The sequence below is a fragment of the Trachurus trachurus genome (genome assembly GCF_905171665.1).
Source record: "Trachurus trachurus genome assembly, chromosome: 8".
Lineage (NCBI taxonomy): Eukaryota > Metazoa > Chordata > Actinopteri > Carangiformes > Carangidae > Trachurus > Trachurus trachurus.
In genome coordinates this window covers 31,328,247-31,616,604 of record NC_139905.1, presented here as the reverse complement: position 1 = coordinate 31,616,604, position 288,358 = coordinate 31,328,247, and the positions used below count along the sequence as shown (strand labels likewise).

The following is a 288,358-nucleotide window of genomic DNA, read 5'->3' as shown; positions in this document are numbered from 1 at the left end:
TTCATTTCCAAACGACTCCAAATGTAAAACTAGAGTGAGAGCCTTTCACTATATTCAACAAGTTTCCGATCAACTGGTAAGATCCAATTTTGCACTGTGCTTTTCAATGCACTAACACCAACCTATATTGCAGGTCCTTTGTCATGGATTCAATGACAATCGTGTCCAGAGAGCACATTGAGTACATGTTCTCTGACACAAGGTTCCTTTGCAGATCTTAGAACAGTCTGTTTTGGTTCCGCTGTGTCCATCTTAAAAGCTTGCCTCGCCCAACGTGGGGCTCGAACCCACGACCCTGAGATTAAGAGTCTCATGCTCTACCGACTGAGCTAGCCGGGCCTTCTTTTACTAAAATATCACATAAAAAATGAAACGACAGCTCATCTAGCACTTGCATGACACTAAATTTACGAGAAATCTTTCAAACAGCTGACGAGTGAGGAATCAGAGACTTTTCCATATTGCTGTAGCTCATGGACAAATGAACAAAAGTCATAAGACTGCATCCTTGGAGACCTTCTCTTCATTCCAGCGTCAAACTCAAACTTTCATGACCCAGAAAGAGCCTCGTCCTCCACCAATACTTTTGCAGTATTACAGCTAGCAAGACTTTTCTTTTTCATTTCCAAACGACTCCAAATGTAAAACTAGAGTGAGAGCCTTTCACTATATTCAACAAGTTTCCGATCAACTGGTAAGATCCAATTTTGCACTGTGCTTTTCAATGCACTAACACCAACCTATATTGCAGGTCCTTTGTCATGGATTCAATGACAATCGTGTCCAGAGAGCACATTGAGTACATGTTCTCTGACACAAGGTTCCTTTGCAGATCTTAGAACAGTCTGTTTTGGTTCCGCTGTGTCCATCTTAAAAGCTTGCCTCGCCCAACGTGGGGCTCGAACCCACGACCCTGAGATTAAGAGTCTCATGCTCTACCGACTGAGCTAGCCGGGCCTTCTTTTACTAAAATATCACATAAAAAATGAAACGACAGCTCATCTAGCACTTGCATGACACTAAATTTACGAGAAATCTTTCAAACAGCTGACGAGTGAGGAATCAGAGACTTTTCCATATTGCTGTAGCTCATGGACAAATGAACAAAAGTCATAAGACTGCATCCTTGGAGACCTTCTCTTCATTCCAGCGTCAAACTCAAACTTTCATGACCCAGAAAGAGCCTCGTCCTCCACCAATACTTTTGCAGTATTACAGCTAGCAAGACTTTTCTTTTTCATTTCCAAACGACTCCAAATGTAAAACTAGAGTGAGAGCCTTTCACTATATTCAACAAGTTTCCGATCAACTGGTAAGATCCAATTTTGCACTGTGCTTTTCAATGCACTAACACCAACCTATATTGCAGGTCCTTTGTCATGGATTCAATGACAATCGTGTCCAGAGAGCACATTGAGTACATGTTCTCTGACACAAGGTTCCTTTGCAGATCTTAGAACAGTCTGTTTTGGTTCCGCTGTGTCCATCTTAAAAGCTTGCCTCGCCCAACGTGGGGCTCGAACCCACGACCCTGAGATTAAGAGTCTCATGCTCTACCGACTGAGCTAGGCGGGCCTTCTTTTACTAAAATATCACATAAAAAATGAAACGACAGCTCATCTAGCACTTGCATGACACTAAATTTACGAGAAATCTTTCAAACAGCTGACGAGTGAGGAATCAGAGACTTTTCCATATTGCTGTAGCTCATGGACAAATGAACAAAAGTCATAAGACTGCATCCTTGGAGACCTTCTCTTCATTCCAGCGTCAAACTCAAACTTTCATGACCCAGAAAGAGCCTCGTCCTCCACCAATACTTTTGCAGTATTACAGCTAGCAAGACTTTTCTTTTTCATTTCCAAACGACTCCAAATGTAAAACTAGAGTGAGAGCCTTTCACTATATTCAACAAGTTTCCGATCAACTGGTAAGATCCAATTTTGCACTGTGCTTTTCAATGCACTAACACCAACCTATATTGCAGGTCCTTTGTCATGGATTCAATGACAATCGTGTCCAGAGAGCACATTGAGTACATGTTCTCTGACACAAGGTTCCTTTGCAGATCTTAGAACAGTCTGTTTTGGTTCCGCTGTGTCCATCTTAAAAGCTTGCCTCGCCCAACGTGGGGCTCGAACCCACGACCCTGAGATTAAGAGTCTCATGCTCTACCGACTGAGCTAGCCGAGCCTTCTTTTACTAAACTATCACATAAAAAACGAAACGACAGCTCATCTAGCACTTACATGACACTGAGCATGCTTTGGTATGTTGAATTCATAAGAAATCTTTCAAACAGCTTAAGAGGGAGGAATCAGAGACTTTTCCATATTGCTGTAGCTTAACCAACTGTAAAACTTGACAATAGCGAAATTGAGAGCCTTTCGCTAAATTCAACAAGCATCCCAGCTATTGATAAGATCCAATTTGCGCTGGCCTTTTCACTGTGCTAACATGCCAGCTTTTCAACAACTCAACTTATATTACTGGTCCTTCATCATGTTTTCAATGGCAATCATGTCCAGAGAGCCCATTGACACAAGGTTCCTTTGCAGATCTTAGAACAGTCTGTTTTGGTTCCGCTGTGTCCATCTTAAAAGCTTGCCTCGCCCAACGTGGGGCTCGAACCCACGACCCTGAGATTAAGAGTCTCATGCTCTACCGACTGAGCTAGCCGGGCCTTCTTTTACTAAACTATCACATAAAAAACGAAACGACAGCTCATCTAGCACTTACATGACACTGAGCATGCTTTGGTATGTTGAATTCATAAGAAATCTTTCAAACAGCTTAAGAGTGAGGAATCAGAGACTTTTCCATATTGCTGTAGCTTAACCAACTGTAAAACTTGACAATAGCGAAATTGAGAGCCTTTCGCTAAATTCAACAAGCATCCCAGCTATTGATAAGATCCAATTTGCTCTGGCCTTTTCACTGTGCTAACATGCCAGCTTTTCAACAACTCAACTTATATTACTGGTCCTTCATCATGTTTTCAATGGCAATCATGTCCAGAGAGCCCATTGACACAAGGTTCCTTTGCAGATCTTAGAACAGTCTGTTTTGGTTCCGCTGTGTCCATCTTAAAAGCTTGCCTCGCCCAACGTGGGGCTCGAACCCACGACCCTGAGATTAAGAGTCTCATGCTCTACCGACTGAGCTAGCCGGGCCTTCTTTTACTAAAATATCACATAAAAAACGAAACGACAGTTCATCTAGCACTTACATGACACTTGGCATGCTTTGGTGTGTTGATTTCATAAGAAATCTTTCAAACAGATGATGAGTGAGGAATCAGAGACTTTTCCATATTGCTGTAGCTTAAAGGGATAGTTCGGGTTTTTTGATATGAATCTATATGGCATCCCCATCATCAGTTACGTGCTGTGACGGTGGCTTTCCCCGGACTGCGTCCCGTGAGCGGAGTTCCGGCCTGGTTTCGGTGCTGACGAATGTAGTCCGGCTAGTTGGCTGGGGTCACGAAAATAAAGCGTTTTTCTTCTCAAAACAATATGCATTCAAAAGAGTGATACATTTGCACCACAAAACCGTTGTCCACGAAAAAGTCTGACCTCGCAATCGCTTGGCGCTATTTTCTCTCCCTCCGTATCACTGCGCGCTGCCGCCTGTAGACGGCCGTGCGCGTTTCTATCAGCTGTTTCACGGAGTTTACTGCTCGGAATAGTTCACATAAACATTTCTGATTATGACACAAGTGATGAAGCCATCCCTTGTTTTAGCACAGAGCTAAAGGGGGAGCTTTATGAACCTGATGTGATGCTGAACTTCGTCAGATGGAGTTAAAACGAGCAGACAGAGAGAGGAGGGACAGGGAAGTGACAAGCTGAAGTTAGACCACAGCTGTAGCTGTGACGGACAGGGTGATGATCAGTAATGCAGCGCAGTCCGTTATGGAAGATCTGAGGCTCCTCTGACCGCTGCAGGTGAGCCGCAGGTGAGCTGCACGTCAGCTGGCTGGAGAGTAGTGCCGTTCTTTTTTTTTCTTTCTTTCTTTTTCAGCAGCACCGTCCGGTGCAGGTGATGCACGCTGTCTGTCTGTGTATGTTTGTAGGTCTGATCTTCCACCATGAACTGCGCTGCAACGATCACCCACCTCTTTACCTAACTCCATCTGACGAAGTTCAGCATCACATCAGGTTCATAAAGCTCTCACTTTAGCTCTGTGCTAAAACAAGGGATGGCTTCATCACTTGTGTCATAATCAGAAATGTTTATGTGAACTATCCGAGCAGTAAACTCCGTGAAACAGCTGATAGAAACGCGCACAGCCGTCTACAGGCGGCAGCGCGCAGTGATACGGAGGGAGAGAAAATAGCGCCAAGCGATTGCGAGGTCAGACTTTTTCGTGGACAACGGTTTTGTGATGCAAATGTATCACTCTTTTGAATGCATATTGTTTTGAGAAGAAAAACGCTTTATTTTCGTGACCCCAGCCAACTAGCCGGACTACATTCGTCAGCACCGAAACCAGGCCGGAACTCCGCTCACGGGACGCAGTCCGGGGAAAGCCACCGTCACAGCACGTAACTGATGATGGGGATGCCATATAGATTCATATCAAAAAACCCGAACTATCCCTTTAACTAAATGTAAAATTTGAGAATACTGAAATTGAGAGCCTTTCGCTAAATTCAACAAGCATCCCAGCTATTGATAAGATCCAATTTGCGCTGGCCTTTTCACTGTGCTAACATGCCAGCTTTTCAACAACTCAACTTATATTACTGGTCCTTCATCATGTTTTCAATGGCAATCATGTCCAGAGAGAGCCCATTGACACAAGGTTCCTTTGCAGATCTTAGAACAGTCTGTTTTGGTTCCGCTGTGTCCATCTTAAAAGCTTGCCTCGCCCAACGTGGGGCTCGAACCCACGACCCTGAGATTAAGAGTCTCATGCTCTACCGACTGAGCTAGCCGGGCCTTCTTTTACTAAACTATCACATAAAAAACGAAACGACAGCTCATCTAGCACTTACATGACACTGAGCATGCTTTGGTATGTTGAATTCATAAGAAATCTTTCAAACAGCTTAAGAGTGAGGAATCAGAGACTTTTCCATATTGCTGTAGCTTAACCAACTGTAAAACTTGACAATAGCGAAATTGAGAGCCTTTCGCTAAATTCAACAAGCATCCCAGCTATTGATAAGATCCAATTTGCGCTGGCCTTTTCACTGTGCTAACATGCCAGCTTTTCAACAACTCAACTTATGGCGCATTTCCACTAGCACGGTTCGGCTCGGTACGGCACGGCTCGGCGCGCTATTGCGTGTTTCCACTAGCACGCAGTACCTGCAACCGGGTACATTTTTGGTATCACCTCAGCCCTGGTTCCAAGCGAGCCGAAGCGTTACTAAAACGTGACGTCAGCCGACTGCCTTCCACTGATTGGCCGATGAGTGTCGTCACTGGAAGCGACGACCGACAACAGAAATGTTCCTGCTGAAGCCTGTTATTACCAGAGAATTTCTAATATTGAGACTGGCTCTGTTATTACGTGACTTTATTAAGTTTTAATATTTTTTCATGCGAGAAAGTAACTGTTTAGATCCCCATGTGCGGTTAGTTTATCCAAACGACGGCTGTTTAGAAGTTTGCCCCGATGTTTTTCGGAGAAGTGAAGCTCCAGGTCCGAGCAGCGACCGCGACATCACAGAGGCAGCAGCCCGGCTCCTGACGTGCTCCGCCGGCCAGCCTACCACCGTCACCCCGAGGAGAACAGACCGCTAATTAACTTCCCCGATGGCTTTTAGAGGTTTACCACCGGCTGGTTAAACTCTTAAATGTTGGTCTCATTGATGAAATCTAACAATTGTGGCTGTAGCAGAAGTTTGTTTGTGGTTAGACAGAAGAGCAGCACTGCCTTGGGGTCTGTACGCACAGAAAACACCACATTTACATCAATTAATAAATGTTTTACAATGAACCAGGCCGATCTCAGAGCTGGCAAGACTCTCCGGTAAGGCATATTGAACGGTTAAATGCCGTAACGGGACGAGAGCAGTCAAAACGGCGGTTTAAAGCTAGCTACAGCGAGGGTAGGTTCACTTCCTGTTTTCAAAGTAAAAGCACCAATTCTATCGTAATGGCTTTCCTTATGATAAAAGGCAACGGGTATTTTATTTTGTGAAAATAACCGGAAGTGCGTTGCTCACTACGGCTAGCTTTAGTAACGCCGACTTCGTTGAAACAAAATTGTAAACAGCTGGTATTTTGTCAGATTTTCAACACGTTGGGGATCTAAACGACTACTTTCTCGCCTGAAAATGTTTCAAATGTTGCTAAAGTTATATATTTACAGAGTTTAGAGCGTTGCTCGGCGACGTGTAAATGACGTCACGGCGGTACTAGTGATACTCAGTTGTAATGGAAACACAACCAAACCGAGCCGAGCCGTGCCGAGCCGTACCGAGCCGAGCCGTGCTAGTGGAAATGCGCCATTATATTACTGGTCCTTCATCATGTTTTCAATGGCAATCATGTCCAGAGAGCCCATTGACACAAGGTTCCTTTGCAGATCTTAGAACAGTCTGTTTTGGTTCCGCTGTGTCCATCTTAAAAGCTTGCCTCGCCCAACGTGGGGCTCGAACCCACGACCCTGAGATTAAGAGTCTCATGCTCTACCGACTGAGCTAGCCGGGCCTTCTTTTACTAAAATATCACATAAAGAACGAAACGACAGTTCATCTAGCACTTACATGACACTTGGCATGCTTTGGTGTGTTGATTTCATAAGAAATCTTTCAAACAGATGATGAGTGAGGAATCAGAGACTTTTCCATATTGCTGTAGCTTAACTAAATGTAAAATTTGAGAATACTGAAATTGAGAACCTTTCGCGAAATTCAACAAGTGTCTCAGTTATTGGTAAGATCCAATTTGCGATGGGCTTTTCACTGTGCTAACATGCCAGCTTTTGAACAACCCAACTTATATTACAGGTACTTTATCATGTTTTCAATGACAATCATGTCCAGAGAGCCCATTGACACAAGGTTCCTTTGCAGATCTTAGAACAGTCTGTTTTGGTTCCGCTGTGTCCATCTTAAAAGCTTGCCTCGCCCAACGTGGGGCTCGAACCCACGACCCTGAGATTAAGAGTCTCATGCTCTACCGACTGAGCTAGCCGGGCCTTCTTTTACTAAAATATCACATAAAAAATGAAACGACAGCTCATCTAGCACTTGCATGACACTGAGCATGCTTTGGTATGTTGAATTCATAAGAAATCTTTCAAACAGCTTAAGAGTGAGGAATCAGAGACTTTTCCATATTGCTGTAGCTTAACCAACTGTAAAACTTGACAATAGCGAAATTGAGAGCCTTTCGCTAAATTCAACAAGCATCCCAGCTATTGATAAGATCCAATTTGCGCTGGCCTTTTCACTGTGCTAACATGCCAGCTTTTCAACAACTCAACTTATATTACTGGTCCTTCATCATGTTTTCAATGGCAATCATGTCCAGAGAGCCCATTGACACAAGGTTCCTTTGCAGATCTTAGAACAGTCTGTTTTGGTTCCGCTGTGTCCATCTTAAAAGCTTGCCTCGCCCAACGTGGGGCTCGAACCCACGACCCTGAGATTAAGAGTCTCATGCTCTACTGACTGAGCTAGCCGGGCCTTCTTTTACTAAAATATCACATAAAAAACGAAACGACAGTTCATCTAGCACTTGCATGACACTTGGCATGCTTTGGTGTGTTGATTTCATAAGAAATCTTTCAAACAGATGATGAGTGAGGAATCAGAGACTTTTCCATATTGCTGTAGCTTAACTAAATGTAAAATTTGAGAATACTGAAATTGAGAACCTTTCGCGAAATTCAACAAGTGTCTCAGTTATTGGTAAGATCCAATTTGCGATGGGCTTTTCACTGTGCTAACATGCCAGCTTTTGAACAACCCAACTTATATTACAGGTACTTTATCATGTTTTCAATGACAATCATGTCCAGAGAGCCCATTGACACAAGGTTCCTTTGCAGATCTTAGAACAGTCTGTTTTGGTTCTGCTGTGCCTCGCCCAACGTGGGGCTCGAACCCATGACCCTGAGATTAAGAGTCTCATGCTCTACCGACTGAGCTAGCCGGGCCTTCTTTTACTAAAATATCAAATAAAAAATGAAACGACAGTTCATCTAGCACTTACATGACACTGAGCATGCTTTGGTATGTTGATTTCATAAGAAATCTTTCAAACACCTGGGGTTTCATTTATAAAACTGTGCCTGGGATCGTTACTAAAAGTGTACGTACGCCCAAAAGCCAAGTTTTGCGTGCACCAGTAAATATTCAGACTTATAAAACCCTGCGGTTACATGCTGCTATTCCGACATGCCGCTATTTCGACATTGACTTCTAATTGTCGGAATAGCGGCATTAACATTATTTTTCAAGCGTCCCACTATTCCGACTTTTTTTTTTTCATTGTCGGAGTAGCGGCACTTTACTATTTTTCAAACATTCCGCTTTTCCGACATTGATTGATTACCTTATAGTCAGACGTGTCCTTCTGTTTTTGTTTTTTTTCATCTGTTTCTCATACACAAATACATAGGCCTATTAGAGAAGAAAAAACAAACCCTCCATGTTTAAAAACACACAGGCAGCTGAGATTTGGGAGGTTTTTTTTTTTATTGTAGCTTATTAAAATGCAAGATCATTTTTCTGACTGATTTATTTTTACACTGCTTACTTACAGTTTTGATAAATGAGGCCCCAGGTCCTAAGCCCTAAGCCCAGACGCTTCTCCGCGGCTCATCCGCGGCGCTGTCCGTGGTGCTGAAGGTGACAGGTTAACTTGACAAACAAACTGCAGCATAGTTCTGTTTGTTTATCATGTGTGTCAGTTTTGTTTGTGACTTGATAGTTTAGTTGTTGAGATTAAGAACATCACTCCCTCATCAAACCGGTGATAGGCATGCTGAAAAGAAAAAAAGAGAGAGAGACGCGCCTGGGTATCGCAGCTGTAAAAAAAAAAAAAAAAAAAAAAAAAGACGACGTGTCGGAATAGCGGTATCAAAAAGTGTCGGGATGTCTAAATAGAGACATGTCGGAATAGCGGGATGTCTGAATAGCGGGCGGACCCCAAACCCTGCGTACGCACACTTGCAAGCAAACTTCCCTTTATAAATCACAGAGTTCCTACAAGTGTGCGCAGCTGAATCCGCTTCACGTTCCGCCCTGTACACGCCCTGTTTTAACCGTAGATGGTCAATGCAAACCACCACATGAATGTGATCTGCATGTCAATGAGCCTGACGTGCTCTTGTTCTGTCGGTGTTGTGAATTAGCTGCAGGTGTGAAAGTGACAACGTGACGTGTTGCTGCAGCTGTTAACGGCGTCAGCGGCTCAGAGCGCACGCGGTGTTGTTTTGGTGCGCTGCCTCTCACATGCTGGACCCGGTTCGGCACATTTACAACAATCACAACAGTTCTAATGTGAAACGAGTTATTAACCATTCATCATGGTCTCCCTCTCCCTCCTTTCTCCTCCAGCGGTGCCGTGGTGCAGAATTACATACGTACGGGGCTCACAGCTGTACTATTTACAGTAATTAGACTGATCGATGAAACTTTGAATAATAAGCGACTAAACGAGGCTGCTCTCTCTCTCTGACAGCTGCCCACTTGTTTATATCTGATAAGCTCCGCCTGGCTCCATCTAGTGGCCGAATTAGAATTTGGATTTGCGATAATGCTCCTTTAAATATAGAGAAGGAATTTTGATTTTGAATTTTAAGTTAGATTCTAAGAAGATGTTTCTGAAACACCAGTCTGATGCAAAATGAGGGCGCTGTTGAATTAAATCACCGTGGCAACATGGATCTAACGCATACGGGTTGAAATTAAATGTGTGACGGCCGATAATAAAAACATAATCGTTCATTTCACTCATCATTTCCTGAGTCTGACTTCAGTTCACCACCACACCGTCTGTGTCGCCAATTCCCCTTTTCCTCCAAACCATGCGTACGCATGGCTCAGAGTTTGCTTAGGGCTGCACACATTCTCCCGTCAAGTTTGTTTTTTATAGATCACAACCTTGGCGTGGAAAGTCACGTACGCCACTTTCAGCCCCGTTTTGTGCGTACGCAACGGTTATAAATGAGACCCCTGACGAGTGAGGAATCAAGAGACTTTTCCATATTGTTATAGCTTAACCTAATGCAAAACTTGACAATACTGAAATTGAGAACCTTTTGCGAAATTCAACAAGTGTCTCAGCTATTGGTAAGATCCAATTTGCGCTGGGCTTTTCACTGTGCTAAAATGCCAGCTTTTCAACAATCCGACCTGCAACTTAGAACAGTCTGTTCTGGTTCCGTTGTGTCCATCTTAAAAGCTTGCCTCGCCCAACGTGGGGCTCGAACCCACGACCCTGAGATTAAGGGTGTATTCACACCTGTTTAGTGCGCACCAAATGTTAAAATGATACATTGTTTCATTTAGTGCAGTTGCGTTCACACCTGCTTTTTGTCACTCGGGACCAAACTTGGAGAGCGTAATCAGCTGCTCCGCGGCTCAGGCCGCACTAGTTTTGGTGCGCATTAGAGTGCGATTTGCTTTCACACCAACCCAAACTGGACCAAATTTAGTGCGCACTAACACTCAGAGGTGTATAAAGTACTTGAAAAAAATAACTAAGTAAAAGTAGAAATACCATAACTGAAAACGTCACCCATGAGAAAATTACTTGAGTAAAAGTCTTAAAGTAGCTCACATTAAATGTACTTAAGTATCAAAAGTATCTTGTGAAAAAATATACTCAAGTATCAAAAGTACAAGTACAAGTACAAAGTATTTAGCATAAAAAGAAGCAAAACAACCACTTGTTTTACTTGTGTGTTGTTTTATTTCACTTTCAGGTGAATAGATGTGGAATGATAAAACCAAAAAACACCTGAGCAAACATGTAGAGAGTGAATCAAGTGTCTTGTGACTGCCTGAGAATAAAGCAAGCGTCTGTCTGTGTACCGTATATGATCATTACTGGCCCGGGCGTTTAATATGCTCAATCAACTTGGAGCCCAGGCGTTTATAAGAACCAGGCAGGTATTTGCAACAGGCACGCATGCAGTGGTGCGCGGTAAAAACGAAACTGATCAATCGGCGCATGAGAGTGATCGATCCTGTTACGCATAGAGGATCTTTGGAGCCGTCTGCGGCCACAGCTCTCCGCAGCAGCAGCAGCAGCAGCAGCGGGTCGTAGTGACAGAGACTGTGTGAATGCTTCACTATCGCAGATTCAAATACTAGCCTAGTAATCGCCCGGGCATTTAACTGAACAGACTTTTACTGAATGAGGTCGGACCCCCGACGGCTTTTAGAGCACAGGCACATATTTGCGCGCAGGCGATTTTTTTGGGTCATATAGGCTAGCCTACAGGTAATTATATTTCTATTTTAATTTGTAACGAGTAACGAGGTGGCGAACGTAAATGTAACGGAGTAAAAGTATGTTTTTTAACTTTGAAATGTAGTGAAGTAAAAGTAAGAGTCCTGATTAAAAAAAGAACTCTAGTAAAGTACAAATCCTCAAAAAAACTACTTAAGTAGTGTAACGAAGTACATCTACTTCGTTACTATACACCTCTGCTAACACTGCAGGTGTGAATACATCCTAAGAGTCTCATGCTCTACCGACTGAGCTAGCCGGACCTTCTTTTACAAAAATATCACATAAAAAACGAAACGACAGTTGATCTAGCATTTACATGACACTGAGCATGCTTTGGTGTGTTGATTTCATAAGAAATCTTTCAAACAGCTGATGAGTGTGGAATCAGAGACTTTTCCATATTGCTGTAGCTCATGGACAAATGAACAAAAGTCATAAGATTGCAGCCATGGAGACCTTCTCTTCATTCCAGCGTCAAACTCAAACTTTCATGACCCTGAAAGAGCCTCATGCTCCACCAATACTTTTGCAGTATTAGAGTTAGCATGACTTTTCTTGTTCATTTCCAAACAACTCCAACTCCAAATGTAAAACACGACAATACAGTGAGAGCCTTTCACTATGTTCAACAAGTGTCCAATCAATTGGTAAGATCCAATTTGCGCTGTGCTTTACATTGTGCTAACACCAACCTATATTGCAGGTCCTTTGTCATGGATTCAATGACAATCATGTCCAGAGAGCCCATTGAGTACATGTTTCTTTTTTTTTGCTTGTGTGCGCCACCTGCTTAATGTGAGGTGGAGATTACGCCACCACCACCACCAGCCGGATCCTCTTACTGGCAGAAAACACTGGCCTTCCAGTATGTTGATTTACATATTATACCCTAGCTGTTTGAAATATTTCTTATGAATTCAACATACCAAAGCATGCTAAGTGTCATGTAAGTGCTAGATGAGCAGTCGTTTCATTTTTTATGTGATATTTTAGTAAAAGAAGGCCCGGCTAGCTCAGTCGGTAGAGCATGAGACTCTTAATCTCAGGGTCGTGGGTTCGAGCCCCACGTTGGGCGAGGCAAGCTTTTAAGATGGACACAGTGGAACTAAAACAGACTGTTCTAAGATCTGCAAAGGAACCTTGTGTCAGAGAACATGTACTCAATGACAAAGGACCTGCAATATAGGTTGGTGTTAGCACAATGAAAAGCATGAAAAAGGCCATGAAAGTTTGAGTTTGACGCTGGAATGAAGAGAAGCAAGCTTTCTCTGTTTTTGGTGTATGTGTGCCAGCGGCCTGGCATAGCGTTTTGAGTCGTTTTCAGTGGATTTCTGTGCAGATATTCCTTGTAACAATGCCATGGTTACAGGAAACTTTTTCAAAACGAACAAAAAAGATATCTTTGAGGGAATCTCTGCCCATCGGCACACCCCCACCAATGAACCAACCCCACTCACAACTGAACAAAGAGGTTAGCAGCTGTATGTCAGTTAAGTGACTTGCAGCAGCATCCATGGGAATATGGGTGTTTAAGAATTGTAACACTTTAATGGCATGGCTATAAATATTGGAAAAACACACATGATGCCCATTGATGGAGATCAACGCTGAGAATAGAACGTGAATGTTATATATCTCAAAGGAATGGTTTTATTTGCATAAATTTGTTTTGTACAACCCAAACCCCAAGTGGTAAAAACTTAATGATTTTGATGACCAGTTGACCTTTCCTCTAGTGCAACTGTTTTGTATTTCAATTTGTTCCTATTTTCTATTTGGCACATGTATTACTTCAAAATGTGCTCTTTGGTTTTAATTGTTTAAAGGTCAATGTGTATTTATTTTTGTTTGTTATTATTCATTAATGTTAATTGTTTATTTTGCATGAGTATCAGATTCTTGTTGCCTGGCCTGAGAATAGGTGGGGTGATGGGCCAGTGGGGCCCAGCGTGGGTCAAAATCCCTGTTGCTGCATATTCTGCATGAAAATGTGCCTGTTTGATAAAATTACAATCAGCCTGTCTCAACTCTTACAGTTCATCAACTCTTGCTAACATTTCCATATTTCGCACATTCTGTGACATAAACTGTAATCTGTCTTGTATGTAACAACATCTATGTCACGTCTGTCCGTCCTGGGTGAGGGATCCCTCCTCTGTTGCTCACCCTGAGGTTTCTCCAATTTTTCCCTGTTAAAAGGGTTTTCCATGGAGTTTTTCCTCAGTGGATGTGAGGGTCTAAGGACAGAGGATGTTTTTATGATGCCATGTAAAGCCCTTTGAGACAAACTGTTTGTAAAAACAGGGCTATACAAATACAATAAAATTGCCTTGCCTTGCCTTTGTGCAGAAGTCAATACTGAAAACTGTGAGGAGCATAAAGTCAGACTTTTATCCCACAGAGGGATTTGTGTGTCTGTCTTACAGTAATGGATGGTTGCCACGCACTGGCACGGCCATATTGTATGAGCTCTGTGACACACTGACAGTGATATCCGAGGACTACTTGTGTTCACAGTGGGAGACCGTTTGAGTCAGCCTGTGTATTTAGGCTACTACTGATCAGTATGACAGAGAGAGAGAGAGAGAGAGAGAGAGAGAGAGAGAGAGGTGTGTGTGTGTGTGTGTGTGTGTGTGTGTGTGTGTGTGTGTGTGTGTGTGTGTGTGTGTGTGTGTGTGTGTGTGTGTGTGTGTGTGTGTGTGTGTGTGTGTGTGTGTGTGTGTGCCAGATGCTACTGATCAAAATGCTGGGTTATGATGTGTGCGTTTTCATGCACGAAATCAATCATCTCAGTGGTGTGAATCTACACTGGCTGCAGCTCTACATGTCTTTTAACTTAACAAAGAGCCTGTTGACACAAGTAAACACTGAAACACACGCTTCATAAAGAAGTGAAAGCACCTGATCCATGCAGGTGAGCGCACTTTGATACTGAACTGAAGTACTTTAGGTGACCTACTGTTAAATAACGACTCCTTTAAGTTAAACATTGCTATGATGATATTGTATGTCTTCTTACCCGATGATGTGCAGATGATATATGCTTGAAAAATCACAGATATATCCCAAACGACATGCATTCTTCGTTCAATTCATGCTCGTTTCCTTCAGCTGTTGCGGGACGGCGCGTTGCGGGGTCGCACTTCCAGACGACACGGCCAAACTTTGAGCATTTTCCCTTTTCCTCTCCTCTCTCCGGTCCTGGTTCGCTTTATCCCCGTCTCGTCCTCGCGGAGCGCCGAGATGGTTTGAAGCCTCGCAGGAGATCCGCCCTCACAGCACTGTCCTCTTTCGCTTCCCGGTGCGGTGCGGTGCCTGCTTTGACAGCATTTCACCCTTCTCCCCTCGTTTGTCTCATCTATCTGTTTATCCACCCGTGAGAAATTTCAGCTGTGAAATCTTTCATCATGCATTCCCCCCACTCTGGTTTTTTTTTCCTTTGGATCGGGTCGGGTGGGTGTTGGGTGGCGCAGGGTTCGCCTGCTGACGGATCAGGCAACTTTAGTGACAAAGCAAAGCGCGTAAAGAGCGCACAGACTGACTGACTGACAGAGACTACATGCTAATGATGCTGTATGATGACAGAGTTAATCTCTGTGAGGCGCACGCACACACACACACAAGTTAATTTATGAATGCTCAATTATAAGTCATAGATCCACCAATGAATAAATAACGCGGTGAAACATGGCATGGAAAAACTTTGATACAGACCACAGGCTGCTTGTGGGAGATAATATAAAACGTTTCAAGCAGACACTGTCAGATTTCAGTGATTTTATTCCAATCTAAAAGACACAGTTCATCATCGTCAGTGATGAAGAGCGAATCACCTGTCACCTGTGATGGATTTAATTGTACAGAAATGAGAGTGAGAGCTGCGGAGCGGCCAGCTCTAGATGCAGCAGCAGCACTGTGATGTGTGCAGGTGGCTTTCATAATGACACTCTGGATCTCCTGCTGTGGACCGGGTGCGACATCTAGCGGTGTGTGTCTGTCCTCATCATCCTTCAGGACCAGATCTGTCTTATTTCTGGAGATAATTTCCCTTCTCACCGGGCGTGCTCCCTGTCTTCATGCTGTATAGATGCCGTGTACAGTTATATAAATATCTATTTTTCTTTTATAAAGAAGCATTTTATGGAGCTAATTTATTCCCTCATTCTGGGGAAGACGTACGTTTTGTTTGTTTGTTTACCAGACGGTCTATACACATATCAGTCAGATTTGCATCATTTTAGTGCAGACAATGTCAGAATATGGTGCAAAACCACCTTCAGATAGCTTTTCCTCTCAGTCCACACCTAAAAGATTATTTGAGAAAGTAGCAACTATTTAGAAGCCTGTACCAAGTAAATGTTTGGCCTTTTCGTTTGAAAAATGACACAAGTGATCTATTGTTTATCAAAAATTATTAACTATAAAGTTTATTCACTCCATTTCCTCTCTATACATAACCCAATATTACAGCTCACACGTCACAAGGGGTGTAACAGTTTGTTTAACTGAGACATCCTCCTCTTCACACCCTAAATCAGAACAGACATACAGATCTTTTTTTTAAAGTGTATGAAGAGAATAGAGCAACAAACACAAGAGAGGCAAAACCAAGTCGTTCACACATACAGGAGAAGGAAACACATTAAAGGAGAGAGAGCCAACATTCTTGTTTTTAATGTTTGTTTGTTTCTTAGTGTTTTTATACGAGCCTGTCAAAGACGAATTTCTGTCACTCGTGACATACAATAAAGTTTATCTATCTATCTATCTATCTATCTATCTATCTATCTATCTATCTATCTATCTATCTATCTATCTATCTATCTATCTATCTATCTATTTGACTCATTTGACAGTGTCTCTGTGTCGCCCTCTTGTGGTTCCAAGTTGGTGAAACAAGCACTTTCTTCGTCCTCGACTTCCTCAACTGCCTCTAGACTTAAATCAAGACTGTGTGGAAATTGATTCTGTGATGTCATATTGAAACATTCTGACATCTGCTCACAAGGTCATAACAGATTCAGAGTCCCAACACTTCACCACTATCTGCAGAGGAACAAGCATTTGGACTTATCTACACCACAGAGCTACTATTTGGAAAAGAAACATGAGAGTGGGAACTGCTTGGCTTGCATGCCTCCCAATGTGGCTTTTGTTTGTTTGTAGTTTATGTCTACTTAGTTTGCATTGTCCTTATGTTTTGTATTCAACCTCTTCCTAGTTAATTTAGTGTCTTTGTGTGTTGTCTTAGGTGGGTCCATTGTTATGCCCCTCCGGGTCAACAAAGTCTGGGGCGTAACACACCAAAGTTATCTGTGTGAGTAAATGATCGTATTGTATGCTAGATATAAGGTCCAGGTTGTAAAAAATGGCAATTCCAGACCATGTCTCCTGAATTTTGGAGGGGATATTAGGGGATTTAGGAACTATTTATTTAGGTTGAGTATGTCATGGTCAGTCTCCGGTTTCCTGTTCATGTCCTGTTTAATGACAGTTCCATGTCTTGTCTTCCTGTGCTGCCCCTCTTGTGATTACCTCATGTGTGTCTCATTTCTCTCGTATTTAACTTAATTTTTTTCTCATTGAACTTTGTTGGATCATCTGCGTCTGTCCCCTGTGTTGGTGCTCTATGTTTTCTTGTTTTCTTACATTACTGCTCAGTTTTCCTTTATATACCTGCCCACGTGTTTTTTTGTTTTTTCCATGAGAAAAATAAACTGTTTTATTTACCATACCTGTCGTCACGGTTGTCTGTATTTGGGTCCAGTTACTCAAAACCCTGACAGAAATCCAACACAGGTGTGACACAAGAGGGAATCACAGGAGGGAGAACACAGGAAGACAAGACAAAATGAAACAGGAAGGAGAGCCCAACTATGGCAAAGTAACTGCTTTTAAACACCAAATTTATAACCAGTATCTGGTTTTTGATTAAAAAATAAATAAAACATCAGGGATCATTAATTCTTTTGAGATTCTCTGGAAAGATCTGTATGTATGGAAGAGTGGAAATCCCAAATCAAATAAATCAAACCAAACATAGAAATAAAAGTAAATAGAATTTATTTGATTTTGTTTTTATGTACACAACGGCTGTGTAATATATTAAATTAAAAATGTCTATATTTGGAAAAAAAAAAAAAAACATGAGCGCGGGGACTGCTGGGCTTGCATGCCTCCCAATGTGGCTTTTGTTTGTTTGTAGTTCATAACACAAGCCATCATCCAACTTACAGTAATTCAAATACTAAACAGTTATGATACACTCCATTTACTTATTTATTTACTGTTTTACCTCAATTGTATGGAACAGCTCCCAGTTTGCCCTCTGGGGTACTGCCATTTCAATGTTGTTCAATGTTGTGTAGAGTTTCTGTGGATGTGCTCTATATGTTCTGTGTTTTTTTGTCTTTCTGCAGCATGAATTTCCCTTTGGGGACAATAAAGTTGAATGTTGAATGATATTTGACATTGTTTGGCCTTTAGCTTTTAGCAAACACAAAAGAACCCGGGCACATGGCAATACAACATGCACCTACTTCAGTAGCACTTGGCACTTTTTACACTTTATTTATATACAGATAGATCTCTGGCCTTTTTAGAATTGTTATGTCCTTGTCCTTCTTTTACAGTAATCCCAGGCTCGAGCCTTTTAAAGTGTTTTTCGTTGTGTCTTGTATGTCCTTGTGTTTTTCCCATTTAACCTGGAACAACTGCACAAAAGTTCCTATTTGTGTATGAACAAACGGCAAAGTTTGGCAAGTTTTTGACTTTGACTTTGACTTGAAGAAATTGTTTTTCCTTGTAACATACAATAACATGTTGCATGCTACAATAAAATATATGCATTTCAGTGTTGTCCAGCAGAGAGCAGCAAAAACCTGCTGCCAGTCTGAAATGAAAAGCCCTGCCATGTGTTTTCATGCTGCGGTTGAAGGGAGCTTTTCTTTTAAGGGGGAGATGTATCATCAGTAACAGAAAGAGAGACAATCTGCTTTCTAATCACTGCTTTGGGGGCATGATTATAGTAGACATGACAGACAACCTTTCACATTCAAATATTTTCCTGTGGGGCTGCCAGCTGGTGGGACACTTTGAACTTTATAGTATAGATTTATGTGTGACTGGATATAGTTGTAAGAGATGGATTGTACTGCAGGAGGCCCGGCAGACACTTCTTAGCTGAATTCCTAATGAGTATTGAACTAATTGTGTTAGCTAGTGTTAGCAAGTTAAAGGAGGATAACCTTATGAGATAAGGGGATTGTATTTTTCTGCAATGTCATGTGATTTTATCCTGAGAGACGCTGACTTGGCCAATCATATACAAAACACACCACATATCTTGAATCAGCTTTATTTTTGAGTAGGTTTTCACAGATGTAGAATTTGCTTTGGCGTTTAGTGCATATTAAAAAAAAAGTCAAAAGAGATTAAAAAAATATAAGGAAAGGTAAAGCAGAGTAAGTATCACAGGTCAGGAATGGAAAAATCTTACAAAACTGAACAACCTGCAAGAGGACTCTGGTTGGGCTCCGGCTTCCTGGAAGAGAGGAAACAATTAAGAAAAGGATGTGTTTTGATTTCTGATCAGTTATTGACTCATCAGCCAACTGCACCTTTGTCTGACTCACACAGTGACACACTGGTATTACGTTAACGCACTCTATTATTCACCTTTATCTTCTTTCACACACAACGGACCTCATGCAAGAACCCATTGTGTGAACAGATTCATAAACAGAGGTTTACTCATGCTTGGAATTTTCTCTTATTAAGCATAACATGCCAGGTCCAGACCTGTCACAAGTCATTCTGGGAAGTGGTATAAATTAATCTAAATAAACTATATCGTATGAACAACTGTTTCAAGTTATACGTTTATAAGAAAAAACAAAAAGTGGTTACTACTTTAACTAAAAGTCATAGTGGCTTTTTTGGGGGAACCTTGGTCTCTTGCCATTTCTATTTCTCCCAACGGAGAAGACCCTAGCCAGGATCTACTGAGAGGTGTAAGTTTCAGCTTTAAAGGGATAGTTCACCCAAAATTGAAAGTCCTCCGTGGCTTCTCTGAGTTACAGGGGGTCTCGGCGTAGCAGTGCATGTCCATATGACGGTTTCAAATGGATACCAACTGTCTTGGTAACAAAAAGACACACCAAAAAACATCCAAATACCTCCATGCTGCTCGTATGTAATGTCCGTCTTGTATTGAAGCCCCGAAATGCGAAATTGCCCCGAAAAAAATTAAATAAGTCTATATTTCAAGCTTGTTTTGTAGCGGAAGCTTCTCGAAGCTCCTCTTCCTGGTTCGTCAAATTTGGACGAACCAGGGTCCGTCCTCTTCCCAGTTCGTCCAAATTTGACGAACCGGGAAGAGGAGCTTCGAGCTTGAAAAATAGACTTATTTAATTTTTTGGGGGACAATTTCGCATTTCGGGGCTTCAATACAAGACGGACATTACATACGAGCAGCATGGAGGTATCTGGATGTTTTTTGGTGTGTCTTTTTGTTACCAAGACAGTTGGTATCCATTTGAAACCGTCATATGGACATGCACTGCTACGCCGAGACCCCCTGTAACTCAGAGAAGCCACGGAGGACTCTGAAACTTCTCCCAGCCCTTAGTCCACATGAGGGTGAGTAGATAATGAGTGAAATTTCAATTTTGGGTGAACTATCCCTTTAACTGACACTGGCAGTGACACACTGTACACACATGTGTATGTGTCACTGAACACACCCTGCCACTCAGCCACATCCCTACCTCTTGCTTTGTCTCCGGACGACGGCCTTGTTTATCTCCCTCAGCAGAGTCTCCCTGTTGTTCTTCATGTTGGCTTTCACCGTCTCCAACACAGACTGGATCTTCTCCTGGCTGAAGGGACGCTGGAAAGTGGAGAACTCGTCCATCTTTGCTTTGAACTCCTCCGCATCTATAAAAACAGTTGGGAAAGTTAGGCACCGATCACACGTGGACCTCGTTTTCCATGACACCTTGTTAAAAGTATAAAGGGGAACTGGGCCGGAAAATGGCAAAACTAGCGCTTAGAAGAAGTGCTTATAAACATAATAGGCAATGTTGGAGCTGATCTTCTGAGCTGATCAGCTCCATGTTTGAGTCCCTCTAGGTTTCAGACCTCTGTCTGTGTCCACTTTCAGTGTTGCCAAATACTGAAACACAAAAATTAGAACACAACCGAATCAACAACCATGATCCACCCAGGAACAGGTTTGCAGCATAAAGGCATCTGTTCCAAAAGTCAGTTGTGACAGACTCCTTAACATGCAGGCTACTGGACCACTATGTGTCCCAACATGTCTGAACTTGATTATGAGCTCATGGATGCATCATTTCTAAACCAGTCAGAATCAAACCATGGGGAAGTTGTGGATTACAGGCACTGAAGAGTCCATGAGTGGCAACACTGTCACAGCACAGACAACGTTGGATTGTTCATGGCAGGTTTGCAAACTGAAATATACTGCATATTGTATTACTATACATTTAAAGGGATAGTAGAATTTTTTTAAAGTGGGGTTGTATGATCTACAAATAGCCCCTAAGTACTTTAATTGCAGTAGAAGACTCTCTGCACTCCTCCCGTTAGCAACGCCAGCCCATAGCCCTACCCAGAGATTTACAACATACAGTGTTGAATGGACCCAAAGAAACAGCCTAAAAAAAACACACACAGTTCCATCCAAAAAATTATATTATAGCAAACACAGTTCCATTGTTTGCTATAATATAATTTTTTCCAGCCCTTCAAAGTGCAGGAAAAACACAGTTTTTATTTGGACCTAACCAACTCACATATCCCTCCGCCCAGGGTTAGCGCCCGCCGATCAGCAGTTGGTTAGGTCCAAATAAAAACTGCGTTTTTCCTGCACTTTGAAGGGCTGGAAAAAATTATATTATAGCGAACAAGGGAACTGTGTATTTTTTTTCCAGGTAAAACTTCTTTTAGGCCACGAGAATAGGCCGTTTGTTTGGGTCTGTTCACAACACTGTATGTTGTAAATCTCTGGGCAGGGCTATGGGCTGGCGTTGCTAACGGGAGGAGTGCAGAGAGTCTGCTACTGCAAATAAAGTACTTAGGGGCTATTTGTAGATCATACAACCCCACTTAAAAAAATGCTACTATCCCTTTAATTATACTACTTCCATTGCATTTTAATGTAAAAACAAGTGTCTACAGCCACATTAGGGACTGTGCACAGTGGTGCTGTGCTCACAGTGACAATGATAGCATGCTGACCTTTAGCAGGTGTTATATTTTACGTGTTGTCATGTAGCTTTACACGTTGTGCTAATTAGCACTGAGGAAAATGTAGAGCTGCAGCTGATAAGAATGTCTTTCTGCTTTCTGTTTAATAATAGACCTTTGCAGTTCTGTCTGTTGAAGAGCGGCATGTAAACGATGGTGGGCGTCGTCTCATTCCCCTGGAACACGTAGCAGTCTCTGGGCCAGTCTCTGTCCTCCAGGACTTTGTCTTCTATCTCTGGGAAAGGCTTGTTCACCTCCGCTGCGTAGTCTCTGGCTAGAGTCAGGGTCTGAAGAGAGAAGCAGAGGCACCGCTCAAACAGTCAGCCAGTCGTCATAGGTCAAATACTTCACTTTGTAATACCTCATTATCAGGGGCTGGTCTTCCATGGTGGCACAGGACCCGCCCCTGCTCATTATACATTCATTATTGAGTGTTTGGAGGTTGTAATTAGACATTGTGAACAGTGTTTGCAGTTGCAAACATACAACAGGAAAGTCAGTGTTGCTTATTTGTCTTATCTTGTTAGAGAGGAACTTTACACAGAAATGTAATTTCACTTTTCATAGTTAGCACCACTCAGCCTGCAAAACCATGACAACTACTGTGGCTCTTTGTGGGTTTTTTCAAATTTGTGGAAATGTCTGAAGTGATTTGGGCAATAATTGTAAAACTCAAAGGCTGATGAGCTGGAGTCTGGCAGACATGAAGGTTTTACTGGGCAGAGAGGGAGTTGTTACCAAAACTCTGCTGAACCATTGGTTTTTTAATCTGACTCTTGTGAGCCTCTCAACTTTTATTGCAGTGCAATATTACATTCTTCAATATGTTGAAAAATGACATTACAATTGTCCAGTTGACGCTGTACATTAAGTCCAGGGCTGAATTTCTCCTTATGGCCGACAGGAAAAATTCTCGGTCATTTGTATTAATTACAAAGAGCTATTTTTTTTTATGAATTAATGTATGGATGGTTTATCTCATGTGCAGTAATCTCCTGATGCTCTTGAACAATCCTGTCTTGATGTCTCACAATGTGGTTTCTCTGGCTGCTTGTTCAAACAGTTCCTCACCATATAGAGACATGACGCATTAGACTCAAGCCTGAGATCAAAAATGAGGAATCTGTGGAGTTCACAGCTCATTTCACAACCTTGTTCATGCAACAAGTCTCACTTGAAAAACACTTTTGTGATTAAATCTGTTGCAATGATCTAACTCTTTTCAGGCTGTCTTAACATTAAAGATTAAATACCTCTCACTTCCAGCTCTCAGTCCTTTATTATTGTAAAGATGGTACATTTTAGCTTACTGCAGAGTGAAGCTTATTGGTCAGTTCTTGTATCCAGTAGCTAATAATGTTAACCTGAGCTGGTGTGAACAGACCCAAAGAAACGGCCTATTCTCGTGGCCTAAAAGAAGTTTTACCTGGAAAAAAAATACACAGTTCCCTTGTTTGCTATAATATAATTTTTTCCAGCCCCTCAAAGTGCAGGAAAAACGCAGTTTTTATTTGGACCTAACCAACTGCTGATCGGCGGGCACTAACCCTGGGCGGAGGGATATGTGAGTTGGTTAGGTCCAAATAAAAACTGTGTTTTTCCTGCACTTTGAAGGGCTGGAAAAAATTATATTAGAGCGAACAATGGAACTGTGTATTTTTTTTTCAGGTAAAACCTCTTTTAGGCCGCGAAAATAGGCCGTTTCTTTGGGTCTGTTCACAACACTGTATGTTGTAAATCTCTGGGCAGGGCTATGGGCTGGCGTTGCTAACGGGAGGAGTGCAGAGAGTCTTCTACTGCAATTAAAGTACTTAGGGACTATTTGTAGATCATACAACCCCACTTTTAAAAAAAATGCTACTATCCCTTTAACCTCAAACATGTTTCCAGCGCTGTACTCTGGTGCAATGATGAGGTCGATGTCTCTCTTCTCTCCCAGAAACGGAGGGTAGGCTACGTTGATCAGCAGGCCGGCATCAACCAGGTGGAATCTCTCATTGGAGCGCAGGCAGGGAGGGACGGGGTAATCTGACAACACAAACAACTCACTACGTTAGAGACATGGAATATCTCCTGAACAAGCTGACCGGTAAAGTTACATTTTTTCTCTTTTATTACAATTGGATGTTCCCATTTTATATGTTAAAATGAGGGGCTATTAAAGGTCCAGTGTGTAATATTTGTCAAGGTTTATTGGCAAAATCTGAACACACTACTAAGTGTATAATCCAGTGTTTTTCAACCTTGGGGTCGGGACCCCATGTGGGGTCGCCTGGAATTCAAATGGGGTTGCCTGAAATGTCCAGTAATTGATTTAAAAAAATTACTAATAAAAATATTTTTTAAACTAATTATTCATTTAAAAAAAGAATAAAAACACCACACACAATCCTAAACAACTGTATTCTATACTTTCACTTTCTCGAATTTAAATCGAGTTCAAATAAAATGCAGCATATGAAAATATCTGAGCTGGCGAATCTTGATTGACGGGGTCGCCAGAAATTTGTGATGTCAGAATGGGGTCATGAGCCAGAAAAGGCTGAGAACCACTGGTATAATCACTATAAAATAAAATTTGGTTGGTTGTCATAGCCTTATAATTATCCTTTTATATATACATAGGCCTATAGCAAGGGTTTTCAGAGCGTCGCCATCTTGTGCCGCCATGTTTGAACGGCAGCCTGAACGGAAAATCCATCCAGTCAGAGAGCAGGTTTCGCAAGATTTGCATGCATAAATAAACCAACGAAGTAGAAGGGGGAAGGAAAGAAGAAGGAGTAGGAAACAGCAGACATATTGTAAAATGGTTTAGATATTGACTTCATCGCCCCATGCTCCTCTGAGGCCACCGTCACCGTCTTTAAAGCTGCTAAATAACTGTTCACCATCTAATCAGTAACTTAATGTGTGCGCTCTTGGGTGTTGTTGTGGTGTTGTGTGAGCAGTGTGTTTTTAAGACCATGCTGATGACTGACAGCTGTGTAAAAAAAAACGCAGACACTGAGGTGTTCATCAGTTTTTGATGATTATCTGTGATTAACACCGAGGTCTTGTTTGCTTAATTAATTTTCTTGAAGGTCCTATATTATTATAGTTATAGTGTTATATAAACACTTTACAATAAGGGTCCCTTAATTAACATTAGTTAGAACATTATTAAGAATTAATATATAAACTAATGTGTTAATTAATGCTGAGTAATGCATACATAATGATAACTATTACATTATTAATATTAATATTAATATTATTATTAACATCTTGGCCAGGCCATGCTCGTAAAAGAGATTTTTGTATCTCAAGCAATTTGCCTGGTAAAATAAAGGTTAAATAAAATAATAAATTATTCAACTTTTAATTTATTAACTAACTTTGAGTAGTAAACGTTAATTAACTGCTTACTAATAGGCTACATTAATTAATGTGTTTGCTAATTCTAAGTAATACATAATAATGATTGTTAATATATCTGTAAACAGTAACAATAATGTACTATTAACTAACGTTAATTAAGGGACCCTTATTGTAAAGTGTTACCAGCAAAATATAGGCTTGTAGTTTTACAGAACTTTTTTATTTTATTTTCATTTTTTACTTAAGTTGATTGGTATTGCTGCTGAAGAGTTGTGTGTGTCTTCTCACCTTGGTATTGGTGGAGGAAGTTTCTGGTCGTTCCCCACTCCCACTTCAGAATCAGAGGAATGATTTTCTTCGTGATCAGAGAGACTGAGGTAAACGGGTAGAGAAGGAGTAGAAAGATGTTGTTTCCCTCTCGTTTGAATAAATCATGTCTGTTATTAATAACATACTGTACACTGACCATATCTTTTGAGGACTCCATCCTGCAGAGTTTGGTCCCAGGTCTGAACCTCAGCCAGCAGCAGCAGACTCAGCTGCTGAAAGAGTTGTTCTCGTTCCTCCACACTCTTTGACTCCAGCAGCAAAGACTCATTATGGTTTACCTTGTCTGGAAGAGATAAGAATCTGATGGGCTCGGTGGATTTTTCTATCAGACATTTTCTGTGACACGATTTCATCACAGGCTAAAAAAGAAAAATTGGATTGGGAAGGAAAGTGAGAGAGTGACGGCATTCCTGTCTGAATTTAATGAGAAACTGCTATAAATCATCATCAGGATCATCATCATCATCATCATCACTATTATCACCTTTCAGTATTCTCTGCAGCTGGCCCAGGTCAGACAGAGCAGCAGGATCTGTAACGGTGCTACTGATCAGCTCCAGCAGTTTATCCAGGGTGTTGTATACACGCAGGTATCCTCTAGCAGCGTTGTCTACCTGTCCGGGCACTGATCAAACACACACACACACACACACACACACACACACACAGAGCAACGCTGTAAGCTGAGCTCTCATGTGTCATTATACAGAAAGGATGCAAGATGATGAGGTAGAAGTCACTGTGTTACCATTAAGCCAGGCAGGGATGAAGTCCATGACAACTTCCTCATGAGCCAACGCACAACCAAGAACACCTGCATAAGATAAGATAAGATAAGATTACACTTTATTGTCAGATCACAAATTTGTCTTGCATCCCATGACGTCCAAGGTTTCACACAAATAATAACAAAATACCAAAAACATACATTTACAAAAAAGCATAAATGTTACCCTCAAAAGTCACATTTAAAGAAAAACACAAACTACCTCCTAACTCGTGATTTCAACACACACACACACACACACACACACACACACACACACACACACACACACACACACACACACACACACACACACACACACACACACACACACAATGCATCAAAGTCAGAACAGGTTGAGTTACTTCACACAAGTTATCTCTGTTTCTCCTTTTCCATTTATAAAATAGTGTATCAAACGAAGAGTTCATTTGCAAAAGCAGATAAATGCCATTTTGAAAAAGCTGAGCTGATGCTTTTGAATTATTCTTTGCATAGTGTTGTTTTCAATAAAGCTTCTTTTTTTTCTTTTTTTTAGCTATGTCTGTTTTGTTACGTAAGTCTCATCTCCTTGGTGAAAGTCACACAACTTTGGTTTGACTGATATCACCTGGTGTAATTAATAATTAAAAATAGTTTTGAACATTTTTTTAAAACAGAATTATCTGCTTTGCAAATGAACTCAATCAAAACTGTGAAGGTTGATCACAGCAAGTTTTTCAGTGTTGAACTTGATTTGTTTATTTTGTCATAATTGGTTAATATTACAGAGAATGACCTGATTAATTTGAAGTTTTCAAGTTTGTTTGGGCTTTAATACATTTAATAAGCCGATTATAAGTACAAACCACCACAACATAGAAAGCAGCTTATTCAAATGTATAAAAGTGAAGTTATGAAGCAATTTTTTTTTACACTTCACTGTTGTTCAGCTGGTTTTTACATCACGCTGCTCTCACCATTCTGATTTTTTTCTTTTGCAGAACCAGTTGAACCTGTAAACACACACCTTGTAACTCTACCATGTCCATCTCTGGCTTCCTCTCCAGCAGCTCTCCGTGCTGGAACTTGCTCCCCAGAAGAGACGTTTCCACAAACAGGTTCATCTCAGTGAATCCAGCCTCGTGAGGACTCACCTCGAACCACTTCCCTACAAGAAAGAGGCGTTATTCTGCACTGCAGCACAAATCAAACATTCAGGTGGTGCCTATGTGCATAATGCATGTGTGTGTGTGTACCCTCTATAGGCCCATTAGCGAGGCAGTGCTTCTCCACAGCGCTGTAGACTGGGTAAGGGTTGGTGGCATTTCTACTGGCCTCATCTGAAAGACGGCGTAGGTCCATCTGATGAGAAACACAATATTTATTTTAAAAACAGCCACAAAAAAGGAGCGTGTGTTTAGTGAACTTTTATTCCCTACAAAAGTGCAGTATCTGCATTTTTTTTATTTATTGGGCTTTTTATTTTAATAATTTACTCTATAATTCCATTTTTTATTTTTTATTTTTTGGCTTTTTCGCCTTTACTTGATAGCACAGTGAGAGATAGACAGGAAAGGGGGAAGCAGAGAGAGGGGGAATGACATGCAGGAAAGGTCTGCCCGACGCGGGATTCGAACCGGGGACGCCTGCGTTGAGGACTGTAGCCTCGACATGGGGCGGCCGCCTTAACCACTGCACCACGCTATTATTCCATTTAATTGGAGTAAAACCAAGGCAAAGTGACGTATCTGCAAAGAGTACTGTACTCCCTACTACCTAGAATTACTCTATAATTCCATTGGAGCAAAACCAAGGCAAAGTATCTGTAGCTAATACCAAGGCAAAAGTGCAGTATCTGCCATAAAACGGTCAAAAATGGTCAGAAAGACAAACTACAAAATACATTTGATTCAGTCCACCTTTATCTAATCAATTATAGACTTGGTAGTTGTTCATAATTTGATGCTTAAACCTGACAATGAAAAACACAAAAAACTGTTTTTCTCAGTTTGGCATTTTTACAGATATGGGAGAGTGGGGTAATGTGAGACACCCCCTGTATCTAGAAAACGGAACACATTTTTGGTCATGTGACCATTATGTTTTCAAGCCCCTTCCATTTCCCCATGGCCATGAAGGAGAGGACCTCATGATGCTGTGGAAAGGATCAGTTTACCCCATTGATTTCTCTGGTTTGTCTCAGTTTACCCCTGAGCTGGGGTAAAGTGAGACACGAGACCACTTTTTTTTTTTTAATCATATTTTCACTGTCCTTCGTTCTGAATACATTCTGATAATTTCCATTGCTAGGAAACATCCTGAATTAATGGGAAATGTGTAAATTTTACTGATAAATCATTTTAGCTCGCTTAGAGGGGAGCAAATGTAAAAAGTGTCTCACTTTACCCCACTCTCCCCTACTGCACTTTGCCTTTAGGGCAGTTTTGTGCACCGTTGTCCTAGTACCTGTTTCATGATCCCAGCAGATGTTAAAACCCCCCAGACGTGAGTGAGAGAGAAGTGTTCCTCCTTGGCCCTCTGGTTCAGCCAGTCCAGAGCCTCCTCCAGCTCCACGCCAGGACCGGACAGGTTGGACACGGCTGCGTCCATGTTGTTGGACCACTGTGGGTCACTGTACAGGGTGGACATGGACCTGTCATAGGAGGACACACAGAAACAAGGGTCAAGAGAACTCATCGTGTGTTTTCTTAGTTCTGTAACTTCTGTAGTAAGATCTTTGTTTAAAGTTAAAGCAGCAACCAAATGTTGATCTGACAATACATCAGTGTTGTCAGTCTGATTTATAACCTGGGGCTAAAACAAGGAGAAGCTCTAATTTTCAACACCACAAAAATTCTCAATGGAGAGCTAATGATGAAAGCTCAACTCAACATCTATGACTGACTCCACTTATATCTGTCTGCAAGATACAAGATACAAGATTACTTTATTTGTCACATACAGAAGTCACAGAGTAACATGCAGTTGCTCCTAAAACTGGCCTTATAAATAGAATAAATAACGTAAATTTAAATAAAATAAAACTAATATGATGTAAATAATGTAATTAAAGGGATAGTTCACCCAAAATTCAAATTTCTCATTATCTACTCACCCTCATGTCAACTAAGAGCTGTGAGAATCCTCAGAGTCCTCCGTTCCTTCTCTGAGTTACGGGGGGGTCCGTGCAGCAGTATTTGTCCATATAATGATTGTCAATGGATACCAACTTTCTTCGTCCAAAAAGACACACCAAAAAACATCCAAATACCTCCACACAGCTCGTCTGTAATGTCCCTCTTGTATTGAAGCCCCGACATGAGAAATTGTTCCGAAAAAAATGTAATAAGTCTATATTTTAAGCTTGTTTGTAGCGGAAGCTCCCAGTGTCTCAGTTCACTGCTCTTCCTGTGTCAGTGCAAATCTCGCGTGAACAATTTCTCATGTCGGGGCTTCAATACAAGAGGGACATTACAGACGAGCAGTATGGAGGCATTTGGATGTTTTTTGGTGTGTCTTTTTGGACGAAGAAAGTTGGTATCGATTCACAACCATTATATGGACAAATACTGCTGCGCGGACCCCCCCGTAACTCAGAGAAGGAACGGAGGACTCTGAAAATTCTCACAGCTCTTAGTCGACATGAGGGTGAGTAGATAATGAGTGAAATTTTAATTTTGGGTGAACTATCCCTTTAAATATAATCTAATTCATTTAGTTTAGTTTAGTTTAGTTTTATTGTCATATACATTCAAAGTACTGTGTACAGTTCAATGCAATGAAAAGCAGTGCCAGACACCTCTTCAACCTTCAACACAACAGTTAATAAAGAAATAGTCATAAAAGAGTTAGAGACAACATTCAATGAACAAGAAAAAAAAATTGCACTTAGCATGAAGAGCTACTGTTAAGCAGACTGTGGATAGAAGCTATCCTTGAGGCCACTGGTGCCTTGATGCTTTTCAGACGCTTGTCTGAAGGGAGGTAAAAACAAGCTCCGTGCTGGGTGGTAGAGACCTTTAGGATATGTAGAGCCTTGTTCTAGCAGCAGGTGGTGTAGATATCTGTTACGTCTGGCAGTGGTCAACCAATGATTTTGAAGTGGTTTTTATTGTCTTTTTGGTGAGCTTATGGTCCTGACCAGACAAGGCCCCCGTCACGTGTACTGTTTTCCATTTTCCAATCACTGTAACTTTCACCTCTGTCTCCTAAAACCACCCGTCATTATTTACTGCAACTTGGAAGTGTGATTGTTCTTACCAGGTGGAGCCGGAGACTCCTCCCAGGTAGAGCACCGTGTCCAGCAGACCGTCCTTCTCCATCTGATAGACAGAGCCCACCAGGCCCACCGCCGCCCTCTGACCCCCACCTGAAGCCAGCAGCGTGATGTGTGGAACTGAATCCTGGTTGGGAAGATGACGGAGAGGTCTGAGTACTGTTTAGTGTAGGCTACTTCACTATTATGGTTATTTATGAAGGTATTAGAAGCCACTGTCCTTTACATACAACAAGTCTTATCATTGTTAAGCACCACCTTTAATGTCAAAGCAGACACTGAAGTTAAATTGAGTGTTGGGGTTTTGTCTTTGTTTTTTGTTTTTTTTACTTCTCTGCAATTTCATGTAGTGTTACACTGCAAAAACTCCAAATCTTTCCAAGAATATTTGTCTTATTTCTTGTCAAAATGTCTCATTTCGAGTCAAAACTTATCTCTTTCCTCTTTAAATAAGACTCATCACCAAAAAATGTACTTGTTTTTAGATCATTTTCACTTGTTTCAAACTAATTTTCACTTGAAATAAGTAGAAAAATCTGCCAGTGAAAGTTTTTTGTGCTTGTAATAAGAAGAAAAACTTGCTCCACTATCAGATTTTTCTACTTATTTCAAATGAAAATAGACTTGAAATAAGTCAAAAGTGTCTAAAAACAAGCTACTTTTTATGTATAACTATGTATGTTTATGTATATATACATATTTTAGGTGTAATGAGATTTGTTTTGACTAGAAATAAGACAAATATTCTTGGTAAGATTTTGAGTTTTTGCAGTGCAGTGCTGTGAACAGACTGGGTTTGGATCTCTACATTTATTTCAATATGACCACTTCCCCACTTCTGGTCACATGAATACAGGTGGGTCCTGTATTCCATGTATCAAGTGGAACAATACGTTTTCTTCATTATCCTCCCACACTGGTCACCTACAGGAACCTACCTGTGGAACCAGGAAGTGTTTTTACTGAACTTATATTGTAGGAACTGTGTTGAAACGCCACTCAGTTTTTTTTTCTCAGAAGCCTAAATAAATAACTTACTCCTTGTTTACTCAACTAAACCGTTCTCCAAAGCAACCTCCACAGGTTTATGTGCTGTATGAACACATGTGTACCTACAAAGAGTTGATCCTGATTATGAACCACTTTTAAAGTGACTCACAACCATCATATTTTTCTCCGTCTCTCTGAGTTCCCCTCAGCTGTTTTTACACATTCTAATATCATATCATTGATATGAGTAGGGTGTATGCTGTATGTTAGGGTTCCAAATACTGACATCTATGTTTACTTAGGGTCTTTGTTTTTTTTTTGTTTTTGGGGTGTTGTAACATGTTCAAATGTTTGTATTGTGATGTAATAATATTGCATAATTTACCACAGTATCTCTTACCCAATTATAAATAAAAAATATTAATAAAAAAGTTACATCCATGCAAAAGTTTTGTAAAGACTTAGACCATAGTTGTATGAACACAACATATTTCTAAAGAAAAAGAAAAAGAACCAAAATAGGACAGATAGAAATAGTTATAGTCTTACTGCAGTGCAGTTGATTCCCAGACTGGTGAGTGACTCCAGAATGACTGTCTTCCTCCGGTCAACATAGTCCTGCTCCCCGGCACACAGCGCGTCGGACTGACGGATCAGTTTCTGAGGAAAAAAGCAACTGATTATATCTCAAAAAATATTTGACCCATCAACAGTTTCTATAACAGAAACAATACATAGCACACACAGTCAATATGTTTGTATGTCTCAACAAAATGTTCTTTTTTTGTCTTTTGTTGCTATTACATTACATTTTCTTTTCTTTTTTTGTCAATATACAGCTCCATAAAGACAAATCAATGCAGTATCAAGGTGTCCGGATCTGGAATGCTGTGGTTTTGGTTCCTAGTTGTCATGTTGATGATGTACATCCCAGTGCATCTCTCACCTCTGAACATGCTTCACTGTCCATGGTGTCCACTGCTCTTCCCAACGCTCCTGGAATCACAAGCCAAAGACAAATCAACACAACTGTAAAGTGTCCAGTCTGCATGTCTGCACAGGGAGAAGACCTTCCACATCCACACAATGCTGTTACAGAGGAGGGTGAAGATTATCAGACACACTCAAACATGTGTGTGGAAACAGGCATTCACACACACACACACACACACACACACACACAGCTGCGCTCAGGAAAAGAATTCAAACAAGAACTCAGACAAGCCTTAACTCACACAGAAATAAAAGTCGAACCTTTCCACACAGGCTGATTTCTACCATATGTTGGCAACAGAGGAACGGTTTCTCAACATGTACCAGATGTCAATTCAAAAGAGGCTGTCAAACAGAGAAGAATGAAGGGAGGACGGAGTGGTGAGTGCGTCAGCGTTACCTAAACCAATCACACACACTCTTACCTTTGTTACCACAATGCTGGCATCTACAGAGGTTCTGCTTTTACTTGACTGTATCTGAATTTAATTCAACTGTCAAGTCATTTGATCCTTTCAAGGTAATCAATCAATGATTGATTCAATCAATAAAAAGAAAGATGTTGTTTTTAATGTGGGCTGCTGTGATGAATGTTGGAGCTGACATGAAAAAGACAGAGTGACGGATGACCTTTATTAAAAGTGTTGATTGTAGCTTTTACTTTTTTTTTCCTTATAAACTTTATCATCCGTATCATCATCTTCTTATTATCATATTCTCCTGAGACCCAGCACTACATTTCTGTCCTAGACATCATATTTTAGCTAATTTCTCTACTATGCATGTCACTTTATTACGTAAGGCATGGCCCTTTACAATGGAAAATGTAAAGGTGAGCATGAGATTGACAATTTACGTAAAACATTTTGAATGTTATATTTTGATTGTTTATTAGAAGCAAACATCTCAGCAATGTTTAAGAATGAATTTCGGGGGCTGAATTGATTAATTTAAATATGAACAAAAGCTGATTTACAAATGTACTCTGTGGTGGACATCAGGACTCTGTACTTGTGTTTGCTTCACTTTTCTTTTAGGAACAGCTGTTTACGTAAAAGAGGCTGAGGAGTAAATTCTTTACAAAATCATTGAGGGAGATTCAGATAAAGATTTATCAGAGGATGTGAGTCCAAGGAAAGACGATGACCCTGCAAGAGAGTCTAAATGTTCAGATGAGGAGCCAGATGAGGGAGATCAAGACACAGAGCTGGTTGAGGTGCACCGTCGGCCTCTATAGGTCAAAACAACATGACAACAATGTAGTCCTGTTGTTCACTACAGTGGACATGTTGTCAAATTTTAATAAAATTAAGTTTTTCATATTTTTTTCTTTGCAATTTGTTTTTCATCAACCAAACACTTAATTTATGTATAAAAAATAGATTTAGAGATAAATAGAAATAAGTTAAAATACAGTTGAAAGGGGTAAAAGAAAGAAAGAAAGAAAGAAAGAAAGAAAGAAAGAAAGAAAGAAAGAAAGAAAGAAAGAAAGAAAGAAAGAAGAGGGTTTGAAAGAAATAGATAGATAGATAGATAGATAGATAGATAGATAGATAGATAGATAGATAGATAGATAGATAGATAGATAGATAGATAGATAGATAGATAGATAGATAGATAGATAGCATGTATTATGATAAATGTACCTATATGGGTGTAGTAACGTAATTATACACTAGAGGTCTCTCTATGTCCAGCAGTTTGTCCTGCATTATTTCAGGATCCTGACTGATACACTGATGTTCATCTTAGCGACGGTTCAAAAACGGTAGATTTACATTTTCTGACAAGTTCAATCTATGAAAAATAAACACATATAACAGACAATTAAGTTGGAAAAATAAGGCACCTGAACCTAAAGAGGACTGAAGGGTTCATATTCTAAAGACACTTTAGATTGGTAATGTTAATGTTAGTTTCTTCCTTTCCTCTTCAGTTTGAAGCAATAGTTATTTCAAGATGACTAGACAATCCATCATAAAAGTAGGTGTGAACAAGGCAATATGAGTCTCATAATAATAATATTTTGGAATTCAAGTGTCCATTTGACTCACTGACTCATGTGTCACAGACGTACAGCTGGACTGTCCCATTTCAGAGGCTCCTTCAAGTTCAACAGAGAAATGCAGTGAAGGCATGTGGTGCCTTCATGGCCAAGTTATCCTAAGACTTCTGGTGTAATCTCTGTCAACATGGGAATCAAACCCACAACTTAAAGAATAGTTTAGTTAGTTGTTGTTTTTTTCACGGTGTCATACATCAAAAAAGGTACAAGACACACCATAAGTAATAAAGAACAATAAACAATTAATAATTTCTTAATAATAACAGAATAAGAGTTATATGTAGACAAAGCGAGTCAGACAGATATACGATACAGATACATTATACACGGTTGCCCATAAAGTGGGAATAATTTTGTTGGTTAAATAGTCACAGTGATGTGTTTGGAAGAGACTGAGCAATAAAGTTTTGAGAAGATATATTTAGAATAAATCACACTGTCACAAAAGGTGAAAAAAGATATTTTATTCCAACTTTATGGGCAACAGTGTATATAAGTTAAACAGCTATAACTGTTCAAATCAGCACAGGTTTTTGTGAAATAAAGAAGGTAAGTATTGTGAAGGTTGCCAGGTCAGGCCCAGCTGGGGACACACAGCGGAAATTCCCCACAGGCCAGACCGTCTAATTTAGGTTTGGCCTTCGCAATCACGAAGGCTGTGTAACACCACACCTTCATAGACCACGTCCTCTGGAGCTCCGGAGCTGGGACACAGCTATTGTGTTGGTTTTTTTAAAGCAGTACTAAAGAACTTTCAGTTTTGGTTGAGTTTGGCGGCGCCTGTGGACCAAAGCGGTAGTGTTTTGCCTGAAGGAAGACTCCATTTCCCATGAACACTAGCGTGAAGCCCTGTAAATATCCTGCATTAAAATTAACAAAAGACATCAAAACTAAGTTTCTGTTTCCAGTGGATCATTTCAAAGTGAAAACACAAACATAATCCATTGCTAAAGTGCTGTTTTGCCTGTTCCCTCCTTGTTGTGACTCGCAAAAGTGAAAGTGAAGGAAGACTCCATTTCCCATGAACACTAGCGTGAGAGCAGGGTTCCTACCATGCTCCTCAAAGCTGCTTAGTGCCAGAGAAAGAGATACAGACCCCCTCAGGCCATGACAGAGGTGTCATTCAACTTGTTGTAAGTCGATGTATCATCACAAAAGTTATGAAAATATTTTATGAAGGTTGAAAAGTTCCTTAGTGTCGCTTTAATATTTATGACACAACAGTTACCATCATGGTAACACTTTATTTGACGCCTATCTCTATAACGCATTATAACCATACAATAAGCTTATATAATAAGCAATAAGTTATAATGCTCTATGTGTTATGCTTATTGTTATGAAAAAATGTTTACAATTATAGTTATACACGTTTATAAGCCAATTATAACACATTATAACTATATTTATAATGCATTATCAATGTGGGCATTGTCAGCCAGTTACTAACATAACATATTATAATACCTGACTTTATAAGTTATGATAAAATGCTTTATAGTGTGTTATGATTATTGTTATAAAGCATTATGATCATTTATGAGTGTTTATAACTATAGTTATACAGTGTTATAACTGCATTATAACTCATTATAATGGTTATGGTTATAATGCGTTATAGAGATAGGCGTCAAATAAACTGTTACCAACATCATTAAATCTCATGTCAAAGATGCCAATCGTACATCACTATTTCGTAGTTAAAGGACAATTCCAGGCGAATTCAACTCGGGGTGTATTTTCCTATTTTAGGTCTAAAAGAAGGAATCTGAAGATTTTCAGTTTAATCGCTCCTGTTTTGCGGTTGTTGTGTCTGTCCCCGCATCGCCACGGCAGCAATGATGAAATCAAGAGTTGATATTCCTGTGTTTATGACACGAACAGTAGCTCCAACTGCACCTGAACACACCGAGCACGGCAACTTGGGTCTCGCGTGAGATTCTGGGAGACTTTGAATTAGATCTAGTTTTACAAACATGTCGGCTTGCTTGAAGTAAATAAACTTCTGGGTGCATGTTTGAGGAGCCATCTGACGCTGTCTGTGGAAAAAAAAATGCGGCTTTGATGGATGTAAACAGCCTAAACAGTGGAACTTGCATCCGCTCCCATTCATTGCTGCCGTGGCGATGCAGGGACAGACACAACTAACGCAAAACAGGAGCAATTAAACTGAAAATCTTCTGATTCCTTCTTTTAGACCTAAAATGTTAGGAAAATACACCCCCGAGTTGAATTTGCCCGTTAAAGTAAGCGATCCGGTGGTTTTGGCTAACTTCCTGTCAGCAGATGGAGTTAGCAGTCCCCGCCCTCGTCCCTATGTCACCACATTCACGCGCATCCCTTGGCTGCACACACAGAGAGGACCGCCCCTTTATGCCGTTCTCTCTCCTCATTGGATAAAGGTTGTAGGATACAAGGAAAGTTTTCTCCTCGGCTTACAGCAGAGCAGAGTGACTGACAGACCCGTGTTTCAGACCAAACACTCTATATAAGTGATTGCTGTCGGAAGATAGAACTATTTAAGACTTATATTAACACAAATATTCCGCTTACTTCTGCTTTAAATTGAGTTGTTTGTTGGCTCTGTTACAGCAAGAACTATTTGGTTTAGAGATGGTTTGTGTGGTGCAACACATTTACATTTGGTCAAGATTTAGTTACAGTAACCTATGAACATTATGTTCATAGGTATTATGTTCATAGGTAGCAAATAGCAAATAACCAAAATAGAATATGTATGTGCAAGTGAAAAATCTTTGCTGTCTCAGTGTCCTAATAATCCATCCCATTTAAAGAAGTCAGTCATTGTTACCTTAATGAACGTAATAGTTCCCACACATTTTAATGGCTGACTCAGTCACAGGTCAGAACAAAGTAACTAAAAACCAGTTTCCTCTCAACTCCAGTGAGGAGTCTTCATGTTCAGGGTCACGGTGGAGGGCAGCTCTTCTTTTGTTGTGTGTGTGTGTGTGTGTGTGTGTGTGTGTGTGTGTGTGTGTGTGTGTGTGTGTGTGTGTGTGTGTGTGTGTGTGTGTGTGTGTGTGTGTGTGTGTGTGTGTGTGTGTGTGTGTGTGTGTGTGTGTGTGTGTGTGTGTGTGTGTGTGTTTGTGTGTGTGTGTGTGTGAAAGAACCTTGCTCAGTGACCTTGTTAACAAAGCTTGGAGGCTACACACCCACCACACACACACACTCACACACACAGAGGCACGCATCCATACCTTGGAGTCATGTTCTGTGTCATCGGAACTCTCCATATTCTCCTAATGTATTCATCCTCTAACACCTCCTCTGTCTCCTCCTTTCAGATGCAGTGGCTTCATGGTGCAGTGCAAACAAACAGAATGTTAATCTCCTGGAATTACATTTCTGTATCAAGCAGTCTTAAATGTTTCCAGAGCTTCATCAAAGCTATAGTTATAAACAAACACATCAATTTTAACCCGTGTAGTGAACTGATGAGATAAATGAATGAGTCTATACTGAATACATCATTCAAGTTGTCAGTCTGAGTCTCCAGAAGGTCTTGGGATTGCTACGATACCTCTTTCATTTCTCTCACTTACTCAGAAATTCTTGGAGCGGATCAACCAAACATTTATATATGTAACTTTGGCTACATCAGTGTCCTAGTAATCCATCCCATTTAAAGAAGTCAATCATTTGTGGAGGAATTCAGAGGCTGCAACAGACCCCGACTGTGAGAGCAATTGGAACACAGATCTGTAACAGTTGCAAATACATTAAAAATACATTTAAAATTCATAAATTATAGCATTTGCTCCTGAACGGGCTTCTGAAAACATGCTTGTTTTATGCTAATATTGTTGTATTTATTCTTTAGTTTGTCAGTTATGCTGATTTACATGGAGGATGAAGTGAGTTCCTAAGTGTAAGGTGTCTTCCAGGATGCTTTCATGCCTGCTGAAGCTCAGCAGGAGAAGACTGATGCAGCAGAACCATTAATACCCAATACAGAAAATGTCTTTTCAGTCCAAATCAGAGTCCAGATCCTGATCCAGCAGAGATCCTTGTAGAATGATTTCAGTAGAGCCATTCACACCGTCCTAATCTGTACTATATTTTGGTTTCGTTGTGTTCCTAATCCATTCTAGCACAACTCCATCAAGAAACCCTGTCCTGGTCTTGCATTGTTGCATCCTCATCCATCTTATCCATCCATAAACAGTCGTACATAATGTTATTTCAGTGTACGTCTTTTTTGGTTCTAGTAGTATTTACATAATCACAATTATGTATCACATCTCTTGCAATATCTACACACTCCTGCTTGTGCAACTGTGTGTACGGGCATAGTGCAATACAATCTGGCACTTTAAACCGATGTGCACTTTAGGGCACCGTGCAATACAACTTGGTACCCATGATGCACTCCTGCACTTTAGCACTTGTCACCTTGGCCCGGCACCTTTGCACTTTTGCACTTTATCTCTCAGAAACTCTTTTGGTCCCCCTACCAATGGAAGTGTTGTCAAAATGTCAATGTTTTATTTCGTTAAAGTCGTGTGTTGTTGTCTGCATTACGTTTTTTATAATACTATGTTGTTGTTGTTCTGACACTGTCCTGTTTTTATGTTTTGGGACTCCGGATGGAAACTAGCACTAGCTGCTACAATCCGGCACATTTACATGTTTTTATATGTCCATTAATGTGCATTGTCCCACCCAAATAAACAAATAAAATAAAAATAAAAAGTAAATCTGGTCCAGAGGCCACATGCTTGAGTAAACACCTGTTTCTATGGCCCAAATCTGGTTCATATGCTGTATTGTAGGATGCTACCACCACATCTGGACCAATTCTGGTGCACACAAAAGTGATGTAGATGAGGATCAAGGTGCTCTAACACAAAGGACACAACAAATTCAAAATGTTTTTCCAGTCGTTTTATTCATTCCATGATCTCTTTGACAAGATATTCCACAAACAACAGATACGATGGCAAGCCGACACAGATGATGGAGGCAGCGGTCCAAGGGAACGTGGTCACGCGCGGACACGGTTGTCATTCATCGAGCGGCGAGTTGACAGCATCACCAACCCACCGACAGCGATGAATGTGAACCGGGAACCTGCACTGGTGGAGGGACCGCTACATGTGGGGATTTCCCTGAGGAATCATTAATAAGGAAGCAGCTATTCCAACATGTGGAACAGATGGCTGAGTGCAGACATCAAGCTTTTTAATAAAATGTAAGGGGGAGCCCAATGCATATAGCACATGTGGTGTGGAACAGCCTAATTAACTGTTGTACCTGCTGCGTATGGAAGCTGGTTTATTTCTTTCACTTGTCCTGGTCTCTTCCGCCGGAGCGGCGCTGGGAGGAGATCACCTCCAGCCTGTGTGGAGAGGAGGAATGGTGACAACAACCACAAAGTGTTTTTATGCACATCCCGGCCTGTACTGACACATGACTACAAGTGGCATCTAAACATTACACTTAGATGGTCTCGACTGCTGTTTAAAGGGATAGTTCACCAAAAATTCAAATTTCACTCATTATCTACTCACCCTCATGTCGACTAAGAGCTGTGAGAATTTTCAGAGTCCTCCGTTCCTTCTCTGAGTTACAGGGGGGTCCGTGTAGCAGTATTTGTCCATATAATGGTTGTCAATGGATACCAATTTTCTTCGTCCAAAAAGACAAACCAAAAAACATCCAAATACCTCCATACTGCTCGTCTGTAATGTCCCTCTTGTATTGAAGCCCCGACATGAGAAATTGTTCCGCCGGTCAGTGCAAATCACGCGAGATTTGCACTGACACAGGAAGAGCAGTGAACCGAGACACTGGGAGCTTCCGCTACAAACAAGCTTAAAATATAGACTTATTTAATTTTTTTCGGAACAATTTCTCATGTCGGGGCTTCAATACCAGAGGGACATTACAGACGAGCAGTATGGAGGTATTTGGATGTTTTTTGGTGTGTCTTTTTGGACAAAGAAAGTTGGTATCCATTGACAACCATTATATGGACAAATACTGCTGTGCGGACCCCCCCCGTCCCCCCCCCCCCCCCCCCCCCCCCCCGTCCCCCCCCATAACTCAGAGAAGACACGGAGGACTCTGAAAATTCTCACAGCTCTTAGTTGACATGAGGGTGAGTAGATAACGAGTGAAATTTTAATTTTGGGTGAACTATCCCTTTAAAAATCAATTGGTGAGTCAAGATTCATTTTTAAATTTATTGTAAAATGTATCTGATGACATGAACCAATCATATTTACAATATATCAATACTAGCTGAGCACTTTATTAGGAGCCGTACTGACACTGGGCAGCCTCAGCCTGTCTATCTGCTCTCAGTCTTGCTTATTCATGGCAGTGATTACACAAACTGTTGCAATACACTTCCTTTGAGATGCTGCACATTCAAGCTGCCAATCTCCTGTTCTCCAACGTCCTAAAGGTGCTCTACTGGATTCAGGTATGGAGACTGGGGAGGTCATATTGAGGAAAGCGATTTGAGACGACTTTAAGCTTTATATCATGGAGCACTAACCAGCTGGAAGAAGAAGCTGTGACCACAAAGACATGAGCGTGGTCAGCAACAATGCTCAGACTGACAATGATTGATTGATACTAAGGGGCCCAAAGGGCGCCATGACACCACCAACACCATCCTGGCCTGTTGACACACTGGCTCCATGGATTCATGCATTTGAGACTCATCGAACCAGCCTGTGTTTTTCATGTCTTCTGCTGTCCAGTGTTGAAGATCGGATTTGTTGTTCATTCTGATATTTTCTTGCCCCCCACAGCTGTCAGGAGTGGTTATCTGAGTAGCCGTAGCATCTCTATCTGGACACTCTTTTGGTTTTGTCTCCTCTCTGAATAAACTCAAGGACCAATGTGCATGAAGAGCATAGGAGATTGGCAGTTTCAGAGATACTCAGACCAGCCTATAAATAAGCAGGTGTATGGCTGTTGCTAATGAAGAGCTAGGCCAGTCAGTATGATTGAAAAAACACATTGTTGCTAACCTGCTACACTGGCGGGAAAAAAGTGAATGGGAAAACCATAGAACAACAATGCGTGACGATAAAAGTTGAAGATCGAAGGTTGTCATGGTGATACAAAGGTACAGAGCTTGGGATCAACTCTCTTACTATGAAAATAGCTTACTACAATTCCATGGTAATAACATATAGTATGGTATGGATGTATTTATTATTATTTATGGATATATTTCACAAGAACAACTCAGCACTTGAGATCTGACTTAGAGTCCGACTGACTGTGTGTGTGTTGCAGCCCCTCCCTCGCTCCAGTTCCCCCATAAACCACTTGTTTCAGGGGTAATTCATCTGAGCGCAGTGCTACACTGCCAACTCATTCCACCAACACAAATACAGTCACTAACTGTTTACGTGCAAAGACACAAACATCACACACTCTGGCACACGTAGTCTATTTGTTACCTGCATAAATATCCAATAGCTCCAATCTTGTTAATGGAAAAGCACAGTTGTCAGTTGTTTTCTCCGTAGCCGCCATTAATCTGTGAACAAAGCACAGGGAGTCATTAATATTTTTCAAATATTGCAATGATACACTTGAAAGCTGAAAGCTCTGTGTATTGATTTACTGAAATTAGATGAGAATATCTGACAAACAGCCTATTATGGAATCTGAATATTTACAATAAGAAAAGGTTTATCTTTATTCTAAACTTAAAATATACCACTAAATTGAATTTGAGGATATACAGTATTACTCTGTCTTTGAATATTAAAGAGTGACCTTTATAAGCTTTTTTTTCTCTCAACAGACTTGATGTGTTAGAGTAAAAAGAAGCACAGAGGAAACTAACACTGACACACACTGACAGTGGTTCAGCTGCATGTTGACACATCAGTGAGCCACTGAGCTAGTTTTCACACTACCACACCTAAATGGAATGCAGCCATTGTTAATGTTATTAGTCAAACCCATATCTGTCACACCACCGTCCTCCAATGTAATATCTCCATGCTGTGAGACGTGGAGGATTATGTGTGTTATACACACATAATATACACATAATATACACACATCCTCCTAATTTTGACTTTTCATCTGTAAACTGATGCATGTGTAGAGAGTATGGACAATAATAGTACAATATGTGTGTGTGTGTGTATGAATGTTTGTTTGTGTGTTTACATGTTAATGCATGTAGGGGTATGTGTTTATATGTACATATTATATATTTAAATATTAGATGGCCAATACCTTTAACTCCATAGAGCTATCATATTGATATTTCATACTATGTATGACTATTTGTTTTTATATAGGATTGTGTGTTTATATTTAATTATCACTATAATTATGATGGGACAATAATAGTATGATGAGAATAATAATAGTATGTGATTATTATATAGGATGGTATGCTATGTACGACTGTGTGTATGATAGTTTATAAAACCATAACTACAATTCTTATAACTATAACTATTGCATGATTCATCTAGATGTTGGACTGTATTACATGTATGATTGTGTGTGTTATGATATATATTTAGACAGCTATAACTGTGTTATGATATATTATTAGATATCTATTATTATTATATCACTCTAACTGGGCTAAGTGTGTTATGTACTGTATGTAATTGTGTGCCTATGTATATTGGCTTCTTTTTTTCTTTTTTTTTTCTTTATTTATCTTTTACTTTTTTGTTAACTGTTAATTTAAAATGTAATTTTTTATTTTGTTTGTCTTGCGGACCCGAAGAAGAATAGTCGTCACCATTGTGACAACCAATGGGGATCCATTTAACAATAAACAATAAACACCATATGAATGCAGAGTGCATGTGTGCATGTGTGTGTGTGTGTGTGTGTGTGTTCCAGACTGATGCGTGTTCAAGCGTAAGGGTACACTCAACTCTCGATGGTTTCACTGAGTCACAAACTCACCGACAGCGTTGAATGTTCCCCTAGACTTGAAAAACTGGAGCTGACAGCGAGCTAACAAACAGCCTGTCCTCCAGTGCTATATGAGGAGTGGACAGCCATGACAGGACAGACCCCAGAGGACGCTAAACAAGAGGAGACAAGAGCACTGCAGGTGCACGCACGCACACACTTTAACCAGTGATGCAGTGGACAGCTAACCCTCCAAGACCAGTTACTGTAGGTTACTACACGTCTGACCGACAGTAACCAGGCTTATTGGAGTATTGTATAAATACTGATGATGATCTTTTGGGTTGTTTGTTGTTAGACATTTTGAACTGAATTGAATTATTTTGCATTTTTCTCTATTTTTGTTAATATTTTTTTTTACAGTTTTTGCAGAAACTCTGGATAAATGGATTGAAAAATTTAAGCTCTTGCAAATAATTGATGGAATGCATGAATTTCAGTACGTCGTTATAAACAAAAATTTTGACTGTATGTCTGTGCAAACCCTGTGGTGCATCATGACTCAGTTTTAGTTTGATTTTAATACGTTATGTTTTCAGTGCTGCTCAGAATTAACATTCAAGACTGTGTTTGAATAAAAAACAAACCCACACGGAATAAGAAATCATCTTATAGCCTATATACTGTGTATTCCCACCCGCACTGCTATAGGTTAATCCGTGGACACTATAATAACAAGGTTTTGAATACAATTGTGTCTGTTAATGGTGCAATGCCTGGTCTCAAGAATCAGCAGAGGAAATATGGGAGCGCTTTCACAAAGTCACTTAGTATATCTTTAAATTTTAAACAATAGAGTGCTGCAGGAGTGAGTCGTAAAACATGAAAATCACCTCCAGTTCCCTCATCTGAGGTCTGTGTTTCTGGGGGGCGGGGGTTGGGGAGGGCTGAAATAAGATGTGCAGTTACACATTCACATTTCACAACACCCCAATTCTGACTTCCTTAAGCTTTTAAGCTTTTAAGCTTGACCAAAAATCAATCTAGTAACTATTAGTCCACCTTCACAGCCTTGATGTGGTTATTCTCTGTCACATGAAAAAACGTCAGAGTTAGATCAAACTAGAAGTCCAGTGATGACATTAAAGTTCTAGCTCTAGACTACAGGTGATTCTCATGCTGAAGAAAACATGTAAGTAGTATGTGATATTACTTCACGTGAGCTACAACGAGATATTGTTAATGGAGGAAGTTACATACAGGAAAAAAAACACACTTTATATAATCTTTAATTACAAATACATCTATTAAAGGGATAGTTCAACATTTTGGCAAATTGCCCATTGCCATAATCCCTATAGTCATAGCAGTAGGTTTGTGACCTTTAATTGTCGGTGCAAGCTATTTTTAGAACGGCAGAGCAGAGCCGTGAGCTGCTCAGAGCTACGCTACGGAGGCTCATGGGATTTCTTGGTTTCCCTCATCAAACTCATCAAATACACAATCCAACAACTCCACAACGCTCTGGTGGACAAGTTGTGACCTGCACATTCACCACACTATGAGATAATAACGGAACGTTACGAGACAGCAAATGCAGAGACTCCTTCCTGAATAAATGCCTCTGACGGGAATGCACATCAGCGATTTTGCATGAATTTACCTAGAAAACAACTCCGTCTTGTAACGTTCTGTTATTATCTCATAGCGTGGTGAATGTGCAGGTCACAACTTGTCCACCAGAGCGTTTTGGAGTTGTTGGGTTGTGTATTTGATGAGTTTGATGAGGGAAACCAAGAAATCCCATTAGCCTCCGTAGCGTAGCTCTGAGCAGCTCACGGCTCTGCTCCACCGTTCTAAAAATAGCTTGCACCAACAGTTAAAGGTAACAAACCTACTGCTATGACTATAGGGATTATGGCAATGGGCCAATTTGCCAAAATGTTGAACTATCCCTTTAACACTGGCATTTTAATTTGATGAAATGTGTCAATTCGAGTTTGCAAATAAAATTAAAAAAAAAACATTTTGTTTGCACAACCCTGTCACAGTAAGATAAGAAAATAATTCCCATCCTTTGTCTCTAAAGCTACATTTTTATTTGTGTTTTCCTATATGTCTTATATTTCCTGTAAGAATTTGATACATTGTCTTACCTGTGTGTATTGTATTGTGCCTGCATAGATAAGCCTGTATGAGTGTGTGTGGTCATACAGTGAAGCCTAAACCCCGCTGCCTGCTCAGAGGCCTAACTGCTGTCGGCCTGATTGTGTGATGATGGAGAAGGGGAGGTGGGGGGGGTGAGAACGGGGAAGGTGGGGAGTCAAGGGTGAGTGGAGAGAATAAAGAGAGGTGGGGGTTGGAGGGTGGGGTGTCTGGGGCGAGAGGAGCGCTGATCGATTCCAGGCTTGGTATTTTCCAGACAGGCTGAATGGTAAAGGTCAAAGGTCGGCTGCTCTTGTTTCCTATGAAAGAGAGGCTGTGTGTGTGGGTGTTTGAGTGCATCTATGCGTGTGTGTGTGTGTGTGTGTGTGTGTCTGTGTGTTTTCATGCTCATGTGCAGAGTGGGAAAACATTGTGTTGTAAATGTTTTTTACTCGCGTAAAGCAAGTGTGTGTGCTGAGGCATGTGGAACTGATTAAACATGAAGTTGCTATGTTAGTTAGGATTAGACTTTTTTATCCTAGGACAAAGATTGAATTTTTTAAGTTATTATAAAAAATGAAAAAAAAAAGAAAATTCTATAAGTGGAAGCTCCATATCCTGAGCCACCACACTATATTTACTGTTGTTGTTTAATATACGCAGCAGCATCTACTGTTTGTCTGTCTATTTCAAGCTTTCCACAGATGTGATGAACATCCAGGTAGAGCTGTTGAAACTGAATCAACAGAGCAGGTGTGCAGGCAGGTGATTGGGTGTCTTGCTCAAGGGCACATGGGAAGTAGCTAAAAATAGTCCTGAGTGCTGCTGCCGGGATAAAATGTGACACATTTGCCCTGCACTGATGTGTGTGTGTGTGTGTGTGTGTGTTTGTGTTGTCTGTGTACTGCTCCACCCAGACTGTGGCTGCTCCCATCGCTGCGTTGCAGTGACACACTGATAACAACGTTCACGCAAGAGATGGATCCTTTTACCTCTCTACTTGCACATGCACATGCACATGCACATGCACATGCGTGTGTTTACCTGTGTCATTCTGTATCTATCTGTTGTTATGTTAAATTGTGTTTTTCTTAACTTATGTCTCTTTCATGCACACGTCTAAGAAACATTTCCACTGCTTTTTGTAGGGGACAATAAAGGTTTTTTGATTCAGATTCTGATTGCACACACACACACAGTAACACATCCAACACATGAATGCATAAATACACACAAAGTCATGCAGTAGCGTGTTGTGTGTGTGTGTGCATGTGTGCATGGTTGCATGTGAATGCATACGGCCCTGAATAGGAAGACAGACTGTGGCTGTGAGGTAAAGAAAAAGAGGGGGAGGGGAGAGGGAGACAGACAGACATGCGGTGGGTGGTGGCGGGGTGTGTGTGTGTGTGTGTGTGTGTGTGTGGGGAGGGGGGGTGAGTGAGTGAGTGAGTGAGAGTTGGTCCTCTTTCCCTCCCTCCCTCCCTCCTTTCCTTCCTCCCTCCCTCCCTCACTTCTCCCAATCGCTTACTCGCTCCCCCTCCCCCTCCTGGGACTTGAACCCATGACCCCACGGTGAATGAGTTCATGGGAGGCACCACTATTATTGGGGAAACTGCTGGTCTGTGTGTGTGTGTGTGTGTGTGTGTGTGTGTGTGTGTGTGTGTGTGTGTGTGTGTGTGTGTGTGCGTCTGAGAGCGAGTGACCTGAGTTGAGTTCACTGACGTCTGCGTGTGTCCGAGTTCAGACGTTTCTCCAGAAGTAGAATTAGTGTTCTGCATCGCTTCTCGACGACGTTATTGCTGCATACAGATGTGTGTGTCTGTGTGTGTGCATGCATATTTTGTCGGTGTGTGTGTGTGTGCTGTTACCTGAGCCACACAAATGTCAGAGTGTTGTTACCTGAGCCACAGCCACGGTGACGTCCCTTCTCCCCCCACCACCACCACCACCGGCTGCTGCTGCTGGACGGATGTGTGACCCCGTCTGTCTCACTACCTGTTCCAGACACACACATACACACACACCATTAGTACTTTCATCTAATTGTCATTCATTCATACATTTGAAGTGGGATAGTCAATACAACACACACACACACACACACACACACAACAGATGAACAACATGTGCACCTTGTGTATCTAAATGTGCATCTTTACACATTTTCCTAAAAAAAACCAAATGCACTTGTAAATAAAATAATAAACATGCCCATCCTTCAGTAGTCACATGAGAAACCATGAATGAAAATGCACATTGTGTTATTATTACACTCACTTTTGTGTTGGCATGCCACCTCGCTGTTCTTTACTACATCCATTTCCGTGCTGAACTCTGCTCCCCCTCTCTGTCTCTGTCTCTCTGTCTCTTTGGGCGTTCCTCCTTGGCATTGCATCCTGCATGCACATCAGTGTCGGCAAACATCCACTGACACACTGTCACATCGCATTCATGTCTGCCGGCAAAGCAAGCCTCTCCCACAGCCAGCCAGGCAGCCGGGGCTGCTCTGGGATCAGAGCCCCGCCGGCCGCGTGCATGCGTGCACAATAATAATCCATCTGGTAAAAATGTAGGAAAAGGAAGGTGCAAACTGACTTACCCAACATCCTCCTTCCTCAGCCGTGGTGTCGCCGTCCTTCTTTCTCTGCATTCCTCCGTCTCTATATCTCCTTTTTTTTTTACCCCTCCCCTCTCTCTTTCTTTCATCCTCCCCTCTCATCTTCTGCTCCTCTCCAAATCCCCACTTTCTTTTCATCACTTCCTCTCTGCTCTTGCTTCCTCCTCCGGCTCCTTCTTTCTCCTTGTCATTTTTCACAAATCTTTTCTCTTCTTTCTTCCTCTCCACTGGCTCTCCGGTGTCTCCTCTCTGCTGCTGTAAACTGCAGACTGTCTGGAGAGAGAGAAAGAGAGGGAGCGAGAGAGAGAGAGAGAGAGAGACAGGGGAGAGAGAGAGAGAGGGAGAGAGAGCGAGGTCGAGAGAGAGCGAGGAGCAATGGGAAGTGCAAACCAGGACACACACAGCCTCTGTCAGTTTGAATGAATATTGTGCACACTCGGCTTGTCTCTCCTCCCCCCTCTCTTTCTCTCTCTCCTTCCTTTTCTCTGTCTACCCGGCTCCCCTCCTCCACTCCTCTCTCACATGCCCTCCTTCGCTATCTCCTCCTCCCTCTCCCTCTCCCTCTCCCTCGCTGCTGCCTTCAAACATGTTCACACTTCAAGGCTGACATTATAGAGCTGCACTTACTGACACCGCTCCAAGACACACACACACACACACACACACACACACACACACACACACACACACACACACACACACACACACACACACACACACACACACACACATGCACGCGCACAACATGGATCACACTTCTCACTCTCCTGGACCCAGACAGTTAACCCTTTGATGCAGCTGCATGTCCTTCCTGTTTATCATATTCTTAATAGATAGATGCTCAGTTTACAAACACTTGGTTGGTGGATCTTTGTTCTATAACTGATTTGCTTTAGCTCAGTTCTAAAGTTCATATGTGAGCATTAAAAAGCACCTGTGCCTTTCTGTGAAATTTTCCAGAACCAACACAATTTAGCTACAAATAATAATAAATAAATAATTTTACATTGCATATGTCGGAATATCTAAAAATCAACTACCTTTGTTTACTAAGAACATTTATCACATCTGAAATACGTGTAGCCTATGTGTCTCAGCTATGACATCAAATGTTAAACTGACGTTGCCACATGTGACGTCTTACATTCTGCACTTTAAAAATCAAATGTATATTTCTTGTGTACGTATATCTCACATGTGAATCTTTCCAAAATCATGTGTGAGCAGCGTGAAACGAGCGTCATGTGTTGTACGTCTCCTGATAGTTTGATGTGTTGTCGTGCATTCAGATACTTCAGACTGCACCACATGTGCTTGTCCAACCTGAATTTACATTTAAAATACCTAAAGATTGAATGTAAATAGCTGCTTCACATGGATGTTGCACAGAAATACATGTGACTTTGTCATGTGAAACATCTGAAATCATGCATTACACTGATATTTTAAAAAGTGATGTCTTACAAGCTTACTTACATTACATCATACATTGCGTGTGTGTTGTGTGCTCAAATGATGTAGTTATATATTATATAGTCTAAAGGACAGTCTGACAGTTTCTTTTTTTATTAAAACAAGTGTGTGTAAAGGTCATTTAACCAACACACTGTAAAAAAGAAAAAAAAGAAAATCCACCTAAATCCAGCTTCATTTATTAGAAATGGATCCTGTTGCTTCTCATCCTTCTGTTTCTTTGAACCTTTTCATTTTGTTTTTCTTCATATAAATCTCTTGTTTGAAGATTTTCTTAAATCCAGGCACGTGATGCTTCTGTGACCACACACACTCACTCTGTGCACCGTCCTCCATGGTTGATATGAATGGTTATGAAAGCATTTTTAAATATTCCTCCAAGCTTATCTGCATTGTGTGCTTTGCATCCGTCAGCAGCACCTGAACGCTGCCTTCTTCTGCTTGTATGTTCATTGACACTGTTCCTTTACCCTCCTCCATCCTCTGCAACTTCTCCCCCACTCTCTCCATCATCCGCCCGCCCCTTCCTTAGTTACATATTGATTAGGTCGCTTCAAGTGTGTGTGTGTGTGTGTGCGTACGTGCGTGTGTGGATGCATACGAGCCTGGTCCTGCTTTGGTCAATGAGGTCAACATGGTGGCCAGACAGACATCCCCACCCCCTTTGTTTTTTTTGTTGCCTTTTTTTTCTCCTCCATCACCTCGCGCTCTGCTCTCCCTCCTTGGGGTTAGTGAGTGTAGTCCAAGTAAAGGAAGCAAGGGGAAACAATAATGTCAGCATCTTTCACGAGCTCACGTAACGGCTTATAGGCTGATAGCAGCTGACAGAAAATGAATGTTGTGGTCCTGTGATGTGTAACGCGGCGCCGCATTATGAGCTTAATGTGTTCATGTGGCAAGAGGAGGCAATTTTGTTGTAATACCCAAATGAACCTTATACAAATTTCCTCGCAGAAAGTAAACACAGCAAAGAGCCGGGTTCTCAACAACGCATTAGCTGGAAAGAAATTGAAACAATAAGAATGGATCGATACCATATAATGAGAGAAAAAAAAGCCATTCATCTTTTATGAATGTGAAAATGTTCCACACCAATCTGTGAGGATAGTCAGGTGATGTCCCTCGCCTCACCACTCTGGCCTTTGTATTTAAAGTGTGTGTGTGTGTGTGTGTGTGAGGGGGGGGGGAGAAAATGGCATGTCTTTCAAACACCACTTGACAGTGACCGTCCTCACTGACCCCTCTGGCCAACAGACTGGCTGTCTGAGTGGAGGAGGGGGCAGGATGGATAGGAGGGCAGGGGTCAATAAAGGCCATAAGGCAAAGACAGAGAGAGACGCTCGCAGACAGAGGAAGATTAAAAGGATGCACCACAAGAGGGAGGCAGAAGGGACAAAGCAGCAAACCACCTTCCTCTTTATCTCCATTCAACTAAAGCAGAATGTCCAATTACACACACTGCAAAAAAAAAAAAAAGATTCTTACATTTATATACATTTTACAGAATCCAACAGGCTTATCAACTCTGTTAGATGTCTGGCTTTAGGCATGCTCATATGCTTTGTTCAGCACTTGCATTGGAAAATACAGCAAATGTAAACATGCTAAGCTTTGCTAAGCGAGAGAACATGATTAATGTGCAGCAACAAGCTCACAGCGCCGCACATTGCTGCACTGTGACAGTTAGACCCTTGGTATTCTGTATAACGTTCATCATTTTTGATTTTCCACATAAAAAGTGAAAAGAAAATCACCAAAACTGTTCCCTTTGCTGCATCAGTGTATAATACAAGAAGATTTTCTTGTTTGTTTGTTTGCCCAAATTACTATCTTTAAAATGTTTTGTAGAAAAATGGTAAATAGAAAATTTAAAAGAGCAGTTTTTCCTGTTTATGCAGCCTATGGTTCGCTGGAGACGGAATATCAGTGCCTAGCTCAACATGCATCTGATTGGCCGGTGAAGCAGTCTGGTCCGCAGGCTGTGTGAACGTGTGTGCATGGTAGAAAAGAAAGGCTTAGAAAAAGCACTCTATGTGTAAGAAGAATCCGTACGAATCCGTGTGAATGGCTGAAATGTGGCCTCCATTGTAGAGCGCTCTGAGTGGTCGATAAGACTAGACAAGTGCTGTGTAAGTGCAATCCATTTACCATTTACACCGCTCGGTGCACTAGAGACCAGAGACTGAGAGGAGACCACAGACAGACTGCAGGAGGACACTGCTGGGAGCTGACTCTACTAACCTGTTGTCTTTCCTCTTCCCTGACATTTGTTCACATCACTATGTAGGAATCACAGACTAACCTGGTTACTTATGTTCCATGAAACATTAGAATATTACACACAGCAGGACAAGTCATAATCAGGACACGGATAACACTGTGTGTGTGCAGGTGTGTCCTCAACTGTGGATTTAACAAAAGAAACAAAGGCAGACAAATCCAGGCATTTTGACAAAGGTGGCTTATCAGCCGTGAATCCAGATGTTTGCTCCTGCAGTGACAGCTGTGCCCCACTGAGCTGCTTTAAAACACTGAAGGCTCTGAGAGTGAGTCAACTGCTGAGCCACAGTCTATAAAAAATAGTGGTGACTCTCACTTTCACTTCTATTACAGCAGCAAAGGAAGAGAGCAAGACGTAGTGGTTGATTTGCACGTGTTTGGGTGACTGAACACCTCTGCAGTGCTGCTGTATACTCTGGCATTTTGTCTCTGCTCGGGTTAATGTGTCTGGTTAAAGGGATAGTTCACCCAAAATTGAAATTTCACTCATGATCTACTCACCCTCATGTGGACTAAGGGCTGGGAGAAATTTCAGAGTCCTCCGTGGCTTCTCTGAGTTACAGGGGGTCTCGGCGTAGCAGTGCATGTCCATATAACGGTTGCAAATGGATACCAACTGTCTTCGTAACAAAAAGACACACCAAAAAACATCCAAATACCTCCATGCTGCTCGTATGTAATGTCCGTCTTGTATTGAAGCCCCGAAATGCGAAATTGTTCCGAAAAAATTAAATAAGTCTATATGTCAAGCTTGTTTTGTAGCGGAAGCTTCTCGAAGCTCCTCTTCCCGGTCCATCCAAATTGGACAAACCGGGAAGAGAAGCTTCCGCTACAAACAAGCTTGAAATATAGACTTAGCCTATTTAATTTTTTTCGGGAAAATTTCGCATTTCGGGGCTTCAGTACAAAACGGACATTACATACGAGCAGCATGGAGGTATTTGGATGTTTTTTGGTGTGTCTTTTTGTTACGAAGACAGTTGGTATCCATTTGCAACCGTTATATGGACATGCACTGCTACGCCGAGACCCCCTGTAACTCAGAGAAGCCACGGAGGACTCTGAAACTTCTCCCAGCCCTTAGTCCACATGAGGGTGAGTAGATAATGAGCAAAATTTCAATTTTGGGTGAACTATCCCTTTAAATCCTTTCCAGACGTGGGGGGTCCTCTCCTCTCGCTACGTGCTTAAAATGTGAAGAATAATTATTGAAAAAAATTGTATAATATGGTGAGGACAGACACAAGTGAAAGCTGTCTATACTGCTTACCCGTGCAGGGTCGCAAAATGTCAAAATGTGAAGGAAGGGTAGACCGTCCATGGGTCACATATAGGGACAAACACCACACACACACTCACATTCACACCTACAGGCAATGTGTTGCCAATTAACCTATAGCATTCACATGCCAGGGGAGCCAGAGGGAACCCACACAAGCTTCACCCAGAAATGAGCCCGGCCCAGGAATCAAACCCAGATCAAACAATGCTAACCGCTGCAATAACACTAAACTGTAGAAACAGTGGAAACTGTTGCAGAAACATTATAAACAAATGCTTTCGATGGAGTAGAAAAAGCTGCGAAAAAAAGTCCTGGGTTTGTTGCTATGCTATGACAAAATTTACAAATTAGCATACTCGTTACAGTCATTCTGCCAAAGTGAGATGGTCAGCTGTCTCAAAAGCCTTGGACAAAGTGAAAGATTTGTAAAACATTTATTTCATGCCTCAATAATGTCACTGACCACTTAGGTAGCAGCTGTTATTGACTCTACTGCATTTTCTCAAGAGTCTGACTGACTTTTGTTATAAAGTAACATTTTTATCCAAAGACTATTTAAGGTGTTTAGTAACAAACTTTTTCAAGGACTTTAAAACACATTCAAGATACCCTTCTTTCTGCAAAGAGAGTAGTTGCAATATCAGGATATGAAGTCTACAGCTAACTTGAGAAGGAAGGATCAGTTTCGTCTGGACATGTGCATTTGTCAGGATCCAAGAAGAGTAAGATTGAGAAATTGAAGCATAGAATTAATTGGGATTGGCGAGAGCGAGCGCTCTGCTCATGAGGCTGTTTTGGATCTGGACATAAAGAATCAACAACATGAGTCATTTCCAGTGAAGGTTGGCAACTCATTCAAGGTTCCATTTCCAAATGAGAAGAATACTTTTCAATATGTTTTACTATCATTGAAGTAACAAGTAGTTTAAAAGGTAGCTGTCTAACAGTCAACCACTCACCCTGAGATTGATTTGGATTTCCTGGTCCTAGTCCAGACAGCATCCATTCCTTCTAGTGGACTTGGTCAGCTGAGGGGAAAACCAAGGACATCTGGACTTTCCCTGTAAATGGTGCTAATTTTAGTAAAAGCATAATCAAAGTATCTCCAAGCCAGTTCTACATTATTAATGAGAGAAAAGAAGAAAAGCTTGCTCACATATATCTTAACATCTCTTTTAAGAACAAGCACCAGTTTCAAAAGTTTCAAATATCTATATATTTTGTTAGAGATAAACCAAGAAGAGATTCTGACAACCTGAAACAAAGATTAAATGATTGAAGGGCAGGTTTTGATAAGGTCTCAGTTTTTGCTGAGGGCATCAATAACAACCTACAACCCCCCCTGAGACACTTTCAAAGCAAGAAATTCAAATTATCTGTGAGAGATAGGCCTAGTTAAAAAAGGATGGTGGCATGGAAGCTGCCACATACACACATACACACACTTTTGTCCCTGTTTGTGATTATTCATATCTACAGTGGAACAACAGAGCCATATGGGAGAAGCTTCCTGGACAACCATCACTCCAACACTCAAGAGATTTGGCCTTTATGGCAGAGAGTCCAGATGGAAGAGTCTCTGCTGTGAAAGTTGCATGAAAGCCTCTTGGAGTTTGAAGATAAAACTGAGAAACAAGATTTTCTGGTTTGATGAAACAAGATTAAACTGTTTGACCTCAATTCTAAATGTCATGTCTGGAAACCAGATGTGATGCTAGAATCGGCGGTTACGTTTCTGCACACAGATCTCTGGAGCTCAGCCAGAATGACCATGAGGTTCTGGGTCACAGTCCTGGTTGTTCCCACTTCCATTAAAGAATAGTTACTATTACTGTTACTGAGTCTTGAGAAGCTTTCAGTGCAGCAGAAATGATTTGTAGTCTTCCCCAGATCTGAGCCTCCACACAATCCTGTCCTGGGAATTCTGGGAACTTGTGAGGGAATATATTTGGCTATTTCTAATCTAATTTGGCCAACTCTTGAAGTAAAACATAAGTGTAACATCATTTCAGATACACTTTAGTTCAGATGATCACAAATTAATTTCTCTGCCAATAAAGCTGTTGAATAAAATCATAGAATCAAATGCATACTGGAGATAGCAATTCGTTTTCGGAGTATATTAAGGATGGAATTATCTTGATAGGAAATGTAACATCTTTTTTGCCACCCTTGGGCACACCTACAACATATTTCCCATAATTTACCCCTGCAAATCTGACCCACCACTGGTTCACTGAAGTGTATTTTTGAAGTGTTGCTGCCTGAGGCACTGACACATGTTACCTGATTATACTGTTGACAACGAGGAACGTTTAAAAATGTGCCTCTGTGATTTCGGATATATTTTCAAGACCTCGGAATGCATCAGGTGGTTGTTTAAAATGGATTTAAAAGGTCACAGTAGCAGAAGACATACTGGGTGTTAGCTATCCTACTTGCTTCATTAATAAACCTTAAAGGGATAGTTCAACGTTTTGGCAAATTGGCCCATTGCCATAATCCCTATAGGAGTAGGTTCGTTACCTTTAATTGTTGGTGCAAGCTATTTTAAGAACAGCGGATCAGAGCCGCGAGTTGCTCAGAGCTACGCTACAGAGGCTAATGGGATTTCTTGGTTTCCCTCATCAAATACACAATACAAAAACTCCAAAGCTGATGTCCGTTCCCGTCAGGGACAGTTTTTGGTTGGTTTTTCGGCCGGCAATCTATGCATTTGCCTCTTAAACAACTCTGTCTCGTAACGTTCCGTTATTATCTCATAGCGTGGTGAATGTGCAGGTCACAACTTGTCCACCAGACCGTTTTGGAGTTGTTGGATTGTGTATTTGATGAGTCTTATGAGGGAAACCAAGAAATCCCATTAGCCTCCGTAGCGTAGCTCTGAGCAGCTCGCCGCTCTGCTCCACCGTTCTAAAAACAGCTTGCACCGACAAATAAAGGTAACGTGGCAATGGGCCAATTTGCCAAAATGTTGAACTATCCCTTTAAACCTCATCATGATCAAAACAACATGGTGTCAGCCACTGCCAGTAACAAATAGGTACACTTACTCACTGAGTCTCTGATGTTTTCTCCTCTAACCATCTTGATGTTCTCTGTTAACCTGAAGAAGGCAGGTGGTGAACTTCAGCTTTAGATGCAGTTCAATACCCACTATTCCACCATTGAAAGAAAGAAAGAAAGAAAGAAAGAAAGAAAGAAGGAAAGAAGGAAAGAAAGAAAGAAAGAAAGAAAGAAAGAAAGAAAGAAAGAAAGAAAGAAAGAAAAGCCTTTATTTATACAGTGGAAATGGGAGCACTACTCCTGGATGGTGTATTAAAAATGAAAGCAATTACAAGAGATAGCTTTACACTCATCAATATAATCCCAGTATAAACAGATTAATATTATGTGTCTCAGTGATTGGTGTAGTGGAAAATTGCACAGGAGTAATGAAAGTTGCACAAATAGGCCTACGTTGTCTGGTGTTGTGTAATTGTATTAAATTAGAGCACAAATAGACTCAGGAAAGCAAGTGTTTGTGTCCAGTGAGTGTGAGTTTGGCTCTGTAGCACCTGTTGGAGGGCAGTGGGTCAAACAGGTGGTGGCCAGAGTGAACAGTCCTTACTAGGAAAAACAGGAAATCCTCTTTTCCTGGAACAGTTCGGAGCTTTACAGTATAAGTGAATCAGATTGTTCAGAAAAGTCCCCAAAGGCACCAGAGTTTACACATCATTCAGAGATGGAAAATATAATAAAGACAACCCACTCTGTGTGTTCAGGAAAACCTAAAAATGTCAACTGACTACATTCACTAGCTCTGCCTGACAAGTTCACCGACACACACACAACAGCAAGAAGCAACATCATCACATATAGTTACGGAGCACACACACACACACACACACACACACACACACACACACACACACACACACAAACACACGGAATTCCTTCACAGATTGACACAGTGAGCTGTTAGGTGCGGTGCAGACTGGTGAAATGCATTGGTCATGTCTCACCCTGGGCTGGTGTTCCTGTAGGAAAAGTGTCGGAGCGACCGCGTGAGTCGCATTAACCAGTCTGTAATTGTGTGTGTGATTTTTTTTTTCAAACTTGTGCAGCATCCTCTCAGTGCAGGGTGTGTAGCTGCCGCGTCTCTGCTCTAACAGTGTGTTTACAGCGGCTGTGTGTTCTGACAGACGCCACAACACGAGAAAGGTTAACATTAAACAGTCATGTCATTGCTCAGACATTATCAAATATTAGACGGAGGCGGGAGGGAAAGGTTGCACTAGGCCTTTAACTCGTCCTCTTTCCTCTTTAAAATGCATTTCTGAGCAGGAGGTGCACTAAGTCTTCCTACATGTACCTATAGATTTGACAACAACAACAACTTCCCTGAAAAGGAAGAAGCTAACAAACCAGGCATTAAAGGGATAGTTCACCCAAAATTCAAATTTCACTCATTATCTACTCACCCTCATGTCGACTAAGAGCTGTGAGAATTTTCAGAGTCCTTCGTGCCTTCTCTGAGTTACGGGGGGGTCCACGCAGCAGTATTTGTCCATATAATGGTTGTGAATGGATACCAACTTTCTTCGTCCAAAAAGACACACCAAAAAACATCCAAATACCTCCATAGTGCTCGTCTGTAATGTCCCTCTTGTATTGAAGCCCCGACATGAGAAATTGTTCCGCCGGTCAGTGCAAATCACGCAAGATTTGCACTGACACAGGAAGAGCAGTGAACTGAGACACTGGGAGCTTCCGCTACAAACAAGCTTAAAATATAGACTTATTAAATTTTTTTCGGAACAATTTCTCATATCGGGGCTTCAATACAAGAGGGACATTACAGACGAGCAGTATGGAGGTATTTGGATGTTTTTTGGTGTGTCTTTTTGGACGAAGAAAGTTGGTATCCATTGACAACCCCCCCCCCCCCAACTCAGAGAAGGCACGGACTCTGAAAATTCTCACAGCTCTTAGTCGACATGAGGGTGAGTAGATAATGAGTGAAATTTGAATTGTGGGTGAACTATCCCTTTAACAGTTGTTGCTTCCCAACACAAAGAAGGCAGTGCACAGTCTGAGCCACATGGCTGTGTATAATTTTCAAACAGCTAAGCTCCAATGACCTAATCATATCCTGGTCATGGTGACTTCATCTCTTCTCCTAGAACTGAAACATGACCTTCACCTTTTCACCTTGGGCTGTGAAGAAAAAATAGAGTCTGGCTTTCTTTTCCTCCATCTTCTCTTTTTACTCCTCGGCTGCTCAGAGGAACTAGTGTGTCTGCAGCAACGACCATGAATTAAAACAACACAGCACTAAGTAGGCAAAGGCAGAAATAATATATGTAAATCCATATAAACAAGGCAGTGCAGTCCACGTTTAAGTGTGATTTTTAATACACATCACAGCCTGGATGTTAACTTTATCTTTTACTGCACTCATTCTGACTTCTTAATCTGAAAGACTGGACTTCTGAGATCAACCTGCCAAGTTCAAACTTCTTAAGTGCAGGAGTCTGGATTTGATGCTGTATTGAGAAACATAGCACACTCACCTGGAGGTAACAATGGTGATCCAGAATTGGGTTGGGTTATATAAAGAAGCTGCACTTTGTCCTCCTCCTCCTCCTCCTCCTCTTCCTGATGAAGCCGGGCTGTTGTCTCTTGATGTAGGGGAGGCTGAGGATGGTTGCAACAAATCTTTTTTTCGCCCCTCCAATCAGAAACATGCCAGAGTGATGGCATTCTCACTGCACGTGCTCAGTGTGGAGCCTCCCTCTCAGCAGGGGGCAGAAGGTACACCCAGCACTGAGGGCTGTGAATCATTGTTTTATTGCCCTCTGTGTTGGAGCCTCGTCAGCATGTGTCAGGGCCTGTGTGGCTGTTCTGTCATGGCTGATGAAACCTGAGATTCAAAGTAGCACAACATGAACACCAGCACCTTTAAAGCTCATTATGTGTCATATGAATCTTTCAATCCATACACAAAAAAAAACATATATATGTAAGAACAACTTGTGGTTTCAGCTACCTGCTCCCTCTGGGCCCACGCTTTGTGCTAAGCTAGGCTAATTCCCTGGAAACATATGTACCATGGATCTATTATATCCATGGTCCATCCTGTTCCATGTTCCCCTGCAAAAAAGGTTCTATGTTCCCTGGGTTCTATGCTCTCCGCTCACCCGAAAAAAGGGTTCTATGTTCCCCGCTGACAAAAAAAAAGGTTCTATCTTACCTGCTTATCCAAAAAAGGCAGGAAACATAGCAGTAGCATCTCTAAACACACACAACGGAACATAAACACTAACCCTAATGCTACTGCTATGTTTCCTGAAGCTTTTTTTAGTCAGCGGGGAACATAGAACCCTTTTTTTGTAAGTGGGGAACATAGAACCCTTTTTTTAGTAAGTGGGCAACATAGAACCCTTTTTTTTAGTCAGCGGGGAACATAGAACCCTTTTTTTTAGTAAGTGGGGAACATAGAACCCTTTTTTTTGTCAGCGGGGAACATAGAACCCTTTTTTTTAGTAAGTGGGGAACATAGAACCCTTTTTTTAGTCAGCGGGGAACATACAGTAGAACCCTTTTTCGGGTGAGCAGGGGAACATAGAACCCAGGGAACATAGGGATTACCCTAATACCCTGCTAGATTTAGCTTCATATTAGCTTTAGCATATTTACTGCACAGGGATAGAGGTAGCCCTACCTATCACTCATCCATTGACAAAGAAAACTAATGAGCATCTGTCCTTGTAATTACCTGACATGACAACGCCCTCTGGTGGCAAAACTGAAAAAACACCAGCAGTCAGCCGGATCAGACATCCCAGTGACAGTGGGTCAGCTCACCATGGAAACCACATGACTTCCTGACATGCGACTTCCTCCAGGTGACATCTGATAGCCCCTGAGTTATAGTGACATCATAGACCTTGACCCCATTATGGATCAATCTTTCTATAGTAATCAGGGGTCAAGGGGTCAGTGAAGGCACCCTTGTAGAGAAACTGTAGAATATAATTCTGAGCCATTTCTACTTAATTATTTACATTCTATGCTACTGCACTGAATTGGTGACTTTAGTTTAAATTTAGCATATTCCAGGTTAGGACTACACTGACCCATGTTGGGTCATTGACTCCACTGCTCCATGACGACATGACTTGTCACATCATCTTTGCAAAGTCGTCAGTTGCATATTCAATCAGCCAGTCTCCTGCTCTTATATGTACATCCTAAAGGTTCTCTACTGGATCCAGGTCTGGAGAGTGTGGAGGTCACTGAAGAAGCTAAACTGTGGGAGGTGCTGGGATGGATGTGGTCAGCAACAGTAGTCAGATAAGCCTTGTTTACATGGTACATGGGGGAAACTGGTATTTCTTCATAAGTGGTTTCGAGAGCCAGAGGGAATTTATTTTCTGTCTAATTCTTGGTACATTGCAGTGATGCATGAATTGAATTATCAAATTATACCATTATCTTACGCTGTGTTGCGCCAAAGGAGGTTTGATTTCACAGCAGAGTGCAGCCCAGTTCATTTACCACTCTGTCGGATTTCCCCTCAGCCTGTATCAGTAACAGAAGTGACGACAATATATCCTCAACAACATCACACGTGTTCTCTTATCATATCTCTGGTTTATACTGCAATATGAACCGAGGAAGAATCTAGAACATGGCAGATGGATGAGATGTTTAAATGCCAGATCACAGATTGGAATGTGTTGAAACCAGGTTAGAGGTTTTCCAGCTTCCTGAAATGAGGATATGATGTTCACAGTTTACAGTTTTCCTTAACACAATAATTCAATTAGTGATCCTATCCAGAACACTGTCCATGTAAACAGTCAACATGGCATAAATATTACTGCTACTGCTGCACACTCAAATACTGCTGCATTCTTATAATGAAACACAAATGTAAAACATCAGATGTTGAAGTCATATCTGTGTAAACTGCTTCTTTCTTGTTCTGTCATTTCTCAAATATTCCATAGAGTAATCCATCAGAGTAGAGATGGTAGAGACGCATTTTTTTAATCCTCTGCTGCAGAAATTAAAGTAACATGTAAAAACAAAAATATAAGAAAACACTAATTAATTGGATGGGAAGGCAGTTTAAAGGGGAGTGGGTGCAGCAAACAAAAAAAAAGCAAAAATAGGAATTGCTTATTAATATCCAATGTTTGTTTGCATTTTAGCAAAAGGCTGATTTATATATGAATTTGTGTGAGTTGTGAGAGATTAACTGTAAGATGCCAGGAGATAACTGACAGATTTATTGACACATTGTCTTCAAAAAAACAACAAAAAAAACAAGCAGGAATAAATAAAACACAACTGAAGATTCTGAAGGGGCTTTTACTTTGATAAACCAAAGATGTGAAAAATGGTTTTGCTAAATCCAGCAAAATATGACAAATGAGAATAAGTGGTACAGTCTTTTATCAGTGTGTGTATAATATCTGCTGCTCCAGTCTGTTACTCTTTCAGTGGTTTCATCTGACTCTCTTCACTGATCCTCTCCTCCGTTCTGTCCGCTACGTTCACTTCCTTCTCCTCCTCCTCCTCCTCCTCCTCCTCCTTCACAGTGGGGGGTAACCAGGACTCTTTGTGCAGCCTCTCGTTCCTCTCCACCTCCTGAACGCTCGGCGGTGAAGTCACCTGCATGTGAGCAGGCAGGTGCTTGAACTCGTCCGGGTTCACGTCGTAGTCCTGCATCTTTGAGTCCAGGACCCACCAGCGGCCGGCGAAGCCCACGTCCAGCACCCGCCGGTGGAACTCCCACCAGGGCTCCGACAGGTTGGAGCACTTGGCCTCGTACAGGCTGGCGTCCGGGTGGTAGGCGGCGCTGTAGACCAGAGAGAGCAGGCCCAGGCTGGCGTGGCGGAGCCGGCCCTCGTTACGGAGCCTCGCCAGGCTCTGCACGTGGCCGTCCGAGGCCCCGTTGCGGATCCACGGGGACAGCAGAGCCAGCTGGTTGGAGCGCTCCAGCAGGGTTCCCTCGAAGGACGTCTGGTCGGGTTTGGTGTAGAAACAGGCCCAGGCCCCGCCCAGCAGGGCCACGTATCCTGAGGCTTTGATTGGTCGCTCCCACGCACCGACCACTATCTCCTTACACGCCTCTTTATAATCAGTGAACAGGCCACGACACCAAACAGCTGCAAAGGAGAAGACACTTAGTCCTGTCTGATGTCCAAAAGACACTAGAGTGGCAACAATTCATCAATTAAAGGGATAGTTCAACATTTTTGACAAATTGGCCCATGCATTGCCATAATCCCTAGTCATAGCAGTAGGTTTGTTACCTTAAATTGTCGGTGCAAGCTGTTTTTAGAACAGCGGAGCAGAGCCGTGAGCTGCTCAGAGCTACGCTACGGAGGCTAATGGGATTTCTTGGTTTCCCTCATCAAATGGTAAATGGTAAATGGTCTTGTATTTATATAGCGCTTTACTATACCTGAACGATACCCAAAGCGCTTTACAGTACATCACATTCACCCGTTCACACACACATTCACACACTGATGGCGGAAGCTGCCATGCAAGGCGCGAACCACGACCCATCAGGAGCAAGGTGGGTAAGGTGTCTTGCCCAAGGACACTACGGCAGCAACCGGGACAGACTCAACAAATCAAAACTCAAACTCATTTCAGAGGGAAATGCAAAGACTGCTTGCCAAAAAATTGCCCGCAATGGAAACACGCATCAGCAGGTTTTGCATGAATTTACCTCAAAAACAACTCTGTCTGGTAACGTTGTGTTATTATCTCATAGCGTGGTGAATGTGCAGGTCACAACTTGTCCACCAGAGCGTTGTGGAGTTGTTGGATTGTGTATTTGATGAGTTTGATGAGGGAAACCAAGAAATCCTATTAGCCTCCGTAGCGTAGCTCTGAGCAGCTCGCGGCTCTGCTCCGCCGTTCTAAAAATAGCTTGCACCGACAATTAAAGGTAACAAACCTACTGCTGTGACTATAGGGATTATGGCAATGGGCCAGTTTGCCAAAATATTGAACTATCCCTTTAATCGCACAATAACTGATTATTAAATTAATTGTCAACTATTTTGATAATCGAATAATTGGTTTGGGTAGTTTTTTAAGATTTCAGCTTCTTAAATGTGAATATTTCTGGTTCCTTTATGACAACAAACTGAATATCTCTTTGGTTTGTGGACAACACAAGACATTTGAGGACGTCATCTTGTGGTTTGAGAAACACTGATTGGTCAATAAAATGTTGGAAAATGTCAAACAACTAATGGATGAATAATTTTCGTTTAAATAATTGACAGATTAATGAATAATAAAAAATAATCGTTCGTTGCAGCCCTAAAGACACAGCCACACCTGACTGGAGACATGTGAGTAGCTTTCATGTCAGCCAAACACCACAGGAGTCAGTCAGTGGTGTCTGGAGTACACTCACCCCTGCATCAATCATACAGCTGGAGGAATGGAACTAAAAGCATACAGATGTGCTGCTGTGTATGGATTTCAGACAATAAAGCTACATGTTAGTACAAAACATGTAGGAGTGTTTGGCTGTACTGTACCGACTGTCACTCTAGTTCCATTTACTGTCACAGTTCACTGATTCATTTCTCTACTCTGATGGAGATGATGATGGAGAAGAGAAAACCAATCAACAGAGATGGAAATAATGCAGGGCAAACCGAGGCTGAATAGAGTAGGCTATACTGCAATATGAGTCACGATTTCAGTTGGAGTGTTAATATCTGCTATTCATTTTCACTGACAAAGATAATAATGATGATGATGTTGATATGATGATGTGATGTTTGTTCGATCTGTACCAATTAACAAACATGTTCATTATGACTGGAGGATACTATGCTTTATTAATAGTCTGTTGTGACACATTTTACCTTTGTAAACACAGCTCTGGAAAAAATTAAGAGACCACTTTCACAAATGTTTCTTAAAAAGCAGCTTTACATGTATGCCACTCACTCATTTTTTACACCACAAACACAACTCTTTCTACTTGATCATGAGACACTGATTAGGTCATCACTTGAACCACATCTGATTGAGGAAGATGATAAAAAACCACAGCTGGGATTAAAAAACTGATATTATCCCACCAAAACTGATTTACAAACTCTTCCTAAATTAAAATATTTTTGTTGTGTCGTTTAGAAACATATTTGCCTTGCATTATTCAAGGTCTGAAAAGATTTATTTTGACTAGTTGACTACAACTTTTTTTTTTTTTTTTTGGAGAAATGTTGCCAGTAACGTTAGTTAATAGAAGAAAACAAAAATACTCAAACCAGAGAAACTAATCAATGGATCACACAGACTCAGGTGACATGCGTTATGGCTGTCAGACTCTGCTGCTTATGGAGCGGTATGAGAACAGTCAATGTTAACTGTCACAGCGGCCACATACACAACACATCTCTCTGGCAGCTCGGGAAACCATCGTGTTTAGCAGACTGCAACGTATTAGACAGTGTAAACCATTTAGCAGTAGTTGCACTGACAGTGACTGTGTGACCCTAAGCAGTGATGTCCCTGCTGTAACCTTACTCTAAGTAGCCGGTGGTGAGCTCGGTTGGTTGGTTCCTCACCTGCTCTGCTCTTCTTCAGTCGGTCCCAGCGGCTGGTGGAGGCCGGAGCTGCCGGAGCTGCTGCTGCTTCTGCCGCCGCGCAGAACCTCCTCGTCGCTGCTCGCAACGAGGCCATTTCCACTGATTTTAACAACCAGGGCGGTCACCTTCATGCAGAGGAATCATTCTGCAGCTACAGAAGACAGCTCACATGGAACCAAAATGGCGCCCACGGGTGAACCTACTTTCTCCTTCCGACTGGAATCTAGTACCTCACAAAGGTTCCGCTTGTTGACACCAACGTCTTCTTGTTGTACCGATCATAGACTGTAAAAATAAGGTACCGATAAGTGTGTAGGCAGTGACATTTTATACATTTTTCTTTTTCAGTGTCAAATAAAAAATATTAGTTCCAAAATTCAAAAAACAAAGATTGACTGATTGATTTGTTCTTTGTTGAAAAGAAAATGCAGATTCCACGCGCATTTGCTTGGTGGGAGGACCGGCCTTTTTTCCCCCTTTTTCTTTTCTTTGTTTTTTTTATTTTAATTTTCGACCGCAGCCCGCGATTTTTTTTAACAACTTTATTGACAACAAGAGTATACATAAGTGTATACAACATTAATACACAACCAAACCATCATAAATACGCCAGGGGTGACAGCAAGACAGAAAAAACATAAACTTAAATTAATATTTTGTAAAGCTTACATCATACGTTTTAACAGCTTTTTTATTCTCACAATCACAGAGGGATATTTATTTATTATGTCATATGCAGACAGTTCTAAGAAGTTTGGCTTCTTACCAGAAAATGTATACTTATGTATATAAAATTTGGATAAAATAATTAACAAATGAATCATCTAAAACTGAGAATTTAGTTTTTTTTTTTTATCATATTCAGTGTCGCAGCCCGCGATTCACGTGACAGCTTTGTTTACGTGGTGACGTGTACCGGAAGTGGTGCCAGCTGGACTGAGGGAGCAACGCTGTTAGCTGACAGGGCAGCGTTAGACTAGTTTTATTGTAAACTGTGCGTTTATTAAAGGTGCGCGGACCGCTTGGTCGTTTTCTGTGTGTTTCCTTGGTTTTCAGACACAGAGGCGGATGGTGAACGGTGCTGCTGGTGGTGTAGCTTAGCCGCAGTTAGCTGTCACAGCCGCTGTGGGAACCACCAGCTCATCTCCTGCGGACAGGTGCGACTTAAACCTCTGTTTTTCTGCTCACGACACCGAGGTAGAATTTAAAAGTTACTTGTCTTTGTTATTTTCCCACAATGTCTTGTACTGTTGTAGTTTGGACTTAAAGGAGCCTCCGGATACGTCACTTACTGCTGACTATACTAACAGATGTTTGGTCTGTAATGAGCAGTCTCCTGATTAACCTTCCTGTTGTCCTCCTGGGTCAAGGAAGGAAGGGAGGAAGGAAGGACAAAGGGAAAGATGGGAGGAAAGAAGGAAGGAAAAATAGAAGGAGGGAGGGAACAGATTGGGTCAATTGAGTCGGAAGGAAGGAAGGAAAGAAAGATGGAGGGAGGGAACAGATTCGTTCAAGGAAGGAAGAAGAAGGAAGGGAAAAGGGAATGAAAGAAAGATGGAGGTATATAGGGAACAGATCAGGTCAATTGGATCAAGAAGAAGAAGAAGTAAGGACGAAGGGAAGGAAGGAAGGAAGGAAGGAAAGAAAGAAGGAAGGGAAAAAGGATTGTGGAAAGAAGGAAAGAAGGAAGGATGGAGGAAGGAAACAGATTGGGTCAATTTGACCCAGAAGGACAACAGGAGCTGACAAGAAGCTGTTTTATGTGAATATATGTTCATATTCTCTCAGGTGTTGCATGAGGTTGCTGTTAGGCCACTGGAACCATGGCCAGCCCAAATGATCTACATTTCCAAGGTAAAGTGATGGGACTTTAACGTATGTTTAGCCTATTTATTGGACTTACCTCACAATGGCCTTGTTCTCATAGGATGATACTGCTGTTAGGTCACTTGTTTTCTCTGTCACATCTGCTGTGATATTAAACTGTAGGACCTTATCACTCCATTAGACTGCTTTTCATCAGTGTTACTTGTCTCTTTATTTCCTCTGTTTAAAGGGATAGTTCACCCAAAATTCAATTCAATTCATTCACTCATTATCTACTCACCCTCATGTCGACTAAGAGCTGTGAGAATTTTCATAGTCCTCCGTTCCTTCTCTGAGTTACGGGGGGGTCCGTGCAGCAGTATTTGTCCATATAATGGTTGTCAATGGATACCAACTTTCTTCGTCCAAAAAGACACACCAAAAAACATCCAAATACCTCCATACTGCTCGTCTGTAATGTCCCTCTTGTATTGAAGCCCCGACATGAGAAATTGTTCAGAAAAAAATTAAATAAGTCTATATTTTAAGCTTGTTTGTAGCGGAAGCTCCCAGTGTCTCAGTTCACTGCTCTTCCTGTGAGATTTGCACTGACCGGTGGAACAATTTCTCATGTCGGGGCTTCAATACAAGAGGGACATTATAGACGAGCAGTATGGAGGTATTTGGATGTTTTTTGGTGTGTCTTTTTGGACAAAGAAAGTTGGTATCCATTCACAACCATTATATGGAATATAATGCGCGGACCCCCCCGTAACTCAGAGAAGGGACAGAGGACTCTGAAAATTCTCACAGCTCTTAGTCGACATGAGGGTGAGTAGATAATGAGTGAAATTTGAATTTTGGGTGAACTATCCCTTTAAATATTTCAGCATTTCTTAGAACCTTCACCTAGAGAGCAATGACAGATGTCCTCACCTGTGGAGTGAGGAGACATAAAGCCAGTGAGCAGCTCCTCAGATCAGTCTGCAGCAGAGCAGCTGTTAACAGTGTCCTCTACTGGCAGTGGGACATTTCTGCAGGACACATGAGCTGCAGTCAGGCCTCACCGCAGAGACACAGAGAGCATTCACCTAACTTTAGAGGTGCTTAGAGGTGCTTGTACTTTACTGGAGTATTTCCATTTATATTTTCCTTTTACTTCTACTCTGCTACATTTCAGAAGAGATATTGTACTTTCTATTTGACAGCTTCAGTTACCAGTTACTTTTAGGATGGAAATGGAAAAACACTTTCAAAATGTGGTTTCAAACGTGTTTAATTTTAGTGATATCTATATATGATTTTTTTTCCCCGACCTACAACCAATCACGATTGCTGTATAGTGTGATGTCACTTGTAAGCGCAGGATCACATCGAGAACTTACACTAATGTGTGAATGTTATTGTGTGTGTGTTGTTTGTTCCCATATGTGGCCCTGTGATAGACTTTTTTCCCCCCACACATTTTAATTTCTGGAAATACCGCTATTTAAATGATAAACAAATTAACATTTGATATAGATAGATAGATAGATAGATAGATAGATAGATAGATAGATAGATAGATAGATAGATAGATAGATAGATAGATAGATAGATAGATAGATAGATAGATAGATAGATAGGTAGGTAGATAGGTAGGTAGATAGGTAGATAGCAGCAGCAGCAGCATTACACAGACACACAGTGATGATACAGTGGCGATAACAACATATAGTATAAGAATATAAAGAACAAATAAATAAAATTTAATGTACAAAAGTATATACAACAAATTGGCAGTGTTGATTTTAGTGCAAAGTAAAAAATGTGTGATGTGTGTAACTGTATGTAGAAAATACTGCTCCCTCCACTGTTAACTACACATACCAAGCTCACAATACAATGGCAGGTCAGAGACTGTGTCACTTTGTTGTATTTAACGCAGGTTTAGATGTTAATGCCACATTATTTGTGCTGGGTTTAATTAGTTTGCCTCATCATTCTTCTAACTGCTCACTCAGTAACCTGATCAGTGTGTTTTATGTACATTTTGTTCCTTGGATCTAAATAGGCTTCACTTATTCTCTAGTCTAATGATCATGCTCTACAGCAGTGGTTCTCAAAGTGGGGTCCGGGGACCCCCAGGGGTCCTTGAGAGAGTTCAAGGGGGTCCCCAACTTTTTCTCTTTTTATTTTTCCAGAAATATTGCATTTTTTCCAGAAATTTCTTGAAATTTTTCCAAAAATGTATGCCATTGGCAGTAATTTGAACATACATTGACTAAAAAAAGTAATGTTTTTCAGTCTCAAAACAAATATTTGTGTATTTCGTGGTTCAAGATTTTGTCCAATGGGGGTCTGTGGTCTAATTTGTGTCAGTTTAGGGGTCCTTGATGTAAAAAAAGGTTTGACACATCTTCATGCATCACACCCATATACACACTCTAACACTGCCTTCAGTTTGGGGCTGAAAGGTTCTTCCAAGGACACTTCATCATGCAGATTAGAGGAGCTGGGGTGGAACCTCTGTCCCTCTGATAAGTGGACGACCTGCCGTCCGTCCCACTGTCCCACTGTCCCACCACCACCACTCACCCTTGTGTCCCCCTCTGTGTGTGTGCAGAGTTTGAGGAAGCGGCGGAGCTGCTGTCGGCAGACCCCAAGGCCACCACGCTCAGCATGTCGGCCTCAGACGGCCCGGCTGCAGCGGCCGGAGAGGACGTGAAGCTGGACCTGTCGGAGGACGAGGAGGGACAGGAGGAGAGCTCAGAGGTGAGGGAGGTGTCTGTGCTGACTGGTTAAAGGGATAGTTCACCCAAAATTCAAATTTCACTCATTATCTACTCACCCTCATGTCGACTAAGAGCTGTGAGAATTTTCAGAGTCCTCCATTCCTTCTCTGAGTTACGGGGGGGTCCGCGCAGTAGTATTTGTCCATATAATGGTTGTCAATGGATACCAACTTTCTTGGTCCAAAAAGACACACCAAAAAACATCCAAATACCTCCATACTGCTCGTCTGTAATGTCCCTCTTGTATTGAAGCCCCGACATGAGAAATTGTTCCGAAAAAAATTAAATAAGTCTATATTTTAAGCTTGTTTGTAGTGGAAGCTCCCAGTGTCTCGGTTCACTGCTCTACCGGCGGAACAATTTCTCATGTCGGGGCTTCAATACAAGAGGGACATTACAGACGAGCAGTATGGAGGTATTTGGATGTTTTTTGGTGTGTCTTTTTGGACGAAGAAAGTTGGTATCCATTGACAACCATTATATGGACAAATACTGCTGCGCGGACCCCCCCGTAACTCAGAGAAGGCACGGAGGACTCTGAAAATTCTCCCAGCTCTTAGTCGACATGAGGGTGAGTAGATAATGAGTGAAATTTTAATTTTGGGTGAACTATCCCTTTAAGTGTTGATGTTCCAGCGTGACAGCAGCTGAGAGACGTGTCTTCTTTCAGTTGTTAGGGGGACAGAAAGCAGCAGGAGGCTTCTGGACCTTTGAGTATTATCAGTCTTTCTTCAATGTGGACACAGGGCAGGTAGGAGCTCCTCTCTGCAAACACAGCTGCTATGCAACTGCAGATGATGTAACTGGACAGTGGATACAAATATCCTTTTAGAAATTATAAAATAAGTTCAAATACATTAGTATTTGTTGTAGTTTTATAACGTTTTGTACTGTTGTTCTGTGTGACTTCCCCATCATGTGATGCAGGTGCTGGACAGAGTTAAAGGATCAGTTCTGCCGTTGCCTGGAAAAAACTTTATCAAGCACTACCTGAGATCTAACCCTGATCTATATGGTAAGCCATATTCATATGTTTAAACATAAACCATACTCTATTTATTACGGAAGAGCGTGTGGGCCAGCAACGGAGATTTTTTTTTAAGATTCTGAGATAAAAACTCAGAATTTCTGAGAAAAAAAGTCAGTTTATTTCTCAGTAATTCTATTCTAATGCTGACATTATGCTACCTTTTTTAACTTCCACCTTTTTTTTTAAATATTATTTTTCCAAAATATTTTTTCCAACAACAAGAAACTCCTTTGAACTTCAGCTGCTGCAGCTATTGACACAGTTTAAACAGTCTGAGTTGCTTCTCTAGAAGGCTCATGTAGTTCTATCAAATCCTGCTTGCCAAATGCAGTTAGACTTTATAACTGATCTTTGTCCAACAGAACTCACGGGACTTGGAGTTACACCTCATCGTTTTTGGAACAGTTCTTGCATCATTGCACTGTTGTTTATTTATTTATTTTCTGATATTTTAGATGGGTATTTTATTATATATTTTTTAAATGATAGATTTGTTTATATCGGGGTTTTTTTTTTATCCTATTGACTTATTTCCCTTGTATTTTGTTCTTCTTATTCTCTATTTACACTAATGTGAACGCTTCTGTAGCACAATAACCTCCCCTGGCATCAATAACGTCACGTCAATAACGTCTCTCTCTCTCTATATATATATATATATATAGGCTATATATCTAATGGGTCATAGTACATTCCGCTGTTGAAGTTATATTTAACTTTGTAATGTCTCCTTCAGCTTTTAACCTGTTGCCATTATGCTAATGTGTGTCACATGGCCTGAGATGAATCTCTTAGGCTCTTCTTCTTTTTAGTAAAAAATAATAAAAATCTTCAGCTCTTGTAGCTCTCACATTTTCACTTCACACATTCTATACGTCAGATTGCAGAGTTTTGACCTCATTCACACAAATTGACAATTTGAGAAACAATACTTCCAGTTTTTTGAACGGTCAAAGCTCAGCTGCTCCGTGGACTTCAACATGTCTGACTGTCTCTACCTCTGATCTGTTTCTGTGTGCTGTGTGTGTTGTGTGCTGTGTGTGTTGTGTGTGTTGTGTGTGAAGGTCCGTTCTGGATCTGTGTGACGCTGGTGTTCTCAGTGGTGATCAGCGGGAACCTGTCCAACTTCCTGAGTCACATGGGAGACCCGGCCTACCACTACAGACCCCAGTTCCACAGAGGTCAGTGAGTCCTAGACCTGGTCCAGCTCCACGCTCCGCCTCAAGCTGTTGTGTCATTTTTATTGAATTTTGTTTAATTTTCCGCATCTCACTTTCTCCTCACAGTAACGATAGCTGCAGTAGTGATCTTCATGTACGCCTGGCTTGTGCCAGTCGGTTTATGGGGTTTCCTGACCTGGCGGCAAGGGGCTGAGAGGCAGATCGGAGGTTACTCCTTCCTGGAGACAGTGTGTGTCTACGGCTATTCTCTCTTCATCTATATCCCCACCTCAGTGAGTACATGCTGCCTCCTGACAGCCTGACCAATGAGCTTTTATGGAAGAAAAAAACAATTAAATTAGGTGAACACTGTCTCTCCCTGTTTTAAAGTATCATCAGAACAGAGGTAGAGATAATTATGGATACACTCATAAATGCCATTTTACATCCACATATTGTCTGTGCCACTTTTCCATGATCCCAGCTGACACAGGGTGAGGGTGTCTGTCACAGGGCCACATATAGAGACAAACAACACACACACATTCACATTCACACACTACAGTGTACAGTAAGTACTCGATGTGATCCTGCGCTAAGGACGAATCTCCTTGTTGTTTACAACTACTTCCGGGTAGAAAACCAGCATTCGAACAATAGTGACGGACGAGAGTTTCGCTATATATATATATATATATATATATATATATATATATATATATATATATATATATATATATATAATTTTTCATGTCACTATACTGTATCGCCGTTTAGACTAATCTGATGTTTGTAAAGTTTATAAAACCAATGATTGGACAAACATTACTATTTACGTGTGCACATTTTAGTAATTAGTCATGGTTATCATAGATTAGCCGGGCTAACGGTTAACCTTAATAACCCAGTGACTCAGTCCATTAAAAAAAAAATCTCCAGTGGATATCTTGTCCACTGATTAATCCAGGTGTGTCTGACCTCACAACAATGGTCAGACACACCTGGATTAATCAGTTGGTCCAATAATGTAAGACAGGAAATAAAGGAGCTGGCTTATTTCAGGAAGTAGTGGAGCTGTGCATAAAGCCCATTGTGGGAGGAATCTGGCCAATCCAGAGAAAAACCCACACAGACACAGAGGAACATGCAAACTCTACACAGAAAGGCTGAGAGTACCACCACATGCAGTACTGTGCAAAGGTTTAAAGCACCATAAGTAAAGTGAAGATGCTTTCATGAATAGTCTTTGTTTATGAATTAACTTCATACAAAGTCCAGTCAACAGGAGAAACCTCAATCTCATCATAATCTGCTGTGACCGGCAGCTTGTTGAAGCATCTTGGGGAAGTGGCCACAGTTGTTCTGTCTCAGTCTCATCTGTCTCTTCATGTAATCCCAGACTGAGGCTCTGTGGTGGTGTGGTGGTGGTGGGGGGGGGGGGGGGGCTTTACCATCTGTTGCAGGACTCAGTCTTATCTAAAAATAGTTATTTTTGACACTGGCTGTAATTTTTGGGTCACTGTAATGCTGTTTGGTCTCTGGGATGGTCCTGTGTAACGGAGTAGAATCTAACCATCTGAAGTGCCGAAAACTTTTGCACAGTGCTGTGTGTGTGTTTTGCAATCTGTCAATCTGTCCATCAATTTCTTACCATTTTCTCTCTTCTTTTCATCCCAGCTACTGAAGTGTTCAGATGCAGTGGGAATGTGATGTAAATGACTGACAGTGATGTGGTGAACTCTGACCTGCAGTGGAGTAGAGATAGATTTGACAGAAATTGAGCTGGAGAAGCAATTTACTGTCAATTTACTAGCAAATTGGACAAAAGTCTCCAGATCCAAGAGTTTTCATCTTTTCTGCTGCGTTGATGTAAGCTGTTCATCAGTGTATCAGAATATAACACAAACTAGCTGATATTTAGTATTACAAGATATTCAATATCCAGATATACACCCATCAGGCACCAACTGCCTAATATTGTGTTGGTCCCTTTTGCTGCCAAATACACAACAAACTGTGCTGCGCTGTGTGTTCTGGTCTGTTGGATGGAGCACACGGGCCATGCAGCCTTCTCTCCCCATGTGTATCACTGAGCCTGTGGCCGCTTCACCACTCTTCCTTCCTTGGACCAGGTCTGATAGATCCTGACCACTTTTCACATGAGAGAGCCAGTCGTCCTTGGAGAACTGGATCAGATCCTTACACTGTCCAGTTTTCCTGCTTCTAACACATCAACTTTGAGGACAACATGTTCACCTGCTGCCTGATATTATATCCCTTCACCTGTCAGTTCTGCCTGATCGGTGTATATATTCAACACAAATATTAAGGAGTCATCTTAGATCCCTTTTTCACCTGTGTCTTGGTTCATTTGGTTTAGATCAGGAGCTTAAAAGATAATTTCCGTTTTTTACAACCCGGGACTTATTTCTAGCATAAAATACGATCATTTACTCACCCAGATAACTTTGGTGTCATTTGGAGTTGTTTTGACGAAATTAGCCCCAGTGGAGCGGCGCGTATATCCGTATAATGCGAGAACACGGGGCACCCAAGCGCAGCCTCTATATAACGCATTATCTGCGGCGAAACTCGTTCATTTTACCAATATTTAGTTATGATACGCTAGTGATATTCCCCTCCGAGCCCGTGGTGGCATGTTAACAACATCCTGCGTCTGTAGGTTGACCTACTAACCTCTGATCTGGATGATGTCATCTCCGACCGCTGCCCAGCGCGGCTAACTTGCTACCACTAATGCTACGGTGTTTCTGCGTGTTTCTGACTTGTCAGAACAAAATGAGCAGCTGGATGAAGTTCAGCTTCCACAGGCTTCCTCTCCTCAACCTGGACTCACTAAAGCTCCGGCTAGTTGAGATAAAAATGGACCCGAATGCCGAAGCAGAATGATTATTATCAGAATGAGCCGCGCGGCGCTCAGAGATGACATCATCCAGATCAGAGGTCAGTAGGTCAACCTACAGACCCCGGATGTTGATAACATGCCACCACGGGCTCGGAGGGGAATAGCACTAGTGTATCATAACTAAATATTGGTGAAATGAACGAGTTTTGTGGCGGATAATGTGTTATTTAGAGGCTGCATTGCGCTGCCCCGTGTTCTCGCATTATACGGATATACGCGCCGCTCCACTGGGGCTAATTTCGTCAAAACGACTCCAAATGACACCAAAGTTATCTGGGTGAGTAAATGATTGTATTTTATGCTAGAAATAAGGTCCAGGTTGTAAAAAACGGAAATTATCCTTTAATGAGAAACTAGGATTTTCATTGCTACATTTTCCCTAATTAAACAGATTCAGAGTGATTGTGATGGTTAAATAATAATAAACGACCTGGTGTCCCAGCTCTCGTCTCTGCGGTAGCGTGACACAAACGTAACGCACCCCGTAACCCGTAATCTCTTGTTAATGACAGATAAGACTACGCAAATATACACATCGTTACATTGTACATCATAAATAATGTTATCCACCGCTCCATGGATTGCTTTCTCATCGGCTTTGTTGAAAACAAAATGCACATGGCCAAGAGGAGGGTTAGCAACACAGAGGAGACTCAGACTTGCATAGTTCCCCTTTAACTCTGTTACATCATAGTTGGAGCACAACTTACTCACAACCTGTGAGGAATCAGAGTGACAGCACTGAGCTCAGGAGAGAATCCGCCACGGCCTCCTCCCTGCGATTGTTGTTGCTCCTCATACTGTCTCCCTGCTGCAGCTTTTAAAGGGATAGTTCAACATTTTGGCAAATTGGCCCATTGCCATAATCCCTATAGTCATAGCAGTAGGTTTGTTACCTTTAAAGCAGAAGTGAGTGATATATTTGTGTTAATATAAGTCTTAAATAGTTATATCTTCCAACAGCAATCACTTACATAGAGTGTTTGGACCGAAACACGGGTCTCTCAGTCCCTCTGCTCTGCTCTGAGCCGAAGAGAAAACATTTATCGTATCCTACAGTTTTTATCCAATGAGGAGAGAGAACGGCATGCAGGGCTGTGTGTGCAGCCAAGGAACGCCGTGAATGTGGTGACGTAGGGACGAGGACTGTTATGGTGCGTTCAAGGAAACTCGTATCTTTCCGACCGTGAAGTGGTACCAGTTCGATCTGGTACGAGTTCACGGGTCGGAAGTTACGAGTGGCCGTTATAGTGACTTTCACAGGTAAAACAGGTCGGAAAAACACAAGTGGGTTGCCTGAAACGCTACAAAGTCGTAAGTTGTGACTTGAAGCTGTAATTTACGATTTCAAAAGCCTGCCTGGAACGCGGCATTAGCCAAAACGACCGGACCACTTACTTCTGCTTTAATTGTCGGTGCAAGCTATTTTTAGAACGGCGGAGCAGAGCCGTGAGCTGCTCAGAGCTACGCTATGGAGGCTAATGGGATTTCTTGGTTTCCCTCATCAAACTCATCAAATACACAATCCAACAACTCCACAACGCTCTGGTGGACAAGTTGTGACCTGCACATTCACCACACTATGAGATAATAACACAACGTTACCAGACAGAGTTGTTTTTGAGGTAAATTCATGCAAAACCGCTGATGTGCGTTGCCTTCAGGGACAGTTTTTCGGCACAGTTTCCGCATTTGTCTCAAAAACAACTCTGTCTCGTAACATTCCGTTATTATCTCATAGCGTGGTGAAGAAATCCCATTAGCCTCCGTAGCGTAGCTCTGAGCAGCTCGTGGCTCTGCTCCGCCACTCTAAAAAAAGCTTGCACCGACAATTAAAGGTAACGAACCTACTCCTCAAATTATAGGGATTAAGGCAATGGGCCAGTTTGCCAAAATGTTGAACTATCCCTTTAACAAACACCTACCGATGGCAAATGTTGAAAACACCACTCAGCAAATGGTGCATGGAAATGCTTATTAAAATCGGCGCGACTGTTTGTGTGGTTCTGTACTCATCATACAGCAGATCAGACGTGTTGGTCTGACACTGTGTGTGTGTGTGTGTGTGTGTGTGTGTGTGTGTGTGTGTGTGTGTGTGTGTGTGTGTGTGTGTGTGTGTGTGTGTGTGTGTGTGTGTGTGTGTGTGTGTGTGTGTGTGTGTGTGTGTGTGTGTGTGTGTGTGTGTGTGTGTGTGTGTGTGTGTGTGTGTGTGTGTGTGTGTGTCTCTCGTCACCCTGTCACCCTCAGGTTCTATGGATCATCCCGTTCGAGTGGCTGCGCTGGACGCTGATCCTGGTCGCCATGACGATCTCCGGCTCGGTCCTGGTCCTCACCTTCTGGCCCGTCGTCCGCGATGACACCAAGCTGACGGCCGTGGCTACGGTGGTGACCATAGTTGTTTTGCACACGTTGCTGGCTATCGGCTGTAAGGTCAGTGAGCCTCGTCACCGCCGCGTGGACCAAGACTCACTCTGCTTTAGTCCAGTCATTTTAAGCCAAAAAAGGGGTCAACGTTAAATATATTGCAACAGAAGCAAACTCAACTGATTTTGTATCCTCAACATGTCCTGAATGAGGGAAAAAAAGCCCAGAAGAATCTCATCAGGGGAAAGTTTCGAAAAATTATTTTTCTCACGTGAATAGGGTAACATTTTTAACCTTTAGATATCTCCATGAAAATTACTGAGTTGATTACTTATATTAAGACAAACAAAAAATGTATTACAAGTTTTTTGAAATTCTTTGTTAACATGAGCAAATTTGCATAAATTTGCATAAATTCCACCATTTTGACAGCACATATATAAAGGTGCTGTGGTGGTACCAACATGAAATTTGGAATGAGTTGACTCCATCGGTCAACCGACAAGAAACCACTTTAAATGTCAAGATGACTGCAATTTTTCAAGAATCCGTCGCTGCAGGAAGCACTGGTTTTACATGGTAGCATAAAGCGCCCTAGCTCATTAAAGCTACAGTTGGTAAGCTGACGAAAGTTAAAGTAAACTCCGTGACTTGGTCCGAAATTTCAAGACAATACACGGGTCCCTTTATGAACCTCTGGAGTCAGCTCCTTCCAATTTTCATGTTGGTACCACCACAGCACCTTTATGTATACATGTGCTGTCAAAACGGTGGAATTTATGCAAATTTGCTCATGTTAACAAAGAATTTCAAAAAACTTGTAATACATTTTTTGTTTGTCTTAATTTAAGTAATCAACTCAGTAATTTTCATGGAGATATTTAAAGGTTAAAAATGTTACCCTATTCACGTGAGAAAAATAATGAATAGGCGTATGAATGGGATATATTTGGGTCTTTTTCTAAACTTTCCCCTGATGGGATTCTTCAGGGCTTTTTTTCCCTCACTCAGGTCATGTTGAGGATACAAAATCAGTTGAGTTTGCTTCTGTTGCAATTTGTTCAACCTTTTCTCATAAAATGACTGGACTACTTGTGCACCGTGAACCTCCAGCACATCGTTTACCTCCTGTCTTTTCTTTTTTTTTTAGATGTACTTCTTCCAGCCGGCCGTACATGAAGTGATCGACGTCCCCACGACCCCCTCGTCTCACGTCATAGCAACCACCAAACCCCACTGACCGAGGGAAGGAGGGAGAGAAAAGGAAGGCTGTTGTGTCTGGAGTCACAGATATAAAACCATGTACAGACTGGTTGAGGCAATGTTGAATATTGCCAGTGTTTGATTTAGTTTCTTGTTTTCTCATGTGCTGGGATGGGTGTGTGGTTGTTTGTCTAATGTATCCCGGGGATGGTTTTACTTTAACTGAGGTAGCATCTGTTCACTCTGCAATACCTGTGCATTTCTACTGTGCTGTGCTGCATGTGGATTCGTCCGGAGCGACTTCCTGAAAGCTGTTAATCCCCTGTTTCATCAGCAAGACGCAAGTTAAAGCAGAAGAAATGATCAATTCCTCATTAATCAATGATTTACAGAAGATCAGAATACAGAGGCCGTAACAGTTGCTTAAAGCTCATGGTGACATCTTCCGACTCCTTCGCTGGACCAAACCCCAAAAAGACAGAACATTTATAATTATATTGATCAGAAAATAGCATCAAATTTAATATAATATAATGTAATTATTCTTTTTCATGGAAAGATCTTTTCCACAGTAGATTGGGATTGTTATAACAGGAAACGACAACTGAATCTATGTGGGAATCGCCTTTGTTTAATTTATTGCCCCCCTCACATTGTATTGTTGAAGCCATTATTATAAGAAACCAAGTAAGGAGCTAGACATGTTGGCTTTCTTATATATATCAGACAGGATGTTGTTGTTTTTGTCTTATATATAAGAAAGACAATAAGTATTGCAATTCTTTGACATAATGAACCTCACTGAGCAAGTAGGAAGCTGGTCAGTGGTGAAGAGAGCTACAGGTGTCACTATGAACAGTGGAAAAACGGCTGCTACAGCAAAAGTATTAATTACATGTAGGTAAAATACAGTATTATACAGTTAATTCAAGTAGTTAAAAAATAGACTGTGTCTCTTCATTAGTTAAAGGGATAGTTACAAACTTTGGCAAATTGGCCCATTGCCATAATCCTTATAGTTTTAGGAGTAGGTTCGTTACCTTAAATGTCGGTGCAAGCTATTTTTAGAACGGCGGAGCAGAGCCGCGAGCTGCTCAGAGCTACACTACGGAGGCTCATGGGATTTCTTGGTTTCCTTCATCAAAGTCATCAAATACACAATCCAACAACTCCAAAACGCTCTGGTGGACAAGTTGTGACCTGCACAATGATATAATAATAATAATAATAACGGAACATTACGAGAGTTGTGTTCGAGGCAAATGCAGAGACGCGGCTCTGCTCCGCCGTTAGTTTGCACCGACAATTAAAGGTACCAAACCTACTTGTAAGACTATAGGGATTATGGCAATGGCCCAATTTGCCACAATGTTGAACTATCCCTTTAACAGACAGAAACAGCAGCTTCAGTATTTAGATTGTGACTATAGAACCCTGAAGTCTGGTCTACCAAGGTGATCAACTCACTTTATGACCAAGTACCTGCAAAAACAAAGACATTCCCATCAGCCTCTTGTGTTTAGTGCTAATTAGCTCATGGTAAACAGTATGTCTGCTGAACACTGTCATTTTCTTTATGTTCTATATTTTATGTTGTGTTAAACTTCACGTGGGCTCAGCTGTCTCCGTTGCAGCCTCACAGAGCTCTGGTTGTAAACTCTGTCTCGTCCATTAATGAATTATTGCCACGACAATTCATTTAACTCGATTAATCATCACAGCACCCAGTGAAAACCTCCTGATGAACAGTTGCACCTCAAACTCAACTGAATGTAATGCGGCAAAATGAAGACTTGATATATTTATTGTTGGGAATTGGAAAAGACTGAAGCCTGTGAATGTTTCCCCTCAGTTCAGTCACAGGTGGAGGAGAAGAACACTCAGCCTCCTCACCTTCAGCATAGCATACTGTAAACTGAGAGAAATGTTTGTGTTTCTGTTCATTCCTCACTGTGATGCTGTGTAGGGTTTTTTTGTTGTTAATAAACAGACTCTGTCCTGCTGACTGCTGAGACTCTGTGTTTCATCCACACTGGTGACAACAGTTATATTATGGCTCCACGCTGTTTTCCTGCGTCATTTCGGGAACAGCAGCCAAAACATTTAGTTTTTTTAGTTTTTGAAACCACAGTTGTATGATTTATGATACATTTAATGACTTTATTTAATAACTTCTCTGCATGTCACTGAAACTGTAATCCTCACGCTCCATTAATCTGGCATAAATCTGATACACATCTGACTGAACAATGCAGGGTAAAACCTTTGAGAGAAGAATTTGTTGCATGTCACTGACTCAACAGATGCCAGCCACATTTGTAGCTACACATGTACACACCCACCATGTTTGACAGGTGATGTGTGTTGTATGTAGGCCTGACACTATTGTTACATAATCGCCTGATGGCAATCATTTGAAATGACTGCAATCATTTTGCATAATGGTTGAAATGGTTTCCATTCATCTGTAGAACAGCTGGATGCAACTAACACAAGACATATCTCCATTACTGTTTCCTTGTCGTTCCTCTAATGGCATAACGCTGTGCCCCCTTCCTATCCCAGGTCAGTATGGAGATGGTGGAGTGGTGCAAGGTGGGGACAGTGATTGATAAGAACTTGACCCATAAGCTGAACACTGATGTCATCTGCAAAAAGGGACTGCAGGGACTTTATTTTCTATGAAAACTAAACTCTTTTGATGTAGAAAAGCCGGTGGTGGTTTGATTTTATAGATATTTTATTGAGTCTGTTTTAACCCTTTGCTTGATCTCCTTTTATTCTGGGCTTTCTGCACAAAATAAGAACCGCATGTTAAAAGATAGTAAATGTCGTCAGAAGGACAGTTTATGAACATTTGGACTCCATATCTTCACTTTTCCAACTCTACAGTGGCTTCAGTGCTTTCGAGTGTTGTCCTTGGCTAGCCTTTGGCTCTTTTCCTGCGTATTACTGCAACCTGGCCATTTGAAACTTCTAGAATTGTGATCTGGGGTGTATTTTTTATTTTATTTTTTCATTTATTTAACTATTTTATCTATCTAGTCCTTTTATTTTCACAGAAAAGGCCTTTCCATTGCACTGGTCAGGTGCATGTGAGATGTATATGTGTACAGGCTGTCTAGACCAATGTTGTACTGAGCGTTGTTGTTGTTGTTGTCGTATCATTGTTGTTATGTTAATATATAAAAAGCTCAATAAACATATTTGAGAAAAAAAAAAAGATAGTAAATGAAGCCAGCAAAACACTTGGTGTCCTGCAGCCCACAATCACAAAAATGTATAATGCCATCTTGTCCAGTCCTGATCATCCTCTACCAGGGCCGTATAGGGGAGAAAGGTGATGATAAATCCAGTGGGGCCCATAAAAAACCCCAGTAGTCTAATCTTTGTATGACTGATTTATTCTGCATAAGACCCTGACTAATACTCATAGTAATGCTGCATTAGCATCAAAACAAACAAAGTAGGCAGGGACCCACTTTAGTAGTCTTGCAGGGGGCCAGAAGACGGAGACACAGGCTCCCTATAGGGCCAGAACAAACAGGTACAAATGCTGCTTCATCACCAGTGCAATCAATTCACACTTTACCTATGTGATGCACTTTTATTTATTGGTTCTTAACCCAAGTTGGTGGTTTTTATGGTTTGGTGTTATCTCCCTGTGTTGTTGTTAGTGTCCTTGTGATTCTGCTACCTCTGCAAAATAGGTTTCCCTCTGTGGGATAATAAAGCTGAACTGAACTGAACTTCTTCTTTTATGGTTTAATGACATGAGTGGAGCGCCACAAACTCTTTATCTCTGTGTGAGTAATTTCTGCATTTCAATGAGCCTCTATTGACATTAGCATCATGGATTTAGTCACACAGCCTGAAGACAAACAGAAATGCAAATAAATGTCTCTTCTTCATAAGGTGTATGTGTAATATTAAATTATGTTAAAGGGATAGTAGCATTTTTTTTAAAGTGGGGGTTATATGATCTACAAATAGCCCCTAAGTACTTTAATTGCCGTAGAAGACTCTCTGCACTCCTCCCGTTAGCAACGCCAGCCCATAGCCCTGCCCAGAGATTTACAACATACAGTGTTGTGAACAGACCCAAAGAAACGGCCTATTTTCACGGCCTAAAAGAGGTTTTACCTGAAAAAAAAAAAAAACACAGTTCCATTGTTCGCTATAATATAATTTTTTCCAGCCCCTCAAAGTGCAGGAAAAACGCAGTTTTATTTGGACCTATAACCAACTCATGTATCCCTCTCCACCCAGGGTTAGCGCCGGCCGATCAGCAGTTGGTTAGGTCCAAATAAAAACTGTGTTTTTCCTGCACTTTGAAGGGCTGGAAAAAATTATATTATAGCGAACAATGGAACTGTGTTTTTTTGTATGTATGTCAACTAAAATGCCATGATGGTGACAGCCCTAGCTGTATGCAGATAGAGACTGAGTGTTGTCTCAGTCCATGGGACTTTGTCTCAGGTTACCAAGAGCTTGTGTCCACAGAGGCCGACATCCTGCACATCATCCCTGACCTGCTGTGCAGCATATTATTCTGCTGATATCCCTGAGACCGGTTTGTCCTTTTCTATTTGTCCTGAAGTAGAAAGGGCCCAACCCTGTTTCTAAAATTACTCAAGCTACTTATATAAATATTAGCATTAGATGTAGCTAATGATAAGTGGACAGAAATGACAACAAGCATGAGTGAGCTGTTAGTAACACTCATCTGTAAGTTGACTTGTGTGTCTCTCACCACCTGCAGCTCAGTATGTGATGTCAGGGATCCAGTCCACTCAGTTGTCTCAATCCATGTAGGGATGATGTACGGGAACTCAATGACTATTAAAAGGATAGTTCACCCAAAATTCAAATTTCACTCATTATCTACTCACCCTCATGTTGACTAAGAGCTGTGAGTGTGTGAGTCCTCCGTTCCTTCTCTGAGTTACGGGGGGGTCCGCGCAGCATATCGGGGCTTCAATACAAGAGGGACCTTACACACGAGCAGTATGGAGGTATTTGGATGTTTTTTGGTGTGTCTTTTTGGATGAAGAAAGTTGGTATCCATTCACAACCATTATATGGACAAATACTGCTGCGCGGACCCCCCCCCCCCCCCCCCCGTAACTCAGAGAAGGGACGGAGGACTCTGAAACTTCTCACAGCTCTTAGTTGGCATGAGGGTGAGTAGATAATGAGTGAAATAAAATTTGAATTTTGGGTGAACGATCCCTTTAACTATTCAGTAACACTTTATAATAAGTACATACTATTAAGCATTAGTTAAAGCAGAAGTAAGTGATATATTTGTGTTAATATAAGTCTTAAATAGTTATATCTTCCGACAGCAATCACTTCTATAGAGTGTTTGGACCGAAACACGGGTCTGTCAGTCCCTCTGCTCTGCTCTGAGCCCAGGAGAAAACATTTATCGTATCCTACAGTTTTTATCCAATGAGGAGAGAGAACGGCATAAAGGGCTGTGTGTGCAGCCAAGGGACGCCGTGAATGTGGCGACGTAGGGACGAGGGCTGTTATGGTGCGTTCAAGGAAACTCGTATTTTTCCGACCGTGAAGTCGTACCAGTTCGATCTGGTACGAGTTCACAGGTCAGAAGTTACGAGTGGCCGTTATAGTGACTTTCACCGGTAAAACAGGTCGGAAAAACACGAGTGGGTTGCCTGGAACGCTACAAAGTCGTAAGTTGTGACTTGAAGCTGTAATTTACGATTTCAAAAGCCTGCCTGGAACACAGCATTAGCGAAAACGACCGGACCACTTACTTCTGCTTTAAGCATTAATAAATACTGATATTTATAACACATGAATACTCATTAGTATGTAGTTTATAAATAAAGTTAGTGCTTATCAATGATCAGCTGATCAGAGTGTGACATCATTAGGTTACAATAGACAGCAGCCATTTTAACGTGTCATTGCAGGATAAACACGTGTGTATAGGCCTACCTAATAACATTAATTGTGGTTGTATTCCATTTAGGTGTGTCACAGTTACTCCAGCGAGACAGCATACACAGCTGACCCTGGAACAGCTAAATGGAATGGGACCAAAATTTATGTTATTAATTCCACCTGTGTTTACCTGCAGTGACGTGTCAACATGGCCACTGTGAAAAGGGTCAGTAGTGAACTTTATCACGACATCCTGATTGTTTGATTTACTGAATTTGGGGTTTTCAGTAAATGTAGCCAAGTCATGAAGATGAAATATTTCAGTCTGTGTGATTGAATCTTTGTAATATGAGTTTCAATATTTAAACTTAAAGCAGAAGTAAGCGATCCGGTGGTTTTGGCTAACTTCCTGTCAGCAGATGGAGTTAGCAGTCCCCGCCTTCGTCCCTACGTCACCACATTCACGCGCATCCCTTGGCTGCACACACAGAGAGGACCGCCCCTTTATGCCGTTCTCTCTCCTCATTGGATAAAGGTTGTAGGATACAAGGAAAGTTTTCTCCTGGGCTTACAGCAGAGCAGAGTGACTGACAGACCCGTGTTTCAGACCAAACACTCTATGTAAGTGATTGCTGTCGGAAGATACAACTATTTAAGACTTATATTAACACAAACATTCCGCTTACTACTTGCTTTAATGTTATTAATTCCACCTGTGTTTACCCTGCAATGACTCAACATGTCCACTGTGAAAAGGGTCAGTAGTGAACTTTTTCACTACATCCTGATTGTTTGATTTACTGAATTTGGGGTTTTCAGTAAATGTAGCTAAGTCATAAAGATGAAATATTTCAGTCTGTGTGTTTTGAATCTTTGTAATATGAGTTTCAATATTTAAAGGGACAACGAGGAGTTTCTATTCGGTTATAAAAAAGTCTCATGTTAATGTGGATGAATCTCCGCTACCCACACTTGTTGGGCCCATTTTCGATAAATATATCGTTCTGTCTCTATCGTTATTTTGTTATTATTAGTGGTGGCGGAAATGCTGGTCGAGCCGACCAGCGTTTCCTTAATGAGAATAACGCAGCTGAATCGCCGTTTATGGTCGGAACTACGACAGTAACTGAACCTCTTTGAACCTCTGACTTTAATTATTGATGAATGAAAACATGAGTCCGTCTTGCGCCGGTCAAAGAATTTTACGGTGTGCGCGGAGGCTCATAAATGTAGTGTGAAAACGCTTCGCTTTTCCAAAACTCCTCGTTGTCCCTTTAAACTTAAAGCAGATATCAGTGGAATGTTTTTGTTAATATAAGTCCTAAATAGTCCTATTTTCCGTCAGCAATCACTTACATGAAGTATTTCAGCCTAAACACGAGTCTCTCCGTCACTCTGCTCTGCTGTAACCCGAGGAGAAAATTTTCCTTGTGGGATACAAGTGTTATCCAATGAGGAGAGAGAACGGCATGAAGGGCTGTGTGTGCAGCCAAGGGATGCGCGTGAATGTGGTGACGTAGCACGAGGACCAATTGATGCCTGACAAGGGCGGGGGCTGCTAACTCATGGTGCGTTCAAAGAAACTCGTACTTTGTGTTTTTCCTTCCTGTGAAGTCATACCAGTTCGATCTGGTACGAGTTCACGGGTCGGAAGTTACGAGTGGCCGTTATAGGGAACTTTCACAGACAACAGGATGGTAAAAACACGAGCTACGGGTTACCTGGAACGCTACCAAGTCGTAGTTGTGACTTGAAGCTGTAACTTACGGTTTCAAAAGCCTGCCTTGAACGCAGCATTAGCCGAAACGGCCGTGAAGCTGATATCTGCTTTAACTACTGAAATGTCCATGATATTCCAATATACTGAGATGAACCTGGAAGTGTCAGTCATGCAGAGCATTATCCTATCCACTTCACTGTATATTCTCTCAAGGCTGCTGCCATGGCCAAAAACGTAATGGAAACACTGTGGCCACAGCTGAAAACAGCTAGCCACAGCGGTCTATGACAGCAAATTCGCTGAAAAGTTGCAGTGGCAAGGCCAAAGAATTCATGATTGAATTTGCATTAATAGTTGCAATTGTGACATCATAAAATCCTGGAGGGTCTGTATAATGTCCTATAGAAAAAAGGGTAGAATAAAAGTGATATTATATTGAGTATTTAGTAGTATTATGTAGCACAACCTCTGCAATGATAAGGAATGGCTTCTCTGCAATACATTCTATTGGTGGTAGTGGGGGTTCCGATGAACAAGAAAAGTGGGTGTGGCTGTTTTTTTCTCCACCAAGGAGTGTTTTGGGCGTAAAACTAATGTTTGCGATCAACTCAGAATCATGAAAAACCCCTAGTTTGACCCCTCACAAGTTACTTGAGGCCAAATTTAACATTTCGGAATGTTCAAAAATCCAGTTACGGGTACCCCGACTTTGAGTCGTTTTTTAGGGGGTTTCCCACGGGAGTTGAATTTCAACATTTTAAGACATTATATTACGCACGCTCCTAAAGACAATTGTGAAGAAATTTCTTGGTAAGGATTTAGTTCCCAGATTGGTCAAATATCTGCTAAAATGCCCTTACTAATGTAACTGGGCAGAATCATCCCTACACCAAAGCTGTTTAAACTATCTGTATAATCCAGTCGTCAGCTTGGTGTTCACTCTGGATCTGTTCATGTCAAATAAAGCACTTGTAGCTCCACTGTCATGAGCTCAGTCTCTCTTCTGACTTCCTTGTATAAGGAGTGTGTAACATCTGGTAACATCCATCTCCATCTGCTCATTAGGCCAGCATGTTTGATCATTGTACCTTTGCATCAGTTCATGGTGAAGCTGCTTCACTAGACCACACTTGTGTAATAAATACACAGACTTCCATTAGATGGTGGCCTGCAGGACAAACAGAGGAATACTCAGTTCCAGTCTGCAGGGTGCTGGTCCAGCAGATCCACACAGACATGAAGACTCTGAACCGGTTCCTCTGTGAACAGGATCTACTACACACAGCTCCTATTGGTCCATTAAAGGGATAATTTTGGCAAATTGGCCCATTGCCATAATCGCTATAGTCATAGCAGTAGGTTCGTTACCTTTAATTGTCGGTGTAAGCTATTTTTAGAATGGCTGCTCAGAGCTATACTATGGAGGCTAAAGGAATTTCTTGGTTTCCCTCATCAAATACACAATCCAACAACTCCACAACGCTCTGGTGGACAAGTTGTGACCTGCACATTCACCACGCTATGAGATAATAACACAACGTTACCAGACAGAGTTGTTTTCGAGGTAAATTCATGCAAAACCGCTGATGCGCGTTGCCTTCAGGGACAGTTTTTCAGCAAGCAGACTCTGTATTTACCCTGTATTTACCTCGAAAACGGCTGTTTCATAACGTTCTGTTATTATCTCATAGTGTGGTGAATGTGCAGGTCACAACTTGTCCACCAGAGCGTTCTGGAGTTGTTGGATTGTGTATTTGATGAGTTTGATGAGGGAAACCAAGAAATTCCTTTAGCCTCCATAGTATAGCTCTGAGCAGCTCATGGCTCTGCTCCGCCGTTCTAAAAATAGCTTGCGCCGACAATTAAAGGTAACGAATCTACTTTGACTAGCGGTTATGGCAATGGGCCAATTTGCCAAAATGTTGAACTATCCCTTTAAAGCATCATCTCTATGGGTGAAACTGCTTCAGCTCCACAAATAAACTCTCATTCAAATCTAACTGGTTCCAACTTGTTCAGTTTGACTTGGATATTAGTAGTTTGCACTTGTTGCATCATAATGAACCAGGGCTGTTGCTAAGAATAATGGGCCTCATGAACAAATACTGAAGTGGGCCCCTGCCCCCCTGACTTGGGGTTTGTGGGTCCTATACTGTGGGCCCCCAGCAATGCCAGCACCTTTATCCCCTATGCAAAGGCCCTGTACTTAAAGGGACACTTCAAAATCTTGGCAAATTCACCTTTTACCATAATCCCTAGCACTTTTAATTGTCAGTGCAAGCTGTTTTTAGATTGGCAGGGCAGAGACGTGAGCTCTGCACAGTACTTTCGCCTTTCCCTCATCAAACTCATCAAATACACAATCCAACTCCTCCAAAAACACTCTCATGGACAAGTTGTGACCTGCACATTCACCACACTATGAAATAATAATGGAATGTTAGGAGACAAGAGTTGCTTTCGAGGCAAATGTGTAGCCAGAACTACATTCCAGACACGGCTGCTTGGCAGAGTGACTTCAAAAGCGAAAGTTCCGAGTATTTGCTTCATGTGTCGTAATGTTACATAATTATATGTTATTATTTCACAGCGTGGTGAATGTGCAGGTCACAACTTGTCAACAAGTGTGTATTGGAGTTGTTAAATTGTGTATTTAGTTTGATGAGGGAAATGCTAAAGTACCATACAGCTCGCGTCTCTGCTCCGTCTAAAAACAGCTTGCACTGACAATTAAAGGTAGGCAGCGAACCTACTCCTAAACTATAGGGATTATGGCAATAGGCAAATTTTCGGAAATGTTGAACTATCCCTTTAACAGTTTAGAATGTAAAATTAGAGCTGCTCACTCTGATATTTTATTTTCATTCATGTCTGATGTTGCAATACTGGACATTTCCCCATGGTGGGACTTAGGAAGCAACATCTTATCTTCTGAGGTGTTTGGTTAAAGCCCTCAAGACACTCAGACACTCTGCAGCTGCTGCAGAGACCGAGTGTGTGTCCAGCCTGGAGGAGACAGTGAGCAGAGTGAGGACAGAGTGACCCGGTCTGTGACTGGAGCAGAAGAGTGGAGGTTAGACGCTGAGTGAAGGTGTTATTACTGCTTGGTCAACATAGAAATAACAGAACATGACACACAGTCGTCCTATTACACGTTTCCATTAGAAAGGTGGAGGCCACTACTGAACTACTGACTACACAGAGCAATGTTTCCATGACGGGGGGGGGGGGGTAAGAGGGTTAAATGTGTAAACATCTGCTGCTCCACAGTCTCTCTCTCAGGCAGCAGAGGGAACAAATCAACAAGTACTACAACACCTGATTCCAGGATGGGTTTTGGAACATCTCCACCACATTTAATTTGCTCTCTTTTTTTTTTTTTTTAATTGTTGGTTTTTTTGTGACAGAAAAAAACAAACAAAAACAAAACAAAAAAAACAAAAGAAAGACAACAAAAAAAGGTTAATCCTACAAAGAGACATTTTTTCTCAGCTCTTTAAAATTTGCTAACTCATAAATTCCAAATAAACCGAGTCCAGTAGTCGTGACACTGGAAGCGATGCATACATGTGTCAGTCTTTCTCTCCTTGACTAATAAAAGGGAATGAGGAAATCGAGAGGGGGCGGTGGTGTTGGGGGGGGGGGGGGGGGGGGTATGATATGCTGGCGGTCATACATAGTGAAGAGAGGAGGAGGAGGAGGAGGAGGAGGAGGAGGGGGGAGGTGGGTGGACAGGCCCCGTCTCCCATGCCTCGACAATTAAGTCTCTTTGCGACAGTCTCACAGTCTCAGAGGAGGTTTAGGAGGGGAAATGGAGGGAAGGAGGCGAGGGAAGGAGACGAGGGCGTGAAGGAGGACGCTGGCGGTCCAGCTCAGCTCCCCTCGGCCGCCGCCCGGCTTTTATTGGTCCTTAACGGGTTTTTGTTCTCCGATTCTTCTTCTTCCTCCGGCTGCTGGGGGGGGGTCGAACCTGGCCAAACAGAGGAGCGGCGTCCTCTCAGCTCGGGGCGGGCGGCTTGTTTCAGGGTTTACAGGACTGACGGAGACTTTCCACACCTGGTCGTCTTTCTCCCGTGCAGAGCGGGTCGGGTCGGGGGTTGGACTTTCCCCCTGGCGAGGTCTCGCTCGTTCTTCTTCGTGCTTCGTGTGCAACCTGGGGGGAGGAGGGGTGGTGGGAGGGGGGGCTGACGGTGTTCTGCAATTCATATTTCCATCAGACTACAACGTTTCAAGATAGACACAGTGAGGTGCTCATGCCAGGTCTTTCAGAACAGCTAAAAACACTTTTTTTTCCCATTTTAAATATGATCTCACAACACGTCTGAGTCGTTCTGAGGCTAAAAGACCCGTTACTCAGGAGTCAGTGTCCAGTACACAGATATATATACACAGAGTTAGCCTTGCTCCGTTGGACAAATCAGACTAATTATTCCCAGGAAATCCTTTTTTTTTTCTTTCTTTTTTTTTTTTAATTGGCTGTAAGAGATGATAAAAAGTGTCACCAGGCTTTTTGTTCACTTTGGACGGTGCTCAGACCTGGCAACCCCACATCATGCATGAGGACAGGAGCTGGTTTTCATGAGGCTGCATGCGGACCCTGCACCCAGCTGCCTCCAACACAGCTGCTCCCAAAGAAAAAGTCTCATTTCAATGTGTTTTAGTGTAAACATATAAACTACGACAGCTTTGGAGGTTGTTGTTTTTTTGATTTTTTTTTGGATGGAGACGAGGGGTGGTGGTGGTGGGGGGAGGGGGGGCGTTTCCTAAACACGTCACAGGTCTGGATGTACACGAACATTTAAAGCAGCACTAAATTTATAATTTTTTTATTTTACAGTAAATCCCTCGGTTCCCTGTCTCGTCGCTTTTTTCGATTCCTCCTGCGGACGCACGGGTGATGTCACTCCCTGGTAAAAAAAAAAACAAAAAACAAAAAAACATGGAAGGTGACCAGCATTCTCCCAAAAACCTGATGTATACGTGAACCTTATGCGGAATGCATCGACACCACAGCCACACATCAGGTCAATGAGAGGGACTCTGATGGTTTCCGTTTGTCCAAGTTCTCGTGTTCATAGAAAGCTTCACTTCTGATATATCTGCCTCTGCCTTAAAAAAAAAAAATCATCTCTGTGGAGTGGACAGGGGGAAATATGTTCTGTGATTTAGAAGAACTGATACTTAAAAATGAACCATTCGGCGTGGTAAGAGTCAGTCTCTTGAGAGAAGTGCGGAGAGGCCTTTTGAAGAGAAAGAGTCTGATATGAAAAAAGCCCAGATGGCCGAGTTGATGATGATAAAAGTGTCCAACAACTACACAAATGAAAAGCTTGGGTGTGAGGGCTGGCGCCGAGGCGAGGCGAGGGGCATTATGGGAAAACGGACTGATGCTGGTATCCGGCAAGAAGTTAGGTTCTCTGGGGAGAGAGAAGGGTCAACACTTTGGGATCACGATGACGTTTAAAAACAAAAAGAAAAGAAAAAAAAAGAGGGGCAGGGTGGGGGGTGGAGGGACTGAGAAGGGGTGGGGGGGTAACGTGATAACTGCTGTGTGTCTCACAGCTGTGCATGTGCTGCAGTCCAATGAATCCAAGGAGGGGAGGAGGAGGAGGAGGTTTCAGCTGTGAGCAGGACAAGAGTCTGGACGGATGTGAGAGCGTTTGACTGTCTGTATCGTTCATATAGTGATGGACTGAACGGAGGAGAGTGTGGGGGACCAGCGGGGTGGGGAGGGTGGGGGGGGTGGGGGGTTCGTGCCTGCACAGCACTGGATTTGGTATACTGGTTTTGGCTGCGGATCGGTGGATCAGTCGGGAGCTGCAGGGCGGGCAGGTGGTGGACTGATGGGGGGGGGGGGGGGGGGGCGGGGGGCTACATGGGGAGGGGGGCGGGGGGATGGGGTGGGGCAGGGGGGGCGGGGGGAGTCTCTTGTCATGCAGGGACTGGGAGGTTTTTTCGAAGATGGTCTTGGCGAAGTCCTGGTCTTAACTGCCGTAATGCATGGTGTTGCTGGGGATGACCATAGGCGAGGCCATGGAGATGGCGGCGCCCCCCATGGTGAACTGGTTGGTGACGGGATAGTAAGTACCGCTGCTGCTGGGGCCCGACTGACCCGTGGTGGCTCCTGGGTGGAAGAGCAGAGCGTTACACTCAACATTCACACTGCACACGCTGGCACGGTGGATTCCAGTTGAGCTCAAACTGACTTCACTGTTGGCTTCCTGTACAGGTGGACATACCCTGGACAATGCCTGTGCTCATGATGGAGCCCATCCTGGAGTGGGTGTGGTTTACTATCCCCGTGTTCACTGTGGCGAGACAGAGGGAGAGCACGGTCACTGGTCTGGAGCGCAGCTACGCATCACATGTAAAGGACCATTCCCTAAGGTGCTTTCTAAGAAAATGTTTTCATACTGCCTTATGATCGTTACTCTCCAGTATACTGCATGACCTCTGTGTATGTAAAAGGGATAGTTCAACATTTTGGCAAATTGGCCCATTGCCATAATCCCTATAGTCATAGCAGTAGGTTCGTTACCCTTAACTTGTGGTGCAAGCTATTTTTAGAACGGCGGAGCAGAGCCGTGAGCTGCTCAGAGCTACGCTACGGAGGCTCATGTGATTTCTTGGTTTCCCTCATCAAACTCATCAAATACACAATCCAACAACTCCAGAACGCTCTGGTGGACAAGTTGTGACCTGCACATTCACCACACTATGAGATAACACAACGTTACCAGACAGAGTTGTTTTAGAGGTAAATGCAGAGACTGTTTGCCAAAAAACTGCCACCAATGGGAACGCGCATCAGCGGTTTTGCATGAATTTACCTCTAAAACAACTCTGTCTGGTAACTTTGTGTTATTATCTCATAGCGTGGTGAATGTGCAGGTCACAACTTGTCCACCAGAGCGTTGTGGAGTTGTTGGATTGTGTATTTGATGAGGGAAATCAAGAAATCCCATTAGCCTCCGTAGCGTAGCTCTGAGCAGCTCGCGGCTCTGTTCCGCCGTTCTAAAAATAGCTTGCACCAACAATTAAAGGTAACGAACCTACTCCTATGACTACAGGGATTTGCCAAATTGTTGAACTATCCCTTTTATGTGCTGTACAAATACATGTGCACTGCCTAAATCAGGGGTGTCAAACGTGCAGCCCGCAGGCCACAAACAGCCCACCAGAGGGTCCAATTCGGCCACGGGATGAATTTGCCAAGTGTGAAAAAACATATTGTTGAAATTTCTCTCACAAAATGTCCGGTTGTTGATAATGTTTTGTAAAATGACAGTTCATTAACTGTTAAAGGGATACTCCAGTGTTAGGTTTAACCCATGGCCGATCGCACCATGAGACAGAGTAGAACCCCCATCCAGAGATCAAGTTTGGCGAACACAAACTTCTCCAGTTGTAGCGACATCAGCACAGACAGACAGACAGCAAAATACTGCTGTCTTTGTAGCCAAGAGGCAAGCTCATTCAAAAAAGCCACAAATAACGATCAGATTATCGTCGATTACCGAATGCAGTAGAAAAGTCAGGAGTCCATTGACGTTTAGTTCCAAATATGCACACATGCTTTGCTGACTGTGAAAGTTTGAGCAACTCAACTCTGTTCATTTCCCTGCCAACACTGGCTAGTTATTGTTAGAAACAGAGAGAGAAGACGGAGAGGAACAATGATGCATTCTGTAATTGACTTGTCAGGCCTTTCTTACAACTAGCAAGTGGCTGGAGGAGAGTGGGTGAGTTCTGTTTTTATCTTTTGCAAATACAAACCAGGCAAAGCTAGCAGTATTATGCACTGGGACCCTGTTTGTGCTGTTGATGAAGTTTGGTGCTGTTCTGAGCATTGTTTGTGGCTATGAGTGGCTTTTTTGATCGCGGTTGGCTCTTAGCTACAAGACAGCAGTATCTTGCTGTCTGTCTGTCTGTGCTGACGTCGCTACAACTAGAAAAGTTTGCGGTCGGTGAACTTGATCTCTGGAGAGGTTGTTCTACTCTGTCTCATGGTGCAATAGACCATGCTGGAATATCCCTTTAACATCTTCATAATGTACTTGTACTTATTTGCAATAAAACAAAGGGAAACATTTAGAATTCTTGTTATCTATAGGTTATCGTGCTGTTATTTTACTGCTGTGACCCAGTTGAGATCAAATTGCACTGTACTGTATGTGGCCCCTGAGTTAAAATAAGTTTGACACCCCTGGCCTAAATGCTCTGAGGCAAGTTCTTACTGACGCATCACAACACAACACATTTGTCTGCCTGCAGACTGTGAATGAACTGATCTAAAATTAGTTTTACTGTTGTTGGTTCCTTGTTCTTGACGTTGTTCTAGTGTGACCATGTTGTGTACATTCACTAAATACATAAATCAAGTAGGAGATTCAGACACCAAACTCTCCCTCCCTTACCGAAACGCATGTAAAAGATCAAGCTTTTACATAACACAGCCCCTCCTTTATATTCACTTGTCACTTGTCACATGAGTTTACATGTTATCTATTTATTTGGAAGTCTAGATGGAATCTAAAATGTTATATCAAGAAAGAAGAAAACCAAAATCTAACCTCAATGTAAGGTGTAAGGTTAGTACAAATAATGATATACTGTATATCCTAAATAAATATGATTCTGTCGTAACCAATGCTGCTACTAAACAGCAAAATTCAAAGGTTTATTTGTTTTATGTGAACGTACGATGTGACGGTGGCAAAGCAGTGAAATTAGGGTCAGACTGAGCAGCAGGGCAGACTGCGAAAAAAAATATATATTTATAAAGTCAATATTGTGAGAAAGATTCTATTGGCTAGGAAAGAGCATGATATGCAGTGTTATTATGGCAAGCAGATTTAACATTTAAAAGCTAAGTTTGACTATCCGGAATTAACATTGTAGATATCAACAACGTCTTTCTGACTAGTCATAATTACATTTTGAATAGTTGGATTTTTTATTCAAGATATCTGTAATTCAGTTTTGCCGAGTCAAAAAGAACATTTCAGATATCTGCAACTACATTCTTCCTATCCACAATTGTCATTTCAGATATCCACAACTACGTTCTTCCTAGGACAAATGACGTCACTTTAACCATTCATGTGTATGGGGTTTGTCATTACAGATATCTACAATTCAGTTACAGATATCCACTATGTGAATTACGGATATCTGTAACTGAATTACGACTAGTATGAATTCCAGTTACAGATATCTACAACGTCATTTCGCCTAGTCAAAACTCTGAAAAGGGACATGTAGATATCTTTAATTGAGGTGAATTAAAGATATCTTGAACTGGAATTATGACTAGTCAGAATCAAATTGTAGATATCTCAAACTGGAATTCGTACTACTCGTAATTCAGTTACAGATATCTGTAATTCACATAGTGGATATCTGCAACTGAATTGTAGATATCTGTAATGACAAACCCCATACACATGAATGGTTAAAGTGACGTCATTTGTCCTAGGAAGAACGTAGTTGTGGATATCTGAAATCACAATTGTGGATAGGAAGAATGTAGTTGCAGATATCTGAAATGTTCTTTTTGACTCGGCAAAACTGAATTACAGATATCTACAACACATATCCAGTCTGGCTTTTAAATGTTAAAATGGCATGCCATAAATACTGATCCAAACCTGTCAGTGATTAATCTGAGTCACACTGACCTAACACTACACTACACTACACTACACTACACTACACTACACTACACTACACTACACTACCAGCAGCATCTCTTCTATTGTCATGCACGTCTGCAGCACATTCTCTTCCATGAGCTACAGCGGAGCCAGCAGCAGCGTGGTTCGTACCTAGAGGGATGAGGTTGTTGTGAGACACCGCCGAGCCGCTGCCGATGACTGTACTGAGGTCATAAGCTGCAGGCATCCCTGGAGGGACAGACAGACAACACAGCCATAAACATCTACCCAAAGGTTGGCTTTAAAAAAAAATGTAACTGTGGAGGAACGTGACTCGTGAGGCTGGTTTTTTTTAATAAGAGTCTCTCACAGCAACATAAGTGAGGCAGTGAAACAATATAAACAATCACTGTGACACTGTGTTAGTTCTCATTACACTGCATTATATACATGTACATAGAATACAGACAAGGAGGAAGGAAAAACACACTGAAACTACTTCTCTACAATCACAAACAGATAGCAGGTATCAGTCATTAATGTTAATGATCCAGTAAAGTCCAGATGGATGTGTTGTAAACAGTATTGGGCACATTACCTTTAAAAAGTAATGTTGCTTGTCTTGTATTTCACAATAAAAAAAACAAAGACGTGTACAAAAGGTTTAGTTTGAAAGGTGCACACTTAAATCTGCTTTGATGTAAACAAACAGGAAGTGAATGTTTCAATTTTCTTTTATAAAATGTGAGCTCAGTAAATCCAAATGTGATATTTTATAGATGGGGGGGGGGGGGGGGGGAGTAACTATTGCGTTAGTTTTTTATAAAATGTTCAAATATTTCAAATTACTTGGACTCGCCCCCCTAACCTCCTATTTATCTGGAACTAACCAACTCACTGTGCGGAGGAATACTGAGTGAGTTGGTTAGTTCCAGGTTGACAAGTTGATGGACGGAACAAATGTTAAAACAGGAGGATTGTTTTGTGGTGGGACTTGTTGAGTCAAGTAACGGCGCATTTCATTGTCGGTAACGGTAACGACGCTGTAACGGGGGGAAACTAACTTTCTTTGATTACTTGTTTCTGAAAAAAGTAGCGCCGCTATTCCCATCGCTGGTTGTAAAGCTGCCTTGGACTGCTTCAGTGTAGATATATAGATAAACAATGTGTGAAGACTTTCTCATGTCGACACAAAGAAGGCAGTGGATGCAACACTGGCTCTAATGGAATGTGATGTAACGTCTCCAGAAACCTCAGGATACGATTCAAACTCGAGTATCTGTGATGCTGAGGAGGATCCCTAACAACTGGACCAGTGTTTGTATGTGTGTTCACCTGATACAGCCATCCCCTGACTCATGCTGTAGGCTGCCCCCGTGTTCCACATATTCTCAGAAGGGGAGGTGTAGTGTGAGCCAGGAGGAGGGTTGGGGGTGGTGCCTGTGTACCTGCAAAACAGAGACGCACACGTTTGATATAAGAGAGACGGACGGACGGACGCGCTTCGACGCTCACGCGGCGGATTCAACGCACGAGTGGAGTGTGTTTTTTCCCGGGTTTGGAGAAAGGGTCTCACCTGAAAAAGGGGTTCTTCAAGTCCAGGAGATTACTGGACTTTGATCCTGTCTGGTCCACCTGGGCAACAATACTGATGTCATAGCTTTGTCTGTGGGGGGAGGAGATCGACGTTGTGTTATTTCATGAATTCATATCAGTCACATACTGTGAAATGCACGTCAGCAAAACACCGACTCCATGATCCAGTGCATAGGCCGGGACATTCAAAGGTTTTCTGACATTTCTGGGAGTATGACAGTCGGCCCTCTTACTGAGAGTGACAGGTCAGTCTATCACATCTATATGTTTAAAGGGATAGTAGCATTTTTTTAAAAGTGGAGTTGTATGATCTACAAATAGCCCCTAAGTACTTTAATTACAGTAGCAGACTCTCTGCACTCCTCCCGTTAGCAACGCCAGCCCATAGCCCTGTCCAGAGATTTACAACATACAGTGTTGTGAACAAGGTTTTTGTAAAAGGTTTTACCTGAAAAAAAAAAACACAGTTCCATTGTTGCTATAATATAATTTTTTCCAGCCCTTCAAAGTGCAGGAAATACACAGTTTTTGTTTGGACCTAACCAACTGCTGATCTGTGGGCGCTAACCCTGGGCAGAGGGATACGTGAGTTGGTTAGGTCCAAATAAAAACTGTGTTTTTCCTGCACTTTGAAGGGCTGGAAAAAATTATATTATAGCGACAATGGAACTGTGTTTTTTTTTTCAGGTAAAACCTCTTTTAGGCCACGAAAATAGGCCATTTCTTTGGGTCTGTTCACAACACTGTATGTTGTAAATCTCTGGGCAGGACTATGGGCTGGTGTTGCTAACGGGAGGAGTGCAGAGAGTCTTCTACTGCAATTAAAGTACTTAGGGGCTATTTGTAGATCAAACAACCCCACTTTAAAAAAATGCTACTATCCCTTTAATGTGAAGCTACAGGTAGCAGCCTGGCAACAGGAGAACAGCCATCCCAGCTCTGTCCGCACACAGACACGAGCTCAGTCGTTTTCGTGCCATTATCTCCGTTTCATCTCAACAAAAACCAAAATGTAAAACCAACACGGTTACAGTAAGGGGAAGTGCCCGGCTATTTATTTACCAGCTACACCAACTTCCTGGAGTCTCGTCATCGCTGCGAGGTTGCCAGGCGACCGGCAGGCAGAGACTCTGAGAAGTTGATGTGCCGGCCAAGAAATGACTTGGCAGAGTGAAGCGCTGAAGGTGTGGGGTTACGTAATAAATGAAGAGATGACAGAGGGAAAATATTTCAACATGTGAAACCTTGGAACAAAACCAAACACAGCAACCGCCTTCAAACTGTTGCTGCTTTCAGCTTTTAGATTTTATTCATATTTTTGTTTGACTTGGCTGGCGGCCTGACTGTGGAACTATTTAAAAGCACTTTTTCGGTGACTTCCTCCAGTGTGGTTACCGTGGATACCTACAACGCCGAACATCCTTTAACTTTTCAGTAAGTTTCAGTAAAGCGTTGTGCGCCGCGCTCTGTGCTGCTGCTGTTGTGTGTATCTATGAATGAACTGAAACTGAAGAACACCATCGGTGCTTTGTTGTTGTTCCTGTTTCTTTGTGAACAGTTGAATGGATTTCACTGGTGTGTGTTGTGTGTTTTCTAACACAGAGACCTGCTGTGTAAATGATGTTGGACAGAGTGACCAACTGTCACCGGTTCCTGCAGAGTTTGATTTTTCATTTTTTTTGTTGCTTCCTGCCACCAACCAATCAATGTCCTCTTTAAAGGGATAGTTCAACATTTTGGCAAATTGGCCCATTGCCATAATCCCTATAGTCATAGCAGTACGTTCATTACCTTTAATTGTCAGTGCAAGCTATTTTTAGAACGGCGGAGCAGAGCCGTGAGCTGCTCAGAGCTACGCTACGGAGGCTAATGGAATTTCTCTGAGCAGCTCACAGCTCTGCTCCGCCGTTCTACAAATAGCTTGCACTGACAATTAAAGGTAACAAATCTACTGCTATGACTATAGGGATTATGGCAATGGGCCAATTTGCCAAAATGTTGTACTATCCCCTTTATGGGGACCTATTATGCTTTTGCAGCTTTTTCGGACTCATTAATATGTTTAAAATGTTTAATACTTGTTCTAAAGGACATGAAAGTGCCATATCATGAGGTAGGCATGTTGGTGAAGTAATCCTCAGGGGCAGTTTCAGGAGCTCTGAACCGCTGCAAATGCTCCGGTTTAGAGAGTTTTTTTTCTAAAGTCTCATTTTGGGAGTACACACACAGCTTGGATGTTTTGTTTTTTTATCGATCGAAACTTTCAATGTCCAATATCACATTAAAAGCCCCTGAAATGAGCAGAATTTCCTCTTTAAATCATGTTTCCAGCTGCACACAGCTTCCATACCTCTTGTTGGCCACCAGCATGGCGGTGCCGGACAGAGTGTCCCCGGCCTTGGTGAAGAGGGGAGACTGCAGCAGACAGCGCACCTGGTACCAGTGGGTGAGCGGCTCTGTGGGCGCCGTGGACAGCCATACTGACATCCTGCAGAGGGACAGACAGACAGACAGACAGACAGACAGACAGACAGACAGACAGACAGACAGACAGGTCGTGGTGTGAGGACAAGACACTTAGAAGGAACCGACTCAGTGAATTTCTTAAGACTCGACACGTGTCTGGAACTTACGCTGATCCCATAAATGCCACATCAAACCAGAAAGCCAGACCGTGGACCAGGCCTGAGTGCATCATGTGGAACTTAAAGGGAATCTCTATCCTGTGGGTCAGAACAAAGCAGGTCCATTACACATTACACACACATTTAATATGTATACTATACACACACAAGCAACCACACACACACACACACACCTGTAAAGATCCTCTTCTTTGGCCTCCAGGAAGTTGACTGTGTATTTGACCGACTTGGCCATCAGGATACGGATATCAAACGTGTCCTGTGGGGAGAAGTTCCGGCTCGTCACACAAGACTGAAGCACAACAACACAGCTCGCACAACTCACACACACTCAACCACTACCAGAGGACGCCCCGTTAACACACAGGATCAGGAAGCAAAGTCACAGTAGCACGGACTTACAGCAGGCTGGTGCAGCAGCAACAAACAGCAGTACACACAACTGTCAGCTTCAATTTAAGTTAAACAAAGCTAAACTGCATTTCTGGGCCACAACCACAAATCTGTTAAAAAAAATAAAATAAATAAAATAAAACTTTGCTGTGTCTAGAAAAAATTCATTAAAAAGGTAAATTTGTCTCTAAATGAGATTCCCACAGACCACACTGGTTTTTAGGATGTATTCAGACATATAGCTTGTTTAATTTGCTTACAATTTAGGGGCTAAAGCAATACAAGTGTTGCATTTTTCTGTGTGTTCGCATGGTAACAGTCCCAAGCGGTTCAAAGTTGTGTTCTCTCATTGATCAGAAATCTTACCCAGACAGCGGAGGAAGAGTCTACCCCGGGAAAAAGACAACCATGGAACATCAGCAGTGTGTGTGTGTGTGTGTGTGTGTGTGTGTGTGTGTGTGTGTGTGTGTGTGTGTGTGTGTGTGTGTGTGTGTGTGTGTGTGTGTGTGTGTGTGTGGCTAGTTTGTCAGTTGTGTGGCTTGCTGAGTTGATAACGCTCTCACTGCAAACGGAGGTGGAAGCGAGCCAAGACCAGCCCTGCTTGGCGAACTGGGCCCGCTTGTTTTCTGCAGCATCTCTGAGACTGTACGTTTGCCACAGACATGTCATGAATTATCAAGTGTACAGTTGGGTGTGTTGTTGTTGTGTGTTGACCTACCACGATGGGCTGGCGGAAGTACTCGTCCACAGCTGCCCCCCGCAGGGCAGAGAGGTCTACGCCGTGGAAGGAGGGCTGGTACCTGAGAGACAACAGAGAGAAGAATGTTTCAGAAATCCTACATTTGGCTCAACCTCAGAATAATTCATCTGAATGAAGACACACAACAAAGCACAGACACCAGCCTGTGATCAAAACCTCTAGTGCTTTGTTGTTGTTTTTTACCTCTACTGGTGGATTGTCAGCAGTGTTTTTATGAATGGATACACATTCTGTTAGTACTGTACACACAGTAAGCACAAAAGTGTTGGTAAAGCTCCACATGCTGCTGTCAGCAGTTTCACCGCTTCCCTGATGGAGTTTTGCAATAACCTGAGAACGAGCTTAGGAATGAGCCGCCAGAGGCAGAAGAAGGAGAAGAAGACGACGACGTGTGTGTGTCTGTGGCTCACCACCACAGACACACACACACACACACACACACACACAGACACTGCAGGATCTTTACTTCTTTAATCTGCTCTGAACACGTCCACAGCTGCTCAGCCACACAGCTCCAACAGCTTCACTTTGTAGTTTCTCTGGGAAATTGGCTGCATGATAATTGCGACACGACACCCGAGGGGGAACAGGAGTTCCACAATATAAAGAAGCGACTAATTGTCAGAGGGGCTGCTGAGCGAGCCAACCAGGATGACGACGAGAGCGTGTTGATGAGTCCAACAACTGTGGAGATGCAGTCCTGTAACGAATTAAAGACGAGGAAGAAGAGCGGCATCGGGGTGAAGGAGGTTGATGGTTACGCTGCAGAGGTGTGAGATGAAGCGTGGCTGCTGGAGGAGGCCGAGCTGGAATCACCGGAGATACAGGTCAGAGTGACGGACCAAGAGGGGAACACATCAGGATCCAATGAACATACAAGATTCTAACACTCATCAGCTGGATCTCCTGCACACTGGGACTGAGGCCACGAAGCTCCTTCCAAACATCTGTCCAAGTTTTTGAAACTAAAGATGTGGTTTTAAAAACAGCTCGACACAGACGTCGGTTTGTAGTTCATGACAAAGTGTTTGTACACCACAACCGCTGATGGACCATCAGGATGGACGGAGGAGGAAGAGAGCCATGTGACTTGAAAACAGGAGCCACAGACAGCAGAGAGCTGCAGCCGAGCAGAGGTCCAGCTGCAGCAGCAGGAGGGACATCAGGGAGTCCAGCTGCAGAGGGTCCACACACACACACACACACACACACACACACACACACACACACACACACAGGGCTGCAGCACCACGCAGCAGACACGGCCCTGTTCTCACAGCAGAGCAGAGCTTTTCTCCACCTGTCTCCTCTCAGACCGCTTCAGACCGCTACGGGATGAAGGACTTGAGCTCCATGTTTCCCACATTCCATTTCCATGTTTCCCACATTCTGTGTCATAAACTATAAACTGTTTTCTTGTCTGTAACAACATCTATTGCACATCTGCCCGTCCTGGGTGAGGGATCCCTCCTCTGTTGCTCACCCTGAGGAGTTTTTCCTCAGTGGATGTGAGGGTCTAAGGACAGAGGATGTTGTTGTGATGCCATGTAAAGCCCTTTGAGACAAACTGTTTGGGTTATACAAATAAAATTGCCTAGCTCCACGGCCGGTCACCAACCCACCCACAGCAATATGCTCCTCACTGTCACCAGCCCACATGGCCACACGGCTCCACAGCAGAGCTGAATGATGACTTTTTTCCTGCAGTATATATTGCATTATTAAAAAATACAACGCACAACATCTACGTATTTTGGACGTTGACCTTCTTTTGGAGACTAAATCTTCCAATCCCATTTCTCCCTCTTGCTTGTCACTCATTTTCAGAGTATGGCTGACGGTGAGGAGGTGTGTGCATTGGGTGCATGAATGTGTGTGTGAATGGTTAGCTTTCAAGCACTGTGTCTAGTGTTGTATCAATGTGTGGGAAATGGGTGAACGTAGGGCCCTATGATTTCCGCCATCACGGAATCGCAGACGGAATCACGGAATTGGCCCATTAAAACTGAATGTATCTTTAACGCGGTATATGACATAATTTGACTGAAATGCTGTTTTCGTGTGGAAGAGGAACGTGTGTCAATAATCATAATCATAATATCAATACATTTAAAGTAATTTCTATTTAATTTGTGTACATTTTAGTCATTCACATTAAAGCCCCAGTATGTAACTTATTTAGCTTTTTATTAGCAAACATCAAATATTGCTTTCATAAATACGTATTACGTATATGTTTTGCCTCGTGCTGGCGGACCACTTGTTTACATAGACGCTTGTTTATCCTGTTACATGCAGCGTCTGTTGTCTGTCTGACGTCTGCCCCATTTCAGGTGAATGCAACATCAAGAATACGTTCTGATATGCAACCGCACCGCTAGATGGGGGGAATTCCTACATATTAATCTTTAAGAACAAACTCTTTTTGGTAGTGAAACAAGAGTAAAAGGTAAAAAATGGAATTCCCAAAAATTAAAACGGAATTTGGGAAAAAATAAAACACATTTTATAGAGTCCTCTGAATGTGACATACAGTGTTAAGCGCTTTGAGTGGTCATAGTGACTAGAGAAGCGCTATATAAGTGTAAGTCCATTTACCATTTCAAAAAAAGAGAAAACATCGCACCATCCTGCGATCTGACAATTGCACATGCGCACACTGCGATTGTGATGCTCAAACGATACACGGTGCAGCTACAGCATCCCATCATTACAGCTGATTCATCAACAACAACAACACAAAGGTAGTTTATCAACTTCCAGAGCCTTTGCCCTTCCCCTCCTCACCAGAAGTTGGCCTTGGTGAACTGCTCCATGTAGAGCTGCTCGTCTGTGAAGGGGGCCAGGTGGACGTCACCGATGGTGGGGAACATTTTACCTGCAACACACACACACACACACACACACACACACAGAGGAGTCAAGTCAAAAACAGAATCTAACAACACAGAACAAGACGACTCCTCCGTGCGTCAAAGCGTCTCACCGTTGGGTTTGAGGAACTTCTTGGCGTGCAGGTAGCTCTCCAGCATGCGCTCGTTGAACAACATGTAGCCCATTGGCTCTGAGATGATGATGTCGACCTGCTCCGGCAGCGTCACCTCCTCCACCTTGCCCGGGATCACCACCACACGCTCTCCTAGACGGTTGCTGTTCACCAGCACCTGCAGGGGGCAGAGGACGCATTCACTGAGGCTGGGAATCGGTAGTAACGAGCTACGTTTACTCTCATCAGCGCAACAGCCAATTAGAGTGAAGTATTTTAAAGCAGAAGTAAGCGATCCGGTCGTTTTGGCAATCTTCTTGTCAGCCGATGGAGTTAGCAGTCCCCGCCCTCGTCATGGATCTATTGGTCCTCGTCCCTACGTCACCACATTCACGCGCATCCCTTGGCTGCACACACAGCCCTTCATGCCGTTCTCTCTCCTCATTGGATAAAGCTTGTAGGATACAAGGAAGTATACAAGAAGTTTTCTCCTGGGCTTACAGCAGAGCAGAGTGACTGACAGACCCGTGTTTCAGACCAAACACTCTATATAAGTGATTGCTGTCGGAAGATACAACTATTTAAGACTTATATTAACACAAATATTCCACTTGCTTCTGCTTTAATGCTGGAGTTGAAAACAAAAAAAAAACACATAATGAAGCTGAGGGAGAAAATAAAAAATGAAAAGAGTAAAAGCATCAGTAAAAGCAGCAGAGAGGTGATGTCACCACACTGAGGCTGTCTTTACACTGCACGGTTCAAGTGGCCCAAATCCAATCTTTTCCTCTTAAGTGGCACAGATCAGTCTGTAACATGAATGTGTAAACGGACAAATACACATGGAATCGGACGGTGTCAGATCAGATTCAGGCCCCCGTGATATGTGGAAATAAATCAGATAACAATAAAGGCTTTCTAAGATTTTCTAAGATACAAATTGGATATCTGCCAATACGTCTGTAGTCTAAACAGATCAGATATTTCCTGGCAATGTTTTTTTCCTCACTAGTTCCTGTTTTCATATGACATTCATTTATGTGCAGACCGAGGGCAAGCGAGGGGGTGTGAAAGAGAGAGCCCATGACAGAAACACTAGATTTCACGTTTTCCTACCGGCAAAGACTGAAGGAGCCGATTAGAAATCAAGAGAGGAAAAACAATGTACACATCTGTGTCCCGTCCTCACTACGTGAGCAGCAGAGGATCGACAGACGAGATGTTCACTTTGTAAACAGTGACGTGTTGGATATGAACTCTGAGCACCAGACTCACCTTCCTTTATAATTATTATGGAATTATAACATGACCTAATAAATCTCCCGTATTTAAAAAAAAGTTCAGTTATTTCCTCTTCACTGGGTTGTTTCACACAAGCAAAGCAGGTGTAAATGCAGATAGCAGATCTGCGTCACTTCTGATAGAACATGTAAATAGACAGTCAAAAGAATCGGATATAGGCAACAAAACGGAATTGGGCATCACGGCAGATGCACCTGTCATGTCTTGTCTTGTGTAGAAATTCTTTCAGCAACAGTAATCAATATTCTAGTGCTGTGGTTTTTTAATATTTACATTTTGAGCCCATTGTGACACTAAAGCAGTGATATTGACAATAGTGTGTGTGTGAGTGAGTGTGTGTGTACCTCAGCGTGCTGTGCCATGGTGCTGGCCTCCACAGCGTAAACCTTCCTGGCTCCAGCTTGAGCTGCGAAGAACGAGAGGATCCCCGAGCCACAGCCGACGTCCAGCACCACCTGGAGGACAGAGACAGAGACAGGACGTCACCGTCAGCAGCAGCTACATTAGGTGCTCCTGCTCCCTACGCAGACTGTGCAGATATGTATGGCCTGTCATTCCCCCAGTCTCTCTCCACTATCCTATCAATTAAAGGCAAAAATGTCCCACAATCTTAAAAAAAAAAAGAAAGAAATTCTTCCATTTAGGGAAAATGAAATAAAAAGTGCAGCTTGAGTTTTTCTTCAGTCAGCGCTCTCAACCATTGTAAACACACAATGAAACAGCTTTAAAACCTCCATTTCTCTTCCAGGCTGTAACGCACCGACACCGCTGACTTGTGATTGGCTGAACAGCGTCATGTGACCCCGTCCCATAAAGGCTGGATAAGCAGTGCCGCTCTGTCTCATTAACATACAGGGCAGAGGTGCAGGAGTGTCTGGGTGTGTCAGTGACCTGTAGGCTCCACAGTGGAGAGCAGCAAACACGTGCACAGTATATAACATCATAGTGGCCGACCTCGTCCTGTGGGTTACTAATAAAAAATAGTGCCATAAAAGCTTCGGTATGATTCATTGCATCTTTACCGCTCTTTAATCACGGCAGCTTTTTTTTTTCTTTTTGGCCTTTGGTCATTTGGAAGAGCTACAAACACTTGTGTCAACGCTCGGTGTGAACTATTCAATTGAAAGCACGGCCCGGCCTAAACGCTGACTGTATCCAGGTTACCTTGTCCTTGAAGTCGGTGTGGTTTTGGAGAATAGCCCGTTGGTAAGTCCCTGTCCGAACGTAGTCCTGCATCATGTTCTGTTGCTGGGAGAGGTAGCCATAAAACTGCAGAGACCAGAGAAACATTAACACCATGATGCTGCTTTTCTTTATCCATGATGTCAGTGGTGAACAGGCCAACAATGAGGACTTAAAGGTCCAGTGTGTAATATTTTTCAAGGTTTCATCTGAATATATTACCAATGAATATACTTGTATAAATCCGTTTGGTTTTCATAGCCTTATAATTCTTCTTTAATATATAGCAAGGGTCTTGCTTGAGGGTGTTGCCATCTTGGGCCACCATGTTTGTACAGAATGGAAAATCCAGCCAACCAGAGAGCACGTTTCAAGAGTTTCACGTTCATAAATAAACAATAGATAAGTAATAGAATCAGGATGCTAGATGTTACTATTTTCCCCTAATTTTACACACTGGACCTTTAATAATGAAATCATATTTGCTGTTATAATAAGGAAATATAATGAGGAAACCCATATGTTGGGAGATTCTCCAACTGGGAACTGGAGCTAAACTGAAGTTATGATAGTTTATAGATGAATGACTCTTTAAAAACACCAGTGGCTGTGTGGCAGCTGCAGTCCGACAGGTGACACTACAGACAGCCGGGGACAGAAGAGGTAAGTTCCCGCTAGAAGCAAACACATGCAAATTTAAATAAAATCACCCCATTGGCCATAAAGACGGGGTGGGGAGAGGGACGGCACATGTCTACTGACAGGCACAGACAGGTCTCACCTGGAAGTACTGTACAGCAGAGGACTCCTCTGTTCTCTCACTGAAGACTGAGCGCTCGCCACTGTGCCCACGACAGTTCTTTAGGAGGTTATAAAAGGACTGAAAGTCTGCAGCACAACACAAACACACAAGACTACACATCACACTCTGTGTGGAGGGTCTCCAACACTTTGAGTTCATGCATGCTGGGTCAACAGTTTGTTACCTGCCCCTTTAATGGGATAGTTCACCCAAAATTCAAATTTCACTCATTATCTACTCACCCTCATGTCGACTAAGAGCTGTGAGAATTTTCAGAGTCCTCTGAGTTACAGGGGGCTCCGTGCAGCAGTATTTGTCCATATAGCTAATGGTTGTCAATGGATACCAACTTTCTTCGTCCAAAAAGACACACCAAAAAACATCCAAATACCTCCATACTGCTCGTCTGTAATGTCCCTCTTGTATTGAAGCCCCGACATGAGAAATTGTTCCGCCGGTCACACAGGAAGAGCAGTGAACTGAGACACTGGGAGCTTCCGCTACAAACAAGCTTAAAATATAGACTTATTAAATTTTTTTCGGAACAATTTCTCATGTCAGGGCTTCAATACAAGAGGGACATTACAGACGAGCAGTATGGAGGTATTTGGATGTTTTTTGGTGTGTCCTTTTGGACGAAGAAAGTTGGTATCCATTGACAACCATTATATGGACAAATACTGCTGCGCGGACCCCCCCGTAACTCAGAGAAGTAACGGAGGACTCTGAAAATTCTCACAGCTCTTAGTTGACATGTGGGTGAGTAGATAATGAGTGAAATTTGAATTTTGGGTGAACTATCCCTTTAAACACCCTCATTTCATAGTAGTTGCTATGTGTTTATCTGTTTGTCATTGGCTCCAATAGATCATGATATTTCTTAAACCTAAGCAACAGATTTAGCTCATTTGGAGCAGTTTGACAAACAACAGGATGTGTGTTGTTTTCATATCAACATAAAAATGTAAGGCAGTGTTTTTCAACCTTGGGGTCGGGACCCCACATGGGGTCGCCTGAAATGTCTAGTACTTGATTTTAAAAAAATGACTGATAAAAATATTTATTTTTTAACTAATTATTTTCTTTTTAAAATTATGATTAAAACACCACAACCAATCTCAAACAACTGTATTCTATACTTTCACTTTCTCGAATATAAATAGAGTTCAAATAAAATGCAGCATATAAAAATATCTTGATTGACAGGGGTCGTCTGAAATTTGTGATGTCAAAATGGGGTCACGAGCCAAAAAAGAACAACTGATTTAAGGCAATAATGGACATGAATAATACATAAAAAGATTCACTGTGCTTCAAAATATTTTCACTGATATCCATAAATCAAGTCATTTTTCTCTTACACATTTAAATGCATCTCATGGTGTCTTCTTCCATGTAAAGCACTGAAAGTGACAAGTTGTTTTGGAGGGTAATCAGGCAGAATTAGGTCAAAACCAGCTGCTGCAGAGAGTGGTTAAACCTGCTGCTCGCGCTGGCTACAGACATGATGTGTTTAAAGACTGTACGAATAAAGTCGGTACACTTTTCACTTTGACATCCTTCATGTTGGAAATACAGACACAGCAGTTCCCTCCTTCACTGCACTAAGAGTTGAAGTCTTAGAGTTCCTGAGATCTGTTTTTATTTTATTTCTGGAAAAAAAAACTTTCAGACTTATTATATAATTGAAGAATATTATATATTATTCTTATATTTGTATCCAATTTCTGTACCTTGATATAAAAAAAAACATAATTAGCAATAAACACATTTCTGTTAACGCATGTTAAATTGATGCTTTCCTGTTGGGATTATCTGTTAAAGGACAGGAGCCAGGCTTTTAGGATGGGGACTGAGTCATGTGTTTGATATGTACTATTTTAAACAGTGCTGAAGCAGAAACTCCCCCACATCCAATAGTGAGTGTGACGGAGCTGCTGGCGTGTGCTGCTGATGGAACGAGGCTTATCTTACAGCTAACCTGTAACCTGACAAACCAGTGTTCAGTAGTTCATGACCCGACAGTTAGTAAGCTACTTAAAGCAGACGTGCTTCGGGTTACGGCTGGTGTTGAGGCAGAGAACCATCATTTAATCCGTCTGACTGCTGGTTTTTTCACTCCTGGAACTTTCTTTTTAGGTTTTTAGGAGAAACCAGCTCCGACGTGTGGAGGGATCTCAGGCTGGACGAGCCTGTTGAGCTGCTTCCCATCGCTGAGCTATAACTGTATAATTATTATATTATGAAAAAAGGGTGAGACTCATTAAACCTGCTCCTCGCTCTGTACCAAAGTGTGTGGGAAACATGCTCACTTGCTTGTGCAGACTTTTTTTTTTTTAGTTCCTCACTCTGAGGTTATAAATGTAACCGATACGGTGCCAGAGCGGCGTATTTACAAGTGCGCGCTAAAGAGGAACACATGTCTCTAGTTACCTACATTCTTCACTAAATGGACAGATTATTATTCTTTCTGTTCGCCTGCACAGGAAATAGTTGCATATTTAAAATATTTCCTCCCTAAAATCATGATGTGATGGTTGAGGTGTGGAGCGACAAAGTGCATGGTGTGCTGTTTGTGTTTGTGTTGTTGTGCTCGGGCACTTCCTGTGTACCTGCAGGTGAGGAGAACTGCAGCAAGACGCTGTTGCAGCCCAGCGTGATGATGAACGACTGCTTCCCCACGCGGCTGCACTCCGTCTCCCTGGAAACCGAACACTTGAATACACTTGCCTCCTCTCCTGGAACGAAATGTAGGGGAGAGAGAGAAAGAAGGGGGGATAGACAGAGAGAGAAAGAGGGATAGAGGGATAGATAGAGAGAAAGAGGGAGTTAGGACAGCACACTTAAAAAAAGAGAAAATCCAAAAACAAACTGTGTGATGTATGTTGCAGTAACTTCACTTTTTTTGGGGGGGGGGGGGAATAAACTGATTTCAAAATGCGCTTTTGAAGTTTTAACGCGTCTTAATTCTCCGACTCTGTTTTCATGCTGCTCGTCACACGTTGAGGAATTTAACGCGGCCTGCTGCTGTGTGGGAGAGATGAGCACAATGCAGCTCCAGCCTCTTTATCTCCTTCCACCGCTCACACACGCTGGCTCCCAATGACTGAAATTTGGGCCATTTTTTAAAAGCTTAAAAAAAAAAAAAAGGCAAAATAAGCAAGAGTCCATACGCAATTACTCCACTCGTTTTCATCACATCTTTGCGTAGGTCTGGATGAGATTATCCCACAGCTACTGATGATAACGCTGCCTCCCCTGTTTCGGGATTTACATTCACATTTGCATACATTTGCATTACAAGGCTAAATGCATTTAGCATTAAGGTTACAGCTAGTGGTTTTTATGCATGTTTGTTGGTGTCGATAAAATCCGGCGAACGGAGCGAAAGCAGCGCTGCAGGTCGGGCTCAGTGGTTTCCTCAAACAGCTGGACACTGTGGTGTCAGTCAGGAGAAAACACAAGTGTTTCCCTATCAGCATGTGGCCCGGCTGAGTTATCACATGCTTCATATCCATCAAGACTTCTGCTTACTGAGAAGTAGGGCTGCAACTAACGGTTATTTTCATAATCGATCGCTTTGGTCAATAAAATGTTGAAAAATGTCAATCAGTGTTTCTCAAAGCACAAGAAGACGTCCTCAAATGTCCACAAACCAAAGAGAGACTCAGTTTCTTGTCAAGGAACAAAGAAACCAGAAATATTCACATTGAAGAAGCTGAAATCAGAGAATTTTGACTTTTTTTCTTAAAAAACTACTCAAACCGATTATTCGATTATCAAAATAGTTAGTTAATTTTTTACAAGACTGATTGGTAGAGATGTTTTCCTCTCGAAAAACAGATTAAAAAGGTAAAAAACACAATGATGTAGTTTCCAAATGCAGCAAAAACAGTAAAAACAGCATTTCTCTGACAGACCTCAGGATGTCAGAGAGTCAGTCAGCTAACACCTGCAGAACGTTAGAGGAGGACAGGTAAAAACTTGTATCTGTCTCTGTGTGTGTGTGTGTGTGTGTGTGTGTGTGTGTGTGTGTGTGTGTGTGTGTGTGTGTGTGTGTGTGTGTGAAAGAGAGATGGGCTGAGTTGCACTGCTCCACAATGAAAGCGCTCCTTCAGAGGTATTTTATGTCATGTTTAAAAACCTGTCTTCACACTAATTAGACTATTGAAGGTGTACAAGAATAGGAGGGGTAATTTGGGGGTGGGGGGGTAGATAATCTATACCTTCACACAGCCCTGACAGAAACGTCTAAGGACAGTTTCCGGTTTGGTGCTGAGGGAGGAAGTGGCCGGCATCAGCACAGCGTTCCTAATGAAGTGCTCAGGAAGACATCCGTCTGAGTCTGATGCTCCAGCAGCTAATTCAGGACTAAAAACTGTTTCACTTAATGTGATATGAATGAGAGAGAGTTTAACTGTGGAAATTAATGGGACGTTATCAGCAGAGCGTCTTTCCAGGAAAACACTGGCTGCTGAAGAATGAAGCTAACCTTTTAAACCGCCACTGCCAGGCGTCCTGGAGGCAGTACACACACACACACATGGGGTGTGTGTGTGTGTGTGCTGCCTCCAGGACATATCCAGGACGGAGCACTCCATGTTACTCTGTTTTCCTGCAGTGAACTCACAAAGTCTGCACTTCCTTTTTTATGTTTAAATAACATACACTTATCTTTCCCTAATGGAGTTTCAATACGCAACGGTCACAAACCAATGGGCGAGTACCGATATTTATTTCTTTTATTTCTTTTCTTTTCTTCTTCCTTATTTCAAAGTATTTGGTACTGGTAAAGGCTGCTGATACCAGCCGCCAATTCTTAAAGGGATAGTTCAACATTTTGGCAAATTTGTCTATTGGCATAATCCCTACAGTCTTAGAGGGAGGATAATTACCTTTAATTGTGGGTGCAAGCTGTTTTTAGATCAGCAGGGCAGAGGCGCGAGCGGCTCAGCTAACGCAACGGAGGCGTGCGGTACTTTAGCTTTTCCTTCATCAAATAGGCTACACAATCCAACAACTACAAAACGCTCTCGTGGAAAGTTGTGACCTGCACATTCACCACGCTATAAAATAATAATGTAACATTATGAGACAGAGTTGTTTTCGAGGCAAATGCGTAGCCGGAACTACATTCCAGACACAGCTGCTGGGCTGGAGAGATTTCAAAAACGCAAAAGTATTTGCTTCAAGTGTCGTAATGTTACATAATTATACGTTAGTGTTCCATAGCGTGGTGAATGTGCAGGTGACAACTTTCCACAAGAACGTTTTGGAGTTGTTGGATTGTGTATTTGATGAGGTAAAGGCAAAGGTACCGTGCGCATACGTCGCATTAGCTGAGCAGCTCGCATCTCTGCCCCGCTGATCTAAAAACAGCTTGCGCCGACAATTAAAGGTAATTAGCCTACCCGTATGACTATAGGGATTATGGCAATAGACGAGTTTGCCAAAATGTTGAACTATCGCTTTAAAGCCCCTGTACAGACTTTTCATTTAGTGTTGATTTTGGCGGCCCCGGTGGACGAAAGCGGCAGAATGAAGACTGCATTTCCCACTGTCACGGGGTGTTCCCACCAAACGCGATGAACGCGATTGAATCGCGCGTCAAATGAAATCGCGTCGCGCTAGATGCTCCAGTTTTGACGCTGGTTCAATATGCAAAAAACGCCTCGTCGCGGCATCGCGTCGCGCGACAAGCCCGCCCAAACAACAACATTTCTCCCACTATTTCATTCTCTGGCTGAGATAACCACCGTCGCTGCACTGTTCCTGTCCCTGTAGATGGGAGAGGAACAGCGGTGCGGGTCTCTGGCTGCAGCAGAGACAGCTCCGTGAACTACTGTGTGACTGACCGCCTGTTGAGTGCTTTGGGACGGGGCGGTCGGCTCACAGCGCCCGCTGGTTGAAAACAGCAGTGATAACGGGCTTTCAGGTCCGAATATCCAAACAAGAAACGTTGGTAACAGCACCGGAAAAGCAACACTGAAGAGCTGTGGCTTTGCTGCAGCTAATGGGGATCTGAATAATAAACTAAACTAAACCAGAAAACTTCTAATATTGTCAAGAGACTCGCTCTGACTAAACTGCCAAGGGAACACCAGTACGTCCGTACGTCAGCACGTCGGTGACGATCTCAAAGCTGATAGGCTGTCGCGGCGCGTCTTCACGCGAATTCGCCGCAAAAGTTCAATTATTTCAACTCGAGCGATGAAGCGTCATCGCGCCGGGCGACGCGATGGAGGCGATTTTTCGCGGCCAACGCGTCCATCGCGCCGCGCTATCGCGTCCATCGCATCGCCCGGCGCGATGACGCTTCTAATCGCGTGTTTGCATTGACTTTACATGTAATCTCGACGCGCGATGAAGCGTCATCGCGTTTGGTGGGAACACCCCGTCATGAAGACGTTTGTCTGGCCAGCGCGTAGATTCGTTTTGGAAACGTCGGCAAGAAGACGGGACTTGCTTCTTCTTTTTTTTTGCAGCGTAATGTATCTTTTCATATGGTTTTGTCAGTGGTCCGACCCGACCATGCCTTCCAGAGGTATAGAGGTAGACTACTTAGAAATAGCGTATCTTCACCCTGATGGGCTCATTTGCTGTTGTAGGTAACAGAGACACATCAGCAGAAACCAGAGACTTTTGTGTAAAAGCTCTGTACTGGGGCTTTAAGGCAAACAAAAAAGAAAAAAGATCAAGTTCATTTTGTTCCTCTAAATAACAGGCTACATTAACGCAGCCGTGGCCCGCTGCTTCAGAATCAAGTCGGGGCAGACACATAACCGCCTACCATCACTTTGTGCGCTAAATAATAAACCTCGATAACTCTCTCAACCCGCTGGCCGGCGCTCGGTTTATCAATAAACAACGCCGATGAGGTTAAGGCCCAAAACGTTTAACACCACATGACCTTTTTTGTGTATAAATAAGTAAATAAATAAGTACTCAACAGTGAGTATTTGTACTCGGTTTTGAAAAAATGGTATTAATTGAACATCCCTCGCTCTGACCCTTGAAACCCTCGTCTCTGAGATGTTTCTACTCCTGTGGTCAACTACACATTCTCAGGTCTCAGAGACGACATCACATATCAGAGCTGAATCCAGACCACGAGGAGGCAGGAGACCAGATCTGACCATTTCTGCTGCGCCGACGTCTCCCTGAGTTTGAACTTGAAGAAAAGTGACCAAGAAGCTGATGGTGAGTCTGGCTATGAGAGACGGGGGGGTAAAAAGGAAACACCATCCCTCCCTGTGCATGAAGGGCTCAGACTGTGGGAAACGTGATGCTCTGGTTTGATGAAACCAAGACTGAGCTGTTTATGTGTACTGCCTCAGGGTCAGGGACTGGGACTGGGACAAAAACTAAAGAGATCAAAGTACAGAGACGTCCTCAATGATAAAAACCTGACAGAGACAGAGCGCTGGCTGGTGGCATCAGGACGGGCAGAAGGGTCGACTCCCAACAGGACAATGACCTCATGCACACAGCCAACGTAGACACACAACCCTGTGAACCCGGACCCACACAAACATCTGTGGAGACCTGAATGTGTCCGTCCAGTAGTGATGTTCAATACCACAAATTTCCTTTCTGATCCGATACTGAGTAAAATTCAGGCTGGTGTCGGCGATACTGATCCGATACCGATACTTTGTGCAAATGCACCTAATGTGCCTGGTAAATCTAATAAAACATTTTTTAAAGTACTGTATGGAAGACTTCAGAGTAACTTATTTATTTTAAACTCTGAACTATATTGAGGTAGTGGCCTCGTTTAGAATATAGCCGAAAATAGTGTTTCAAACACACACAAAAAGAACATAAGTAAAATAATAAAACCATAAATTAAATAAGAAAATGATAAACAAACATATAATTTTTTTAATTCATGCATTTATAATATTATTTCTAATTTTCCCACATTTATTACAGACTTCAGACTTCACTTACCCAGGTGGAAAAAAAAGTAGTTCCTACCAACCGCGTGTCATTTAGACAAGATCTGAATAGTTTAGTTACTTTCCACTGTGTTCCTGTTAATGATATGCATAACCACAAATGACTGAAGTATCAAAAGTATTGATATTTTCATTTGAGTATCGATTCTAGAGCATAGGCTACAGACCTGGTATCGGAAGTATCGATATTTCAGTATCGATCTGCACATCACTACCGTCCAGTGTCCACTGACCTGACAAAGACAGTTCCAAAATCCAGATGTGCAAATCCAAAAGTTTACTGCGGGGAAGACCCAAGCTAAGGGTCTGATTACTTCAATTCAATTTCCTTTACATTTGTGAAATGATGTAATGTGAAGACTGTGGCTAGGTGTGAATCCTGCATCAGCACCACGCTGGCTGTGGCTGACACCAGCTGTCTTACATACTGCAGCCCTCAACACTTCAAATCCATCATGCCACGCTGCCTCTGGAAAGCATGTGTCCTCTCAATCAGATTTGATATATTAAGACACTGGGGTTACCAGATCTACTTCCAGCCTGCTGACTATTTCAAATATGTTTTGTACTATCCCCATTAAGAGGGGTTGGAGATCATTGGGGAGCTTCCAAGGCTCACAGCTTTTGTTAATGTGCCAGAGTCGGGCAGTAGAGTCGGCACCTGTTTGCCTGTCTGCTGTGGACTTAAGTCGAGACTATTTGCAGCAATTTACTCACTTGGTTAGACGACAAAACTTTATGTGCAGTTCACATAAACACTTGTTTTGTCCCCAGGTTACTTCCTGCTTTGGTTGTTTTCATGACACCATGCATACAAGCTGGTAAATATATGCTACTGCACAAAAAAGCAAAAAAACATAAGTAAAGCAACCCCTATTTATTTCATTGCTCAGCTTTATCTGGCACTGTTTGGAAAAGAATAAGTCGTACTCATTTACTCTGACTGAATTAGTGCACATCATGCTGGTGTGCCCTGCACTCCACACATTTAGGATGTCCAATCCCTTCAGAGACAGAGGAAAAAGAAAGCGTCATTAAGTGCAGGCGCTACGCCTCAGTCACACTCCGAGTGAAGTCATGGATATAATATAAGTACGTGAAAGCTGATACGCCCGCTGTGTACCGTTTCAAACCAGCGACAGCAACAATCAGCGCCGCCTGAAAGTGGGGAAGCTTTTACCTCGAACGTCGTGCACACTGGGCTTTCTTAATAAGACTCATCTGCACTGATTCACCCAAACAATTTGTCCCATTCACACATTGTAAAAGCTTCCACCTCAGAGCTCCGCAGTCCGCACACATTCGTTTCTAACTCTACACCCCCAGATTTTTTTTTTTCCTCCTCTCCCCCTTCTCTACTTTTCAAGCTTTTTTCCCTTTCAGACCCAACAGCTGCAGACTCCAGTGACATCCTTGAGGCAGTTTGTCAGACTTCACACAGCTCCCTCTGGAGACACAAAAGACTTAACACAAGGTTTTCCACTCAGGCAGTAGTACTCCACAACACGTGGAAATAAGACTTTGAAGTGTAAAAATCAGAGGAGTTCCCCTTCTATGCAAATGAGTTGTGAGATACAGTCAGAGACTTTCTAGATTTACACATCTATGTAATATTACCTTACCAATAGCCAATAAAGACAACCTTTGATTTGGTTTCAAGTTTTTTTTTTGAAGATTTTAATTGGATTTCCTGTTTAGACATTACCCTGTATAGAAGTGCACATTTTCTACAAAAATTTTCTTTAATATATTTTTTCTTCTCTAAAACCAAAACTTTCTCTTAATCCACGCTGCAGGGGGGGTATATGGGGGGTATCTACACTAAAACCTACTTCAGAACTCCTACAATGAATTCCTTTGTAAAGAAAAAAAAAAGAAAGGAGAAAAAAAAGTGCGCTTTTGTTTAACTTGAGCATCACGGCGGAGGAGGCCGGAGCGCGACTGTTTCTTTTCAGCGGGACATCCCACCGAGTAACAAAAGCTGCGGAGGAGCGCAGCGGCTCTGATCCTGCGTCCGCACGGGAGGGAAGAAGGCGCGGGGAAGCATCTATTGTTCCGCTGAGAACAAAGATGAATGCATAAGTAATGAGGGCCCGGGACTCACTGCGCTACACAAAAACGCTAACAATATTTTCCCCTCCAAAAACAAAAAAAAAGAGAGTAAAAGCGTCTAAAGTTTAAGTGTAAACCCCCGTTAAGAGGCGGCGGGCTGCTGGATAGACACAGTGTAATAGCAGCGGCAGCCGCCTGGACCACAGAGCACCGCGGCCAGCCGGGACTGATGCCATCTGCTCTCGGCTCCAAAACAATCCACACAGGCTAATTCACGAGCTAAACGGCTAAAATAACACCACATGGGTTTCTGGGAGGTAACCGCGAGTATGAATCCCCAATGATAGATGATAATGTGAGAAAATAGACGTAATGTAGCCGTCAAGGGCAAAAGATGTTTGATGCCGAGTGGGTCTGATGCACGTTAGCGCATCCTCGCCGGAGCCAGGCTAGTGGCATTGTTTAACTAGCATTAAACTACATATTACTTAGCTGCCCTGCTCACTCAGCGGACTAACTAAACTACTCTCAATGTGCCGCGATACATTTCAGTCGTGGTCTCCACGGCGGAGAGCATGTGTGGGAGCGGGAGGCTTAAAGTTACCGAGCCCCGGGAAAAAAAACCCCAACGGACAACGGGGAACGTGGAGTTTAACGGGCTCCCTCGTGACGAACAGGGGGAGGCGACGTGGTCTCTCAAGACGGGTTAGCTCCTCGGTGGCTAGCGCTACGTACGGCCAGATTAGCATTATAAGCGTTAGCACTGCATAGCATTAGCACTGGCAGTTCTAAGCCAGGGCCGACCAACCGGAGGAGCAGCTGCAGAAAAAAAACGTCAACTTACCATTGGAGAGATTGATGAAGGCAGCGTCTTGTGAGGTTTTAACTTCTAACCGCAGGGGCGTCTGCTCTGAGTGCCGCTGTATGTCTCCGTTAGCGTCTCCAATGGAGAGGAGCCGCACGCCGGGGAACACCGAGACCGCCATCTTCGATCTGGAAGTCGAGACAGGTCGGTGACGCTCACATCCAACCCGAGCACTGCTCTCTGCTGGAGGCAGCCCGGGCACCGACAGCGGTTAGCTGCCGCAACAGCGCCACCCGCAGGCCTGACGCCGGTAGTGTGTAAACACAGGGCGCATATGGTAGGCCTACGTCATGACGTCACAAGCCACTGAAGGCTAGAGCGATATCGCTCTGATTTTAACCTAAAATACAGTATTTTAACCTGTTCTGGCATTGTCCCTTTACTGTCACATTATGGACAAAAATGCCCCGGTACATTATACATAGATGCCCTATTTGGTTTCCATAACCAAAAAAATAAAAACAGAAAGAGTTATAGGCCTAGGCTATGTAATACATTTGCTGATCATTTTAGGTAAATACCAAATTCATAAAACCAAATTTAGTCATTCAAAACCTTCATTAATGGCTTTTGTAAAGGAAACTGAATAGTAGGCTATATCTAAAGTATCGTCTATCTGACTCTAACAACAGTGGCATGTTTCACACATTTGCTGTGTGCACCGCTAATAAAACTCAACTCTATTATACGTGGGTGTCAGTGGATATATCACAAATCAAAACTAGATGCTATACCAGAAAGAAAAACCAAAGACTTAAAGAGTAATACAGCAATTATTAGGTATCACAGTGTCAAAAGCTGTCAAATACTGAGAGAATAGTAATTAAACAAAACAGATAGTTATCATATATTCTCTAGATAGCAATTTCAATTTCAATTTATTGATTTAGGAAAGAAGGGACAATGCTTATGGCCATTTGAATGTAAATAGCCCATGGCAGATTGTAGCTCCAGGCTAACTTCCATCTGTCCATCCCTTGGCAGGTTGATGTTATGAAGAAGAGGAGATATTCAGAAATTAAAAACACTAACAACAACAAGACAGCAGAGAAGAATAAGACAATAGATTACCGGTATATAAAAATTGAACAACCAGTCTAGTGTACATTATTCATAAAGTGCCCAGTGCAGTTGGGGTAAAGTTAAAGTATGGACAGACCAGGGTATACAGAGTTACAAAGTGCTTGAATATTAAAGTGCCAGTGCAGTACCGCAGCTCCTGTTTTCCTGCAGACCTCTTGATCTCTGCTCTTCATGGGGACTTCCCTCTGGATCAGCTCCAGCTCAAACTACCTGTCAACCTGCAATAACCGGCTTGAATGTGTTATTTTCACGTGGGTTCACCAGTTCAGCTGCCTTCAACAGTCTGGCCGCCATTCTGTGTTTTTAAAGTGTTTGTGTTCCACCCCCTTAGAATCCTTCAGTCCAGTCAGATGAACTGTTTAACTTAGTTGCCATACGTCCTCTGTCACAATGCTACTGGGTGAGCAATGATCCGCCTCTGTGGCAGCTCTTCTCCACCTGAGCATCATCTGAACTCAAGCTGTAACTGAAGTGATACAACATGAGGATATCTAACCTTTTGTGCGGGGGAACAGGGATTCCTTGTAATCATGATGTATCCTTTTGGAGGGGCCACAGTGGTACTGTGCTTAAAGAATAGTTCACCCAAAATTGAAATGTCACTCATTATCTACTCACCCTCATGTCGACTAAGGGCTGGGAGAAGTTTCAGAGTCCTCCGTGGCTTCTGGGTCTCGGCGTAGCAGTGCATGTCCATATAACGGTTGCAAATAGATACCAACTGTCTTAGTAACAAAAAGACACACCAAAAAACATCCAAATACCTCCATGCTGCTCGTATGTAATGTCCGTCTTGTATTGAAGCCCCGAAATGCGAAATTGTCATTACATACGAGCACTATGGAGGTATTTGGATGTTTTTTGGTGTGTCTTTTTGTTACTAAGACAGTTGGTATCCATTTGTAACCGTTATATTGACATGCAGTGCTGCTTTTTTCCCCACTGCTGTCTCCCTGCTTAACTCTGCGCCCCATCCCCTCACACATACACTCACTTCACTGAACCAACTACATACCTCAATGCCACTCAGGACCACTGAACCATTAACTGCACTTTAATCTGTATCACTGCACTACTGTATATTCATACAGCAGATCTGTATATAGAAAAAGACACCTATATTTTATTTATAGACAGCTCCTTACACTTATGCTATATTTATTATGCTGCGTATGCACTCTCGTTGGATGCAAGTTGCATTTTGTTGCCTTGTTTTTTACATGTGTAATGACAATAAATTGAATTGAATTGAATTGGTGGATTGGAAACTTGGAAACAGCCCATAACCCTGCCCAGAGATTTACAACATACAGTGTTGTGAACAGACCCAAAGAAACGGCCTATTTTCGCGGACATTGGAACTGTGTTTTTTTCAGGTAAAACCTCTTTTAGGCCGTGAAAATAGGCCGTTTCTTTGGGTCTGTTCACAACACTGTTTGTTGTTAATCTCTGGGCAGGGCTATGGGCTGGCGTTGCTAACGGGAGGAGTGCAGAGAGTCTTCTACTGCAATTAAAGTACTTAGGGGTTATTTGTAGATCATACAACCCCACTTTTAAAAAATGCTACTATCCCTTTAAAAGTGCCTGTGGGAGTGTGCCTGGGAGGTTCATCTCTATGTGATCCTGTGATAGACTAGTGACCTAGCATCTACTAGTGTCATGTACTCTGCCTCCATCACTTTAACCAGATAGCTACAGTTCATATTTGTTTAAAAGACAAAGAAAAAAACAACTTTCGTTAAAGATGACAAAAACAAACAGATGGTAACGTTTAATGGTGAATAACAAAATCGTACAGGAGTTGAGAAGGATTGTCTCATCTGTATGAACTGGACTACATGTTTGTTCACACTGAGCTACAAGATCAGCATGAACTAAAGACAGTGTATCAGGCCTGTTGTGTCAACACACCATAGTAGAAATGTACAAACACACACATCCTAGAAAAATGAGGTACCATGCATCACTTTCAGCCAAAATTGTCAGCATCATTCCATGGCTGCCCCAGTGTGTGTGTGTGTGTGTGTGTGTGTGTGTGTGTGTGTGTGTGTGTGTGGTCTTCTTCGTCTTCAGAGGCAGCGGGGCACATGATAGGAGTCCACATCAGACAGATCAGGCATCTGTGTGAGCGGTTCGCACTCCTTCACACTCCTAAGGAGAGGAGAAATAAATGTTGCTGTGAGGGCTGTCTCGTGCTCCGACACACAGCGCGGCCATTGTTCAGCGGCTGCGAGAGGTGTAAGAGATAAATGCATCAGTGCAGCAGAAAAGAAAATAATTTGAGAGTGTTTAGAAAAATAAAGTCAGTTCAGGCAAAGACAGAAGCGGAGCTCACACCTTAGAGGAGGACACATGACCTGGGAGGCCTGAAGGGGTTGTCGCTGGAGGGCACCCCGGTCAGGAGAGGGTCTTTGTGGGCATTTTGCAAACAAAAGGTCTTCAGTTCTGCAGCAGCCTGAGAGACCTGGATAACATTCAATATATCAAGAAGATATTTTTTAGGATCATTTCAAATTAAAACATTCTTTAAAGTGGATATATTATGTAAATATCGTTTTTTGAAGGCTCTTTATTTGGGTGTTTGTCTTGCCTCAGGCCCACAAAATGTGAGAATTGACCAAAAAAAAAACCCTACCTGGTACCAGTAGAAGGGGCGGGGCAAGCAGTGGTTCATTTGCATTTAAAGGGACAGACACTGAAAGCAGCCGTTCAGAACAGGGCTGTTTAGAGAGGATGAAAAGAGCTGTGATGTTTGATCCTTGGGGGATTTGGACCAAAGCGCGACAGACATGTCTTTAAGGCCCCATCCACACGAAAACGCGGCTTCACTGAATCCGATCTTTTTCTTAATCGTTTTGAAAAAAATCTCCGTAAACACGGCATCGTTTTCAGAAATATCTGCGTCCACATGGATCCAGTGAAAACGACCCAAAACGCTGTAGTACATCCTCCAGGTGTGTGTGGAGCGTGTGTGGCGCTGTAGCGCTGCCACACATAAACACTTAAGACAGAGAAGAAGACAGGAAGTCCCCCGCTGTATTCAAACTCAAACATGGGTTTAAATGTTGACAGGTAGTCGTGTCAGAGTTAATATGATGATCAGTGATGATTAAACAGACGTGATTCAGCCGCAGCGTCTGAGCGACCCGACGGTATTCGGCCGTTGTTGTTACATTACGTCCAGAGCGATCGCTCTGGTTACGTCCAGACTGTGTAGCTGCTGCAGCGGTGTGTGTCTCAGGTTACAGGTGGAGCGGTGGGGGGTATGACATCATCGTTTTAGAAAAAGTCCGTATTGGCCGTCCAGACGAAAACGCTGGGGTGGCGTTTTCAAATTTTCCCACTCTGGGACCCGTTTTCAAAAAATACCGTTTTCACCCCCCGAAAACGCCGTATCCATGTGGACGCGAGGCCAATCCAATAAAGTATTTATCCGGATTCGAAAAAAACGGATTTGTGTGGACGGGGCCTAAGACACCTGGGCACTATTTGAATTTGTGGAAAGGGGGTATAATATGTCTCCTTTAAGGATCTTATAAACTAATCAAGAGCCTGACGGTGCTTTTTATCACATAAATGTGTGAAGTGTAATGTCATTTGCATATGAAAATGTGAGGCAGCACATTAACACCAGGAAACAAACTTATAAAGGTGCATGGCCTGAGTTAATCACAGAAGCCACCAAGTCCCATATTTGATCATAATATTCATTATCCAGAATTATTATTAGTATTATTAAAAACATCAACAATTAACCAGGAGGAACTTGGGGCCACTGTGAATGACTGTCTAACATAACCTCTGGGTGTTAGCAAACTTTGAAATAACTTCAATCAGTCAAGGTTGTCTTCTCACTGGCTTTCAACTCACCTTGACCCCTCGACTTTTTATCCTGTTATTAGTACTGTATAGCTTTGAACTGTATTTTACCTTATTTTAGTGTTTGTTTTTATTGCCCTAACCTTTTTATTGTTAATCTATGTTGGTCATTTATTTTGTATTCCCACTGTTATTTCTATTGCTGGCACTGGATTGCATTTATGTTGTGCAGCACTTTGGGCAGCTGAGGTTGTTTTTCAATGTGTTAGGCTATATAAATAAAGGATGCAGATCTTCAGATGTTCAGGGTTTGTATATGCAGAGACTTTACAAAGTAAAATTCTAAATTCACAACTACTTGATCCAACACTCAGAGTTTAGCACATTTCAGAAGTATTACTGATCCTGAGGGCAGTTGGCTCGAAAAGAGATAACATTACATAGACTGGCATGCTGCTGGAAGTCACATGGTAATTATCAGGCAGGAAGGCTCTAATGAAAAGATGCTATTGACTTGAATGATTGTAAGTGTAGGATCCAGTACTGTATGTGCTGGAGTAAATGTGAGGATAGCTCGGCCAATGCTGCTTCACTTTGTGTTTTTCCAGCTTGAAAGAACAAACTCATAAACCGCTCAAACTATGGAGCTGAAATCTGTGAAGATTTTCTACCATCTCTGACTGACAAAGCGCTCATTGATGTGATATTTATATGGACTGTTATCTCCACAATCTGTCAACAGTATGGCTATATACACACATAGTGACTTTTTTCTCTCTTTTTTGTGCTGTTACAGCAGTAAATGGAGACGCAAAGGACTCTGTGACCACAAGTGACAGTCATGGTGAATGATAAAATATAGTGTAATATATCACATGTTAGCTGTACAGACCACATAACAAGACATAACATAACCACCTATATGGCCAACATTAGTCATCATAAGCTACTAGGCAAAGTACAGCTGAGTGGACTGACTGGGTGTGTTTTAATCTTTATGAATTCTCCTCATTTGAAAGAGGAGAATTGCGTTATATTGACTATCAAGAGTTATACAAGTTTACTTTAAGGTTGTGTCAATATTATCACTGCAATGTGGCATAAACAAACAGAAATGCTTCATTTGTGGCTTTTAGTATGATTTTGTCTCACCGATCAACTGGAAGTTCATTGTGATTTTTTTTTTTTTTTTTTCATTCATTCAAGCCTATAGTGGTCCTTTAACTAACTGCACTAATCTGTAGAATGAGCGAAATCCATCTGTGATTTATTTGTTAGGGGAGTTCCTGCTGGGCTGGTTAACACACACACACGCAGAGACACACACACAAACTTTGTCTGACTTATGGTCTAAATTAAGTAACCGCCCAACAATCACACTAGTCACACAGCAGCACAATCAACAAAGCTATCACTGTGCTGCACCGGCGGAGAAAAGTCTGTTTGCTGCCATTTTCACTGCACAACAGGAAATATGTGAAGTTTATTAAGAGTTTAAATAAGAAGACTGCTACAATTCAAGGTTTGTGGGGATCAGACAAGACAGCAGGAAGCTGCTTTTCACGGGAACACACAGGCTCAGTTTTCCCATGTCTCTGTTATTTCACCCAGTCAGAGGCAGACACTGTAAAACCACAGACAGACCTGGCCTACATTAGATCTGACTGTTAAAGGCAATAACCAAAGATGAAGAAAAAAGTATAAATGGAGAAACTTACATAGGCTACAAACATAAATAAAGCTCCATTAAAACTACTTTAAACTCCACTTTAACTATTAGACTGTAGCTTACTTTACTTTTGTATAAAATGCGAACATTTGGATGGTAATTAGCCTACAAACAGTGATTGACAGCCTAATTAGTTGTGGCACCCTCCACATTATAAGTCACACTGCGCCTCGGAGCGGGAGTCACGCGCGCAGGGGATCTGGAGGTGAAGTGTGATGGAGGTGGAGGTGAAGGTGGAGGTGAAGGTGGAGGGACTCACCTTTATCCTGTGGACGCTGGCCTCCAGCCGCAGCTGCTTCACCGACTTCTGGGCCAGGGCCAGGCTGCTGTTGGCGGCGCTGTTGTTGGACATGACTGGGTCCGCACACAGAGAGAGATCATGTAGTCAGCCCCACACTCCACTCATCGTTCACTCCTCTAGTCTGTAGGCTAATACAAAACTTTTCTTCCGGTCAAAACTTTCAAAATAAAAAGCCTGTTTACTCCAATCTTTTTCTTTCTTTTTTTTCACTCCTTGGCCAGAACCCGCACAAGACAAGAAAAAGTCTGTTTATTTTTGCGTTCATTGTTCGTATTTACATTATTATTATTATTATTATTATTATTATTATTATTATTATTATTATTATTATTATTATTATTATTATTATTATTATTATTATTATATTGAATCCCCATAGGCTATTGAAGAGTTCATTTGCAAAAGCAGATAAGTGCCATTAAAAAAAAAAAAAACTTTGGTTTGACTGATATCACCTTATGTAAATAAAAAATGAAGATTCTAGAATTTTTTAAAAACAGAGTTATCTGCTTTTGCAAATGAACTCTTCAATATTCTTCAAATAAAACAAAAGCCCATGTGTGTTTATTTCTCTATGCATATATTTGATATATTACTATGTATTATTATTATTTATTAGTAGACAGCTCAATAGCTACAAAACGTTAGGGTAGGCTATAAGTAGGCTATTAGGCCAACAACAAAAAAACATATAGGCCTACTTATTAAACTTATTACAAAAAAATAATAAATATAACCAACCAACCAAACGAAAGAAAGAAAAGATGCCAGGGATATAAACATATTTGTGAAGGCACAATATCATAGTTTTAATAGCGTTTTTTGTATTTTAAAGACAACATTACATACAGTCAGATCTTAACATATAGAATTTGTATGTTGTTTCAATAGGCCTATATATAAATCAAATAGGTCTATAGCTTCACAATATGTTATGTCATATAAAAAGACTATAAACTTTTTTTTTTTAGTAAAGCCAGATGATGTGGTATATAAAAAAAAGATGACTCGTCATCTCTATCTTCATATTTAGATGTCACTAGATCTTCATCCAAGTCCTTATGAATTAACACAATCTATTCCAACTATTAATACAAACCAATGTCCACATTGAAAATGTCATTCAAACAATCACAGTGTCGATTGAAAAAAAAAAACATGAAAGTGAGTAAAATTGAAGTAAAAACTGAAGTAAGTAAAGTAGCCTAACACTAATAAAAGAGTAAACTGCTAAAGACATAAATGACCATCATTTTAAATGGGTAATGTTTCTGTTAAAGCAGAAGTGAGTGATCCGGTCGTTTTCGCTAATGCTGCGTTCCAGGCAGGCTTTTGAAATCGTAAATTACAGCTTCAAGTCACAACTTACGACTTTGTAGCGTTCCAGGCAACCCACTCGTGTTTTTCCGACCTGTTTTACCGGTGAAAGTCACTATAACGGCCACTCGTAACTTCCGACCGGTGAACTCGTACCAGATCGAACTGGTACCACTTCACGGTCGGAAAAATACGAGTTTCCTTGAACGCACCATAACAGTCCTCGTCCCTACGTCACCACATTCACGGCGTTCCTTGGCTGCACACACAGCCCTGCATGCCGTTCTCTCTCCTCATTGGATAAAAACTGTAGGATACGATAAATGTTTTCTCTTCGGCTCAGAGCAGAGCAGAGTGACTGAGAGACCCGTGTTTCAGTCCAAACACTCTATGTAAGTGATTGCTGTCGGAAGATATAACTATTTAAGACTTATATTAACACAAATATATCACTTACTTCTGCTTTAATGTGTCCACCATGTAAATCATGCTGCATGGAGTCCTGCCATTGACACCAAGGACAAAGCTGCTGCTCTCCAAAACACATCACTGTGTCCCTGAGGTCCACCGGAGAGCAGCCGGACTCTCCACAACGCTGTGGTCCAATTGTTATTGATGGTGTAAAAAAGGGAACTGCTACCAACAAGAAAACCTAAACCTAAAGACTGATCCAAAAAATCCCCCCTGATCGTTCTGAGAAGATCTGATCAGCAGCTACTGGAAGAGCAGGTTTAAAGTTTCACTGAGGCTTTGTTTACTTTTACCACCAGCACCATGAATCTAATGGGTGTGTTCAATGAAGACACAACTAGGTCAAATCCTCTGAGCAGTTCCTTTTTTTTGATTTTCAAATTTAATGCAGGAATGCTGGGAATAAATAATAGCCTACATTCCTCACAATAAATTCTATAGGCTCTTGTATCATTTTGTGACCCATTTAACAGCTCTCCAGCATCTGTTGTCATCCGAATGTCATTATAGGAAGTGTTCTACTGAGTCAATTCATTAAGAGCCAACCTATATGTCAACCTATAGCCATTGACAAAGAGAGGTGCAGTTAACACTTTTTCAAACAGCAATTATTTTTCCTCTCTCTAGCGGGTAGAGAACAGTTTCCTGGTTAAATAGTGAAAACATAGCCTACATAACTTAAACATAGCCTACTAAGAAATATGTGATATGAGAGGGATATTTTAACACCAAGCTCAGAAATGTTTGACTCTCCTAATGCACTTATAGCCTATCATAGGTCGGGTATAGCCTACTGGGGTTTACGTAATTTATTTAACCCACAGGGATAATACATATTTACATCATCCAACTGAGTTGGTGTCAACCATCCCCAACCCTGTCAGCCATTGTTTGACTAGCTGTAACAGCATTGTGTTTGAAATGAACATCACATTGTAACAGTATCACCAGTCTGTCTCCCCTTGAAGAAGAAGATATTGACAGTAGGAGCTGACGTCACCTCGGACTGGGCTGTAGAGGGCGCTGGTTACACGCGCCAGGGAGCACGAGGCTGAGCGGCGGTTCAAAGGTCAAAGTAGGACTGTTTCCGGAGTAGCTGGGGGTCGCTCAGAGGGGGAGTGAGGAGTTTCTAAAATGCTGTTACGTGTGAGTATTTACCGTCTGTGAACACTGCTGTCATGTCACCGTGTAACTGCTGTTTTACTTTGAAAAGGTGTCCCGTCTACTGTCGTTAGCGCTGCGCGTGCTGTTAGCTGCCGTTAGCTAGCGACTTGTGTAACGTTGCTTCATGACATCACCTCTAACTGTCAGTGAAGCTGCTGCCCACACTGTCTGTGCTGCCCCGACATCAACTGTAGTCAACTGTAACCAGTCTCCCTGTAAGCAACGTGCAGAACAGCCTGAGTAAAGTCCTGTACGTTTTTATTTAGGCTACTGCTGCTAGCTTTTATCCGGTGTCATAACAGCGGCTTTCAGCCATGTTCAGTCACCTGGTGTGTGGCCACAGGGAGAAGTGCGTTACATGAGTGGAGCTCCTGTTGTCACCAGTTCAACACCAGGCTGAGCGGAAATGTTATTTCCAGTTGTGTAAATTCAGCTATGATACAGCTGAATATAATGTGCATTAGAGGAGAGGTTCTGCTACTTGAATTTGAACATAGCTGCTCGTATAGCAACCATAGACCATAATAACTGAAAACACTATGAAGCTTGTTTAGATATTATTATAGAAAGAGGAGAAATTTGCTTCCAGTCAATCAAGCAATCAATCAATTAGCCTTATCAATCAGTCTTAATGTGAAGTGTAGAATCACCATGCAACATGGTCTCAAAACACTTTACAATTTACAATAATATAGTGCATGAGGCAAACATACCAGGTATAATGAAATAAATATATATAATATATAATAATAAAATGTAAATTAAACAAACGTGTTTAAAAGCATCAAAAGGTCAAGAGACAATGATAATAGATAATTAAAAAAAAGATTGGGTCTTAAAGCAGAAGTAGGCGATCCGGTGGTTTTGGCTAACTTCCTGTCAGCCGATGGAGTTAGCAGTCCCCGCCCTCGTCCCCACGTCACCACATTCACGCGCATCCCTTGGCTGCACACACAGAGAGGACCGCCCCTTTATGCCGTTCTCTCTCCTCATTGGATAAAGGTTGTAGGATACAAGGAAAGTTTTCTCCTCGGCTTACAGCAGAGCAGAGTGACTGACAGACCCGTGTTTCAGACCAAACACTCTATGTAAGTGATTGCCGTCGGAAGATAGAACTATTTAAGACTTATATTAACACAAATATTCCGCTTACTTCTGCTTTAAGTCCTGATTTAAAAATGTCCACTGAACCAGCTGCTTTAACATGTGACAGGAGGCTGTTCCAAAGAAAAGGGGCACGGTTGGCGAATGCTCCATAGCCAGATGTTGTCCTAACAGGAAGAATGGCTGGGAGACCAGCAATGAGTGAGCGAAGAGGATGTGCTGGTGTATATGGTGTGATCAGCTCGGTTAAGTTGGGTGGAGTCCAGAGAACTTTAAAAGTCAGTAAACATGTCAACAGTGTGGGCAGGAGCTGAGACAATAATGATCATTACCTCTGTTTAACTGGGGGGCACTGAAGACATGTTCATAGAGGAGTAATATGTTTTAATCAGTATTCAGTCTGAGCTGTAATGCACAGGAACCAGCTGTTATCATATCAGCATAAATACTATACAGCTGTGATATGATGGCTACACTGATTGTTGCTGAGGGAACAAGGTCCTGTCCTGTAGTCAGACCACGAGCCTCCGGCTGTTCTGCATTTTCAAAATAAAACTTCAGCTCACAGTGACGCCTGTTAAACTGTCCCACATGCAAAAACATTCTGTCATCGTTGAATGAAACCTGTTCCCTGTTTTTCTTTCAGAGGGTATTGCACATGGGAGCGTTGACGCTGAGACACAGCAGGTCCATCCAGTCCAGTCCAGTATGGAGGAACCCTCTCATACCTATAGTAGTGGAGCAGACGGTGAGTGGAAGTCAGCTGTGTTCAGTGCTAACACACGTGTTGCACATAAACACAGGCACATTGGTGTTGGTGGACATGTTAAAAGGTCCTCACCATCATGGAAAACAAAAGTATTAGTGGACATTTCGCCTCTGACCATTGAAATAAAATTGGTTAGTTGATTAAAAGGTTGTTTTTTTTATACCACAATCTATAGTTCATACTAAATGCAGTTAATATGTCTGCAATAGGGACATTTCAAATGTTCACACAGTCATATACATACTGTACATTTTTGCAGTTTAAGCTCTACTGTGCCTCTTCTAGCTTCCAGCAGGGGTCAGAATATGGTTCATTCAAAGTTGTCCTGTCTTAAAGGGATAGTTCAACATTTTGGCAAATTGGCCCATTGCTATAATCCCTATAGACTCATAGTCATAACAGTAGGTTCATTACCTTTAATTGTCGGGGCAAGCTATTTTTAGAACGGCGGAGCAGAGCCGTGAGCTGCTCAGAGCTACGCTACGGAGGCTCATGGGATTTCTTGGTTTCCCTCATCAAACTCATCAAATACACAATCCAACAACTCCAAAACGCTCTGGTGGACAAGTTGTGACCTGCACATTCACCACGCTATGAGATAATAACAGAACGTTATGAGACAGAGTTGTTTTCGAGGTAAATTCATGCAAAACTGCTGATGCGCGTTCCCGTCGGGGGCAGTTTTCTCTGTATTTGCCTCGAAAACAACTCTGTCTTATAACGTTCCATTCTGTTGTGGAGTTGTTGGATTGTGTATTTGAGGAGTTTGATGAGAGAAAGCAGGAAATCCCATGAGCCTCCGTAGCGTAGCTCTGAGCAGCTCGCAGCTTTTCTTTGCCGTTCTAAAAAACAAGCTTGCACCGACAATTAAAGGTAACGAACCTAAAACTAAAACTATAGGGATTATGCCAAAATATTGAACTATCTCTTTAATATCAAGATGTGTTGTTTACTGTCTGTGAAGTCTCTACAAGATGGTTACATGCAGTGAGGAGAACAGACACCGGAAACAGTCTGCAGCTTTTTGTCAAGTCATTCTGTATCCTCTAACTTTTCCAGGGGAGAGGAGAACGGGCGTACGACATCTACTCCCGCCTGCTGAGGGAGAGAATCATCTGTGTGATGGGTCCTGTAAGTGTCTCCCTAAAGCGGATCCAGATCAACCTTTAGATGTCTTGTCTAAATTCATCATGTTTTCCTGTTTTTCCTCACTGCTCTGCTCAGATCGACGACTCTGTGGCCAGTCTGGTTATTGCCCAGCTGCTCTTCCTCCAGTCAGAAAGCAACAACAAACCCATTCACATGTACATCAACAGTCCTGGTAAGAACAGCACTGAAGGCACAAGCAGACAGGAGCTTGTACACAACCGCTTCTGTTTCTGTCACAAGAAAATTGATCACATTTAGGACAAATAAGAACAACCTCTACCTCTACATCTGTAGAATGCAAATGTGAACTGATTTTTCCAATAAGAGAAATTTTAGGTTTCATTTGAATTATTTGTCTCTTACCGCCTGTTGCTTCACATTGTGAGTTTGGTGCCAGTTAAAAGTCTTTTTGATGCAAACACATAACAGACTATTTAGATCATTCATTCATATTTCTGCTTGCATACCAGTGACAGTCAGAGCTGCACGCTTGTTTTCAGAGTGTGGGTTGAATGAGTGAATGTAACATCTCCCTAACCCATTATGATAGGATAGGATAGTTTAGTGAAGGAGAGCTGATGAAGGCAGGCTGGGTTATGAGCAGAGGGATGGAGCTCTGCAGTCTGAGAAATCAGTAGGAAACACACAGAGAGTGAGACACCATGGCAGAGGTAGACTTGAATTGAATTGAATTGAATTGAATTGAATTAAACTTAATTGATCCCCGAGGGGGGAAATTAGTTTGTTCCAGCATCACATGAAAAACGACCGTGAGGAGATAATTGTAGTACAGGGCAAAATAAATCAAGGTACTTGATAAAAGAACACACTCGTATCATCACTGCAACATCCTGGTAAAATATAATTTTTTTTATTTTCGACAATCTTAAGTATTTTAAACTTGTATGTGTGATCTATAAATCTCTACACGGCCTGTACCCACCGCCCCTGGAAGAGTATAAAAAAAACAACCAGATAGAGTATAGAGACCAGAGCTACCACAAGAGGGGACTGTGAGGTACAATTTAGACGCACAACATTTTCTCAAAACGTGTTATCAATCCAAGGATGTTTAGAATGGAACAAGCTACCCATTATTATTAGAGAGTGTCCGACTTTTAGGAGCTTTAAAGCACAACTTACAGACTGGATATTGGACAAACAAACTTGTGAGCACCTGTAATTATGTTTAATCTGGGTCTTGTGTGCAGTTGTATGGCTATGGCCGGTGCGTGTGCAATAGTGTACCGGTAGTCAGGGTGCAATCATGTAAGCGTGCTCAGTCTGGTTAAAGTAATTATATCTAGTCTGAGCATGTGTAATTGTATGTTTTTTATAATTCAACAAATCATGTCTAACACAATTGTGTATATATATATATTTTTTTTTTTTTATAATTCAACGAATCATGTCCAATCCTCCTGCAATTATGTAAATTTACTTATTTTGTTATCTATTGGTCCTCTGTCTTTATGGACTTTTTATGTTAAAGGGACAACGAGGAGTTTCTCCATCGGCAGAACGAAAAAATTCCACGACAATAAAAAAGTCTCATATTAATGTGGATGAATCTATGTTACCACTTGTTAATGGGTCCATTTTCGATAAATATATCGTTTTGTCTCTATGGTTATTTTGTTATTATTAGTGGTGGTGGAAATGCTGGTCGAGCCGACCAGCGTTTCCTTACTTTCGGTTTTGTGGCGAGTCATGAGAATAACGCCGCCGAATCGCCGTTTATGGTGGGAACTACGACGGTATGTGAGCGTCTTTGAACCTCTGTCTGAATTCTTGATGAATGAAAACATGAGTCTGTCTTGTGCCGGTCAAAGAATTTCACGGTGCGCGGAGGCTCATAAATGTAGTGTGAAAATGCTTCGCTTTTCCAAAACTCCTCGTTGTCCCTTTAATTGTATTGTTTGGGGACTACGGATGTAATCTAGTAGCAGTGCTAGATCCGGTGTATTTATATACGCCATTAATATGCACTGTCCCGTCTAAATAAATAAATAAATCAAGGATGAGCTCTCAGATGAACTCTCTCCTCTTCCTCTCCCTCCCAGGCGGTGTAGTGACAGCAGGTCTGGCCATCTACGACACCATGCAGTACATCCTTAATCCCATCTCCACCTGGTGTGTTGGCCAGGCGGCCAGCATGGGCAGCCTGCTCCTGGCAGCAGGAACCTCAGGGATGAGGCATTCACTGCCCAACGCCCGCATCATGGTTCACCAACCCTCAGGAGGCGCCAGGGTACAGGCTCCATCCCAATCTCCACACACACTTACACTCTGATCTGAAATCACACAGGGGAATAATCATGTGTGTGTGTGTGTGTGTGTGTGCAGGGTCAGGCCACAGATATCGCCATCCAGGCTGAAGAGATCCTGAAACTGAAGAGACAGATCAACACCATCTATGCCAAACACACGGGGCAGCTGCTGGAGACCATCGGTGGGTGTCCTCAGTCCTCAGCTGATGTCTCCACCAGAGACAACAGAGACATGACAGTTTTTATTTATTTAGCAAGTATAATATACAGAACCAACAGGGTATACATTGATGCAGAACAGCACATCAAAATGCACAGACAATCATAAATATTGTATAAAAACAGATCATGACAAAAATATAGTTTAAAGAGACGAAAAACAAGTTAAAGATGGGAAGAAAAAAGATAATAGATAAAACAAAATACATAGAAGAAATAAAAAGGGAAACAAAACGACATCAAAAAGATGGTCAGTCAGCGAGTTCAGGGAAAAACCTTTCATAATGACTCAGTGATGTGTTGCTTTTTTTGTTGTTTATTAAATTGAGATCTTAAACAAAGAGGTTAGTTCCAGTAGAAAAGGAGTGATCTTAGGTAGTGATTTAGCAAATCTTTGTTTGTGAAATTAGAAAAATTGGGTAAATGTACAAAATAAGGTACAACTGTCAGGGATGTTATAGTGTATGGCATAACAGAGCAGAGTGGACTTAGAATGAACCATGATTAATCAGACATGGACTCATATTGACTGTGTTGGTCTTTCAGAGGGAGTGATGGAGAGGGATCGCTACATGAGTCCCATGGAGGCGCAGGACTTTGGCATCATAGACCGGGTCCTGGTCCACCCGCCCCAGGCCGGCCAGGACGAGCCCGAGCTGGTGCAGAAGGAGCCCCCGGCGGCAGCCAGCTCCTCTCCGGCTCCGGAGACCCCGAGTCCCGAGCAGCCCACCCCAGGGACTAGCCCCCCCTCCTCGTACAAACCTGAGCCATGAACCCACCACCACGGAGCCTCTGAGTTCTGCAGGCCGCTTCAGAGTCTGGCAGATCCTGGGAGCCGGGCCCAGCCTCCGTGGTGGATTCCTCTTGTCTTAAGTAGCTGCCCCCCCCCCTCCTCTACCCCCCTCTACAGTAACAACACTATGCAGTCCACACACACACGCAGGCACCAGGCCGGCTTCACACACCGACATATCTTCAAGTCAGTGTTGGATACAGCTTTTGTTTTGAAGTCTTTGTGAGATGTCGGTTCCTGTGTTGGGTCAAGTTCTTATTCCAGTTGAGTTGAAGCTGAGGAGAAACTCTGCAGCTTCACTGGGGGAGGGGAGGCCTGTTGAGACTCTGGAGACATCTTCTTCTGAACTTCCTTACTGCAGAGCTGTCCACTGAGCAGTGCAGAGGACCATGTACGACCTGTATTTGAATATTCATATTTGTAATAATAAATATAATTTTGACCACAATTCACAAAAACCTGCACTGCTTGTATTTTATGCCACAATAGTGACAAAGGAAATAGACTAGATAGAGGTCTTAACTCTACGTAATCTAATCTCTCTACAGATTTTTCTTTCACCACATGCACACACTTCAATAGAACCTGTCTGACAACATGAGGTAGGTTCAAACATGATGCTGCGATCTAAAGAAACTCAAGAACAGATGAAAAACAAAGTCACTGACATCTGACTGTCAGCCTGGAAAGGGTTACAAAGACATTTCTAAAGCTTTGGGACTCCAGCCAATCACGGTTTGGATAACTTTTTTCCCCTTAATAAATTAGATCATTTAAAAACTGCATTTTATATTTACTTGTGTTATCTTTGTCCAATATCAAAAATGTGTTTGATGATCTCAAACATTTTAAGTGACAAATATGCAAAAAAAAAGGAGGAGAGCGAATTCAGGAAGGGGACAAATACTTTTTCACAGAGCTGTACACCTGGAGGCAGTTTGGGCTTCAGTTCTTCAAAGATGTAGTGATGTCGCTCTTCAGTGCTGAGTGAGGGCTGGCCAGCTGGTTTCCATACACCAACAGCACATTCAATATTTATTATCTACAGCAGCATCAATTTGACTGAGCCCAACCTGTTGTCCAATTTAACAATCTGCCACATGTTTAGGGAAAATGAATAATCTGCTTGTTTATTATACAGGTGTATCTCAGTAAAGTAGAATCTGATGGAGGTCTTCTCCATGATAGTGGAGCTACTGAACCAGACCATTTATAGGCTTTAAAAGCTGATCAGTGTGACATCATTAGGTTACAATAGTGAACTTTTTCACTATATTCTGATTGTTTGATTTACTGAATTTGGGGTTTTCATTTAAGAAACAAAGACACGAAATATTTCAGTCTGTGTGTAATGAATTTATTTAATATGAGTTTCACTATTTTAACTGATTTACAGTAAATTAACTTTTCCATGATAGTCTAACTTTTCCATGATAGTCTAATGTTTTGAGATGAACCTCATGGTGTGGCAGCATCAGCCCAGTGGGAGTAGTCAATACAAAAACATTTCCGTATCAATAAAAGTAAAATCCCTTATTTATTTACAGTAATTCATGAAAAAAATATTAAAATACAGAGAATAACAAATGTGAAAAGGAAACGAAAAAACACTGAACAAATTATAACTCATTGAGGTTGTTAAAACAAGAACACCATGCTCACCACCCTAAGATTTCAGTGCAAGAAAACAGAAGTAACGACAGTTCTGTGCCGGGAAACAAAGTGTGGGACAAACAATTTGGCCACTAAAAGGTAGGAGCTGTTCTAGTGAAGAGACAATACAGGTTAATATAACAATATAATAATAATTATAAAAACACTGTAGAGGCAATACAGCATTTGGTTAATGGATGAAAAGTGTAAAAAGAGACAAAATAAGTACATTAATATACAAAAGCCAGAACACACACACAAGCTTCACAAAAGCCTTAAAAAGGATGAATCCTCGTCTACATGAACTTTGCCATCATTCACTCATGCATACAGTATAAAAAGCTCCAGCGTGGTGTCTCTGACGTCTTCACATGAGGGAGCAGCTGCGGGGCGTGGTGGTCCAGCGCAGCCAGCCCAGCTTCTCCTCGCTGTAGGGGGGGTAGCGCAGGCCGTTGAGCCTCTCCAGCGCCCAGCCCCGCAGCATGCAGCCTCGACGGTGGGTGAACGTCTCGAAGCCCCAGCGGCCGTGGTAGCTGCCGAAGCCGCTGGCGCCTGGAGACCGGAGGAAAAGCATCAATACAGGTCAACACACACACACGCAAACACACAGCTACGGAGCAGCAGACTCGCATGTTCAAGTCCAGGATACAATGTGCAATGTAACTTCATGCACATCCAATGTCCATGTCTGTCTGAGGTGTACTGGCTTGATAAGAACCTGTGAGAGTCAGGGGCTGTGTTGACACGGAAACGAACAGAAGACGCAAAAGTGGTGTTGTGTTCTCACTTCTTATTCTGCGTTTAGAAGAGAGTTTCTGGGGGAAATCTGCGTGCACACGGTTTGTGGAATCCAACATGTTTGTTGTTATTTTCCTGTACTGGTGCATGTCTGTGATGTTAACGCGTACGTACGCGCCATGAGCAGACTTTTTTATCCTTTAGACAGGAACTCGTCGGTGGAGCGTTTTTAAGATTTCCACTTCTTTCATTTCTGAAAAAAAACTCTCATCTTGTCTGAAAAAATGTAAATGTCCCTTTTTACTGTGGCAGAAGGAGAAACATGGAGAGACTCGTACAACCATCTGAAAGTTCTGTGTGAAACTGTCAAATAAAAAAAACAAGTGAAACTGAGGAGCAGCACAAACTGTGCACGGTGCGACTGATGAGAAGCTACTGGAGAATATTGACGTGGTTTTACGCCGGGAGAGGAGACTTCCTCCTTCAGATGTCTCTCATTCCGTGATGAGGACCGCTGATGAGAAGCAATACCTCACCTCCAGGCGTCATAGAAAGGCCACAGGAACACATATGACCACTGCAAAACCAGTATAAAGTGGATTTTGCATAATATGGGCCCTTTAAGACCCAAAAATGCAGTCGCCGTCTAAATGAAAGGCACATCTGATCAAATATGTTGTTGTTTTCACCCCCCCAGTGTTGTGGTGTAAATGGCCCGGCTCAGACCTACCTACTCCTCCAAACGGCATGCTGGGAAGGGTCATGTGGATGATCCCATCGTTAGAGCAGAATCCTCCGCTGCTCGTCTTCTCCAGCACCGTGTTCACCACCTCCACACAGGAGAGGGAGGTTCATGTCAAATAATAATACAAGACTGTGTGTGCGTGTGTGCGTGTGTGTTGTTTGTTCTTACAGACGACTCTTCAGAGAACACGTAGAGGGCCAGAGCTTTCTCTTTGCGGTTGATGAAGTCGATGCCGTCCTGCAGGCTGTCCACGGTGATGATGGGCAGGATGGGGCCGAAGATCTCCTCCTTCATCAGGATGTCGTCTTCAGGCACGTCCACTAGCACCGTGGGAGCTGGGGACAGAGACAGGGACCACTTGATTCATAGAAGTTTCTAATATCTTCCCTTTACTTTCAACTCATTGAGTGCCAACCACATAATTTCTCATTTTTCGTTCCCATGCGTTGAGTGCCAAAAACGAGATTTTACGTTTTTTGCTTCTTTTTTTAAATTATGAAAATAGACACTTTAACACACCTGATGTGTAAATTTGGGGACTCTACGACGAGCAGAACTGAAATAGATGACGATCAAAAACTCATGACAGCTCATGATCTGGAAGTTTTCATCATAACTGGGCTTTTGCAAACGGAGTTCTGCATGTGGATGCAGCGCAGATGCAGCGCAGATGCAGCGCAGCTGCTCTGCTCTCACCCGCGAGGCTCCAGCAGCTCGGAGCAGAACCAGGAAGCTCTCAGCCGACAGTCCCGCTCTTCATCTGGAGCAACACCGTGTCCTCCTCAAGGTCCTCCCGCGGTAAAATGTGATGGTCTCTGGGCCAAAGCAGACCGGCACCACTGACCCGTACCACAGCAGGACCGCGACCACCGGTGGGACCGGTGTTCCTGACCTGCTGTGGCCGAGAGACCATCACATTCCGCAGCGAGAGGCTGTGACACAGCACGGTGCGTCTGTGTTATTGTTGGTTAGTGGCGCCCCCCCCCCCGCCCCCGATGGTGGTTTGTGGCCCTTTGAAGCATAAAGTTTCACCTTTCAAATGAGCCACAGTATGTGTTGGTGGCAATAATATAGAATACACTGTGGCTCTACAAAAATCGTCAAAAATGGTCTAAATTGCCGGTACACTTGACTAAAACTTTGGAAAGGAGCGCGGCACTCAATGAGTTAATATGGACACTAATTCAATATTTGATGTAAAATGAGTGGTAATGTTTAAATGACAAAGAACACACACACAGATCAGCAACTGATCTGACCAGTTCTGTCTGAATGACTCTTGCCTGATGCTCAGCTCTTGGGGCCACACGCTTAAATACAGCAGCTAATAAAAGGAAATCTAAGTTTACTTTCATAAACTTATGCCCACCAATGATACGTCTTCAAAAATGACATGAAAATAAGGACAGAAAGTTGAAGCATGCAGCGGTAATCTTTGTTTTTACACTGAATATTAAAGGGATATTTCAACATTGCCATAATCCCTATAGTCATAGCAGTAGGTATGTTACCTTTAGTGGTCAGTGCATGTTGTTTTGAGATCTGCCAAGAGATACAAGCTGCTCAGAGCTACGTTACGGAGGCTAATGGAATTTCTTGGTTTCCCTCATCAAACTCATCAAATACACAATCCAACAACTCCAAAACGCTCTGGTAGACAAGTCATCCCCTTGGAATTATAAGGTTCTATCTGACATTTTTATCAAAATTGAGTTTTTCACATAGGCTATTCCAGTTCTGGATGGCAATGGGCCACTTTGCCAAAATGTTGAAATATCTCTTTAATCTTCTCCTTATTTCCTTTGTGACCGATGTCTAACACACCTCTACAGTTTAATCAGCAACATCTTAGTAACGCCTGTAGAACCTGGAGAAACAGTCTGTCAAAGCAGACGCCTGTAGGACAGAGGACAGTGTGCTGCTACAGGACAAAGACACACATCATGATAAGAAGCCTCATGAATGATGGCAGCTCATTCCTCTGTTTAAAATCTCTTTTCTTCCTGAAGGGAGGGGTCTGTTACTGCACAAGGCAGATCATATTTGCATCTAAACAGACTGAACAGGTTACTTTTGTTGGCAATCGATCAGAAAGTGGACTCAGACTGTGGTTTAGGGGTCCTAGAAACCCTCATGGCGGCTTCAGCCTTTCTCACTGATAAGATGTCACTGATTTCCACAACAGGAAGCATTCCTGCTGAGACCTGGTGGAGAGATACCACAGAGAGCATGCTGGCACCTGACCTGACAAATTACAGCCTGCAAGACACCAGCTAGAATCTGTCATGACTTTCCTGACAGAGGTCCCAGGTGCCAAGGCCAAGAGGCTGTCATCACATCGGTGACACCGGTATGAAGCAGCATCTACTCAGGTCACAGGACATACAGCATGTTTACATACTGATAGACAGCCGTCTCCTCCCTCCCCCGACTCAGCCATCTCTAGGTGTGTTTCCATTATCCCTGAAATGGGTGAAACCTAAATATCACCATTCAAAGCTGGTAATGGAAACGCCTACATTTTGAAAAACCTCTCAAATATCGTCAAAACATTTTTACATTCTCATGAGGTGGTTTTTCAGACGTGTCGATATAAGAGTGTATCACAAAAGTGTAATGAAACACTTTTTCTGCATTTACACATCACTCTCGGTCTGATCTGAATGTTTTTCTGTTTCCCTTCTCTCTCCCGTCTGTTTTGAGTCGTCCCGTCCCGTGCACCGCTTCCACCCAACCAGGTTATTTTAATAAAGCTTTAGCGTGTGAGGTACAATCATTCAACTCAGTCAGTGTCACACAATAACATGTCCGTGTGAAAAACCAAACAATAGTTCCTTCTGTTACAGTCGCAAGACTAGACTTGTACTTTTTCAAAATTGTATTTTGTGAAAACCTGCAATGGAAATGCAGCTTCTGATTGGTTCAAATTGTGAGGCTCACACTGACACCTTGGAGGAGAAGATCTCACTCAGATGTACTGGTTCATCTTTCAGCTATAGAATGTTGGACGGTTGCTGCTTTGAAATCAACCATTGAGCTTGTTTTATCTCAGCTTCCCTGAGCTGAAATACTCAAATTATTCCTGTAAATAAACCAAGATAAATGAACATGGCTTCAGTAAAGGTCCTGCACAAACACGTTGCTGCTTGTTTCCTATCTAAACAGCCACTGTGTCTCTGTCAGACGTACCACCACCTACCTATGTACTTGTCCTCTTGGTCGCTTTCTCCTCCCACAACAATTTTGCCGCTGGACTTCTTGAGCATGTCCATCAGACGCATCCAGTGTCGGGGGGACACGATGCGGGACACGTCGGGACAGGTCTGGGGCTCCTTGCCGTAGAATTCCTCCAGGGTCCGGATCACCTCCGGCAGCAGGGCGTCCCGCATGGCTGGCGAGCACAGCACGTAGTCCGGAGCCACGCAGCTCTGGCCCGCGTTGAAGAACTTGGCCCACACCAGGCGGCGGGCGGCCGACGTCATGTTCACCCGGCCGTATATGAGACACGGACACTTCCCGCCCAGCTCCAAGGTCACTGGGGTCAGGTGGACCGAGGCCGCCTGCAGGATGCTGCGCGCCACAACCTGAGATCCTGAAAGCAGAAAGGTCAGAGTCTGTCTCTGCTGATGCTGCTACTAACTCGCTTTCTCACTTTGCTTTTTTTCCCTCTCTCTCTCTATTTTAATTTTACTTAATTTATTTTTTTATCTTTTATTTAACTATTTTTTTCCCCCATTTCATATGAATTTGTTGGTTATTTATTTGTTGGGTGGGGGGAAAAGGGGAAAAAAAATCACTTGCGCACTACTAATGTAAAGTCAATTTTGTGAATCAAAGTGGAATAAAGAAAAGAGTTTGAAAAGTTATTACTCATCTGTCAGATGATAATTTTTCATTATCAAATGATTATATGAAGGTTCAGTGTTATTAGAGGAATGATCTGGGGAAGCCCGACCTAACACCTGTGATTAAAACTGATGTTACAAGACTTCAAGTGTCACATTAGGTAGGTGCCTATATAAACAGTGCGTAGGTAGCAAACACATACTTCTCTGACAGATGTCAGTATATCAACACTCTGCAGCTCCACTGTTCACTACAACTGACAGGAAGAAACGGAGTGGTCCAGTTTTTCCTGCTCTGTGGTGCTTTCCTGTAACTTTCCTGTAACTATTTTAAAGCTGGCTGGGGACCAAGTTATATCACACTCCATTACCGTAACTTGGGTCTTACCATTATATATTGTGTACTATGTACTTCCTTAAATGGTGGTGTTTAGTGCAGTAAACATGTCCTGTTCACAGCGCTGGAGGCTCTTACCTGTGTAGAAGATGTGGTCAAAGCGATTCTGCAGGAGAGCCTTGGTTTCCTCTGCTCCACCTCTAACCACCGCATAACAGTCCTGTCAAATGAAGCCCCCCAGTTGAATTGGTGTGAGATTCACTGTATCCGGATCTATGGTCTAACGTGACCACATGAGTCCCTCAAAGAGCCAAATGGTATTGATGTTTACATCGACCAATGAGCAGACATCGTTCATCCACCAGAAAGAGTTTCCCAACCATAAAACACGTCACTCATTTTACATCCTGCTCAACATTTCATTTTAAATTCAATTTTACAATGCTCTCCTCAAATGCAGAATTCTGAAATGATTTACAGAGTCACATAATTAACTTTCTGCAACTGACCACACACTAACGCTGACTCTAGATTCAACAAAAGACAAAGACAATAAAACAACATGTGAGGAACAGAAGAAGAGCTGAGATGAGTGTTTACCTGGGACAGGTACTTGGGGATGAGCTCTGCTATCAGACTGTCTGTGGCAGCACTGACCTCTGACGGCTTCAACACCACACAGTTTCCTGGTGAGCGGGTGGACAGATTAGTCCTTTAAACCTATCATCAACAACATTAAAGGGATAGTTCACCCAAAATTCAAATTTCACTCATTATCTACTCACGTTCATGTTGACTAAAAGCTGTGAGAATTTTCCGAGTCCTCCGTGCCTTCTCTGAGTTACAGGGGGGTCCATGCAGCAGTATTTGTCCATATAATGGTTGTCAATGGATACCAACTTTCTTCGTCCAAAAAGACACACCAAAAAACATCCAAATACCTCCATACTGCTCATCTGTAATGTCCCTCTTGTATTGAAGCCCCGACATGAGAAATTGTTCCGCCGGTCAGTGCAAATCACAAGAGATTTGCACTGACACAGGAAGAGCAGTGAACTGAGACACTGGGAGCTTCTGCTACAAACAAGCTTAAAATATAGACTTATTTAATTTTTTTCTGAACAATTTCTCATGTCGGGGCTTCAATACAAGAGGGACATTACAGACGAGCAGTATGGAGGTATTTGGATGTTTTTTGATGTGTCTTTTTGGACGAAGAAAGTTGGTATCCATTGACAACCATTATATGGAAAAATACTGCTGCACGGACCCCCCCGTAACTCAGAGAAGAACGGAGGACTCACAGCTCTTAGTTGATATGAGGGTGAGTAGATAATGAGTGAAATTTTAATTTTGGGTGAACTATCCCTTTAACCAACAACACTGATCACTCATGAAGCATTTGTATTTTTGATGCTGCTGTTCTCCACTGTCCTCAGCTAACATCAGGTTAGTGTTACAGCCGACACTTTGTGCTGCAAACCTGGAACTGTTCAGTAATTATGTTGTTGCCTGAGGTACCAGGGAGAATGTATTACGTTTTTAACTGTCTAATATTGTTATGTACTGTAATTGTCTTGTGTGGACCACAGGAAGAGGGACCCAAATAAACAACAAACAGTTGTTGTGAGTTACAGCCCATTTTTTCTATACTCCTGCAGTTTTTTTTGACATAGTATGTGTATGTGTGTACTGCTGCTGGCAACACTGGAATTTCCCCATTGTGGGATAAATAAAGGCAGATCTTATCTCATCTTGATTTGATGTGGTCATCTGTTAAATGTAATATCACAAATACTGATTGGAGCTCACAGCTGGATGTGAATAATACCTGCTGCAATAGCTGCAACCATGGGCAGGACCAGGAGCTGCAGGGGGTAGTTCCAGGCCCCGATGATCAACACAACTCCTAAAGGCTCCCTCTTTACAAAACAGTCATCTAGTTTTGTGAGCTGCAAAGGGACAAAAGTGAAACATTACACAAAGATATGAGAATGCAGTACAGAAACATACATTAGATGAACATCATTCAAAATGAAAAACCAAACATTTGCATGTGTCATCCATTTTAATGCCCTTGAAAATTTAAAGAGAAGCTTAAAGGGATAGTTCAAGATTTTGGCAAATTCACCTATTGCTATAATCCCTGGTAGTTGTAGGAGTATGTTCATTACTTTATTTATCGGTGCATGTTGTTTTGAGATCAGCGGGACAGAGACACGAGCTGCTTAGCCAACGCAATGGAGGTGAACGGTACTTTCGCCTTTCCCTTATCAAACTCATCAAATACACAATCCAACAACTCCAAAACGCTCACATGGAGAAGTTGTGACCTGCACATTCACCACTCTATGAAATAATAATGCAACATTACCAAACAGAGTTGTTTTTGAGGTAAATGCGTAGTCGGAACTACATTCCATGGCTGCTGGGCGGAGTGATTTCAAAAACGCAAGTAGGAGAATTTGCTTCATGTGTGGTAATGTTACATGATTATCTCATAGCGTGGTGAATGTGCAGGTCACAACTTGTCCACCAGAGCGTTTTGGAGTTGTTGGATTGTGTATTTGATGAGTTTGATGAGGGAAAGGCAAAAGTATAATTTGCCTCCATTGTGTTCGTTGAGCAGCTTGTGTCTCTGCCCCGCCGATCTAAAAACAACTTGCACCGATAATTTAAGGTAATGAACCTACCGTTAAGACTATAGGGATTATGGCAATAGGCGATTTTTGCCAAATTCTTGAACTATCCCTTTAAAGGATCTAGGGCTGCGCGGTATGCGTGGTATTTGCGGTAGACGGTAGAAAATTTGGCCCACGGTAGAGATTTGTGCTCTACCGTCCTATCGTCGATGACGTCATCACACCTGCCTCAGAGACAGCGGAGCAGGAGAGCTGGTTACGTCCCTGATTTGGACTCAGTTCGGCTGTAAAGCTACAGTTGGTAAGTTGACGAAAGTAAAAGTAAAGTCCGCGACTTTATGAACCTAGTAGAGAGAAGACGTACTGTATCCATAGCATCTCACTCACCATGAAACACACTCTTCCTCTCTGTGTGTGTGTGTGTGTGTGTGTGTGTGTGTGTGTCGGAGGTTGAGTAGCAAAAGATAATTTGCAGGATGTGTGGAGTAACAGTGACAGCAAACAAAGGGAACATGAGCAATTTATATGACCATTTATGGCTTTGTTATTTGTGTTGGTTTGCACTATTTGCACCATAAAGTGCTGGTTTTAATTTTGAGTTTTGAGATCTGCTTTCTGCACAATAAATACTCTAAAAATTACATTATTGCTTTTTTTTTTTTTTATCAATTTAGCTTTACTAAGGGACTACAAAACCCATTCAGAAAAACGTCCATTAGAATTTTTACACTTAAATTTATAACGCGATATATACCGTTACTGTGAAGGGATTCAATTTATACCGTGATATGAATTTTAGGTCATACCGCCCAGCCCTCAACCACACCACAGTCAGATGAGGTGGTTGAATCCCTCATCTGACTGCAGGGATCTACAAATGTACCACAGGGTCAAGGGTCAACATCTTTTCAGCACAAGTTACACGTCATGCCTGCACACTGAAAATCAACAATCATGTGTAATCACGGTGGTCACGGTGGACAAAATAATATGAAGACGATATTTAATTATAGTAAAGAATAAAAACCAGTAAAACCCCAAAGTGAAAGAACGTGAAATGAGTTGATGAATCATGGTCAAACGTACCAGGTTGGTGCCGCAGCTCTCCGGCTGCATCCAGCTCTTGAAGTTAGCGAGGGCATAGTGCAAGTCATTGACAACAATCTCAATCTCAGACAGGACGGCCTCAAATTTGGGCTGATGTGGAAGAGTAGCAAGCAGAGAGAAGTAAGTGAATTGTAATAGACAAACATATATGCTAAGCTTAATTAAAAAACATTGAGCGTGCTTTTCTTGTACCAAACATAAACATAACACTGAAATACAAAATTGAGAAGAATGTGTATGACTTTATAAATACTTAAGTTACTGCTGTGGCTAGAATTGCTGTGCAAAACAAAACTTTGAGGAAGTGTGAGAGTGGACGTGTGTGCGTGTGTGTCCACGTATGAGCACAGTCATGCACCTTGGCCAGGTCTTTGTGCAGCGCATCTAGTATCTGATCCTCGTTGTCTTTGAGCAGGGACATGAGCTTGGTCAGCTGCTCTCGACGAAACTGCTCAGGTATTGTTACACCCGCGCGAAATGTTGACCGCAGTCTGTCCACAACCTGACTGTCGGTTTCCATCCTTTCACCTGAAACACAGACAAAGAAACAAACCTCAGCACACTAGTTCACCTACAAGTGCATCTCAATACAGTAGAATATGATGGAGGTCAATCAGTAGTCTTCTCCATCATAGTGGACCAGACTAAGAGACCATTTAAAAACAGGGGTGTCAAACTCATTTTAGTTCAGGGGCCACATACAATGCAATTTGATCTCAAGTGGGCCGGACCAGTAAAATGGCAGCATAACTAGAGAACAAGAACTATAAACATTTCCGTCTGTTTTAGAGCAAAGAAGCACATTATTAAGATGTTTATTAAACCAACACTAAGGAACTTTTCAACCTTCATAAAATATTTTCATAACTTTTGTGATGATACATCGACTTACAACAAGTTGAATGACACCTCTGTCGTGGCCTGAGGGGGTCTGTATCTCTTTCTCTGGCACTAAGCAACTTTGAGGAGCATGGTAGGAACCCTGCTCTCACTTAAAGCAGAAGTAAGTGATATATTTGTGTTAATATAAGTCTTAAATAGTTATATCTTCCGACAGCAATCACTTACATAGAGTGTTTGGTCCGAAACACGGGTCTGTCAGTCACTCTGCTCTGCTCTGAGCCGAGGAGAAAACATTTATCGTATCCTACAGTTTTTATCCAATGAGGAGAGAGAACGGCATGCAGGGCTGTGTGTGCAGCCAAGGGACGCCGTGAATGTGGCGACGTAGGGACGAGGACTGTTATGGTGCGTTCAAGGAAACTCGTATTTTTCCGACCGTGAAGTCGTACCAGTTCGATCTGGTACGACTTCACCGGTCGGAAGTTACGAGTGGCCGTTATAGTGACTTTCACCGGTAAAACAGGTCGGAAAAACACGAGTGGGTTGCCTGGAACGCTACAAAGTCGTAAGTTGTGACTTGAAGCTGTAGCGATTTCAAAAGCCTGCCTGGAACGCAGCATTAGCGAAAACGACCGGACCACTCACTTCTGCTTTAAGTTTCACTTTCACTTTTGCGAGTCACAACAAGGAGGGAACAGGCAAAACAGCACTTTAGCAATGGATTATGTTTGTGTTTTCACTTTGAAATGATCCACTGGAAACAGAAACTTAGTTTTGATGTCTTCTGTTAATTTTAATGCAGGATATTTACAGGGCTTCACGCTAGTGTTCATGGGAAATGGAGTCTTCCTTCAGGCAAAACACTACCGCTTTGGTCCACAGGCGCCGCCAAACTCAACCAAAACTGAAAGTTCTTTAGTACTGCTTTAAATGATCTATCCTTTTACAAAACATATTTTGAACAAGTTGAAATTTATGTGCAAAATATGTGCAATTTCAACAGAATTATCCCTCCTATGTAATTTTCACATTTGGCAAATTCATCCTATGGGCCAGATTGGACCCTCTGCTGGGCCATTTTGGCCCTCACGCCGCATGTTTGACATCCCTGATTGAGGCTCAGGAAACCTTTGCAGGTGTTTGGAGTTAATCAGCTGATTAAAGTGTGACATCATTAGGTTACAATAGTGAACTTTTTCACTATATTCCAATTTTTTTTGATTTACTGAATTTTGGGTTTTCATTAAATGTAAGCCATAATCATTACAATTAAAATAAATGAAGAAATAAATACTGTCTATGTGTAATGAATCTATATAATATGAGTTTCACTATTTAAATTGAACTTCTGACATACCTAAATTAACTTTTCCATGATATTCTAATTCATTGAGATGCACCTGAACATCAGCTTGGTAATGAACATGGACGCTTCGAGTTATTTCGCAATAGGCAATTTCGCAGCAGAGAGGAAATATTAGTTAAACAAAACAAGAAATCTTTGGGCCGAATTCACCACACGACTTTAAACTTTAACTACGGTTTAAAGTTTTTAGATTATCTCGTTCGTTTCAGCGGGAAAGCAAGAAAACAAACATAAACAGTGATGTTTCTCAATGAAGTTGAGTCACAATGACTCATCGCATCGCGCTCGTGCTCCTTCATGGCTGCGGTTAAGAGTTTGTTTGAGTTTTCCAAATGAACTGACATTTGAATGTGTTTATCGATCATTATTATCATTGGTGTAAAGGTTAGTTCCTGCTCGCGTAATACAAATCACCGGCTAATCACTTGAGGGGAGTAGCAGCTTAGAGAGCAAACTTTTTCCCTTTTTCTTGGGAATTGGGAGAAATTTCCAAATTAAAAACAACTTCATTTATCTACTGGAGCAATTATTCAGCAACCGAGCTTGAACAAACATTAAGTAAACATGGTGTAATGTTGAGCTGAGCTGTGACTACCTGTTAGTTAGTTACCGTTGAGTACAGCCTTGCAGCCCCGGTGCCGACGACCTGGTGAGCGGTGGGAGTGTGAGTGTTTCCGGGTGTTGTCCCTGCTCTGACTACCGGTCTGCCTTGGACGCAGTCGGGAGCGCGGAGGTGGAGCCGCGTCGGTCGATCCTGAAAAACTAGCACTGAAAACTCGTCAGACAGGAGAGCAGCGGCCTGGTGTCGTCACTCAACTGCTCCATGTGGGAACCGTCACTCATTTGTATTTAGTGTCAGTGGGGTCGGTAGTAAGGTAGCCTACAGCTGTTTGACTCGGTCTGGCTCCAACCAGACCGGACTGACTCCACACAATCAGCCATACAGAGCTCATCACTGGATGTTCTCTAATAACAGACTGATACATTTTCCTACCCATTCAACTTTTGTCATCAAACTGTCAGCCATAGAAATAAATCAATACATTTCATATGTAAAAATTTCCCAACATAACATTCTCTGACATCCATCTAGTTCATAAGATTATCAACATCGCATCAACTTTATGTAATCTGGTGCTTCTCAGTGAAATCAATACTCCTCTGTATGTGATCTCTGACAAACTTAACACATTGCAAAAGTGAACAGTAGTTAAAGCTACCCGACATCTACTATATTAGACAATATAGGCGTGTTTTACAGTTTAGCATTCCCAGACAAACCTGACTTCTCTCAGTGACAGAGTCTGGAGAAGTTACACAATTTTTTAGAGTGCTGTTACTTTTGATTCCACTATCTTTCTATTCATCTCCACATCATTTTATGTGTTGCTGTCATTCTGAGATACACAGGACTCACGTTTGCTGTAACAGTGCAGGTAAACAATATTCTCCAATAAAAACACCTACTGATCATGAGTTATCAGCTTTATGAATTTTGCAGCTTAATATCTTGGGCGTATTATTAAAGCACATTATTTCCACTTGATCGAGCAGATCATGTTAATGAGGTCTGAAAGGTGCACAACACCCAGTACTGCAAGAATGCATGAAAACATTAAACACTTGATATCCAATTTGATCCGTGCCCAATAAAGACCAAGAGAAAACAAGCTTCTAATGCTTATATGTGCTTATACATTTCCAGTAAGTGGCACACTGTACGTGGAAGTTCAGAGTTGACTGGGACACACCAATACAACCCATCACACAATTATCAAGTTGGGTCAAACACACAATGTATGTGTCATTAAAACACCTGAAATTAATCAGCATTAATACAAAAACTTTATTCTCACAATATCAAAATTGACAGACCTACAGAGATTTGTAGATTAAAAGGAATTAAGAGAGAAAACATTGGTGAATATAGTGACTCCTAGTGGGAGTCATTACATTGATGGTGTTTATTTGTGATGGTGCTGAGCGGCAGCACTGGGTATGTTAAATAGTGACTCACAATGACAAAATGACAGTTAAAAAGAAACATAAGAGCAAAAAACGGGGTGGGGAGGGGGATTGGTCATTTTGCATTTAATCCTGGCAGCAACAATTATTCAAAAAAATAAAAATAATAATCAAAAACAAAGAACATATGCACTGAAGGAATTCCTTAAAAGATAAAATTGAGAAACTTCCTACACCTGCATATTTTTTGAAGAAAAAAAAAAGATCTAACTCCTTCCAAATACTTCTAGAACTAAATAATGTTTGTCATGAAAAAATATTCCTACAAATGTGGTGGTGGAAAAGTGGAAGAGGGAGAGAGTGTCGTATCTACAGTGAGAGAGGACAGCAGATGGAAATGGAAGGAGGCTGAGGGCAGAAAGAGAAGGACCACCGTGTACAGCTGAAGACGAGTGACAACAGTCATGGGTCCGGTATCAACCTCACCCCTAACACCTTTCACAGTGACTGCTCTGTCAGGCTGGGGCAGTGCGGCAAAAATCCAGCTCTTCAAGCTGAACCTGCGTTGGAGCTTCAGAGGGGTTTGTTTTGTTTTGTTTTTGGCGGGTTTTCTGTCAAACTGCTGTGAGTTCCGACTGACAGGACCGTCCGGCAGCGGGGTGGAGTGCGGCGGCTGGTGTGAAATGGTACCGGAGGTTTTCTACAAACATCATGGCTGTCTGCTCGAGGCCTTCACAGAAAGTAGTCGGCTACTGGCTTCTTGGAGGGGATGCCCCTGGTCTCTTGCGGCGCCGCTTCGAAGATGATGAACTCCCGTTGTAGATGCTCGTCCAGCTCCAGGATGGCCGCCACGTTGCCGCATCTGATTGTCCGGAGAGACAAAACAAACGTTAGGTTATTCACATGTTTACAGATGACGGAAAACACACACAAATGTGTTTTAGATTTTTATTGTTAACTCAATTTTTCTTATTTTTAGGGGTTTCTTTTAGAGTTTTTAGAGTCCGACTACATTTTCCTGATGGTTTTCTGTATGTTTTAAAATCTTTATTGTAGGCACTTGTTCTCCAGGTGAAAAGCGATGATGACTGTAGGAGCTGTTTGGGCTTTTATTTTGGTGGGTTTTAATTGGTAAGCTTCTGTAAAAACAGGAGGTGATGTAACAAACTGGGGGCACAGGGGATATTTGAACAATGGGCAATCAGTGCCAGGTATTACTGATGAAAACACTGTTTTTTGACGGTGACGTGCCGTGCCTTAAAATACATGTTGGCTTGTTTTACTAATACGTTTTTTTTGTTTAGTTTAAGATGAGAAATAAATACCTTTCTGTTTATCAGTGGAACCTTGTTTGGACATTAACTTCGTTGCACCCATGCACGCTTCAAAATGTTGATCAGCAACCGTGACTCTCTTTTTATTTGGTCTGTGGATATTCTCATTCATCCAGGTCGTCGTTATCTCTGGGCAACAAATTGAGTTGAAGGCAATTGGACCAGTCTGGCCAATCAGAACTAGTCTGACTAGTCAGACCGATGCGTTGTGAACTGATGAAGCCCCTTGGATAAGAGGCGAAACGTCTTCCTAGACAAATACAAGTCCAGTTGCCTTTGATTCAATTTGTTGCACAGAGACTTTTTATTTGGGTTTGGAAAGAAGAAGTTCACTACAATGACTCAACAGTTCTGGGCCTACAGTTCCCACAGTGCTTTGGAAGATGCAAACAGGAAGCTGTGGGCTACAACTTGGGACACTCTTCCGTATTTGTTGATGATGTACAGGTCACTGGGATAAGTTCAACACTGAATAAAACTTAGTGCATGATGATGAGCAGGCAGCCTCCAATCAAAGCTTTCCTGCTCGACTGATACTCAGTACGTTTACATGCACAGCTTAATCAAGCTATGCTCAAAATTCAATTTTGGTGTCTAATCTGACTTCTGTCCTTGTCCCAGTTTACATGCAACTGAGAAAATGGAATAACTGACGGGGTCCGCCCCCTCATGCGGCGTCACCCGTCGTTTCAGCAGGTTAATACGCCGCCTGTCCTGTTGACCTTTCTGTCACCTCCTAAAAAACTGAATATAAACAACTTATAAGCTTAATAATAAATTCTCAACTGCAGTTCCCGACCAGACGCGTCAGTCTGGGTCGTATTCGCGCTGAGAATATGATACAGGCTTCCTTTTCCCCCTCTCTCTCTCTCTTTAAAAAATAAAAATAAAACACTCCTGCTGGTCGCGCTGTGTGAAATGCATTGAATCGGCAGTGACGTTGGGTTTTTTTCTTTACTCTGCCGGGTTCAGGCAGCTTCTCCGCTCCTCTTTGTGCCGTCTCTACTGTTGTGGAGCATGCGCACATGCATTGTCCAGCTTCAGTCTGACTAAGGCGTATACATGACGGAGAAAATCAAATTCCAATCGCATTATCTGGGTGTCTTAATCGGAGTTTTAGTCGGACTAATGCGTTTACATGCACTTCAGTTGTCCAGTTATAGTCGCATTAAGGCAATATTTGTTTTTTTCAAGTGTCATGTAAACGTACTGAGTGATAGGCTGGTTGAGATCATAGCAAGATTATGATACTAATTATTAATTATGGAGAGATTTCAGAAAATGATTTAACTTCCATGACTGCAAAACAATGTTATGACTGTCCTGTGAGAGACAACAACCTCAATATAAAAAGCCTTTTTTTTTTACTCATGCTGAGTCAGGCTCTGATTTCTGAATGGACTGGCTTGAAGTCTTAGCTTGATCCACGGCACTGAGTAGAATAAAGATTCCTAATGCCAGTCAGAGCACACAGGTTACCGTGAACTGCTTGTGTGTGTGTGTGTACCTGTAGCAGTAGTTGGGTGCTGACCACACGGTGAGCACCGTCTCATTGAAGTGCCACTTGTAGCCCTCCATGACCAGCTGGTGCGCTCGGCAGATCATGTGGATGTCGTTGGCGGCGTTGAACTGGGCCACCACGTCGCTGCCGAACAAGTATCCGGCTCCTCTCGGACTCACGCCCCAGCCTGTGGTGTCTGGGGGGGAAAGGAAACACAATTCAGTTCTGTGGGAAAGTTCAAGTATATTGTTGCCATAATGCATTTCATCGTGCAGGACAAAGAGAGGCAAAAAAGATGCACATGTGAGAAGAGATACAGTAACATTAGGTAGAACATGGTTCAAACCCCACTCTAAATAAACAGCTCACTATCTTTGCTGCTGCAGCAGTTAAGGTGACGACTCATTACTTTTAGTGGACATTGAACCCGTGGTGTAATCCCTACTCAGCCATCTACAATCTGCACTTCCTGTTCTTTCCAAACTGTTTATGGTCCATGTACAGCTCACAATGTAGAATGAATGACACAATATAAGAATTAGGGTTGTTCGGTATACCGGTACTAGATTGGTAACGGGGTACTGACGCATTTAAAACGGTACCATACTGCGCTTTGATGGGACCGGTACTTTCATTTTGCGCCGCCAGCAGCGGTGACGTCGTCGCGTGAAGTCGCCGCATTGTAATTTGAGCCGAGGCGAGCGAGTGAGCGAGTCACAAACGAAGCAAGGTGCTTTTCTGTATTACCGTTACAGCGCCACCTGTCCATGTGCCTGTGTTTGTGTGTCTGTCTGTGTGTGTGCGCCAGCGCGCGCGAGAGAGAGACGGCCGCCACAGACTCGTTAATTAATGCAAACACAGCTGGTTGATAAGTTTCGTTTTTACCGCGTACCACCACTGGCATGCATTCTCTCTCTCTCTCTCTCTCTGTGTCTCTCTCTCTGTGTGTGTGTGTGTGTGTGTGTGTGTGTGTGTGTGTGTGTGTGTGAATGAACACAGCGAAGGAGCACTACGCGGAGATGAATTAACGGAACGATATTGCGGTGGGGGCAGAATCAATTTGGTCTACGTATGGGAAACAATAGGTGTGTGTTTGAGTAACATGAACGTTTGTGTTTCATTCTACAAACTACTGATAACAATTTCTCCCAAAAATTACAACTGGTCAGAATAACAGATGCAGTGTTTTCAGACCTCAAATAATGCAAAGAAATGAAGTTGATATTCATTTTTAAACAGACCACTAATGTTTTAATTTAGGAAGAGTTCAGATTAATATAGATGGAAATTTAATCCTGCAGCAGCAGTAACTGTTTACTGATTTACTGATTATTTACTGATGCATGTGTTATAGTTCTAAGATTTTCTATTAAAATAAAGCCGATAATGACATTTTTTGTGTTCTCTTTTTATTTGGAAAAGTACCGAAAAGTATCGAAAAACATTTTGGTACCGATACCGGTACCAAAATGTTGGTATCGTGACAACACTAATAAAAATACAACTTGATACTGTGGTTTGTGTCAACATACCCACTGATTAATAATAATAATAATAATAATAATAATAATAATAATAATAATAATAATAATAATAATCAATAAGCACATGGATTAACAACACATTGTTGAAAGGTTTGAGAGAGTCCTGTATACCTTCAGGGTCCGACCACAGGAGGTCACACATGGGCCCGTCGTGGGGAACCTCCTGTTTTCTGTCGATGGTTCTGATCTGGTCCAGTGTCTGGATGGATGGAGACAAGCCACCGTGGACACAGAAGATCTGTAGGACAGATGATGGACGGGATGCAGGTTAATCAACCAGATATTAGAGCAGCAACAACAAGTCTATAAAAAGCATTTGCATGTCACGGAATTTAGAGCATTCATTTCCATCCTGGTCACCAGTCAGCAGGCGTACTAGACAACGCGTCTCACCTTGCCATCGATGATAGCAGACAGGGACAAGTAGTCAAAGATCTCAGTGCAGTATCTCCAGACAGTGACTGAGCCGTACTTGCGGAGGCACTCGTCGTAGAAGCCGTAGACCTGGGTGATTTGCCGGGACTCGTGGTTCCCCCGGATCAAGGTTATCCTGTCTGGGTAACGCACCTTTAGCAGCACAGCAAAAGACAAAAAGATGAGTATGCCACGTACATTTCTTTAGAACATATTCAGGTCTCAACACACGCGCCTCTTGATAAGCGGTCAGCTGCAGTGGAGTAGTGGACATGGACTGAAATTCAAAGAGTACCTTAAGAGCTAGCAGAAGAAGGAACGTCTCCACACTGTAGAAGCCCCTGTCCACAAAATCGCCCATGAAGAGATAATTTGTCTCTGGGACATCTCCACCAACCTGTAAGCAAATAAGAAGCAGTCTTGTTTAAGAAAAGAAAACACTTCCATGTTGTAAATAACATCACCATCATTCTCAATGAGACTAGATGTATATTATGGTTCATCAAGCATTAGTTTGCCAGGATATTGAACAACTAGAGCATGAGCCCAACAGTAGATGGGAGCTCTCTACTAACAGATCTAGTGAGAAAAACCTTCAACTACAGTTACTACAGATGCATTATTGCAAGTTCCATGTCCAATTCCTTTTATTACTTTTCAAAGTCTGACCCGTTGACTGGAAATGTCTGTGAGCTTTTCTTGCCTTTATTATTTAAGGGCAGTAAGGGAGAGACAGGAAATGATGGGTGGGGGCCGACATTCAGCTGAGGTCTCTGTGGTGAGGACGCTCTACAGGACAAGACCCTGAAGCGCCCACAATGTAAGCTTTCTTTTGTTTTTTTTAAATAACAAATCATGTTGGGGCAATAAAAACATTTTGTAATATTGCCAGGTAGAGTCTGGAGGTTTTCGCTCAAAAATAAACACTAGAAACAAATGAAATGAAATCCGTCTTAATCATCACCTATGGGCACCATGTGTGGTGGTGGCTGTGCCTTCAAGCCCCTCCCCCTGCCTGTATTTTGCTCTCTTGCTTCGTTTTGTTGTTCTTGGTGGAGAGTTGTGTTTTCTCTCCAGCCAATCACAGAACTCAGGTGAAGTTTGGTGCAGCATGAGTAGGGGGGCTGCTAGGCCCCGCTATCTCCACCGGAAGTCAGCGCTAACTTCCAGACTCTACCTTTAAACGAACTAACCTCCAGACTTTACCTTTAAATAACAAAGTGAGAGGCCATAATTCTGTTGCACTGAACAAGCATCAACAAAAACCATGTGACTGCTGAGGCGTCGTTTAGCTCAGTTGGAAGAGCAGGTGACACATATACAGAGGCCAATTAAAGGCAAAAAGCCCAAATATATTTTTAAAAAGCCCAAATATTTTTTTTTAAAAGAAAGAAAAAAAAGCATGACTGCTATCTGGCTACATAAACTCTGTAATTTTTTGGCTCACTCATCAACAATGGATGCTTACTATCATAAGCACAGGCAGTGTGGACACATGCTGTGACAGTTGAACCGTCATGCACAGGTAGGCAGTGTTCTTTTACTTGCCAGGAGCTGTGTCGAGTGGTAAGATGCTACCTTCTAGTTTTGCTTTATTCTCTACCACTGTACCATCTTCTACTGGAGTTAGCATGCTAGCCAGTAGCCAGCTAGTGTCAGCCCAGGCAGCCAATCTGGTCATTAAACGCTCCTGTTGCTTCCAGTCTGCCCTGCAGACTGTTCTAATCTCTTGTATTGTAAACAAGATTACCAAACCTCTTGGCGCGACTGGTAAGTAAACAGAGGTTGATGCCAATGTTGACTCAGTAGCCATATGAAAAACTTTTTAAGCTCTTTTTAACACTATGACGACATAAAAAAAAAATACTTGTAAAACTAGCACAAGACCTATAACCAACCAATTCAAGGATTTAACACAGGGGATGTTGCATTGAGCAGTTTGTAACAGGAAACACTTACTCTAAAAAGTTCTTTCAAGTCATAGAACTGACCGTGTATATCCCCGCACACCTGAGAGAAAAATGAGGAGAATCATAATTACTACACTCATTTAAATTCACACTTTGAGCATAAACACAGAGAGAAAATGTTTCTTACTGTGACAGGAGAGTCTACTCTCTGGACATTGCTTTCTTCAACCAAAATCTCTCTGAAAACACAGAAATATCAAAACATTAATTCATGTTCTACTGTAGCTTTACAGATCTTCCATTAATGTAATCAAGATATTCACAAATGGCCACAAAGGAAGTCTAGCTGACAATTACTTGTAGTACAGAACAATTATTAAATAACATGATAAATTGCAAATTGGTATCTACTATGACTGCAAGATGCATTTTAAATGTGAGTTTTAAAGCTACATATGTGAACAGATAGCTCTACCATGAAACAAAAGTCCCTGTGAAAGTCAATTGTGTGTGTATAAATATATTAATAGCATCACAAACATTTGATTTTGTGGGTCTGTATTTTAGGTCAGTGTGATCGATTACCTGGCTTTGGCACACAGGGCTTTGACTTCGTTTTCTTTAATGAGCTCACAGCGTCTGAGCTGCTCTATCTGTCGGTCCAGGTCACTGATGTCCCCCATTGTCACACACATAGGGAGGGCTGCTTACACACAATGGTCACAAACTCCTCTTCTCACACACAGAGGTCACTAAACTTCAACTGGCTCGTTCTCCTCCGGTCACAGCGGTGCTTCCTTCCCCCCTCAAACTACACAGGGCTCTTCAGCAAATGTAGGTCAGACGAGCAGAACAAGGAACTGTAACAGAGAAACACAGTTAACAACGATGTGATTCAACTGCAGACCGGAATAAAAAACCAAAACAACGCAACAACACTCACATAACCAGGAATCGTGTTTGGCTAACGTCACTCGCTTTATAACTTGGATTTGAGTTTCCTCAAGCCCGTTCGTGAGTGAACAATTAGTATCGTTCAATAAAATCTACATGAAACTTGTTACTTTTTATTCAATAATCCATAAGACAGAGTAGTGGACCAGATAACACTGACGTTATTCGTCAAGGAATGCGGGGCCTATGGGCGGACCGGAGCAGCGAGCTAACCGTTAGCACCTTAGCTTACATCACCGCTAACGACGTCAGCGAACTCCGGACTCTTTGATAACTTCACCACCCATTTTGTGTGGGAAACTGCCTTCAATGTTAACGCAAATGTTCACCAGCTGCTACCGAACAGTAACCCACTGATAATTCGGCAATTACACGAAGTAATGTGTGTAAGTTACTTGGTAAAGGACTGTGTTAGCTGGCGCACCGTAGCCCTCGGAGCACCTGGCTATCTCGGGCAGGCGACACTGGTTAGCGCTGCTCGGCTAATTTCGTGAGCAGGCTAAGCTAATGCTAACGAGGTACCGCTAAACGACTGATACACCGCAGTTAAATCGGCAATTTAGAAATAAGATTCATTACCGTCGGGTGAACGATGGCTGAACTTCGAGAAGAAGCACACATAAGTATGTTCATTCCGTGGATTGGGTGTTTTTTAGCCGTCCACCGGCTCCTCTTCTTACCCCGGTCTCTGCCGGTTCACTCTCCAGCCGTGCTCATGAACACCGCCGACTCGACTGTAACTTCCGGTGTAGGGAGCGCGCATTGTACGGCAAAATGGGAACGCTTTACATAAAAGATAAATGGTAAATTAAGAATATCTTTTTATATTCTTGTTTTCAAATAAGGGTGGAAGGAGAAATACAATTCATTATTTTTTACTTTTTATTTGGAGAAATTATAATTCTTATAACTGAATGGTAAATTGTCAAATTTCTAAATGTTTCTTTTAAAAAATACAATTTTGTGGTTTTCCAGGTTCTCTTGCATGTGATGATTTTCTCTATTTTATCTTATAAACCGAATATTTTAGGGTTTTGAGCTGTTGGTAAAACAAATAAAGTAATTTGCCGATGATTAAGGTAATTAAAATTGAAAAATGTCACTACTTATACACGTAATTTCAAATAAACAGGAGCAACAATCACATTCAGTACTCCACCACTGGATATCTTTGAAATAAAGACCTAATTATAAAATGTACTTAAAACCATTCGTTTTTATTTATAATACAATAACCCGTTTTAATTTAAACCAAAAATGCAATTACAGTTTTATTGTAGTTCAATCAACAGTGAACTTCAAAATATTTGCAAACACCTGTTTTCACATATACAAGCTGTTACAAAGTTAAGATAATTGAAGAGCAGCAGTATCATATAAAACGTTGTATAGTTAAACATGTCAGTAGGAATGTGCACATTCAAAAAAAAACAGGGCATGTACATGGAAAAGTATCAGAACATGAAATATAGCTGTGCTGGGTTTAGCTTAATAATTATCATGATAATTAGTACTATGTGTAAAATCACAAATTAAAACAAGCTGATTTACATTCCTTTGACAAAGCAGGAAACATATTTGGAGCAAAAAATAAGTTCAGTAAAAAGTGCAAACAAAAGGCAAAGTAACATGACAGATTTACTGTAAGTATTCCTTGTGTGTCTTTTGTCATAGAACCTTTTTAATGACATCATATGCAGTAAGTTTAAAATAAATTGCATTTGCAACCTTTGATTGTCCAGTTTTCAAGATGGTTACAGTCTTTGAAATATTTAAATATTAAGCCACATGGTAAAAACTTTGGTAGAAACAGTTTAAGACTTTATTGGGCATTAAAGTCATGACCTGTTCTATTTCATTTCAACTGACTGCCATAGAACTGTGTTTAAATACGTAACCATCGTTTTTAATCGCAGCAGTGACTAAAAGGCAAAACAAAGGCAAAACATAAGTCAGTTAAACAATCATAAAACATGCCCACATTTGGTTAAATACCCTCACAAGTGGTGCAAAAGATAAAATAAAATAAAACATTTAAAATGACAAATTACCACCAGTTTTGCTATGTTTTCATGAAACCACCACCAACCATTTCACTGTAACAGTTTTGATTTCCAAGTTCCACTGGGTCATCCAGTATAATGAAGCTCTGAAAGAGTAACATGGGTTAACACACCAACTCAAATCGAATACTTAAAAAAGGTTGGGCTGAATGATTCATTAAGATAATCGTATCACGTTGCAGTATGAGTCATGATTTCAGTTGGAATGCTTATGTGTCATTCTCACTGATAGGAATTTAAAAATTGATGATGATAAGATTTTTGTTGAGTCTTGTATCGAACACACATGTTGCCTCATGTCTGGAGAATTTGTTTAATGCCTGTGGCATCTCTGTCGCCCCACAGTGTTTCATTTATGCCGTTTTGTGGCAAATTCATCTGAAAACTGCCAGAAAGCAGCTTGTGAGCTGTCGTCTTGTGTTCGGTCAGTTCAGATCTACATGTTGCTGTCAGCTACAGGAAGCTCTTCAAAGATGCAGCAGGAGTCATTTTTGAAGATGAGATGCTTCATGTCCCGTTATTCAAAAACACATTTGTGCAGGAAATACTATTAGGTCATAATATAGATTTATAAAATATGTCATCTTTGTGTCATATGTTCTGTTTCTATTATTCATCCATGTACTTCTTCAGTGTACCTTTTAACATGAAACCACTGGAAGACTTTCTTGTAAAGCAGCGACAGCCGTCATCACCTGCACTCTTTCCTTACCTTGTGTAATTAGTATTTCTCAGCAGGCGACTCGCTGTCAGTGTAGTTTGTGCGAACCAGCAAACCTTCAGTGTGTGTAAACCCTTTCTAGTCGTACCAAATGAAAGTATGAGGCTGGAAATGAGCAAATGTTATCGTGCCTTTCATATTGTATGGCGAGCCATTGGCACCTACTCAAAAGATGATTCAACATGCCTTTAAAAAAGCAGCATTACTGTAGTTGATCATTTGGAGTTGGTAAAAAGGACAAGCACATCTCTCTGGTTCCCTCGCACTGACTGGGAACCCACACTGAATACAGTCAGTGGAGTCAACGTTACGTAGGAGTAGACTCTGCTTTTTCATTTCCGATAAGAAAGAAAGAAAAAAAAACATCCCTTAAATGGAACGCACCCACATCTCTCTTAATCATCCTGCTGGTCAGTGTGTGGGAGGGGTCACAGGGAACAGAAATATCCGTGGACGAAGAAAGCCACGAGTCCGGCCAGAGCTATGCCCAGACTGTCTCCCACACTGGCAGCGGCCATGGCAAACTCCCTGTGTCTGTCTTCAGTCTGTGGGAGAGAAGAAAGAGAGAGAGGTCAGGTACAGATACCCAGACACCTGCTGTAGACTCAGCAGGTGCTCAGCCTGGCAGCAGCCACATTAACATACACACACACTTCCTGTTTCACTTCATTTAAGTCACACAAACAACAGACAACACGATAAATGAACGAAGGGATCATAATGCCTGACGAGGTGTCCAATTATCAGGAATTATTGGACACCTCGAACGGCATGATCCCGTTTATACCATGGTCACTTACCAGATAAATAGATATTCAATCAAATTTTTATACTTCAATATTTGTTTGTTTTTTTACAGTTAACATCATGAGTTTTTCACAAGCCACAGCTGAGCGGACTATTTAATATCTCTCATCTGCAAGCGATAAAAAGGAAACCAGCTGTGGCCACACTGAGTTGATCAGTAAAGGGAAGTGAGGTGACTCCAACTCCAAAACGCTCTGGTGGACAAGTTGTGACCTGCACATTCACCACGCTATGAGATAATAACGGAACGTTACCAGACAGAGTTGTTGTGAGGCAAATGCAGAGACTGCTTGATGAAAAACTGCCCCCGACAGAAATGCACATGAGCAGCTTTGCATGAATTTCCCTCTAAAACAACTCTGTCTGGTAACGTTCTGTTATTATCTCATAGCGTGGTGAATGTGCAGGTCACAACTTGTCCACCAGAGCGTTGTGGAGTTGTTGGATTGTGTATTTGATGAGTTTGATGAGGGAAACCAAGAAATCCCATGAGCCTCTAGCCGTTTTCCCACTAAAATTAGCGGGTCGACGCGGGTTTTTTAAACGCGGGTCGACCCGCTAGCAATCGGCATTTGGCCCCTTTCCCATTGACCAAAATGAGCCGAGTCTGACCCCCCCGCTGAGGGATCAGACAGAGCATAAACCAGTCGCCCCGCTCTCATCCGCGGTGCAAGAGACACACACAGTCATGCCACAGCCGCCCGCCGCCGAGTGTCCGTCCGCCGAGGCAGACTCTCTGGCTGGCTGACCTGGAGCACCAGGACCGCGGAGGACAGAGAGTCTGCTGCGGCCGGATGACGGACGTCCGCGGCACAACACATCAGTTAAACAGACTGTCGCTTCTTTTCTTTTCTTTTTTTCTATCGTTTTTGGTCAGTGTTCTCTGATGTTTTGATCCCAGTCTCGGATGAGAGCAGAGCGGAGCAGAGCTTTGTTTTGGTACGTGATATGAGACGCGACCGGCGCGATGACGTAGCATCACGTAACGTTCAGTGTCATCACGTAAATTAGCGGGTTGACGCGGGTCTGGCGTTCCCACTGCAAGCCGAGCCGAGCCGAGCCGATTAAAGGCGATTTTAACCCGCGTCGCTTGCCGAGTCGTTTGACCCGCGTCGACGCGGGTCGACGCGGCTCCGTGCGCCTTTCCCACTGCCACTAAAAGCCGATTGTTAGCGGGTTTAAACGGGTTTTTTGGCCAGTGGGAAAGGGGTATCTGTAACGTAGCTCTGAGCAGCTCACTTCTCTGCTCCGCCGTTCTAAAAATAGCTTGCATCGACAATTAAAGGTAACAAACCTACTAAAACTATTATGGCAATGGGCCAATTTGCCAAAATGTTGAACTATCCCTTTAAGACTGCTAGTCAAACCCACATTAATGATACATGAGGGGAAATTTGGGGTTAGGGGACGACGCTACAGCTGCACAGCCTCCCCACATAATAATCTGTAGGATACTGTAATTAAAACCTCATTTGGCGCATTTTTAAATATTGCCCCTGTAATTACAATAAAAGTTGGTTGGTTTGGAGTATTCATGTGTTGTAAATGATGAATTTAGTATTTCATGCTTAACTAATGCTTAATAGTGTGTACTTATTATAAAGTGTTACCGGATGTAGTTCAAATAACCACTCTGAGTTTTCCTTTATAACAGAAAAAAAGAACAGAAAACCTTTTGATTGCTGTTAAACCGTCAATTAAATAAAACATAAGAGCACAAGAGCAGCCAGGTAAGGGCGTGATCCTTGTGTGGTGTGAGCTTCACTGCTGGTAGCTGAACAACAATGTGATCAGAAAAGCATCAAAAGCAGCTTTGAGCCAATACGTCGTCCTGCCATGCTGATGTGTTACAGCTCACATTCTGGCGATCAATCGTTTTGTGAATGATATTTCATCCGAGCAGACCCTGAACAACGGGCCGTCTGACAAAGTGTGAGCCTGACCTCCTTGCTGATGAAGTAGAAGGTGTTGACGTACGCCGCTCCACCCAGCAGACCCTCGTAGAGGACAATAACAAACACCAGCCAGGCACTGGGCAGGAACTGGAAACGCACCGCCAACAGGAGCAGCACTAGATTCACCACCTGTGGAGGTCAGAGAAGAGGGCAGGTGAAAAAACAGAGCCTGGCCAACAGCACTTTCACTTTCATACAAGAAGGACTAAGCTGAAAAACAGATGAGTCAGTGGTCACAGGTTAAAGGTCACCAGCGATGGGACTCCTTCACAAAATAAGCTGTTCAATTAAGGTAAAAATCCTGCGTATTTCCTCTTTAAAGCTTTGATCTTTGCTACTTAGGCCCTGTTCAGAGCTGCATCTTCACTGGTTAGCTCTAAAAACATCAGTTCACCCCTGGTATTAAAATGCGTCTCTCTGGGCGTCGCGTGGCGTAGTGGTTAGAGCGGGCGCCCCATGTAGAGAGGCACAGTCCTCGCTGCAGTCGGCCCTGGTTCGAGTCCCGCGTCGGGCGCCATTTACTGCATGTCACTCCTCCTCTCTCTGCCTCCCTGTTTCCTGTCTGTCTCAACTGTACTATCCATAAAGGCATAAATGCCCCAAAAAATATACAAAAATAAATAAATAAATAAAAATAAATAAAATGCATCTCTCCATCTACATCTCAAGTGACAGATGGAACTTGCCTGAGAAATTGAAACAGGTGACTGGTTTTATTGTTGTTCTGTTTTAAGAGTTCATTCTCAATCACCAAATCAAGTGATTTGAAAAATAATTTGTAGTTTCAGTTATTTTCCACAGCTTCATGGCTTAAAAAAACACTGAGCAGTCACAGTATTAAAGGGACAACGAGGAGTTTCTCCATCGACAGAACGAAAAATTCCGCGACAATAAAAAAGTCTCATATTAATGTGGATGAATCTACGTTACCCACACTTGTTAATGGGCCCATTTTCTATAAATATATCGTTTTGTCTCTATGGTTATTTTGTTATTATTAGTGGTGGTGGAAATGCTGGTCGAGCCGACCAGCGTTTCCTTACTTTCGGTTTCGTGGCGAGTCATGAGAATAACGCCGCCAAATCGCCATTTATGGTGGGAACTACGACGGTATGTGATCGTCTTCCAACCTCTGACTTTAATTCTTGATGAATGAAAACATGAGTCTGTCTTGCGCCGGTCAAAGAATTTCACGGTGCACGGAGGCTCATAAATGTAGTGTGAAAACGCTTCCCTTTTCCAAAACTCCTCGTTGTCCCTTTAAAACCTGTGATAATGTTAGTGAATCAGTGAGCATCTATATCAAAATAAGGTTTTATCCATTTGAGACGGTAAAATATTTTGAGTTTGTTCTGACCTGTGCCAGCCCAGGACTAACTACACTGTGACAGTAGAGTGGGTGGTCTTTCATACACAACTATAAATAAATATTGTGTTCACAGAGCTGCAAGAATGAGGCCACACCACGTCTGAATGTGAGAGGTCAGATCTACGGTGTGTTCACAGCTGTCCATTGGATCACTCCAGACAGATGTTCACAGGAAGGTGTTAACAGCCACTGAATACTATAAGTGACCTGCAATAATTATTAACTCACATAGTGAGAACAAATTCAACAGAAACAGCTGGAGTAACATCTAGAGGGTTAATGTTTAAAGGTATTTCAACAGGTAAAAGAGACGGAGTGAGCTAAAACCTGTCAAATATAATCCTCCTGAGTGGAACCCAGTCATTTTGAGGGATATACCCCTTTATCTTACAAGGAAGGGGCTACAGTCACTATTTGGCAAGTGGAAATTTACATTTTATGGGGTGTACTGGCCACTGTCTTTTGTTAATGTAGAAACTGGGGCTGATCATCAGAATGTCAGAATTTGTCTTGTGACTTGTCCATTTTCATTTCAGTAAGCATCTGTACTTCAGTGAGATTATTCTTTAATTCCAATAACAACCACACAAATACATTCATATATACTGTAGGTAATGCACCTTGCAACATCTAACCTAGACCAACCTCAGAAAAGTCATTTCAAGTTAAAGGTCCAGTGTGTAATATTTGTCAAGGTTTATTGGCAAAATCTGAATACCGGTATACTACCCATGAATATACTGTATTTGTATAAGTGTACAATCTCTATAAAATAAAATTGGTTTGTTTTTCATAGCCTTATAATTATCATTTTATATATACATAAAACAAGGGTCTTGCTTTATAGAGTGTCGCCATCTTATGTTTGTACGGCAGCCCGAATGGAAAATCCATCCAGTCAGAGAGCATGTTTCAAGAGTTTTGCGTCCATAAATAAGTCAACGACATATCGTAAAATGGTTTAGATCTTCACCTCATCGCTCCATGCTCCTAAAATACTTTTTTTTTTGTCCTCGGAGGCTTTGCTGACGGGAGGGGTGAGTTAGAGGGAGCGAGTGAGCGTTGAAGAAGTCTAGAATCTAAATACTAGATGTCACTGTTTCCCTCCATTACAACAATGGAACTTTGAAGGAAATCACCGCAATCGCGACCAGCGTATGCCAAGGTGCCAGAAAACCACAGAAAGTGTAAAAAAAGGGAGAAGTATCTGCACACTTGGATAATGCAAGTTTCAGGCACTTGACACACTGGACCTTTAAACTGTAATTTAGATGCTGCATGTGGAAGTTGAAGAAGAAATGGAATATTATAGATATGCAAATTCTAAAAAAAAAAAATGTAATCCAGAAAAATACATGATTTGATGAAATGATGTTTATTTCTCACCTGTAGCAGAGAGAGAGTCCACAGCTTCCTGATCTTCACACAGCACAGAGAGGATCGAGACACCAACACACCAACCTGGTACAGCGTCTGGTACCTGAACACACGCCAATAACATCTGAGTGGGACACGAGTCTGCCTCCTTAGACCATTTAAATATAGTAACTCCTTTAAAATAACTTTCCAGTGAAGTTAACTGACCAGCGATACTGCTCTGCATGGGACAGGAAAAAGTTGGGGAAATACAGGAGCTCCATCTGGGGGGGGGGGGGGGACATCTGCATTAGATCAGGTTCAAAATGATCATGTTGGATGGTTTGAAATATTTCTGAGGAGGTTTTAACAATATGCCGTAAGATCAGCAACTTACCAAGCCCTGGTTGATGAAGTACTCTGCAAAGTAAACCAGCCCCAGGGGAAACACGAACTTCAGTAAACCCTGAGAGAGGAAGCATCATGTAACCACAGAAACACACAGATACTCTGACTTTTTTTATTTACTATAATTTCTTCTTTACTTTTGTCTTTCTTTATTTTTAATCGTAATTTTTGTACTTATTTAATTGTCCCTCCTTCCTGTTCTTTGCACTAGACACCAAGTCAAATTCCTTGTAGGTGTGATAGCTACTTGGAGATAAAAGCGGAGGAGGTGACTTACTCTGATGACATGCAGTTTCTCTGTGAAGGTCAGAGGTCCAGTGCTCCTGTTGTCTGCTGCATTCAGGGGGAGGAGAACATGGCCTGAGCCGTTATTCAACAGCAGCATTTTTAAAATGACACTTCATTGCTCTGAAATAGCAAATTAAACGATTTGGCTTTTCTCCACAGTCAACTTGTCATGTACAGGAGGCAGCTGGTTGTTTCTGTCACAAGAGAAGATAACTCTTCTCCCTGGACAGGTGGGCAATGAATTATATCAAAAATGAACATGCTGGGCTGTGTTTTAACAATATTAGCATGTCCACTCTTTGGCATCTGATTTTGTTTGTTTAACAGCTGATAACCTGGTCACAGGACCAGAGGTTTAACTCAAGAGGGTTTGACATCGTCTTACTTAATCATGGGAGAGTTAAGTCAAACGTGCAACACACCAATGACGGCGCCAGCTCCCGTTCCCCTTAAAGGTCAGCTGGGGAGTTGTTATCATAATTGGCAGATAGCAAGAACGAGTGCTTCACCCTGAAGATATTCCCTGGGTGTGCTGTGCAGGTTGTGTGCATATAGGGAAAGAAATATAGATATAATAATATAATAATTCAGGGCACCAGACTAACTTTTTTTTACTAGGAGCACAGTGGTCCAGTGTGTAAAATGAGAGGAACAGTGACATAGAATTGCAATTCTATTATTTATCTATTAAATAATTATATTGTTTATTTATGAATGTGAAACTCTTGATATGTGCTCTCTGGATGGCTGGATTTTCCATTCTGTACAAATATGGCGGCGCAAGATGGCGACACTCTCTCTCAGCAGAAGTAAGGTGAATGTTTGTGTTAATTTAAAGGGGAACTAAACCCCTCAGTTTTGGATGACGTGCTCTAAGCTTGAAATTCAAAAAATGCCTTGATTATGGGCGGGACTCAGGAGCACTCTCCGATCCCCCCTCCCCCCCCCTCCCCTGCGCCCCATTCACACCCGCGAAATCACACAAAAGAGAAAAAAAAGTAATAAACACACATCGACACTTCTGCTAGCGCTAACGAGCTACTAACGAACGACTCTAACAGCACTAGTAGCGCGGACACTACTAGGAGCCCTGACACAGTGCATCTACAGCTGATCCGCCGGCTCGTTAGCTCGTTAGCGGCGGCCGCACTAACGATTCCCATTCAGGCAGCTGTTAGCAGCCATTAGCCGCAGCAGAGCAGCTAGAGTGCCTAGCAACCGTTAGCGGCAGGCAGCAGCCGGTGCTGATTGGTCGGGGAGCTGGTGGCCGGTGACGAAAGCTGCCTCCAAAACGTCATCTGCCTCCATCTCAGCCAATAGAAAAATTCGATTGTAATAGCCGTGTTTCAACCCATAGAGGGCAGTCACTCTACATTTTTACTACAAAATACACCAAATTGAAATATTTTGACTAAAATGTCAAAAGTTGGACCAGAATCAACCTACAACACTACCTTATACCCAAATATATTTGTTTTCAGCAGAAAAAAGTGGTTTAGGGGTTTAGTTCCTCTTTAAGTCTTAAATAGTTCTATCTTCCGACAGCAATCACTTACATAGAGTGTTTGGTCTGAAACACGGGTCTGTCAGTCACTCTGCTCTGCTGTAAGCCCAGGAGAAAACTTCTTGTACTGTATACTTCCTTGTATCCTACAATTTTTATCCAATGAGCAGAGAGAACGGCATGAAGGGCTGTGTGTGCAGCCAAGGGATGCGCCTGAATGTGGTGACGTAGGGACGAGGACCAATAGATCCATGACGAGGGCGGGGACTGCTAACTCCATCGGCTGACAAAAGGTTGGCCAAAACGACCGGATCGCTTACCTCTGCTTTAATATGTAAACTTGTCGCCAGTAACAAAAATAAAAGGTCCGGTGTGAATGCAAGACCCTTGCTATATGTATATATAAAAGAAGCATTATAAGGCTATGAAAAGCAAACTGATTTTATTTAGCGATTATACACTTATACAAATATATTAATTGGTAGTATATTCAGAAGAACAGAAGATTCTGGGGTGAACACCGCAAATCAACTTGCAGAGCAAATATTCACATTTCCTTTTCATTCATGAGTCACACACATTGGCCTGCTGCCTGTAATGACAGAGTCGTCCCTTTCACATTTCTAAAGTGTTAAAACAAAGAAAATCCTGGTTGTACATGTGCAACTAGATGAAAGATTTACTTGCACTGTCTGAAATTTTGTGGACAAAATGCCCCCAATTAGGGCCAGTCTGGAGCCCTGATATTATGGTTTTGTCTGTCAGCGTTCTTGCACCAAGATTTACTCAACTGGAAGCAAAAAACAGCCTCAACTTATTCAAATCTTATGACTGAATGGAGCTGGAGAAAATAAGATTCTTGTTGAAAAAATTGGAAGGAAAGTTCTGTAGAATCTGGCCGCAATTTATTGACCATTTTAACCACAACACATAGTCTGATGGAGATTTAGAGGTGCTCTTAACGAAAGAAAGTTGTTTGTGTATTTTTTTCTGTTTGTTTTATATTAAATATTTGTTTTATGTTTATATGTGTTTGTGTGTATAAATAATATACTATATGTGTATATATTTTTTATCTTTTAAATGAATCCCATTTACCAATTTTTAAGATACCTAATTTAACTGTAATTAGGTATGGTTGTTGTTCTACGTGTAAACGTAATATACTAATACTAAATATTGTCTTTGTATTATTATCTGCTATTTGTTGTGTTCAAAATATGTGAAAAAGCAATGATAAGAGTTGAAATTTGTGCGTTATTCAACATTATTTATTTTATTGTGTTCTGTAAGCGTCTTTGAGCACTTGTAAAAGCGCGTTATAGATAAAATGTATTATTATTATTATATTAAAATTAAAAAAAAAGATAAAATAATAGATACACCTAATGCAGTTCAGCAGCCCCAGGCACTCTATCCTCCATTTCCTCTCTATAGCAATGCAATGCAATGCAAAAAAAACCATAATGAAGATTAATTGCAGGACTGTTGTATTAAACTACATTAGTTTCATCTGGGCGATCCTGACAGATAACATATGTCTGAATGATAACATCCTCCAAACCAAGATAAAACAGCTGCAGCCACGTTTGTTATCTGACCTCTAATGACACATGCTCTCATTATCGACCCATTAGATAACCATCTTCTAAATAAATGAGCTGCGCAGATGCTGTTGTTAAAAAAAAAACATGGTGTTAGATTACTCTTCACACCAACCAACAAAACAAGTCATTGCTTTTTGTTAAATGATCCTGCTTCCACTGGATTTGGCCAGACTGATGTTTTCTATTTGAACATACATGTATATAAACTCTTATGATGCGAGTGTGTGACATGTACCTGGGGTGGACTTCTCCTGCTCCTCTCCGTCTGAATCATCCATCAGCTGCTGTCTGTCCTCTGAGCCCACGGCTGCGTACTCTGTCCCCCTGCTTCTCCACTGAGGTAATGAAGGTGGAGGAACCAGCAGGATGAAATAGCTGGTGGAGGAGGACGACATTATTATTATCATTAGTTTATTTAGGGGACATTGTGCAATGACATTAATCATTTACAGAAAATGAGAAGATGGTTGCACCAGATTTAGCTTATAGCTAATTTCCATCTGCAGTCCTAACATGTAACATATAACAAACAGACAAGAAATGCAGACCACAAACTACTATACAAGAGTGATACACAAATAGACAGTAAACAGCACATAGACAATACAAAAAAAAAACAGTTTCCACATCTAAAAAGACCAGATCAAATGCAACACACCTGAGAGAGGTGTACCCTATCCTATATGATCAATGGAGAGAAAAGCTAAGTCTTACAAGATACAGAATATAAAACATTTTAGAATTCCATAGTTCATATTCCATAAGGTTTAAGATAATTTCATGGATTGGGTGCATTGAGAAATACTAAGATATATATATTTTTAAAAAGACTAACTGAGTCGGAGTCAGTAAAGAAAAAAAGGAACCAGAAAGAATTCACCATTGTCTGTAATGATGGTGTAATGATGATGAGTCAGCTGGCTGGTCCAGATTGAAATATCTGTTCAACCAGTTGCTGTGAAATCTGCTACAGATGTTTGTGTTTCAACAAGTGATGCACTGACTCTTCATCTAGCACCATCGTCAGATCAGATACTGTGGTTTCTGACTGATGACCAACTACACGTTTACACATCGACTCTACACTTCACATCAGCCCCACCTGCACCTTGTTTTTCATGTTTTTCAACACTCTCAACTAAGATGGTGTAGAAGATAAACATTATAATACGGTAATTGCGAAAATCTGTATGTCAGCAATGTGGCTATGACATGTTGTGTTACTGTTATAGGGGGCTGCACGTTTATGTCTAATAATAAGCTACTAGGAACCAGGCTGGGTGATGTGTCCCTGCAGAGCTGCTAAGATAATAAAGAAGTTGCATGTGTTGTTAAAGGGACAGCTCAATATTTAGGCAAATTGGCTCATTGCCATAATCCCTATAGTTTTAGTAGAAGTTTTGTTACCTTTAATTGTCAGTGCAAGCTATTTTTAGAACGGCGGAGCAGAGCCGCGAGCTGCTCAGAGCTACGCTAGGCAAATGGGATTTCTTGGTTTCCCTCATCAAACTTATCAAATACACAATCCAACAACTCCAAAACGCTCTGGTGGACAAGTTGTGACCTGCACATTCACCACGCTATGAGATAATAACACAACGTTTCCAGACAGAGTTGTTATCTAGGTAAATTCATGCAAAACCGCTGACGTGCGTTCCCATTGCGGGCAGTTTTTCAGCAAGCAGTCTCTGCATTTGCCCCGAAAACAATTCTGTCTCATCATAACGTTCTGGTATTATCTCATAGCGTGGTGAATGTGCAGGTCACAACTTGTCCACCAGAGCGTTTTGGAGTTGTTGGATTGTGTATTTGATGAGGGAAACCAAGAAATCCCATTAGCCTCTGTAGCGTAGCTCTGAGCAGCTCGCGGCTCTGCTCGGCCGTTCTAAGAATAGGTAACAAACCTACTCGGTCAATTTGCCAAAATGATGAACTATCCCTTTAACACTTGACTCCCATACTCCTTCCTTGAAAACCCAACATACAGGGCCTTATTTAGTATTCATAGCCCTTGAATTGTTCTACATTTTGTCACGTTACAACCACAAGCTTAAATGTATTTTATTGAGATTTTATGTGACAGACCAACACAAAGTAGTGCATAATTGTGAAGTGGAAGGAAAATGAAAAATGGTGTCTAAGATTATTTACGAATAAAAATCTGAAAGGTGTGGCGCCGTCATACAGTGCAGTGACCCTCAGTGCAGTTCTTACTTTTTTGCATATTCATCATCAAACAAATTCGGATATTAGACAATCATAACACACAGTTGGTTACATTCTCTCTCTCACCTGATCAACATGAAGCATGGGACCACCAGCATGATGAGCAGTGTGATCTGTGGTGACAGGCCCGCCTGGGTGAGGCCTGAGTACAGGAAGGCTCCAGCAACACCAGCGCCACCAGTGCCCGAGCCCCAACCTCCCAGCACATCCCTGCAGAAACAAAAGCAGTGTTCATAAACTTCATCCTGTACAAATCAACCAGTCATTTCAAACATGTGAGGAGCACACGTGCAGCTTTTTTGATATCACTGCTGACAGGTTTCTAATTGTGATTCATATTCACAAGAGAGAGAGATAATCAAATTATCTTTCAAGGACTTGAAATGTCAGAATCAGTTACTGTGAAGTATCATTTACTGGCACATTTCTAAAATTAAGCATGTTGAGCTTTCTTCTCATGTTCCCATTACAGACCTTTGTTTTTATCTGGTTTGATTTCTCTGTGAAGCACTTGGTCACAAAAACTCTGCTGTATAAATAAACTTCTGTTTATTATCATCATTATTTCTGAGATGGAAAGAACCAAATGGAGGAAAAGTTTGAAATAATAACCAGAAAAACTCAAAAGTCATAATGATAATTATGATTTCTGCTATTTAAACTATTGACATGTTTTCCTGGCACAAAACATTGTACAAATAAATAGATAAAATACAGAAAAGAATAATTACATGCAAAATAAATTAATTTTGGTAATAAAAAATGACATTTCTCTTTATATACATATTACATATTACTGCTTTTTTGGTATTTGTGTATTTCTGTGTCCATGTTGTTTCCTTCTGTCTGGTTCACCCAGCTAACATCCCACTTTAGACTGTTAATTCCCATACAGACACAGAAGTTATGTAATAAATCAATAAACAGAAATAGTTTTACCATTCAGTTACCATTTTGGAATACAAACTGTTTTGCAGGGTTTGGACCCAACAGTCTCTTCACAGACTGTGTTACACTTTTCTTTTCTTTTTTCAAAACTGTCAGTAAGAATGAAAAAGGTTGAAGCGTTTACCTGCTGAAGAAGACGGTGAGGGAGAGGAAGGACAGTTCTCCCAGTCCAGCACTGAAACTGGCAAAGATCACTCCTACAAACAAAGACAGAGACAATCTGAGTGAGTGAAGCAGGGACAGACAGGAGAGGAGGCATTTCATCTTTTGTTTGCTAAAAACTGAGAATTTGTCATCAGAACTCAGATGTGTGATCTGGTGAAATCACACCTCAGTCATGACAGGAGCTGGTTCTGTGTATTTCCTGCACTAAGGAATTTTCATACCATTAGATTTGATTTATTTACACATAAAACATTAGATCTGCACTGTATGAAGCAGGGGTCTTCAACGTTCTTCAGGCCAAGAACCCCAAACTGAGCAGGGACCCCGTGCTATATATACTGTATGTTGTATAAAATTTGTTTTATATTAAACTGGGCCTAGTGCCATAATTAAACACACTGTGTTGCTGGGGGTCAGTGCCACTGCCATTTATAAACAGACCTTGTTAAAAGGGATAGTTCAACATTTTTGGCAAATTGGCCCATTGCCATAATGCAGAGACTTCTTGCTGAAAAACTGCCCCCGACTGGAACGCGCATCAGCGGTTTTGCACAAATTTACCTCTAAAACAACTCTGTCTGGTAACGTTCTGTTATTATCTCATAGCGTGGTGAATGTGCAGGTCACAACTTGTCCACCAGAGCGTTTTGGAGTTGTTGGAATTGTGTATTTGATGAGTTTGATGAGGGAAACCAAGAAATCCCATGAGCCTCCGTAGTGTAGGTCTGAGCAGCTCACGGCTCTGCTCCGCCGTTCTAAAAATAGCTTGCACCGACAATTAAAGGTAACGAACCTACTCCTAAAACTAAAGGGGTTATGAATGAAAACATGAGTCTGTCTTGTGCCGGTCAAACAATTTCACGGTGCGCTGAGGCTCATAAATGTAGTGTGAAAACGCTTCGCTTTTCTAAAATCCTCATTGTCCCTTTAAATATAAATGTGGAAAAGAAAAACAGAAAATTTAAATTGTCTAATCAACCAATAATTATGCGGGGCCATATAGAGGCTCTGAGTGATGGGGTGACCAGCTCATACACAGCTCCCTCCACAGCTGTCTACCCAGGCTCACATCTGGCCACAGCGCTGCCACCTCACTGTACTCACTCGCTGGCAACACAGTTGAGAAGATGAGGCAGATGTGGGGCCGTTAAGCTCCACCACAGCTGATCAGTCAAACTGTTGTGGCTTCATGTTGCCACAGAGGCTGCTTTGATTTATGATGGTAAGATATTATATAGTGTATAGTTATTGTTCAGTGACAGGGAAAAGTCCTGCCCTGGACTTGGTTTTATTTTTTTGAACATAAGAATAAAAGTTATACAATGTCAGAAAAAGAAAAAGAAAAAAGCCTCATCCAGAAAACAAACAACAACAAAATAAAGAATGTGTTCGAGTGGGGACAAAGGGAAGCACAAAGCTTATTTAGTCCCGCCCCTTCCTCACAATATCATATCAAATAAAAATAAAAAGATACCAAATCCAAACTGCACTATATGCTAAAGTTTAGCATATAGTTTAGCAGCTAAACTCTCTAAAACCTGAGTTTACTTTGGCCTGAAGAAATCTTTATAGTGCTGATTGTATTAACTCATTGAGTGCCGCGCTCCTTTCCAAAGTTTTAGTCAAGTGTACCGGCAATTTAGACCATTTTTGACTTTTTATGTAGAGCCGTAGTGTATTCTATATTATTGCCACCAACACATACTGTAGCTCAATTGAAAGGTTTAACTTTATGCTTCAAATGACCACAAACCGTTTGTTTCTACGTACCTCCGTTCCTGAGAAAAGTCAAGCTAAACATGGCTGGGTTTCACCAAAATCCCTCCTTTTTTTCTAGAAAAGGAGATAGAGCGTCTTTTATGAAAGGTGCTCTGTTTGTGTCTGTCGCTCTTCTGACACTCGCATTTATGGAGATAGATAAATGGAGAAGATAAATATATACAACAATTGTTGTTCTATTCACAAAACCACCATCGGGGGCGGGGGGGCGCCACTAAACAACAATAACACAGACGCACCGTACCGTGTCACAGCCTCTAGCCGCGGAACGTGAGGGTCTGTCGGCCACAGCGGCTCGGAAACACCGGCCCTTTGGGGAGGACACGGTGTTGCTCCAGATGAAGACCGGGCGGACTGTCGGCTGAGAGCTTCCTGTTTCGGCTCCGAGCTGCTGCAGCCTCGCGGGTGAGAGCAGAGCAGCTGCACTGCATCCACATGCAGAACCCCGTTTTGCAAAATGATGATAAAAACTTCCAGATCATGAGCTGTCATGTGACTTTGATCGTCATCTATTTCAATTCTCCTCGTCGTAGAGTCCCCAAATTTACATATAATGTGTATTAAAGTGTCTATTTTCATAATTAAAAAAAAAAAGCAAAAAACGAAAAATCTCGTTTTTGGCACTCAACGCATGGGAACGAAAAACGAGAAATTACGTGGTTGGCACTCAATGAGTTAAGCTCATACAGTATTATTCTTAGTCTAAGAAGCTTAAGCTCTGTTTTCAGCATCTAGAATAAGACAGAGTAAAACGTATTACAATGTCACAGTTAAAATGAGAATCATTTTCTTGCTGAATTATTCCAAATTGTTCTTAATAGTGTCATATATACAGATACTTTTGCATTTGTACACTGGAACTAAATGATGTTGACCGTTTACTTTTAAAATTTCATATAAATCACTCATCTACTAAAATCGTTTGAATTATTTTAAAATACTTCTCCAATACATCTGATTCATTTAGTGAGTTCATCATAAAGCATGTAATAAGCAACGCAGAGGTAAATACACTTATTCGAACTCTTTCTTTTTGAACATTCATGCTGATCAAGTGATAAAGCTTGGTGATAACTACGTACTTCCAGCAGCCGCTGGTGATAAGACTGAAATAGTATCAGGTTTCTGAGGAGCGGCTGCTCTTCTCCAGATAACGCGGCAGGAAATGAAACCGAGGCCGAGCATCTCGAGCTGCAGCTAATCTGAGTCGCTTTAACCACTAATTGTGATAACGGCTAGGAATAAAATTGAAATTAATGATTGCTGTGTGCATTACAAAAAGTGCTGTCTTTTTACCCAGAATGCTGATCCAGACGGCCGTCGATAAGGACACCAGCAGGAAACTCGTAGCTGCCATGAGGACACAGAACAACACTCGAAAGCTAGAATTAAAGACAGAAATCAGACACAAAATTTGTACATTGCAAAACATAGTGCAATGTTTAGGTAGAGCAAATATATCAAACGATATTCAGGGGAGAGCACGGACAGTTGCATTTCTCAGTGTATCTTTATCTGGACCTCTGATGTTCATGACTTAGTTAACATTCACAATTTTTATTTGAGTAGAAGAGTTCAGATGTTGCAATGGACGGGGACAGCTGCAACATATTGAAAATACATGAGATTTCACTTTGTTAGAGTGTCGCTTTTCATTTCAATATTAGGAAAACACAATAAAAGTACTGTATAAGTTGTTTATGAGGTAACTGAGTGGGATTAGTTTAAAATGGAACATAGAACCTACCATGAGTCATGAAAGGTGCCATTTATTAATTCCGTTGCTTATGATGAAATATAATTATGTAATAATATAAAGAAACTTTATGTCCATGTTGCAGCCAACCCCAGTCTCCTCTTACTATGGTACAAGATTTCTCTCGCCATGTTAAAAATGATTGTCTGAATATTTACACTGACGTTTCTGATAATCAATGAGCCTGTGTCACTGTAAATAATGATGAAATAAAAGCCGACAGCATGGACAAATGAAGGCCACGAGCAGAGCTTCTGTCAATTAAACTCAACACATCCTGTGCATTTTTCAGAGTAAAAGCCCATCAGGAAAGTGAAGGATGCAAACATCTAAAAAAAACAGTGGGAACAAGGGGAAACTACTTGTTAATGAATGACTAAAGCCATCCATCAAGTCTTGCTGCTAGGATGGATAGTAAAGGAACTGTCTGCTCTCTGGTCAACCAATGTTTAAAGGGACTACGAGGAGTTTCGGAAAGCAAAGTGTTTTCACACTACATTGCCAAAAATTACCAAATTCTTGGACCGGCGCAAGACGGACGAAAGTGAAAACATTTGCCAAGAATGTTTTCAATAATCAAGAACAAAAGTCGGACATTGGAAGACGATCAGATACCGTCGTAGTTCTGACCATTAACGATGCCAACTAGCGATCTGGTGGCGTTATTCCTATGACCCGCCGGGCAGCGTCCGGGAAACCAAAACTAGGAAATGCCGGGCGAGTCGACCACTAAATAATAAAATCAAAATATAAAGACAAAACGATATATTTATTGAAAATGGAACATTAACAAGTGTTGGTAACATAGATTCATCCACATTAATATGAGACTCTTTTAAAACCAAATACAAACTCCTCGGGGTCTCTTTAACCTTTTAAAAACGAGCCTATTTTTTAGGCCTTTTCTCGAAAATTGCATATCCATAATAAAATGAGTATATCTCTGCAACCACAAGGTCTATTTGAATACTTTTGGTGTCATAGTAATGGGAAAAAAATGAGGAATTGCTGAGATGTGTAAATTTCAGTATATCTGTTACTGGTGAAGAGTAAATGAAGATGACACACAGAAAAAAAATTAATAAAATTAATATTCGCCTAAAAAAAAATCATATTTTTGATGAGTGCCCTTTAGAATAATGCTGATGAAGCTCAAACTCTCTATAAAATCATTGTACAACATGTGAACATTGTCTCTGCAGTGGTTGATTCTGATTAATTGAAGCAGGACAAAATTATTGAGATTTTACTACAAAATATCCAGGCGAACTTTCCAAAATGTCCATTTTTGGCACAGCTTGGAACCACCTGCTACTATAAACTATTGTTTAATCTTTATTTTCACACAATTTGGATAAACTAACTGAAAATAAATCTACTGGAACCGATTGTAAATGACTAACACAGTGGATTCAGTCTCTCTGCGCCCTGCTGCTCAGAGCAGCTTATTTGGGTGGGTTTGGTTATCAGCCTCTATCTCTGCAGCGGAGTGGTCGATTCGAGTGAGTGGCGGCTCATTCGAACCAATAGAGAGAGAGGAATGACGCTATAGACCCAGGTCGATGTGATTGGCCGCACTGGCCATGTGACAGCCATGAACCAATCAGATCAGCAGATCCACGTGCAGGCCAACGTGGGGTTGCGCAACGTGGATGCGCGCGCACCAGGCTTCACCAGCCGGCGGAGTAGCAGTCCGGCTGATTCAGATGTAAACACTAGGCACAGTAGGCAGAGTTCAACTGGAAATATTGTGGATTTACCCATAACACAACCTTTTCACGGCAAAACAGCAAAGGTAAGAGCAAATGTACGACCATGTTTTGGCCACGCAGCGTCTGGTTTTGCTCGACTTTGTTCGTTGTTGTCTTCTCCCTCTGCCTGCTGCTGTTAGCTTCTGTGTTAGCCGCGGTTGCTACGTAACGCCCCAATGTTTGTAGCAGGCTCGTTCCTCATGAGCGGTCGCTGATGTGTTTTGCATAATGTACAGTAGTATAAGAGCCAGAAATGTGGCGACTGGGTCCACACAGAGGTGCTTTATGAAGTTTGATGTCTAGTTGTTTGTTTGAGTAGTGTTTGGGCTGTGTTTGGGTCATATAAACATGGTTTTTTACACGTTGTAGCCAGGCTTCTGCTGTTTAATTTGACATATAATATGACCATATTCTTTCATAATCAGTGCACTGGGGGCTCTGTTATTGTTATTTATGTCTTCAAGTCCCCCATGTGGGGGACTCATGAGTTTAACAGCAGGGACATTGTGCTGTGAAAAAGTATTTGCTCCCTTCATGATTTTTTTTTTTTTTTTTGCAAATGTGTCACCCTTAAATGTTAAAGATCAACAAACAAATGCTAATACAATAATATATAAAACATAGCTCTGTGTGAAAAAGTAATTGCCCCCCCTGGTTAAATCATAAACCATATTTTTTGGAAAGCTGAGTTCAACTCCAAACCCAGAACTGATCACTGCTGGATCTGCTCAATCCAGAAATCACTTCAGTAAATAGAACCTGTCTGACCAAGTGAGGGAGGCTCAAAGATCTCAAAAAGCAACACATCATGTCACGATCTAAAGAAACTGAAGAACAGATGAAAAAGTCGTTAACATCTGGAAAGCTTGACAAAGACAGTTTCTAAATCTTTGGCACCACGGTTGTTCAATTCAGGAAGGGGGCCGATACTATTTCACAGCACTGTAAGTTGTTCCCAATAAATACACATCCTGAGAGAAAACACCATAATCACAGCCCAGGGCTTTCATTAAAAGAATAGTTCATCCAAAATTGAAATTGCACTCATTATCTACTCACCCTCATGTGGACTAAGGGCTGGGAGAAGTTTCAGAGTCCTCCGTGGCTTCTCTGAGTTACAGGGGGTCTCGGCGTAGCAGTGCATGTCAATGCAAATGGATACCAACTGTCTTCGTAACAAAAAGACACACCAAAAAACATCCAAATACCTCCATGCTGCTCGTATGTAATGTCCGTCTTGTATTGAAGTCCGTCCAAATCTTTGGACGGACCAGGAAGAGGAGCTTCCGTTACAAACAAGCTTGAAATATAGACTTATTAAATTTTTTTCGGAACAATTTCGCATTTTGGGACTTCAATACAAGACGGACATTACATACGAGCAGCATGGAGGTATTTGGATGTTTTTTGGTGTGTCTTTTTGTTACCAAGACAGTTGGTATCCATTTGCAACCGTTATATGGACATGCACTGCTACGCCGAGACCCCCTGTAACTCAGAGAAGCCACGGAGGACTCTGAAACTTCTCCCAGCCCTTAGTCCACATGAGGGTGAGTAGATAATGAGTGAAATTTCAATTTTGAGTGAACTATTCCTTTAATAATCGTGGTCTTACCCATAAGGCAGTTTGTGGATTACAAAAGGAGCAAAGAGCTTGATGACAAGTGTTGGCAGGATGTCAGCCAACAGCACGGCCTGAGAGAGAGACAGAGAGAGAGAGGTGCTGCAGTCAGTCTGTATAGTCGGCTCCACTTGCTTTGTGTTCTTTTGTGTAAATAATAAAAACACCAGTTCAACCAGTTAGCGCAGCGCTGAGAGCTGCAGGGAATTCCCTTTTATTTCTAGATTTCCTGCCATTTGACTCTCAGTACCTGTTTAGTCATTCTTTCTCTTTACCTTCGTGTCTCTTTTCACAAAACTTAACCAAGAGACAACACTGTGTTGCAGTTGTGTTGTGAATAGAATCTCTATTTACCGCAGTAGAGACAGGATTGCAGTCATAGCGGCTACTGTTGCTGCTGTTGCTGCCCTGGATATCCACCAGCACCGTGGCTGGTGTCTAGAATGACAAGAAGTTATCAATTGAAAATCACTAATCTGCTTTACATATTTACAGACTTTATAGATTAGAATGTGTATCTGGAAATTGCAATCACTGCTTATGCATCAATAAAATGTCATTTTGCCGTCTTACAGGCGTTGTAGCATTTTCTGACTCTTGTTTTTTGAGGATGTCATGGGCAGCACTCAGCATGACCACATAGGCAAAGTTGTTGCATAATCCCAGGAACCTGAAGAATTGGTAAACAGACAACAGACAGATCAATCAGACACACACAGATCAACAAGTGTCAAACCACCTAACAAGAAGTTTTTAGTTGTAGCAAACAGCAAAAGAACTGCAGATTTCAAATAAACATTTCAGAAAGTAATGTTTTCTTTACAAACTTAAGGTTTTTGAGTATCTGTGTATATTTATTTTATCTGGTTGATGACTCTTTTAACCATAAATGTACTGCAGACAAGCTACAGATGTAATGATTAAGCAACTGCAGACTATGCACAACACCATCAGTTTTAAGTGTGTCTCACAATGTTCATGTTGCATCTCATTTGTTGTTTTTGAATGGTTATAGTATGTATGTACCATACTGTATATAGTTTAGATGCCATCAGAAGGTACTGTTTATTTCTCTGATAGCACCACTTAACTTTATGTGACCAATGAACAGAAATCGTTTTCTTTTCTTTCTTTGTTTTAAATATTATGTTGCTAAATATTTCTTTGCTATTAACTTTTTACTGATGGTGAGAAAAGTGTGCCTCATGGTGTAAATTCACTTGATGCATATCAGTTTTCTTAGGAAAATTCTATTTGCAGTATGAAGCTGTAACCTTCTCCGCCCACATACTGCGACCTGTGTTCAACAGATTAACAATTAACAATTTATTATCAGCGCCCCTCAGTAAATAACACAAATATTAGAAACAGCAGTTGTTGAGTTATTTAAAATACAGCAGAGCTTCCTCCTCGGGTCTGTGTTGTTTCCACATTCTGACATGAGAGCACGTGAGTTTGGTCAAAGATAACTTGTGGGGGGAGATGTCCCACTCTGCCACATAACATACAAGTTGAGGGAGACATGTTGTTTCTAATGAATTGCTTACTTACTTATGAACTAATATCTAATGATTATAAATAGGATATACACACACTGTTTTTGTTTTTGTTTTTGCATCTTTGAACACGACCTTTTGATCGAAACACGCAGTATGCTATGAAATGTATTCTACAGCTGTGATTTCAATGTCAGATTGGGCTACACAGAGTAGCTAAGGAAGCTGTGGGCGTCATGAGTCTGATCTTTAGTTTCACAAGCAGCATTCCTAATGTTTTATACATATTAAAATGCATTTTAATTACAATGAATGTATACTCTGAAAGGTCGTAGACTCGTGGTTCTTTTTCGTCCTCGGAGGTTCTGATAAAGTTAAACTTTTGACCTTTTTTTTTGACAGTTTAAAACACTGAGGAGGACTCACCAAAATCCAGCCCAGTTGCGCCACTTTGTGCAACGACCTACAGAGAGAAGATGAACAACGTCTCAACAACACAATAATTAATAACATTGGTAATGGGACACGCATTGGTCCAGTAGGAGCTCAGACGGAGCACAGACCCACCGTCAGTGTCGGTGTCGGTGTCGGGGCGGTGAGCGGGGTCTGCGTTGACGCTGGCTGTCGGCTCCATGTTCACAACCGAACCGAACCGGACCGAGCTGCTCCAGTCAGTAAAACGGCTGCACCGGGCTAAAGGCTGCTAAAGCTAACAGACATGGTAGAGCAGCAGCTGCTAGCACCGGCGGCGGGAAACTTTTCAACATAGAGACACACTGCAGTTTCAATAACTTCGCCTTGTTTTTCTTTGCTTTTCCGTAAACCTACGACACTTGACACGGTGTCCCACACAAATACAGCCACACGGAAACAAAGCCGGACTGGAGTTCCCGTCCGGGGAAGCTGGCTGCTCAGGTTAAAAACCGGGAACTCTCGCGTTAATTTGTCGGATGCTTATTAGAATGTTTTGAATGAATAAAAGTTAGAGGCAAATAAAGCCAGAGACGTTCATAAAACTCTGCCTCACCCCTTTACAGGCAGGATCCCTGACCCAGCAATCTGTCAGTGTCGCAGTTTACACTAAAGATGTAGCCTACAAGTTTTTAAATGCACCTTCTTCATGATCATTTCATTCAATACACAAATAGGAGTAAAACAATAAAATAAAATAAAAAATAAAAAAACGAAATGTAATGTACAAGTCACTCTAAAATGAAATAAAGAATCGATAGATGGTATGATAAGAATGCTTATTGTGTTTTTATCAATTATTTGAGCAGACTGTTACAAAAGCCTCACTTGAGGAGTAATAATTAAAGGATATGACTTGTAATACAACAGAACAAGGAGGTAGTTTCAGACACAAATGAAAACAAAATAATTCATAAATTCATTAAAGCAGCAATATTTCAGGTTTATGTTCTTATGATTCAGTTTGATAACTTAACATTAGAATAGGCTGCTTTGTATTATAGCCTATAAGCTTTGCACTACTTACAGAACATAAAATTGCACAAGGCAAACTTACGGTTCAAATTTTCTTTTAAAAGTTGTCATTTAAATTAGTGATGAGGAAAATTCTGTCACTTTAGATCAGAATATTAATATTTGACTCAAGTTGAAAGGGTTAGGGTTATGGTTAAAAACATGTTCTTCATATCATTTAATATTGTATCATAACCTTTTTGTTAAAGGTGCTACAAGATTGTCATATAAGTGTAATGTATATGACATGTTAGGCCTTAATCAAAAAGTACTAGGCTACGTTAATATTTCGCTTCAGAGTAAATTTGCATTTCTTTGGGTGGTGCCTGCTGAGAAAGGAAGGACTGATAGAGCTGATTAAATCTCTTCTGGTGTGTATATAAAGCTGCAGCAGAGCCACTGCTTCACTGTCACAGCCATGGCCTTCTGCAGACTCATCACTGTGCTGGTACTGGTCCACATCACTGGAGGTGAGAAAGACTGACACATGAGATTATTATTCTGAACTGATCCATCTATATTCACTTTGTCAAGGTTAATGTTAATGTTGTATAATTTATTCGTCTACTTATTTGAATTCATAATGATCAAATCTATTTGTTTATAGACAGATATAAACTATTTGAATTTACTTTTATTATGTCATTATTGGTAGATTGAATAGTAGCCTATGTACAAGGTGGCTTCAGTACTCATTTAAGACAGTTTTGTTTAGATGGCCTTGGTGGTTGCTGCTGTTATAGTGGTGCTGTTATTGTAAGTTAAGAAATTAATATTTTTCATACTGTGGTTCAGAGAAGGACCAAAACTTTCATAATCTAGCTAAACTTAACTGACTGTGCCTCAGATTTAACATAAGGCCAGGAGAGTGGTATCAATATTCTCTTTTGACCCTTGACTCAACGGCAAATAACAACATTTCTCCAAATGTCAATCAGCTCCTGCAACCAAACCAGTGTTTCAGTGTTTGGATTTGGACAAAAGGTTGAAACATACGTTCAGTGCTTAATAAGTTTCAATATTTCTCATTTAGGTTTGCATGGAGCTGAGGTGGGGACCTCCATTGTTGGGGGAAAGGATGCTCCAAAGGACAGATGGCCGTGGATGGTCCACCTGAACATCACATCTGATGGCATCAAAAAGTGGCGCTGTGGTGGCACCCTCCTCAACAACCAATGGGTGCTGACCGCTGCACGCTGCTGGGATAAGTGAGTGTTTACCTGCGCATAGTATGTACATATATCAGCCATCTGTAGTGGATGTGTGTTGGGTTTTTACAGTTAAAGGGATAGTTCACCCAAAATTCAAATTTCACTCATTATCTACTCACCCTTATGTTGACTTAAAGGCCCTTTCACACCGCGGACGTAACGAATAAACGACACGAAATTGCGAAATATTCGCGGCCAAATATTTCGCATCAAAACCATACACACCGGCGGCGACGCGAATATGCGACGATGCGACAATTAAATTCCAAAGTTTCGCTTTGCGACGGGTGGTTCTTCGCCTCCACGTCATTTCTAATCTGTTAATTATCCCTCATGTATTCGCTGCTACGTTATGCCACTGTCATCTTGTTACCAACTTCACTCAACACAGCAGCAGCTCACTGTCTGATCACTGATCAATATCTGATCACTGTCCTGACAGTATGGACACACTATTGCTATTTCTCCTCTTTCTACTTACCCCCCCTCTTCCTCTCCTCCTATCTCCTCTTCCTCCCTCCTCCTCCTCCTCCTCTCTTCTCCTCCTCCTCTTCCTCTCCTCCTCCTCCTCCTCCTCTCTTCTCCTCCTCCTCTTCCTCTCTCCTCCGAGACACAGGTTATTTATTGTTTACATTAGCGGCCAAGCACGTGTCCATGCGCCCGCATGTCCGTGTGTGTGTGTGTGTGTGTGTGTGTGTGTGTGTGTGTGTGTGTGTGTGTGTGTGTGTGTGTGTGTGTGTGTGTGTGTGTGTGTGTGTGTGTGTGTGTATGTGTGTGCCCAGAGAGACGGCAGGTGGAGGGGCTGACTGGCAGAGATGAGAGCAAAGACGGTGAAACAACAACTTCTTTTTCCTGTGAGAGACTGTGGCGGGCCGAGACTGTGCGGCCACCGTCTGTTATGGGAAACAGCTGTGTGTGTTCTGACGTGGTGGGTGTGACGTGGCCTACCTCCTTTTCACGCCACATGATTGGTTGATGCGTTTATTCGCCGGGCGAAAGCTCAGAAAAATCGACCTCGCTCCGAAAAAAAATTGTGCCGCATTTTCGCCGCGAAACATTCGCGGTCGGTGTGAAAGGACCCGTGATGAAAACCGGGGTTCGAAAAAAAATATTGACGCGCGAATTATTCGCACGAAAAATACGTCTCCGGTGTGAAAGGGCCCCTGACGAAGCCCCGACATGAAAAATTGTTCCGCCGGTCAGTGCAAATCATAAGAGAATTGCACTGACACAGGAAGAGCAGTGAACCGAGACACTGGGAGCTTCCGCTACAAACAAGCTTAAAATATAGACTTATTTAATTTTTTCCGGAACAATTTCTCATGTCGGGGCTTCAATACAAGAGGGCCCATAGACGGATTACCGCATGGGCAAAGTGGGCGTGTGCCCAGGGCCCCAGACCCAATAGGGGCCCTTGGCCTTCAGAGTTTTTTTTTTTTTTTTTTTGTACAATTTAAAAAAAAAAATATTGGAATGAATGTGGTTTTGAAAATGTAGTATGATTATAAAATCAATTGAATGCTTTAGAAATGATAAATCAGTAATGTGTGATGACACAATGACGTACGTACGCTGAGGTCAAATGTACAGTGCGTTTTTGGAATGGAGACGCGGGCGCTCAGTGGATCAGCTGTTAGCTGCTAGACGAAAACAAAGGAAAGAAAAGGCTGAAACGGTTGAAACTGCGCTAGAGGACAGACTGATCCGAGAGTTGGACTACCTTATCAAGGACTTTTCCAGGAAAAAGCCGGTGGTTTTGGTGAGTAGTTTCTATAGGCTGTAGCCGATATCCCTACTCCAGTAGGCTACTCGGCATCCGAGTGCAGTCTGACCCCGACTCATAGGCGCCGATTCCGTGGATGCTCCGGTGCTCAAGCACCCACTGACCAGGTTGAGCACCCCGGGGGGCACGCCTGTGTGTGTGTGTGTGTGTGTGTGTGTGTGTGTGTGTGTGTGTGTGTGTGTGTGTGTGTGTGTGTGTGTGTGTAGCCTGTGTGAATGTGTGTGTTAATCTCTCTCGCGCTCTGTTAAAATGAATAAATAGAAACCGCTGCAGAGCGCGAGCCTGGCACAGAGGTGCGCGCTCTGGCGCATCTGACTCAATCTGTTAACGGCACCGAAAGGAAACTGCTCCGCTCCGCGGCTATTTCACGTCCGACGTCGATGGTAAACTCACGTTTTTATTGATATTGTAGCGTCCGATCCGACGTAACTACAACAACATAACACAAATTTATCTGACAGCTCTCACTTCTTCATCTGCTCCTCCTCACTCACTCACCTACACACAGACACAGACACACACACAGGACTCTGTCTTCCTCACACTCACCCCGGCCCCTCATCCAACATGCCCGTACCGTACCATATATTGACAGTCAGTCAGAAATCACAGAACTTAAACATCATAACAAGAACGTTACTGCGGGGTCGCTACAATATTTACAGTTTTTCAGTTGTGCAATAGGCTCTTATTAATAATCCAATCCCATTGCTACGTGGCATGATGCGCACCAGTGTTTGTAGAGCCCGGTTCAGGGGTGCACAACCCCCCCACCCCCCGCGCGCACCACGGGCAAAAACATATATAGCTATTGTCCTGTACATGGCAGGTGCCAAACAAAAAAGACCTAAAATGACAGTGATTTTGTTTTGTTGTGTGTTGCCCGGTGTTGTGTTGTCATGTGCGTAATGGGAAGAGCGCCTTTGCGCGCGCACTGTTTGCTTGTGTAGCAGGGGCCCGTGGCGAGTTTGTGTCCAGGGCCCGTGGTCATGATAATCCGTCTATGCAAGAGGGACATTACAGACGAGCAGTATGGAGGTATTTGGATGTTTTTTGGTGTGTCTTTTTGGACCAAGAAAGTTGGTATCCATTGACAACCATTATATGGACAAATACTGCTGTGCGGACCCCCCCCCCGTAACTCAGAGAAGGAACGGAGGACTCTGAAAATTCTCACAGCTCTTAGTCGACATGAGGGTGAGTAGATAATGAGTGAAATTTGAATTTTGGGTGAACTATCCCTTTAATGGAGGGTTGGTCCGTCAGTGCAGGAAAACTTAAACATGTCTTGTGTTTCCAGGAGCCTCAGTCCTGATTACAGACGATCAATGGTTTGGGTCGGCGCACAGAGCCTGCAGAAGGCATCTGTCCGTTACCGTGGGATAAAGTTTGAGCCCATTTCTCACCCTGACTACGGAGCTGTTGGCGACGGCTATGTCAATGACCTTGCTCTGGTCAAACTGGACAGAAAGCTGACATTCACACAGAGCGTTGGTGCAGTGGGTCTGCCCAGTGTCGACGACACCTTTGGCCCATCGTCTGAGTGTTGGATCACCGGCTGGGGCAACACTGGGACTGGGGGTAAGCTCAGCTGTCTATAAGATAGACTGTGACATATACTGAGATCTTCTAACAAAGTTTATACACTCTTTGTTTGAACCATCCAAGACATGATGATGGTAATGCTTGTTCATTAAAGGGTTAAATTACCATAATCATATATTTGCCAGAGGATTTGTTAAGATGAAGATACAAATCATTTCTTGCTTCTTACACTCATTGTTCCACTACCACTACATGTAATTGTGTTTTTCACAATAAAAGTCTGTCTATATAATATCATCTCTGTGTTCCTGTAGTTCCCCTGCGTGATCCAGAAACCCTTCAGGAGCTGAAGATTAACATCGTCCCCGACAGTGTGTGCAAGCCACAGTATCCTGAGCTGACCTCTGACATGTTGTGTGCAGGGGGGCAAGGGAAAGACGCATGCAAGGTAGAGGTTTTTTTTTGTTATTGTTTTTAATTTTGGACAAAATTTGGTCATAACAGAAACCAATCGACTGTTTGCATTCTAAATGTAACAAGTGGCTCCTAGGCGTTTTGGGCTGCAGCCTGTTAAAAACAACAGTGCTTAGTGGAGCCTTCTGTTACATGTTAAATGTTGCTAGTTTGCCTGTTAATTTTTGTTTTAATGTATTAATTCATCAGCAGGTGGTGCCATTGAAATATATCTCTCTTTGTCCTGATACTGACAACATTTTTCATTAAAGGGATAGTATCATTTTTTTTTAAAGTGGGGTTGTATGATCTACAAATAGCCCCTAAGTACTTTAATTGCAGTAGAAGACTCTCTGCACTCCTCCCGTTAGCAACGCCAGCCCATAGCCCTGTCCAGAGATTTACAACATACAGTGTTGTGAACGGACCCAAAGAAACGGCCTATTTTCACGGCCTAAAAGAGGTTTTACCTGAAAAAAAAACACAGTTCCATTGTTCGCTATAATATAATTTTTTCCAGCCCCTCAAAGTGCAGGAAAAACGCAGTTTTTATTTGGACCTAACCAACTGCTGATCAGCGGGCACTAACCCTGGGCGGAGGGATACGTGAGTTGGTTAGGTCCAAATAAAAACTGTGTTTTTCCTGAACTTTGAGGGGCTGGAAAAAATTATATTATAGCGAACAATGGAACTGTGTGTTTTTTTTTTTCAGGTAAAACCTCTTTTAGGCCGTGAAAATAGGCCGTTTCTTTGGGTCTGTTCACAACACTGTATGTTGTAAATCTCTGGGCAGGGCTATGGGATGGCGTTGCTAACGGGAGGAGTGCAGAGAGTCTTCTACTGTAATTAAAGTACTTAGGGGCTATTTGTAGATCATACAACCCCACTTAAAAAAAAAGAAGATACTATCCCTTTAAAACAGGTGTTTTGTACTCTACCTACTCATTTCACTTTTACTATTAGTAATATACATTTTGAATGTAGAGGTGTTGAATCTAATTAGTTCTATTGGTTATTTTCAGTGAGCATCTTCTCCCACTGAATAACAGTTGACCTATTCCTCCCAAACTAACCTACTGAAAGTCAACTCAACAATTGATGAACAATGCAAATTGCAAAGACTAAAACCATGTGTATGTGTGTGTGTTGTTTGGTCTCCACAGGGGGATTACGGCGGCCCGCTGGTGTGTCGTAGAGGCAGTGGTTTTGTGCAGGTTGGCATCATGAGCTATGGGAGTCCTAGTGGTTGTGCTGCAGGCCGCCCTGGTGTCTACACTCAGGTGTCCAAGTATCTGCCCTACATCAATGCCTACATCAACCGTGCTGAAGAAGCCTCAGCTGAGGTTTAAAGCTGGACGCCTCAGCCGTCCAGTCTATTTACCTGATGAGCAACTTTCCTCTTTAAAGCCTCTCTCCTGCTCTGTACTGTTAGTCCCTATGGTCCTTTATCCTGATTGTCTTCTGCTCTGGTTTGTTCAACCACATTCTTTTTGCATTAAAGCTTTGAAGCATTGGTCTTAGTGTCTGTGTGTTGATGAATTCCTGTTCACAGACTTCCAGCACATTAGCATAAACTGACATCTACAACTATTACTAACACACAAGATCAACAACTCCTAAAACCAATAGCTCCACTGATTACACCTATACATTTACATTAATAATAGACTCAAATACATATTTGAGACATTTCAACTGATTATACAAGTTATTAAAAAAGTTTATCAAACCGATTCCACCTCGACTAGCTACTGTACAGTATAACATTTCAGGGTTCAAGAGTCGCACTTTTCTTTATTGTTCTGTCAGCACACACTATGTAGATCATCATTCTCTGGCACCTCCAACAGGATGTGAGAAGGGGCTGCACAGTTTTCTTGTTTTCACATATATACAACATGGCTTTCTCTATTGGTCAAACTAGGACAAGATCAAATGCAATGGGCACATGTGGTTATAACAAATAGTTTGGGTCCTGAGAGGTCATTTCTGTAATGTTTTTGCCAAAAGTCATGTTTGTATCACCAAGTGAATGATTGTTAACATAATCTGCACCACTAATAACAAGACACAGATGAAACTCATCACCTGGTGCTCCACTAACAACCTGGCCCTCAACTCCTCCAAAACCAAGGAAATGCTGATAGACCCGTCACCCGGCCCCTGTCCACATCAGAGGAGACGTAGTGGAGAGGGTCAGTGACTTTAAGTTCCCTGGAACACACACCTGGTCCACCAACACCACGGCCCTGGTGAAGAAAGGTCAACAGCGCCTGTACTTTTTAAGAGCAATGAGAAAAGCTGATTTGCCCCAGAAACTGCTCCTGTCATGTTACACCTGTGCTATACAAAGCATCATTCCATACAACATCATAGTGTGGTTCAACAGTTGCACTGCAGCTGACAGAAAAGCCCATGGGCAGAGTCAGGAAGTCAGGACAGAAAATAACACACACACACAACTGCCGTCACTCCCCGACATACACCACACCAGATGCCAACAACGAGCACAAAACAGAACCCAGGACAGTTTCCACCCAGGCCACTCCTTGTTCTCACTGCTGCCCTCTGGGAGGCGCTACAGACCAACACTGTCCAACACATCCAGACTGACCAACAGCTTCTACCCCAGCCACATAGACTGCCACACCTCCACACTGACACTTGACTGACTGCACTTTACTGTAAAACTGACTGCTGCACTTTAGAGGACTGTGCAATATTGAATTTTATTATTTATTGTTAATGCTTGTGTGTCTTTCTTTTCTTTTTTTTTTCTTTTTTTATCTTCACTGATGTTTTTAACCACATGGAGGTTTGCAATTTGAATTTCGTTTAGGCTATACCTTGGTATGAATGACAATAATTCAATTCAATTCAGTTCAAAAAACATTAGGGCAGAGCATGTAATCACACAGGTGGGACACTAGACAGGAAGACGGGGTAAGACACGGACTTCAAAATAAAACAGGAAATGATAAGACATGGAGTAGCCTACTGTTTCTTTGTGACAATGCCTGCAATGTTCATTCTGGGGAAAACTGAGAACAAATTTCCTTTTGGGGACAATGAAGAAACTATCAAACTCTTGAGGTATAAAAGTTAAAGGGATACGCCAAAAAAATTTTTTTTTACGTGTCTTTCCTCACTCCCGAGTCCATGACCAGCAGATAGACACCATCCTTTCGACTGTGCGTGCAGTAATGAGGGAGAGCCTGTATCACCCGTAATTATCTTAGCTCAAACACTGGAAGTGTAGTGTTAGCCTGCCTCCACCTAAAGTCATCAGAGAAACTCTTCAGCAACTCTAAACAGAAACCGGCGGGCTGATCTTCGTCTCAGAGCTGACAAAACTCTCCGTAAGGCATCTTGAGCGGTCAAATGCCGCTAACGGTACGAGAACGGTCAAAACGGAGCAAAGACGGTTTATTTTGGTTCAAGCTAGCTACATCGAGGGTAGGTTAGCTGGGCGCATGGCGTCTGTCCGACTACCCATTTCTCCGACCATACATTTCTTTATTTTTGCATCCATTAGTCCGACCTCCCATTTCTCCGACTTAAGTAGCCCTAACCCTTAACCTTAACCTAAACCTAACCTTAACACTGTAGAATGAGTAGTCGGAGAAATGAGCCGTCGGACTTTTGGGCAGTCGGACTGACGTATGCTCCCCAGGTTAGCTTCCTATTTCAAAGTAAAAGCATTTCTGTATATAAAGGGCAACGGGTGTTTTATTTTGTGAAAGTAATCGGAAGTGTGTTGGTCACAACGGCTAGCTTGAGTAGCGCCGAAACAAAATTGTGAACAGCTGGTATTTAGACAAATTAACGACACTGCTGATCTAAACGGCTACTTTCTCACCTAAACATGTTTGAAATGTCGATAAAGTGATATATTACAGAGTTTAGAGATAAAATGAAATCAGCTTCCGACTGCTGATTTCGGCTCGGGTAGGAGGCAGGCTAGCCCTTCCTACTGTAATTATGGCCGATACAGCTATCTCCCTTGTTACTACACCACAGTCAAAAGGATGGTGTCTATCTGCTTGTCATCGACTCTAGAGTGAGGCAAGACACGAAAAAAAAATGTTGGCGTATCACTTTAAGGATTTTTTTTTTGCAGCTGTTTTGTTTCATAGAAACCTTAAAGAAAATCTTATGAAACATCGTTTGTGCAACTGGCCCCACCAAGGAGGACTGATAGAGCTGATTAAATCTCTTCTGGTGTGTATATAAAGCTGCAGCAGAGCCACTGCTTCACTGTCACAGCCATGGCCTTCTGCAGACTCATCACTGTGCTGGTACTGGTCCACATCACTGGAGGTGAGAAAGATACATGAGATTATTATTCTGAACTGATCCAGATCTGTATTCACTTTGTCAAGGTTTGTCTTATATGTTCTACTTATTTGATTTCATAAAGATCAAATCTAATTTGTTATAGACAGATATGAACTGTTTGAATTTACTTTTATTATATAAAAAAAACATGATTAGGTTTGGTGGATTGAAAAGTATGTACAAGGTGGCGTCTGATTTTCAGTGCTCATAGTTTTGGCCTTAGTGGTTGCTGCTGTTATAGTGGTGCTGTTAAGAAATTAATATTTTTCATACACACAGACAGTTTCAAATTATAGTTTTGCAATGACACTAAAATACAGACTACCTTTCTCTGGTTTAGTTTTAATTGTCAGTGGCAATAAAACACTGAAAAATAGCCTACATACAGACATTAAATGCAAAAGGGAAACTTTGCTAATTTAGAGTGTAGTTTTGACTGACCATTTGAATTCACATTTGAAGGAATAGTCTGAAATTTCTAAAGTAAATGACAGGTTATCTTTCTTATTCTTTCATTAGAAACACTTTTTTCAATAATAACATCCAAACTTGAATTCTCCTGCTCTCATTTGGTCTATCAGTTGAGCCGTGTGTGTGTGTGTGTGGCTGTGTATGCAGATTAATCCACACTCGGAAGTGGAAGCAGATGTAGGTCCTGTAAATAGCAAAATAACAGTCTACTGTGATAAAATAGTTGTTAACCCCAGATTAGTACAGTCTGGTGATAGTATTGATCCTAAAACGGACATGTTTGGTATCGGAAGTATTGAGTATCGATCCGCACATCACTAGCTGGTAGTTATTTGACTACTGGTGTTGACCTGACAGCTTAGTTTGGTCTTCCTTTGTCCAAATGGTACAATCTGCCTGTAACATATTACAAATTCAAAGAAACAGACTTTTTTTTTTCAGAAATACGGGTTTTGTTCTCTTGTCATAGTGACATGACAAATATGTTAAATATAAAAGCTACAAGCAGCAACCTGCTCACTTTGTGAGTGAATTCACTTCTGAAGTAGCCTAGAAATCTAGACGCACCCTAGCGGCAGCAAAAATATTTGCTCCGTAGGTGGGTCTAGAAACGAGCCATAGGAATTTTTTGAGTCTCGAACACCGTTTGTGTTCACCAATCACATTGCTCTATCTGTTTAGAGAGTCGTTGGGCGGCTTAACGCGATGACGACATACATTTTAATTGGCTTGTCAGGCTAAAGTCATCCGGCTCTTTGCTCTGATTGGTCGAGCGCTACCCTATTGCGTGCAGAGGCAGTTTGAAAGACAGCCTTCATCCCGCCCCCTGGATTGAGCTGAGGTCTACCGGTCGTTGCCAGACTAGACATTTTAATGATATAGTCTGGCTTGTCAGGCTACTTCTGAAGGTCTTTTCTGTTTTGTTTTGGAGTTGTTGTTTTCATTGCCGTGTGCAAATCAAGAGGAGAAAAGAGAGATGTGAGATTACACCCCATTTTGATGTCATCACAGTGTGTGTTTAATGTTTCTACTTTAATGCAGCCTTTAGAAACTGTCATTGCTGCTCTGTTAATTAGGTTTGGATGAAGTTGAGATGGGCTTCATCTTTAGGGGGCAGGATGCTCCAAAGGACAGATGGCCGTGGATGGTCCACCTGAACATCACATCTGATGGCATCAAAAAGTGGCGCTGTGGTGGCACCATCCTCAACAATGACTGGGTGCTGACCGCTGCACGCTGCTGGGATAAGTAAGTGTGTGTTTGTTTGTGTTTTCCAAGTTCTTCTTTCTTCTTCTGGTTCCTTCACATGACCTCAACAGCCATGTGTAGTGGATGTGTGTTGGGTTTTTACAGTTAATGGAGGGTTGGTCCATCAGTGCAGGAAAACTAACACATGTCTTGTGTTTCCAGGAGCCTCAAGCCTAATTACAGACGATCAATGGTTTGGGCCGGCGTACACAGCCTGCAGAAGGGAGCTGTCAGTTACTGTGGGATAAAGTTTGAGCCCATTTCTCACCCTGCCTACGGAGCTGTTGGCGACGGCTATGTCAATGACCTTGCTCTGGTCAAACTGGACAGAAAGCTGACATTCACACAGAGCGTTGGTGCAGTGGGTCTGCCCAGTGTCGACGACACCTTTGGCCCAGAGTCTGAGTGTTGGATCACCGGCTGGGGCAACACTGGGACTGGGGGTAAGCTCAGCTGTACACAAAATAGGCTGTGACATACTGAGATCTTCTAACAAAGTTTATACACTCTTTTTTGTCCAAGTCATATTATTTTGAACCATCCAAGAAATGAAAGTAATAATTAACACATTTACTGGTTTTGTTCATAAAAACTTTAAATTGCCAGGGCGTTGCGTGGCGTAGTGGTTAGAGCGGGCGCCCCATGTATAGAGGCACAGTCCTCGCTGCAGTCGACCCTGGTTCGAGTCCCGCGTCGGGCGCCATTTACTGCATGTCATTCCCCCTCTCTCTGCCTCTCTGCCTTCCTGTCTGTCTCAACTGTACTATACAAAAAATATACTTTAAAAAAACAACTTTAAATTGCCATACATAATCATATATTTGCCAGAGGATTTGTTAGTGTAACAGAGGTCCGCAGGTATAGTCACAGTCATGAGGGAGAAGTGACAGCGTGTGGCGGTTAGCGGTACTGAAGTTAAACTCGCTCACCCATAAAAGACGTGGTAACCATAGACTGTAAAAAGAATGGACGTAGTGTCCGTGACGTCACCCATTGGTTTTGGGGAGTCGTTTTTGTGACTCCAACATGGCGGCCTGAACAGCGCCATGTTGGATTGGCCGGCCGAGAACCCGCCCACTGGCCTCGAAGCAGCTGTCCACGGAGCTGCTCGGACCTGTCACTTAACGTTTCCGCGCCCTAATTGGCCAGAGTTTTAACCTAATAACAGTAAAACGGTAGAGTTAAAAAAAAATTCACCCCCCTCAGAGTGTGTGGGGGGTAGAAACTATCGATTGAGACAAAAAAACGTGCTGACACCAGGCTTTTAACATGTTTATTGAGGATGTAAAGTCGGTGATTTTAACATGGGGGTCTATGGAGAATGCTGCTTTCTGACACCAGCCCCCAGAGGAAGCCCAGGGGATTGCAGTTTTTTGAACGCGGAAGTGACTTCACTTCTCAGACCGACAACTGCCCCCTTGGTGGTAACCCACTTGCCAAGTGGTCATTGAACGGTTTGCATCGTCGCCCGCGGTGTGGGTTCGAAACTCACTCAGGGCAGGCCAGAACAACATCGGTCACATTAGGATGAATAGATAAATAGCTTCTTGTTTCCCACACTCGTTGTTCCACTACATGTAATTATGTTTTTCACAATAAAAGTCTGTCTATATAATATCACCTCTGTGTTCCTGTAGTTCCCCTGCCTGATCCAGAAACCCTTCAGGAGCTGAAGATTAACATCGTCCCCAACATTGTGTGTGAGACACAGTATCCTGAGCTGACCTCTGACATGCTGTGTGCAGGGGACATGACCAGAAGAAAGGACTTGTGCACAGTATAACATTTTAATATTTAAGTTTGATGAAATTCTATTTTTTGATATAATGTCATAACATAAAAAACCGAGTGTGAATTGTGGTGGTGACTGCTTTGTTGTGACATCAAGTCCTGATGGTTTGTTTAAAGTCTCAGACAGTTTCTGAATAGAGGCTGTGACCATCTTTCTGTGGACTAGGCTCTGATTCCTTCACAGTATTAATACACAACTTAGACCTGCTTTATAACCACAGAGGATTCTGGGACCTTTGAAATTTAGCTTTTCAGAGGTGAAGTATTGCAGAGGCAGCAGTGTACTTTTATCCAGCTGCCAGCTGTAGTTTCCTGTCACTGTACAGTTAAAGCAGAAGTAAGTGATATATTTGTGTTAATATAAGTCTTAAATAGTTATATCTTCCGACAGCAATCACTTACATAGAGTGTTTGGACTGAAACACGGGTCTGTCAGTCACTCTGCTCTGCTCTGAGCCGAGGAGAAAACATTTATCGTATCCTACAGTTTTTATCCAATGAGGAGAGAGAACGGCATGCAGGGCTGTGTGTGCAGCCAAGGGACGCCGTGAATGTGGTGACGTAGGGACGAGGACTGTTATGGTGCGTTCAAGGCAACCCGTAACTCGTGTTTTTCCGACCTGTGAAGTTGTACCAGTTCGATCTGGTACGAGTTCACGGGTCGGAAGTTACGAGTGGCCGTTATAGTGACTTTCACAGGTAAAACAGGTCGGAAAAACACGAGTGGGTTGCCTGGAACGCTACAAAGTCGTAAGTTGTGACTTGAAGCTGTAATTTACGGTTTCAAAAGCCTGCCTGGAACGCAGCATTAGCCAAAACGACCGGATCGCTTACTTCTGCTTTAAATATTTTATGTATAAAAACTGTCAGAGGTTATAAAGTAATATGCTTTTTTAACATTCTATCAACAAGTTTAGATATGGAAGTAACAATGCAAACTGCACAGACTAACAATGTGAATGTGTGTGTGTGTGTGTGTGTGTGTATGAGTGTTTTGTTTGGTCTCCACAGGGGGATTACGGCGGCCCACTGGTGTGTCGTAGAGGCAGTGGTTTTGTGCAGGTTGGCATCATGAGTTTTGGGAGTCCTAATGGTTGTGCTTTCGCATTCCACCCTGGCATCTTCACCAGGGTGTCCAAGTATCTGGACTTCATCACCTCAGTGAAATTCTCCTATGGCACCGTTGCTCTTTAACGCCTCTCTCCTGCTCTGTACTGTCAGTCCATATTGTCCTTTATCCTGTCTTTGCATTAAAGCTTTGAAGCATCTTAGTGTCTGTGTGTGTTGATGCACATTAGCATAAACTAAACGGACATCTACAACCTTTAACAATATCAACAACTACTCCTTAAACCAATGGCACATGATTCATTCATTCATTTGTTCATCCATTCTAGAACTGTTTAGTTTGGCAAATCAATAGACCACAAATCTTATGGATGACTGTAAAAGAATGGGGAGGAAAAATCCTGCCCTCCCTTGATTGTTGTCTTTATGACCAAAACTTCAGCCCCCCCCCCCCACGATTCAAAACTATCTGGGTTCTGTCATGTTCATCAGACTAATGACACCTAAATTAACCTCTATGGATGGAGGGAAAGGCAAAGGTATCGTATGGAGAAAAAAAGAAATCCAGTAAGTGAGTGGATCTGCCAAAAGTGAAGAAATCCACTCTGACTGAGTAACTTGGTTACTGAGTTGTGCATGACTTCATGCTTCTCATTACACTGCCGCCTATTAGGTCTGGTTTGCTCACAGTAGCTCTTCACAGCGTATTTATGCAGATTCATGTCAATACGAGTTTTTTTGTAAAAAAGTATCTGGTGTGAACAATGTTATTTTTGAAACGTAGAAGGGGGAAATATCAATTTCACTCATTTTCTACTCACCCTCATCTCGACTAAGGGTTGGGAGAAGTTTCAGAGTCCTCCGTGCCTTTTTGGAGTTACAGCGGGGCTCGGCGCAGTACTGCATTGCAATATGATGGTAGCGAACGGGGCTCACTTTTCTTCGTCCAAAAAGACACACCAAAAAACATCCAAATACCTCCATAGTGCTCGTCTGTAATGTCCCTCTTGTATTGAAGCCCCGACATGAGAAATTGTTTCCGAAAATAATTAAATAAAGCCGTTTTCCCACTGAAATTAGCGGGTCGACGCGGGTTTTTTAAACGCGGGTCGACCCGCTAACAATCGGCATTTGGCCCCTTTCCCCGCGGGGGGATCAGACAGAGCAACCATGTTGCCCCGCTCTCATCCGCGGTGCAAGTCATGCCACAGCCGCCTGCCGCGGAGGTCTGTCGGCCGAGGCAGACGAGGCGTCTGGCCGACCTGCGGAGCACAACGAGTCTGCCGCGGCCATATGACGGACGTCCGTGGCACAACATGTCAGTTAAACAGACTGTCGTTTCTTTTCTTTTTTTTCAATCGTTTTTGGTCAGTGTTCTTTCATCTTTTGATCCCAGTCTCGAGTGAGAGCGGAGCGGAGCAGAGCTTTGTTTTGGTACGTGATATGAGACGCGACCGGCGCGATGACGTGGCGTCACGTAACGCTCAACGTCGTCACGTAAATTAGCGGGTTGACGCCGTTTATATAATACATCCATGGTTGACGCGGGTCTGGCGTTCCCACTGCAAGCCGAGCAGAGCCGAGCCGATTAAAGGCGAGTCGTTTGACCCGCGTCGACGCGGGTCAGTGCGCCTTTCCCACTGCCACCAAAAGCCGATTGTTAGCGGGTTTAAACTGGTTTTTTGGCCAGTGGGAAAGGGGTATTAGTCTATATTTTAAGCTTGTTTGTAGCGGACGCAGCTTAAAATATAGACTTATTTAATTTTTTTCGGAACAATTTCTCATGTCGGGGCTTCAATACAAGAGGGACATTACAGACGAGCAGTATGGAGGTATTTGGTGTGTGTCTTTTTGGATGAAGAAAAGTGAGCCCTGTTTGCTACCATCATATGGACATGCAGTGCTGCGCCGAGCCCCACTGTAACTCAGAGAAGGCACGGAGGACTCTGAAACTTCTCCCAACCCTTAGTCGACATGAGAGTAGAAACTGAGTGAAATTTGAATTTTGCGTGAACTATCCCTTTAAGTGATGCTTCATTTCATGGACTTTCAGCTCACAGGTGAACACTCAGGATGCCAAATGCAAACTAGCTCAAAACGTCTTTGGAATTGTTCTGTGACAAATCTGCACATTTATATTTCTGTTGAGTATATACTGTATATCCTTTTTAACAGAGCAGCACAATGATTCAACTCCAACTAGAAAAAACAAGCTAAATCATCTGTCAACTTGTTATGGATTTCCAAGTTCAGATAATGATGCTGATGCATCATCAGATTACAGATAACACTTACTGCTGATTTAGATGCACTTTTTTATTTGTCTAATCAAAGCATCATCGCCAGTAAACAGGAAGCTGAACATGAGAAAGTTGGTAGCTGCTGAAGCAACGTACAGAGCAACCTTTCTTCAAAACACACTGTTAGTATGGTCGGATTTACAAATGCTGAGTTTGTAATCAGCCTTGAATACCTCCTGAAATGCAGATGATGCAGTTTTTCTCTAACTCTATAAGAGTAGGGCTTGTAGCGCCACATTATGTAATAATGTAATACATTTTCACCTCATGATGTAATTATGTAATATTTTGTAATAAAATTCTTGAACGCAATATTGCCACATTTTGTAATAAGTTGTTACATATTGCATCAGTTATGACAAAATGCGGGTGTTGCACTTCTTTTCATGAAGAAAATGTAATAATTTGGTGCACAAATTACAAAATGCACCAAAGTTTATTACATATTGCATTAAAGAATTTTATTACAAAATGTGGAAAATATTACAAAATGTGTTATTACATCATGAAGTGAAAATTTGTTACATTATTACATAAAGTGGTGTTATTACATACAGTAATGTGGCGCTACAGGGCTAATTAAGACTTCTTCGACAATCACCCTTTTGTGTATTTATTAAGACAATTCTGTAGGGAGAGAATTTCGTTAGCAATTTGTTTTCTCCAAATTTTAGTTTGTACCCAGGGGGCAAAATCCCAGTTTTTGGAAAAACGGACACGGAGCGTTGTAAAAGGTTTGACACCAGAAATGATATCTAGGTACTTCAAGGATTAAAACCTGGATGGACAACCCGGTCAACTCGCTGCTGGAAAGCTACAGGGGGCCAAAACCCCTTTCTTGGGTCATTTTGCTGGCAAAATGATGTAAATGCAAATATTTAGGTACTACAGTGGCATAAATAGTCATACAACTATAAACTTTGGCAGAGAGAATCTTGACACAGAGGGGGAGGCATGGAAAAAAGATTCTGGGGTTTGTTGCAACTCGATTTTAAGATATCACCCTCAACATCCCAAAAAAGACCCAAAAAAGTACTGTTCGCCTGACAAATTCTCATGAAAATTATTATTTTTCAGCACTTTATGGAGAATATCTATGCTTAACATGTATATAGAAAATTTCCTTAATTCATAAGCTTCCATTTGAGTCCAAGATAGCCTTTCTACTAACTACTGGAAAGCTACAGGCTGTCTCCAAACAATGCAACACCTATTGTGAAAAACTACATGTTAACTGACATGATCAGAAACCATTCTATTTCTGGTCTCCCCAAAGTGAACAGATAGATAGAGAAGACCGTTGGCCACAGCAATTGGGGCTTTTGAGATAGAAAGGCTATCTTGGACTCAAATGGAAGCTTATGAATTAAGGAAATTTTCTATATACATGTTAGGCATAGATATTCTCCATAAAGTGCTGAAAAATAATAATTTTCATGAGAATTTGTCAGGCGAACAGTACTTTTTTTGGTCTTTTTTGGGATGTTGAGGGTGATATCTTAAAATCGAGTTGCAACAAACCCCAGAATCTTTTTTTCATGCCTCCCCCTATGTGTCAAGATACTCTCTGCCAAATTTTATAGTTGTATGACTATTTATGCCATTGTAGTACCTAAATATTTGCATTTACATCATTTCGCCAGCAAAATGACCCCAGAAAGGGGTTTTGGCCCCCTGTAGCTTTCCAGCAGCTAGTTGACCGGGTTGTCCACCCAGGTTTTAATCCTTGAAGTTCCTAGATATCATTTCTAGTGTCAAACCTTTTACAACGCTCCGTGTCCGTTTTTTTGCTTTGCCCCCTGGGTATTGGTACCATTCGAGTCTGGCAGCAACAACAACAGCAGCAGTTTTCTCCTGGTTCAAGCTTCAGGGTAAAAGTGGGAAGTATGTCACAGCAGCTACAGTAACTAACATGAGTCTTTATATGAAAGGAAGGCGATCGATTTGTTTTTATGCGTCTTGTGTTTGCAGTTAAGTTAGTTCACATTAATGTAACACTGACAACTCTCATAAGTACGGATGGCTCTTGCATGATGTGCCTTTTGATATGCAAGCTTTTCGTTAGAAAGATATGCATTTTTTCTGATGTATATCTTGTATAGCATGAGAAGAGTGACACCTCTCTCATGTAATGTGGAAAACACGAAGCTTAGAACAGTACAAAGTCTTGCAACACGGGGGAGAAGAGGCAGCAGCACTGGTGGATTTGACGTCCTGACGTTATTTAGATCAGATGCCATTACAAAAGTTGTCATGATATGTAACTACTTCTTTCTGTGTCAAATACGTATACAACATGTAAACAACATTTCTGAACTGCTGGATTTCTTTTTTCCACTGTTGAAGGGGCTCTGCTAGCTGCTAACTCCTTGTGCTAAGCTACATTAGACACCTAGCATAATGAGTTTGTCTGGTTGTAACATGAAGAAACGTATGATATTTAAAAAAAAAAAAAAAAAGTCATAGTGTTCATTGTTAAAGGCCCGCAGACCTTTAGACACTAGATGCAGCACCACGTTGATCTTCCTGCATTCAGCTCAGATCTGGATTGGCAGTGGCGTTTCACATCCAAAGGCACATAGAGTCAATGCACTACAGGCACAACATAAAACCCTAAATAAATACTTCTCATCAAATAAAAATGCAGCCACGTTCAAGACCTTAAATGAAAGCAATTCAATGTGTCAGGACACAGTGTTTTCCCCATCAGTCGGATAATTACTGAATCTTCACGCTTTGGTGTCTCAGTAACAACTTTGGCCAAAATGAAGTCCTAGACTCATCCTAATACAGTCTTTGTCCTAAAAATAAAACAACTAGTAGAGAACTTATTCGTTTTCATGAGGAAAACTCCCAACTTTCCAACCACAAGAAGAAGAAAAGATGCCAAGTGAGTCCACATGAAATTAAAAATAGTTTTTAAGAAGTTGGTTTTGGTCTGTGGATCAATGTCCACCATCAGTTTGGTGCAGACAGTCTCTTCCTGGAAAGTAACTTGTCATTGAGGTTGTTCAGCAGCTGTGTTGTCTGATATGATGTCCTGAATAATCATTGGTTACCTCGACATGCACGCGCCTGCTGTTGTTATCCTTCTGATTACTGAGCCTTTGTTAGGGCAGTAACAGCAGCTGGTTGGTTGGTGCATGTAGGGAAAACCCTGAACCCCGAGTCCTGCTCATAGCGGCAGATGTGCCTGCTCCTGGTCCGGGTCCTGGTCCTGGTCCTGGTCCTGCTCCTGCTCCTCTGAACCTGGGGGTGGTGTCGGCTGAGGGGAGCTGCTGCCGTCCTTCTCCGTCTCCGCTGCCGAGCCGCCCTTCCTGTCCTCCTCCTCCTCAGCTTTTCGTTTCTCCGCCTTGGTCTTGAACCTCAGCCCATGACCTGTCAATCACAGGCAGTAAATGTTACAGTCGGTACTGGTTCGTCTTAGTGCTTGACTAGTTGTCTAAACTCACACTTGTGGTTTATTGATTGGTAATTCATCAGAAATTCATATAAGCCAAGTGTGAAAATGATTGGTGTACAGATGAAAACTCTTCAAAGTTTCTTCTGACCCTTCATGGCTAATGTTGGCATCAACAACTGTTACAACTTAACTTTCTTCATTCACCATCAGTGGAAGCACCCTCCATATCTATCACTTCTGATCTTCTGCTATAATTAGCATGCTAAGCAGCTAGCTCCAACCCAACTCCAAAAGATGCTTCCTATTTTCCAAACCAAGAAGAGACACTCCACTGTCATCGTCAGAGTTAACTGGACTCAGACAGCAGCTGTGGATCCTGAGGAGATGGAGCAGGAGCACCAAAATATATTTACCCCAAACAGGACCTAAATATAGTCGTCTGACTGTCATAATTTAACTAATTCCATGTGTCAGAGTTACATAACGAGGTCGAGCTGTGTGTTTTAGAGCAGAATCTGTTTCCTCCAAAGAAGCTGAGCTAAAGACTGAACCACAACTGTACAAGCTGTTCAAGAGGAACTATGCAGGATTTGTAGCGTCTGCTACATTACCTTAATTAAATATCTTTGGAGTAATTGTGATGGTTTAATAAATTGTAACTTGTTACAGGGAGAACGGCTCTCTGCCTTCCACGTGTGTCACTTATTGCGTCTTCTGGCTGAAAACCAACCTTGTAGGATCAAGGCCCAGCTCTCATCTCTGCGCCGCCGTGACACAAACACGCCCCGTGAAACATAATCTCTTGTTGATGATCGATAAGACTACACAAATAAACAAACATGGTAACATCGTGTATGATAAATAACATTATCTACCGCTCTATTGATTGATTGATTACTCGCAGGCTTCCTTGTAAACAAATGCACATGGCCAAGAGGAGGGTTAGCAAAACAGCGGAAAAGCGACTGGACTAGAGATAAAACAATCAGACTTTGGCCACATATTATCTACATATCTGTGTGTGTGTGTGTGTGTGTGTGTGTGTGTGTGTGTGTGTGTGTGTGTGTGTGTGTGTGTGTGTGTGTGTGTGTGTGTGTGTGTGTACTGACTTGGACAGTCTGCCACCTCCTTGAAGGCCTTCTTCTTGCAGCAGCCTCGACACAGGTTAAACACACATTTATTTCCCTGCAGGGTGGAAACAATGAAACCAGATGAACCAAACACAGCAGAAGCTGCAGCAACACATTGCATTACTGCATATGTGATTTATATGTCCCATGTGTGCGGGTGACCTCTGCTAAACAAGGTCACCATTTACACTGTCATCACACATGTCATAGGGATGGGTACCTTTCGCATTTGAATCGATACGGTATCAATACTCGGTACCTGGGAACCGATATCGGTACCAATCGGTACCTGTTTTCGGTACTTTTTGTGTGTGTGGTAATTTAAAAAAATCAAAAATCTAAATGTCTAAAATTGTAATATTTACCTCTTAACAACATCACAACTCCTCAGCCTTTAAGAGTATTTTATGTTTTAGGGATGGGCAATGATTTTCATATAATGGAATAGTCATTAAATGAAAAAAAAAAAAAAGTTTATGAGACTATAGTCTTGTCTGAAAAAAATGTCCGTTTTTACTGTGGGAAAATGAGAAACATGGAGAGACTCCTACAGCCATCAGAAAGCTCTGTGTGAAACTTTGTCAAATAAAAAAAACAACTGAAACTGCAGTGCAAACTCTGCAACATGTGGACTTCACGTTTTGACGAGAGGAGAGTGGGAGACTTCATCCTCGTTTATATGTGCTCTCATTACGTGACGAGCACTTGAATGGCGCCGCTGCGGGACTCGGGACCGGACCGCTTCGGTTCTTCACGTTAAATGACGGACGGCTGTTTTTCAGGTAGTGATTTAAAATGACAGGCTGGCGCTACCGCTTCTCCGCGTCTCATTTCAGAGAGAGAGAGAGGAGGGGGGGCAGGCGTGAGTGTGCGGTGCTCATGCAGACTGCACTGCTGACGCACGGCGAAGGTGCGTTCAGGTACCGAAATGTGGTACCGATTGACTTTATGTGAATCGATACTCGGTACTTTGGTGGGAATTCGGTCGGTACCAAAAAAGTACCGAATTTCGGTACCCATCCCAGTGTTTCCCCCAGAAAATTTGTCAGTTAAGGTGGTGTCTGACCTGTCGACGGGGGGGGGGTGGGCGGCGGCGGCGAATATCGCCACATTTTTTTTTTTTAAAGAAGTTAGTTTAGGCGGCAGCTCTTTGTTGTTAAGGCAGCCGCCTTAACAGGAAAGCGCTGCGGGAAACCCTGCATCCCTAGTCATGAGGACAAAAACTAAGCTGAACTCAGTTTGGGCTCTTCTGTCACAGTGAATCAAATGAAACAGACAGCTTACCTTTGGGTTCCCACACTGTTCACATTTGATGTACTTGGCTGTGGAGAGAAAGAGGAGGGACACCGTCAGACTGTGTGTGTGTGTGTGTATGTGTGTGATCAGGACCACAGCTCATCGGTGTGTCAGACTCACGTTTCTGATCGGGACAGAAGTTCTTGTGGGGGTTGCGGGATCTCTTCTTCTGTTTGTTTTTGGAGAGGGTGTCAGCGGACCCATCCGAGTCCTCCAGCGCTCTCTTCTGACACACCGTCTTCTTCACCTCTGAACCCTTGCCGTTACCATTGGCAACTGGCTCCTTTGGCCTGTAGGGTGTAGTCAGTCAGCAGAAACATCACTATGTGTTTATTTTACCATCTGTCAGGACAGCATGTCCTTTTATAAGTGTACTAAAAAATGTTTAAAAAATGATGAAAAATGTCTCAGTGACACTGTAATATACACATATAGAGCAATAACAACAGAGCGGTGACTCACGCTGGCCTGACGTACGGCTGACAGATCCAATGGGGGAAGGGCAGACTGCTCTCCTTCTCCTCCTCCTCCTCCTCATCCTTTCCTCTGGCTATCTCCTCCTGTGCAGACACAGCACACCGAGCATCCAGTTAGTGTTCATCCAGTTGAACAGAGCTCGGATTAGACTCATTAAACAGCACTGTCACTCTGAAAAGTTGGATCTCAAACATGTGGTTGGATATCGGCAGGGGTCAGTGGTCACCTGCATGTACAACAAGTTTGAGATGCAGTTTATTTGCTGTGTGGTTTGTGAGCTCGAGGCTACCATCCAAGATCTGATTTACAGTATTAACCCTCTGAGGTCTGAAGGGCATTTCCTCGATTTTTACATACAGTATTTTCTTAAATGCACCTTGTTAAGGTACTTGCAGACATAACAATACCCAAGTGTTTATGTCTAAATATTCAGAACAGTCTCAGCTCTGTGTACTCTGTGGCCCATGTCTGTCCTAGAGCACTGAATTAAGAAATAATTTAAGCCAAATGCTGGAAATGTGAAGTCTGTTTTTTCTTGTGAAAACACAACTTCAGTCCTGAGGACAAACTCTTTTGGTGCTTGAAATAGGTTTACCAAAGTCTTAGCTTCACAAAAGCAGTGGAATACGGGAGTAAATAAAAGATAAGTATAGAAAACAAGACATTTTGTAATATTTCTTTTTGAGCATAAATGTTGTCTGTCATTCTATTTTCACCTGGAGCTGACACTCTATGAGCATTTGAAAGCAACTGTTTCACACTCTTCCCTCTGTCTATAAGGTAAAATCCTCACAAGGTCTGTAGCGACTGCTAAACTTGCCACCATGCTTCTCCACTTCACCTCTTCCACTGAGTGATGTTAGCCCAGTTAACAAAGACAAAGCAGAGCGTCCCACCACCTGTCACATGACACTGACTGACTGCAGTAACAGTGGCAGTAGCTGGACAGTGGTGACTGATATCATGTGTCTAGTGTGTGACTATCATTCAAACCTTACACTGGTGCCTGAGTGGTAAACTTGAGCTCTCATGTCCGACCTAGTTGAATTGAACTGAATAAACTTCATTGATCCCGAAGGAAATTCTCAATGCCAGCAGTCCATGCATACACACATTCTAAACAACACCGCAATAGACAGACAGAATAACAATACATAGACAGAATAAATAGATTAACAGACAGACAGTACCTTTAAAATACATCTAAAACAAATGCTTGCTAAGACTTGACATGATGGAGTCAGAGAGCTCTTTCCTGACACACACAGCCTTTACTGTGTCAACTAACACACTCACTTGTTTTCCTGTTGTTTCTTCTGATATGAAAAAGAGATATTTTATATTTCAAGTGAAATGTTATTATGGTTTTATCGACAGTTCTGGTTACCTGGCAACGCAGCCTCAGCTTTTTACTGACATCAGCCAAACCCTCGATGTTCTTCACTTTGGCCAACTCCTCTCTGAGGTCGTGGTGGAGCTGTAGCCTACACACACACACATACACACATATACAAGTTACACACTGGAGAAGATGTCAAAGCTGAGCAACAAGATATACTGATTCTGTGTAAAAAAAAAAATCCTACCTTAATATGTATTTAATATTATATACGAATAAGGAAGTATTGAAATGGCTAAAATCCACATCACATAAAGATATAGAATGCCTTGATTTAATATTTTTTAGCACATTTATAAACTACTGACAGATAAATTAACTGAACATGTGTTTATGTGTTTATGAAGCATTTTATATAACAAACACATCGCATTCATGTAAAAATTGTGTATAAAGACTATTTAACCATGAAGTCCTGTTAAATATAAGGCCTCTATGTAAACCATAAAGTTAGAAACAAATTGGATCCAGTATTTACTTTGATGGAGTGAATTACAGAATAGGTCTATTACTGGGCTGTATGTAGACTTTTAAGCAGCCTGTATATCACCAAACTTGGACAGCTTCAGAGAGCCTCTGCCCCCCACGCCTCTCTGACATTGACCAACTGTTGGTAAAGCAGGGGATCATATCATATCACAGTAGATGCATTTGTACGCAGACAGACATACGTGTGGTGCCACAGCTTGAAGAGGTGGGCTCGAACATAGGACAGAGTGCAGGGAGGATACTGCTTCACCACCTCTAGATACTCCTCAGCCATCTCCCACACTGGGGGGTTGCGGCCCTCGAACAGCGCTGGGTTATGGAGGTTTCCCTCTACACATAAAACATGGAAACAAAGTCGTTTTTAAAGTATGCATAACGACAATCAGAAAAGTATATCGAAAAAATGTGTGTAGTGAACAAAGGTGAACAGTAACCTGCCTGCACTCATGACTCCCTGAACTCCTGTGTCCTGAATACAGCGCTCCACATCACTCAGGTGCTGAATGTTGCCGTTGGCAAACACAGGGATACTGACTGCCTTCCTGTAGCAGGAGCCAAACACTTAATGAAGAAAAACTGGATCTCAGGATGGGGACAAGAAACATTCAGCACTGTGACTTTTTTTTGATTCTGTTTCAATATTGTAAATATAGGATAGCAAGGAAATAGATTATTACACTGCAACAACTGGAAAAACTGCAGATATGTTCAGATACAACACAGTAAAGTGGTGGTGACTCACCGTACTGCCTTGATGTGCTCCCAGCTGGCGATACCAGTCATGGCTCCTTTCTGGTCTTTGGTTCTACCATGAACTGTCAGCAGCTGGGAGAAAAAGGAAGATTACACACTTTTAAGACCTCTCTAACTCGACTGAACAGGCTGAGGAACTCTTTTGTCCCTCAGTCTGTCAAACTGTTAAATCAGAGTTTGGTCTCTAAGTAGACCCTAGACTGAGCACTGGGTGTTGCACCAAAGACACATTGTAATGTTGGATTTATGTTGTGAATGGAGTTAGGAGGTAGTTTGTGTTTCTCTTTAAATGTGACCTTTGAGGGTAACATTTATGCTTTTTGTAAATGTATGTTTTTTGTATTTTGTTATTATTTGTGTGAAACTTGGACGTCATGGGACGCAAGACAAATTTCAGAGTGATCTGACAATAAAGTATTATCTTATCTTATCTTACATTTAGGGTAATACCCTCAATACTATCTACTCATAATTATTCTGAAACTTATAATACATCCAATATGTTTAATACTAAAAGGAAGGTGGAAGCTATTATTACATACATTTGTTTTAATGTTCATTTTTTATTGATCCTGTACAGATAAGTCAACTTCACAATACAGTTCAGTTGATAGAAACCAAGGTTAAAGGGATAGTTCAACATTTTGGAAAATTGGCCCATTGCCATAATCCCTATAGTCATAGCAGTAGGTTCGTTACCTTTAATTGTCGGTGCAAGCTGTTTTTAGAACGGCGGAGCAGAGCCGCGAGCTGTTCAGAGCTACGCTACGGAGGCTAATGGGATTTCCAACATTTTGGAGTTCCAACAACTCCAAAACGCTCTGGTGGACAAGTTGTGACCTGCACATTCACCACGCTATGAGATGATAACACAACGTTACAAGACAGAGCTGTTTTTGAGGTAAATTCATGCAAAACTGCTGATGCACGTTTCTGTCGGGGGCAGTTTTTCAGCAAGCAGTCTCTGCATTTGCCTCTAAAACAACTCTGTCTGGTAACGTTGTGTTATTATCTCATAGCGTGGTGAATGTGCAGGTCACAACTTGTCCACGACAGCGTTTTGGAGTTGTTGGATTGTGTATTTGATGAGTTTGATGAGGGAAACCAAGAAATCCCATGAGCCTCCGTAGTGTAGCTCTGAGCAGCTCGCGGCTCTGCTCCGCCGTTCTAAAAATAGCTTGTACCAACAAACCTTCGGGAAAGTAACAAACCTACTCATAAAACTATAGGGATTATGGCAATGGGCCAATTTGCCAAAATGTCGAACTAACCCTTTAAATATAAAAAAAAAAGACAAAAACAGTAACAAATTATATAAATTACCTAGATAAACTAAGAATAGTGCTGCAAGGCAGAGTTGTGTGTGAGTGTGGAGCTGGTCTGACTAGAGTGGATAGGCAGTGTACTCATCACTACCATCACTGTGATCATACCTGACATCCAGCTTTCTCCAGCATCTGGGCATATTGGACTGTCTTCTCAACCTCCTTGAACACCCGGATCTTACATGTGATGGGCACCGAGAGCTTCTCATTGGCTAACCTGACTGTAAGATAACAGTGGCATTTTAAACAGAAAACAGTTGAGTGAAAAGCGGTGCTGCACATCTGATGTGTGCTTATTGGTTTCAGAAAAAGCAGAAGCAAATTTCAGCTTTGCTGGTATGTCTGTTTACTGAACAAAAAGATGATGAGACTTACTCATTTTCTCCAACAGCTCCCATTCGTCTTGTAAAAAGACTCCGTAGTGACCTGAGGCCCAGGGCAGAACAAGTTAGTTTTCTCTTCATTATGTCATCTGCAGGGTGATTGGTATCTTTTCTGATGTGACCACGAGGTGAAACTCTGCATACCTCTCTTAGCGATCATCTGTGGACACCCCAGGTTGAGGTCGATGGCGTCGCAGTAGTCCTGAGCCAGTAGAGCAGCCTCCAGGAACACATCTGGATCATTGGCACAAAACTGAGACACAAAAAGGAAAATTGGGTAAAGGGGACATATTTTGGAAATATTACTTTTTGAAGGCTCTTTAACATATATTTCAATTCAATTCAATTCAATATCTTTATTGTCCACAATGTGGAAATTTGTCTTTGGCTTCACCACTTACAGTACGCATAAGACCACATAAAATACAATACAATAACACACAATAAATAGCATAGCAAAAGAGTAAAAGAATAAAAGAGTAAAAGAGTAAAAAGGTGATATACATAGCTCCAAAGTGTCCTGAAATGCATTTATGAATGTGATTGCATGCGGTATGAATGATTTCTTAAAAATATTTTTCGTAGTTTTGGCAGCTCTATAGCTCCTTCCTGAGGGGAGTTTTTGAAATTCATTGGCCAGGGGGTGACTGGGATCTGCTAAAATGGGTGGGTGTTTGTCTTGCCTTCCAGTCCCCAAAATGTGAGAATTGACAAAAAAATCTGTAATGTTCAGGCTCCCTAGGTTGAAATCCACGTGGTTTTATGAGCTGTTCCCTCAGTTGTCTTCCAGTGATGTAACTAGGTTTCAAATTAAGCCTGTTTGTCCAGGTCATAGATACAGTATCTCAAGGAAATTAAAATCAAATGCAACTGGACTTGGTTATTTGTCTAGGAAGACGTTTCACCTCTCATCCAAGAGGCTTTATCAGTTCATGTACGCATCTGACCAGGCTAGGACTTAGTTTCGAATTTGCATAACCCCACCCCTACCCGGGACCAGTAGAAGGGGCGGGGCAAGCATTGGCTCATTTGCATTTAAAGGGACAGACACTGAAAGCAGCCGTTGTGAACAGGGCTGTTTAGAGAGGATGAAAAGAGCTGTGATGTTTGATCCTTGGGCGATTTTGACCAAAGCATGTAACAGACATGTCTTTAAGACACCTGGGAACTATTTGAATTTGTGGAAAGGGGGCAGAATATGTCTCCTTTAAAATCTAACAAAACAGGAGCACAATGGTAATGTAAGTGGCCTTGTGACAAACCTGTGACTTCACGGGTTTATCACAGATGATAGACATGCTGTGTGGGGTTTCCATCAGCACCAGTACATCAGCAGGAGCCGCTCCTCACCTGTGTGATGAGAGGTCTGTCCTCCTCACAAACCTCGTTGTACAGGTTTTCTCTCCTGTAGTTGGCGTCGCGGACGAACACCTGAGCGTGCAGCATGGGCGTGTAGCAGAGCTGGGCGCCGTGTCTGCGGCTCAGCAGGCGCCAGGCCAGCTCACTCTGGTCCACCATGGGTGCCACCACAAACCGTGACGCCTTCAGGGTCTTGTTCCAGAACTCAAAGCCCTGGAGCTTGGCCATCACAGCTGACGACAGCACACAGAAGACCACAAGATCAGAAATAATATAATTATTTCTAATAAAGACTACATTTTAAACACAAGAAATTAAAATTCGCCCTGAAGTAGCACCTCAAAAAACAATCACTGTATCTGCAAAAGCAACCACATGTTTGTTTATCATTGATTGAACCAAGGCCGTAATTTAGCGGGGGCCCGATCTGCTCAAGCCCATATTCTGCTGAGAAACATAATGAAAAGAGCCACAAAGCCAACAAACAGTTTGAAATAGTTGGTTCCTCATGTAGGAGAAAACTGTGCAAAGGAGGTGATAGTCATATCATTAAGTTAGCAAGTGGATTGTTGTTGTTAGCTGGTTGCTAGTTTGCTAGCCGCTGGACATAAAGCTAAAGGAGGACGCCACAGAAATGTGTGGTAGGATTAGATGATCTGAAAACTGATCCTCTTATTCTCTCTGAATTAAATTTAGTCTTTACATTGTATTAAAGCAGCAGTAAGCGATCCGGTGCAGTGTTTCCCCCAGAAAATGTGTTAGTTAAGGTGGTGTCTGTCCTGTTGGCGGGGGGGGGGATGTGCGCGCGCGAGCGGATCGATTGATTGGCGAGGGGGGGGTGTGCCGTATTAAGTTTCGCTTTCACCATGCGCGCTGCTGTTATGCGCTTCTCTGTGGTGTGTAGAGCAGGGGTCTTCAACGTTTTCCAGGCCAAGGACCTCCAAACTGATGGAGAGATGGAGCGGGGACCCCCTACTTATATACAGTATATTGTATAAAATTGTGTTTTATATTTAACTGGTCCTGTAGTGCCATACAGGGCCGTTGTATAGGGGAGAAAGGTGATGATCATTATAGGGGCCCAGCGCCCAGTAGGGCCCACAAAAACCCCAGTAGTCTAATCTTTGTATGACTGAATTATTCTGCATAAGACCCTGACTGATATTCATAGTAATGCTGCATTAGCATCAAAACAAAGTAGGCTAAATAAGAAATGATAATAGATACGTAAAAGTGGAAAAGTCAGGGGGCAGGGGCCCACTTTAGTATACTTTCAGGGGGCCAAGGATTCCTAGCAACGGCCCTGGTGCCATATGCCAAAAGTACCATGTTATGAACTATAAATCACGCTTTTTTTAGGAGTTTGGCTGGTCTTGGGACTTTTCGAAGGGACTTACATAAAAAACATATGCCATGCCATCTATGATCACAACAGGTCACAACTACGCTCGTGGTAACTGAACACTGCTACTGCACCAATGAAAGAATTACTAAACCATAAAAAGACAGAGAAAACAAAGCAGTGTTTCCCCTACTTTGTTTTTTTCTCTGGCTTTTTATGCATTTATTTTGAAAGGGCAGCTGGAGAGAGACGGGGACGCGGAGAGAAAGTGAGAGGGGGGATTGACACGCAGCGATGGGACTGTCGGAGGGTCGCTGCAGCGGCCGTGCTCTACCAAGACCATGACGCTCGCGACTCACCCCCAATCGTCAGCGCCGCGGTCACCGGGGCTGAAAACTTGTACACCGGGCGCGCCGTGTCATGTCTCGGGTCCACGGAGCGTTTCAGTGACGGCCTGACGCTGCTGCATTGTTGCTGCGCTATGAGCAGACGTGGCGGCGCGCGTTAATGTCACCGTCGTGTGTGTGTGCTGTGAATATCGCTACATTTTTATTTTTTTAAGACGTTAGTTTAGGCGGCAGCTCTTTGTTGTTAAGGCGGCCGCCTTAACAGGAAAGCGCTGCGGGAAACCCTGCGGTGGTTTTGGCTAACTTCTTGTCAGCAGATGGAGTTAGCAGTCCCCGCCCTCGTCCCTACGTCACCACATTCACGCGCATCCCTTGGCTGCACACACAGAGAGGACCGCCCCTTTATGCCGTTCTCTCTCCTCATTGGATAAAGGTTGTAGGATACAAGGAAAGTTTTCTCCTGGGCTTACAGCAGAGCAGAGTGATCGACAGACCCGTGTTTCAGACCAAACACTCTATAGAAGTGATTGCTGTCGGAAGATACAACTATTTAAGACTTATATTAACACAAACATTCCGCTTACTTCTGCTTTAATGACAAGGTGTGGTGTACTATGTCATAATGCTTCTGCAGGCAGGTTAACTGTTAGCCTTGTCATAGCCCAGCTGTCTAAATCACAGACTGTGTCTTTGGTTCATCTCAAGCTCCCCAGTGGCAAGCGGTGATATGATGAATTAACGAATGAGCATGAGTCCTGTAGGAATACATGTGTTGATTGAACTGATTAACAACAAATGACTCAAATACCCTTTACTAACTAATATGGGAATGCCACAATTAAGAGGTAAATCAGCCATGTCCTTTTATCAAAGTTAATGATTTTGCACTTTTTATGAACAAAGATCTTAACCACCCCTCCCCCATGTGTAACCCAAAGTTGAGCCCTTGCATTAAAAAATCCTGCAAAGCTGTGTTTTCTTGCTTGTCAATGGAAACACTGAACAGAGTAAATGAAAAAGATCTGTGTGGGATATTGTGCTTTAAGCCCAACATTTAAGTCCATTGAGTTTGCATAGGCCTAAAGCTTCATCTCCATCTCAAACACACACCACACACACATATATTCAGAAGTGGGCAGCTTCAGCTTTAAGTAAAAGTATTGCAGTAAGTTAGACACAGTAGCAGTAAGACAATGATTTATCCGAGTTCTCTAAGTGGCTAGCAGTTCAATACTTCAGTTTAATAAATATTTGTCATTTAATTAGGTTCCCTTGTGTACTAACAGAGAGTCTAGGCTACACGTCGTCCACTCAAAGCTGACGGGAGATAAATAACAACATAAAAAACTCTCTCTCCAACATTCAGATAGAGTCTGTCAGGTTGTCTCTCCTTCTTGTCTGCCTCAACAGTTATTAGCATCTAACTAGTCAGTGCTACTGCTATCTCTATCTGTGCTCTGCTGTCAGCTAGCTAGCAAACACATGTAGCACGTGACAGAAAAATGTGTCACGGTTTTGTTTCTATGGCAGCAACACGCGCTGCTCCGGTCATGTACTGACTGTAGTTCAACACATACACGTCGGCGGCGGCTTGTTGTTTCACCTGGAGGAGTGTGAGGTTCGGTGAGTGAGGGGATGGATCCAAACGTCCGGACTGAACCGCTCTCACGCTCTTGCAGCAGCGCTCCTCACTTTACGGGCACGTTCTCGGGAAGCCCCGGGAGCGCGCCGACGGAGGACTTCCTTCTTCTCTTCTTCTCCTTCGTTGTCTATGGTCGCATTACTGCCACCTACAGACTTCATCCTCCCTCACCGTCTAAACCACTTTAAAGCAACACTATGTAGTTTTTCGACCTTAAAAATTATGTTTACCATTAAGGTAGAAAAACGGTTAAAGTAACATTGCAGAGTTTTTCGGCCTTAAAATAATGTTTCCAGACTCATTGCAATGGTAGAAAAATGGTTAATAGGATGAATGGTGCTGCCGCTGCAGTCTGAGCCGGGTCGCGTCGGCTGAAACTGCACTATGTAACTTCCCTGCACGGGTACGAAACACCGCCCCCCCTCCTCCCCCTCCCCTCTGCGTCGAGGGAGAGACGTGGTGGGTAAAAGCGAAACTTACGGTTCCCCTCTGGTCGTCGTCGCCGTCGTCGTCGCCGCCCCCCCCCCCCCCCCCCCCGACCACCCGCCACACAGTCTCCTTGCAAACATGTGGGAAATACTGTCGTTTATTAATGGGAATAAACGCTGGATGCGCTCGCTGATAAGTTTCGTTTTCGTTTTCCCCCCCAGACAATAGCGCTTCTCAACCAGATGGTGGAAGCACTGAGCTGAAACTCTGCAATGTTGCTTTAATAGGATAAAGATGAATGGTTCCACCGCTGCAGCCTGAGTGGGGTTGCGCCAGCTACAACTGCACTCTGGTACACCACAGTTCCACTACGCTCCGGAGACTGTGCTCAAGCCCTGTGCTAGGCTGCACGGCTGGCCTCTGGACAACAGTAATGGCACCACCAGTAGGTCTACCGGAAACAGCAACGTCACTGGCACCCAATAGTCTACCGGCAACACAGCACCGGTACCAGCAAGGGCAGCTGCAACAGTACCGGCAACGGCAATAGTACAGACTACGGCAAGTTTATCGGCAACAGCAATGGCAACAGTAGCTACCGACGACAGCAATGGTAGGCTACCGGCAACGGCACTGGTAGCCTACCGGTATCGTCGACAATGGCAACAAATTCATAGGCTACTGTGCTTCTCCGGGCACAACACGGGTAGCAGACAGTTGCCCTTCTCAACCAGAGTAGCTTACCAGCACCACTAAGTGGTGCTTTAAAACTGTCGCGGTCCAGATCTTCAAAACCATCCCTGCCTAATAGACAGTATGGTTAATGATCTCCACTGTCATGCAGTAGGCTAGTCGTAGTAGTAGTAGCCTAGTAGTTGTAGTGGTGGTAAACTTCATTATTTAGACTCCAGGGTCCATTAAAAAGGAAACAAACACACATGAAATTTTAAAAAGACAATCATACTAGTGTTTCCACATAGCTAGTATCTACTGTGACAATAGCATTATGACGGCATTATGTGAACCATTCAGTCGACAGATAAAAAGAGCATTAGACGAATTAACTTACAAAACAAGTAACTTGCACTACTACCAAAAAACAAAGCAACCATTATAGACAACCTGAAGTTTATGGATGCTTGCCTTTTTAAACGGAACCCACAAGGAGTGTTGCCTCACAAGTAGGCCTATTTATGCAATAATACTGCAGCTGGTATTGGTAAGTATCAGACAGTAGCCTATCACAGAGAGCTGGCTAATCAAGTTTGTTGTAGCCTACTTGGTTTCAATCATAAAAAGCTCTCTCTGTCTCTATCTAGTGGTCAAAGGTCCACACTACTGCTTTAGTCACAAATCAGAACAGGTCATAAGAGTCTCCGTCAGTGCACCCACTTGTGAGCGTGCTGTCTACTGTGGGTAATGCAGTAAACTATCATTACTGAATTATATTTCTAAAAATCTAAATGTGTAAGAATGATCTGGGAAATGTCATAGCAGCCACAGAAACAACTATAAAAACTGGTTACGAAGAGCAGTGCGAAAAATAAAGAATACAAAGGACACAACATTACCACAGTTGACAATGATAATGCCATCTCCAAATCTAAAGACATCAATGTCAACTGTAGGGTTTTGTGAACAGGAGGAGGAAAATATTTGTCATCTTCTTTTTGAATGTCGTTAAACCTATTTGTTTTGGATGGATGGAACTAGAAGACATGTTTAATTTTTTGACAGGCATCAAGATCAAACTTTTAAATAAGATATAATTCTCACTTATGATGAAAAGAAAATTTAAGGGAAAGGAATTGTTTTTGTTGAATCTTTTTATTTTACAAGGAAAATATTACATCCATAAATGCAAATGGTCATCCAAAAAAACATTTTTTTATGAGTTTAAAATAGAAATCAGATATGATATGCAGATACTACAAAATATGAAAGACAGAAAAGCTATAAAAACCTTGGAATATTATAAATTATTTCAAACAACTATATGATTTAATAATAAGCTACATACCTATGATATATAATAACCCCTTTCTATGTATGTAGTATGTATGTATAGATATTTTTTGTTTATTGTATGTATGTATGCATGTACTGTATGTAGGCTATGCGTGTATGTATGTAGTATGTATGTATGTACTGTATGTATGCATGTATGTATGTATGTATGTATGTAGGCCTATATGTCTTTAAAAAAAGAAGAAAAAAAACACTAAGTTGATAACTTAACTTAACGTAAATGATCATCATTATTACAGTGGTTGTTCATTATACAGTATAGATTAGTCAATAAATAAAATGTAAGATCCTTGTAGTCACTAATATTCATCTTGAGGCACTTCTGAGACTTCAGCTTCAGTTTCAGCCACACTGTGAATCAAAATGGCCTAAACACGGCCGTCATCAGTCAGTGAGGACTGTGAGGACTGTGAGATGGAGGCTTTAGGACCCAGCACCGTGACGCTGGTCCCCGCTCTGGGGGTCTACTCTGCAGGCAGACGTGCGGGGAGGAACACGGCTCCAGAGCCGAGGGAGGAGACTGAAGGAGGGACACCTCTCATCAGCATCACCCGGTAAGAGACCCAGCTGTCACCGTGCGGACATCACGACTCTTCAAATCTCATTTCTCTTTGAATTCTATTCACACTCAAGGCTGTGGCGGACGAGTTATGAACGCGGCAGGAGAGCGTCAGTCACAGTCGCAGTGACATGTTGCTTATAATTAGCCTATTTATAGCCACAATTGTTTTTAAAAATCGTTCTGAGATCGTTGGTATTCGTTAAACTACGTAAATGATCATTTTCAGTGCGTTAACTATCGTACAGTCCATGAGCGCCCATGTCATGACAGAGTTATATAAGGAGTGCATGGGCATCCAGACAGAGATCCCCATGATGCAGGACTTGCAGGTGCATGGAGTGAGTGACGTAAATTCTAACTAGTAGCCTAACATTTACACTGTTACAAAAAAAACATTTACCCTGTTACTATTGAAACTTAACAGCTTTACCTTAAACCCCACTGTTCTCAAATAACCCTTATCTAAAAAATAAAAAAATAAAAAAAGTGAGGAAAAAGTATTCACGTGATGGACATACTGGAATGAATCAGTGATTCAAATAACGATCAGTTTCCAACTGAATAGTTTTACTATACTATAGTTCCACTATAACTTCCTGTGTAGCTACTGTGTATAAGTTCACTTGATCTCATGGAGCTGTGATGCATATGTTTTAAGCATCACAACAGTGTCAGCTTTTGTATTGAAGAAAATGTCTTTCAGCAACATCAGCTTCCATTTTTCATAACTGCACTACCTACTTAAAAAAAAAAAAATATATATATATATATATATATATATATATATATATATATATATATATATATATATATATATATATATATATATATATATATATATAAACCTATCTGCTATCATTGATGCAATGTCTGAATGCTTTACACCAGTGCCCTTGCTAAATAAAGAATAGCTACCTTTTATCCACTAGGGTAATTGTTTTGCTCAAGATTTTATTTTTATTTTATTTTTATTTTTTTATTATCTTTTTCTTTTAATGAACAAACAGACAAACAAAAAACATAGTAAAAATAATCAGACATTATGAAAAGTAAAAATAATAACAATAATGATAATAAAAATAGAAAAAAAAAATACAAATTCTAATAATTACATAAAGGTTTCAGTTAGAGGATACATTTTCATAAAGTAGGCTATATGCACTAGGTACGGCAGAAAATACATCACTTACAATTGAAAATACTTTACACATCCTTTGTTATATATCTCACCCTCATCTTTTGCTCTAGATTTTAAAGCGTCACCATACTATCTGTGTGAGTTCATCACTGAGTGACTCACATTTACTGATGCTGCTTTTAAGAAGAAAACAAACTTCTACAATCTGCCCACATGAGGGCAGTGTGTCAGGATATTGCATTTAAACATTGTTTTAGTTGCTAACACCAAACAGGCTCAGAACAACACCGTGGTCACTGGGAGTCAAGCTCCAGTCTCCACCTTCAGTTTTGCTCTGTTCAGAACTAAAACTTCATTTATCTGCTGAAAGCTCCACGACAACATGCTGATGATGCTGATGATGTGATCACTAGTGATTATGGGAGGATTCTCTGTGGGTTTGTCACTGTGACACACACCTTTGACATTACACAACCATCTTATCCATTATTAGGATACATTAGATACATTACAAATTGACATGCATACATTATTAAATATATTAATTAGTGCAGCTTTAATGATGGAGCCGCTAACAGTATTGTTGTAGTCAAGACCACCTAACCTGAGATCGGGTCAAGGCCAAGACCAGAGCAGACCAAGACCAAGACCTTTTGGGGGTTGAGACCAAGTCCGAGACCAAGACCAAACCAATGCAAGACCATTTTCAAGACCATTACTGTATTCAGTACCAGTACTCATAATAATAATGTGGCTTGATAGGTACATTATTCCACAACCAAAAAGAAAAGATAATTTTATATAAACTCTATACCAAATTTTATTGAAACAAAGTTTGGATTGAACAGAAGAACAAAGAACCTGCTGAAGTCTCCTCCCACTGTTGACTCTGGTGCAACCAATTTTTTCAGATAGCATTTACTTTGTAGAACAATTTTAATTATCTTAAAGTTATTGAATTACATTACATAAACCAAAGTGAGCAAGTGACAGAGAAACACTAGCAGTTAATAAAACAGATGTTGTCTTGACTGGTCTTAAGAAAAAAGTGAAAATTTAGTCGATTCTGAGACAAGACCAAGACCTTGAAAACAGGGCCGTTGCTAGGAATTCTAGGCCCCCCGAAAGAATACTAAAGTGGGCCCCTACCCTCTGACTTTTCCACTTTTTTTCTCAGACTACGTATGTATTATCATTTTTTATTTAGCCTACTTTGTTTTGATGCTAATGCAGCATTACTATGAGTATTAGTCAGGGTCTTATGCAGAATAAATCAGTCATACAAAGATTAGACTACTGGGGTTTTTTGTGGGCCCTACTGGGCGCTGGGCCCCTAGAATTATCATCACCTTTCTCCCCTATACAACGGCCCTGCTTGAAAATGTGGTCTCAAGACCGAGTACTACAACACTAGCCAACAGAGCACTCCAGCTTTTTTGAAATATGTGCTTTTCTTTGCATTATGACTAACATCGTGAGCATCTTCATATGGGATGTAAAGTTACATAACACATTTAATTATACTGTAAGTGTCTCACTAGCCCACCAACCCCTGTTGTCCAGTAAGAAATTAGGAATCATCAACATTATGCTGGGAGAACATTTAAGAACTTAGAGCACTGCTGTCTTCTACAACAAAATCAATATCTGAGTTATTTCCAGACTTGATCTGCTGTCCAGGGAGATTCAGAGGACATTATAAAAGACTAAAATACACTTCAGACAACTGTCCTCCCAACAGTGATACTGCTGAATGCTTCATGGCTGTGTAAGGTTGCAGCTCAGTCCCCAGGGAGGGGCTGAGTGAAACAAACAGGGTCTGACAGTCAGGCTCATCACGTCACTGTCAGTGTGAAGCTTGAATGACCGTCCTACCTGGAGACACTGGATTGTTGACCCAGCCTACATTTCTACCACACTGCTCGTTCCTTAAGAGCTTGGAAATGAACCGATGGAGCCACAAGCCGTTTCCACTAACCAAACAAAGTTTAAAAAAACAAAACATATAGCCTACCAAAAAATACCCGCATCACCACACTCACTTTCAACTTTGCCATTATAAGTTATTGTGAGCAAAGTGAAGAAATTACAGTTTAATTAATTTGAAAAATAAATCTGCAACACAATTAAAGGGATAGTTCAACATTTTGGCAAATTGGCCCATTGCCATAATCCCTATAGTTTTAGGAGTAGGTTTGTTATATTTATTTTTTCGGTGCAAGCTGTTTTTTAGAACGGCGGCAGAGCCGCGAGCTTCTCAGAGTTACACTACACAGGCTAATGGGATTTCTTGGTTTCCCTCATCAAACTCATCAAATACACAATCCAACAACTCCAAAACGCTCTGGTGGACAAGTTGTGACCTGCACATTCACCACGCTATGAGATAATAACGGAACGTTACGAGATGGAGTTGTTTTAGAGGTAAATGCAGAATCTGCTTGCCAAAAAACTGCCGCCGTCAGGAACGCGCATCAGCGGTTTTGCATGAATTTCCCTCTAAAACAACTCTGTCTGGTAACGTTCTGTTATCATCTCATAGAGTGGTGAATGTGCAGGTCACAACTAGTCCACCAGAGCGTTGCGGAGTTGTTGGAATGATGAGTTTGATGAGAGAAACCAAGAAATTCTATTAGCCTCCGTAGCGTAGCTCTCACCAGGATCATCAGGATCTTTGTGAGGCTCTTCAGCCCATATAGCATCACTTTTAAAGCATCTGTAATTGTTCAGGATCACATTCTGTTCTTCTTTTTTTGACATTATGACAAGGTGGCATTATTAAATTGCAATCTTAAAAACTCTAAAAACTCACTTTGGGTACTTAGATTCAGTTTTATTGCTGACAGACAGAAGCTGTGCTGCAGAACTATATTACATTCATTTACATGGAAGTTCAATGTAGCTGCCTTTTGTCGTTGTCATTGTTTTTGCAGCTTCTCTATCTGCCTCCATTAAGACACTGCCCTGAGACATCACCATGGGAGGCGAGGCGCCGGACGGAGGGTGGGGCTGGGCGGTGCTGGCCGGCTGTTTCGTCATCACTGGCTTCTCTTACGCTTTCCCAAAAGCTGTCAGTGTCTTTTTCAAAGAGCTGATTCTGGAGTTCGGGGTGGGGTACAGCGACACCGCCTGGATCTCCTCCATCCTGCTGGCCATGCTCTACGGCACAGGTAGGCAACAGTAGGCTGACAGTGCACAGTAGTTTTAATGCTGCCCTTTTGTAATGACCTCCTTTGATAAGCTTATAGGCCCACATGTTACCATATTGTCCAGTCCAATAATCACCCAATGCAGATCAGTGTTTATGTATTCTCTATCATTATTCTTCTGAGCACCTTCCACTAACTAGTTTACATCACTTTCCACATTTTAATTTTCATATTTAAAGTGATAGTTCACCCAAAATTAAAATTTCACTCATTATCTACTCACCCTCATGTGGACTAAGAGCTGTGAGAATTTTCAGAGTCCTCCATCCCTTCTCTGAGTTACGGGGGGGTCCACGCAGCAGTATTTGTCCATATAATGGTTGTGAATGGATACCAACTTTCTTCGTCCAAAAAGACAAACCAAAAAACATCCAAATACCTCCATACTGCTCGTCTGTAATGTCCCTCTTGTATTGAAGCCCAGACATGAGAAATTGTTCCGAAAAAAATTAAATAAGTCTATATTTTAAGCTTGTTTGTAGCGGAAGCTCCCAGTGTCTCAGTTCACTGCTCTTCCTGTGTCAGTGCAAATCTCGCGTGATTTGCACTGACTGGCGGAACAATTTCTCATGTCGGGGCTTCAATACAAGAGGGACATTACAGACGAGCAGTATGGAGGTATTTGGATGTTTTTTGGTGTGTCTTTTTGGACGAAGAAAGTTGGTATCCATTCACAACCATTATATGGACAAATACTGCTGCGCGGACCCCCCCGTAACTCAGAGAAGGAACGGAGGACTCTGAAAATTCTCACAGCTCTTAGTCGACATGAGGGTGAGTAGATAATGAGTGAAATTTGAATTTTGGGTGAATTATCCCTTTAAGCATTTTAACAAACTCATTTTCAGACAAAAGCAGAACTTGAATGTTTAGTTTGAGTTCTTTGATGTGGAGTTGGGTCAGGTATATGCACTGTGCCTGTGTGTAGGAGTGGATAGCTCAGCAGTTGCAAAAGTGTAGTACTAAAGGAAAGTGCTCTTATCATGGTGAGCTCATGCACAGCAAACGATTTGTGTAGCATCTCTTTGCTCAGCTCAGTTTGACATATAAACTGAAAACTGAAAACAGGGCTTTGACTTTTCCTAAATAAATATACCAAAACACAATACTTTCTTATTCCATTTACACACAAAAAAACTTTAGTGTGAAATAGAATGGAAGTTAGTGACATTTTAAAACAATATCTAAAACCTTGCATTAAAAATAAATGGTCAGTAGCTTCAAAGGATCTTACAGAGCAAATGTTAGCATTAACATCTGTCTAGCTTCAGCTACAGTCAGTGTTCATTCATTCAAATATCTGACTATTTTGTAAAGACACAATACCAAGTTTGATGATGTTATGTCCAGTTATTACAAAACCACAAGGTTTTTTTTTTCATTTCCTGAAAAATAACAGTTTTGGACATAGGAGGTTTGCGCCCCACAGCGACGACATGCTTTATCACACACTGATCCTTTAACATCCCAGTCCACCTTTACACAGAGCTAACTAGGTTGACTGCTCTTGGTCCAGGTCCTCTGTGCAGCGTGCTGGTCAACTGCTTTGGCTGTCGTCCGGTGATGATGGTGGGCGGTCTGTTCGCCTCTCTGGGGATGATCCTCGCCTCCTTCTCCACCAGCATCATCCACATCTACCTCACTGTTGGGGTCATTACAGGTCTGCCAAAAGTAGAGTATTGCAGCTTCTGACCTCTTCTAACAAGAATTAATCCCAACCAGTGTGATGTAAAAGTCACAACATCCTGTATGCCGATGATAGTATGTTTTTCTTTGCTGCAGGTTTGGGGTTAGCGCTGAACTTCCAGCCATCTCTGATCATGCTTAACCGCTACTTCAGCAAGAAGCGTCCTCTGGCCAATGGGCTGTCAGCAGCAGGAAGCCCGGTGGCTCTGTGCTGCCTCTCACCGCTGGGTCAAATCCTCCAGTACCAGTACGGATGGAGGGGGGGCTTCCTCATCTTAGGTGGCCTTCTACTCAACTGTTGCGTATGTGGGGCCCTGATGAAGCCCCTGGTGGCCCCCGAGACCTGCTCATCCAAAGATGTGGAGCAGGATGAAGAGGATGGAGCAGAGAAGACCAAGAAGAAGCCCAAAGCCAAACTGCTGGACTTCTCTGTCTTCAAAGACTGTGGTTTCGTCATCTACACTGTGGCAGCTTCCATCATGGTGCTGGGGCTGTTTGTGCCTCCGGTGTTTGTTGTGAGCTACGCTAAGGAGCTGGGGAACGAAGACACCAAGTCAGCTCTGCTGCTCACCATCCTGGGCTTCGTTGACATGTTTGCACGGCCCACCTGTGGAGTGATCGCTGGACTTGACTGGGTTCGGCCTCGTTGCGTCTACTTGTTCAGCTTCGCTTTGATCTTCAACGGAACCACCGACCTGATCGGGTCACAGGTACGTGAGCTCTTGAAGACCTAAACACACTCAGTTTGCTCTTACTTCATCATTTCATCCATATCCATAATTTCATCCATATCCATAATTGTGCCTGTTCCCAAAAAAACACATACAGCCTGTTTGAATGACTTTAGACCTGTAGCTCTAACTTCTGTAATAATGAAATGTTTTGAAAAACTGGTTAAGACATAGGCCTACATAAATGATAATATATCTGCCAGTATTGACGCTCTACAGTTTGTTTATCGGACTAATAGATCTGTGGACGATGCTGTATCTCTGGCTCTACATACTGTGCTGAAACATTTGGAGAGTAAAAACACATATGTGAGAGTGCTGTTTATTGACTACAGCAGCGCTTTTAATACAATCATACCATCCAAGCTGGTGTCTAAATTGACAGACCTTGGCCTCTGCAATACAATCTGCAGGTGGTTATATGATTTTTTGACAGGTCGACTTCAGACAGTGAGAGTTGGAACTAGCTACTCATCTCCCACGGTCACAAATGTCGGTGCTCCACAAGGCTGTTGCTTAAGTCCTCTTCTTTACAGTCTCTATACATATGATTGTGTGGCCAAATATGATACAAACAGAATTATGAAATTTGCAGACGATACAACATTAATTGGGCTCATCTCAAACAACGATGAGGGCGCATTTAGGGGTGAGGTGAAGGACCTGTCTATATGGTGTCATAACAACAATCTGTCCCTAAATGCTGATAAAACAAAGGAGCTTATAATCGACTGTAGGAAAATTAAAACTGTTAAATCAGTTGTCTACATAAATAACATCGCTGTTGAAATTGTTAACAGCTACAAGTTTTTAGGCATCCAGATTTCGGACTCACTCTCCTGGTCACTGAATATCAGCTGCATTGCAAAAAAGGCACAACAGAGGCTTTACAGTCCCTGACAAAAGTCTTGTCGCTTGGATACAAGTTGACCTTAAGTGCCCCTCAATTATGTGCAATCCATTTTTTTTTTTTTACAAGAAATGGCTAATTTCAACATTTCACAGCCGCCGCAAATATTGCAAGAGACCTACTGAAGTCCGCATGGATCCGAGATTCAACCAGAAAACAGTTAAGTTTGGTGGTGGAAAAATCATGGTCTGGGGTTACATCCAGTATGGAGGTGTGCGAGAGATTTGCAGGGTGGAAGCCAATATCAATAGCCTAAAATATCAAGAAGTATTAGCTACCTCTTACATTCCCAACCATAAAAGGGGTCTCTACAGCAAAGTTCCTCAAGGCAAAGAAGATCAAGGTGCTCCAGGACTGGCCAGCCCAGTCACCAGACATGAACATCATTGAGCATGTCTGGGGTAGAATGAAAGAGGAAGCATGGAAGACGAAACCAAAGAATCTTGATGAACTCTGGGAGGCATGTAAGACTGCGTTCTTTGCTATTCCTGATGACTTCATCAACAAATTATATGAATCGTTGCCGAACCGCATGGATGCAGTTCTTCAGGCTCATGGAAGTCATACAAGATATTAAATATGGATCTCACAGCACCACTACTTAATTCACTGATGTTGTGCAACATATTTTTGTATTTGAAGTAAATTATTTGTTCAATTTTCACATTACTCTATGTAGGCGACAACCTGGGCCGTAAAGTATACCCCCGCAGCCCCCGCGAGGCGGGGGGGCCCCGCATGCCGTGGGGGCCCCGCCCCCGCCCGTTAAGACGGGTTTCCACCGAATCAGCCTTTTTTTTTTTTTTTTTTTACACCGCAACATATGGTTCACGTCATGATAACTTCTGTATTATGGCCATTGAAGCTTCCACAGTCCATAGTTCTCCTCTTTGTTTGATATTTCAAGAGACTTCCTAACCATGGATAGCTCCTAGGCAGGATTGCTCTGCTGTGTTGTCGCCGCCGTCGCCGCGCCGTCACCCCCCCCCCCCCCCCCGTCCCCCCCCCCCCCGTCCGTCCGTCCGTCATCGCGGCCATCGCCCCCCCCCCCCCCCCCCCCGGTCATCGCCGCCGTCATCCGCGGCGGACGGCCGCGGGGGGGCCCCGCACGGTTACGTTACGGCGCTGGCGACAACACTTTTGTCTTGCCAAAATCGGACCTTTCTGTGTTCATTAAATGATCAATCTTTCTTCAGTGAAGGAAATAGTATATTAAACATAATTTGGGAGGGTTTTAGCTTTCATATGAGCCATTTCTAAAACCAATGGATTAATTAAAAGTCAGGTTATAAGCTGTTGTTTCTGCAAGATGGATGAGTGACAAGACTTTTGTCAGGCACTGTATTTTCTTAGGTGTCTGAAGAGGTACGGCATGTCCACAAAAACTCTCATTAATTTCTACCGGTCCACAGTAGAAAGCATCTTGACCGGATGTATCATAGTATGGTTCGGCAATTTTACAGCACAAGATTATAAACATCTAACAAGGATAGTAAAAACTGCGTCAAAAATTACAGGATCTCAACTACCGCAGCTACAAGACATCTACACTACCCGCTGCAGGAAGAAAGCACTTTTCACATTTCAATGCACTGACTGTACATCGTACTTTTTAATCTACGTATATGACAAATAAAATTGAACTTCATATTTGTCCCCAGGCCAAAGACTACTCATCCCTGGTGGTCTACTGTGTCTTCTTCGGCGTCTCCTACGGCATGGTGGGAGCCCTGCAGTTTGAGGTTCTCATGGCAATAGTTGGCACTGAGAAGTTCTCCAGTGCCATCGGCCTGGTGCTGCTCATGGAGGCCATTGCTGTGCTGGTGGGGCCTCCTGGGGCAGGTCAGTAGGCCTATACACCAAACACCACAACATTCACATAGGCAGGGCAACGCAAGGCAGCTTTATTTATATAGTACATTTCACACCAAGGGGCAACTCAATGTGCTTTACATAAATAAAAACAAAACATTTACCAGTAAGAAAAAGCCGAATTGTTATAAAATTGAGTTATTTTCGAGGTAAATAAAAACCACTGATGCGCGTTCCTGTCTGGGGCAGTTCTTCGGCAAGCAGTCTCTGCATTTGCCTCGAAAACAACTCTGACTCATAATGTTCCGTTATTATCTCATAGCGTGGTGAATGTGCAGGTCACAACTTGTCCACCAGAGCGTTTTGGAGTTGTTGGATTGTGTATTTGATGAGTTTGATGAGGGAAACCAAGAAATCCCATGATCTAAAAATAGCTTCAATTAAAGGTAACGAACCTACTCCTAAAACTATAGGGATTATGGCAATGGGCCAATTTGCAAAAATGTCGAACTATCCCTTTAAACATACAATTAAAAGCATACACTAAATACACTAAACTTCCTATTTTGAAGTGTTTCACTGACAATAGTGTGCTGTGAACCTCAAACAGGCAGCTCCAGACTCTTAATGCATCCCTTGCTCAAAGCAGTTAAGCTCTCTATCTTCAGCCAGTCTGTGGTTAGCTACATATTTGTCTTTTTAAAAAAAAATCAACAGCCATAAGGACATTTTAAAAGATGACTGTAACAATAAAAAAAAGAAAGAAAATCTGTTCTTGGGGAGAAAACCACACACACTGCTATAGTTGTCCTGTTTGATGTTGTTGTGTGCTTGTTTGCTTGTTTGTAGCGGAAGCTCCTCTTCCCAGTTCGTCCAAATTTGACGAACTGGGAAGAGGAGCTTCCGCTACAAACAAGCTTGAAAAATAGACTTATTTAATTTTTTTCGGGACAATTTCGCAATTAGTCGACATGAGGGTGAGTAGATAATTAGTGAAATTTCAATTTTGGGTGAACTATCCCTTTAAGGAGGAGTGATACATGTTGACATGTATATACAAAAATAATAATAATAAAAAAATGTATAAGCATATAGGTATACACATGCATATAAAGTTATATATATATAACACGTATATACATGCATATATACGTGTTAACATATGGCTGTATGTAACATATTAACATTTGTCATGTAGATATTTTTAATACATACATACAAATTTTAAGATGGGTATATCATGTATCAAATCATGTCTGCATATGTCCAGTGGATGTGTATACATATATGTGACAATAATATATACTGTTATATGTGACATATGGAAGCATCTTCCTTGATACAGGACATGTCATATATTACATCTCTATATGGATCAGAGCCTGGTGTGGTAGTTCTTAATCACTGTCTTTGTCCACCAGCCAGTCTGATCAACACAAGGTAAATAGGAACAGATTTCCAGGAGACAGGGTCATAATAGAAGATCTGATCCACTTTGCATCTGCTTCCTCCCAAACCTACCTGCTGATGTAAATCAGAGTTTCCATGCAGGAGGCAGACATGTTGAGACTGACCTACAGTGAGCGTGGCTGTTTGTGGAAAACCTTGTCTTGATTGTATCTGTGGCTGATTTTATCCTCTCATCTGTTTCCCTCTGACTCAGGCCGGCTGCTCGATGCCACTAAGAATTACATGTATGTGTTCATGCTGGCGGGGAGCGAGGTGGTCCTCTCCGCTGTGGTTCTGGCCACCTGTAACTTCCTGTTCATTAAGAGGAAACCTTCATCAGCACCGGCAGACATGTTGGAGAACGTCACGGTGACGGATGACGAGACCAAGGCCGAGGAGTCGAGTAAACCTGCAGAGGTCGATGATGAAGAGAAGAAAGGAACAAGAGAGGAGCAAGAGAAGGAGACTGTAGAGGAGGCGAAAGAGGAAATAAAGGAGAAGGAGGAGGAGAAGGAGAGAGACAAAGAGAAAGTAGAGGAGGTCGGCCCAGAGAACCAAACGGTGGACTCACAGGAAGTGGAAACGATGTTGAAAGAGCCGCAGCCGAACGGCAACATGGCCGTCAGCGCCGAGACCTGAGGAGAGACGGAGGAGGCTGGACTCACACGGCTCCACCTGCAGGCTTTACACACCTCCTCTTTCTAATGGTCCAGCAGCAGGATGAAGTGTGACGTGTATTGTGAAGTTTTCCCATGAGTCCACTGTTGGCTCAGTCGTGCTGTCATACAGTGTGTGTATGTGTGTGTGTGTGTTTATGTGCCATTGCTTGTTGTTTCGGCATCAGTATCACTGCCACAGGAGTTATTGTGTGTTATCAATACCCGATCACTAGATGTTTTAAAGGGATATTTCAACATTTTGGCAAATTTGCCTATTGCCATAATCCAGTGTTTTTCAACCTTGGGGTCGGGACCCCACGTGGGGTCGCCTGGAACTAAAATTGGGTCGCCTGAAATGTCTAGTAATTGATAAAAAAACAAAATTACTGATAAGAATATTTTTGTTAAAGGGACAACGAGGAGTTTTGGAAAAGTGAAGTGTTTTCACACTACATTTATGAGCCTCCGCGCACCGTAAAATTCTTTGACCGGCGCAAGACAGACTCATGTTTTCATTCATCAAGAATTAAAGTCAGAGGTTGGAAGACGATCACATACCGTCGTAGTTCCGACCATAAACGGCGATTCGGCGGCGTTATTCTCATGACTCGCCATGAAACTGAAAGTAAAGAAACGCTGGTCGGCTCGACCAGCATTTCCACCACCACTAATAATAACAAAAAAATGGGCCCATTAACAAGTGTGGGTAGCGGAGATTCATCCACATTAACGTGAGACTTTTAAATAACCAAATAGAAACTCCTCGTTGTCCCTTTAACTAATTATGATTCTAAATTATGATTAAAAACACCACACACAATCTTAAACAACTGTATTCTATACTTTCACTTTCTTGATTATAAATCGAGTTCAAATGATATGCAGCATATAAAAATATCTGAGCTGGCGCATCTTGATAAACGGCGGTGTGATCGCGGGGTCGCCAGAAATTTGTGATGTCAAAATGGGGTCACGAGTCAAAAAAAGTTGGGAACCACTGCCATAATCCCTATAGTTTTAGGAGTAGGTTCATTACCTTTAATTGTCGGTGCAAGCTGTTTTTAGATTGGCGGGGCAGAAACGTGAGATCATAATTTGTCTATGAGAGCGTTTTGGAGTTGTTGGAATATGTATTCAGTTTTATGAGGGAAATGTAGAAATACCATTAGTCTCTGTTGTGTTAGCCGAGCAGCTCACGTCTCTGCCCCGCCAAACTGAAAACAGCTTGCACCGACAATTAAAGGTAATGAACCTACGCCTAAAACTATAGGGATTATGGCAATGGGCGAATTTGCCAAAATGTTTAAACATCCCTTTAAAGTGTGGTGGTTATTATGAGACCATAGAAGATCTCAGTTACAGCACTGCCTTGTGTGTACAGTTTGTATCACATGTTTTATTTTTGATGTAGCCACCAGCAAATAATGGCAATAGTCTGTACTGGTGTAGACACACCCCCCACAGAAAGACCATAAAAGCAAATCAGCTTTTAGCTACGTATATATGGTGCAATAAGTGTATTATGCTTCCTCTCTTTTAAAGGAGTAACTACAGTAAATAAATAGAGTTATTTTTTCCCACAAAAGACCTGCTCACATCAGACAGGCATGCACCTCCACAGATGAACCGGTTCATTGCAGAGCTGCCATCATGCAGGTGAAGTGTGAGCGCTGAGGTTTACACTCAGTTTTCTGCTTTGTATTTGGAAACAATTGTTCACCAAAGCAACTCTTTTTGTAAGTGACTTTGTGTAACGACACAGGTTTTATTCACTTTACATTTATTTTCTTTTTTACAAATACAAATTTTCTACTCAAGCACTATACTATTATTTATTTATTTATTTTTTTACAAATCTTTCTTTTCTTTTTTTTTCTACCAATACAAATACTTTCTACACACATGCAAACTTGAATTTCTCATGCAGATTCATTTCTGAGCACTTTAGACGTTTTACTTTACAAGCTCAAAGTCTTTCATTTGAGCACATGAAAATACAGTTTTGTCCAAAAAAAAAAAACTGGCAACGAACCCAAACACATTTTGTTGAATTTAAAGGTGAACAACATTCACTACGCTCCCTTCAGGGAAGCCTGAGTTGAAACCTGTCTCCTGTGGTGAACTGTGTACACCACGCTTACACTCGCTGACCATCTGCCAGTGTGTGAGTGCAGGACATGCTCCAAAACGTGCACTTGTGGACTTTTTTGACAAACGCACAGTACTACGACATTTTTACCTTCATCGCGTCTAGTGTGTGAGGGGATGGAATGTCCTGAGACTTACAGACCTCATGTGTCTCCCTGGAGATGAACTCAAACTTGTGACCCTGTTAAGTGTTTTTTTCTGCACTGTCCTTAAAGGGATAGTTCACCCAAAATTCAAATTTCACTCATTATCTACTCACCCTCATGTCGACTAAGAGCTGGGAGAATGTTCAGAGTCCTCCGTTCCTTCTCTGAGTTACGGGGGGGTCCATGCAGCAGTATTTGTCCATATAATGGTTGTCAATGGATACCAACTTTCTTTGTCCAAAAAGACACACCAAAAAACATCCAAATACCTCCATGCTGCTCGTCTGTAATGTCCCTCTAGTATTGACACAGGAAGAGCAGTGAACTGAGACACTGGGAGCTTCCGCTACAAACAAGCTTAAAATATAGACTTATTTAATTTTTTTCGGAACAATTTCTCATGTCGGGGCTTCAATACAAGAGGGACATTACAGACGAGCAGTATGGAGGTATTTGGATGTTTTTTGGTGTGTCTTTTTGGATGAAGAAAAGTGATATCCATTGACAACCATTATATGGACAAATACTGCTGCGCGGACCCCCCCCCGTAACTCAGAGAAGGGACAGAGGACTGACACAGCTTCTCACAGCTCTTAGTTGACATGAGGGTGAGTAGATAATGAGTGAAATTTGAATTTTGGGTGAACTATCCCTTTAAAACTGTTGATGCTGGAAACTCATCCATGGTAAGTGCAGGGGTGTTGCTTTACATAGTTGCTGTAAAAGATGTGGTCAGAATGTGCAGTAAAACAGTAAATGTTCCCTTCATACCAGCTGACCAACATGATGTGATCGTTATGAAGCCTCAGCCAATGAGGGACTAGAAGCAATCTGTGGTTTTGCAAAGATGAATCTGATTTATTCAGCCTCCTCATGTGCTGTATGTGCAATATGAAGCCTTACTACATCAATAAAGTCAAACAACAAAAATGAACTGTGTTTGTGATGGTGGGTCATTTTACAGGTGAACTGTGGTGAGGTGTGTGTGAGCCGCTATGAACATAATGGTTTGTATGTGGACACAACCTGTCCAGGTCTAACCCCGCCCTCGCCCTATGTCAGCTGGGATTGACTCCGCCCACCACAGATAAGCAGTATAGACCAGCTTTTCTCAAAGTGGAAGTGGGTGCCGCGGCACACTGGGGTGCCGTCTGACTGCGTCAAGGGTGCCGTGAAAAAAATACCCCTTCTGACATTTCATAGAATACATTCTCTTTATATATGCAAAGGGGCCGTGTCCACCGTCTACTTTCCATTCAGATCCTATGGAGCTCAGAAAAAAGCTGTCGGAGTTTCCTTTTTTTGTTGCGGCACTCAGAGCGCTCAGAGTTGAAATATATATTTATATATATACCAGCTGCGGAACGGCTATCAGGACGACCAGGAGATCTCCCGGTCGGCCGCCCAGCCAACATGCTCCAGCATACCATCGAGCAGGTTGCCCTGCGCGGTTATGCGGCCTTTATGACCAGCCTCAATGAGGGTAATGTTAGTCATGATTATCATGATAATCTTCAAGGTTTCCTTGAATTAATTGATATTAACAGTCCAGCCATTATTTATACCACTTCTTGTCTTTTTACATCTCACTCATGGTTGCGATAGTGACGCAGACTCTCATCAATCCAGACTACTAAATGATTTTTGTTTAGCCTCCTGTCTTTATCTAATTCTTTTTGTTCAGATATAACTGAACTTTAATGACCAAACATATAAAATAACCAGCAATGTTTGTTCGTTCTTAAATTGTAGAATGGCGCAAAGCCTCATGGGAAATGGGAAACGCGCTAGAGAAAAGTCACTGAGAAAGTTATCATTAAACTAGCGGCTACGGCTAAAAACAGAACGACTCACGGAAGCTAAACAGCAAAGCTTATCAGTCCTGCCCGTGTGTCACATTATTTATAAGTTATATTAATTTAACAAGACAACACAGTCCGTGCTAAGTGGGCCGGTACCTGGTCGGTGCGCGGTACCGTTACTTCTGGATTTTAACCACTTGAGAGTCGGAACCTATGGGCACCGAAGCATTGGTGAGTAGGACAAGACCCGAAACCGTGGCGTGTGCAGCGCGCTGTCAGTAAGATCCATTCGCAGAGCAGAGTAGGGAGAGGGAAATATAGGCTACCTGACTGGATGTAATGTTATGGTCAGCAGCGTTAAAGCTTGAGTGGCACTAATTGCTAGCCTGACGAGCCAGACTATATCACTAAAATGTATAATATTTTTGCTGCCGCTAGGGTGCGTCTAGATTTCTAGGCTAACTAATTGCAGCTCTTTCACCCCATTCAGCATTTCTGTAGCCTACTTTTAATACAAATCCATGATCTAACTGGTGCCCACTTCTGAAGGAAATAGCAAAATATAGCTACCCATATTTCTTATTTTTCTTATTCTAACCCTGCCCCACTCCACCCCTGATATAGCCTACAGTCTATCAAGCGGCGCTGGCGGCTCGGTTCGGCAGCGTTCAGAGAGAGAGAGAGACACGGCCGTTGGTCACGGGCACTCAGAGCAGTAGGGTCCGTGTCCACCGGACGCTATGAAAAAAATGCGTCGTACCAGGCTCACGTCTCACATTGATGGTGAGTCACAGCCTCCTCTCTCTTCCACCGGTGGAAATTCTCTGATTGTTCGCAACGGAGTCAGAACGGAGCGGAGACGCCGGTGGATATTCATGTGAACGCGTGGCCTGCGCTGTGCATGTAGACCTTTCTCTCTTCCTCTCACATTGCGGATTATTGTGTGTGTGTGTGTGTGTGCATATGTAGGCTACATAGGCACCTATGCATAAATACTGTAATACTGTCCCGTCTAAATAAACAGGACATTTACATTTAGGCTATGCAGTGTCATTTTGAATTATATTTTACACAGGGGTGCCGTGAGATTTTATGCACTTTTGAAAGCTGCCCTGACTGAAAAAAGTTTGAGAAACGCTGGTATAGACAATAAAGGGTTTGATCACAGGACTGAAAATGACTGGTAACACTTCATAGTAAGTAGCCTACACTATTAAGCATTAATAAATACTGAATTAATTTATAACGCATGAATACTCATTAGTATGTAGTTTATAAAAACAGTTAGTGCTTATCAATGTTGAGTAAAACTTTTTAATTGTGTTTATAAACTACATACTAATGAGTATTCATGTGTTATAAATGATGAATTCAGTATTAAATGCTTAACTAGGCTAATGTAGTGTGTACTTATTATAAAGTGTTACCAAATTACTTGACAAAAAAAAAAAAAAAATTCAAAGGTATTGGTTTCATTTTTCATGATAGAAGAAATATCTTAGGTTTAAAAATCACAAATATGATTATATTTGTTGTTTGATGGTTTAAAGGTCCAGTGTGTAAAATGAGGGGAAAACAGTGACATCTAGCATTCTGATTCTATTATTTATCCATTAACTAATTCTATTGTTTATTTTATTTATGAACGTGAAACTATTGAAACGTGCTCTCTGGTTGGCTGGATTCCGCACAAACATGGCATTATAGCGATTATACACTTATACAAATATATTCATTGGTAGTATATATTCAGATTTTGCCAATAAACCTTGACAAATATGGACCTTTAATGTCTAAATCCTAAACTACAAAAAAATATATATATTCCATGAACTGAACTCAGATTTAAATTATGAATTGAGTAAAAAAAACAGTTTTGATTTATGAAAATGTTAAAGTGAGTTGAGTCATAGGATAAAATCCCCATCACACAAACAAATCCAAAGCAACGCCACAATTTCCTTTCACCCGAGTCAATAAAATCGACAAATACAAGTACTTATTAATTTATTTACACAATTTTAAAATACACAAATACAGTGGTATTACAAGTGAGGAGCAAAAGTCATAAGGTGGGAGTGGAAAGACAAAGATTTCCCATGAATCCACAGTGAAAAGAGATGCAATGTGGGACATGAGCAACCGCCTCCACTGCACAGTTAAAAGCAAATTGCACAGGTGGTGACGTACGTAAGAAATAACTGAGTAAAGCAGACTGAGAAGAAAAAGTAAACTAGTATCCCATGTAAAGTGTACTTGCAGTTATCATAGCCATCATCAGTGAGACAAATACGTTCATCGATATAATTTTTTTTTTTTTTTTTTTTTCCTTTTTGGTTGGTTTTTCAAGCCCACAGGTGAAGTTTATTTTCAAAAAGCTGCCTCAGCAGAAAACCCTAACGGAGTGAAGCATCCCAGAGGCCCTCTGTACGCCCGTCGTCACCACGGTGATCAGAGGAGGCACATCCTATACACAACAGAACAAACATGTACAACTTAGCACTACAACCCCCCCCCCCCCCTTCCCCCGCTTCAACTACAGATAACGGCCTACGACACTTTGGAACCAGTCTACCAGCTACTTCAAAAACCTGCAGGGTTTCAGTTGGCCTTCCTGACTTCACCTCCACCCCCCCCCCCACCCCCCAACCCCTTTTAAAGCACACACCGACACATCATCTACCTGGCTTCTCAGATCTCTTCTAACGACGTGGAGCTGATTCCGGTGCGATTTCTACATTTTGTACATTGGATCTTTCTGGCAAATGTCTAAAAACTGAGACATGACAGCACTGGTGGTGGCTCCAACTCCTTACTAACTTATGTGTGTTTTTTTTTTTTTCAAAAAAGGTGGTGCCAGTTACAGCTAATAATGACATTTCCGCTGTTTATTCTGTTAAAACAAAGACTTAAAAGGAGGCCGGGACATGAGCTGGATTTGCTGAGCTCCAGAATCGTTAGTTTGCTGCTGACGGTGTGAAGCTCAACTCAGGAGAGCATCTTTTCAACTGTTAAATATTGTCTCTGATGACTTAGAGGGGCTCGCAACAACAGATTCAGTGAAAAAAAAGAGGCAACCAAGACAGAGATACAATCCTCCTAATACGATCAAGCTGCAGAAACACTGAACCCTACAAAGACCATGATGCAACTGGGCACAGTCTGAAGTGAAAGCGGCTTCCAGAGCACCAGGAGACTTTATACATTTGCTTTCACAGGTGGAGGAGTGATTCAGAAGGAGTGTGCCTTTCATGTGGACTTGTGTTATTATTATTTTTTCTGGAGTTGTTGTAGTTCAGTTGTGCACTGTGCAACCATGTGGTAAAACATTGTGTAATGGCACGTACTGGATGTGACGACACTCAGCTCGGGATGAGGCTAGAGGAACGAATCGGGGGACGATCCTGAACAAACTGGCCGCGGAGCCGTTCCGTCGTGTTTTCCTATAAGACGCGTTTTCTCCAAAAACAATCATGCAAATCGAACAATTAACAAAATGTTATGCTCCGTCCTACAGTTGTAAAGCTGGAAAATTGCAGCGTAGTTATTGTTACACTGGGAAAAAGACAACACACACATACCCCCCCCCCTTTGAGCCTGTATAAGCCTAAGACAGAACCACGCAAACACACACGAAAAACCACGGTCACTATGCACAAAAAAAAACAAAAAAAACATAAACGTCCCGGACGTCTCTGGCCGTTCACAGCTTCTCCCCCCGTCTTGTTTTTAAGATTCACTACGACATCCTGGTTCCGATGCACCTGAGGACAAACACACTCATACCGCGGGACCAGCTCCGACAATTAATAGGACCTTTCCTGTCCCGTTTTAAAAACATTGGGGGGGGTTTCCCCGCCTTTAAATCTAAACCGCAAACACCTTAAAAGAAAAGAAAAAAAGAAAAAAAAGTTGACTTGTGGTATTTAAAGAGTCTTTCAGGACAGAAAATAGAGCTTAGGCACTGTCTGTTAACACTGCCGCGATGGATCATGCGTCGTCTTGATGTGAGAATTTGAAAAATAAAGTCCTGCACGCTATTTTCAAACTACTAAGAGACTCGTCTTTCTCCTTTTTCAAACCAGTGGAGCTGGTGAGAGAGGAAGGGTAATGCTGAGGATAAAAACAAGTAAAACCAAAGTAAAAAAAAAAAAAAAAAACATAATAAAAAACATGATGCTGGAGAAAAGTGAGTCCATGGCTTCATCAACAGTGAGGAGGAGGGGGAGTGTGTCCACGTCTTCCATGGGGGGAGGAGGAGGAGGAGGAGGAGGAAGGCTGTGGCTGCTACTTGGCCGAGGTGGTTAAGGCAACCAGACTGTGCTCCACCCGCCCGTCTCTCTCTCTCTCTCTCTCTCTCTCTCTCACACACAAACACACTCCTGGTTGTGCGACTCTTCCTCCGTCGTGTGAACAAGAGCGCAGCCAGACTCCTGCGCGTTGGGTCAGTCATCCTCAGCATCAATCAAGAGTCCGGTGTATGCATGTGTATATGTGTGTGTGTGTGTGTATATGTGTGTGTATTTGTGTGTGTGCTGCATGTTGAGGCCTCCATGGTGCATGGGCTGATGGGACTTTTCACCGTGGAGCTGCAGACTGGAGGCCACTGGGTGTGACCCGGGACAGAGCCTGGGGACGACAGAGGACACAGGATGGCACTCAGTGATGATGTCATCAACAATCAATACACACTCACAGTGAGAATCAGATGTTTTAAAGGGATACGCCAACATTTTTTTGTGTGTGTCTTGCCTCACTCCCGAGTCCACGACAAGCAGATAGACACCATCCTTTCGACTGTGCGTGCAGTAACAAGGGAGATACGGGCAGAGCTGGCGCACCGCTAATTAGCTTAGCTCAAACGCTGGAAGTGCATAGGTAGTGTTAGCCTGCCTCCACCTAAAGTCATCAGAGAAACTCTTCAACTCTAAACGGAAACCGGCGGGCCGATCGTGGTCTCAGAGCTGACAAAACTCTCCGGTAAGGCGTCTTGATCGGTCAAAACGAAGGGTTCAAGCAAAGACGGTTTATTTTGGTTCAAGCTAGCTACATCGAGGGTAGGTTAGCTTCCTATTTCAAAGTAAAAGCACAAATTCTATCGTCATGGTTTTCTGTATGTAAAGGGCAACGGGTGTTTTATTTTGTGAAAGTAACCGGAAGTGCGTTGGTCACAACGGCTAGCTTGAGTAGCGCCGAATTCGTCCGAACAAAATTGTAAACAGCTAGGTATTTAGATAAATTAACGACACAATGCTGATCTAAACGGCTACTTTCTCACCTAAAAATGTTTGAAATGTTGATAAAGTGATATATTTACAGAGTTTAGAGCTAAAATGAAATGAGCTTCTGACTGCTGATTTCGGCTCGGGTAGGAGGCAGGCTAACACTACCTATGCACTTCCAGCGTTTCAGCTAAGCTAAGTAGCGGTGCGCCAGCTCTGCCCGTATCTCCCTTGTTACTGCACACACAGTCGAAAGGATGGTAGGCAAGACATGAAAAAAAATGTTGTCGTATCCCTTTTAAAAAAAACTGGAACAATTCTTCAGGATTTGGTCACCATTTAGTTCTTTTTCCGAAAATATACAAATTGAATACAAACTTAAGAATTGCAAGTGGTGCTGGGCGGGTGGGGTTTGGGGTTTGGGGGTTTGGGGGTTGGGGGATGGGGTTGGGTGAGGCGGTCTCTTCCCCGCCACCCCACCCCACCCCACCCTTTTTATTTTCTTTCTTTGCGTCCGTACTGAGCTTTGTCTATATGTTATTGTAAAATCTGAAGCTGAATGGCTGTACTTTATGTGCACCACTGCTTCAAATGAAAATGTTTGATCCAAAAGAAAGGCTGAAGCTAATCCTACTTTACTACACAACACTGACATCACATCAAAGAGAACAGAGGAGATTTTAAAACCTTAAATTCATATAATGGGATTAAAGCCTTCTTTTTTTCAGTTTTTCTAACTGAATAAACTTTCTAAATCCACTGCACAACAGTGTTGATATCCAAATTGGCAACTCGGAATACTATAAAGAAATATCTCATTTGTTAGAGAAAGAATTGAAAGAAGTCTAACTAAGAAAATAAAAAATAGGACATACTAGGAAGGGAAACAGCAGGAGTAACGGATCCTCTGGTGTTAAATCTTCTGTTAATGACTGTTTAACTGATGACATGTGACCAGGGGGCGAGGTGCTGTGTCTGATTTGAATTAATTATTTAAATATATAAAATGTGTTTTACACAGTTGAGAGGTTATAAATAAAAACCATTAGGCTATGTTACAGTCAGTTTTAACACTGTGTTTCAGTGGTTTTAACACTGTTATCATCACATCAGGTTCATCATGTATTCTCATTAAGGCTTGTTAAGAATTAAACAGACTCAGTGGTTTGTTTTACAGACAACAACAGTGCTAGGTTTAACAGAAGTATTCACAGTCCTGCATATTAATACATGAAAATGATAATGATGATTAATTATTCAGCAGGATCTGCATTATTCATGAGCAGAGATCGCACAGACAAACACAGGCCACTGTGGTTCAGTGAGGATGCCTTCAAAGATCAACTTCCTGTCGTTAGATATTTTAAATTAATGACTTTTATCTAATTAACTATTAGATCTTTTTTTTTTGCTATACACAATTTTTACCTTTGTTGTGTTTTTGTTGTTGTTAATGTTGTTGCTACTGTTTTTCGTTTCGTTGTTTGTTGTTTTTATTGTCCTTCCGTTTTGGTATCATTTTGTATACCATGACCATATTTATGTGTTTATAACTATAGATTTGTATTAATGACTTTGATTTTTGTGAAATAAAATTAAAAAAATAAAATAATAATAATAAAATAACTATAAGATCCAAACAATTATTCCTCCTGAATTTATTTAAATGTAAAATCACATCCCTGATCACTGACTTCAGTGGACGTGACCAGTTTTTCATTTTTAGTGTGGACTGTGCTGTTCCACTCTTCACCTCATGGGGGAACGTTTGTGCTACAGGACGGTCCTGGACAACACACCCCTCCTCTGAACGCACAAACAGCCAGCTACAGCTATAGCCAGCTACAGCTACAGCTATAGCCAGCTACAGCTACAGCTACAGCTACAGCCAGACACAGCTACAGACACAGCTACAGGCCTGCCACAGGGAAAAGTCAGTGTGACAGAAGGAGAAGCATTTAACCCACTGAGACACCGTGTTTGACCACTGTGTGTGTGGGATCATTCTGTATGAGTTCAGAACAAGGTTATTATAGTTTTAAAGTTTTCATTCGTTTTTCAGTTTACTTCTTTAATTTCAGTTTAGTTTCAGTTAGTTCAACAAGTGATAAAGCACTTTTAGTTTAGTTTTTATTTTGAGGAATTGACTATTTTTTATTGAGGAGTCTTAGTTTTTCAGGTTTTAGGAGAAAGCCTCTGTCAGACCTTTGAAGATGAACTTCCAAATTTGTGGGATTTTTCCCTTTTAGTTGCATCCCATAATCAGTCCTCATCACGTGCCATTCACACTTATCTACCGGTGGGTTGTCCCATATTGAGCTGTGCCGTTTTCTTCCTGCAACTTTAGCATCTCTAATGGCGCATTTCCACTAGCACGGCTCGGCACGGCTCGGCACGGCACGGCTCGGCTCGGTTTGGTTGTGTTTCCATTACAACTGAGTTCCACTAGTACCGCCGTGACGTCATTTACACGTCGCCGAGCAACGCTCTAAACTCTGTAAATATATAACTTTAGCAACATTTGAAACATTTTCAGGCGAGAAAGTAGTCGTTTAGATCCCCAACGTGTTGAAAATCTGACAAAATACCAGCTGTTTACAATTTTGTTTCAACGAAGTCGGCGTTACTAAAGCTAGCCGTAGTGAGCAACGCACTTCCGGTTATTTTCACAAAATAAAATACCCGTTGCCTTTTATCATAAGGAAAGCCATTACGATAGAATTGGTGCTTTTACTTTGAAAACAGGAAGTGAACCTACCCTCGCTGTAGCTAGCTTTAAACCGCCGTTTTGACTGCTCTCGTCCCGTTAACGGCATTTAACCGTTCAATATGCCTTACCGGAGAGTCTACCAGCTCTGAGATCGGCCTGGTTCATTGTAAAACATTTATTTATTGATGTAAATGTGGTGTTTTCTGTGCGTACAGACCCCAAGGCAGTGCTGCTCTTCTGTCTAACCACAAACAAACTTCTGCTACAGCCACAATTGTTAGATTTCATCAATGAGACCAACATTTAAGAGTTTAACCAGCCGGTGGTAAACCTCTAAAAGCCATTGGGGAAGTTAATTAGCGGTCTGTTCTCCTCGGGGTGACGGTGGTAGCAATGGCGATTCTGGGGGGTGGCCTGGGGTGGCACTGGCCACCCCTGAAAACTCATTGGCCACCCCTGTGGCCACCCCAAATTTGATAGGTAGTTGTTGGTTAAGTTCGTCAACACAAGAAACAAGAGGAACGCTGTCACACACTCCTCTACACACAGTCACTGTAGCTGTGCCTCGCTCCTCTCTCTCTCTCTCTCTCTCTCTCTCTCTCTCTCTCTCTCTCTCTCTCTCTCTCTCTCTCTCTCTCTCTCTCTCTCTCTCTCTCTCTCTCTCTCTCTCTCTCTCTCTCTCTCTCTCTCTCTCTCTCTCTCTCTCTCTCTCTCTCTCTCTCTCTCTCTCTCTCTCTCTCTCTCTCTGTCACACACACACACACACACATACGGGCGCATAGGTCGCGCTTGACCGCTAATAAACGGTAAATGCGCTATATCGCGCTAATTGTACAGTGTTGAAATTAACACACTTTATACAGAGTGCAGTCAAACACCAGGCTAAAGAGAGAGGAACAGCAGATCCTCTGACTGCGCAGTCAGCTGCAGGTGAGTGACAGACAGGTGACTGTGAACCAGCGACACCAGTGAGGCACAAGTTAACGTCCGTTTGTGGTCAGACCTTCCGTCACGGGGTCGGGGACGAGCTGCTGCATAACTGACACACATCAGGCTACTGTAGCCTAGGCTAAGTCCTCCTGTTAATATGTTTGCTGTGAAATAGGACTAGACTATATAGCTGTGCAGTACCTATTCTTAGTAGACCGGAAAGCAGCAGATGATAGAAGCGTCATTACAACCAGAGGAGACAGGAGATTTTTATTTTTTAGAGAATTGAGACTTGACTTGGATTTGGTAAAAAAAAAAAAAAAGACTTGTGAACATCTCTGGCCCCCACTAGGCTACTTAACTTTAGTTTTCATTCTTGCATTAGAGCATGGCATTTAATGTTTTAAATGTCATGCTGTAATTTTCTGTCATGTTTGTACATTTACTAGCTATACATAATATTGCACTGAAGCTTGATTTTACTTGTTCTGTAAATTGTTTACTTGTGATCAAAAATCTGAAGCTCAGTGCTGATGCTTTTCTGTAAATACTATAGTTTTCTAATAATAATAATAATAATAGCAACTTCTTCCAGTTTTAGGCTTACAATTACAGGTTAAAGTCCCACCCACTCCATAGGCTGCATACAGATAATTTTTATATGGTTGAAGAGACAATGGTGTAGCTACTTGCTCATCCCTAGCCATCTGGCCACCATCTGTGTCACCTGTATTGTTACCTACGTTTGCTTTACTAATTTAGGCAGCATCTTGTGATTAAACAAAAACACACGTGTGCTGGCAAAAAACAAACCAAAAAATCAAATTCCAGTATCTCCAACAAATTTAGATGTAAGATAAATAATAACATAAACCAAGCATGTTAAGAGCAATTTCAGTTTTTTCTTACAAGCATAGTTTATCTTTTGCTTACAGATAGGCCTACACTTTTTAATGAGGCCTATCTTTAAATATTAAGCTTTAATTTGAGTTTTTGGGTTTCTTCTGTTGCCTAGATTGCTGTGTTTATTTAATCACTAGATAGGGCTTCAATTAGTAAAGAACACACAGGTAACAATACAGGTAATACAGATAATGAGCTAATGACTGATGAATGTTATTCTATAGGATGAGTTAAGAGCAGGTGAATTTTGCTACCCTGATACAAATTGTGAAGAGGTGAGGACTTTTATCCACTACAAGGCTCTTAGAAAAGCCGTACCCTATCCTGAACAATTACTGATTAAAAACCGACATGTTAAAACAACCAGAGAGTACCAAGAACTGTGAAAAAAATACTGTTTTTTAAAAGGTTTTTTTTTTTACCAGTAAACCTTTCTTCTTGACATTTATGAGACAGGAAATCATGGGCGAGAGAGAGGTAATGTGACATGCAGTAAAGAACCTCCAGCCAAGATTTGAACCGCGGTCGGCTGCGTATATCACAATAGTTTTGTTATGCCATGGCCACCCCACACTAGCTTTGTGTCCCATCTTGGCCACCCCAGTAAAAATATCCTGGATACGCCACTGGGTGGTAGGCTGGCCGGCGGAGCACGTCAGGAGCCGGGCTGCTGCCTCTATGATGTCGCGGTCGCTGCTCGGACCTGGAGCTTCACACTCGAAAAACATCGGGGCAAACTTCTAAACAGCCGTCGTTTGGATAAACTAACCGCACATGGGGATCTAAACAGTTACTTTCTCGCATGAAAAAATATTAAAACTTAATAAAGTCACGTAATAACAGAGCCAGTCTCAATATTAGAAATTATCTGGTAATAACAGGCTTCAGCAGGAACATTTCTGTTGTCGGTCGTCGCTTCCAGTGACGACACTCATCGGCCAATCAGTGGAAGGCAGTCGGCTGACGTCACGTTTTAGTAACGCTTCGGCTCGCTTGGAACCAGGGCTGAGGTGATACCAAAAATGTACCCGGTTGCAGGTACTGCGTGCTAGTGGAAACACGCAATAGCGCGCCGAGCCGTGCCGTACCGAGCCGAACCGTGCTAGTGGAAATGCGCCATAAGAAAACTACAACTAAGCTGATGTTATCTGACATTTAGTTTGGTTTTAGTTAGTTTTGCATTGTTCATTTTTATTTAGTTCTCGTTTTGGGAAAAACTGTCATTTTTATTTTTATTTCAGTTTACTAAATTATTTTTTCATGGCTAGTTTTAGTCTTAGTTTTAGTGAACTATATTAACTCTGGTTCAGACGTTACAGCTCTTATTGGCTGCTTCCTGTCACTGATTCACTGTGGACTGTAAAATGGAAAAAAGGGGAACAAACCTTAGTTTTGAGTAAAAAAAAAAAGAGGAAATGTTTCAACCTGAAACGCCGTCTGAGGAGGATGTGTTAGCGCTGATACACACTGCGTGTTCTGTTGTAATATACACTTCCTTTTTTTTGAGCTGCGTCAATCTTATTTGGCAACTGAACACTCGTCATTTACCTCCTAACATTTATTGCTTTTATTGTCCCTTTATTCTTTTATCTGCTGAGGACGGTGTGCCTTATAGAGACAGTCCTAGATTACTTATACTGCTATACACAGGTAAATAATAAGAACTACTTTGAATTTCCCTTTGGGGATTAGTAAAGAAGTCTGTAGCTTATCTATTTACCAAAGAATAATGAGGTAGGTGTGTGTGTGTGTGTGTGTGTGTGTGTGTGTGTGTGTGTGTTACCTGTGAGGTGGACATGCGGGAGTCCTGGCGTCCTGTCAGGTCTGAGGAGGAGATGTTGACAGGTGCTCCACGATGAAGCCGCATACTCACTTTCCTCTCTTTCTCCATACCTGACAGAGCAGAGAGCATGAAAGCTGATTATTAGAGGATAGAAATGCAGAGAGTGTGGTTTGGTTTTGCTTTCACATATAGAATAAACCCAGACATATGTGGAGAGGAACAGCTGGACAGAAGAGAGGAAGGAGGAAACGGTCACGGGGCTGTACGAAATGCTTTTTCAGCAGAAGTCAAGTAGCACAAGAGGCTGTACATCTTCATTTTTTATCTGTCCATATCATTCATATCTGTCCATAACAAAAAGCTGATAAGGTAAAGCCTGGATATCGTAGCAAATTAAGTATCAGCTGCTTCAGACGCACAATAATAGTCCATGTGTTCTCACTACACGCTGTTCTGTTGTAAACAAACACATGGCGATGGTGCTGCAACCGAACTACACAGCTGCTAAATGATTGGCTGTTTGCCTGTTACTTGTAGTTTCAGGGATATGTGATACAAATTCATTACTTTGAGAGTTCCATAGTTTGACTCCAGCTACAGAGATACACATCTGTTTCAAAGTTGTCCGAGCAAACGGGTGTTTAAATGAAACTTCCTCCTTTCTTCTTCATCCTCTGATCTAAGAACAAACAATTGTTGTATACTTTCTGGCAATATTCTATTTTTTGCTTTATACATTACAGCCAGTGTTTGTGTTTCTACTAAGTCTTTGGATTTCAGTATTCCTGATTTAATAAACAATATGTTAGTATGTTCTCTGTATCCTGCATTATGAATGATTCTTACTGCCTTTTTTTGTAACATAATCAGTGGTCTTATGCCTGTACAGTATGTATGGCCCCAAACTTCCACACAGTAGCAAAAATAAGGCAAAATAAGAGAATACAGTAGTTTCATTACATTACATTACAATTCAATACAAATTTTACCTTATTCAAAACAAAAATATTTTTCGATACTTTATTTTTTATATGAGCTATATGAGCTTTCCATGTCAACCTTTCATCTATAATCACACCTAAAAAACGAAATTCTGTAACATTTTCAATTTCTACTCCATCTATGGATCTTGAAACCTTTTTCTTCTTTCTTTGATTGCCAAAGATCATAAACTTAGTTTTGGAAAGATTCAAAGATTATTTATTTTCGTCAAACCACTCTCTTCTCCTGACAGCAGAGAAGAGAGTGATATGTTATGAATTAGCTTTGGAGGAAGAACAGCCTGCATATCGGTATTGGTTGTTATCGGCTTTGGACGTTAAGTGTCCAAAGTGTTTGATTGCATCGGTGTATCGGATATCTGCAAAAATTCCAATATGGGACATCCCTATGCCCGGGTCTTTCCAAAATGGCCAAGGGCAATCTCCTAGTGACAGGAGCTGCAGATGCCTCAGACCATTCCCTTCAGACATAAGGAAATATGTGTGTTTCGTACAATTACTATAGTTACTATAATAATTACTCTACGTGTGTGTGTTCTGACCTGTGTGTGAGGCAGGGTTTGTGTGTGTGTGTGTGTGTGTTCTGACCTGTGTGTGAGGCAGGGTTTAGCGGGGAGGGGGCTGCCACGTCCTGAGCTGCCCTGGCTCTTCCCGAGGCCGAGGCCATGCCCCTGGCTGCGGGGTTCCTGCTGTGCCTCAGCCGCTCCTCCCGCTCCCGACGCTCCCGCTCGGCGTCCTCCACAGCCCTGTTGGCACCCTGAAGCACACGCAAACACACACACACACACACAACGTAAATCCACAAGTAAATACATGTTACAGATATTTCCTGATAACTCAATGTCCTCTGAAACTAATCTTATCAAGGCAACAAACAAAGTCAACACTGGGAGCAAAGTGGAGACAGGGAGGTGGCACGCTGCATTCAGCAGAAAGATCATTCTGTCGTATGAAGAGTTAAAGGGATAGTTCACCCAAAATTGAAATTTCAGAGTTATCCGTGGCTTCTGAGTTACAGGGGGTCTCGGCCGGCGTAGCAGTGCATGTCCATATAACGGTTGCAAATGGATACCAACTGTCTTCGTAACAAAAAGACACACCAAAAAACATCCAAGTACCTCCATGCTGCTCGTATGTAATGTCCGTCTTGTATTGAAGCCCCGAAATGCGAAATTGTCCCGAAAAAAAAAAAAAAAGTCTATATTTCAAGCTTGTTTGTAGCGGAAGCTCCTCTTCCCGGTTCGTCAAATTTGGACGAACCAGGGTCCCTTCGAGAAGCTTCCAGAAGCTTCCGCTACAATCAAGCTTGAAATATAGACTTATTTAATTTTTTTCGGCACAATTTTGCATTTCGGGGCTTCAATACAACACGGACATTACATACGAGCAGCATGGAGGTATTTGGATGTTTTTTGGTGTGTCTTTTTGTTACGAAGACAGTTGGTATCCATTTGCAACCATTATATGGACATGCACTGCTACGCCGAGACCCCCTGTAACTCAGAGAAGCCACGGAGGACTCTGAAACTTCTCCCAGCCCTTAGTCCACATGAGGGTGAGTAGATAATGAGTGAAATTTCAATCTTGGGTGAACTATCCCTTTAACGCTGATGTTCATAAAAGCGAGACAGGGCGTTTTCAGTCTGTATTGCAAAAGGTGAAAGTGACTGATATGGGAGGGAGTGGGACATCCCCTGAATGTGGAAATCCAACTTACAAACTTGAGCATGTTCCAGTCGAAGACGTAGTCGTAGGAGAAGCCCTGTCTGTGGAAGAGGTTCCTGAAGAGCTGGCGCAGGTACGAGTAGTCGGGTTTGTCGTCGAAGCGCAGAGAGCGGCAGAAGTTCAAGTAGGTGGCGAACTCAGCTGTGGAGACACAACGGACACGAGGGTTCACCAACAGAGACATCACACTGACACTTAGCTCTGACACAGGAGGGAGGTCGACATTGATTCTCTATATTCCTGTGGTAATACGTATTAAAGGGATAGTTCAACATTTATGCAAATTGGCCCATTGCCATAATCCCTATAGTTTTAGGAGTGGGTTCATTACTTTAAAAGCTGTACAGAAAAGAAAAATGAATTTGATTCCACTCTAGGTCTTAACATTAGTGTAATAACTCATCTATCAGACGATGTAGCCCAAACTTTGTGCAAAATTCTATTTGAGAAAATCCGGGATGAAAGTGTGGTAGTTTTTTTTCGCATTGGATAATGCAGGCGCACAAATTATGTGTCACGCTGCTCACGATTCATCAGCCACTGATATTGGATCCGCCAAACAAACGTCTGAGACACACACACATACACACCAAGCTCGGTCTAGCCCCAAACATTAAATATCCTGCCCGCTGGGTAATGACCAATCAAATTTGTTTTCCTCACTCGGGTAAACTCGTGCGTCAACTCGTGGAAACTTGGCGCAACAAACAGGACAAACCACCGTTCTAAAAATAGCTTGCACTGACAATTAAAGGCAACAAACCTACTCCTAAAACTATAGGGATTATGGCAATGGGCCAACTTGCCAAAATGTTGAACTATCCCTTTAAAAAAAAATAATAAAGAAGAAGAAGAAAGAGAATGGTCTTCTCATGAAAGACGGAGCTTTGGTCAGACGTACATGGGTAGCCTTTGCAGAGGACCTCTATGGGTGTGGACATCTTCTTCTCACTGATGCGTTCGTACTTCTGCCTCTTGGTTGCTGCCTTCAGGCCCTGCCAGGGCAGAGAGCCCAGGTTGAAGTACATGAGGACGTAGCCCAGTGACTCCAGGTCGTCCCGTCTGGACTGTTCTGTGGACAGAGAGGAGACAAAGTCAGATCGGGTGCTTTTATTTTGAAGGATTTATCCGTTCAAGTCAAGTGTTTTTTTTTTTTTATTAACTGTGTCATACCGATGCCCAGATGTGTGTTGATGGAGGCGTAGCGGGCCGTGCCCGTCAGGTTCTTGTTCTCGCGGTAGGGGATGTGCTGGTGTGTGCGGGCGTCACGGTATTTCTTGGCCAGGCCAAAGTCGATGATGTAGACCAGGTTGCCCTTCTTGCCCAGCCCCATCAGGAAGTTGTCGGGCTTCACGTCCCTGTGGATGAAGTTCTTGGAGTGGATGTACTCGATGCGGCTGATCTGAGGAGGGAGAGCAGGAGACGAGTTAACGTCAACTAAAGCTTTGTGGCTCTGCTGAACGCTCCAGACAAACCACCAACCATAGACCAAGTCTTTCAGTCCTGTTGTTTTCAACTAACAGTCAAACTCATCACCCTGTTGTGTCTCCAACACTCTGTGTTCTTGTCTTACAGCAACGTTTCTACTGTCATGGTGCGTTCCATTCACATTGGAAGTCTGAACTCCGAGTTGAGCGCTCTCAGTTGAGAAACTAACATGGAAGTCGGAAAAATGGACGATAACAAAAGAAAACGAAAATACAACATTTATATACTTGGAGATGTTCTGTGAAGATTTCAATGCTAACAATTTATAACATTTTTAAAAAGCCTTACAAATTTACAATAAAACTATGTAACGAGCCATTATAACCACTGCTCATAATGGTAGTGGTAATACCACTGTTTTTACAAATACAGTGTAGGAAAATGGAGCCATTTTTCTTTTACCTGTTTTTTTTTTGTTCTAATGATATGTCACTTCTTTACACCACAGTGTCTTTTTTTTTTTTTTACTAAGTGCTTAACTTTTTCTATGCACTTGTCACTTTTTCTTTATATTCAAAGTGCAATTGATTGGCGGGTCGTGCAATACAATAATCCATGTTATACTCCATTCGTGCCAAGTACCTTTCCATGTCTAATGTGTTGATCTTGTTTGTCTTGTTTGTCTTGTTTGCCCAATTACACGTGTTAATTATTATGAATTGCAGCTAGCAGTGCTGTGGTCCAAGACAAATTTCCTTTCGTAGACAATAAAGAATATCCTGATCCTGAAATGTCCAGGGATAAGAATTGACCAGTGCAAGGCACATGGCTGATTTGATTTAATTACAAGAGAAATAAAAAAAAAAACAGTTAATTTACAGTGTGTTCACCACTGTTTGTGTGACCAGCAGCCATCATGAGTTGTTGTTGGGGCTTGTGGGACTTGTCCAACTTTCCAAGTCAGAGATCCGACTTCTGGGGGTGAGCTGATTAAAATTCCGTCTCAGAGGTTGGAAATTCGGACTTCCGAGTGCAACGGGAACGCACCATAACTCACATAAATCAGTGAGTGAGCCCACACTGTACAATGACTCAGTGCTGCTCAGTGTTGACAAATCATAGTGTGTCTGAGCTTCTGCTGCTCTGGTTCTTCTCCTTGAGAACTGACTGACCTCTGACCTCTGACATGTGACCTTCGTTGAGCCAGAGCTGCCGCCTGTTTTAAGCACTGGTACGTCTGTGCTGTTTATTTCTCCTGCTTCTCCATGTTGTTCATCTCTTCTCACTGTCTGGAGGTCACCATTATGTTTCCATGTTGTCATCATGCAGCGTAAGTCTAGCTACTTGTGGTACAGTAGCTTCATATTTATCACAGTTTGATTTAAAGCAGAAGTAAGCGGAATGTTTGTGTTAATATAAGTCTTAAATAGTTCCATCTTCCGACAGCAATCACTTCTATAGAGTGTTTGGTCTGAAACACGGGTCTGTCAGTCACTCTGCTCTGCTGTAAGCCGAGGAGAAAACTTTACTTGTATCCTACAACCTTTATCCAATGAGGAGAGAGAACGGCATAAAGGGGCGGTCCTCTCTGTGTGTGCAGCCAAGGGATGCGCGTGAATGTGGTGACGTAGGGACGAGGACCAATAGATCCATGACGAGGGCGGGGGCTGCTAACTCCATCGGCTGACAAGAAGTTAGCCAAAACCACCGGATCGCTTACTACTGCTTTAACTTGATTCAACTTGTGTCAATCTGGACATAAAACAGAGAGTGAGTCGATGTGCAGAAACTCTGCACTGTGTGTGTCTTCATGTGTGTCTCACCATCTGGTCGGCCAGCAGCAGCACCGTCTTGAGGCTGAACTTCCTGGAGCAGAAGTTGAACAGGTCCTCCAGACTGGGTCCCAGCAGCTCCATCACCATCACGTTGTAGTCGCCCTCGGCCCCGCACCACTTTATCGTTGGGATGCCCACTGGAAGAAAAGGAGCAGAGGGTCAGAGCAGGTACACAGAGATGCTTCTTCAGTTCCCAACAAACACTCAGGTCATATTTCTATAATTCATACTCTGATCGGTTTATAAATCAGGAGTGATTATAAACTGTGGTCGTTTTCATTGTTTCTTCATTTCCAGTGAACGGTTCTTCCTGTGGAAAGTGTTTCTTGGTTGTACTGTCATTAGTGTTCACATCCTTAAGTAAAACAAACAAGAGGATAATACTTCCTCCCTAATAAGGTCAACGCTGACCTAGAAAGCGAGGCAGGATTTTCCAGATTTCCAGGGACTGAGTCTGACGCTCCTGCGGCTCTGACCTCTGATATTTAAAATAATAACAGAGCAGAGGAGGGAAGTAGGTCACCAGGTGACTCAGCACGAGGCACCAACGGACGAGCGGGAGAAGCAACACTACACGTCGCACATCCTGATGACACAGACCTGTGATCTAAGGCCACGCCCCTCACTCAGACCCAGAGGAAGTGCGTCATCATATATAATACTGTACATTTGAAGATTTACCCGAAGTCAGTAGGTGCAGCCACAACACACCTTCCTCATATGACAATAATGAATACCGTATTCTTGTTTAATACATTTAAACTGCTGCTTTAAAGGGGTAGTTCAACATTTTGGCAAATTCACCTATTGCCATGATCCCTACTTTTAATTATCGGTGCATGTTGTTTTGAGATCTGCGGGGCAGAGACGTGAGCTGCTCAATGAACACAATGAGGTGAACGCTACAGGTCCCCTGTCCCTCAAAACTTATCAAATACACAATCCAACAACTCGCGGATCTCAAAACAACATGCACTGACAATTAAAGGTAATGAACCTACTAGGGATGCATCGAAATAATAAAAATATTTAAATGCTTGGCCGAATACCAAATACCGAATGCGGTTGTTAAGTTTTTCACTATTTTTTTTAATATTGCATAAATAGCTTAGAATATTTTTTTAGACATGTTTTTCAAAGAAAGTAAATGTTTATTGAATATTCTGACATTTTTAATATTCCAGTAGCCTTTGCTGTTCAAGGTGTTTGGCTTTTAAATGAGTAATTGAAGTCACAGACACGGGCACATGGACAGGTCGCGCATAAACGGTAAATGCGTGATATCACGCTAATTGTACAGTGTTGAAATCCCCCCCTCCGTGCCATTGTCTCCTGAAATCCTGTGGGAAACACTGCTGCATGTTGTTTGATTGCGTCACACGCCACTAATAGTCTATTCGGCCTTGCTTTTAACTGACTCCACCGAAGGCTGAATATGGCTTTTTTTTTTTTTGCAATATTCGGCCGAATATATTCGGTTATTGAATATTCGGTGCATCCTTAGAACCTACTCCTATGACTATAGGGATTATGGTAATAGGTGAATTTGCCAAAATGTTGAACTATCCCTTTCAAGTCTGACTGATATATCGTGCACGTCTACCATTTGGTATTGAAATGAATAACGCTACCCTTCTCACTTGTATAGTTGTCTTTGTTTTATGGAGCTTTTATGGAGGGCTTCTGATTGGACCCCGGACTTTTCCAGACCACAGTTTAAAGTGTCCTTGAGCGTCACAGCAGACCCCTGACTGTTCCTGGTGCTGACCCATCACTGAGGACATGAGACACTGTAAAGCACTGTGAGAGGTCCACTGACTAGAAAAGAGTTCTATAAATGCTGCTGCTTTTATATTAGTCACTACAGGTCAACCTACAGACCAACTGCTCCTGTCACCTAAAAAAAAGACAGTAGCTTGCCAACAGAAATCTTAATGAATGAAAAGAGAAAGATAGCTCCCCTCCCCCCACCTACCCACCCACCCACAGGGGGGGTGTCAGGGCAAAGTGCAGCTGGTTTTGTAGTAGCTGGTAATTAAGCTGACGTTGCCGTGGCGAGGAGGCCACATGGCATTTCCTTCTACAGGCAGACCGCAACAAAATGCTGCTGCTCAGCACCTGGCACTGCACTCGCACATATATGCACTCGGCATCCGCTATTTATATACATACTAACTCAAATATACCCGGCAGTCTGGGTCAGCCACCAGGCCTCGATATATCCCAGCTACAGATGCATGTGTTGTCCTGGCAGAGACAGACCAGCTCTTCTATAGTCCACGCTCAGTCACACAGAGATTATAGTTGTTAGTCTTTACACAACATCACACCATGAAGTCTACAGGAACAAGTCCATTAACCATTTAACTGGCTGAGTGTCCAAATCAATGTTACTCCGCCCGGATCACGTGAGCTGCTTTCCATGTGTGAAACTGGGAACTGTTGGGTCTCTGTTAAAGGGATAGTTCAACATTTTGGCAAATTGGCCCATTGCCGTAATCCCTATAGTTTTAGGAGTAGGTTCGTTACCTTTAATTCTCGGTGCAAGCTGTTTTTAGAACGGCGGAGCAGAGCCGTGAGCTGCTCAGAGCTACGCTACGGAGGCTCGTGGGATTTCTTAGTTTCCTTCATCAAACCCATCAAATACACAATCCAACAACTCCAAAATGCTCTGGTGGACAAGTTGTGACCTGCACATTCACCACACTATTACCCCTTTCCCACTGGCCAAAAAACCCGTTTAAACTCGCTAACAATCGGCTTTTGGTGGCAGTGGGAAAGGCGCAATGAGCCGCATCGACCCGCGTCGACGCGGTCAAACGACTCTGCAAGCGACGCGGGTTAAAATCGCCTTTAATCGGCTCGGCTTGCAGTGGGAACGCCAGACCCGCGTCAACCCGCTAATTTACGTGATGACACTGAACGTTACGTGACGCTACGTCATCGCGCCGGTCGCGTCTCATATCACGTACCAAAACAAAGCTCTGCTCCGCTCTGCTCTCATCCGAGACAGATCAAAAGATCAGAGAACACTGACCAAAAACGATAGAAAAAAAGAAAAGAAAAGAAGCGACAGTCTGTTTAACTGACGTGTTGTACCGCGGACGTCCGTCATCCGGCCGCAGCAGACTCTCTGTCCTCCGCGGTCCTGGTGCTCCAGGTCAGCCAGCCAGAGAGTCTGCCTCGGCGGACGGACACTCCGCGGCGGGCGGCTGTGGCATGACTGTGTGTGTCTCTTGCACCGCGGATGAGAGCGGAGCGACTGGTTTATGCTCTGTCTGATCCCTCAGCGGGGGTCAGACTCGGCTTATTTTGGTCAATGGGAAAGGGGCCAAATGCCGATTGTTAGCGGGTCGACCCGCGTTTAAAAAACCCGCGTCGACCCGCTAATTTTAGTGGGAAAACGGCTTATTAGATAATAACAGAACAGGCAGAGTTGTTTTAGAGGCAAATGCAGAGACTGCTGCTGAAAAACTGTCCCCGACAGGAACGCACATCAGCGGTTTTGCATGAATTTACCTCGAAAACAACTGTCAACTGTCTTGTTTCTGGACATAGTTTGCCCATGCCTGGTCTAGATTCTCTGTAATGTGTCTCAACATGACTTCTGTTGCGAACCGTCATTATATAAATAAAACTGACTTGACTTTAAAAATCAAATGTGTAGTTGAGACTCAGACAACACTTGTCATGCTTCCACACAAGTCGCTTGCAACAATTTATTATTTATCTTCAGAGTATCCCTGATGACACATCTGCCCAATGCAACCTGGATGTTGCCATAGCAACCAAGGTCATAGCGCAGACCTTTCAGAGATAGGTGAGAGACATAACAAACGACCAGTGTCTCAGGGTCACTACGTTCTAAGAGTGTTCTGTAACTAGGACACAGGTTTGAACAACATGTTTTAATGTTGTTTAGGTTCCACTGATCTTTACACACTCACAGTAAACTCAGGGTGTGTGTGTGTGTTCGGGGAACCTCTCGTTTGAATCGGCTGCTCGCTTTTTAGAAAGGCTCCTTTCAAACAACCAAATCAGATGTGGCAGGGCTCATCACCCTGGTAACCAGTACATCGGGGGTTAACACTTCTTGGCGTGTCTGTCTATCCTGAGCTGTATGATCGTATATCATTACATCATACAAGGGCTGTGGTGATATGTTGTCATGGAAACAAAAGCCACTCTTGGTGCTTATGGATGAAGAGCTCCACCAGAGGACGACACTATATGGACACGTGTCCTAATGTGGACATGCAGCCAGTGTGGCGTAGCCTGGAGTTAAATATGGTTCAGCAGGGAGGAGTCCTTCAGACCCGAGTGTTTCTCTGCATCGTGCTGCTTAATAAATACTGGACCAGTTCACACATTCAAAATTTATGACATTTTGTCTTAGTGTTTGATTCTATGTGTGGGAATGGGGGAGAAAAGGAGGACAGTCTTTCTTTCTTTTTTTTATGTCTTTCTCATATATGGTTATTTTTCATATTGTTCTGGTATATTTTGATTCTATATAATCTTGGTATTATAATTACCTTTGTACTTACCTATTTTATGGATATATTGGATTAAATCCTGTGGGCCCTGACAGTTGATATAAACATGCATACAAGGAAAATCCAATAAACATAATTTTGAAAGAAAGAAAGAAAGAAAGAAAGAAAGAAAGAAAGAAAGAAAGAAAGAAAGAAAGAAAGAAAGAAAGAAAAGGAGGGCAGTCCAAGAAGCTCATAAGCTCATAATGTTAAGTGGTCAGTGCGGACATAAAGGCAATAAATCAGTTGTGTTGATGAGCTTGATGTGCTCACACCACCTACCTGCAGTCAGTTCCTCAGTCTTACCACCACATTAGGTTCATATATGTTGGGTTTTATTTTTTCAGTGCTTGCAAGTGACTATGGAGAACTTGGTTCGTAAAAGCAGCAACAACAGTCATGCATGGCAGGAGGTGTGCGTGTGTGCATGATGTGTGTGTATAACGTACCTCCACCCTGCATCATCTTGTAGATTTTGCTCTCTATGTGGAGCTGTGGGTGTTTGGTCTTCACACATTCCAATTTGATGGCGACCTCCTCTCCGACTGAGATATCAGTGCCTAGACAGAGACAGAGACAGGGACAGACGGAACAGTCAGCTGCAAGGTAACACGTCCAGAGAAGCAGTTCTACAACACAATCACAATCACACAGCTCTGAGTCTGGCCAGACTTTAATAGAGGAACCAACGGCACCGACACCTCGTCATCACTGGCTCTTTGAATAGGTTAAATCTACTTTACATAATTATGTGAGTCAGTCATAGAGATGCTGGAACTGAACAAATACTGATGGCAATGTTTCATAAATATGGTCTGTGAGTTTTCTATCGACTATTTTTTCGATTAGTTGATCAGTAAAACGATTAATTTTTCGACAAATCTAGTGATTCTTTTTTGGTTGACGATTATTAATTTACAAAAACACTGTGGTACCATCTCCGTTTTGTAAAGGCTGCAGACAGGGATGCACATGATGAACCGTTTAACCTTTAACAGATAAAAACAATTTTGACACTGAGCTGACCTAGAATATGTTGTATGCTACTTAATACTGTGGAGCCATAATTGAGGAGACGCTACAAGACCTGTTGGGAAAACCAGGAGAACCAGGTCTGTGCACTGTTGGCCTTTTTAACACACGCAGGAGCGCTTGGTAAAATGTAAGAGGCGGGACCTTTAGAGGAACATCCGTAGGCCCTGTATTAGACCCACCACACTGTCCAGGCCATGGAATTAACGTGCATCGGTTTTGATCGTTGCATAATCTTTGCGTCTCAGGTTGTTTTGGGACATTGAGGCGGAATCGAGGCGCATTGCGTCATGATGTTGTCCCTGTGTCGCTGTTTTGATCAGGATCCAATTGATTACAATTACCATGTTAACAGGAATAACACTGTTTGCTCACACATGTAAACAGGTTACACTGAATGTTTCAGAAACCAGAATATTGACTTCAACCCATAAACGTAGTCATTGTATTATGTAACAGTTCTTAAAGGGATAGTCCAGCTTTTGTTGAAGTGGGGTTGTATGAGGTAATAATGGCCATTAAAGCCCCAGTCTGTAATTTATTTGGCTTTTTATTATCAAAAATCAAATATGTCTTTCATAAATACGTATTTCACTGAAGTGGAATCACACCTGCATACAAATGAAAGCTTTCTGGTACCTTAGAATGAGTTGTTACAAGTCGTTACAAATATACAAGGGGGGGCGCACTGAAACGAGGCGGCCATGTTGCATCATCATTTTTTACGTTGAGTGGCAGCGTGACCGTAGGTAACCACGGAAACTCAGCGGAGCTGTGGGCTCGGCCTGTTAAAACTGTCACCACTGTGTAGTGTGAGGAAGGACGGAGGCACTGGTGTTGCATTCAGGTGCAGTCAGGCAGACGGCCGTCGGCAAACCAAGACAGTAAAACGTGGGTCAGGTAAACAATACGACATCACCATGACAACATATTGTCACGCCTGTATTGTTTTGCCTCGTGCTGGCGGACCACTTGTTTATCCTGTTACATGCAGCGTCTGTTGTCTGTCTGACGTCTGCCCCATTTCAGGTGAATGCAACATCAAGAATACGTTCAGATATGCAACCGCACCGCTAGATGGGGGGAATTATCTGCAGTAGAAGGTCCCCACTGTTTCTCAGTACAAGTCATTAAATACAAGTAATTTTATTAACACTCTTCAAACTGTTCTTTCCTCTGGTCTCGGTCCTGTAAAATCACCCTGAGGTTCCTGCAGTGGAAACAGGGCTGGTCTCAGACCCACTCTCACCCAGTGGAAATACACCGTCCCCCCCAGGCTGAGGGTGGTGTCTGGGTGGAGCGTGCAGGAGAAATGATAGAAACTCTATCAACACACCCACCCACTCCCCTCCCCGCCAGAACCTCTTCCTGTGGGGTCACTCAGCCATCACCCAGACTTTGTACTGGGTGAAGTTCAGCCGATGGGGGGGGGGGGGGGGGGGGCGTCTCTCTGGTTCATCCAGGTGGAAAAACCTCTATGTTTGTGGTGCGTGTGTAAAAACGGCTCAGTATCCCACGCGCTGCTCTACCTTCATGCATCTACTTGCATGCACAGCCCACATTCCTCCCAGCTATCATTACGTTTCCATCTTGCTCCGACAGACAGGAGGATTGTGGGAATTGTCTGCCTGGCTGGGACCTCTCTCTCTCTCTCTCTCTCTCTGTGATCTGATAAACCAGTGCTTCAGCTGCTTTCTTCCTAAATATGGCCATGGGGTCCAGTTCCCTTCACATCGACAGAGCAACTGGACACCGGGTTACATAATCGCACACACACAAGTGATCTCATGTGAGCAGCCTTTGGATCACAGAGGCACAGAGCTGCAGAGCATGGTGGCTTTCTTTGTATGATGTCATACGGAGGTGGGCCGCTCCCACCAGGGCGGGGCACTTAGTAATCACTCATATCAACTTTAAGAGGCAGTTTTATGTGCACATGACGCGCAGGATGCATAACGAGTTAGAGCGTCTCATTCATCATGTGTTCATCAACAAGAGTCGTTAAATTTTTTATTTTTTCAATTATTATAATTGTATTGAAGTGATTACAGGATTTAAACCCATAATTTTGGCTTTGACGATAACTAATAGAGATGCACCGATTGCAAAGTTCTTGGCCGATACCGATTTCCGTTTTTTAAGGAGGTCTGACCTGCCAAAACCGGTTTTTCCAATACCGATTTTCTACCTAAGAAATAATTATAATCATAAAATAGACACCATTTGTTTGGCTTGAGTACCCTTTCCCACATTTAATACAAGTAGGCTACCCCTCTCCCAGACAACATTTGCTTATATAATTGCAATTAAAACCACAACTAGTGGTAGGCTATATGATGCTATCATAACCCCCCTTTTCAAGAATAAAACATCACAAATAAGAAATAGAGTGAGAGTCTATAAGCGCTTCTGCCCCTCAGCTCTGTCTGTGTGCGTGTCTGTGTGTGTGTGTCCATCTCTCGCGCTCTGTTTAGCGCGGTGTTTTATTTTGAAAATTGTTTTATTTTTAAAGAGATTCTCTCGTGTTTCTTTGTGTGACCTCCTGCCAAGATTGACGCGATCGCTCGCGGCTCGTTCACAAAATAGACCAGATGCCGAAACGATCGCTGCAGGGCGCGATCCGGCCGCGGAGGATTTGGACGCTGAAATGAAAATGCCCCCGCTTCTCGGAGCTTCCGCCCCGGCGTTATATGGTGTTATCCAATCACCGATTGGATGTAAAACCGGTCTTTTTAATCGGCGGCCGATTGATCGGTGCATCTCTAATAACTAATCCAATCATATCTGTTATGTAATTTTATAGACTGGTTTATGGAAAATAATAAGTGACAGATTATCTAACAATGCAGGTAGCATTCAAACATGTAGGAGGTTTATATGTGTTTTAAGTCTGCCATTGTGACTCACAAGTGAACAGCACTTTGAAACGCACCAAAAGGGAGTTGTTCTAGTTCGTGCCGGGCCGATCAATACGTCAATCGATCAATGAACTATCAGCGATGAGGGGGGTGTGTGTGTGTCTAAAGGCTCTTCACAGTCAACATGTTCCATTGTGCTCTGTGCTGTCTTGCACAATAGGAATGTGATTTGCCTGGGCAGATTTTTCTGGGGAATGCGCCCCCACTGCCCCACCCTGCACCCACTGGTCCGCTCACAGTGGGGTAGTGTGTGTGTGTGTGTACACATGGGTGTGTGTGAGAGCACGTTATAGCCTCGTTTAATGAAGTTAACTATGACTAAATAGGTTCCACGGCAACTACCTTTGTTTCCATGAGTAAGACAAGACAGCTCTGACGTCACTCTGACTCTCACTCCGAGATGCAACATCAGTGGAAAAAAACACGACCGAAACAAAGATCAGAAGATAAAAGCTGCACCAGAAGCTCTCCCGATGTTTGTTGATGAAATTACAAATGATTTTTTTTCAAACAATGTCAGAGCCTAAAAGCCCTTCTTTACAACGGCAGATAACTTCTCCTATTCAAATAGTAAATGCTCCACCTATTCTAAACCCTGTCAGTACAATACAACCACCGAGGCCTTCGAAATAAAAATTCAGCACTTTCTGCCACAGGCTGAACATTATTGGCGTGGGATTTACTGCAGGGCTGTTGCACAATGTGTTGACTGTGAGGAGGTTTCTTTTCTGATTGACTCATATTGTTGAGAGTTACGACGCAGTGAACCTGCTCATGTTGTTGCAAACCTACCTGTTAAAACCAGTTTAGAAAACATAAACAACATTTATATAATATGTTCCTTTTTTGTCCTTTTAGGTTTTTGCAATTTTCCAACACAACAAACAACTGTATATGAGTCTCCCTTCCCCTCCCCCCTCCTCTTCCCCTCTGTCCTCATAGCAGAGACAAACAGGAAGAAGACTAAACAGGTAGTGGGTAAGTTCAGAGTACAAAAACAATACAGACAACAACCGTAGCTGCAAGCAGAGATGTGGAGGATAACTATACTATACGTCACATGTCAGATCAAAGACACAGCTGTGTTAACAACATAGTCCTATAGAGTTAAGATGCATTGGACAGCAGGTCAGTCTGTCTGAACCCTGGAAAAAGCAATGACAAATAAACTTTAATGTTTTTTTTTATTATGAATAAAGAGTCCAAAGGTAAAAGAATAAAAAAGGACGAGGTCAAATAGATGTCACTAAAACTATAAAATTAAATCAAATCAATAAAATGGGCACTAATGTTCCAGGGAAGGCGGTGCAGCAGGCACACGTGTGGTGTTGTGTGCGAGCGGTGCGGTGCGGTTGGCAAAACATGTTGGGACACGTCCCTGTACGCTGCACGAAAAACACATGCAAAGTGGGAAGTTGCAAATCTTAAATATGTGAGCAGATATTCATGGTACCTGACAGTAGAACGCTCCTGATGGGACACAAACACACACACACACACACAGAGGGCCGACAACAACTCTGCATTGTTTCACATGCAGCCAACACAAATATCTGACTTCACTGGGCCAAAACCAGCCGAGAAGCTCTGCTCATACAGTAGGTCCAGTTGGCCGTCTTATGGGAATTCTGTCCTTGTCACAATTTAAAGGGGAACTGTGCAAGTCCACGAGTTCGCTTTTCCGCTGTTTTGCTAACCCTCTCCTGGCCATGTGCATTTGTTTACAAGGAAGCCAGCGAGAAAGCAACCAACAGAGGGTTAGTTTAATCTGTCATAAACAAGAGATTATAGGTTACTGGTCGCGGTGACCAGTAACGTAGAGATGCAATGAGTGGCATGCTAGGTGGAAGGCAGAGAGCCTCCATTCTCCATCCTAATTACTAAAATCACCACAATTATTATAAATTACTCCAAAGCTGTTAAATCGGGGTAAAATAAATGTAGCCAAGCTACAAACCCTGCATAGTTCCTCTTTAATGCGGTGGTGTTACGCATTATTTAGATCCATGTGGACCATATGGACCCTGGTTGAGCCATTCCTTCACCCAGTAAACAACTGGACGACCAACCAGGAGAGATGCGCTGGTTCGGACCAGAAATGACTCTGGTCGGGTCTCGTTTTTTAATTTTTTTTAATACAACTTCTTCTTACGGGGGGGTCCGCGCAGCAGTATTTGTCCATATAATGGTTGTCAATGGATACCAACTTTCTTGGTCCAAAAAGACACACCAAAAAACATCCAAATACCTCCATACTGCTCGTCTGTAATGTCCCTCTTGTATTGAAGCCCCGACATGAGAAATTGTTCCTCCGCTCAGTGCAAATCATGCGAGATTTGCACTGACACAGGAAGAGCAGTGAACTGAGACACTGGGAGCTTCCGCTACAAACAAGCTTAAAATATAGACTTATTTAATTTTTTTCTGAACAGTTTCTCATGTCGGGGCTTCAATACAAGAGGGACATTACAGACGAGCAGTATGGAGGTATTTGGATGTTTTTTGGTGTGTCTTTTTGGACAAAGAAAGTTGGTATCCATTCACAACCATTATATGGACAAATACTGCTGCACGGACCCCCCCGTAACTCAGAGAAGCCACGGAGGACTCTGAAAATTCTCACAGCTCTTAGTTGACATCAGGGTGAGTAGATAGAGTGAAATTTAAATTTTGGGTGAACTATCCCTTTAAATGTCATGTAAACTGTAAAAGAGTGACAGTCTGGATATCTGCAGCTTCTTTCAACATCCAGTTGTGCCGTCTCAGCCATATGACTGACTGCTTGTGTGCACAGCCTTGTCCAACCTGGACAGAGATCAGCAGCTCTTCTACCAGTTTCTGAATATTCGACGGTCCACATTTGAACCCAGTCACAGAACATAGAGTACAAGGACCGGTTCCAAGAGCTGACCTCATCTCCTCCTCCTGCTGCCAGCAACAAACAGCCTCTCTCACACCGATACAGGCTCAATCCACCGCTCAGACGCAGCGAGCTGCTCGCACACGGCAGCGCACCGCGTGGGCGTGTTGGCGTGGGACTCGCTGTGAAACACTGTCACGTTTGGTGTCAGGTCGCACACATTTATCAAACTTCAAACTATCTTTTCAGATTGATCTTGTGTGCATTAAGTTACATAATTTGTTTTACTACAAGCACGCAACGGTGCCAGGCAGCAGACCTAACAAACTTGAAGCGCTGGGTGGGTGAGGCACGTTGAGTTTAAATAAAGTAAACACGCACTGTTCTGGCTGGTTAACAATGTTGCGTCACATTTAGTCACCGGCCGCGCGGTGGGGAGAGCAGGGGAGAGACGAGGAAAGACAAAAACACAAAGTGATTATGTAAGCAGCTGGCAGCGCTCACTGTCGCTCCAAACAGCAGCTCATGTGGAAGATAGACGAGATCCAATTAATGCATTAATTAACCTTCCCTCTCCTGGACACTGGCAGGCCGGCTATTGGTCAGGTTGTCCAGGAGATACTCACGACAACTTCAAACCTTTATTCATGCTCCTATTACCAATACAAACACACGGCTGCACTTCAATATACAGCTCTGAGTGGAAAAATAAAATATACACCTGATGGTGCAGAGGTCATCTAAGCAGCCTGTGTTCACAGCAACTACGGCTGATTTGAAGTGTTTTTTTCAACCATCTGATTAGTTATCTTGGACTTTGCTTAGGGTGAAAAAACAACAACAAAAAACTGAGGCTGAGGCCTCATCAGCTCACTGATCAATAATGAAGATATGTGCAAAGTAGCCAAATCTTGTTGACTGATAACCGTCTTTGAACGCTCACTTTCACCCTAGACCAGGATCAAAAGTACGACCCGATCATTAGACACAGCAGCTACAAGAAGCCAACACACCTGAAAGCACAAACTGTGGGAGCAGTCACGCGCGCTGGACGTGTGTGAGCTGGTGTAAACAGGAAGCAGGTCGTCTGCTGCTCACTTGATCCGCTGCCCAAGATAGAGCGAATGAGGAACAGCAGACGGAGTTCAGCATTAAAAAGCAGAATTAAACTGGACGACAGCTGCAGGCAAAGACTATAATAATAATTATAATGAATTTTATTTGTAATGCACTTTATATTGAACAGACAATCTCAAAGTGCTACAGAAAAAGAAATAAGAATTCAAAAGAGAGGCCACCTATAATAATAATAATACTGATGGCTTACATTTATATAGCGCTTTTCCCAACACCCAAAGCGCTTTACAGAAACCATTATTCATTCATACACATTCACACCGATCACTGTCCACAAGTATTTAAGCTTAAACAGCTGGACTGATGTTTCAGAAGGTCTGTTTGAGGCGCTAAGTGTGGACGACAGGTGCAAATGAGACTAAAATGTAGGAGTATGGATGAAGCCTCAGGCTTTTGTGTTGCTGTGGAGGTGGAGGTGGCCCACCTCTCATCACAACCAGCATCAAAATGAGCCATTTAGTTGACTTCTGTTGAATTAAATATTAACGCGCAGGGAAAGAAGGCCACACATGCAAGATATTTAAAGGGTACATTTCAAGTTTGTAACCTCTGCTGAACATTTTGCTGAGAGGAAACTAAATCTACACTCGTGTTTTTCAACGTTAAACTCCGTCATTGCAGTTCAACTGCAGTCTGTTTTTAATAGTCCTCACCGCAGCATCCCATTATGCAATCAAGTTTCAGTTCAGTATCAGTTGTACAAAAATGTTTTACATTTCTAAAATCTGGCAGCAATGGTTGCAAAATCCTAAAATGTTGTTTAACATAGGTGATTTTTTAATTAATTTACTGAAAATCCATAAAACCACATGAATGAGAAGGAAAATAAAATGCGTTCTCAACAGACAATACCTTTAAATACTTAGCGGTTGGTAATGTGTACATAGCACTCTTCCATAACACCTTAACAAGTTGATCAATAGAAAATGAATACCTTTTTATAACTACTTCATTAATTAAAATATTTATAAGTGAGAAATGTTATGTATCGGGAACAAACATTAGTTGGATTCCAATTTTTAGACTTCAACATTTTCATGATGTACTCTGAAGGATCTGTCTCGGTTGGTAAAAACATTAAAGCCTCTGATATCAGATTGAACATATCTGTGTCATTGTGTCTGCTGCCTGGACCAGTGGAGCAGCTGATGTGGTGTCAGTGATGAAGTGTCCCAGCAGCCTATAAAAGCCGCTCATGAATTAACAATGTCTCTTCTCCCCACCGTCGTTCAGATGACTAAGTGTTAAGAGCAGAAATATGATCAGCTCTTCTTGACCTCCGTTGCCAAGAGCAGTGGACCTTCAGAGAGGATGCGCTGAGTAAAGGTGCTCCATGACAGGGGCGGGGGGAGGGGGGGCTCTGGTGTCTACTACATTAGCTAGCTGCAGGCTTTTAGCAGATTTATGTTTCCCTTTGTAGCTCACAGAACACAGTGATGATGCACTTCCCATTATCTCCGATTTCTCACATCTGGCCAAACTGCTGCTGCAGGTCGGTTCTCTCTATTTTGAAGCTTTGTCCTCAATCAGAGGAAACACAGCTGATGCTCTATTACAAATAACTGTAATAACATATGAACGGTCTCTTTACACAAGCGGATGGATACAGTCAAAGCTTCATATATTCAAATCAAGCCCCGAACTGAGACCTGCAGATATTTACTCACTTTTAATAACATTACAAGGCAGTGTTAGCTTAACCTGAGATACTGGGATTAACCCGTGTTAACCTCGGAGGCTAACACTCACTGTTTGATTTACGTTAGCTTCATACAACAGAGGATGGGAGGGACGGAATCGACCCTGTGTTATTTGAAGGTGGCTGTTAAATACCAGTTACCACCTCAGGCACCACATAGCAGAACCTTTGGCCCTGTCAGTCACTCTGTTCCCGGACTAACTGACGCTTCCCTTCGAGGCAAAGAGCAAACTCAAACATCAGCTAGCAGGTTGGCGATGAAGGGTTTAGCTCCACAGCAGCCGTCAGTGTCCCTGTGTGTCGTTAGCACGGCTCGTTTTAGACGCTGGTATCACACCATGACAGGAGAAGTGGTCCCCAACTCGAGCCCAATGTACAAATATAACGTTTACTATTATTAACGTAGTAGAGCTTCAGTTTAAGCTAGCGTTAGCCGTGTAGCTCCATAAACTGCTAGCTTAGCTTAGCGGCTAACGCTCCAAACATCGAACAGCTGATCGATTATCAGCTCACTCGCTATCCCGAGAGGAAAGCAGCCGACGAACCCTCACAGCCCCCAGGTTCAGGACACAAATAGAAAGACATATCAAGTGTCTCCGACTACAACTTACCCAGGTAGATGTCTCCAAATGAGCCACTTCCAATTTTCCTGCCCAGTCTGTATCGGTTTCCCACTCTCAGCTCCATGGTCCGCGGGCTGTGTTCAGCCGGCAAAGCTCCGCCGTTAGCTCCGAGGTGTTCAAAAAAGAAATGTTGAGGTTTTTTTTTTACAGTCCCGGTGTGTTCAGGGGCAAAGCATCCAGCTCACAGGACCTCTGCAGCAGGACACCAGCTGTCTTCCGTTTGTTGTCTCCGGGATCAAGTCGGGCTCTCACAATCTTTCGCCACTTGTTTTAAAATGTCGCAAACGTCGCACAGTGGTAATACGGTGCTTGTCGGAAAGGTTGAAGAGCGGACTTTGTGCTCGCACGGTTTTCGCTGTGATTTGGGTTCAGTTCTCCGCGGATGAAGACGGATTTTGAGGAGCTACCGTTAGAGTTTTTTTTGTGGACCGGATCCTCTCCCTGTAGCCGCTGTCTCTGTGCTCCCTGTTAGAGTCCTGCTCAGTGATCTGCTGCCTCTGTCTGACGACACTTCCGGGCCGCGTCCAGAGAGCCTCTCACCGCAGACACACCAACACACAAAATACCTTATACACTGTTGTAAATGGAAAAGTAAATCCCCGTCAATAATCTGTTTTAAAAATGAACTAAACAAATATTTTAGTTCCTTAAATTTACTGGCAGATGGAAATGAAAAAAATAATGGTATGATGGAAATTGCAATACGATGTAATTTGTTTATTTGTGAAGAGTCCCAATAAGTACAATGCCTTCAATTTGTGTTAGCCTATATCTTTTTCTTTTTTTTCACACATTTAAAATAGCTTTTCACTTATTCAGTACCAAGCCTTGTAGATTTCATTTTCTATTTTTATTGTAAGAAAAGTAATGTCTTTGGAATTAAAAAAAAGAATGCAACAGTTTTCATGTTTGAGAATGTATGTACATTTTGAACACAATAAAGTTTGAAAAAAAAGAGACACCAACACACACCACGACCAGAAACCAACACGTTAGTCTTTCTTTCTTTCTTTCTTTTATTCTTTCCTTCTTTCTTCCTTAGATAGATAGAATGGTGCTATAAACTTTATTACAATTATTACAATATGGTAGCCTTAATTCACACCAGGAAGGGAAACAGTCAAGGATGGTCTATTTTGATATTTCAAAATATATTTTTGAAAAGTATAACTGTATAACATTATATCAGCAGGGAGTTTTTTGTGTGTTTGTTTTGCTAACATCCAAGTAAAATGTATTGCTAGACTATGATAAAGTTAGATTAGTTAGAGGATGTATAACACTCAAGTCTGTAAGGTAAATGTGAGGTGCAACAGCTGACAGGCAGCAGCTAAAAAAAAGTCCCAAACTGCAAAAAATAAAAGTAACATTCAGTTGTCAGGCGTCCATATAGGCTACTATGTGGATTCCATAAACTTATTTAAGGTTCATGGCCGATATCTTGCACATTTATGTATTGTCCATTGATTTATTCATACATTCAAGCAGGCTCCTTTCCAGAAGTGTCTGCTGAGAAATCCTCCAATTCACTTAGGCTAAACTACTGTAGCCTTTGTTATAACTTCATTGGGACGATTTGATCCCAGATGTGAAATATTTTTTTAATGATAGTTATGTGGGCTTGCACTTTGTGATGGTTTGCAACTCAACATTTATTTACTTTTAAATAATGGATTCAATTCTCATACTACTGCAAAAAAAAAAAATAATAATAATAATCACAGCCGCCATCTTTACCCTCCCCACTCGTGTTGTTGTTCCCGTGATTTACAGCTAGAGGCCACTCTCCTCCAAGTTACTGTGTCTGGTCCTGCACAACAACAAAAGAGTGGTTTCTTTGTCCAGCTGGCCTCAGTCCATTCTCTTATGTACAGGTGACTGTCTGAACTTTGTAAAATAATTAAACACTGAATATAAACAGTCGCTAAATAGTGATAAGTGTAAAATAACATGGTAAAGTAGGCCTATAGCTCCACCTGGGAAAAAAAAAAAAAAAAAGCGAGATAAAAAAAAAAAAAATAAACCAGCTGAATTTGATTTGATGATATTGACAGAATAAATTACGGAGCAAAATGAGTGTTTTCATGTTATTTTAGCACTGCTTGCCCCAGTCTTTCTGAGCCTCTACAGCTCAGCAGGGGGCGGTAATGCGCCTGGAAGCTGCTTGGCAACCGTCATCAAACAACAAGGAAGAAGAAGGAAACACGGAGCAGTCTGTTTCCTTGTTCCTCAGATTGTCACCTCACCTCCATGTCTTTACGGATGAGTGCAACATGGACCTGACTGTGGATGGAAACCAAGTCTTACTGCGGAGGAGAAGAGAAGACGGAGAGGAAGAGGAAGAGGAAGATGTCGGTGTGAAGAAGAACAGAAGAGAAGCCAGCCGGTAAGTTACTGTAGCTGCTCCGCTGACTCTCTGACTTGTCATCAGATAACTAAACTTACCCTGTTGAATTACCCCTGAGCCACAAGGACTGGGGTTGTTGAGTGCATTGCGCTGTACTTTTTGTAGTCTACTGTAGCCTACTGCTGCCACTCTGATTTAATTCAGTGTGTATGTATGTTAAACCACAGTGTGTGAGTGATGTTTCCTATAAAGATAGGCTACTTATAAAGTGATCTCATCATCACACATACACATGCTCTGGAGTAATGGAGATATAAATAACCTTAGTAATTATGTGTATGTGCATCTATGAAAAGTTTATCAAAAGTAGGCTATCATATCTCTAGCTGCTTGTATCTTTTCCTATTCATTTCTCAGTGTCTAACTTCCTTTCAGACCTTTGCACCTGACTCTATTGCTTGGGATCGGTTTATATTTATGCAACATATGCCTACAATAGGGTATATACATAGCCTTCATATACACACATATTTGTGTGGGTTTGCCATATCATGCCAGTTCCTAATATGTTTCATATGTGTATTTGTTTGTGTGTGTGTGCACTTTTGCAACTTGTACATATTGAAATATTGCACAGGTGTTTTGCTATCCTCATAATGCATTTGATAATCAGGTTACATCTTTTAAAAAGGATTTGAGCTGTGTTATGGCAGAGTTGGATCACTGAGGAGTCGAATGATCCTACTGTGGTTTGCATAGAGCGCATTAGATCCTAGTTTATTTTAATCATTAATTCATTGCACACAGTAGGCTACATCCCACATTTCCCCAAATGAAGCTTGATTGTTCTGTATACTCTCCCCTGCCAGGTTCATATGTTTTTCTAACATTAGAGCTTATAATGAAAAAGCTCCCTGTTATAAATCACCAGGGTATTTCTGCCAAACATGTCAGTCCTTATCCACAGAAGACATTATACAGTATTTTTTATAGAGCTGCATCACGTAAACTGAAGTGATGTGTGAAAATAGCTTCTGTAAAAACTATTGTTAGCCTATCTGATTTCAAAGAGTGTAAATTCAAGTGGATTAGACATTTAAAGTGTACATCATTATCACAGATGAGTTGCAGAAAGACCTTTGTGCCTCATGCCTCAGGGATTATATTTTATTCTTTTTGTCCATATGGACCGGTTACTGCCGCGTTTTTCAACCTTGGGGGCGGGACCCCACATGGGGTCGCCTGAAATGTCTAGTAATTAGGGCTGTTCGATTTTGCCCAAAAATAAAATCTCGATTTTCTTCTCTGAAAAATCGATTTCCGATTACGATTTTTTATTTAAATGACAAACTATTTTGTGTGCTGTTTGTGTCTTTTTAAATGGACCTAATGGACCGTGAGACCTGTAACTGTGTAGTGGAAAAGGGCCGCTGGTCTTTTTGGCAACGAAATCCTCACTGGTCTTACTGGTCTTAGCAAAACGCCGACATGCTTGTTTACAGTGTGTGGGGAGGAAGGAGGCAGCAGTCATTACCATAATTCAGCGCAGCCCAGATTCATGAACGGGGGCTTACGGTATTTACCCTAGTTAGAGAAAATCGATTTTTACAATTCCAAATAATCGCGATTACGATTTTAAATCGATTAATCGAACAGCCCTACTAGTAATTGATAAAAATTAAAAAAAAGACTTACTGATAAATATATTTTTTTATTATTCTTTTAAAATTTTGATTAAAAACACCACGCACAATCAATGTAGGCTACTTTCACTTTTTCGAATATAAATCGAGTTCAAACAATGCTGCCTATAAAAATACCATGGTGATCGCGAGGTCGCCAGTAATTTGTGATGTCAAAATGGGGTCACAAGCCAAAAAAGGATGGGAACCACTGGTTTATTGTGTCTGCAATACAGAGTGATTGATTGATTGATTGATTGATTGATTGATTGATTGATTGATTGATTGATTGATTGATTGATTGATTGATTGATTGATTGATTGATTGATTGATTGATTGATATTTCATAAAAATGTCTAGTAGACATTATGTGAAACAGTCCAGATAAACATGTCAGTCCTCAGGCTGGCTGCTGCTGTATGATTCTTCATCAGTATTTATGTCATCATGCTGTTTTTTACCTTCACCAGGCTGGAGTCTTGTTTGGACCAACCTATGGACTCCAGCAGCATCCATGAGGTCATCAGCTACTCGCCCTCCCTGCTGCCAGGTGAGCTGATGACATCATCAGGACAGTAGTTCCTCTGTAGGACATGACCTCATCTTACATCTTCCTCCTCTCCCCCAGCCAAACACTATGACCTCGACACCACCGAGCCAATAAGCTGCGGCCTTCAGACTCTGGACGAGCTGCTGTCATGGAAACGAAGCGAGGCGAACCCTTTCAACGTAGCAGCGGTCCCACTGGCACCTCGGGAACCTGCTCTGGCCAGTTCTCCACGTCGGACCTTGGTGTCTCATGACATGATGGGCGGTTACCTAGACGACAGGTACGGACCTGTATCAAGAACTTCAATGCCTGTGTTTACAGGAGGCGGTTTTCTGCTCATCATAAATTGAGATTTCCTCGGGTTTAAGGGCCATGTATACACCAAATTGCCTACATTATGGGGACACCTGAACATATTCACATTTAACCACAGCTATGATTCTAAAACCATAGCCTATTACAGCCTTGACTTCTTGGGAAGACTTTCCATTACAAGCAGGAAACTGACTGCACTGATTTGTTCTCCAAACGTGAATAATCAAAATTATATATATATATTTACATAGTAATATACATTAATTTTTGTTGCATCTGTATCGTAACAAAAAGAAAAGTGGAAGGATTTTAAGTGCAAATTTCTCTAATAAGACTTCAGTTCATTTCATTTTAAGGGTAAAAGCTTGTAATTTTAATTAATACACATTGGCCTTTTGGCCAATTTTACATGAATTAAATAAAATAGGTGGCTTGAGTTTGCCTTTTTGTAGACTCAGTTTCACATCAACACTCACAATCTCAACACATCTCAACCATTGATGCTCTAACGACCACTTCTCTGGATTTTTCAATTCTATTTTTCCCTTTCTTTTCATATTTAAGTGATTAGGAACTACAGTTCCCATAATTCTCTTGGTGATGTAAACTGGCAGAATGGCACAATTAAAAGTATGCTGACTTACTGTTTGTAATGTATATATCCAGGAAACAGTGGATTACTTGACATAGTGAAGGAAAGCTAAACACGTGATGATTCTGTGGCAGCCTCTGCAGTCAGAAGGCAGCAGGCTGATGGATATGTATTTGTAATGGGTAATGGGTAATGATGTGCTGGTAAAGTGTAAGTAGCAGTGCATCTAAAAATATGTGCGTCGTGTCTGCATGCTCAGATTGGAGGTCTGACTCAGAGAGGCCAGTAGCAGCAGTGTGTGAGCTGCACTGAGAGTGTGTCAACATCCCATCATCCATAACGCAAAACACAACCTCCGATGAAGACTGTAAATACAGTAGCTTGTAGGTTAGGATGTCTTAACTCCTAGTTTAAATTATTTAGGCATAAAATTAGTTTAATTTAGTCCTGATGGGGATTTCTGTTTTGCCATGTGTCATACAGTCCTGTCATGTTTCCCTCTGTTGTTAAAGGGATAGTTCAACATTTTGGCAAATTGGCCCTTTGCCATAATCCCCATAGTAGGAATAGGTTCATTACCTTTAATTGTCAGTGCAAGCTGTTTTTAGAACGGTGGAGCAGAGCTGCGAGCTGCTCACAGCTACGCTACAGAGGCTATTGGGATTTCTTGTTTTCCCTCATCAAACTCATTGAATACACAATCCAACAACTCCAAAACACTCTGGTGGACAAGTTGTGACCTGCACATTCACCACGCTACGAGATAATAACACAACGTTATGAGACGGAGTTGTTTTCGAGGTAAATTCATGCAAAACCGCTGATGCGCGTTCCTGTCAGGGGAAGTTTTTCGGCAAGCAGACTCTGCATTTACCTCTTAAAACAACTCTGTCTGGTCTTATCTCATAGTGTGGTGAATGTGCAGGTCACAACTTGTCCACCAGAGCCTTTTGGAGTTGTTGGATTGTGTATTTGATGAGTTTGATGAGGGAATCCTAGAAATCCCATTAGCCTCCATAGTGTAGCTCTGAGCAGCTTGCGGCTCTGCTCTGCCGTTCTAAAAATAGCTTGCACCAACAACGAACCTACTGCTATGACTATAGGGATTATGGCAATAGGTCAATTTGCCAAAATGTTGAACTATCCCTTTAAGGTTCATCCAGGGGACCAGTGCAGAAACACCTTATGCCTTCTACCACTGGCAATACATTGATATTTTCAACTACTTCACACACAACCTGCTGACCATCCCTCCGGCCGTGTGGACCAACGCCGCTCATAAACACGGAGTCGTCATGATCGGTGAGCGAAAAGCCCCAAAATAACAGAAACAGGTTCGAGCATGAAGATGAGTCCTGTCTAGGGTTGCAAAATTCCAGGAATTTTCAAAGTTGGAAACTTTCCATGGGAATTTATGGGAATATATGGGAATTAACGGGAATATATGGGAATAAACAGGAATAAATCTGAAATTTACAAAATTTAAGGTTAGCCCTTAACAGGGAACTTAAATATAGTAGGGGGAAATATATTGTAGCATAATCTTGGCTAAAACACCCAGATTGAATGCAAGTACATTTGAATATCTATGCATTTCCTCAATCACATGCACACAGCACACTGCTTACTTTTTTTATTATGTTTTTGTTGTTCAAGTAAAAGAATTGATTGTTCATACAATAATTAAAAGTTGATAAAGTTCTACTCACAAATAAATCAGTTGAGATGTTTTTTAATTGTATTATTTTGCATGGATGTCTGCTTATGACAAAACAAAATATTTGCATTTATGTTTGGATATGATACAGTTTGTTTAAATTACCCCCAACTTCCAGTTAATTCCCATAAATTCCCATAATTCCCATGGAAAGTTTCCAATTTGGAATATTTCCCAAATTCCCCAGTTTAACTTCCCATGGAAAGTTTCTGGAAATTTTCCTGAAATTTACTGGAAATTTTCCACCCCTTTGCAACCCTAGTCCTGTCTGACTCTGAACCAGACTTCCTGTTTCACGTCTACTCTGAGGTGTAAACGTGTCCCGCTGTGACTGTCCCGCTCTCCAGGGACGTTCATCACAGAGTGGACCGACGGCGCCGCGATGTGCGAGGCCTTCCTGAAGGACGAGGAGTCGTACCGCGCCGTGGCTGATAAACTGGTCCAGATCAGCCATTACTACGGCTTCGATGGCTGGCTGGTGAACGTGGAGAACATCCTCAGTGTAAGTCGAAGAAGATGCTGAGCTGACTAAAACATGAGGTTCTTCACTCCACATCACACAGACTACAGCAGTGTTTCTCAACCGGGGTACTCGGATCCCTAGTGGTACTTGGGGTAATTGCAAGTGCTACTTAAAGGACAATTCAACTCGGGGCTGTATTTTCCTAACATTTTAGGTCTAAAAGAAGGAATCTGAAGATTTTCAGTTTAATTGCTCCTGTTTTGCGGTAGTTGCGTCTGTCCCCGCATCGCCACGGCAGCAATGTATGGGAGCGGATGGAAGTTCCGCTGCTTAGGCTGTTTACATCCCTCAAAGCCGCAATGTTTTTCCACAGACAGCGTCAGATGGCGACTCAAACATGCACCGAGAAGTTTATTTACTTCAAGCAAGCCGACATGTTTGTAAAACTAGATCTAATTCAAAGTCTCCCAGAGTCTCGCGCGAGACCCAAGTTGCCGTGCTCGGTGTACATTTTTTTCCACAGACAGCATCAGGTGGCGACTCAAACATGCGCCGAGAAGTTTTTTTACTTGAAGCAAGTCAAGAGTTGATATTCCTGTGTTTATGACACAAACGGGAGCTTTCCCACTGCACCTGAACACACCGAGCACGGCAACTTGGGTCTCGCGCGAGACTCCAGGAGACTTTGAATTAGATCTAGTTTTACAAACATGTCGGCTTGCTTGAAGTAAATAAACTTCTCGGTGCATGTTTGAGGAGCCATCTGACGCTGTCTGTGGGAAAAAATTGCGGCTTTGAGGGATGTAAACAGCCTAAACAGCGGAACTTGCATCCGCTCCCATTCATTGCTGCCGTGGCGATGCGGGGACAGACACAACTACCGCAAAACAGGAGCAATTAAACTGAAAATCTTCAGATTCCTTCTTTTAGACCTAAAATGATAGGAACATACACCCCCGAGTTGAATTCGCCTGGAATTGTCCTTTAAAACAATAAAATACCATTTTATTGACTGACCTTTACAGACATTTTTCATTTTACTAAAATAGTGACTGTTTACTTTTACATTTTCTGCAGATTTCACCCAAAAGTCAAATATCCCTAACTTTCTGTGCGCAGTGTATATTCAGTAATGTGATTAGCTCTGTGAGACGAGACGACTTTTTAGGTGGAGGTGGCGTCTGTGAAAAGTCACCGCGGTAACGCAGTGAGGAGGAATGGAGCGTTACACTGATGCTGCATTCACCTGCAGTCGGGCAGACGGCTGTCGGTAACAAACCAGATGACATTTTAGTCACAGACGTCCAGAGAAAGCCGGTAAAACGTGGGTCAGGTAAACAATACCACATCGCCATGACAACATATTGTCACGTGTATTGTTTTGCCTCGTGCTGACGGACCACTTGTTTACGTAAAGGCTTGTTTATGCCGTTACGTGCAGCGGCTGTCGTCCGTCTGCCGTCTGCCCAATTTCACGTGAATGCAGCATGGAAAATATGATTGAGTTGCTTGCGATATACTACCACAACGCTAGATGGGAGTAATTCCTACACAATGTACCTTTAATAATGCTTAAAAACTCGTAGCTAAAAAAAACAAACATAAACAGAAAAACTCATAGCTAATACAAAAATGACCAAAGAGGAGGGGTGCATGTTGAGACTGGCAGCTGGCTTGTGGTAGATATACACTCACTCACCCTAGAAACCATAAGAGTTTTTTTATATACAGGTAGTAAACATGTTTGTTTCTGCTGTAAAGTTGGATATTATGGGCACTGGGAGACACACTCTAGTGGTCAGTAGAGGAACTGCACTCCTTTTGGTTCCATTTTTAGAGGTTGATGCTTGGCCTCCACCTCATGTTGTTGTGACTTAGACAATATAGAAATTTGTTATTTTGAAGACGTATATGTCAAAAAAATAATTATATAATACAATTGTTTATTCTGTGACTATAGCACACATGTAGCCTCTTCCTCCAGTGATAACAGGCTCAGAAATAATCGATAAATATAATTAATATTGAACTTTTCTCTCATTTATTTATCAGTGTTTATAATCTGAATGACCTTCCTCCCAGAATTTATAACAACCCCGGACTACCTTCTTCATTAAGATCCATTTCTTCCTATTCACTTTTTAAAAAGCAGTTAAAAATACATCTCAACTTCTCTTGAATTTCCCGCTCTTTCCTCTCTCTCTCTCTTTTGCTCTCTCCATATCCCACATCCTTACTTTGTCTTTTTATGATTTCAATTAATGAATTTTTTGTACCTTATCTCTATTGTTTCTATTTGTTACTTAATCACTTTGCACTTTATTTCTTAATTTTTTTCTCATTTCTGTTCATTTTGCTCATATAACATTGATTATGTATGCACTTTATCTCCTTTTTTTTCTATGTTTATTTGTTAGCCATAGAAATGTGTCTTGTTGTAATTTGTTATAGGGGTGGAACCTATGTACAAGCCAACCGGCTTTGTTGCCTCCGTGCACCATTGAATTTAAATGTGTGCTAAATAAATAAACTCTAAACCCTGACACCTGTTACATCAACAGCTAAGGTTATCTTACAGAATTAGCAGTCTGAAGGTCTGTCCATTCATTGTTCCACAGTTGACTCCAGCTACTGTTGCAGCCTATGTAATGTACGGTGATAGAAACAGAGAGTGTGCTGTCCTCTGCCTACAGGAGACTGCGGTGAAGAACACTCCTCTGTTCCTGCGCTACCTCTCGGACCAGATGCATGAGCGAGTCCCCAGCAGCCTGGTGCTGTGGTACGACAGCGTGACCGAGAACGGACAACTCAACTGGCAGAACGAGCTCAACCAGAACAACAGGTAGAAGACGTTGTTAGAAACAGAACTCCCAAGAACTTAGACGAATGGAGAAATTAGTAACGGACTAAACACACACATGATCTCATTCTCTCCATCACAGGGTGTTTTTCGACGCCTGCGACGGTTTCTTCACCAACTACAACTGGACGGAGCAGAACCTGGAGGGGATGAAGGACTACAGCGGGATCCAAGGCCGCGCGGCCGATGTCTACGTCGGGGTGGACGTGTTCGCCCGCGGCAAGGTGGTGGGAGGAATGTTGGAAACAAATAAGGTAGTCACTGTGGATAATGTGTACCTTTTTTTATGAATAATATTAAAGGGATAGTTCACCCAAAATTCAAATTTCACTCATTATCTACTCACCCTCATGTGGACTAAGGGCTGGGAGAAGTTTCAGAGTCCTCCGTGCCTTCTCTGAGTTACAGCGGGGCTCCGTGCAGCACTGCATGTCCATATGACGGTTGCGAACGGAGCTCACTTTTCTTCGTCCAAAAAGACACACCAAAAAACATCCAAATACCTCCATGGTGCTCATCTGTAATGTCCCTCTTGTATTGAAGCCCCGACATGAGAAATTGTTCCGAAAAAAATTACATAAGTCTATGTTTTAAGCTTGTTTGTAGCGGAAGCTCCCAGTGTTGCTCTGCCGGAATCTCGCGCGATTTGCGGAGCCGTGGACTGGGTGTCAGTGCAAATCGCTCGGAACAATTTCTCATGTTAGGGCTTCAATACAAGAGGGACATTACAGACGAGCAGTATGGAGGTATTTGGATGTTTTTTGGTGTGTCTTTTTGGACGAAGAAAAATGAGCTCCGTTTGCAACCGTTATAATGGACATGAAGTGCTGCCAAGCCCCGCTGTAACTCAGAGAAGGCACGGAGGAATTTTGGGTGAACTATCCCTTTAACCACCGGGGCCCAGTTGTTCAAAATGTGTCATTTGGATCACAATTATCCAGATTTACTTCTTACGTCTTACTTTTATTCCAGTTGTTCAAAGCAAAGTTGGATTAGATCGGTCTGATCCAGATACAAACTTTTCAAGGTTAGCTACCAAATCTGGTGCTTATCACACTGAAGGCTAGCACGGGCTCACTCAAACTGTTTTTATTTGAATTAATGAATTTAAATGAGGTACCAGACCTTGTCTGACCCACAAAAAAAAAATACATTACTCAAATACATTGTGAATATTGTTTCAAATTCACAATTAAAATTTCAAATTTAATTTAAATGTCCAGTAGTTGGGGAAAAAACATTCAAAGTTCTTAATTTGTGGAATAATCTAAAGTTAATTTTATTTACTTTATCACTTAAAGCAGGAGTAAGCGATCCGGTGGTTTTGGCTAACTTCTTGTCAGCCGATGGAGTTAGCAGTCCCCGCCCTCGTCCCTACGTCACCACATTCACGCGCATCCCTTGGCTGCACACACAGAGAGGACCGCCCCTTTATGCCGTTCTCTCTCCTCATTGGATAAAGGTTGTAGGATACAAGGAAAGTTTTCTCCTCGGCTTACAGCAGAGCAGAGTGACTGACAGACCCGTGTTTCAGACCAAACACTCTATAGAAGTGATTGCTGTCGGAAGATACAACTATTTAAGACTTATATTAACACAAATACTCCGCTTACTACTGCTTTAAAAATCAGGTGCAAAACATAAATAGATAAACGTACATATACTACATTATAAATATTGTTTATTTGACCACTTTGAATTGAATTTAAATCACATTTTGTGATTTAAATCACATTTTGTTCCTGAAATCCACCTGACTGCTGGGATCAGAATAATCCAGATTTTTACTAAAAAGTTTTGAACAATGAACAATGAACAATTTTCAAGATTTGATCCAATCCATTATCCAAAATCTGATCAGATGAACTTTGAACAGCTGGGCCCAGCAGATCATTGAGCCTCTTGTTGTGTGTTTGCCTTCAGGCTCTGGAGCTCATCAGGAAGCACGGCTTCTCCACAGCCATCTTTGCTCCAGGCTGGGTGTATGAGACCCACGAGGATAAGACCGAGTTCCGCAAGAATCAGGACAGGTGAGATGTGTTCGGTGTTTCCACTGACCTGATCAGCTGGTGACAGACTGAGACTGAGATGCTCCTGAACTTCCTGCAGGTTCTGGGCTCTTCTGTCAGACCACCTGTACATCCACCGCCTGGCCTCGCCGCTCCCCTTCATCTCCTCCTTCTGCCAGGGCTTTGGGAAGGCTACCTACCGGAGAGGGAAGGTACTGATCCAGGATCACATCTCCAGCACTGCTCATCAGCACCTTATAGGTTTTTTTTCTTCATTAGATATTCATAATGAAAGTACTTCTAAGAAAAGGTCGGGTGAACGATATACAAATGAATCATATTGTGATTATTAACAGATATTACAACAGACCCCTTTGAACTTCTGTTGGATTTTTTCAGAATAAAAGCTCTCATTTCACCTCGAAGTGAAGGATGACTGCTAAAACTAACTTTAAACACATTTATTTAAAGATAGCGGAGGTGATTGGGAAGGAAGATGTGGCTGCCATGAAAAAAAAGTTGAAACATTATTTCAGTCAATAATTTCTCATATTCCCGAATTCTGGAGCTACTCTGTGATGATTCTGGCTCTGTGGGGGAGAGCATTTTTTGGGGGGTGTGCTACCCACACGTTTAGCTGTGTTGACCATTCCACGAATGCACAATCCTTACAAGTTGTACCTTGTTGGAAAGAAGACTAATCAGGCTTTCCAACAATATGAAACATGAAAACAGAAATTGGTATTATTAAAGGGGAGAAATTGATGACTGAAATAATGTTTCTAAACTTTTTTGGGGAGTTTATGTGAGCTCCAGGCCTGCTGAGTCATGATTGTCTGTCATGCACTCTATCATTGGATAAAAGTATAATATGGGCTCTGTGGTGCTGCATACATATTTTTATAGTCAATAAATAATAAAAACATGCAAGGATTAATCATAAAGTCAGTAGTAAATATACATACATACATATATGCATGATCAGCTTCTCTACATGTATGACAGCCATTGATTCCAGTGTCTATTGAACTCTAACACAAGCACCTCACTCTACTTAGCTCATCACCTGAACCAAATCATATTTAATGAGGAAGAAAGATTACGAATAAATTAAAAAAAACATTGCTGCGATTAAAAAATTGGGATTATTCCACCAATTTTGATTTCTAAACTCTTCCTAAGTTTAAAAAGTAGTGTTGTGTTGTTTTAAAATGAATATGAACTTGTTTTCTTTGCATTATACAAGGTCTGAAAACACCAAAAAAAAAAGTTATTTTGACCTGTTGCCATTTTCTGCAAATAAATGCTCTAAATGACAATGTTTTTATTTCCAATTTGGGAGACATTTTGTCAGTAGGTTATGGAATTAAACAAAAGTGTTCATTTTACTCAAACACATAGCTATGAATAGTAAAACCAGAGGAACTGATCATTTTGAAGTGGTCTCTTCATTTCCAGAGCTGACTGCTAACTCCATCGGCTGACAAGAAGTTAGCCAAAACCACCGGATCGCTTACTTCTGCTTTAAGGCTGTCCTGTCTAAGTGTTGTGGTTGGATGTGTTTGCAGCAGGAGTTGTGGAGGAGCTGGTTCAACCTGTCTGCCCAGGAGGTCCAGCCTCTCTACTACCACACCAAGCTGGGGGAGCAGGGGGACCAGGGGGACCAGGGGGACCAGGGCTGGCTGAAGACCCGGGGCTGCCCGGAGGACGCCTGGACCGGGTGCTGCTCGCTGCTGCTGGAGGGCCTCATCCCCGCCGCTCACACAGCTCCACTTTGTGCCAAGTGTGTGTTTTTAATGTGTGTGTTTTCTGTCCCAAACCCTTTCACCTCCCTCAAACACACAAAAGTCTCACACCTTGTTGTGTCTGTGTCTCTCAGGATCTTCTCGCTCCACGTGACCTTGCCGTCCAAGACGCTGGTGAGCTTCATCTGTAAGCCTTCTGCTGGGATCACCGTCTCCCTGGAGCTGAAGACCACAGATGTTTACACGCCAACAGATGATGTCAGACGTAAGTTTCTCACTCTCTATCCATTAGCCAATGGCTGCTTAAAGGGATAGTTCAACATTTTGGCAAATTCGCCTATTGTCATAATCCCTATAGTCATAGCAGTAGGTTCATTACCTTTAATTATCGGTGCATGTTGTTTTGAGATCTGCGGGGCAGAGATGCGAGTTGCTCAGCGAACACAATGGAGGTGAATGGTACAGGTCCCCGGCACTCATCAAACTCATCATGAAATTATCATGTATAATTATGTAACATTATAACTAGGGCTGGGCAACGATTAAAATTTTTAATCGCGATTAATCGCATGATTTCCCTGAGTAATCACGATTAATCGCATTGTATACGCAAAATCCAATAATGAATTCAAAAGTCGTGTAAAGTGCACTTTTATTTCAATGTTCTGCTGCCATATGAACGAAAGTGCCATAACATTTGTTGTTAAAATAAAATAATAATAAAATAAAACAAAACTCGTCAGTTCAGTCACTTTGCCACCTTTTGATTCAAGACATGTCATTAATTATCTGCAGGGCCGTTGTATAGGGGAGAAAGGTGATGATAATTCTAGGGACCCAGCGCCCAGTAGGGCCCACAAAAAACCCCAGTAGTCTAATCTTTGTATGACTGAATTATTCTGCATAAGACCCTGACTAATACTCATAGTAATGCTGCATTAGAATCAAAACAAAGTAGGCTAAATAAAAAATGATAATACATACGTAGTCTGAGAAAAAAAGTGGAAAAGTCAGGGGCCCACTTTAGTATTCTTTCAGGGGGCCTAGAATTCCTAGCAACGGCCCTGCTCCACTAACTTGCATATTTCAGAGAGAGAGAGAGAATCTTTATTGTCATTATACTAGATAATGAAATTGTGTTCGGACCCACGGCTTAAAAACATAGACATACAGTACAGTAATAAATAGAATAGAAAAAAATACAGTTTAATTAAAAAAAGAAAAAAACAGAAAAAAAAGAGATGCGACAGAGCTGTTTGCACAAGTATGTCAGTCACTCAGTGGATCGGCGAATCAGCTGGTGTGCAGTGCGCGCTGTATAGCTGACTGTATGATCCCTCTTTTCTCTCTCTCTCTCCATCACGCTGTACGTCTTCACAAGCAAGGCGAAGAGGGCTTCGAACCCCAGACTCCCGGGTAAGAGTCATGCGAGCTAACCACTTGGCCAAAGGGACATCCCCTTGGCCAAGTAGCCAGAGCGCATGATCAACTGGAGGCATAGTGACAGGACCCTCAACTGTCACACACACACTTCCTACACAAGACATAGGTCGACGTGTGTGGGATGAGATGGAAATAAGCGCACCTTCGCTCTCATGTTGAATTCCATATTAAGACTAGTGATGTGCAGATCGATACTGAAATATCGATACTTCCGATACCAGGTCTGTAGCCTATGCTCTAGAATTGATTCTCAAATGAAAATATCGATACTTTTGATACTTAAGTCATTTGTGGTTATGCATATCATTAACAGGAACACAGTGGAAAGTAACTAAACTATTCAGATCTTGTCTAAATGACACGCGTTTGGTAGGAACTACTTTTTCTTCCGCCTGGGTAATTGCGTAACGCGTAAGCGCAGCGGCATGCTGCTCACAAAGTCAGTCTGTGTAGAGTCAATGGCGGAGCGGAAAGGAGTCATGTGTGGAGCTATTTCAGTGCCATAAACAGTGAAGATGAAGTCTGTAATATCTGTGGGAAAATTATAAATATATAAATAATATTTCTCTTGATCATTTTCTTTCTAGCGCAGGGGGAGGGATATTATTCTGTGGTTCAAAATACACTCATTCATGAAATTTTATTGAGAATTTTACAGGGGGGCACAGCGCATGTTTACCGGGGTCTGACCCCTACACCGCAGCAGCCAGCCACATACTTTTACAAAATAAAAGCATGTGAGCAACATGCGTTAATGCGCAATAAAATAAATGTCGGCGTTAATAGTTTAATGAGTTAACGCGATAATAACGCGTTAACTTGCCCAGCCCTAATTACAACACATGAAGCAAATAGTCGGAACTACTTGCCCTTTTGAAATCACTCCGCTCAACAGCCATGTGTGGAATGTAGTTCCGGCTATGCATTTGCCTTGAAAATGCATAGTGATTGCATCTGGTAATGTTACATGATTATTTCATGGCATGATGAATGTGCGTTTTGAAATAGGTGGATTGTGTATTTGATGAGTTTGATGAGAGCCGGGGACCTGTACCATTCACCTCCATTGTGTTGGCTGAGCAGCTCACGTCTCTGCCCCGCCCATCTCAAAACAACATGCACCGATAGTTAAAGGTAACGAACCTACTGCTATGACAGTAGGGATTATGGCAATAGGCGAATTTGCCAAAATGTTGAACTATCCCTTTAATGTCTGCAGGGTGGTCATGAGGGAGGAAGTTATGGGGAATCAGTCCACTGCACAGCTCTGCACTGAAATAAGGTTGTGAAATAGCAAAACATCATAAAATAAACATGTGGTGTTCAATGTTAACACTGTGGTGAGGCACATAGACATCAGTGTATGCAACAGGCCTAAAATTAAAGTGGAGCACAAATATAGACATGACTGTGGGGTCAGTGGTTTGAGCCGGAGTTTTCCAGTCTGCATGTTGACGTGTCTTCATCAGCCTTGGTGCTGTAACACTAAAGATCTGAGTGGCCTCCAATACTAGAAAAGCACATAGTCCTGTTTAAGTTTCTTTAATTTCTTCCAAGCCTACGTATTTCACGGTGCGGTCTATATTTATTTATTCATTCGGGGTTTTTTTCCCTTTTACAAAGCATTTTATAAAATAACACGTGAACATGCAGTGTTTTCTATCATCATAATAATACAAACCAAAACCAACCAGCCAACCAAACCAAAAGAAGGGTGTTTCAGGGAAATATACCTTTTTTATTACTTCCAAATGTCTTGATTTTAGATTGCTGAAGCCTCATTGAAAAAGTGATTATTTCCATCACAAATATATTGTAAATTATATCATACCATACTGGTCAACAGATGGGATGTCTGGCTGAAGCCATTTCTTTGTGATTGACTTTCTAGCAGATAAACTCAGTATTCCAAATTAATAATTAGTTGTCACACGTATTGCAGTTGAGCGTACAAGCCCAAATCAATCACAAATTGTCATTGTCATAAATAACAAAGAAATTCCGTTGGAGCATACAACCTTACATGGTGTAAAAAGTGCATAGTGCAAAATGTGCAGTGGTGCAGAATCCCACGGGTATGACAAAAAAAAAGTGTGTCCCAGTTAAAGGTGATGTCAGTTCCAAATATAGTCACTAGTTCTGAATCTTACGCCAGAAAATATTTATTTTTGGACAGTTTGGTCTATGTTTAATTCACGCAGACCTTATCATTTCGGGTCTTCGATTCAAATTCCCGCTGGGTATCGCTGAGCGAGGCCAAACCAACAAGAGCAGCAGCAAAAAAAAAATATATATATATATATATACAGTGGGGAAATGAAGTATTTGCTCCTCTGCTGAATTTGTTGGCTTGCTTTCCCACAAAGACATTGACGGGATATAGTTTTTACGGCAAGTTTATTTTAACAGAGAGAGACAGAATATCAATAAAACATCCAGAAATAATATCATTATATAAAGGTTATAAATTAATTTACATTATCAGGTGAAATAAGGGCAAAAATCAGCAGTTTCCCCACTGTATTTTACCCCGGAACTGTATTTTGTGGTATTTTCCTTGAAAGGTTTCTAGGGAAAGTTCCTGGGGTGGAAATGTACCTTTTTATTGTGACAGGGCAGAGTAGCCTCGCCTCGTGTCAGCAGGTTCTTCATGCAGAGAGGAGAAGAGCCTGGTTTCCGTTCACTCTGATTCTAGTTGTATAAATCCAAACAGCCTCAGTGTTGACTAACTCTGTGTGTCTGACTGTGTGTAGTTTCCAGTGTGAGTCCTGACGTGTTGGATGACCGGCACGAGCTGGTGAGACAGTACTTTCAACTGTGTGGAGGCATGAACCCCGGCGGCTGGACCGTCAGGTAAGACACAGTCACAACAGCCTGTCACCATGGAGACGGGCCTGGTCTGGATTACATTAGTTATAAAGCTGCAACATAAAAACGTTGACTAGGGATGTCCCGATCACATTTTTTTGCCCCCGAGTCCGAGTCAGAGTAATTTGATTTTGAGTATCTGCTGTCGATCAACTGTATCATCCCACTATTTTTCTGTTCTTTGTGCTCTACTAGGGATGTAATACTCTACCTCAATAACAAGCCCATGACATTTATTGCAGTATTGTAAGAGATGTCATGATATCAAACTCTCACTGTATGATATTAGCACAGTAGCTCCACGGTATAATATTAATTCCGTTATCCATGAGTCAACAACAAGAACATTTGGTCAAAAATAAAATAGCTTATCATGCCTTTCTCAATCACCAGCCTCTCTCCCCCTGATCCCACCCTGACCATGCACGAAAAACAAGCGCGCTGGCGTCACTTTAAAAGTAATGGGCTTAAGAGAGGGGTGGGCGATATGACGATATTAGATCGTGAAGTGATTAGAGCGTTAACGATCTGTCAAAGTGCAGAGATCGTAGGATCGTCTCTAGGGCACATTCTATAAATTCCAGTTCTATGCTGATGCACCGACGCACCAGACGTATTACGTCGTCAACCTGAACGACCAATCATAGCGAATTACGGGCAGTGACGTGCTTTCTTACCCGCCTCCTTGTTTGTGTGTGTAGCGGTAGCCGCATGGTGAGCCATGGCTGAAAGCCAAAGCAGGAGTTGGTCGCTTTTTTTTTTTTTTTTTTAAACAGTAGGGCTAGATCACGCTAATTGTACAGTGTTCAAATTACTGCAACCTGCCTTATGTTCAGGAAGTAGTAGAGCTGTGCATAGAGCCCATTAAAATCTGTTCAGAAGGGCTCTTTGACCTAAATTGTCTGTTTTTCAATTTTCGACTTAAGATCGTGATAAAATCGAGATTGTTATTTTATTTTTTTTAAATCGTGATATGATATTTTTGCCATATCGCCCACCCCTAGTTTAAGAGTGCAAAAGATGATACATCTGAACGCCCCCCATGCGGCCCGTCTTCGCTTTAGAGAGATAGGGAAAACCCTGACATGTAGCTGATATGTCATACGTATATCCGATCGCTGATGGGGATGTAACGTCCGATTCCGATCGAGTCTGAAACCACGTGATCGACCCCGATTTCCGATCACATGATCGGATCGGGACATCCCTAACGTTGACTACAGTTCCACTACAGTATGCATCCAAAAAGTTTTCTCCTGCCACATAGCTGAATTGTATTTTGATGACAGAGTAACTAAGTGGTGGTCTGGTCCCTGTGTGCAGGTGTTCACAGCTGGAGCTCGGTGGCAGCGCTCTCAGAGAAGTGTGTGTGAGGATCCAGCGGAGTGGAGCTCCTCAGGACACACCGTTCAGCTGCAGGGTGGGGGAGATCATGGTGAGTCACAGGGTCACACTCTTTTCATTCTGTTCATTATAAGAGACGCAGGTTTAAATCTGTCCATGTGGATCAAAATAAGGACTGAACAACTGATCAAAATATGATTAAAATCACAAACAAATCCAAAAAGAGGCCGACATAGTGAAACTGATTAACCCAAGTGACGTGAGAAAGATAAGGTGCACCGGTGTGTAATAAACAAGCAGCTGCTCCCCACAGAGGAGGGATACCATACCAGAATAGAAGAAACATCATCCAGATCCAGCTTGTCGTTAGGTAAAGAGAAGACGAGCAGCGCAATGGAATTTCTAAACACAAACTGTACTAATCAGGCTGCATCACACTAGAAAAGAAATGAGAGCAAGTGAGAAGAGATCACAGATAAACAAAATGCAAAACCAATAGTCACAAGGTGAAATACATTTTTAGAGACCATGGAACTGAAATAGCGTGACTTGGACAAATAGAACATCACGACCACTGTAAAAACACACCTGATTTATAAATATGGCAAAATGGTAAACATGACAAATCATAGGGGGGTGTAGAAATAAATAAGCCCTAACTTGTACAACTGTATAGAAAATAATAAATAAATAAATGAATGAATACATATTGTGAAAAAATAAAATGCATAAATGACCATTCCCTCTGACAAAATGATTGCACTATCATCAAAAATCCTGAATGGGCTGTGGTGTGGCTGAACCACACCAACTGAACCAAGAGGTCCAAGCAGTGAAGCTCTGGAAAGGGATAGTTCAACATTTTGGCAAATTGGCCCATTGCCATATAGTCATAGCAGTAGGTTCATTACCTTTAATTGTTGGTGCAAGCTATTTTAAAATGGCGGAGCAGAGCCGCGAGCTGCTCAGAGCTACGCTACGGAGGCTCATGGGATTTCTTGGTTTCCCTCATCAAACTCATCAAATACACAATCCAACAACTCCACAACGCTCTGGTGGACAAGTTGTGACCTGTACATTCACCACGCTATGAGATAATAACACAACGTTACCACACAGAGTTGTTTTAGAGGGAAATTCATGCAAAACCGCTGATGCGCGTTCCCGTCGGGGGCAAGCAGTCTCTGCATTTGCCTTTGAAAACAACTCTGTCTGGTAACGTTCAGTTACTTAATTAATCCTACTTCCATTTTATCTTTTACTCCGTGTTTGTATTTCTAGTGCCACTTTGATCTGCAAATACTAAAGAGACAGTTCCTGATAGTTGCTCTGTCTGATCATTCCTGTCCGTCTGCTTCTGTCTCACTCTACTAGTTCCTGGACGTAGCCAGTCTTCAGGATCCCTCTGAGCCTCTTCTGGGCTTGTGTATTTATGACGTGGTGTGGCTGCGTGGTGCCGGCACCTCGCCTGACTCCACCACTCCCTGCCTGCGCCTCAACGCCACCCTGCGCTGGGACTACCGCACCGAGCTGGTACGCCACTTCAGGGTGTACTGGCGGCGGCTGAGAGGACCCGATCCCCGGATCCCCCCGAGTCAGAGGATCCTGGTGGGACGGGCGTATTCCAACCTGTTCAGGGTGACGGAGCTGTCGGTGGCCGAGCCCCCCGGCTTACTGGAGCTGGTGGTGGAGCCGGTGATGAAGAACGGCTTCTCAGTCCCAGAGAGCCACTGGGGGAGGAGGAGCCTCAGCTACACAGAGGACGTCCCACAGTGATCATGTTACCAGGCTGCTGCTGCTGCTTCTCTCTTTAGATGTTGCAGACTATAATGATATAAACCTCAACATGTCAGATGGAACACTAGCAGACGTCCTCCTGTGTTAAAGCCTGGCTCCATGTAGAGCTTTTTACTGGCCGGTCTGGGGACTGTCATCCCACTTTGTTTCTATGACAACAGCACCTTGACCACAAATCACCAAAAGCCATTGTATCGTCCATAGGGTTGCAAAGGGACGGAAAATGTCCAGTAAATTTCCAGAAACTTCCTATAGGAAGTTAAGCTGGGGAATTTTGGAAATATTAGAAATTGGAAACTTTCCACGGGAATTGTTGGAATTTATGGGAATTAAAGGGACAACGAGGAGTTTCTATTTGGTTATAAAAAAGTCTCACGTTAATGTGGATGAATCTACGTTACCACTTGTTAATGGGCCCATTTTCGATAAATATATCGTTTTGTCTCTATGGTTATTTTGTTATTATTAGTGGTGGTGGAAATGCTGGTCGAGCCGACCAGCGTTTCTTTACTTTCGGTTTCGTGGCGAGTCATGAGAATAACGCCGCCGAATCGCCGTTTATGGTCGGAACTACGACGGTATGTGATCGTCTTCCAACCTCTGACTTTAATTCTTGATGAATGAAAACATGAGTCTGTCTTGCGCCGGTCAAAGAATTTCACGGTGCGGAGGCTCATAAATGTAGTGTGAAAACACTTTGCTTTTCCAAAACTCCTCGTTGTCCCTTTAACAGTCTGGCAACGACCGGTAGACCTCGGCTCAATCCAGGGGGCGGGATGAAGGCTGTCTTTCAAACTGCCTCTGCACCAATAGGGTAGCGCTACGACCAATCAGAGCAAAGAGCAGGATGCCGTTAGCCTGACAAGCCAATTAAAATGTATGTCGTCATGGCGTTAAGCCCGCCCAACGACTCTCTAAACAGATAGAGAGCTGTGATTGGTGAACACAAACGGTGTTCGAGACTCAAAAAGTTCCTATGGCTCGTTTCTAGACCTAGAGATTTGCTGCCGCTAGGGTGCAGCTAGATTTCTAGGCTAGGAATTTATGGGACTTAACTGGAAATTGGGGGTAATTTAAACAAACTCTGTATCATGTAAATATTTTGGTTTGTCATAAGCAGACATCCATGCAAAATAATACAATTAAAAAACATGACATTTCAACAGATTTATTTGCGAGTAGAACTTACAATTTTATTGTATGAACAATCAATTATTTTACTGAACAACAAAAACATGAATGTTGAGTAAATTCAAGTGTACTTGCATTAAATCTGGTTGTTTTAGTCAAGAGTATGCTACAATATATTTTCCCCAACTATATTTAAGTTCCCTGTTAAGGGCCAAATTCCCATGTAAAGTTTCCAACTTTGAAAATTCCCGGAATTTTGCAACCCTAATCGTCCAGCATTGCCCTCTTTATGAGACAGTAATTCTTCTCTTATTGAGCATGGTAATCAGTCCCAGCGTCATCTGATTGGTTGCCTGAAAAGGAGCCATAGTGACATCACCAAAGCCTTTCAGGAAGTTCAGTTAACAACTGTTAAAAGATGATGATGCTCAGATAAAAACACCATATGGACACAGGGTTTATTGTTTTTGGCTCAAAGAGTCAGATGTCTGTTGACATGTTTGGTCGTTTTTATAGTATGTCTCTAAATTTTGGATTTGAGGGGCAAAGCCTGGCTTTTAATCAAACAACGTGACGCTAATGTGCTTGAACTATTCTGTATCTTGCTTTAACCAATCAGCTCAGTCCTCCTCACACACTGTTTTTTTTATC

The 288,358-nt window shown here is 42.1% G+C and overlaps 15 protein-coding genes across 24 annotated transcripts in view; 6 read left to right on the top strand and 9 right to left on the bottom strand.

Annotated features, from left to right (window-relative positions):
• Window positions 1–14,507, bottom strand: part of LOC310990402 (carbonic anhydrase-related protein 10-like) — a gene marked incomplete at both ends in the record, with an annotated part of 246,495 nt that extends 231,988 nt beyond the window's left edge. The window contains one exon of the mRNA XM_083977747.1: window positions 14,447–14,507. Within this exon, the coding sequence (XP_083833873.1) occupies window positions 14,447–14,507 (61 nt within the window). The remainder of the gene's footprint in view (window positions 1–14,446) is intronic.
• A 4,295-nt stretch (window positions 14,508–18,802) lies between these two features.
• Window positions 18,803–32,738, bottom strand: LOC310990614 (cytosolic phospholipase A2 gamma-like). 2 transcript variants are annotated; one of them, XM_083978069.1, is made up of 15 exons: window positions 32,636–32,738; window positions 32,347–32,396; window positions 31,950–32,060; window positions 30,395–30,537; window positions 28,601–28,787; window positions 27,391–27,496; window positions 27,162–27,302; window positions 26,135–26,200; window positions 25,871–26,011; window positions 25,523–25,669; window positions 25,345–25,428; window positions 23,573–23,727; window positions 21,815–21,986; window positions 20,196–20,364; window positions 18,803–18,970 (listed from the first exon to the last, which is right to left on the bottom strand). In XM_083978069.1, exons 2-15 carry the CDS (start codon window positions 32,368–32,370, stop codon window positions 18,922–18,924), a joined length of 1,695 nt encoding a protein of 564 aa, XP_083834195.1. In that variant the 5' UTR covers window positions 32,371–32,396; window positions 32,636–32,738; the 3' UTR covers window positions 18,803–18,921. The 2 variants fall into 2 exon arrangements, with proteins under 2 accessions (XP_083834195.1, XP_083834194.1); XM_083978068.1 differs by lacking the exon at window positions 32,636–32,738 and having other exon boundaries at window positions 32,347–32,553.
• Window positions 32,739–61,318: 28,580 nt separating this feature from the next.
• Window positions 61,319–64,936, bottom strand: timm29 (translocase of inner mitochondrial membrane 29). The gene is made up of 2 exons (XM_083977435.1): window positions 64,733–64,936; window positions 61,319–62,293 (listed from the first exon to the last, which is right to left on the bottom strand). The coding sequence occupies exons 1-2, from the start codon at window positions 64,845–64,847 to the stop codon at window positions 61,614–61,616; spliced, it is 795 nt and encodes a 264-aa protein (XP_083833561.1). The 5' UTR covers window positions 64,848–64,936; the 3' UTR covers window positions 61,319–61,613.
• A 752-nt stretch (window positions 64,937–65,688) lies between these two features.
• Window positions 65,689–79,081, top strand: yipf2 (Yip1 domain family, member 2). Of its 2 annotated transcripts, none has more exons than XM_083978113.1 (9): window positions 65,689–65,910; window positions 66,542–66,607; window positions 69,165–69,313; window positions 70,004–70,084; window positions 70,261–70,348; window positions 71,428–71,544; window positions 71,650–71,816; window positions 76,697–76,879; window positions 77,964–79,081. In XM_083978113.1, the coding sequence occupies exons 2-9, from the start codon at window positions 66,577–66,579 to the stop codon at window positions 78,051–78,053; spliced, it is 906 nt and encodes a 301-aa protein (XP_083834239.1). In that variant the 5' UTR covers window positions 65,689–65,910; window positions 66,542–66,576; the 3' UTR covers window positions 78,054–79,081. The 2 variants fall into 2 exon arrangements, with proteins under 2 accessions (XP_083834239.1, XP_083834240.1); XM_083978114.1 differs by having other exon boundaries at window positions 65,689–65,950.
• Window positions 79,082–89,004: 9,923 nt separating this feature from the next.
• carm1 (coactivator-associated arginine methyltransferase 1) lies at window positions 89,005–117,976 on the bottom strand. 5 transcript variants are annotated; one of them, XM_083978074.1, is made up of 16 exons: window positions 117,829–117,976; window positions 109,584–109,709; window positions 106,951–107,057; window positions 106,152–106,256; window positions 105,332–105,442; window positions 103,686–103,863; window positions 103,487–103,577; window positions 100,658–100,739; window positions 99,720–99,805; window positions 99,535–99,624; window positions 99,252–99,389; window positions 96,882–96,971; window positions 96,641–96,753; window positions 95,477–95,554; window positions 91,856–91,957; window positions 89,005–91,773 (listed from the first exon to the last, which is right to left on the bottom strand). In XM_083978074.1, exons 1-15 carry the CDS (start codon window positions 117,968–117,970, stop codon window positions 91,857–91,859), a joined length of 1,638 nt encoding a protein of 545 aa, XP_083834200.1. In that variant the 5' UTR covers window positions 117,971–117,976; the 3' UTR covers window positions 89,005–91,773; window position 91,856. The 5 variants fall into 5 exon arrangements, with proteins under 5 accessions (XP_083834200.1, XP_083834196.1, XP_083834197.1 ...); XM_083978070.1 differs by having other exon boundaries at window positions 91,889–91,957; XM_083978071.1 differs by having other exon boundaries at window positions 91,889–91,957; window positions 109,584–109,706.
• A 9,654-nt stretch (window positions 117,977–127,630) lies between these two features.
• clpp (caseinolytic mitochondrial matrix peptidase proteolytic subunit) lies at window positions 127,631–134,484 on the top strand. Its single transcript, XM_083978117.1, has 7 exons — window positions 127,631–127,715; window positions 129,484–129,585; window positions 130,666–130,737; window positions 130,831–130,927; window positions 132,819–133,006; window positions 133,102–133,207; window positions 133,791–134,484. The coding sequence occupies exons 1-7, from the start codon at window positions 127,704–127,706 to the stop codon at window positions 134,015–134,017; spliced, it is 804 nt and encodes a 267-aa protein (XP_083834243.1). The 5' UTR covers window positions 127,631–127,703; the 3' UTR covers window positions 134,018–134,484.
• Window positions 134,485–135,516: 1,032 nt separating this feature from the next.
• On the bottom strand, window positions 135,517–148,025 carry aldh3b1 (aldehyde dehydrogenase 3 family, member B1). 2 transcript variants are annotated; one of them, XM_083977034.1, is made up of 10 exons: window positions 147,909–148,025; window positions 145,463–145,632; window positions 145,084–145,194; window positions 143,187–143,307; window positions 141,956–142,041; window positions 141,494–141,575; window positions 140,373–140,765; window positions 137,342–137,508; window positions 137,159–137,258; window positions 135,517–136,242 (listed from the first exon to the last, which is right to left on the bottom strand). In XM_083977034.1, exons 2-10 carry the CDS (start codon window positions 145,622–145,624, stop codon window positions 136,058–136,060), a joined length of 1,407 nt encoding a protein of 468 aa, XP_083833160.1. In that variant the 5' UTR covers window positions 145,625–145,632; window positions 147,909–148,025; the 3' UTR covers window positions 135,517–136,057. The 2 variants fall into 2 exon arrangements, with proteins under 2 accessions (XP_083833160.1, XP_083833161.1); XM_083977035.1 differs by having other exon boundaries at window positions 147,924–147,984.
• An 868-nt stretch (window positions 148,026–148,893) lies between these two features.
• LOC310990070 (serine/threonine-protein phosphatase 4 catalytic subunit B) lies at window positions 148,894–157,673 on the bottom strand. Its single transcript, XM_083977299.1, has 9 exons — window positions 157,515–157,673; window positions 156,567–156,841; window positions 156,169–156,220; window positions 156,031–156,081; window positions 154,367–154,468; window positions 154,051–154,224; window positions 153,769–153,895; window positions 152,120–152,309; window positions 148,894–150,140 (listed from the first exon to the last, which is right to left on the bottom strand). The coding sequence occupies exons 2-9, from the start codon at window positions 156,674–156,676 to the stop codon at window positions 150,011–150,013; spliced, it is 936 nt and encodes a 311-aa protein (XP_083833425.1). The 5' UTR covers window positions 156,677–156,841; window positions 157,515–157,673; the 3' UTR covers window positions 148,894–150,010.
• A 578-nt stretch (window positions 157,674–158,251) lies between these two features.
• Window positions 158,252–181,631, bottom strand: cln3 (CLN3 lysosomal/endosomal transmembrane protein, battenin). Of its 2 annotated transcripts, none has more exons than XM_083978089.1 (15): window positions 181,323–181,631; window positions 181,182–181,218; window positions 179,833–179,929; window positions 179,614–179,697; window positions 179,254–179,333; window positions 175,428–175,513; window positions 172,312–172,384; window positions 171,306–171,449; window positions 169,249–169,388; window positions 165,892–165,947; window positions 165,604–165,672; window positions 165,435–165,490; window positions 165,237–165,330; window positions 162,470–162,610; window positions 158,252–160,264 (listed from the first exon to the last, which is right to left on the bottom strand). In XM_083978089.1, the coding sequence occupies exons 1-15, from the start codon at window positions 181,387–181,389 to the stop codon at window positions 160,148–160,150; spliced, it is 1,341 nt and encodes a 446-aa protein (XP_083834215.1). In that variant the 5' UTR covers window positions 181,390–181,631; the 3' UTR covers window positions 158,252–160,147. The 2 variants fall into 2 exon arrangements, with proteins under 2 accessions (XP_083834215.1, XP_083834216.1); XM_083978090.1 differs by having other exon boundaries at window positions 165,892–165,944.
• Window positions 181,632–182,592: 961 nt separating this feature from the next.
• Window positions 182,593–188,739, top strand: LOC310990645 (tryptase-2-like). The gene is made up of 5 exons (XM_083978116.1): window positions 182,593–182,710; window positions 183,274–183,448; window positions 186,535–186,815; window positions 187,094–187,227; window positions 188,396–188,739. The coding sequence occupies exons 1-5, from the start codon at window positions 182,659–182,661 to the stop codon at window positions 188,579–188,581; spliced, it is 828 nt and encodes a 275-aa protein (XP_083834242.1). The 5' UTR covers window positions 182,593–182,658; the 3' UTR covers window positions 188,582–188,739.
• A 2,668-nt stretch (window positions 188,740–191,407) lies between these two features.
• LOC310990401 (tryptase-2-like) lies at window positions 191,408–196,274 on the top strand (the record flags this gene model as incomplete). Its single annotated transcript, XM_083977746.1, has 5 exons — window positions 191,408–191,552; window positions 193,118–193,289; window positions 193,452–193,732; window positions 194,927–195,066; window positions 196,092–196,274. Exons 1-5 carry the CDS (start codon window positions 191,501–191,503, stop codon window positions 196,272–196,274), a joined length of 828 nt encoding a protein of 275 aa, XP_083833872.1. The 5' UTR covers window positions 191,408–191,500.
• A 3,986-nt stretch (window positions 196,275–200,260) lies between these two features.
• dus1l (dihydrouridine synthase 1-like) lies at window positions 200,261–213,861 on the bottom strand. Its single transcript, XM_083977054.1, is given in 15 exon segments — window positions 200,261–201,826; window positions 202,961–203,036; window positions 204,266–204,303; window positions 204,398–204,567; window positions 204,740–204,837; window positions 206,142–206,238; window positions 206,825–207,002; window positions 207,005–207,077; window positions 207,079–207,184; window positions 207,385–207,467; window positions 208,829–208,941; window positions 209,096–209,146; window positions 209,248–209,356; window positions 210,454–210,695; window positions 213,755–213,861. Coding segments are annotated over 14 exon segments (1,632 nt in total). The 5' UTR covers window positions 210,691–210,695; window positions 213,755–213,861; the 3' UTR covers window positions 200,261–201,623.
• A 7,066-nt stretch (window positions 213,862–220,927) lies between these two features.
• Window positions 220,928–228,386, top strand: slc16a3a (solute carrier family 16 member 3a; the record flags this gene model as incomplete). Its single annotated transcript, XM_083976895.1, has 5 exons — window positions 220,928–221,120; window positions 222,676–222,819; window positions 222,942–223,555; window positions 226,148–226,328; window positions 227,962–228,386. 5 exons carry the CDS (start codon window positions 220,928–220,930, stop codon window positions 228,384–228,386), a joined length of 1,557 nt encoding a protein of 518 aa, XP_083833021.1.
• A 6,126-nt stretch (window positions 228,387–234,512) lies between these two features.
• On the bottom strand, window positions 234,513–265,312 carry csnk1da (casein kinase 1, delta a). The gene is made up of 9 exons (XM_083978092.1): window positions 264,832–265,312; window positions 255,024–255,134; window positions 250,028–250,176; window positions 247,950–248,178; window positions 247,678–247,848; window positions 246,769–246,917; window positions 245,640–245,808; window positions 244,051–244,160; window positions 234,513–237,131 (listed from the first exon to the last, which is right to left on the bottom strand). Exons 1-9 carry the CDS (start codon window positions 264,905–264,907, stop codon window positions 237,081–237,083), a joined length of 1,215 nt encoding a protein of 404 aa, XP_083834218.1. The 5' UTR covers window positions 264,908–265,312; the 3' UTR covers window positions 234,513–237,080.
• Window positions 265,313–267,123: 1,811 nt separating this feature from the next.
• engase (endo-beta-N-acetylglucosaminidase) lies at window positions 267,124–287,549 on the top strand. Of its 2 annotated transcripts, none has more exons than XM_083978053.1 (14): window positions 267,124–267,229; window positions 269,344–269,423; window positions 269,502–269,703; window positions 271,484–271,632; window positions 272,395–272,549; window positions 275,204–275,352; window positions 275,453–275,624; window positions 277,294–277,400; window positions 277,480–277,591; window positions 278,951–279,162; window positions 279,259–279,389; window positions 283,321–283,420; window positions 284,759–284,870; window positions 286,154–287,549. In XM_083978053.1, the coding sequence occupies exons 2-14, from the start codon at window positions 269,369–269,371 to the stop codon at window positions 286,553–286,555; spliced, it is 2,058 nt and encodes a 685-aa protein (XP_083834179.1). In that variant the 5' UTR covers window positions 267,124–267,229; window positions 269,344–269,368; the 3' UTR covers window positions 286,556–287,549. The 2 variants fall into 2 exon arrangements, with proteins under 2 accessions (XP_083834179.1, XP_083834178.1); XM_083978052.1 differs by having other exon boundaries at window positions 278,948–279,162.
• Window positions 287,550–288,358: the final 809 nt, after the last annotated feature.

Coding starts and splice junctions, on each gene's coding strand:
- LOC310990614 (XM_083978068.1), bottom strand. CDS start 32,451: ATGCAGACTGGACACTTTACAGTTGTGTTGATTTGTCTTTGGCTTGTG. Junction 27,303..27,390: donor CGCTAATGGGCCTATAGAGG/GTACACACACAC, acceptor TCTTTCTTGTAG/GGAAGTGGTTCGAGGTGAGT. Junction 20,365..21,814: donor CAACAGACAGAACTGCAAAG/GTCTATTATTAA, acceptor CTGTTTTTATAG/ATGCGGAGGAGTTCAAAGCA.
- timm29 (XM_083977435.1), bottom strand. CDS start 64,847: ATGGCCTCGTTGCGAGCAGCGACGAGGAGGTTCTGCGCGGCGGCAGAA. Junction 62,294..64,732: donor ACTGAAGAAGAGCAGAGCAG/GTGAGGAACCAA, acceptor TCTCCTTTGCAG/CTGTTTGGTGTCGTGGCCTG.
- yipf2 (XM_083978113.1), top strand. CDS start 66,577: ATGGCCAGCCCAAATGATCTACATTTCCAAG. Junction 70,349..71,427: donor ATCTAACCCTGATCTATATG/GTAAGCCATATT, acceptor TTGTGTGTGAAG/GTCCGTTCTGGATCTGTGTG. Junction 71,545..71,649: donor CAGACCCCAGTTCCACAGAG/GTCAGTGAGTCC, acceptor TTCTCCTCACAG/TAACGATAGCTGCAGTAGTG.
- carm1 (XM_083978070.1), bottom strand. CDS start 117,970: ATGGCGGTCTCGGTGTTCCCCGGCGTGCGGCTCCTCTCCATTGGAGAC. Junction 106,257..106,950: donor CTGCTGTACAGTACTTCCAG/GTGAGACCTGTC, acceptor TGGTCTCTGCAG/TTTTATGGCTACCTCTCCCA. Junction 91,774..91,888: donor GAGCACAGGCATTGTCCAGG/GTATGTCCACCT, acceptor TCTTCCACCCAG/GAGCCACCACGGGTCAGTCG.
- clpp (XM_083978117.1), top strand. Junction 130,738..130,830: donor TCATCTGTGTGATGGGTCCT/GTAAGTGTCTCC, acceptor TGCTCTGCTCAG/ATCGACGACTCTGTGGCCAG. Junction 130,928..132,818: donor CATGTACATCAACAGTCCTG/GTAAGAACAGCA, acceptor TCTCCCTCCCAG/GCGGTGTAGTGACAGCAGGT.
- aldh3b1 (XM_083977034.1), bottom strand. CDS start 145,624: ATGGAAACCGACAGTCAGGTTGTGGACAGACTGCGGTCAACATTTCGC. Junction 140,766..141,493: donor TGACCACATCTTCTACACAG/GTAAGAGCCTCC, acceptor TTCTGCTTTCAG/GATCTCAGGTTGTGGCGCGC. Junction 137,259..137,341: donor TGTTCTCTGAAGAGTCGTCT/GTAAGAACAAAC, acceptor TCCTGTGTGGAG/GTGGTGAACACGGTGCTGGA.
- LOC310990070 (XM_083977299.1), bottom strand. CDS start 156,676: ATGTGTGTGACAATGGGGGACATCAGTGACCTGGACCGACAGATAGAG. Junction 156,221..156,566: donor GCCCTGTGTGCCAAAGCCAG/GTAATCGATCAC, acceptor CTGTGTTTTCAG/AGAGATTTTGGTTGAAGAAA. Junction 154,469..156,030: donor ACTTGAAAGAACTTTTTAGA/GTAAGTGTTTCC, acceptor ATTTGCTTACAG/GTTGGTGGAGATGTCCCAGA.
- cln3 (XM_083978089.1), bottom strand. CDS start 181,389: ATGGAGCCGACAGCCAGCGTCAACGCAGACCCCGCTCACCGCCCCGAC. Junction 175,514..179,253: donor ATCCACAAACTGCCTTATGG/GTAAGACCACGA, acceptor CTTTAATTCTAG/CTTTCGAGTGTTGTTCTGTG. Junction 165,491..165,603: donor ACTTCATCAACCAGGGCTTG/GTAAGTTGCTGA, acceptor CCCCCCCCCCAG/ATGGAGCTCCTGTATTTCCC.
- LOC310990645 (XM_083978116.1), top strand. CDS start 182,659: ATGGCCTTCTGCAGACTCATCACTGTGCTGGTACTGGTCCACATCACT. Junction 183,449..186,534: donor GCTGCACGCTGCTGGGATAA/GTGAGTGTTTAC, acceptor TTGTGTTTCCAG/GAGCCTCAGTCCTGATTACA. Junction 186,816..187,093: donor GGGCAACACTGGGACTGGGG/GTAAGCTCAGCT, acceptor GTGTTCCTGTAG/TTCCCCTGCGTGATCCAGAA.
- csnk1da (XM_083978092.1), bottom strand. CDS start 264,907: ATGGAGCTGAGAGTGGGAAACCGATACAGACTGGGCAGGAAAATTGGA. Junction 248,179..250,027: donor TGCTGCTGGCCGACCAGATG/GTGAGACACACA, acceptor CTCCCTCCTCAG/ATCAGCCGCATCGAGTACAT. Junction 247,849..247,949: donor CAACACACATCTGGGCATCG/GTATGACACAGT, acceptor CTCTGTCCACAG/AACAGTCCAGACGGGACGAC.
- engase (XM_083978052.1), top strand. CDS start 269,369: ATGGACTCCAGCAGCATCCATGAGGTCATCAGCTACTCGCCCTCCCTG. Junction 277,401..277,479: donor TTCCGCAAGAATCAGGACAG/GTGAGATGTGTT, acceptor AACTTCCTGCAG/GTTCTGGGCTCTTCTGTCAG. Junction 279,390..283,320: donor GCCAACAGATGATGTCAGAC/GTAAGTTTCTCA, acceptor GACTGTGTGTAG/TTTCCAGTGTGAGTCCTGAC.